We start from the raw sequence: 288,358 nt of genomic DNA, 5'->3' as shown, positions 1-288,358 counted from the left end.
CACACAAAATGTTTTATTCCTCAATTACTATGCCTAAATAGAGAAGCACCGTCCTGTTCTCATGGCAAACAACAGTGGGTTGCTTAATCTTCACACCCCTTAATTGCCTATAGCGTGCGCCTCTCTCGTGACATCACTTGAGATTCTAAAGGTTGCATTTAACAGCCAAGCAATCATCTGATCATCATATACACTATTTAACACTATGAAAAAAATGTTTTGGGATTATTTAAAAGAGTTCAAAATCTCGGCTGCACGTTGATCTTTTTTTCCATTTAAAAAAAAGCATCTTTTATTAAAATACTGGGACAGATTTTCCAATCCTGTTTAATAGAAAGACAGCTTAAGTATACATGAGGATTGAGGAACTCTGAAGATGACCCACTTTTTGAGTAAGCCACAAAAAAGGGGTCTAAATCTTAAATTTAGTTTTTCTTGGTTCAAAATGATCCAATTCTGGCATATTTGGAAAAATAAATCTCTTAAGTCCATGCCCCTTCTGCTCCGTGGTACTGGAACAGAAATGATAAGTTCCTCCAGTACTGCTGGACTGTTCTATGTACTGCACTATGACTGTACTGCAGTTTTGGCACTGTATAAGCTGAAAACAATGCTGTGGGCTGTACTAGTGCAGTACATAGAACAGCCCAACAGCACTGACCTCTCCTGTATCGCTGGTTTTACTGAATGTCACACCTCCTCCTTCTTCACAAACACTACAATCTCTGGCCCTTCCACCCTCCAACATTTTGGTGGTGTCACCAGCGGGACTCTGGCTAGCAAAGGAGAAGTGCAGGGATGAGAGGCGTTAGCAGAGGAATGGAAGGGGAGGCATGAGCACGGCTGTAAAGTCTTCCACCAGAATCCAATTCCCTGTCATAAGTTCTGTTACAGAACTTCCAACGTGTGTACTGTGCAACGTAATTTCCATGGAAATAAATGGGATGCTGCTGCAAGCAGATTCTGCTTGAAACTTTCTTGTGGAAATTCCATGAGAAATCTCAGTAGTGTAAACTGGGGGAGATTGGTAGCCATAGCTGCTCATTATTATGTAGATTTGTGATTGTTTTCACCAGGGGCGTTGCTAGGGGGGCTAACAGGGCTGCAGCCCCGGGTCTCAGGCCCATAGCCCCAGGTCTCAGACTACTGCTGTTTTCTGTTTTTTATTGTCATTGTCATTTAAGACAGCGGTGGCTTCTGGGAAGGGATGAGACGCTCCTGGCACCTGTCAACCATGCTGTTCTACTGGCCTCTTGCCACGGTCTCAGAAGATTTCAGACTTTCAGGCTCGGCGCAGAGAGTGGGAGAACAGCATCTCCTCACCACAGACAGACTGTGGTGCGCATACAGAAGGAGCGCTCCACAGACCTGTTCCCATTGAAAATTACAGCTCATAGAGCAAAGAATAAACCTTAAAACAGCTTGAAGCAAAAGTTATCTAAGTTTAGTATCATTGGAATCGTACTGACCCATAGAATAAAGTTAGCATGTTAGTTTTACCGTATTGTGAAGTTGGAAAAAATTATTGCCCTCAAATTATTTTTTTTCGATTTCGCATACATATAGTTTCTTTCTTGCTTCGTAATGCATTATATAATAAAGTAAATTAAAAGCACAACTTGTCCCACAAAAAATAAGCCCTCTCACAATGTAATCAGATGAAAAAATGAAGTTATGGTTATCACAAAAAAGAGGGGAAATAAAGGATTTTGTTGTGAAAAGGAAAAAACATAAAAAGCAATATGAATTGTGAATCGTTATAATTGTACTGACCCACAGAATAAAGATAACATCATTTTTAACGCACAGTGAAGTTTTTCCACAAATAAGTTGCCTTTAGCATCAAACATTTACCACCAATATAAATTTCAAAATGTCACAAAAAAAAACATCTCAGAATTGCTTCACTGACAGAAAAAGCATTTTAAAGTTATTACCACTTAAAGAAACACAGGTCAGATTTGAAAAATGGGGCCCGGTCAATGAGGTAAAAATTAAGCACCACTGACGTGAAACAGTCTGCCATGCCTTTGCTGAGCTCCTCCTTGCTGCTTTGGCCACAGTCTGGGGTTGAAGCGTCTAGCGCAACGTTAGGTCAGGTGGTCTGCCAGGTCACATACACCAGGTTGTATATTGTATTAGGTTGCATTGTTACCATGTTGATATGCATCTATGCCTTACTTGTAGACAATGCTTTGTAATAAACTTTTGGTAACTCAGCTGGTAACTTAGTGATACATGCACACTATTGTATTGCTCCTTAATCTTTTTTGGGAACTTTCTTATGCACTTTATTGTAGTTTAGTGTTATTTTACACTTATCTGTCACTATATACTTTTCTTTGTACCTTCGAATTTTGCACTTTATATTGATGTGCACTTTGCTGATTGCATTATTTTGCATCCTGGTGTGCTCCATTTGAAGATCACTATTTGATCCAGTTATCTTTTTTACAATAATTGTGTCCTGGCCCCGCCCTGTTAGTTCTGGTCCATTGGACTAGCACCTTTGGATGAGTTCCTCTGGTTATTTGTCATTTTAAATGATTTTATCATGTATTGTGTAAATTGTCTGTTTTCATGATTTTTATAATAAAGTACTTTTTTTATCTATATAAACGCATTGGTTTCTTTGGTTTAAAATAAAGAGTAATAAAACTAATATCTTCTTTATTTTATATGAAAAAAGGTAATAAAAAAGAATATCTAAAAAAAAGTATTCAATATAATAAAATATATACACAACCATATGCTTAAGTAAATAAGTAAATGTATCCATATTTTTTCTGTGTCAATTTTCAGTTTTTCTATTTCATTTTTAGTACATTATGAAAAGGGCAACCATTTTATCTGAGCTTTTTTAGTTTGCTTTAAATACAATATTTGGACAAATGCTTTACTGTAAACCCCATAGACATAGGCATAACAGTCTGGAACAGACCTTCTTCACATAATTGGGAGAGGTTTCTGGGCATACTCTTTGACCTGTGCAGCAGTCATTTTACTGTAACGAAGGGGGGGGGGGCTGACTCCTAAATATCAGCTATTGTGAATGGTGCCCTATTCATATGCTTGTGTGCCATTTCCTTGTAGTCCTTTATGTGATGATAAGGAAAAGTCTGCATGAAAAGTATATGTAAACAACAAAAAGCGTAATATTAGGTCTAAATAGGTCTAGTGACCAGATTGAAAACTGTAAGATTTCAGGATTATCTTGTATATTTACACCCCCTTTAACTTAGGTTTCACACCCCAATTTTAAATTAAGTCTTTGACCATTTAGTGAAAAGTACAGATAGTGAACCAAATAGTAAAACCCCTATACTGTATCTGAGGAATGGGTGGACGTAGCAAGAAAGTAAAATGACTGTTACAATAAGGGTACCGAGGCTTTTATTCTAATACTGACAGTCTTCAGATTCAGAAGTCTCCTTAATAAGTCTATAAATGCTATAATCACTTGAATGCATCCATTCCTGACTGTGCTATATTATTGTTTAATACTTTTTTTTTCTTCTTCCACACTATTAATTTAGAAAGCATCCATTTTCTTGTGTCCTTCCATTCTTCTTATCAGAGATTTTATGTAAATGGGGTAAAAATTTTGAGGAGAAGATAACTAAACTTTAAATAAATCCCTAGTGGTCTATGTTTTACACAATAAAGTCAAACAGTGAGAATAAGAAGGTCACACAATAATAAAAAATACTATAAGATCTAATAGGTCTTTACAAAGTGCACATACAGTAGGTGCTCAATCATCACCAGGTTCTTTCTTATTCATTCATAGAACCAGGGGTAGACATAGACATATCTATATATATATATATATATATATATATATATATAGATAGATAGATAGATAGATAGATAGATAGATAGATAGATAGATATACATATATATATATATATATATATATATAGATAGATAGATAGATAGATAGATAGATAGATGGGGTGCAGTCACCAGACCTGAAAAGATGGTTTGGGGTGAGCTGGACCGCAGAGTGAAGGCAAAAGTGCCAACAAGTGCTAAGCATCTCTGAGAACTCCTTCAAGACTGTTGGAAGACCATTTCAGGTGACTACCTCTTGAAGCTCATCAAGAGAATCAGTGTGCAAAGCAGTAATCAAAGCAAAAGGTGGCTACTTTGAAGAACCTAGAATATGACATATTTTCAGTTGTTTCACACTTTTTTGTTATGTACCGTATATACTCGAGTATAAGCCGAGTTTTTCAGCACGATTTTTCGTGCTGAAAACACCCCCCTCGGCTTATACTCGAGTGAACTCCCCCACCCGCAGTGGTCTTCAACCTGCGGACTTCCAGAGGTTTCAAAACTACAACTCCCAGCAAGCCAGGGCAGCCATCGGCTGTCCGGGCTTGCTGGGAGTTGTAGTTTTGAAACCTCCGGAGGTCCGCAGGTTGAAGACCACTGCGGCCTTCAACATCATCCAGCCCCCTCTCACCCCCTTTAGTTCTGAGTACTCACCTCCGCTCGGCGCTGGTCCGGTCCTGCAGGGCTGTCCGGTAAGGAGGTGGTCCGGTGAGGAGGTGGTCCGGGCTGCTATCTTCACCGGGGAGGCCTCTTCTAAGCGCTTCGGGCCCGGCCTCAGAATAGTCACGTTGCCTTGACAACGACGCAGATGCGTCGTTGTCAAGGCAACGGCTCTATTCCGGGCCGGAAGCGCGGAGAAGAGGCGCCCCCGGTGAAGATAGCAGCCCGGACCACCTCCTCACCGGACCACCTCCTTACCGGACAGCCCTGCAGAACCGGACCAGCGCCGAGCGGAGGTGAGTACTCAGAACTAAAGGGGGTGAGAGGGGGCTGGATGATGTTGAAGGCCGCAGTGGTCTTCAACCTGCGGACCTCCGGAGGTTTCAAAACTACAACTCCCAGCAAGCCCGGACAGCCGATGGCTGCCCGGGCTTGCTGGGAGTTGTAGTTTTGAAACCTCTGGAGGTCCGCATGTTGAAGGCCGCAGTGGTCTTCAACCTGCGGACCTCCGGAGGTTTCAAAACTACAACTCCCAGCAAGCCCGGACAGCCGATGGCTGCCCGGGCTTGCTGGGAGTTGTAGTTTTGAAACCTCTGGAGGTCCGCATGTTGAAGGCCGCAGTGGTCTTCAACCTGCGGACCTCCGGAGGTTTCAAAACTACAACTCCCAGCAAGCCCGGACAGCCGATGGCTGCCCGGGCTTGCTGGGAGTTGTAGTTTTGAAACCTCTGGAGGTCCGCAGGTTGAAGACCACTGAGGGCGAATGATGAGAAGAGGATGATGAAGGGGGGGGGGTGTGGGGATGATGAAGGGGGGTGGGGATGATGAAGGGGGGGGGTGTGGGATGATTACAAGGGGATGATGAAGGGGGGATGTGTGGGATGATAAGGGGATGTGTGGGATGATGACAAGGGGATGATGAAGGGGGGATGTGTGGGATGATAAGGGGATGTGTGGGATGATGACAAGGGGATGATGAAGGGGGGATGTGTGGGATGATGACAAGGGGATGATGAAGGGGGGATGTGTGGGATAAGGGGATGTGTGGGATGATGACAAGGGGATGATGAAGGGGGGATGTGTGGGATAAGGGGATGTGTGGGATGATGACAAGGGGATGATGAAGGGGGGATGTGTGGGATGATGACAAGGGGATGATGAAGGGGGGATGTGTGGGATGATAAGGGGATGTGTGGGATGATGACAAGGGGATGATGAAGGGGGGATGTGTGGGATGATAAGGGGATGTGTGGGATGATGACAAGGGGATGATGAAGGGGGGATGTGTGGGATGATGACAAGGGGATGATGAGGATGTTAATGACGGGTCTGGATGATGACAGGGGGGGATGAGGTATTTCCCACCCTAGGCTTATACTCGAGTCAATAACTTTTCCTGGGATTTTGGGTTGAAATTAGGGGTCTCGGCTTATACTCGGGTCGGCTTATACTCGAGTATATACGGTATATAATTCCACATGTGTTAATTCATAGTTTTGATGCCTTCAGTGTGAATCTACCATTTTCATAGTCATGAAAATAACGAAAACTCTGAATGAGAAGGTGTACTTTTGGTCTGTACTGTATATATATATATATATATATATATATGTGTGTCTGAGCGAATTGAATCTGACAAATACGAATTTGTTATGAATTTCAGGAAAATTTTGATTTGCAATGAATCCGGATATCGCCGCTATTGAATTGCACGAATTGCTTCATTAAACTCCATTTAGTGCAGTTCATGCTCCAGGGACATGTGAGGACATGGGGCCAGTTACTCTGGGAAGGCAGGTAGGTGGGATGACCCTGAATCACATGCAGCCTATCAGCAGCCAGCCACCCTTGTGATATCACAGCCCTATATAATTGGCAGCCATCTTGTGGCCAGGCATTCCAGCATTTTATTTCAGAGAGAGCGTTTCATTGCAGGGACAGATAGATCAGTGTGTGCATTGCACAGAAGAACAGCTTGACATTAGTGACTCAGCACAAGCCAAAATCACTGCAGAAAAGCACTGACAGAGGGAGAGAGAGAAAGTACATTTTTGGATGTAATACACAGCGATGCTACTGCTGCAGTGGTGTACAACAACTCTAAAGCTCATAGGGGCCAGTTAGGCTGAGCATTAAAAGCCATTGTCACCTGCTATTAGTGCCTAATAATACTGTATTGGGGTCTACTACACAGCAATTCTGTACTGCTGTTGTTGGGTGTACAACAACTCTAAAGCTAACAGGGGCCAGTTAGGCTGAGCACTAAAAGCCATTGTCACCTGCTATTAGTGCATAATCATACTTTACTGGGCTCTACTACACAGCGATTCTGTACTGCTGCAGTTGGGTGTACAACAACTGTAAAGCTAACAGGGGCCAGTTAGGGTGAGCACGAAAAGCCATAGTCACCTGATTACAGTGCCTAATACAGGTTTGCGTAGCAGAGCTTATTGTCCTCTCATAAGTGTAACCTGTGCGTACAGCCCCTGAGCGCCCTCATTCATATGTCTCTTAGCACAACGGAGAATCAGGAATACAGACCATCACAAGACCGGTGAGTGCAAGTGCATCTTCTTCTGATATCATATATGCATACTAGTATCTTTGACACTTAGCACCACGGCAGTGAAGTGTAATAAAAGCAGCGCCGCTGAAACCGCAAAAACAATACCATTATCCAGCTAAACTTGAATGATATGAAGTAGAGCAGTGCCCTCCAAATCTTCTCCAATTACAATAAATATATATATATATATATATACATATATTAATATATGCACAATTCCTTCCCTTGAAAATCTCTTCATCCACTCCATTTGGGAGCAGAATATTTTTTTCCAGCATTGGAAACTAATCCTATAAATGTAATGTCTGTTTTTGTGTCTTTGTATTTTTCTGTCTCGGGGTCTGTTCAAACACTAGTTTCTGTCTGAGCAGTTTCTGCGCTAATTCTTCCCAGGGTTGGAAGAGTTAATGCTATGACCCTATTGCAGCTCGGGTGTGGTTTTAAAACCCGAGCTCTGCTGGAAATCTGGGTGGTTATTGTTAGGAGTCATGGCAGGTGGTAGATCCGTGCCAGGGAGCGGAGTCTAAGGTGCCGCTGGTTTTCACCAGAGCCCGCCGCAAAGCGGGATGGTCTTGCTGCTTGAAACCAAGGAAGATCAAGAAGAAGCTCTGAAGTACACTGTGGTAGTACATAGAATACAATTTTCTCCCTATGCAAATTTCCTACATGCATGTCGTGGGGGTTCCATGTGAAATTGCAAGATACAGTTCAGCTTTTGTCCATTTACAGAAGAGATGTGGAACGGCTTGGTAAGACAAGACACTGGAAGATGGTATTTATGGACCAGGGAGGCACCAATGAAGTTACCAGCTGAACAGGAGTCCAAAAGAGCAGACACAATGAAAGAAGTCCTGGCAGAGATGAACACTTGAACTGGAGTGGGCAAACAAGGAGAGGAAGTATTCTCACCAAGGAATGCCACTCCAACTTGACCAAGATGAGAGCGTTCTCCCGGACTTGAAGGACGTACAGAGCAGTCTTTGAAAAAAGTGCTCCGGACTGGCACAATATAAGCACAAATTCTCATTGCGTCAATGGGATCTTTCCTGTTGCATTAAATAAAAACAGTCCACTTCCATAGCCTCTTCGGCAGCAGGTAAAGTAGATAATAGAGGTGACTGTTAGAACACGGGTACAAGTCGGATTAATCGCAGTGTTTGGCCAGGCTCTCCTTCCAAAAGAAGTTCTTTCTGCCTCTCGGCAAAATGCACATCAATACGGGTGGCCAAATGGATAAGTTCGCTCAGGTTTTTCGGAGAATCTCGTGCAGCGTGAGCATCCTTGATTCGAGGGGAAAGTCCTTTTTTAAAGGTAGCACACAAGGCCTCGTCGTTCCAAGAAAGTTCTGAGGCAAGATTGCGGAACTGAACCGCGTAGTGGCCAAGGGAGGGTTACCTTGGCAGAGGTTCAGTAGAGCAGTCTCGGCAGAGGAGGCTCGCGCGGGTTCTTCAAAAGCATTATGGAATTCTGTAAGTAATGCTGACAAGTTCAAGGAGACCAGATTTCTACGATCCCAGAGAGTAGTAGCCCAGGCCAGGGCTTTTCCGGACAGTAAACTGAAGACAAACTCCACTTTAGCACGCTCCATCGGGAACAGATCTGCCATGAGGTTAAGATGTACTGAACACTATGTCACAAAGCCTCTACACAGCTTGGGATCTCTGTCATACTTAGAAGGCAAGGACGAACGAAGCTGGGTCCCATAAGAAGCTGCAGGCACAGGAGGAGGCTCAGGAACAGATGGCTGCTGCTGTTGTTGCTGGTGGTAGATCCGTGCCAGGGAGCGGAGTCTAAGGTGCCGCTGGTTTTCACCAGAGCCCGCCGCAAAGCGGGATGGTCTTGCTGCTTGAAACCAAGGAAGATCAAGAAGAAGCTCTGAAGTACACTGTGGTAGTACATAGAATACAATTTTCTCCCTATGCAAATTTCCTACATGCATGTCGTAGGGGTTCCATGTGAAATTGCAAGATACAGTTCAGATTTTGTCCTTTGGATAGGGGATAAGATGTCTAGGGTGGGAGTACCCCTTTAAGACATTTTCCTTGTTCCACATTTTGTAATGACCAAGAAACAAACAATGTGAATAATGGACAATGGATCTCTATAACACTACCACAAATGCAGCCTAATGATCTCCACACATGGGTGTGTTACAGCCATATCTATGTGATCAATATTACTGCTTCAAGTTCTAGCCTAAATATGCAACTAAAGTTAATTGTATTTAAACTGGTGCAGCGGTAGGACTGAATACACCCAGTTCCAGGTATTCCACAAGTATCTGAATATTTTCATCCAGATCTGTCATAAATGCGCATCAAATACCATACACGTTACATGCTGATTTACCTTGGATCTCACCCGTATACACAGAACTCACCCCTATACACACAAAATAAATGCCCTTAATTGAGCCTTCCACACAGATGTGAACTTGATCTTATTTTTTTTAAATGCCTCCAAGCTTGCTTGAAAACCGCACATGCAGTAGTTAACTTGTCTAGCCGATGGCTAGCTCTCACGACATTGGCTAAGTATAGAGCGATGAAGAGTAGATTGTTCCCATTTGTGACCCACCCATATGGCCAAGAACCTTAATTTACCACGCTGCTGAGACAATACCACATTTAAAATGAAAGAACCACACAATTTCCTGTCAGGGGTAAATCAAGCAAAACATGTTTAAGCCAGTACAATTTATGATAGCACTAAATTAGTACGTTATGTACATTTGGGTAATTGTCTTGTTAATATACAATTTTCTAAAGCCAGAATGCCCCTTTAAAAGCAACAACATCTTCTATCTTCAAACCCTCCACTATACACAAGCTGATGGGAAGGGAAACAGTATGATCCTCCTTGTAAATACAGTTTTCATGAGTGCTGCACGTTGTAAGGTTCAGCTTATCCTGCTTGTTTCTCCTACTTACTGTAAATTGCCCCTCACATTCTTTTTTCCTTGTTTCCATTGCTCATCTTTTTACTCTGCCTGAATGATTTTATGATTTCTGTCAGCATCAACCATCAGGGGGAGCATTTTGCATATGAATAAATGCAGCTGGTACCAAGTTCTATGACAGATGTAAGTCCATATACACTAAGCTTCCCTTAGTGCTAAATATGTGGTAATACTATTATAAATCCTGATGGCACTAGAAGAATTCTGTTGACTTTTACAAGAGCCGGTAATGTGTCACTGTATATGTCACAATGGTTGTGAATCTAACATGGAAATTGGTCTAGAATCTTAAACAATAGTGTTAAAGGGTACCTCTCATCAAATAAACTTTTGATATATTTTAGATTAATGAGTGTTGAATCACTTTCCAATAGCATGTTAATGAAAATTATGCTTCTTTCTATTGTATTTTTCCCAATCAGTCCTGTCAGCAAGCAATTCTGACTCATGCTGGAGTCCTAAACACTCAGCGCTGCCAGTCTGCTTTGTTCACAGCCAAACAGGCTGTGAACAAAGCAGGCTGGCAGCTCTGAGTGTTCTCCTTTGTGAACAAAGCAGACTGGCAGCTTGTAGTGTTTAGGACTGCAGCATGAGTCTGAAATGCTTGCTGCCAGGACTGGTAGGGAGACCCCTAGTGGTCATTTCTTCAAAGTGGAAAATAAAATAGAAAGAAGCATATTTTTTAATAACATGCAATTGTAAAGTTATTCTGCATACATTAATCTATAATATATCAAAAGTTTTTTTGATGAGAGGTACCCTTTAACATAGCCTAAATATATTATGCAATAAATATGATCTTAAAGGGGTTATGCACCATTAGAAAAACAGTACATTTCTTTAAAAAAAACTGCAGCACTACTGCAGTAGGGATGAGCAAATCGAATCTGACGAATACGAAACCGTTACGAATTTCATGAAAAATTTGATTCACAACAAATGCGAATCACTTCATTTAACTCCATTTAGTGCAGTCCAGGCTCCAGGGCATCTAAAATGGCGGGTCCACTTGTGAGGACATGGGGCAAGGAATCCTGGGAAGGCGTGAACAAGGGTAGGCGGGATGACGCTGAATCACATGCAGCATGTAGCCTATCACCAGCCAGTCACCCCTGTGATGCCATAGCCCTATATATCTTCGGCAGCCATATTGCGGCCAGTCACTTCAGCCTTTTATTGCAGAGACATAGATAGGGACAGACAGTGTTGTGTGTTGGCCAGAAAAACTTTTTTCCAGCAGCGATTCACCTCCTAGTCACATCAGCTTTCTGTTGCACAGAGACAGAGAGCAGTGTGTGTTGCACAGAAAAGCATTCTTACTGCAGCGATTCACCTCCCAGTCACTACAGTGTTCTATGACAGAGAGAGAGGGACAAGAGCAGTGTGTTGTACAGAACAGCAGCGATTCAGCTCAATCACAAATCCTGCCTAGAAGCACTGATAGGGATATGAGTGAGATTGAGAGAGAAAGGGCAATTTTGGGTGTAGTACACAGCCACTGTGTGCTGCATCACTGGTGTGTACTGCTGGTGTTGTACACAAATACTTTTTAAAGCGCACAAGAGCGCATTGTCCTCTCCTCATAAGTGCATACCACATACGTACATCTAAGTGGTGTACAATTTTGTTCCTGCTAAAGTCTCAAGGGCCTAGATACTGTGAAAGGCCGGGCAAAATTACACACCAGCTGGTGCTGTAACCAAATACTTTTTAAAGCATACTGTAGTGCATTGTCCTTGTCTCATAAGTGCATACCACATACGTACATCTAAGTGGTTTACTATTTTGTTCCTGTTAAAGTCTCAAGGGCCTAGATACTGTGAAAGGCCAGGCAAAAGTACTCACCGGCTGGTGTTGTACAAAAATACTTTTTTAAATGTACTGTAGTGCATTGTCCTCCCCTCCTCCTATTACAGAGAGGGACAGAGAACAAAGTGTTGTACAGTGTGTTGCACAGAACAGCAGCGATTCAGCTCAAGCACAAATTCTGCCTAGAAGCACTGATAGGGAAGGGAGTGAGATTGAGAGAGAAAGTGTAATTTTGGGTGTAGCACACAGCGACTGTGTGCTGCAGCACTGGTGTGGTTGACCACAAATACTTTTTTAAGCATATTAGAGCGCATTGTCCTCCCCTCATAAGTGCACACCACATACGTACATCTAAGTGGTGTACAATTTTGTTCCTGTTAAAGTCTAAAGGGCCTAGATACTGTGAAAGGTCAGGCAAAAGTACGCACCGGCTGGTGTTGTACACATATACTCTTTTAAGCATGCTGTAGCGCATTGTCCTCCCCTCATAAGTGCATAACACATACATACATCTCAGTGGTGTACTATTTTGTTCCTGTTAAAGTCTCAAGGGCCTAGATACTGTGAAAGGTCAGCCAAAAGTGCACACCTGCTGGTGCTGTTCACAAATACTTTTTTAAGCGTACTGGAGCGTATTGTCCTTAGAGTTCCCCTCACTCAGGTTTATGGAATGGACTTTTGCAGAAATTTCTACAATTTAAACTGCCTCCTTTTGAATCCACCCTTGATTGCCTTGTCACATATAATACTAACTCTTTTTTAATCTTTTTTTTTTTTGCACTTTTATCACAGATATTAGTGCTTTTTGAAGTTTGTGTTTTTTGCACTTGAATGTTCTGTAATCAGGGCTGTAGCTCTGATGAGGCGAGTGAGGCAATCGCCTCAGGTACGCTGTTGCATGGGGGCACAAGGAGGGTCCAGCACACATTACACTGAGGCAGTGATTCCCAACCAGGGTGCCAGGACACTCTGGTGGGAAACATGGCCAGGTGGGAGGGAAGTCTGTGTGCAGTGCCAGGAAGGGTGATGCTGAGACTCCAATCCTCGTGTATCCTCCCTCTCCTGTGGAGCAGATCTGGACTCTGGATTCTCCATGGTCCATCAGCAGAATGGTGTGGATGGAGGGAAGGAGCAGGGGCAGCGCTGACAGAGGCCTACTTAGCTTCAGGTAGTGCACCCCCGCCATTCTTTCACTCCTCTACACCTCTCTGTCACCCCTCATAACACCCCTCCACACCCCTGTCTCCCATGTACACCCCTCTGTCACTGTCTGTGGTAAGGCTGGTTATAAGAGCCTTGTAGTTTGCAGACTTTGTTTAAAGATGTTTCATAATTTATGAAAAGTGACTTGTAAATTTAATCAAACTTGTAAAAGGGGAAGATAATGCTGGAAAAGTGCAAAGCCTAATACTAATATTTTTGTGTTGCAGGTTCTGCCCAAGTTTGGCTGGAACAAATTATTATGATGTCCTGTGCCAGATGGGAAAGGAAAAAAAGAAGAGAATGACTCTGATCATTGAACATGTCATTTGTGAGTTGTTGCATAAAACCGTACTGTAATCTACATAAGATACATATTAAAAAATTATTCAGTAAGGGTGTCCCGCTAATTTTTTTCCCCAAGGTGTGCCAAAATGGGCACAATTTTCTGTTATCGCCTCAGGATCAAAAAGAGCTAGCTACAGGTCAGTCTGTAATGCACATCATGTAACAATGTTTAGCACTTATCTGAGTGCTGTTATAAGAGCCTTGTAGTTTGCAGACTTTGTTTAAAGAAGTTTCATAATTTATGAAAAGTGACTTGTATATTTTGAAATAACATTTAATAGAATTTAAATAAATTATTTTGATCCATAAAAGTCCAGAATGGGAGGTAACTCTTGTCACTATATTCTCATGGCATGAAGGAGATTTCCAAAAGAATCTGCATGTCATACAGAATAACAGTATTATTTCACTAACCCAGCACACACCCTATGCGTGTTACAGCAAGGCAAAGTGTTCTACACCCCTATTGAGGCTCTCTGTAGCCCAGAAATAGCCGTTTTTAATGCCCATGAGGATGGAGATCATTATGACCCTAAGGACGGGAGCATTTTTTGCACATCTGACCTCTATCACTTTATGCATTAATAACTCTGGGATGCTTTTACTTATAAATTTGATACAAAACATTTTTTTTCTTGACATATTCTACTTTATGTTGTGGTAAATTTTTGTCGATACTTGCATAATTTCTTGGCGATAAATTTGAAAATTTCAGGAAAATTTTAAAATTTTACATTTTTCTAAGTTTGAAACTCTCTGCTTGTAAGGAAAAGGGACATGTCAAATAAATGACATATTGATCCACATGTACAATATGTTAACTTTATGTTAGCATCATAAAGTTGATATGTTTTTACTTTTTGAAGACATCAGAGGGCTTCAAAGTATAGCAGCAATTTTCCAATTTTTCACGAAAATTTCAAAATCAGACTTTTTCAGGGACCAGATAAAGGGGTACTCCACTGGAAAATATATATTTTTTAAATCAACTGGTACAGAAAGTTTAACAGATTTGTAAATTACTTCTATTAAAAAATCTTAATGCTTCCAGTACTTATTAGCTGGAGTATTATCCACAGGATGTTATTTTCTTTTTGAATTTCCTTTCTGTCTGACCACAGTGCTCTCTGCTGACACCTCTGTCCATGTCAGGAACTGTCCAGAGCAGGATATGTTTTCTATGGGGATTTGCTCCTACTCTGGACAGTTCCTAGAATGGACAGAGGTGTCAGCAGAGAGCACTGTGGTCAGACAGAAAGGAAATTAAAAAAGTAAGAACTTCTTTAGATTTTTTTCAATAGAAGTAATTTACAAATCTGTTTAACTTAATGGCACCAGTTGATTAAAAAAAACAAATGTTTTCCAGTGGAGTACCCCTTTAAATTTTGAAGTGAATATGAAGGTATTTATGTTGGAAATCCCCTATAATGGACCGCATTATGAAAGCTTCGCATTTAGGAAGCCTTCATGATGTCAGAACAGTAAAAAAAAAAAACACATGGCACACTATTTTGGAAACTACACCCCTCAAGGAACGTAACAAGGGGTAAATTGAGTCTTTTTACCCCACAGGTGGTTGACAAACTTTTGTTAAAGTGGGACGTGAAAATGAAAAATTAGATTTTTTAACACTAAAATGCTGGTATTACCCCAAACTTTTCATTTTCACAAGGAGTAATAGGAGAAAATGCTCCCCAAAATTGTAACCCCTTTTCTCTCGAGTAAGAAAATACCTCATATGTGAATGTAAAGTGTTCTGTGTGAATGTAAAGTGTTCTGTGAGCGCACCAGAGGGCTCAGAGGGGAAGGAGCGACATTGGGCTTTTGGAGAGCGAATTTTGCTGAAATGGTTTTTGGGGGGCATGTCGCATTTAGGAAGCCCCATGATGCCAGAACAGTAAGAAAAATACATGCCACACTATTTTGGAAATTACACCCCTCAAGGAACGTAACAAGGCATATAGTGAGCCTTAACAACCCACAGGTGCTTGACAAAGTTCTGCTAAAGTTGGACGTGAAAATGAAAAACTAGATTTTTTCAATAAAATGCTGGTGTTACCCCAAATTTTTCAGGGGTAACAGGAGAAAAAGCCCCCCAAAATTTCTAAGCCCATTTCTTCTGAGTATAGAACTATCACATATGTGGATATAAAGTGCTCTGCGGACGAACTACAATGCTCAGAATAGAAGGAGCGCCATTGAGCTTTTGGAGAGAGAATTTGGATGGAATGGAAGTCAGGGGTCATGTGCGTTTACAAACCCCCATGGTGCCAGAAGATTGGACCCCATTTTGGAAACTACACCCCTTACAGAATGTAACAAGAAGTACAGTGAGCATTTACTCCCCACTGGTGTTTGACAGATCTTTGGAACAGTAGGCTATGCAAATGAAAAATTTAATTTTTAAGTTTTACAGATGAATGTTCAAAAAATCTGTCAGACACCTGTGGGGTGTAAATGCTCACTGCACCCCTTGTTACATTCTGGGAGGGGTGTAGTTTCCAAAATGGGGTCATATGTGGGGGTCCACTGTTCTGGCACCATGGGGGCTTTGTAAAGGCACATTGCCTTAAATTCCAGCCCAATTCTCTCTCCAAAAGCCCAATGGAACTCCTTCTATTCTGAGCCCTGTAGTGCACCAGCAGAGCACTTTACATCCACATATGGGGTATTTCCTTACTCAGAAGAAATGGGGATACAAATTTTGGGAGGGTTTTTTCCTATTACCCCTTGTGAAAATGAAAAAAATTGTGGCAACACCAGCATTTCAGTAAAAAAAATTATTTGTTAAAGACCTGTGGGGTGTTGAGGCTCACTATACCCCTTGTTACATTCCCTGAGGGGTGTAGTTTCCAAAATGGGGTCACATGTGGATGTGTTTTTTTTTTTTGCGTTCATGTCAGAACTGCTGTAAATATTAGTCACCCCTGTCCAAATCACCAATTTAGGCCTCAAATGTACATGGTGCGCTTTCACTCCTCCTTTTACATCCACATAATGGTAATTTCCATACTCGGAAGAAATTGCGTTACAAATTTTGGGGGTCTTTTTCTCCTTTTATTTCTTGTGAAAATGAAAAGTATGGGGCAACACCAGCATGTTAGTGTAAATTTTAACATTTTTTTACACTAACATTCTGGTGTAGCCAGGGGTAAAAGGGGAAAAATCCCCCCAAAATTTGTACAGAAATACCCCATATGTGGCCCTAAACTGTTGCCTTGAAATATGACAGGGCTCTGAAGTGAGAGAGCGCCATGCACATTTGAGGCCTAAATCAGTGATTTGCCATGGGGACGGATCCGGGTACAAGGATGGGGCTTGCCTCCACCAAAACCATACGGCAGTGTTTCCCCAATAGGGTGCCTCCAGCTATTGCAAAACTCCCAGCATGCCTGGACAGTCAATGGCTGTCCCGCAATACTGGAAGTTTGATAACCTCTATTGAGGCCTGGACTTGTGTCTGCAAGACTAAATGCTCTTGAAATATGCTTTATATCTAAAGGGAGCCTTATGGTACGCTCACACAGCAGAATTTCTGCAATTCAGCAGAAATTCTGTTCAGCAAATCTTCTGGGGGAATTTAAGCATAATTTTGGTAGAATCTCTCTGTTCTCAGAGCACAGAATTTTGCCGAAATTCAAGCCATATGGACTTTAATGGGATTCCGCTGTGGAATTCTGAAAAAATAATACTGATCTTATATATTTGTGGAACGCGGAATTTCTGCAGAAATTCTGCTGTCTGAATGGGACAGTAGAATCCCATTAAAGTCGATGGGCAGTAAATTATGGTGAAATTCTGACGTGTGAACATACCATCATTATACACACACATGCACTCTCATTACCACTTTATACACACACATACACTCTCATTACCACTTTATAAACACACTTGCACTCCCATTAACACTTAATACACACATGCACTCCCATTAACACTTAATACACACATGCACTCTCATAAACACTTTATACACACATGCACTCTCATAAACACTTTATACACACATGCACTCACATTAACACTTTATACACACACATGCACTCTCATTAACACTTAATACACACACATACACTCTCATTAACACTTAATACACACATGCACTCCCATTAACACTTAATACACACATGCACTCTCATAAACACTTTATACACACACATGGACTCTCATAAACACTTTATACACACATGCACTCACATTAACACTTTATACACACACATGCACTCTCATTAACACTTTATACACACACATACACTCTCATTAACACTTAATACACACATGCACTCTCATTAACACTTTATACACATACATGCACTCTCATTAACACTTTATACACACACATACACTCTCATTAACACTTAATACACACATGCACTCTCATTAACACTTTATGCACACACATGCACTCCCATTAACACTTAATACACACATGCACTCTCATTAACACTTTATACACACACATGCACTCCCATTAACACTTAATACACACATGCACTCTCATAAACACTTTATACACACATGCACTCCCATTAACGCTTAATACACACATGCACTCTCATTAACACTTTATACACACACATACACTCTCATTAAAACTTTATAAACACAAATGCACTCCCATTAACACTTAATACACACATGCACTCTCATAAACACTTTATACACACATGCACTCCCATTATCACTTTATAAACACACATGCACTCCCATTAACACTTAATACACACATGCACTCTCATAAACACTTTATACACACATGCACTCTCATTAACACTTTATACACACACATGCACTCTCATTAACACTTTATACACACACATGCACTCTCATTAACACTTAATACACACATGCACTCTCATTAACACTTTATGCACACACATGCACTTTCATAAACACTTTATACACACATGCACTCCCATTATCACTTTATAAACACACATGCACTCCCATTAACACTGAATACACACATGCACTCTCATAAACACTTTATACACACATGCTCTCTCATTAACACTTTATACACACACATGCACTCTCATTAACACTTTATACACACACATGCACTCTCATTAACACTTTATACACACACATGCACTCCCATTAACACTTTATACACACGTGCACTCTCATAAACACTTTATACACACACATGCACTCTCATTAACACTTTATACACACACATGCACTCTCATTAACACTTTATATGCACACATACACTCTCATTAACACTTAATACACACATGCACTCTCATTAACACTTTATACACATACATGCACTCTCATTAACACTTTATACACACACATACACTCTCATTAACACTTATTACACACATGCACTTTCATTAACACTTTATACACACACATGCACTCCCATTAACACCTAATACACACATGCACTCTCATTAACACTTTATACACACACATGCACTCTCATTAACACTTAATACACACACATGCACTCCCACACTAACCTCATGCAGGCATTCCCCCTGGCTTGCTCTTCATCCCTGGATGGTCATAGAGGGGTCAATAGCTGATAAAACAGCTGAGAGGAGGGGGCACGGGACTCGGCACAGGCAGCCTGCAGGCACATCTTCCTATTCATGACCTGCTGTTTGGCCTCTTCAGACTGCCGTGCCATGAATCCCCTCCCCCTCCTCCTCTAAGACCCGACAGCAGCAGGAATCTTAAGAGGAGAGATGTGCAGCCTGCAGAGTAATGGTACATGTCCTAGGTGGCTGGGCTCTCCTGACATTGCGGACCCCAGCCATAATTAATGGGGGACAGGAGGGGAGTGGGTAGGAGGTTGTTGGGGGACTGGGAGCCTACTCAAAGCAAATCAGCCATATGCAATGCTTAAGGGCCTGACCTGTCCGCCTGACCTGCGGGCCCCCCTGGCTATGGGGCCTGGTTGCAATGTCGACCTTTGCGACGTCTATAGCTACGCCACTGGGTCTGAGCATGCATGTGTTGGGGCATTTTTGTTTAATGTTACTATTTAAATAGAACTTTAAAAATATTGCTTTGTGTTACCATATTCTGACCCCAGAACAATTTTACTATTCTGTATACAGAACCGATGCTCATTTTTTGTGCAGTGAGTTTTATTGGTGCCATCTTGATATAAATGTTACTTTTTGAACTCTTTTTATTTATTTATTTATTTAAATGCCAACAGCCTGGGCATAATTTTTTGGGGAGAAAGGCACTACCCTAGTACCCCTTTTAAGCATTCACATGTCGAATTTATAACATTATAATTTTTTTAATTTGGACTTTACACATTCAAAGTTCCATGTAGAAATACTAATAATGTAAATTTTTACATTTTAAAGTTTAGATTTCTTTATTTAGATAGTGGGGAAAAGGGAGGGATTAGAATTTTTTTAATTGGGGGGATTTCTTAAATTGTTTAAAGCAACATTCTGTACAATTGACACTACGCATCACTATTTATCGTGATGTGTGTGGGGGTGGGATATTGTATGTTGGCTGTTGGGGCTTGTATGCCAGGGTTGGTCTTTTTCCCTTGTGCCTATAAATAAGCTAAAAAGTCAGGTCATTTTATTAACAAAAAGGTGTTTTATTAGGAAAAAATGAAAAATGAATGCACTCTACTGATGGACTGTTACATATAATTACATGTCTGTGGCATGAGAGATATTGTTTTTATATATGTTTTACATAATACTTAGATTTGCCATTTAGCGCTGGTATAAAAACAATATGTTGCAGCAAAATATTTCTATACCTACTGGTTATTTTGAGTGTCTCTTGGGACGTGAAAGGTGAAATTGCCCTGATGATAACTCAATTACAGAAGAGAATTATTGCAGCTGCGTTAACTTGTCACATTCAATAGCTCGTTTTGCATTTTATATTAAGCGATGTTCAAATAGTGTCACATATCAGACTCTTACGGCCAGAGAAAGTAAGATGTTACTTCAAGCTTTGTGATTGCAGGTAAATAAAATATGACAAAACACCAAGGTGCCCGTTTATCAATGATTTACGGCCCTTTACATTATAAAGCTGAGCGCTGCTTCTATGTGGGTAAGAGGAGACGATCTCATTTATCAAGCAACTGCTGCCACTGTGCCTATGCTTTAGCAATTGCAGTTGTGGGCAGCAAATAAAAATATATCTACTTTGAAAACTGTAGGAAAGTGAGACTTTGCATTCAGATTCAGCGTGTGTATGTTCACTTTCAGTGAAGGAAAAATGATATGATCCCCAGCTGATTCTGTACTATTGCCCATTGACAAAGAAATGATCAGTGTATAATTTTAATGACAGGTTTATTTTAACAGTGAGAGACAGAATAAGAACAAAAAATAAGTTATGCATTAATTTACATTTTACTCAGGGGAATAAGTATTTGATCCCTATCAATCATCAATATCTCCTAGTTGCCTATAAAGGGGGACTCCACCCCTAGACTTCTATTCCCCTATCCAAAGGATAGGGGATAAGATGTCTAATCGTGGGGGTCCCGCGTTTAGTGCGTCGGGTGCAGCGTCTGAGGCGTGATGTCTGTCATGCCCCCTCCCATAGACTTGCATTGAGGGGGCAGGACCGGGGGTCTTGAGCGTGGTGGGGATGTTACGTCATGAGCCTACGCCCCACATTGCCAGTCATCCGGCATAGAGCGAAGTTCGCTCTGTGCACCAGATGTCTGGGGTGCCGTGGATGGGATTGTGGGAGTCCCCCCGCGATCATACATCTTATCCCCTATCTTTTGGATAGGGGATAAAATGCCTAGGGGTAGAGTACCCCTTAAATGTAAAGATTAGGAGCACTCTTGAAACAAGTGCTCCTGATCTCAGCCCGTTACCTGTATAAAAGACACGTGTTCACAGTAGCAATCAATCAGATTCGAAACTCTCTACCATGGCCAATAACAAAGAGCTTTCCAAAGATGTCCGGGATAAGATTGTAGCCCTACACAAGGCTTGAATAGGCTACAAGACCATCACCAAGCAGCTTGGTGAGAAGTTCCCAAGTGGTGCTGTGGTAGCCCTTGGGGGGTGTATGGTAGCTGGGGTGTTGTTTAGGTAGATGAGGGGTTAAGGTTAACCCTATAGTTCGTGACGCCAGGCTGAGGACTAGTATGCTGAGGTAATTCTCCGGCCTATCGCCGCCCTTCCCAGTAACGATAGGTACATGCATAAAATCACTGAAGGTCCACAAGGTACTTGAACTTGAACTTGGATAAACTTTACTTAAATGCTTGCAGTACATCCAATGCACAAAAACAGTCTCATGCAAACAGTCTCTATATAGTTCACTAACTGACAGTTGTTGCGGACCTTGAATAGTAATGCAAGTCTCTGAATTTAGGGTAGTTTGCGAAGATCCATCCGGATTTAGGGGATAGATAAGGTCCGGTGATCTTGCAGAGTGCTTAGGGATCGATACACTCATGATTCTGAAGAGATTAGCCGTTGCCGCAAGGCTCAGGCCTAACTCACTGCGGAAAATAGCTGCGCAGATCCTGCTCATTTGACAGCCCGGGAACAAGAGAGATGCTTACTGCTTGGCTGCGCAGGAACAAGAGAGAGAAATCATGGCCGCCGCTCCCTTATATGGGCAGGGGTGGGGTTGTTTCTATTGGTGCGAATATCTGTCACTCACCGTCACAAAGCATAAAGGGTGCAATACGTCACAGGGACCTCCAAAGGTCCTTAAGCAAAAACCATAGAGTTTACCTGATCACGTGACCCACAGGTCCTGCTACGCTCCGGACAGGTAATTAACTATTTATATACATTTATACAATCCTTTACATATAAATCCTAAATAATTAGTAGACAACTAATACCTAGATGAGAGGTGACTAGGGGTGGACTAGACAATAAGGACTCGACGTCCTAGGGACTCTGGCTATGGGGACCTATATACACAGGTACCGGATAGGATGCGGTACCGGGACACCACAAACCCCCTTAATTAAGATAAGTCGACCTTGACGTCTGTCCCCTAAGACTAGGACTAGAACAGGATGATCTACAAATTTTCTATACATCCTAAGTAAACATTGAACACATTTACATTCTCTGACACTCTTACTAGTATCTGGACTAAACAATAGAAATCTTTCTAGACATTGATGCTATCTAGACATTAATGCTATCTAGACATTAATACTATCCAGACATTAATGAAGCTATCTAACCCTTTAGTGCCTAGCTTCTTAAACATTTTATTAAACTTATTATACACTTTAAAGCTTACTAGACAATTAGGCAGCTATCTGACATGTAGTTGCTAGCTCCTAAGACATTTTATTAGCTCTCTACACATTTTTATTAGGCTAAACTGAATATTAGTACAGCTCTTTATACTTTTAGTTTCAAGCTGACTAAACATTTTTATTCTCTCACACATTTTATTCGCCAACAATAAGTTACCTGTTAGTACACATAAGGTATACTGGCTAGCCGGAAGCTAGGTCACAGTAAGGATGGCTGCTAGGGTCTATCGACTACACGCTACTTACCCCTAGAGCACTTTCAAAGCAGCCTAACTAGGTTATTCTTAGAAATACGTGTTTAATTCTATATTCGCAAGAGCACCTACTGGCCAGGCAGAGCATCTCACACACGCAAAGAAGGAGAAGAAGAAGTGTACCTAACAGTGGCAAGAATTGAATTTCAATAGGCTACAATCCCTAAAGTGTTTTCTTAAGTGAGATATCTATTTTGGTTTATGTACTAGAGAAACTTGAGGTAGTACATTTAAGTCAGTAATCTGGAGTACTGAAAAGTGATAGGCAGAGCGTTGAAGGGGGTAACCAAAGGTACTATGTGTGTAGGTACTAAATTTGAGTCCCTTGTACCTTATGGGTAGTTTGCCCTGTGTAGTCCTTTTAGACCGCCGCAACACCACCTCCGAGTCATCAGGAGTTGCTTCACTTGGGGTTTCTTTAAGAGCTTCAGTCCCCGAGGGACCAGCTGGAGGGCTGCAAACAGAAGCAATATCTTCGGTTGGACTGGGGGATTCTCTGAAGACAGGTGGAGTAGTGGCATCAATACTTGGAGCAGTCACTGGAGCAGGACTGATGCTGGGTGTAGCAACCAATGGTAGTTGACAGGGAGCAACACCTACTGGCAACTGGCTAGGCGGTACGGCTACCGGCAACTGTTTAGGTGGAGCAGCCAGTGGCGGCTGGCTGGATGGAGCTGGGAACGGTATACCCCAATACATGGTAGGCTGCTGAGATGGGAACAAAGGAACGTCCATTATAGGATGAATCCCTTCTCCCGGCACGTATTCTCTCACTGGCCTTGTTGGAGGTGGAGTAGAAGTAGCAAGAGGAGTAGAAGGAGATGGGCCAAGCATATCTTCTTTCAGGCACACTTTTATCCTATTTCTGTGGACCACCTGTGACTCGAACCTGTTTATCTGTACCTCATACATGTCCGTTTCGGGATAAGGGACTGCAGTAATGGTGTATGGCTCTGTTTCCCACAAGGAGTCCAGTTTATGGGTTCTAGGAAATTTTCTGAGCCACACTTTATCGCCAAGCTGTAAGGGCTGAGCCGAAGCATGTCGATTATAATCTTTCTGCTGGCGTTCATGAACCTCACCCATTTTCTTCTCAACAATGTCTTTGGCTTCCTCAATTCTTCGTTTATGCTCTGATACCCAACCTTGAGAAACCTGAAGAGAATTGTTGAAAGGTGCCCGTAGCCCGAAGGTTCGCTCCTTTGGCAATTGGCCGTGTCGGCTCATCATCAGGTAAAAAGGCGTGTACCCCGTAGAGCAGTGGACAGTGTTTCTAGGAGTTCAGGCAACAACTGAGGCCACTCTTTGTGCTTTGAAACAGAGGCAGCTCTAAGCATTTGGATGAACACTTGATTGATCCTCTCGCAGAGCCCATTCCCTTGGGGATGGTAGGCCGTCGTCCGGAGCTTCTTGCAATCATGCAACCAACAAAGTTCCTGGAACAGCGGGGCTTCAAAGGCGGTCCCCCGATCCGTGAGGACCGATTCGGGACACCCCAGAGGTTGGATCCAATGTTGATAGAAAAGCTGAGCGGCAGTCTTGGCGGTAAGATCCTTGACAGGGACCACGACCACCCACTTGGAATAATGATCCACCATGGTTAGAGCATGACAATAGCGAGATCGAGTGGCGGCCAGCTTCATATGATCCAAGGCAACAATTTGATTCGGCCTTTCTGTACATATGGGATGTAAAGGGGCTCTTGCGTCCCTTCGGGGGTTCTTTATCACGTTGCACACGGAGCACTCGGCACACCCTTTCTCGATGTCTCCCCGCATCCCAATCCAGTAAAATCTCCTTCTGACGGTGATCTCTGTCTTATGGACCCCGAAGTGTCTGGATTGATCATGATAGGCATTCAGGACCATGGCTGCATCTCTTCTGGGAACCATAATCTGGTGTATGCGGTCTCCGGAAACTGGGTCCAGGGAATTTTGGTAGATCAGCCCTTTGTGCAGGAACAGGCGATTCCTCTGACGCCACAGCCGCTTTAACTCGAAGTCTGTGGGCTCCCGGGGCCATGCGAGAAAATACATCCGCATTAACATTGGTTTTTCCGCTGCGATACTTAATGTTGAAATCATAGTTGGCCAACCGAGAGGCCCATCGCTGTTCCAGTGCTCCCAACTTAGCAGTGTTCAAATGGGCCAAGGGGTTGTTATCAGTGTAGATCGTGAAAGGGGTAGCAGCCAGATAGTCCTTAAACTTCTCAGTAATGGCCCAGACCAGGGCCAGAAGCTCCAGCTTGAAGGAGCTATAGTTGACATCATTCTTCTCAGCACCTCGGAGATGCCGTCTTGCACTTGAGATAAGACCGCCCCCAGACCTTCAAAGCTAGCGTCTGTGTACAAACGGAACAGCAGGCTGTAATCAGGATACGCCAAAATGGGGGGTTCTGTGAGGAGGTATTTCAGGGCTCGAAAGGCATCTTCCTGTTCTACAGCCCACTGTATGGGGAGCTTCCCATTATAATTATCCCGGGCAGTCCCTCTCAGTAATTCGGTTAAGGGTCCAGCAATTTGAGCAAAATGGGGGATGAAGCGCCGGTAATATCCAGCAAATCCCAGGAAACTTCGGACGTCTCGCACCGTCCTGGGTGTGGGCCACTCTTTCCCAGCACTCACTTTGTCTGGATCAGTCTGGACTCCTTGAGCACTGACAACATATCCCAGATAGTGTACTTGCGGCTTTAGCAAGTGACACTTGGAAGGTTTAACCTTGAGTCCATGTTGGATAAGGACTTGGAAAACTTCTTTCAGGTGGTCCAGGTGTTCCTGATATGTCCGAGAATAGACGATGACGTCATCTAAATACAACAGAACACTCTGGAAGTTAAGATGCCCCAAGCATCGCAGCATCAGGCGTTGGAAAGCAGCTGGTGCATTGCACAGTCCAAAGGGCATACTTTTGAACTCGAAGAGACCCATAGGGGTCACAAATGCGGTCTTCTCTCTATCCTTTTCTGCCATTGGCACCTGCCAGTAGCCGCTCGTTAGATCCAGTGTGGAAAAGTAGGCGGCCGACCCCAATGCAGTCAAAGATTCTTCGATGCGAGGGAGAGGATAGGCATCCTTATGAGTTATGCTGTTCAATTTCCGGTAATCCACACAAAAGCGGATAGTCCCATCTTTTTTCTTCACCAGAACCAAAGGTGCAGCCCAAGGACTCTGGCTTTCTTGGATGATATCGGCCTCTTTCATCTCCACAAGCATTTTCTTTATGGTCTGATACATCCCAGGAGCCACAGGGTGATGTCTCTCTTTAATGGGTGGATTGTCCCCAGTGAGAATCCTATGTTTGATCATGGTGGTCCTGCCGAACTCTGTGGGAAACTTGCTGAAAGCTTCCTGATATCTCTTAGCTACCTGGATGACTCCTTCCACCTGTTCCTTGGAGGTAGCTTCGCCTCCTATTTGCAGTTGGCTCCAACAAGGTTCCGCAGGATTTTGGTCAGGTCCTCGTTGAGCCACTTGTGACTTCGAGACCACATCTCTGACATCCAAATGGTGCAGGGTAGCCACTGGGGTATACTTGGGTAGTTGGACCGCAACTTGAGAGAGGTTAATAAGTCTCATTGGAACCTTCCCATTACGTACTGTTACAAGGCTTCTAGTGACTTGCACCAAGGGGCAATCTTCCAGTAGAATGGGGTTCCAAGAGCGCTTGGTAATCTTGATTTTTCACCCCGGGTCGGGCACGACACCAAATAACTGTCTCCGTCTGTGGCTGTAGACTAACAGCTCAGATATCTTGAATCCTTACTCGACAGATTTCTCCCTTATGATTCACAAACTTCTGTTCTGCTTGGAGGATTTTGAGGTGGTGTTGGGCAGCTCGCCGTCCTGGGGGTGACAGGTGAGGGAGAGATGCATGCAGTGCACAGACAATATCATCAAAACAGTGCCTCATAATATTCATGCCTAAAATGAAATCAACTGCCCCTTCATCCCTAACATTGGTGACAATCACACCCTGCCCTTCTAGGACATGCTTTCCCACCTGCACCGTGGGCTCCCAGTAGCCATGCCTGGGTACTGGTTTCCCGTTCCCTGCAATTACTCTAAACTTCGCTTCCTGAGGTTCACACAACCGAAGAGGCTGTAAAACTTTTCTTTAAAGTCTCTAAATGTAAAAGGGTCACCATTGTAGGTGGGAAGCACAGGATTCCCCAAGAAGACAGGTGCAGTAACAGGGGCTCCCAACACATAGGGAGAGACTGGAGGTGGACTTGCTGGGTCCTGCTCCGCCGGTGATGGAGGTCTTGCTGGAATCACAGGTAGAGTACGTCTTTGTGAGGTAGAAGGTGTTGGTTAAGGTGGCAACACCGTTCTGACTTTGGGTGGAGACCCCATTGGTGGGGCCACTGGAGCATCACCCCTTTGCTGTTCAGATGGGGACTGTGGGGCTGCAGGTTCTGACATTTCTGTATTTGGTATGCTGGCCCTTTAAATAGATCTCGAATTCCCAGGTCTCCAGAAGATACGCAGTTGTTCTCTGATCTGGAACTTGAGAGCGTAGATTTCAAACTTGAGGGCGGTGACCCGAAACTCAACAGCTTTTAATTGAAATTTGAGTGCGTTGAACGGTAGCTGAAGTGATTCTATATAGGACTTCAATTCAGCAATCAGGTGTCTCAAAGTCCCGTACTGTTCCGGCACTTTACAGCTTCCAACCCCTTGTCGCACTCTGCGCCTTTTCCCGTGCTGAACTTCCTCTCTTTGTTGGTTTCCGGCAGTAGGCTCCAACTAAATGGCCCTCTGCGGCACCAAGGGCTTCGGTGGGCGGGGTCTCTGGATCACGTCCGCAGGGAGGCCCCTCGCTAACTTCAGTACTTTCTTTCACAGCTTGTAGCTCAGCTGTGCTATTAGCCTCCCCCTTACTTTACATGCGCACTTCCTCCACACAGCACTGTGTGCACAACCCCTTACTCCAGAGTATAAGTCACAGTACATGAATAAAGTTTGTTTTCTGGGGGGGGGGGAGTACACTTTCACTAGTGGCAACTGTAGTAGGCACACACCCGAATCCTGTTCGTGAAACGCCAAAAAGGCTTTGTGGTAGCCCTTGGGGGATGTATGGTAGCTGGGGTGTTGTTTAGGTAGATGAGGGGTTAAGGTTAACCCTATAGTTCGTGACACCAGGCTGAGGACTAGTATGCTGAGTTAATTCTCCGGCCTATCACCGCCCTTCCCAGTAACGATAGGTGCATGCATAAAATGACTGAAGGTCCACAAGGTACTTGAACTTTACTTAAATGCTTGCGGTACATCCAATGCACAAAAACAGTCTCATGCAAACAGTCTCTATATAGTTCAGTGACTGACAGTTGTTGCGGACCTTGAATAGTAATGCAAGTCTCTGAATTTAGGGTAGTTTGCGAAGATCCGTCTGGATTTAGGGGTTAGATTAGGTCCGGTGATCTTGCAGAGTGCTTAGGGATTGATACACTCACGATTCTGAATAGATCAGCCGTTGCCGCAAGGCTCAGGCCTAACTCACTGCGGAAAATAGCTGCGCAGATCCTGCTCATTTGACAGCCCGGGAACAAGAGAGATGCTTACTGCTTGGCTGCGCAGGAACAAGAGAGAGAAATCATGGCCGCCGTTCCCTTATATGGGCAGGGGCGGTGTTGTTTCTATTAGTCCGAATATCTGTCACTCACCGTCACAAAGCATAGTGGGCGCAATACGTCACAGGGACCTCCAAAGGTCCTTAAGCAAAAACCATAGAGTTTACCTGATCACGTGACCCGCAGGTCCTGCTACTCTCCGGACAGGTAATTAACTAGACAACTAATACCTCGATGAGAGGTGACTAGGGGTGGACTAGACAATAAGGACCCGACGTCCTAGGGACTCTGGCTATGGGGACCTATATACACAGGTATCGGATAGGATGCGGTACCGGGACACCACAGTGCAATTATTCGCAAATGAAAGAAATACAAAATAACTTTCAATCTTCTTTGCTCAGAAGTTCCATGTAAGATCTCCCCTTTTAATGGTCATGAGAACAGTAAAGATCACTGACTAAAATACGTACCGTCGGTCAAGAGACAAGTCCCACTGAAGAACCGGTTCTATCTTCTCTGAATTGCATGCTGGAGGCGGGCCCCGCTGGCTCAATTTGAATATTAATTGTCTGTGACTCCACGTCCTAGTGACATTGAGTCACTGGTTATGTGAGCGCATGCGCCGGCTGAGCGCTCACTTAACCAACAACAATGAATATTCAAATTGAGCCGACGGGGCGCAATTCAAAGAAGATAGAAGAGGTACTTCATGGGACATATCTCAGAACCTAAGGTACATATTGTAGTCAATGAACCCTCGTTGGACTCCTGTTCACCTACACTATAATACAATGTATTAGGTTTAGTAAGGGTGAACAGGATGACCGTTTTCCGTTAAGACTGGGGCCATAGTCACCAAGAAAACAATGGTTAAACACATTTCCTCATGAAGGACTGAAATCCTGCAACACCCACAAGGTCCCCCTGGACCAGAAAGCACATGTACAGGCCCATCTGAACTTTGTCGATGAACAAATGAATCATTTAGATGTTTATTGGCAAACTTCAGATGGGCCCGTACATGTGTGAAATGCAAATCAATTCATAACTTATTTGAAATGTGTTTATTTTTTTGTTCTTATTCTGTCTCTCCCTGTTTAAATTAACCGATCATTAAAATTATAGACTGATCATTTTTTTTGTCAGTGGGAAAACAAACAAAATCAACAGGGAGTCAAATATGTTTTTTCTCTAACTATTTATAGTATTTAACCCCTTAAGGACACAGCCAATTTTCAGTGTAGGACCCGGCCATTTTTTGCACATCTGACCACTGTCGCTTCAAGCATTCATAACTCTGGGATGCTTTTACCTTTCATTCTGATTCAGAAATTGTTTTTTCGTGACATACTCTACTTTATGTTAGTGGTAAAATTTTGTCGATAGTTGCATCATTTCTTGGTGAAAAATTCCAAAATGTAATGAAAAAATTGAAAATGTAGCATTTTTTTTACTTTGAAGCTCTCTGCTTATAACGAAAATGAATATTCCAAATAAATGATATATTGATTCACATGCACAATATGTCTACTTTATGTTTCCATCATAAAGTTGACATGTTTTTACTTTTGGAAGACATCAGAGGGCTTCAAAGTATAGCATCAATTTTTCAATTTTTCACAAAATTTTCTAAATTGAAATTTTTCAGAGACCAGTTCTGTTTTGAAGTGGATTTGAAGGGCCTTCATATTAGACATACCCCACGAATTACCCCATTATAAAAACTGCAACCCTCAAAGTATTCAAAATGACATTCAAAAGGGTTGTTAACCCTTTAGGTGTTTCACAGGAATAGCAGCAAATTGAAGGAGAAAATTCAAAATTTTCATTTTTTACACAGGCATGTTCTTGTAGACCCAGTTATTGAATTTTTTACAACGGGTAAAAGGAGAGAAATCTTCCTAAAATGTGTAACCCAATTTCTCTCGAGTAAGAAAATACCTCATATGTGTATGTTAAGTGTTCGGCGGGCGCAGTAGAGGGCTCAGAAGGGAAGGAACAACGGATTTTGGAGAGTGAGTTTTTTGGAAATAGTTTTTTGGGGGCATGTCACATTTAGTAAGCCCCTATGGTGCCAGAACAGCAAAAAAAACACATGGCATACTATTTTGGAAACTACGCCCCTCAAGGCACGTAACAAGGGGTCCAGTGAGGCTTAACACCCCACAGGTGTTTGACGACTTATCGTAAAATTTGGATGTGTAAATGATTTAATTTTTTCACTAAAATGCTAGTTTTCCCTCAAATGTAAAATTTTTACAAGGGATAATAGGACAAAATGCCCCCCAAAATTTGTAACCCTATCTATTCTGAGTATGGAAATACCCCATGTTAGGACGTAAAATGCTTTGCGGGCAAACTACAATGCTCAGAAGAGTCACATTTGGCTTTTGAAAAGCAAATTTTGCTGAAATGGTTTTTGGGGGGCATGTCCCATTTAGGAAGCCACTATGGTGCCAGGACAGCAAAAAAAAACAAAACCACATGGCATACTATTTTGGAAACTACACCCCTCAAGGCACGTAACAAGGGGTCCAGTGAGCTTTAATACCCCACAGGTGTCTGACGACTTTTCGTTAAAGTTGGATGTTTAAATAGGACAAAATGCCATCCAAAATTTGTAACCCCATCTCTTCTGAGTATGGAAATACCCCATGTGTGGACGTCAAGTGCTCTGCTGGTGCACTACAATGCTCAGAAGAGAAGAAGCGCCATTGAGCTTTTGGGAAAAAAATGGACCTCCCCACATGTGACCCTATTTTGAAAACTACACCCCTCGCAGAATTTAATAAGGGGTGCAGTGACTATTTACACCGCACTAGTGTTTGACAGATCTTTGGAACAGTGGGCTGTGCAAATGAAAAATTTAATTTTTCATTTTCATGGACCACTGTTCCAAAAATCTCTCAGACACCTGTGAGGCATAAATGCTCACTGTACCCCTTATTACATTACATGAGGGGTGTAGTTTCCAAAAGGGGTCACATGTGGGGGGGGGTCCATTGTTCTGGCACTATGGGGGCTTTGTAAACACACGTGGCCTTCAATTCGGGACAAATTTTCTCTTCAAAAGTCCAATGGTGCTCCTTCTCTTCTGAGCATTGTAGTTCGCCCGCAGAGCACTTTACATCCACACATGGGGTATGTTCTTACTCAGAAGAAATGGGGTTACAAATTTTGGGGGGCTTTTTTCTATTTTCCCTTGTGAAAATGAAAAATGTAGGGTAACACCAGTATTTTAGTTAAAAAAAAAAAAACATTTTTCACTTTTTCATCCAACTTTGAAGAATTTTCATTAAACACCTATGGGGTGTTAAGGCGCACTATACCCCTTGTTAAGTTCCGTGAGGTGTGTAGTTTCCAAAATGGGGTCACATGTGGATATTTATTTTTTTGCGTTTATTTCAGAACCGCTGTAAAATCAGCCACCCCTGTGCAAATCACCAATTTAGGCCTCAAATGTACATAGTGCACTCTCAGTCCTGAGCCTTGTTGTGCACCCCCAGAGCATTTTACGCCCACATGTGGGGTATTTTCGTACTCAGGAGAAATTGTGTTACACATTTTGGGGGTCTTTTTTTCCTTTTAACGCTTGTGAAAATAAAAAGTATGGGGCAACACCAGCATGTTAGTGTAAAATTTTTAATTTTTTTACATTAACAAGCTGGTGTAGCCCCCAACTTTTCCTTTTCATAAGGGGTAAAAGGAGAAAAAGCCCCCCAAAATTTGTAGTGCAATTTCTCCCGAGTACGGAAATACCCCATATGTGGCCCTAAACTGTTTGCTTGTGAGAGAGCTCCATGCGCATTTGAGGACTAAATTAGGGATTGCATAGGGGTGGACATAGGGGTATTCTACGCCATTGATTCCCAAACAGGGTGCCTCCAGCTGTTGCTAGATTCCCAGCATGCCTGGACAGTGAGTGGCTGTCCGGAAATGCTGGGAGTTGTTGTTTCGCAACAGCTGGAGGCTCCGTTTTGGAAACACTGCTATACAATACGTTTTTCATTTTTATTGGACAGTGTAAGGGGGTGTATATGTAGTGTTCTACCCTTTATTATGTGTTTGTGTAGTGTAGTGTTTTTGGGGTACATTGGCACTGGCGTGCTACGGTGAGTTTCCCACTAGGAGTTTGCGCTGCGGAGAAAAATCAGGAAACTTACTGTAAACCTGCCTGTGTGAATGTACCCTGAACGTTCACATGGGGGGGGGGGGGGGGGGGGGCAAATCTCCCGCTGTTTAAAAACTAAAAATCCCAGCATGTACTGACAGATTGTGCATGCTGGGAGTTGTACTTTTGGAACAGCTCTAGGCACACTGGTTGAAAAACCTTCAGATATGTTCTGTTACCTAACTCAGTATTTTCCAACCAGTGTGTCTCCAGCTGTTGCAAAACTACAACTCCCAGCATGCACTGATCACCGAAGGGCATGCTGGGAGATGTAGTTATGCAACAGCTGGAGGTACGCAACTACAACTCCCAGCATGCCGAGACAGGCATGTTGAAGTTTTGCTACATCTGGAGGGCCACAGTGATCTCCAAACTGTGGCCCTCCAGATGTTGCAAAACTACAAATCCCAGCATGTACAGACAGCAAAAAGCTGTTTGGGCATGCTAGGAGTTGTAGTTTTGCAAGATCTGGAGGGATACAGTTTAGAGACCACTGTATAGTGATCTCAAACTGTACCCTCCAGATGTTGCTAGGCAACTCTCCGGCTTCTGTAGGATCCAGCCACACGACATCGTCTCTCGACGATCTCCGTCTCCCGCTGCCTCTGGATGGGTAAGTGGATCTTCTACCGTTGGTCCTCTTTGGTTTCCCCGTTCTGCCCCGCCTATTGTGGGATGGCAGGACGGGGAAAACGAAAATTAACCACCCGATCTGCTATTGGTCATCGCTTCTGGCGACCAATAGCAGGGATAGGAGGGGTGGCACCCCTGCCACCTCACTCCGATCCCTTCAGGGGGATCGTAGGTGTCTTAGACAACCGCGATCCCCCTTATATTCCGGGTCACCGGTTCACCATAGACCCATAATGACCCGGAATCGCGCAAATCGCAAATATGAGTTCACTTGCGATTTGCCGCGATCTCCGACATGGGGGGGTCTGATGATCCCCCTGGGCATTTGCAAAGGATACCTGCTGAATGATTTCAGCAGGCATCCCGGTCCGATCCCCGCCCGGCACGCAGCAGGGGCTGGAATTCTCCATGACGTACGTGTACGTCATGGGGTCCTTAAGTACAAGGGTGTCATGACGTCCGCGCACGTCAAGGGTCCTTAAGGGGTTAAAGAAGGCAATTTTAGGATTAAAAATTTCCAGAGGAAAAGTTGCCCAGTTACCCATAGCAACTAATCAGCTCACTTCTTTCATTGTTAACCAGGCCTCTGTAAAATGAAAGAAGCGATCTGATTGGTTGCTATGGGCAACTGGGCAACTTTCCCTTTGCACAGGTTTTGATAAATTTCCCCAATGGCCCTGATTTACTAAGAGTGGAGTTAAATTTTCTTTGTGGGTTTTAAATCCCTACAATATTTTTTCCACGGCAACTACTAAGGTTTCCCTACATTTTGCTTTTTTTTTTACACATGCTCTGATCTGTGGGGGGTTTCCTCGGCTCAAATCCACCACATTTTCTGTGGAAACCTTAGTAAATATGTTGGATTTTTAGAAAATGTCGGGGACATGCCCCTTTTTGGTGGTCACGCCCCCTTTGCCTCATCGGTTTAGCCGCTTTTTCAGGTTTTCACAGTAAAAATGGAGAGTTTGTGTGTGTTTTATTTTTAACTCTGTCGCAGATTCTGGCACAGATAGAATTTCTGGAGCAATGTGCCAGAATCTGGCGCGCAACCCGACAAAATATGCTGTGTTTACAATAGCAAATCAGGGCCAATGTTTTACTTAAAATATCTCTGTTTAATGAAAAAGGCCTGGACCAGGGCAAAACTTAGTGGAAAGGCCAAGGCTAAGGCTATATAGAAATTGAGAACAAATATATTATTCAAATACAATGAGATTGAGTGGCTACACACTAAAATGGATAAAATTTGTGTCTGTACCGAGATACTGAGTTACACTATACCCAATAGTGTCATACATTGCACAAATATATTATTCACTTGTTACTCGCTGACCACTTGAGACATGACTCTAACATGCTGGTCAGTTTTTTTTTTTATCTTTTATTGCTATCACATTTAAAGGGAATGTCTCATGTTTTTAATTTTATTTTTAACCCCTTGCCGCAAATGGACATACATTAACATCCATTTGCGGCTCCCGAGGTATGACGCGTGCTCAGCAGGTGAGCACGCATCATACCAGGTGGGTCCGGATTGCGATAAGCAACCAGGGACCACAGCTAATGCCGGACATCGCCGATCGGGCTGATGTCCGGCATTGACCCTTTAGATGCGCCGATCAAACTTGATCACCTGTCTAAAACGAAAGTAAACATTGCCGGTTAGCTCAGTGGTGCTGTTTGGGACTGCTGCAGTGAAATTGTGGCGTCCTGAACAGCTTGCAGGATGCGAGGAGGATCCCTACCTGCCTCCTCGCTGTCTGATCGCCGAATGACTACTCCGGGCCTGAGATTCAGGAAGGAGCAGTCAAGTGCCAGAAACACTGATCAATGCTATGCTATGGCATCACCCCCCTTTTCCCATAAAAAAAAAAAAATGAAAATGAAATGAAAAGTGTAAATGAAAATATAAATAAAATATGTGGCATCGTAAATGTCCAAACTATAAAAATATATTGTTAATTAAACCACACGGTCAATGGCATAAAAAAAATTCCAAAGTCAAAAATAACTTATTTTTGGTCACTTTTTATATCATGAAAAAATGTATAAAAGCAATCAAAAAGTCTGATCAATACAAAAATGATACTGCTAAAAACTTCAGCTCATGGTGCAAAAAATGAGTCCTCATACCGCCCCGTACGCGGAAAATAAAAAAGTTATAGGGTCAGAAGATGACAATATTAAACATATACATTTTTGTGTATGTAGTTATGATTTTTTCCAGAAGTATGACAAAATCAAAGCTATATAAGTAGGGTATCATTTTAATCGTATGGACGTACGGAATAAAGAGAAGGTGTAATTTTTACCAAAAAATTTACCGTGTAGAAACGGAAGCCCCCAAAATTTTTAAAATGGCATTTTTTCTTGGCATTTTGTCGCACAATGATTATTTTTTTTTGCTTTCGCCGCCGATTTTTAGGTTAAATGACTGATGTCAATGCAAAGTAGAATTGGTGGCGCAAAAAAAATAAGCCTTCATATGTATTTTTAGGTGCAAAATTGAAAGGGTTATGATTTTTAAAAGGTAAGGAGGAAAAGTTGAAAGTGGAAAAACTGAAAAATGCTCAGTCCTTAAAGGGTTCTTGTTTCAAGTTTGTGATGGGGATCATATTGGGATTTCTGAATAATCAACAGAACAAGTGATTGGAGGACAGCACTAAGAAAAAAGTTCCCTGGGATGTCTTGCTGTGGTGTCACTCAGCTGGATATTTCATCCCTGGATAGCAGAAACATTGTCACGTTTCGCTTCACAGGAACCCTGCCCAACCAGAACCAGTTTCACGTAAAAATTGGCAAACAAATCGAAGACATTTAGATTTTTAATATTTTTACTGCCCAAATGCAAATAACAGATCCATTCTTATGTATACCTCTCCTGCTGCTGCCATTCCATTCCTTTTTCTTCCTTCTTGTTATCTTCTGCAGTTTTCAATCTGAGGGAATACCAGCCCAACTCAGGGCTCAAAGTAATGACAATGAGTCTGGAACAGTTTTACCTACATATCACCTATAGGGGCAATAAAAATGGTCTAATTGTTATACAGTACATTGTAATCGTAAACTAGAAAGTCTTAAAGTGTATCTGTTGTTAACAAAATAATTTGATACTATGTAGATAATACCATTATATGTATATTTGTATTATAAATTGAATGAAAATTTGCATATTTTTGGGTGAAAAAAATGCTGTCTCTTCAGCTATTAAAGGGGTATTCCGGGCAAAAACATCTTATTCCCTATCGAAAGGATAGGGGATAAGATATCTGATCACGGGGGGCCCAACGCTAGGACCCTCTACGATCTCCCTGCAGCAGCCCGCATTCTATGCGTAGCTGCATCTGCAGTTTCGGAAACCGCCTCGCCCCTTCCTTTCATGTCTATGGGAAGGGGCGTTGCGGCCGTTACGCCCCCTCCCATAGAAATGAATGGAGGCGGCATGGCGTGACGTCACGTCCCCGTCTCTGAAGCCCGGTGGTTTCCGAAACTGCAGACACAGCTACGCATAGAATGCAGGAGATCGTTGGGGGTCCCCAGCGGCGGGCCCCCGTGATCAGACATCTTATCCCCTATCCTTTCGATAGGGGATGATATGTTTTTGCCCGGAATACCCCTTTAAGACATGAAGTGGGCAGTCATGATAAATAGGAAATAATCCCTATAGATTTAGCATAGGGGCTACATGCTAAGTCTCTTATCATTTACACACAACATGTCCACTAACTTATCTTTATCATGGCCAACTAATGATGTCATTATATTGCTATGGGCTCTGTTCTATTGATTTGCCTCCTTTTTAATCGTATTTGCAGCTTTTTTTTGGGGTTTTGCATAAGAGGTGAGCGAAGTTACAGTGATTCGATTCATCACAAACTTCTCGGCTCGGTAGTTGCTGACTTTAGACAGCATAAATTAGTCCACCTTTTCCAGCCCACCGGAGCACCTGAAAGCTGAACTAATTTATGCAGGCTAAAGTCAGCAACCGCCGAGCCGAGAAGTTCATGACGAATGGAATCACTGTAACTTCGCTCATCTCTATTTTGCATAATAGCTTCTGACTTTTCTTCTTGTACTTTCTTATTTGTGATATCATTACTTTTTGACCCTAGCCCTGATACTCACATGACATAGTAAATGTTTTCCCAACCCATCATTTTTATTTTTTTTTAAATACAGTACGATATGTTTTATTCCACTATAAATTACCAGCTGGAGAGAAACAATATAATAAAACAGTGGAGGAAAGAAAAATATAACCTGCCACTTTTTCAAATATATATAGATAAAAACATAATAATAGAAAAGAAGACTTCTTTGCTGAAGTAGCAAAGTTGTGCCACCAGCTATTTGATTTAGTGCCATGCGGCCGCGGCACAGACTGTTTTATTTATCTAAACTTTTCCAAGAAGCTACAACAGGATGTGAGATCCTGTTGTGTCATCTGAGATGTGAATAGCTTCTCCTAATGATAACTATCTGTCTAGTATTATAAGCAAATTCATTGTTACTTTATAATGCTTAAGCAATTTAACACAAGCAATTACCAGTCATCATAGTTCGTTCATGGATTTTTTTGGACAAGAAGAAATTTAGTAGCGTGTTAAAAATAAATTAAAATATTTTAGAAAAAAACTTGCCATTGGCTTTAACTTCTCTGGTGCAATTTAGGCTGTGTTAACACGAGTAATGATACTTTTCAATTCTTCTTTCATTATGAGATTTCATTATAGAGGATGTCCAGGGTTGGAAAACAATTTTCAGGGTGCAAATTTTCTTAAAGGAGTACTCCGCTGCTAGACATATTTACCAATATGCAAAGAGGATAGGGGATAATATGTCTGAATGCGGGGGTCCCGCTGCTGGTAACCCCCCCCCCCTGCACACGCGCGTTCTAAACAACTGCCGAATTATGTGGCAATGGTCTTGACGTCACGGCCATGCCCCCTTATGATGTCACACCATGCCCCCTCCATTCATGTCTATAGGAGGGGTTTGTCTGTCAACACGCCCCTCCCATAGACATGAATGGAGGGGGCATGGCGTGATGTCACAAGGGGGCTTGGCCGTGACGTCACGATCACGGCCTCCGGTTCCAAGCGTTCTGAACAAAATGTTCAGAATGCTGGAACACCGGAGTACCCCTTTAAACATTAAAAATAAGTCATACTCATCTTCCCAATCCCCCACTGTTGCCATTCCGATGATACCCAGTCCACGCTGATAACTACTTTCTGGTCCACATATGACACACAAGGAAAGCCTGATCAGCCAATTACTGACTGCAATGGTGACCTGTTTCAGCCAGGGTTTGGTGGGGGTAAAGTGGGGAGCACTTATTTTTTTATTTTGAAGCCAATTTTAAAGTTTACCTTTTTAATACCCCACAAAAAAAGTTTCTCAGTACCTAATCCTGATCATGTACATGCAATTTTTATGTGTTTATCACATTTATTTCTCTCACAAATACTTTCTATCTGTTGCCCATTTGCTTTGTCATTCTGTGCTTTGGAGGGGGCGTGTCCTCACTCTGCATGACTCATCTGAATCCCTGCATCTGCTGTGCTGTGCTAAGTCTCTTCAATCACTTCAGGCTGCTCTGTAACCCCCTACCCCTTATATTAAGTATATTAGAAAGGTTAATGTTTTGCTAAGATCTGCAACATATAAAAAGTTTTTGAATTTCACAGTGCCCATTTAAGTCCATAAAAAATTCTAGCATCAGAAAAATACAGATAAAATACCATATAAATATAGCTTGCTGTGGACCTGTGCTATACCTCAATGTGTCTATCTATATATATATAAAACTAAACATGTGTGTGTGTGTGTGTGTGTGTGTGTGTGTGTGTGTGTGTGTGTGTATGTATATATTTATGTATGTATGTATGTTCCAGCATCACGTCCAAACGGCTAAAGATATTAACATGAAACTTGGCACACATGTTACTTATATGTCAACAACAAACATAGGCTAGGTGATTTAACCCTTACTCACCCCCATTTGCCAGGGGCGGGGTTTATGTTTAAAGTCCCATACAAGTCAATGGGAAATATATGTTACTGCATAACTTCCAAACGGCTTGAGATATTTTGATAATACTTGGTCACATGTTACTTATATATCCACTTAAAATATAGGATAGTTAATTTAACCCTTAACTACACCCATTTGTGAGGGTCAGGGTTTTTGTTTAAAGTCCCATGCAAATCAATGGGAAATGTATGTTCCCACATAACTTCCGTACGGCTGGAGATATTTCAATAACTGGTACACATATTACGGGTCAGGATAGGAGTTCGACATAGGAGGTCGACATAGGAGGTCGGGATAGGAGGACGGGATAGGAGGACCGGGATAGGAAGACCGGCATAGGAGGACTGGGATAGGAGGGCGGGATAGGAGGACGGGATAGGAGGACGGGATAGGAGGGCGGGATAGGAGGACGGGATAGGAGGTCGGGATAGGAGGTCGGGATAGGAGGTCGGGATAGGAGGACGGGATAGGAGGACGGGATAGGAGGACGGGATAGGAGGTCGAGATATGAGGACGGGATAGGTGGCCGTGATAGGAGGACGGGATAGGAGGTCGAGATAGGAGGACGGGATAGGAGGTCGTGATAGGAGGACAGGATAGGAGGATGGGATAGGAGGACGGGATAGGAGGACAGGATAGGAGGTCGGGATAGATGGACGGGATAGGAGGACAGGATAGGAGGACGGAAAAGGAGGAAGGGAAAGGAGGACAAGAAAGGAGGTCGAGATATGAGGATGGGATAGGAGGACGGGAAAGGAGGACGGGATAGGAGGACGGGATAGGAGGACGGGATAGGAGGACGGGATAGATGGATGGGAAAGGAGGACGGGAAAGGAGGACGGGAAAGGAGGTTGGGAAAGGAGGTCGAGATAGGAGGACGAGAAAGGAGTACGGGAAAGGAGGACGGGAAAGGAGGACAAAATATGAGGACGGGAAAGGAGAACGGGATAGGAGGACGGGATAGGAGGACATGATGGGAGGAGGGGATAGGAGGACGGGATAGGAGGACGGGATAGCAGGACGGGATAGGAGGACGGGATAGGAGGTCGGGATAGGGTCGGGATATGATGACGGGATATGAGGTCGGGATATGACAACAATATATGAGGACGGGATATGAAGTCAAAAGCTTCCTCCTTTGTTTATTTTCCTCCCCAACAAGGATTTGAAAGGAAAAACCGGGCAACGCCGGGTACTCAGCTAGTAATTTTATACAGAAGAAATATTAGTACATTTCAATGCATGATAAATTAAACTGTATTCTCACCTAGAATCATGGGAACCATGGGGGAGATTTATCAAAACCTGTGCAGAGGAAAACCTAGTTGCCCATAGCAACCAATCAGATCGATTCTTTCATTTTTAAGAAGTCCTCTGCAAAATGAAAGAAGCGATCTGATTGGTTGCTATGGGCAACTGGGCAAGTTTTCCTCTGCACAGGTTTTGATAAATCCCCCCTCATATGTGTACATAATACCTACAGATATGTAATATAGATGGATTCTATGTTACACCATAGAGAACTTGTGCAATCCTTTCAGAATAAGCTGTTGCACTCAGCAACTTTTCCTCTGGACAGTTTTTCATAAATCTCTCCCTATAGTATCCACTTGCTGCCCCACATCTATTAACTGTAATCTGGGTGATACCTGGCAGTATATGTTCAGTTCTCTTGCAAGGGAGATAAATTATTGCAGAATGTTTATTCAAATCAACAGGATGTCGGGTGTAATGAAGGACAGGAAACGTTCTTCAGAGCAAAAGATGCCCTTCGTAACCATTCTCTATGGAAACACATGTAGTGTATGCAAAGTGAAATGTATATACAGTGGTCCCTTTAACAAGTATTTTCAGCATACAATGTTATTTTCTGGACCATTTTAACATGAAGCCATACTCAATATTAAAGGAGCAGGAGTTAGCTGCACTTTGGACACCAGGTAAGGGCATCTCCATTTTACTTTTTTGGAACACTGTGGCACCGGGTGGCAACCACTACCGCTGCAACACCAGTGCCTATAGGAGGGACAACCAGTAATCAGGCAGACCCACTAATGCCAGGCCTAACCCCTTGGCTCTGAGTCATGCCAACCACTGACATATTCAAATTAGGAACCCATTTGAATCAGGTGGCAGTGAAGTAGTAAAAGGGTTTGTACAGTTTGATCAATAAGTATACTAACTGCCTGATGTTGGTTGTAAAATTTTGCTGAGAAACAGTAGATCAATGTATAACATGTGGATGTGCCTTGGTCCAGCGCTCCACCCATTTGGCCCAGGTGTTTTTATTTAGCAGGCAAGACACCCAGCTCGCTGTTGTGGTAAACACAATCATCTTATTTACAGTCTGTGATAAAGCATAGACAGCATAAAATGGACACGTTGCAGCTCAGCCCAGATTATGTCTCAACATTTATGGCAACTAGGGATGAGTAAATCAAATCGAATCCGAATTTATTACAAAGTTCAGGAAAAATTTGATTTGTAACAAATGCGAATATCGCCGTGATTCGATTGCATGAATCGCTTTATTAAACTCCATTTAATGCGGTCCATGCTCCAGGGGCTGGGCATCTAAAATGGCGGATCCACATGTGAGGACATGGGGCAAGGAATCCTGGGAAGGCGAGAACAAGGGTCGTTGGGATCACCCGGAATCACATGCAGCATGAAGCCTATCAGCAGCCAGCCACCCCTGTGATGTCACTGCCCTATATAATCGGCAGCCATCATGCAGCCACTCACATCAGCGTTCTATTGTAGAGAGAGAGGGACAGAGAGCAGTGTGTTGCACAGAAAAGCTTTTTTACAGCAGCGATTTACCTCAAGCCCAAATCCAGCCTGGAAGCACTGATAGGGAAGGGAGTGAGATAGAGAGAGAAAGGGCAATTTTGGGTGTAGTACAGAGCAATTGTGTGCTGCAACACTGGTGTGTACTGCTGGTGTTGTTCACAAATACTGTTTTAAGCGTAGTGGAGCATATTGTACTCCCCTCATATATGCACTAAGTATGTCAGGTAGAGCAGCAGACTAGGGGCGAGTGACAGCAGGAGTTACAGTGAGAGGCCTGAGCTCCCGGTATCAGCTAGCGGTCATGTCTCGACCAGCAACCCATCTACCATCATCGATTGGTTAACACGGTCATCCACTTTATCACAAGTGACATCTGACATCCCCAGTCACCAGTCATGGGTTTCTCAGACACAACCCTCAGTTGGCATGGCAAAGGAGGAGTACCTTTCCTCCCATTGCCTCTGTCCTATGCTGTTCCCTCTCCCACAGAAATATTTTATGCTGTGGGTTCACCTCCACTATATAGTGACGACGATCTACTAGAGGACAGTCAGCAGCTACTGCCCAGTCAAGCAGTGGAGGAAACATCCACCGCTTCCTCTGCTAGGCGGGCAAGTAGTGATGAGGAGAATGGCGTGGGAGGTGGTGTTGCGAGCGTTCAGGCTCCTGAAGCAGACACTGTTGAGGAACCTGAGGAGGACATCAGTGACGTGCAGACACAACTCGATGATGATGAAGCCGATCGCACTTGGGAGCCGGGTGCAAAAGGGGCTTCATCATCATCAGGAGAAGAAGGTTGCAGCTGAGCAAACAAGGTGGTAGCATGGTTGGCAGTCAGCATGGTGGCTGAAGTGGTAAGTCTGGAGCCAAATGTGCCCGGGGTAGACAACCTGCTTCACGGCAGCCTACCTTTTCGGGAGATGGTGGAACAGGGGTTCCTGGAGTCGGCAGCAGTAGCAGTCAATCAGTGTGGACTGTTATTAGGAAAATCAGCTATACAGTGGTGTGGTAGTTTTTCATCAAGCATCTGGAGGAGGTTAACATGGCCACATGCAAGATATGTCAGCAGAAGGTGAAGCATGGCCAGGGTCCCAATGTTGGCACCACGCCCCTGAGTCAACATATGCAGTGTCACCATAAAGCGGCCTTGGAGAACCGTGGCTCTGATGTGGTGGTCCAGCCTGCTGCATCACCCAGTGGCACGCCGCTCCCTGTTTCACCCAGCCAAGGATCCACCACCTCAGTCGAAGGGAGCTGTGTGTCATACCCATTTTCTGTTTCTCCAGATGCTCCTGCTCCTCCTATTTCGAGTCAGTCGCTCTGCCAGCAATCCATCGGCAAAGCCATATCCAAGAGACAACAGTATGCGCCCACTCATCCAATGGCGCAGAAGCTGAATGTGCTCCTGTCCGAGTTGCTGGTGCTGCAGTCCCTTCCTTCTGAAGGGGTGGACTCTGCAGCTTTCAAAGAACTGATGGCTTGTGCCTAGTCAAGGTGGAGATTCCCAAGCCATTATTTCTTCATGAAGAAGGCAGTACCAGACCTGCACAATTTTGTGGAACAGAAGGTGGACCAGTCCTTGAGCCTTTCGGTGTGTACCAAAGTGCAGGGCAGCTCAGACGTGTGGAGCTGTAACTATGGTCAGTGACAATACATGTCCTTTACGGCTCACTAGGTGAATGTGGTTCCTGCACAGCCACAACCCCAACCTTGACAGGTCACGCCGCTTCCGCCTCCACTCTCTCAGGCCGTTGGTCCTGCAACAGAGTGCAACTCCGCCGTCTCATCCTCCACTGTGTCCTCAGCCTCCACTGCCCAGACAAGTCTCATGTGTGCAGGGCACAGTGGTGTCATACTGTTCTTCACATGGTTTGCCTTGGCGAATGGAGTCACACAGGGGAGGAACTGCTAAAAGTCATTCATCAAGAAATCGAATCATGGCTTACTCCACGAAAACTAGAAATGGGAACCATGATAAAAAAAAACGGAAAGAACATCTTGTCTGCACTGCGACAAGGCCACTCGTACACCGCAAGGCACACCCCCCTTGAGCTGCAGGGTCAGAACGGTATCCCCCACTATAGTCTGATTTGTGATGTTTCCACACGTTGGAATTCCCCCCTCCATATGTTGGACCAACTATATGAACAGAGAAAAGCCATCACCAATTTCTTGATGATCCAAGCTGATAGGCGGTCTCCCCTGTGTAACTTCAATGTCAACGAGTGGCAGCTCATATGTGACACCTGCCGTTTGCTCAGGCCCTTTGAGGAAGCCACATTATTAGTCAGTCGCCAAGATTACGGGATAAACATCAATCCACTGCCTCATTTACTAAAACACGTGTTGGAAACGATGCCTGGTCAGGGCACTGCGGACGTGGCGACTACATCTCATGGCCACTTGAGTCCTGTGGGGGCTGAACTGGAGGAGGATGGGAAGGGGCACAGTGGAGCACATTTTAGGTTTCGCTAGATGGGCTTTTTTCTCTAGTCATCTGACAGGAGAGGAGGAGCAGGAGCAGCCATAGGAGCTAGAGGTTTATGAGGAAGGCGAGACAGAGGACCCAGACACACCGTGGCAGTATACAGTGGAGATGGAGGCAGGTAGTCCCTTGGAGTAACTTGCACAAATGGAACGATGCATGATTACGATGCATGATTCAGCAGCGGGATGACTTCTGGCTCTCCACCTTATTGGACCCTCGCTACCGGCACAAAATGAGGGCCTTTTTTACACCCACTGAGAGGGAGGACAAGCTGACCTACTACAGAGACATCCTACGTATTTGTCCGATGCCTATCTGCACCATCGTCCGTCCTCTCACAGGTCTGACTCAGGGTGCCCTCTGCGCTCACCTTCCACTGCCCTGGCTGCTGGGGAGAGGAGAGGTGGGGTGGCAGGAGCAGTACCAGCTCCATCAGCAGCAGCCTGAGCCTACAATCGCTGATGAGTAGCTTTCTTCACCCGCATAGTGAAGCAACTCATCAGCAGCAGCTAGACCTGGAGCAGGACCTTAACCAGCAGTTGGTGGTATACCTTGACATGACCATGCCAACACACTTTGAAAATGCGCTGGACTTCTGGGCAGCCAAACTTGATTTGTGGCCGCAACTAGCAGAGTTTGCCCTGGAAAAGCTGTCCTGCCCGTCCAGTAGTGTGCCATAAGAGTGGGTGTTTAGAGACCGTTTTATCCTGCCTCAGCTGCTATTCTGATCCTCCCACCCGCCTGATGCCACACATCTGATGCCAAGTTCTCCTTTTTTCACCTGCTTTCGTCACCGGGTACTGGTATTGCCACCCACCGCCCCACTATGTCACCGGGTCACTTTCAGGACTCCTGATGCTGCTGATGCCACCTCCAGGCTGTCTCATTCTGCCACCATATGTTGTCTTCATGCTAATGCCAGCTCTAGGCTGTCTCATACTGCCACCATATGTTCTCCTCATGCTGATGCCACCTCCAGGCCGTCTCATTCTGCCACCATGTGTTCTCCTCATGCTGATGCCACCTCCAGACTGCCTCATTCTGCCACCATATGTTGTCCTTAAGCTGATGCCAGCTCCAGGCTATCTCATACTGCCACCATATGTTTTCCTCATGCTGATGCCACCACCAGGCTGTCTCAAGGTGCCACCATATCTTCTCCTCATGCTGATACCAGCTCCAGGCTGTTTCTTTCTGCCACCATATTTTCTCCTCATGCTGATGTCACTTCCAGGCTGTCTCATTCTGCCACCATATGTTCTCCTCATGCTGCTGCCAGCTTCAGGCTGTCTCATACTGCCACAATATGTTCTCCTCATGCTGATGCCACCTTCAGGCTGTCTCATGGTGCCACCATATGCTCTCCACATGCTGATGCCAGCTCCAGGCTGTCTCATACTGCCACCATATGCTCTCCTCATGCTGCTGCCACCTCCAGGCTTTCTCATTCTGCAACTATATGTCTCCTCATGCTTCCGCCACCTCCAGGCTGTGTGATTCAGCCACTATATGGTCTCCTCATACTATCGCGAACTCTAGGCTGTGTCATTCAGTCACTATATGGTGTCCTCATGCTGCAGCCAAACTTCAGGCTGTGTCATTCAGCCACTACATGGTCTCCTCATGCTGCAGCCAACTCCAGGCTGTGTCACTCAGCCACTATATGGTCTTCTCATACTGCCTCCAACTCCAGGCTGTGTCATTCAGCCACTATATGGTCTCCTCATGCTGCCGCAAACTCCAGGCTGTGTCATTCAGCCACTATATGGTCTGCTTTTGCTGCCTCCAACTCGAGGCTCTGTCATTCAGCCACTATATGGTCTCCTCATGCTGCCGCCAACTTCAGGCTGTGTCATTCAGCCACTATATGATCTTCTCTTGATGTCACCACCTCCACGCTGTATCATTCAGGTACTATCTGGTCTCCTCATGCTGCCACCACCTTCTCGCAGTGTCACACAGCCACTATATGATCTCCTCATACTGATGCCACCTCATTGTGCTGCTCTGCGACAGTGATTCTAATAACGATGCCTCTATTCTGCATTTCATACTGAATAACAGAAATATTGCACTAACCCTGCACACACCCTATGCGTGTTACAGCAAGGTAAAGTGTTCTACACCCCTATTCAGACTCTCTGTTGGCCAGGAATGGCTGTTTTTAGACAGATTCGCCGCAAATAAATTCAGACCTTATCAAATTTTTTCGGACAATTCGCCAAATCGGCCGAAGATTTTGTAGAGGAAGGGAGGGCACTGGAAAAATGCAGAGTCTGACATGTTTGTCCTGCAGATGTTAAGAGATCCACATGGCGGTCTTATCCAGATGTAGAAGAAAAGGAAAGAGGACGCTACAGATCAGAAAATACATAATTGTGAGTCCCAAAATCTAACAATAATCACTTCCGCCATATGGTCCTGTATATAATCACTTATATTGTATACAGATCCTTTATTGTATACTGGTCTGTGTATAGTGGTTTTATTCAGTACAGTATGGCGGTATTATCCAGTTATTGTGTGGTGGTATATATTTACTCCTTGTATAGCAGTATTATTGGTCATGGACATTTACCTACCTTAAAGTGTCTCTTACAGATATAAATTTTAGTTTATTGTGTGTGGGATTTGGGTGAAATAGGGGCGTGGCAGAAGATTGACGATCTGCAGAGCCTAGCAGGGGCCCTTGCCTTTTTTTGGTCCAGGGGCCCCGAAGTGTTGTCAGTCCGCCCCTGGGTACAATGTTTTAAAATATGTTTCCTAGGATTAGCTGCAACCACCACATTATGCTATAATGGGAATATAGCATAATGACAAGATAGGAGAAATACTACTGATCAGTGGTGGTCCAACTGCTGGGACTCCTAGTGATTACAAGAATGGTGGTCTCGAGTGTTTCTGTTTGAAAACACACCATTATTTCATTTAAAATATGCATGACTGCTGAAGAAAACTAATGACTGTTCTTTCTGTACTGTATTTACTGTTACATTTACAATAATTACAGTCATGTTTTACAGTCCCACCATTTTTACATGCTTAAACCATTTGACTCATAAGCAGTTTTTTGGTCCGGTATGAACTGCTACCTTATTTTGTGACACATTAAGGAGAAAAAAGGCTTAAATTGATTCCAATTGTCAAGATTGGCACGGGTAAAACAGAAACAGAAAGTCCAGAAGAAACAATACCAGAAAAAATCTAAAATAAAGCAGATATTGAGTCAGTCAAGCATTTCTTTCTGTGACCTCTGACCTTGTGACCTGGTTTGTCTACTACTCTTCTTTTCATCCATAACCACTGATCTTCACATTTCAAAAATCTCCTATTTATGCCAACCTGTAAGGCTGGGTTCACCTATGTCTGGCGTTCGGCATAGGTGAACTCTGCCTAGATCTGGATGCTAGTGTTGAGCGGCATAGGCCATATTCGAATTCGCGAATATTCGCGAATATATGGACGAATATTCGTCATATATTCGAGAATATTCGCATATTTGTAATATTTTCGTTTTATTTTCGCATATGCAAAAATTCACGTCTGCGAAAATTGGCATATGCGACTTTCGCATATGCGAAAATTAGCATATGCAAATTTTCGCACATGCGAAAATTCGCGCACCTGTCTCACACAGTAGTATTAGAGCCTTCTTTACACCACACAAGCTGGAAGCAGAGAGGGATGATCACTGTGATGTGTACTGTGAAAAAAAAACAAAAACGAATATTCGTAATTACGAATATATAGTGCTATATTCGCGAATATTTGTGAATTCGCGAATATGCGATATTCGCGATTAAAATTTGCATTGCGAATATTCGCGAGCAACACTACTGGACGCAACTGATGCCACAACTGATGACAAGTTCTCATTAGTTGTACGGCATCCAACGTTCATTGTTTCTGGTCGGCGGACAGGGGAACGCATCTTGCTGCGTGGTGCCCTCCGGCATGTCCAACCATCCGGCGTCAAAATTGAGACGCTGGATGATTGTGAACTGATCACAGACACCCCTGTGATATAGGGCTAGGGGCCAACTATAATCATTACCAAACCCTCGGGCATCAGCTAGGGGTAAAAACCCCTTCTTATTTTGTTCCCTCCCTTAAAACTTCACTTTAATTGTATTATGTAACATAAAACACTCTGATAAAAACTATTAAAAGAAAGAGTTGCTGATAATTGCTCTTATATAATGTATCTGGCTCTTATATTATGTATCTGAGTTTTTACCCTGGGATGATGCCCGAGGATTTGGTAATGATGACTGTGAACTGTCCCATTCAAATGAACGGGATCAGTTCTAGCATCAGTTTCCCTCCGATGTACGCCAGAGGGAAACTATGCCTGACACTTGATATGTGTGAACCCAGCCTAACAATTCTGCTACCTGCTTATTTAGCATCCTAACAGTGATCTGTTATTGTGGTAGTCTTGTGTTATCTCTGTTGCCAAGTGGAGTTCTACTTGTCACCCAACGTAAATTATATGGGAACATATGGTGCTATAGGTAAAACCATGGTCCACCAGGCTTTTTTTTTCCTGATCATGAGAAAGATTGATGAGAATTTTACAATTTAAAAATTGTAACTAACTTGAATATAATGGACTAACATGGACTCCCTCTACGTGTCTCACAACATTATAAAGAAATAGACACATAGCTGTTGCCTATGAGAGTACCTTTAACCATGTACACCAGTTCAGACCTGCCATACCCTGTATGAACAACAAGGCTCCTTGGGTTCCATTAATTTGTGAAGGTGCTCGATTGTTATTCTGAATTTGATCTGACCTGCATCCTGACTTTCATTGCTTCCCGATCTGTATCTGTTTGTCATGTTGCATAAACTCTGTCAGCCCTGATATCTGATTTGTATGGCCATGCGTTCTTTTATCCCTTTTGATACCTTCTTTTGGAAATACCATCTGCATGCTGTAAAAGGTTGCTATGAATGACTAATCCACCTGGGATTAGTCCATGACCTGGAAGTTCCATGTGCAAAATGAATGAGGATGTTTTTAGGGTGAAAATCACTCGATCTGTTAGACTTCACTCCCCTGTGGTCATAGACATTAGATAACTGTCAACTGAGCCCAGTGATTCTAGTGGGACTGGGTCAACTCTCCTCTGACAGCAGAAAGAGGGGGGTGAAGGATTGGGCATGCTGGACTGCAACCACTAGATCCCTTTGTCCTCAGGAATATAAGTCAACACAAGAGTGGCTTTGAACTCCATTGAGAACATATGCAGGCAAATACCTGTCCAGAGCCCCCGCTGTGACAAGGACAATTGAAGAAAAGAGACTTTACATTTAAAGAGAAACTTCAATTTTTCATAAATCAGTCATCTAATGTAATCTTTACTGGCAGTGTCAATTTCCTTATAATCCCTTATTATGGGTTTTAGTCTATAATTTTCTATGACAACCATGATCAATTTAAATTTAGAATAGGGTAGAATCAGCAAAGCTAGGTATTAGCGAATCGAATCTAACGAATCTGAATTCATTACGAATTTCAGGAAAAATTTGATTTGTAGAGAATGCGAATATCGGTATGAATCGCACAAATCGCTTCATTAAACTCCATTTAGTGCGGTCTAGGCTCCAGGGTATCTAAAATGGTGGATCCACATGTGAGGACATGGGTCAAGGAATCCTAGGAAGACGGGAACAAGGGTAGGCAGGATGACCCCGAATCACATGCAGCATATCCACAGCCAGTCACCCCTGTGATGTCACAGCCCTACATAATCGGCAGCCATATTGCAGCCAGTCACTTCAGTCTTTCATTGCAGACAGATAGATAGGGACAGACAGTGCTATGTGTTGGCCAGGAAAGCTTTTTTCCAGCAGCGACTCACCTCCTAGTCACAACAGCGTTCTGTTGCACAGAGGGACAGAGAGCAGTGTGTGTTGCACAGAAAAGCATTCTTACTGCAGCGATTCCCCTTCCAATCACTACAGTGTTCTATTACAGAGAGAGAGGGACAGAGAGCAGTGTGTTGCACAGAACAGCAGCGATTCAGCTCAATCACAAATCCTGCCTAGAAGCATATGAGTGAGATTAAGAGAGAAAGTGCAATTTTGGGTGTAGTACACAGCGACTGTGTGCTGCATCACTGGTGTGTACTGCTGGTGTTGTACACAAATACTTTTTAAAGCGCACAAGAGCGCATTGTCCTCTCCTCATAAGTGCATACCACATACGTAGATCTAAGTGGTGTACAATTTTGTTCCTGTTAAAGTCTCAAGGGCCTAGATACTGTGAAAGGCCGGGCAAAATTACACACCGGCTGGTGCTGTACCAAAAATACTTTTTAAAGCATACTTTAGTGCATTGTCCTTGTCTCATAAGTGCATACCTCATACGTACATCTAAGTGGTGTACTATTTTGTTCCTGTTAAAGTCTCAAGGGCCTAGATACTGTGAAAGGCCAGGCAAAAGTACTCACTGGCTGGTGTTGTACAAAAATACTTTTTTAAATGTACTGTAGCGCATTGTCCTCCCCTCATGAATGCATACCACATACATACATCTAAGTGGAGTGCTATTTTGTTCCTGTTAAAGTCTCAAGGGCCTAGATACTGTGAAAGGCCAGGCAAAAGTACACACAGTTGGTGTTGTACACAAATACTTTTTTAAGCGTTCTGTAGCGCATTTTCCTCCCCTTATAATTGCATACTGTAATGGGTCACAGCAGGTGGTGGATCCTCTGGGCCTGTGTGGATGATGACGTGAGCCGTGCCAGAAAGCGGAGTCCAAGGTGCCGCTGGTTTTCACCAGAGCCCGCCGCAAAGCGGGATGGTCTTGCTGCAGCAGGCGGCACCCAGGTCGCTAACCCTGGCACGACTCATCCACACAGGTAGCTGGGAGGTGGCGTGGCACAGAAATAGACTGGCAGGATGTGGCAAGATGGCATTAGGTCAGGGCAGGTAACACATGTGCAGGGGAGGTAAGGTAGCAAGGAAAAGGTACACGGTAACAGGGACACAGGACTTTCACTATAGCACAAGGTAACCAAGATTCGTCAGGGAACAAAGGGAGCAGCTGATTAGAGATGAGCGAATCGAAGCTGACGAACCCAAATTCGTTACGAATTTCAGGAAATATTCGATTTGCAACAAATGCAAATATTGCCGCGATTCTATCGTGCACATCACTTCATTAAACTCCATTTTACAGAATTCTGGGCTACAGGGCATCTAAAATGGCAGATCCACATGTCAGTACATGGGGCAAGGGACGCTGGGAAGGCGGAAAGGCAAGGTGGGAAGGGGGGAGGCGGGATGACCCTGAAGCACATGCAGGATGCAGCCTATCAGCAGCCAGTCACCCCTGTGATGTCACAGCCTTATTTAATCGGCAGCCATATTGCGGCCAGCAACTTCATTCATTACACTGCAGAGAGATAGGACGGACAGCCAGTGTGTGTGTTACAGCAGAGAAAAACACATACCACCAGTGTTTAACATCCTCCTAGTCACATCAGCGTTCTCATGGACGGAGAGCATTGCTTTTTTCACTGAAAAGGATTTTTACTGCAGCTGCAGACATTAACCTCCCAGTCACTTTCTTCAGCATAGTATTACAGAGAGGGGCAGATAGCTGTGTGTTGCCTCATACATTTTAACAAGCTGAATCAACTCATAAACCTTAGCAGAAGAGGCAGGAATATTTTTTCAGCACAATTCAGTGTCTTTGTTCCACAAAAAATAATCTACTGGTTATACTAGTCTGTAGACGGTATAATACCCAGCAGTCCATGTGCAATTTTGTGTTTAGTACACAGCTTTTTTTGGCTGCAGCACTGTCTTGTACTGCTGGTGTTTTAAAAAATTATTTTTTTTAGGGTACTGTAGCGCATACAGAGTTTTTAGGCATATTGTAGTGCATTTTTCTGCCCTCATCAGTGCATCCGGCACACATACATCTAAGTAGTGTACTATTTTGTACGTGTTAATCTGTCAAAAGCCTACATACTTTGAAAGGACAGACAAAAGTAATCTCCTGCTGGTGTTTTACAAAAATACAGAGCTTTTAGGCGTATTGTAGCTCATTTTTCTGCCCTCGTCAGCGCATACCGCATACGTACATCTAAGTAGTGTACTATTTTGTACGTGTTAATCTGTCAAAAGCCTACATACTGTGAAAGGACAGACAAAAGTAATCTCCTGCTGGTGTTTTACAAAAATACAGAGCTTTTAGGCGTATTGTAGCTCATTTTTCTGCCCTCGTCAGCTCTTCAATTGTGCTGATCTACGGTCTCTTCATGCTGATGCTGCAACCTCCAGGCTCTCTAATTGTGCTGCTCTATGGTGTCCTCATGCTGATGTTACCACCTCCAGGCTCTCTCATTGTGCTGCCATGGATACTGCGAAACATAATTCCTCTGCATTAGGGTCACTTTCAGGACTCCTGATGCTGCTACTGACATCTCCAGTCTGTCTCATTCAGCCACTATATGGTATCCTCATGCTTCAGCCACCTCCAGGCTGTGTCATTCATCCAATATATGGTTTACTGATGCTGCTGGTCCTGGGTCTGGGCCTAAAAAAATTTTTATGGTTGCACTAGCTACCCTAAATCTTCAATTTAAATTTCAAAATACGTCTTTTTTTCTTAGGGATTGTGAAGCCCTAGTGTCTACTCATGCTGCTTCCAACTCCTGGCTGTGCCATTCAGATCTATATAGTCTCCTCATGCTGCCAACACCTCCACGCTGTGTCATTCAGCCACTATATGGTCTCCTCATGCTGCCAACACCTCCACGTTGTGTCATTCAGCCACTATATGCTCTCCTCATGCTGCCAACACCTCCACGCTGTGTCATTCAGCCAGTATATGGTCTCCTCATGCTGCCAACACCTCCATGCTGTGTCATTTAGCCACGATATGGCCTCTTCCTACTGATACCGCTTTCAGGCTCTGTCATTGTGCTACCTTGTGACATGTGACTCCTTGTTAGATTTGATCCTTTGTACCCACACGGCGGGGCCCGGGACACTGAAACGTGGGAGTTAAAAGTTCAGTTTCAAAACCCTCAATTTCAATTTAAAAATCTTACATTTCTATTTAACCCCTTAACGACGCAGGACGTATATTTACGTCCTGCGCCGGCTCCCGCGATATGAAGCGGGATCGCGCCGCGATCCCGCATCATATCGCGTGGGTCCCGGCGCTAATCAACGGCCGGGACCCGCGGCTAATACCACACATCGCCGATCGCGGCGATGTGCGGTATTAACCCTTTAGAAGCGGCGGTCAAAGCTGACCGCCGCTTCTAAAGTGAAAGTGAAAGTGACCCGGCTGCTCAGTCGGGCTGTTCGGGACCGCCGCGGTGAAATCGCGGCGTCCCGAACAGCTGATCGGACACCGGGAGGGCTCTTACCTACCTCCCCGGTGTCCGATCGACGAATGACTGCTCCGTGCCTGAGATCCAGGCAGGAGCAGTCAAGCGCCGATAATGCTGATCACAGGCGTGTTAATGCACGCCAGTGATCAGCATTAGAGATCAGTGTGTGCAGTGTTATAGGTCCCTATGGGACCTATAACACTGCAAAAAAAATGTAAAAAAAAAGTGTTAATAAAGGTCATTTAACCCCTTCCCTAATAAAAGTTTGAATCACCCCCCTTTTCCCATAAAAAAAATAAAACAGTGTAAAAAAAATAAAAAATAAACATATGTGGTATCGCCGCGTGCGTAAATGTCCGAACTATAAAAATATATCATTAATTAAGCCGTACGGTCAATGGCGTACGCGCAAAAAAATTCCAAAGTCCAAAAAAGCGTATTTTGGTCACTTTTTATATCATTAAAAAATGAATAAAAAGTGATCAAAAAGTCCGATCAAAACAAAAATCATACCGATAAAAACTTCAGATCACGGCGCAAAAAATGAGTCCTCATACCACCCCATACATGGAAAAATAAAAAAGTTATAGGGGTCAGAAGATGACATTTTTAAACGTATAAATTTTCCTGCATGTAGTTATGATTTTTTCCAGAAGTGCGACAAAATCAAACCTATATAAGTAGGGTATCATTTTAACCGTATGGACCTACAGAATAATGATAAGGTGTAATTTTTACCGAAATATGCACTGCGTAGAAACGAAAGCCCCCAAAAGTTACAAAATGGCGTTTTTTTTTCGATTTTGTCGCACAATGATTTTTTTTTCCGTTTCGCCGTGCATTTTTGGGTAAAATGACTAATGTCACTGCAAAGTAGAATTGGCGACGCAAAAAATAAGCCATAATATGGATTTTTAGGTGGAAAATTGAAAGGGTTATGATTTTTAAAATGTAAGGAGGAAAAAACGAAAGTGCAAAAACGGAAAAACCCTGAGTCCTTAAGGGGTTAAAATTCTTACATTTCAATGGTCTCCTTATGCTTCTGCCAACTCCAGGCTGTGCCATGCAGACACTATATGGTCTCCTCATGCTTCAGCCAACTCCAGGCTGTGTCATTCAGCCAATATAGGGTTTACTGATGCTGCTGGGCCTGGGTCTGGGCCTAAACATTTTTGATGGTAGCACTAGCTACCCAAAATCTTCAATTTAAATTTCAAAATTCGTCTTTTTTTTTCTTAGGGATTGTGAAGCCCTAGTGTCTACTCGTGCAGCTGCCAGCTCCAGGCTGTGTCATTCAGCCACTATATGGTCTCCTCATGCTTTAGCCAACTCCAGGTTGTATCATTCAGGCATTATATGGTTTACTGATGCTGCTGGCCTGTGCCTAAATTTTTTTTATGGTAGAACTAGCTACCATAAATCTTCAATTAAAATTTAAAAATTAATCTTTTATTCTTAGGGATTGTGAAGCCCTAGTGTCTACTCGTGCAGCTGCCAGCTCCAGGCTGTGTCATTCAGCCACTATATGGTCTCCTCATGCTGCCAACACCTCCACACTGTGTCATTCAGCCACTATATGATCTCCTCATGCTGCCAACACCTCCACGCTGTGTCATTCAGACACTATATGTCTCCTCATGCTTCAGCCTCATCCAAGCTGTGTCATTCAGCCACTATATGGTCTCCTCATGCTGCCAACACCTCCACGCTGTGTCATTCAGCCAATATATGGTTTACTGATGCTGCTGGGCCAGGGCCTAAAAATGTTTATGGTTGCACTAGTTACCATAAATCTTCAATTTAAAAATTCATTTTTTATTATTAGCGATTGTGAAACCGTATTGTCTCCTCCTTCTTCCAACTCCTGGCTGTGTCAGTCAGCCACTATATGGTCTCCTCATGATGCCTACACCTCCATGCTGTGTCATTCAGCCACTATATGGTCTCCTCATGCTGCCAACACCTCCACACTGTGTCATCCAGCCACTATATGGTCTCCATATGCTGCCAACACCTCCATGCTGTGCCATTCAGCCACTATATGGTCTCCTCATGTTGCCGCCAACTCCACGCTGTGTCATTCAGCCACTATATGGTCTCCTCATGGTTCAGCCACCTCTAAGCTGTGTCATGCAGCCACTATACGGTCTCCTCATGATGCCAACACCTCCACGCTGTGTCATTCAGCCACTATATAGTCTCCTCATGCTGCCAACACCTCCACACTGTGTCATTTAGCCACTATATCCACACTGTGTCATTTAGCCACCTCCAGGCTCTGTCAGCACACTCCATATGCATGTTAGAACACAGCAAATTGTTCTACACCCCTATTGAGGCTCTCTGTAGGCCAGAAATAGCCATTTTTAGTATAGATTCGCCACAAATAAATTTGTATCGGACCAAATTTTTTAGAAAAATTTGGCTAATCGGCCGAATTGAATTTTTCTAAAGTTCGCTCATCTATAGAGCTGATACTTAAAGACAGGGTGCAGGTGTAAACACTTAATTAAATATACTGGCCCTTTAAATGTAAGAGCTCCAGCGCGCGTGCGCCCTAGGAGGCAAGGGCACACGAATCGGGGCTGCGGGAACAGAAATACCAGGGAGGTGAGTGATGGGCTGGGAGATACATCCCGCGATGTGAATCCCAGCCCCGCCAGCAGCGGGGACATGACAAGACGGCTGTCTGGCTGGAGCGCAGATGTTACATATATACATACATTTTAAAGTGTACTGTAGCGCATTGCCCTCCCCTCATAAATGCAAACCACATACGTACATCTCAGTGGTGTACTATTTTGTTCCTGTTAAAGTCTCAAGTGCCTATATACTGTGAAAGGCCAGGCAAAAGTACACAGCTGCTGGTGAGCTACTCGGCGGTGTGGCAGTTTTTCATCAAGCATCCAGAGGAGGTTAACATGGCCACATGCAAAATGTGTCGGCAGAAGGTGAAGCGTGGCCAGGGTCCCAATGTTGGCACCACGGCCCTGCGTCAATATATGCAGCATCACCATAAATTGGCCTGGGTGAACCGTGGCTCCGATGTGGTGTTCCAGCCTGCTGCATCACCCAGTGGCACGCCGCTCCCTGTTTCACGCAGCTAAGGCTCCACCACCTCAGCCGAAGGGAGCTGTGTGTCATGCCCATCTTCTGTTGCTCCAGATGCACCTGCTCCTCCTACTTCGAGTCAGTCTTTGCACCAAAGGCTCAGAAGCTGAATGTGCTCCTGTCCCAGCTGCTGGTTCTGCAGTCCCTCTCTTTTCAAGTGGTGGACTCTGCACCTTCCAGAGAACTAATGGCTTGTATCGAGCCGAGGTGGAGAGTCCCAAGCCGTCATTTCTTTGCGAAGAAGGCAGTACCAGACCTGCACAATTTTGTGGAACAGAAGGTGGGCCAGTCCTTGAGCCTGTCAGTGTGTACCAAAGTGCACAACAGCACCGACGTGTGGAGCTTTAACTACCGTCATGGACAATACATGTCCTTTACGGCCCACTGGGTGAATGTGATTCCTGCACAGCCACAACAGCAACTTGGACACTTCAGGCCGCTTCTGCCTCCACACTCTCAGGCCGTTGGTCCTGTGACAGTGTGAGACTATGCCTCCTCATCCTTCACCGTCTCCTCAGCCTCCACTACACGGACAAGTCTCAGTGCCCCTCCAGCATGCAATGTGTGCAGGGCACGGCGGTGTCATGCTGTTTTTCACATGGTTTGCGTTGGCGAACGAAGTCACACAGGGGAGGAACTGCTAAAAGTCAATCATAAAGAAATCGAATCATGGCTTACTCCACAAAAAATGGAAATGGGAACCATGGTGACCGAAAACGGGAAGAACATCTTGTCTGCTCTGCAACAAGGAAGCCTGAGCCATGCCCCCTGCATGGCCCATGTGTTCAATCTGGTTGACAAGCGGTTCCTGAAGTGTTCCCCCATCTGCAAGACATCCTAACAATGGGAAGGAAACTTTGCATGCACTTCAGCCACTTGTACACCAAAACGCATACCTCCCTTGAGCTGCAGCATCAGAACGGCATCCCCCAACATAGTCTGATTTGCGATGTTTCCACACGTTGGAATTCCACCATCCATATGTTGAACAGAGAAAAGCCATCACAGATTTTTTGATGATCCAAGCTGATAGGAGGACTCCCCTGTGTAACTTCAATGTCAACCAGTTTCAGCTCATATGTGACACCTGCCGTTTGCTCAGGCTCTTTGAGGAAGCCACATTTTTAGTCAGTCACCAGGATTACGGGATGAACAACGTTATTCCACTGCTTCATCTACTACAACACGTGTTGGAAACGATGGCTGGTCAGGGCACTGGAAACGTGGCACCTACATCTTACGGCCACCTGAGTCCTGTGGGGGCTGAACTGGAGGGGGAGGAGTGAGATGGGTGGTTTTTCTAGTGATCTAACAGGAGAGGAGGAGCAGGAGCAGCTACAGGAGCTAGAGGGTTATGAGGAAGGCGAGACACAGGACCCAGACACACCGTGATAGTATGCAGTGGAGATGGAGGCAGGGAGTCCCTCCGAGTCATTTGCACAAATGGCACGATGCATGCTCACTTGCTTGGGTAGTGACCGCCAAATTGTCACAATTCGGCAGCGGGATGACTTCCACCTTATTGGACCCTCGCTACCGGCACAAAATGGGCTCCTTTTTCACACCCACTGAGAGGGAGGACAAACTGACCTACTAAAGAGACATCCTACATAGTCAGTTGGCCGATGCCTATCTGGGCCATCGTTCATCCTCGCAGGTCTGTCTCGTGGGGCCTTCTGTGCTCACCTTCCACTGCCATGGCTGCTGGGGAGGGGTGATATGGCAGGAGCGGTACCAGCTCCATCAGCAGCAGCCTAAGTCTGATGATGAGTAACATTCTTCACCAACATAGTAAAGCATGAGCAGCAGTAGCAGGTAGACCTGGAGCAGGACCTGAACCAGCAGGTGATGGCATACCTTGACATGACCATGCCAACACACCTTGAAGATCCGCTGGACTTCTGGGTAACCAAACTTGATTTTGAGTAATATCACAATGAAAGAAATCGGAAAGGAAATCGCACTCACCCGTATCTTCAGCAATGCGGTGGCTTTTATTGCATACTAGCTGAATACCCGACGTTGCCCGGTTTTTCCTTCCTAATCATTGTTGGGGAGGAAAATAAACAAAGGAGGAAGCTTTTGACTTCATATCCCGTCCTCATATATTGTTGTCATATCCCAACCCCATATCCTGTCCTCATATCTCAACCTACTATCCCGTCATCATATCCCATCCTTACATCTCGTCCTCATATCCCGACCTCCTATCCCGAACTCTTATCCCAACCTCCTATCCCGACCTCCTATCTCGTCCTCCTATCCCGTCCTCCTATCTCGACCTCCTATCTCAACCTCCTCTCCCGTCCTCCTATGCCGTCCTCCTATCCCGACCTCCTATCCCGACCTCCTATCCCGTCCTACTATCTCAACTCCCTATCCCGTCCTCCTATCTCCACCTCTTATCCCGACCTCCTATCCCCACCTCCTATCTCAACCTCCTATCCCGTCCTCCTATCCCGTCCTCCTATCTTGACCTCCTATCTCAACCTTCTATCTCGACTGCCCTATCTCAACCTCCTATCCCGACCTCCTATCTCAACCTCCTATCCCGTCCTCCTATCCCGACCTCCTATCCCGTCCTCCTATCCCGACCTCATATCCCGTCCTCCTATCTAAACCCTCCTATCTCCACCTCTTATCTCGACCTCCTATCTTGACCTCCTATCTCGACCTCCTATCCCGTCCTCCTTTCCCGACCCGGAATATGTGTACCAGTTATTGAAATATCTCCAGCCATACAGAAGTTATGTGAGAACATACATTTCCCATTGATTTGCATGGGACTTTAAACAAAACCCCCGACCCTCACAAATGGGGGTAGTTAAGGGTTAAATTAACTATTCTATATTTTAAGTGGACATATAAGTAACATGTGACCAAGTATTATCGAAATATCTCCAGCCGTTTGGAAGTTATGCAGTAACATATATTTCCCATAGACTTGTATAGGACTTTAAACAAAAACCCCGCCCTTGGCAAATGGGGGTGAGTAAGGGTTAAATCACCTATCCTATGTTTGTTGTTGGCATATAAGTAACATGTGTACCAAGTTTGGAAGTTTTTGTGGAACATTCATACACACACACACACACACACACCCACGTTGAGTTTTATATATATATAGATTTTCAGCAGTGAACAAACAAATGTTCATGGCTGGGAGCGAGAGTCAGCCGACCCTCTTGACGCGGGACACACAGGTGTGTACCGCATCAGGAGGGTAGGCTGACTCTCTCTCCCCGCCATGAACGTTGGTTTGTTCACTGCTGCAAATATGCAATAAAAGCAACCACATTGCTGAAGATATGGGTGAGTGTGATTTCCTTTCCGATTTCTTTCATTGTGATATTATATATACCACTTGGACATTTTAAGTCAGCACCCCCGAAGACAGCATTTTTATATAACAAGACCTGAGTTTGCCGCAGATTGTGAATTACACTTTAAGACTTTTTGATTTCACATTACCTATAGTGCAGTGCCTGGCTATTGCTGCTTCACTATTGTCTATAATTGATTTTGAGTAACACTTACCAAGAACGGAATTAATGGGGCGAGAGTTGGGCCTTACAAGGGAAGTTTTTACCCCCACCGGATACAATGGACCATATGTTGTTCCCTTCCAACTTTTAGAGGTCTTTGCATCACATCAATACTTGGTGGTGTAGGTGCCACATACATTTGGGTCCATATATTTTATCCTAAGCATATTATTAAATGTTAGGTTTTATGTAATGCATATCCTCAATACTTACTTGTGCACACTAACACTTTTACAAAAGAGACCGTTTTCTTCTGCCATCCTGCCTCAGCTACTATTCTGATCCTGCCACCTGCCTGATGCCACACATCTGATGCCAAGTTCTCCTTTTTTCACCCACCTTCATCACCGGGTACTGGTAATGCCACCCACTGTACCACTCTGTCACCAGGTCACTTTCAGGACTCCTGATGCCGCTCATGCCACCTCAAGGCTGTCTCATTCTGCTACCATATGTTCTCCTCTTGCTGATGCCACCTCCAGGCTGTCTCATTCTGCCACCATTTGTTCTCCTCATGCTGCCGCCAACTCCAGGCTGTGTCATTCAGACACTATATGGTCTCCTCATGCTTCCGCATCCTCCAGGCTGTGTCATTCACTCATTCACCCACTATATGCTGCCGCCAACTCCACGCTGTGTCATTCAGCCACTATATGGTCTCCTCATGCTGCCGCTAACTCCACGCTGTGTCATTCAGGTACTATATGGTCTCCTCATGCTGCTGCCACCTCCACACTTTGTCATTCAGCCACTATATTTTCTCCTCATGCTGCCGCCAACTCCAATCTGTGTCATGCAGCCACCAACTCCCTGCTGTGTCATTCAGGCACTATATGTTCTACTCATGCTGCTGCTACCTCCACGCTGTGTCATTCAGGCACTATATGGTCTCCTCATGCTGCCGTCAACTCCAGGCTGTGTCATTCAGCCCTTATATGCTGCCGCCAACTCCATGCTGTGTCATTCAGGTACTATATGGTCTCCTCATGCTGCCGCCACCTCCAGGCTTTGTCATTCAGCCACTATATGCTGCCGCCAACTCCACGGTGTGTCATTCAGGCACTATATGGTCTCCCCATGCTGCCAACACCTGCTGCTGGGACATTACTTAAAAATCTTTATGATAGCACTGGCTACCATAAATCTTCAATGAAAATTTGAAAATGTATATTTTTATCTTAGGGATTGTGAGGCCCTATGGCCTCATCATGCTGCTGGGACATTACCTACATTATTAGGGTAGCACTAGCTACCAAAAATCTTCAATTAAAATTTGAAAATGTATCTTTTAATCTTAGGGATTCTGAGGCCCTATGGTCTCATCATGCTGCCGGGACATTACCTAAAAATGTTTATGGAAGCACTAGCTACCAAAAATCTTCAATTAAAATTTGAAAATGTATCTTTTAATCTTTAGACTTGTGAGGATCTATGGTCTCCTCATGCTACTGCCCCCTCCAGGCTGTTTCATTGTGCCACCATATGGTCTCCTTTTTCTGTTGGCACCTTAGATTAAACTTTAAAAATGTTCATGTATCTAAAATCTTCAATTAAAATTTTACAAAACATTTTCTATCGTGAGGCCCTATGGTCTCGTCAGGCTGCTGCCACCTCTAGGCTCTGTCATTGTGCCGCCATGTGACTCCTTGTTAGATTGGGTTTTGTGGTCATACAGAATTATTTCAAAGTAATCGCCAGGACATTAAACTCTTGGGAATCTAATATAAATCTTAAATAAAATAAAAAAAATTGTAATCTTTCCAAGACTGAGGCCCTATGGTCGTCGACGTCATATATTACCTGTGGTATTACCACAAGAATCCAATGAAACAGCTTGGAGCGATAACAATGAACCATAACTGATTAAATGAAACATTCGCACTTTCACAGTCAGGGGGGTGCTGAGAGGCAGGGGCTGGAACAGGTGGTATCTCGCCTGGCGGAGGACCGCCAGCTCGATGCTCACCAGAATGGGTACTCAAAAATGTTTAATAAATTAAAATTTAATTAAATAAAAATTACATAAAAAATCTATATTCTCTTAAATTTTGACATCATATGGTCTCCCTGCTGCCACATCCAGACACTCTGCGGCAGTGATTTTAATAGCGATGCCTGTAATCTGCATGTCATATTGAATAACAGTATTATTTCACTAACACAGCACACTACATATACATCAACAAGAAAAACCAGTAATGCAAAATATAGTTTTATTCAACAGATATGCAATTTGACATAACTTTTCTTTACATTTTAAATGTAAGATCAAGGCACAACAAGAGCAACTGCAGAAAAGTGGAGGGGGTATAGTAGGTATAAATGCATGGGATACAGGGAGATAGTACTTATGAGTAGAATGTTAAGCCACAAGGGGCAGACATGACATCAAAATGCGCATACAGTCAGACAATGAAAAGTATATTAAAAGAATATAAATAGCAATGTTTAGAAAAAAGAGAAAGAGATCAATAACATCCTGCCATGCACTGTCTACCTACCACCTCCAACCCCAACGTACGTTTCGAAGCACAAGCAAAATGTATGTTGGGGTTGGAGGTGGTAGGTAGGCAGTGCATGGCAGGATGTTATTGATCTCTTTCTCTTTTTTCTAAACATTGCTATTTATATTCTTTTAAAATACTTTTCATTGTCTGACTGTATGCACATTTTGATGTCATGTCTGCCCCTTGTGGCTTAACATTCTACTTATAAGTACTATCTCCCTGTATCCCATGCATTTATACCTACTATACCCCCTCAACTTTTCTTCAGTTGCTCTTGTTGTGCCTTGATCTTAACTTTACTTTACATTTTAAATGTATGTCAAATTGCATATGTTGAATAAAACTATATTTTACATTTTTTTTTTGTTGCTGTATAAGTATTTGTCGTAAACCAGTGGTGGTTCTTTTCCCTTTTGGGTCTTTTTGTTGGTGATATAACACAGCACACTCCCTATGCGTGTTAGGACAAGGCAAAGTGTTCTCCACCCCTATTGAGGCTATATGGTCTTCTCAAGCTTCCGCCACCTCCACGATGTGTCATTCAGCCACTATATGTTCTCCTCCTGCTGCCGCCACCTCCAGGCTGTCTCATTCTGCCACCATTTGTTCTCCTCATGCTGCCGCCAACTCCAGGCTGTGTCATTCAGACACTATATGGTCTCCTCATGCTTCCGCATCCTCCAGGCTGTGTCATTCACTCATTCACCCACTATATGCTGCCGCCAACTCCACGCTGTGTCATTCAGCCACTATATGGTCTCCTCATGCTGCCGCTAACTCCACGCTGTGTCATTCAGGTACTATATGGTCTCCTCATGCTGCTGCCACCTCCACACTTTGTCATTCAGCCACTATATTTTCTCCTCATGCTGCCGCCAACTCCAATCTGTGTCATGCAGCCACCAACTCCCTGCTGTGTCATTCAGGCACTATATGTTCTACTCATGCTGCTGCTACCTCCACGCTGTGTCATTCAGGCACTATATGGTCTCCTCATGCTGCCGTCAACTCCAGGCTGTGTCATTCAGCCCTTATATGCTGCCGCCAACTCCATGCTGTGTCATTCAGGTACTATATGGTCTCCTCATGCTGCCGCCACCTCCAGGCTTTGTCATTCAGCCACTATATGCTGCCGCCAACTCCACGGTGTGTCATTCAGGCACTATATGGTCTCCCCATGCTGCCAACACCTGCTGCTGGGACATTACTTAAAAATCTTTATGATAGCACTGGCTACCATAAATCTTCAATGAAAATTTGAAAATGTATATTTTTATCTTAGGGATTGTGAGGCCCTATGGCCTCATCATGCTGCTGGGACATTACCTACATTATTAGGGTAGCACTAGCTACCAAAAATCTTCAATTAAAATTTGAAAATGTATCTTTTAATCTTAGGGATTCTGAGGCCCTATGGTCTCATCATGCTGCCGGGACATTACCTAAAAATGTTTATGGAAGCACTAGCTACCAAAAATCTTCAATTAAAATTTGAAAATGTATCTTTTAATCTTTAGACTTGTGAGGATCTATGGTCTCCTCATGCTACTGCCCCCTCCAGGCTGTTTCATTGTGCCACCATATGGTCTCCTTTTTCTGTTGGCACCTTAGATTAAACTTTAAAAATGTTCATGTATCTAAAATCTTCAATTAAAATTTTACAAAACATTTTCTATCGTGAGGCCCTATGGTCTCGTCAGGCTGCTGCCACCTCTAGGCTCTGTCATTGTGCCGCCATGTGACTCCTTGTTAGATTGGGTTTTGTGGTCATACAGAATTATTTCAAAGTAATCGCCAGGACATTAAACTCTTGGGAATCTAATATAAATCTTAAATAAAATAAAAAAAATTGTAATCTTTCCAAGACTGAGGCCCTATGGTCGTCGACGTCATATATTACCTGTGGTATTACCACAAGAATCCAATGAAACAGCTTGGAGCGATAACAATGAACCATAACTGATTAAATGAAACATTCGCACTTTCACAGTCAGGGGGGTGCTGAGAGGCAGGGGCTGGAACAGGTGGTATCTCGCCTGGCGGAGGACCGCCAGCTCGATGCTCACCAGAATGGGTACTCAAAAATGTTTAATAAATTAAAATTTAATTAAATAAAAATTACATAAAAAATCTATATTCTCTTAAATTTTGACATCATATGGTCTCCCTGCTGCCACATCCAGACACTCTGCGGCAGTGATTTTAATAGCGATGCCTGTAATCTGCATGTCATATTGAATAACAGTATTATTTCACTAACACAGCACACTACATATACATCAACAAGAAAAACCAGTAATGCAAAATATAGTTTTATTCAACAGATATGCAATTTGACATAACTTTTCTTTACATTTTAAATGTAAGATCAAGGCACAACAAGAGCAACTGCAGAAAAGTGGAGGGGGTATAGTAGGTATAAATGCATGGGATACAGGGAGATAGTACTTATGAGTAGAATGTTAAGCCACAAGGGGCAGACATGACATCAAAATGCGCATACAGTCAGACAATGAAAAGTATATTAAAAGAATATAAATAGCAATGTTTAGAAAAAAGAGAAAGAGATCAATAACATCCTGCCATGCACTGTCTACCTACCACCTCCAACCCCAACGTACGTTTCGAAGCACAAGCAAAATGTATGTTGGGGTTGGAGGTGGTAGGTAGGCAGTGCATGGCAGGATGTTATTGATCTCTTTCTCTTTTTTCTAAACATTGCTATTTATATTCTTTTAAAATACTTTTCATTGTCTGACTGTATGCACATTTTGATGTCATGTCTGCCCCTTGTGGCTTAACATTCTACTTATAAGTACTATCTCCCTGTATCCCATGCATTTATACCTACTATACCCCCTCAACTTTTCTTCAGTTGCTCTTGTTGTGCCTTGATCTTAACTTTACTTTACATTTTAAATGTATGTCAAATTGCATATGTTGAATAAAACTATATTTTACATTTTTTTTTTGTTGCTGTATAAGTATTTGTCGTAAACCAGTGGTGGTTCTTTTCCCTTTTGGGTCTTTTTGTTGGTGATATAACACAGCACACTCCCTATGCGTGTTAGGACAAGGCAAAGTGTTCTCCACCCCTATTGAGGCTATATGGTCTTCTCAAGCTTCCGCCACCTCCACGATGTGTCATTCAGCCACTTTATGTTCTCCTCCTGCTGCCGCCACCTCCATGCTGTCATTCAGCCACTATATGTTCTCCTCATGCTGCCGCCACCTCCACGCTGTGTCATTCAGCCACTATATGTTCTCCTCATGCTGCCGCAAACTCCAGGCTGTGTCATTCAGCCACTATATGCTGCCACCAACTCCAGGCTGTGTCATTCAGCCACTATGTGGTCTCCTCATGCTGCCGTCCCCTTCTCACTGTCATTCAGCCGCTATATGGTCTCCTCATGCTTCTGCCACCTCCAGGCTGTGTCATTCAGCCACTATATGGTCTCCTCATGCTGCTGCCACCTCCATGCTGTGTCATTCAGCCACTATATGTTCTCCTCATGCTGCCGCTACCTCCACCCTGTGTCACTCAGCCACTATATGTTCTCCTTATGCTGCCTCCATCTCCACGCTATGTCATTCAGCCACTATATGTTCTCCTCATGCTGCTGCCAACTCCATGCTGTGTCATTCAGCCACTATGTGGTCTCCTCATGCTGCCGCCAACTCCAGGCTGTGTCATTGAGCCACTATATGGTCTTCTCATACTGATGCCACCTCCATGCTGTGTCATGTTGCCACTCTACGACAGTGATTTTAATAGTGATGCCTCTGATCTGCATGTTATACTGAATAACAGTATTATTTCAGTAACCCAGCACCCACCCTATTAATGTTACAGCAAGGCAAAGTGTTCTACACCCTTATTGGGGCTCTCTGTAGGCCACAAATAGCTGTTTTTAATAGTGATTCACCGCAAATAAATTCGGACTGAACCAAATTTTTCCGGAAAATTCGCTCATCTCTAATCAAAATCATTCCCATTTTATCTCTCATTCTTTGTGCAGTTACTGTAAATCATAAGTCTAGTACCTAATGGTGCCTATGTTTCTTCAATCCTAACTGTCTACAATACTGCAGGATGTTACATCCTTCTCTGTGACCTTCCATCAAATGCTAACACTCTGCTTCAATCCATCTTGAACTTCAATCCAACTTGTTGTGCCTTGATCTTAACTTTACTTTACATTTTAAATGTATGTCAAATTGCATATGTGTTGAATAAAACTATATTTTACATTTTTTTTTTTGTAGCTGTACAAGTATTTGTCGTAAACCAGTGGTGGTTCTTTTCCCTTTTGGGTCTTTTTGTTGGTGATATAACACAGCACACTCCCTATGCGTGTTAGGACAAGGCAAAGTGTTCTCCACCCCTATTGAGGCTATATGGTCTTCTCAAGCTTCCGCCACCTCCACGATGTGTCATTCAGCCACTATATGTTCTCCTCCTGCTGCCACCACCTCCATGCTGTCATTCAGCCACTATATGTTCTCCTCATGCTGCCGCCACCTCCACGCTGTGTCATTCAGCCACTATATGTTCTCCTCATGCTGCCGCAAACTCCAGGCTGTGTCATTCAGCCACTATATGCTGCCACCAACTCCAGGCTGTGTCATTCAGCCACTATGTGGTCTCCTCATGCTGCCGTCCCCTTCTCGCTGTGTCATTCAGCCGCTATATGGTCTCCTCATGCTTCTGCCACCTCCAGGCTGTGTCATTCAGCCACTATATGGTCTCCTCATGCTGCTGCCACCTCCACGCTGTGTCATTCAGCCACTATATGTTCTCCTCATGCTGCCGCTACCTCCACCCTGTGTCACTCAGCCACTATATGTTCTCCTTATGCTGCCTCCATCTCCACGCTATGTCATTCAGCCACTATATGTTCTCCTCATGCTGCTGCCAACTCCATGCTGTGTCATTCAGCCACTATGTGGTCTTCTCATACTGATGCCACCTCCATGCTGTGTCATGTTGCCACTCTACGACAGTGATTTTAATAGTGATGCCTCTGATCTGCATGTTATACTGAATAACAGTATTATTTCAGTAACCCAGCACCCACCCTATGCATGTTACAGCAAGGCAAAGTGTTCTACACCCTTATTGGGGCTCTCTGTAGGCCACAAATAGCTGTTTTTAATAGTGATTCACCGCAAATAAATTCGGACTGAACCAAATTTTTCCGGAAAATTCGCTCATCTCTAATCAAAATCATTCCCATTCTTCATCCCATTCATTATCTCTCATTCTTTGTGCAGTTACTGTAAATCATAAGTCTAGTACCTAATGGTGCCTATGTTTCTTCAATCCTAACTGTCTACAATACTGCAGGATGTTACATCCTTCTCTGTGACCTTCCATCAAATGCTAACACTCTGCTTCAATTCATCATGAACTCTGCAGCCTGACTGATTCACCTCTCTCCTTGCTCCTCCTTTCCTATCTTCCAGCCTCTTCACTGGCTACCAATTATCCAATGAATTTAGTTTAAACTGCTGTTAATGACATCCAATGCCGTCCCTAACCTGTCCCCTCCATACACCTCTGACCTGATCTCCCAATACCGCCCCTCACGTCATCTCTGATCCGCTGAAGACCTCCACCTGTGCTCTCATCTGTACCTCATACAACCATCTCCCTGATGTCTCCTGTGCTTCCCCCATGCCCTGGATCTCACTACCCTACCCCACCATCAAGACCCTTAAAAGCAACCTGAAAACCCATCTCCTTAGGACAGCCTACAAATAACCATAACTCTACTGCCACGGCACTATGAAGAGCTGTTTTCCTAACTGCTCACAGATGACCCACTGTTTCCTTAACCCACTGTTTCCCTCCCTCTCGCTTGTAGATTGTAAGCCCTCACGGGCTAGGCCTTGTCTCTGTCATTTACTCTATGTAAGGTTCATATTCTATGTATTGTAACCCTTATCATATGTACAGCATCCTGGAATCAAGAGAAACTATAAAAATAAATAATAGTTAAAAAAAATCAAGATCTGGACTATGTTGGGAAAAAGTTATTCCCTGAGTCAGAGTCTCTGTGTTGGAATTCCTATTGCCCATACTAAGAACACATGAAAAGAAATTCACATCTTACCTCTATTAGACCTCATGAGCATGTCAGAGTAGTGTGCATGTCCTGTCTTTACAGAGACATGAGGATTCCCTACAGTTTCACAATATGTCATAAGGACATTGTATGCCTCCATATTGTGCTGCTTATGGCATGGGTTTATGGGGTATGCTCCTGTAAGACCATTGTTAATATTCTTCTATAGGAAAAAATAGTTCTAATGGATACTATGGGTAATCTTTTCATTAGAACCAATGCTTCTGAGAGAAAAAAGATCCATAATGCAGCATGCTATGGATTATGTATTATACTTTATGAAATTGAGACTACTATAGGGCCCAATAAAAGTCTAAAGGTACTTTAAAAAGGGCTTTTTACATCCCCGAGTTGTAAGACATTTATCATATGCCCATAAGCGTGAAGCTTTAGTGTAGTACTGTAGGTTTTGGAGGCATCTCCATGTAGGAAATTCTATTGCCCACCAAACCCTTAAAGGGGTACTCCGCCCCTAGACATCTTATCCCCTAGGGGATAAGATGTCAGATCGCCACGGCCCCTCTGCTGGGGAGCCCTGGGATCCCCGCTGCGGCGCCGCGCTCTCATTACAGCACAGAGCAAGTTCGCTCTGCACGTAATGACGGACAGTACAGGGGCCGGAGCATCGTTACGTCACGGCTCCGCCCCTCGTGACGTCACGGCCCGCCCCTTTCAATACAAGTCTATGGGAGGGGGCGTGGCGGTTGTCACGCCCCCTCCCATAGACTTGCATTAAGGGGACGGGCCGTGATGTCACGAGGGGCGGAGCCATGGCGTCACGCTGCTCCGTCCCCCATATCGCCAGTCATTACGCACAGAGCGAACTCGCTCTGTGCTGTAATGAGAGCAGGGTGCCGCAGAGGGGATCCCAGGGCTCCCCAGCAGCGGGACCGTGGCGATCTGACATCTTATCCCCTATCCTTTGGATAGGGGATAAGATGTCTAGGGGCGGAGTACCCCTTTAAAAGCAGTTTCTATTTGATTGAAAGACTATCCCTTTAACTATTGTTCGACGTGTACATATTGTCCTCTAAGTCACATCTCTATACAGAAATTGTGAACTGCATTAGACAATAATAATCAATTTAGGGTAGGGATACAGTATTATCAGGCTCAATAATAGTAATAAAGTAAAGTCAGCCTAAGGAAATGCCCTACTGCCAAGGAAGACCATGACAAAAAAAAAGGTATAAATCGTTTTATCATAACAGCTTCAATTTTCTAAAAACATCTTGTACATAATAAAATAGCAAGACCCCTAAATACTGTCTACTCTGTGATTAGCTAGTCTGGTCTTGCCATAAAAGCCTTCTTGTAGTATTCCGTAAATGTTTACAGATTCCAGTATGCGGTTTCAACTTATAGAAAAAATCCTATTGAGTGACCACTATTTGTACTGAATAATATGTGAAGTGCCTATTTCGTATGTGTGGCTGTTGGGTGTGGTCAGCTAATGTGTTGTAAGTTATGAGATTTCTGTAATTGACGGTCCTTCTAAAAATATGCCAGGAATTTTCAAGAAGTCCCCTTGAGCCTTCAAACATAGGTAAATTATGAAATTCCAATGGATGAGTTCAAAGTAAAAAGTAGACACAGACTATTGCACCAGATGTTCCAAAACTGCCTACATTTAAATATATAAATATATACACTGTACAAGTCAGTAGGTTACAAACATCTGTCAAAGGTCAACGAAAGATGGGTTGTTGCTGCTTTACCTGCATTGCTTGCAGAAGTCTTCCTGAAAATGTTTATCCAATTTACAGCTTTATTCTTTTTACAACTTTGAGTAATTTACGTTTCTGTTGTGATGAGCGTGATTGTTGACAGTAAATTCCCCATGCCCTTTCCTGCAAAGCAATTGTTGCAGTATTCAGGGGTTAACCCAGAATATGTTTAAACTGGCTCTGTCATACACGCAGAAAAAAAGTGAAAGATGGGGTCACAGGTTACTCTTTGAGGCTCAACAGACGTCTGTATCTGAAACGGGAACTAATTTTTTTGGAGAATTGTAGCCTAGTGGATAATTAACCCCCTCGCCATCCTTTACCAGAAACTTAAGTACATTCATGCAGTCAGAAGGCTAAAGATATGCAAGGACAGACCGATATGTTATGTGGCTGCTTACATTAGTGTATTGATTATATCCAATTCCCAAAGTGGCAATGTACTCTTGAACTTGGAGGTGTCGTTATTCTTGTTGTGGTCTTGCAGATCATCTCCTGTATTCATCTTGCATTCTGTATTTCAATAAATGTAGCATACAATTCAAGCTAACCATTTCCAACTTCAGGACTCATCACATATAATTTGTTTCATTCAACATAGCCTGTGATTTCAGGTAATAATCATTGATTTTTATTTTTTTTCTTAACAAAAAAAAATCGATAATGAGAAAAAAACAGGCCTAAATCTTTACAGTTTATTGTGTCAATTTAATTTCTTTTGTGTTTCGGGCCTTTTTAAAGGCAAATGTATAATGTATATTAACAATGGTTCCTGGAATATACTTTCAGTATATAACAACAGTTTACATCACATTAAATTCACCCCAAAATGGGTAACAATTAACATAAGAACTGGCAGAATTGTTGTTTTTACCCTACAATATGTTATTCTGTACAAACTGCATTAAAAGGAAAACCCCTTCCCCTTTCTCACCCTTCCCTTTGTTTATAATGCAAGCAAATATTTAGAATTTCAGGCACTGATACTAGATCTCCTTTTATTCCGGATTTATTGCGACTTTGTAGGAACATATAAATGGAGTCAAACCAAAGAAAAGAAAGAAAAAAAATCCTTGTTGTACCAATGGTCTTCAGCATCTTTGCACAAAATATCTTGAGTGATCCTATTGTCTCAAGAGCTTATACAAGATTCTAATGGGACACGGTTTTACTTCTACATTATTATTTAAAGTTGGCCTCAAAAGTCTAACAGTAAACGGTGAAGGATTACCACATCAATTTTTTTTTCCAACATAGAAATATATTTATAAAATTTTCTCTGGACACTAGGTCATGCTTGCATGAAATTTTACAGCAGCTTAAGAACACATTATGGGTGCCATATAAATCTGGTGCAGATTTCTAACAAACTTGAAAAGGCCTCAATGGTTCATGGTTTTTATAACACCATTAATTTATCACACAGTTAGAAAATGTCACACTTTGTATTACCATTATTTTCCTCCTTTAGAGCTCGGAGTACAACGTGTCATTTGTAAATTATGTTCTTGTTGACTAGTTTTTAAAGCCCCAGTTATCGAGGCAGTACTGTATATTATCTCTTAAATAAGGGTATCATGATGTCCTAAAAGACCAAGACAGCAAAATGTACTGCTTAAGGCTGTGATTTTCAGTGGGATTTCTCCATTTCAGTCCAGCATATAATACGTTGAAATAATATTAGTTACTTGTACGGTGTTTTTTTAAATATGTTTTTATAATATATTCTGCAAAATGTGCATCTGTTTTCCCCAAAAAATTTATGTGAAAAATTTATGTAAATTTTTGTATCTTCAGATGACATCGTAAATCCTGTGCTGGCTTTTGTGGCTATTTGTATATTTTTTTTTTTTTAAGTCAAAGTCATGTCAATACAGGGAAGTAATGTACTCTAAGAGCATTCCTGCTAGGTGCAATGACCAATAATACTCAACTACAAGTATAATACATAGAGGTCAGGTTGAAGGAATTATTATTATTATTTTTTTTTTTCATTTACAATAAGTTGGCCTGTTCATATCAGCACGATCGTCTTCTCCTTTGTCTTCTTTTTTAGGTGTTATTTATTTCTGTCCAAATTGGTATGCATATTTGTTTACACTTTTGCATATCTTTTCAGACTTCTTGCCATATAAATTTGATTGTTCTGTCCTTAGATTTAAAGATGCTGTTGTATTTTCCCCCTGAAAAAAAGGGATACAAATCACACTCTTAGTAAATAAAAAAATGTACTACCATAAAGACATGGGGAATAAGAAGATTACAAACCATTATGCATTGAAAGAAAACAATATATATATATATATATATTTTTGTTGTTTTTTTTTCTAATTGTGCGACAAATTTTTATTTTGCCACTTTGGACAGAAATGCAAAAAAGAAAAATTATGGTACATAGAGTATACAAATAAAAGCCATATGGATGGTAATGCATGCATGGTTTGTAAAGTGGAAAACAAATATGGAGATTGGAGGAAAAAAAATTGACATTGCAGGTGACTTTTAATAGCTTATACAGATATGAAAAATAGTGAAGCTTGTGAAATGCGGGTTGATGTGATTTTGTTCCCCAAAAAAATTTGACTAGTGTTAAAAATTGAAAATATATATTTTTTACCATGCCTATTATTTATTGATATATTTCTTTATGTATTTATTTTTCTTTGTGGCTATTTTGTGTCTAAACATATGGATGCTGACTTAAAAAAGAAGAACCATTGGAACTGTATCAAGGTTATAATTGTAGAATATATATACTGTTTACGCCTGACACTATTTTGAATGAAAAACTATGAATAAGTGCCATTAATAAAATAATTTACTTTGTTTTCCATGGTATTTTTTTTTAGCAAGCTATGTTTCATAATAGTGTCAAATAAGGTCACAAGAGTCTGATGCTGTGTATTTTATTACTTTTTTATTTTTCAATAAAAGGGACAAAATGGGTATATGAACAGGATAATGCAGACAACTGCGAAAAAAAAAACAAAAAAAAAAAAAACACAGACAGTGGTTTCTCCAATAGAAATTAACAGACCAGAAACAAATACAATAAAAGCCAGGTTTGCATGACCTTTGGTCATCGAAATAAAATAAAAAATAATAAGAAAAATATTTTTTTTTTAAAAAAGCTCAAAATATGTGCCTCCGTTTTAAACATAAGCACATAACCAATAATAAATAGTGACTCCCATAGTAAAAGATAAAATTTCAAGTTACGACAAACAGCTTTCATTACAGGAATAGAAAAGGCCAATAACAAAATATTCTACATTGCCATTTACAAAAAAAAAAGAAAAAAAGTATTGACTTGAGTGATCACCCACTTTAATATGCTTTGCATACGATTTATTTATTTTATTTTCCAATATATATATATATATATATATATATATATATATATATATATATATATAAAGCACCATTTAGTTTTTTGGCAATGAAAAAAAATAAAATGTGTTTCTTTTACTGCATATGAAGTTTTGATGCTGGAATGTAGGTGGAAAAGGGACAGAAAAGCACGCTACAGAACAAACCAATGCCATCAGTTTGCGGTACTGTGTACAGTATGGCAGCAAGAGAGAAGGAAAAATAAAAGGATATGTACAGCCCTCTGTAAGACGACTTTTTTGCATGACATTCTAATCGGTATTACCAAGCAGCCATCATATGGCTTCTGTACTGTACAATGTCACACAAAATTTTTTATTTTTCTTGTTTTAAAACATACAAATAATTTGCACTATATTATCCTGCCGAAATGAAAAAAAATATATATATTTATATATATATATATATTTGTATATATATACTGTGGCAGCCTGTGTTTTATTCCACTACCATAAAAGGTACATTGACACCTTTCCAAAAAAAAGAACAAGTAACTGTTAAAAATACAAGCTTCAATATAAATACTATAGATCCTACACTAGATGAACAATAAAATTCAAATACCATTCTAAAAGTACAGAAAAAAAAGACAATAGATGTGTTTTTTAGCATAGGAATCAAGATGAGTGTGCATTTCCCTAGATTTAAGTACTAATATAATAATATGGAACCTTCTTCCCCGATGCACATTTATAAACAACCTGAAAAAACAGGATATATCCAAGGCATAGAAATTCCTCTACAATTTTATTTGCAATGGATATTATGTCTTCAACAAGACAGTGAAGCCCTAAAATACAAATCCCCTAAACAAAATGTATGCTTTTGTAATAAAAAATAAAATAAAAAAAAACACACAAAAACATTAATATTTAAAACGGTTTTTGTACACCAAAAATACCCCTGTACTGTAAAGGCCAAAAAGTGATCATTATTCTGTAAAGTACATGTGGTCTGTTTCCTTTCACAGCATTGTCTACATGGTTTCTGCATAACTGTAAGTCAAGTACATAACTGGCAGAGTATATATATACATGCGTACTTGTATGTATATATGTATATATATACATATATTTTTTTTCATATTTATCTAAGTGTATATGTCTGTATGTGCATGGCATCACACGTACATACATCTTTTTTATACTTATATATATATATATATATATATATATACATACAAACTTTTTTTTTTTTTGCAACATTTCCCTTATATGTAAGCTTGTAAACAGGGAAAATTGTACAGTGCATTTAAATGTATCTGAGCATTCTTTATACTCAACCACAGTACCTCTGATTAAAGGAAAAGGTACACACATTTCTGGAAGAGTCAAGTGCTATTTGAATACCAACCGGGGGAAAGATAGTAGCTTAATATTGAAAACAATGAATCGGTATATTTGTAATAACAATAGACAGTGCAAAGAAAGATTAAAAAAAAAACAAAAAAAAAAAAACACAGCCATAGAAATATATTGTTGGGTAGAATGTTTACTTTTATGCATGTCTTTTTTAAGGGAGTATTTTCGTCTCTCTTTCTTCTTCTTTTTTATATTTTTTTTGTCATGCCTCGAAAGTTCATAGTTAATCATCATTATAGTTAGCTTATTTGCCTGCTTCTTTTCATGGTACCACATTGACCATGTAGTTATTGTAGAAACGAAAAGGGAAAAGGGTCCAGCTGGACCCTTTTCACTTTTTGTTTCTTCATGTTACTGGGAGTAGCGGCTCCCTGAATCCATGCTCCAGGACTCTTATCAGATGTGCATTATTTACATGGACTTACTGGTGAGCTGATCTATTTTCCATGTAGCTATTGTGCCAACTGATAGAATTACATTGCTTAGGCCATACTGTATGGGATTTGATGACAATGTTACCGATTGTCAGTCTAGCATGTATTGTTAATATTTATGTTTTTTCTTATGTGCTTACTAAAAAGTTACTTTTTTTAGTTCTCAGGAGGAAACACTGATAGGCAATCAATGCATTATCAGTGGGGGGGGGGGCAGCTGATCAGACCCTCACTGATAACGGATCGATAAACTATCCTATAGATAAGGATCAAGGGCTGAATGAGTCTGTGCCTTGTACTGAAGATCAACCACATTCACATCAATTTGAATGAACTGTGGTACTAAGCACAATTATACATAGGGTAAATCCATTGTACCTGGATGAACTATAAGGGGCTATGGAACTCACTAGAGTGCAGGAATTACAGACATCATATTGGCCATTATTTTTTTTTATTTCCTAGAAAACCCCTAAACCCTAAAGGTCTGCACATATGTAAACTGGAACCAAGAATCATCTTCCTTCAATTCCAATACAGCTAGCTTATATTTCCTTAAATAAATATCATGGAAATGATGATTAACTAGGACATACTGGGTCATATTTTAGGTAGCCTCAGTTATAGGAAATACAATATATTATAATTATACATTAGATCAATGGAGACCTACATATATCCAAGTTTAATTAAACTACATATTCCGTTCAACGTAGGAAGAACCATTGACATGGTTTCAAATAGACTGAAGGCACTCAGATATGCTTTATTTAACCAAATGATAATACACATTATTATTAGAAGGCCTTTTTTTTCTATGTATTGTTGACGGTTTGCTTCTTTTGTCATAATATTTGCTTTTTTTTAAATACTTAAAAATAACCCCTGACATGAGGAGATGAGGTTCCACCAGCATTTTAATACCTGTCCCTGGAAGTCTGGTGAAGAGATGTTCCCTCTGCACATCAGAACACAAAACTATACATGATATGTATTGCAGAATGTATGCAGCATGGTCACTGGAAACAATAATGTTTGTTTAGCAACTAATTCAGGGACAAATGAAAAATAGCTATAACATACCATACATGCTGTCTATTATATAATAACAAAAAAATAATAATAAAAAAACCAACATACACAACATGTAAATTATTGCACAAGAGAAAGGCTCAAAGTTTGCGTAAAATGCAATAATATTGCCCCAATAAAGAACATGCATTCAAACGGTGAGAACAAAAAAAAAATTAAAAATTAAAATAAAGAAAATTATATAAAAAAAAAATCAGGAGTGCTAGTGATAAGCACGGTCTTGTATCCTTAGCTTTCATTATTTTTTATCACATGGGACTAGAAAAAATCTACATGGGGTTTATCGATATACCTCTATTCAGTTTTTATATCATTATTCAAGACTCGATCACTGTGCCATTTTTTCATGTGTTTCTCCAGGGTACTGTACACGCTAAAAGGCATCTGACAAATTTCACATTTGTAAACGTCCTTTCCCACCTGACCATGTGTTTTCATGTGCCGGGTAAGTTTGCTACTCTGCGCGCAGGCGTAGTTGCAAAGCTCACACTTATATGGCCTTTCACCAGTGTGGCTCCTCCTGTGAACAGTAAGGTTACTACAGTTCTTGAAGATTTTTCCACAGTACTCACAAGTGTCGCTGCGCTTGCCCTCTTTTGAACTGGGCCTTCCAGGCCCTGGGCCACTAATATGGGGAGTGCTTCCTCCACTTCCTGTGCCACTACGGCCTGAAATCCCTCCATCCATCTCCCCTGGAGGTGTAGAGAAACGTAAACTACCATTTTCAGATGAGTGCTCTGAAGAGGAGGCAAATGGCGATTGTCTAGAGTCTCCAAAAGTGAGGAATGGATCTTTTAGCTGCCTGGATGCGGCATAGCCAGCAAGCCACTGGGAGTAAACATTTTCTGTGTTAGGCATAGTTGCAGCAGGGAGGTCATATTCCTTCTCAAGTTTGATGCGTTTAGAAAAAGGACTCATGGAACTTGGGCTACCGAGAAGCAATTTTTTTGACAAGCCTCCTGAAGCAGATTCACCAGGTGAACATCCCCTCCCATTAACAGTACCACCATCTATGCGGTCTGATTCTCCTGCCACTGAGTCTTCATCACAAGTGTCTCTTTGCACTTCTGGTTCGGATAAATGCCCTCTTTTATGTTTATCAACCAGCGCCTGATGAAAGGCATCACTAAAGTGATGCATTGCACCAAGACCCACGCCTTGCATGACATCAGGCATAGATCGGCTTTCCTCACCAGATCTGGAGTTGTTTTCGTGGTGACGAGTAGCTTCAAGGTTCAGGGCAAAACTATAATCCGGCCTACTGTCCGTTTCTGTCAAATCCTCCTCCTCCTCCTCTTCTTCCTCCTCTTCCTCCTCCTCTTCTTCTTCCTCTTCTTCCTCATCACCATTCTCTGGGATCATGTTTGGATCATGTTCACTTTTGAACTTGGCCACTACAGATTTGAGGGCATTGCTTGCACTACCAACTAAATCACTGGTTCCTGGCTCTGGAGAACTGGCTGTAGAAAGACCATCATCTGATTTTACTGTCATTGGGGAGGATTTATGCATGTGTGTTTTCATGTGGCGTTTGAGTTTGCTGGCCTGCGTGCATGCATGGTCGCACAGGTTGCATTTGTAAGGTTTTTCTCCAGTGTGGCTTCTACGGTGTACTACTAGATTGCTTTGAAATTTAAAAGTTTTTCCACAAAACTCACAAGACTTGGATTTAACAGGAGGTTGTGAAGGAGGAGGTACAGACTGAAGAGGAGGGAGGGGTGGAGTTGCCAAAAATGGTGGTTTGCTGCTGGACTGGAATGGCTGCAGTAACCTTTGCATAGGGCTTGGTCGGTTGGGTGACAAAGGGGGACTGGAAGTGTTACCAGCTAGCTCTCTAAGTCTCCTTGAAAAATCCATTGCTGGTGGCTCCATAGCCAGGGGGTTAAGTCGCAGTACCCTGTCAAAGGCACTCGGGTGATGTGTTGCGAGAGCCATTTCTTCTGCACCCAGACGTTCTATACGATGTGGATCCAAATGATGTCTTGGTGGGGGACTAAATAATGGGGGAGTTGGTGGGAATCGACCCTCAGATAGACCAGAAGCCTCTCTTGATACTGATCCAGGGATTCTCAACAGGTTAAAGGGATTATTGTCAGCAATATGAATTCCATGGAGTGGTGGCTGTGAAGGACATTCTGCACCCAGTCCTGATGGAATGCCTACCCGGGGTGTTAGAGGACTGCCATGTTCACTTTCCAGATAGATTCTGAAGCCGTGAGTGTTCTGTGCATGTTGCAGGAGAAACCATGCACTGGAGAATGGCTGTTTACATGTTGTACATGTATAGCTGCTGGGCTCATCCTTGCCTGAAAAACAGCAACAGTAACATCAATTATTGATCAATTAAATGTTCAGGATGCATAAAACACAAAGCTTATAAGTAAAATCAATTAGATCATTTTGCAATGAAAATTATTTACGGTTTTACTGAGAAATTTTGGGGAAGTTGCCAAATGTACATTATGAGCACCCTGTTAAAGTTCCATTTTTTGCGTTTAATTTTAAAATGATGTGACATTGGGAAGAGTTACATTGGCAAAGAAAAGAGTTTGGTCGCCTGCCAGGAAGTTTACTGTCAAAAAAGGATTGCCTGTATGTACATAACTGCTGTCATCGTAGGAAGAAGAAAATTAACCTGTGTTCTCAACGTAAAATGAAAGGGGTTTAAAAAGAAAGGCTAGGAAAAGAACATTGGCTCATTGGCCGCCTCTTTGCAGCTCTTTGATTCTGAAAACACTTTTATAAAGTTAGTTTTACTTCTCTAAGTGTTGGCATGGGCTTCTGGGTATTCTTATATTTCAAAAGCATACTGAGAGGTTAACTGGCTTTCCATAAATTTGATTGATAAATTAGATTGTGAGCCCTATAAAGATACACTATATAAGGTAGTTAAATATAAGTAAAAGGAAATACATAAATAAGGTGGCCCTTAATTTCTTTTTTCAGGTTGTATATTGTGTTTACCATCTTTTTTGAGTATGTGTATAAAGATTGCTGTTTTCTCAACCACTCAATCACTAATGTAAACTCAAAGATCATCTGTAATAGTATTATACAGTATTGCTCATATGCCTTAGTTAGTTGTCGCCCAAATAAGTTCTCTCTTCTAACCACTGTTAGCAAGCCTTTATGTGTTCTAAATAGGGAGAAGGGAGTAAGCCACCACTAGACTTCTTTGGTGACAGCTTATAAAAGGATCAGACATGTTGATATCCAACCGCCTGTTACCACTCTGCCATCGGTGGAAAGTTGGAAGGTTGCCATACGCTTCATCCAGTCCTCTAAAGTTCAGCTAGGTTTAATCTAAGGACTATGGCTAGCTTTAGGAGAACTGGAACAGAGTGTCCAACAGAACACCAAAACAACATCACAGAAGCGAGTAGACTCTCAATACAATAGTACTATACTTGGCCTGACCTGTAATTTACTTTGCAATGCTTTTTAATCTTATTAAATGTATCCTGCTCTTGGATAAATCTCTTTACAAGATTAGATCATACAGAATGAAATTAGGTTTTAAACATTTGCTTAATATGAAATGTGAAAAGTAGCTAGATTTTATAATAAAATACTGTTGACATTACAGCTGCATTCTGCAGTCACCTTTTGCCATTATTTATTGTAATATAGAAATTTCATTCTAGCAAAAAGTCAGATTGTCCACAGTCATGGTATAATAATTCATGCAAATAGGGGTTTTATACAATTTAAATTTCCGGGCTATGAACTCATGGTAGATGCCATCTCCATGTTTAGTGCACCTTTGAACATCTGTGTTTATAATGAATTTAACATAGATGCCACCTATATAGTCAGACCAGCTTTGTAAAACTGTGTTAATGACGCACTTGACATAGAAGATGCCACCTATACATTGTGAGCACCTTTGTGCAACTGAATTTTTAATGCAATTAATTTTATTTTGTTTAAAAAGCAATAAATGAATGATATGATTTCTCAAGAAGTCAAAATAAAATGAGTTGTTGTAGGAGACATTGTGGCACCCACAAAAACTACAATCACTTTTAGTATCTTATAAGGAACCCATAACTTAATTGCCTATACACTTTAGACAAAAGTGGCATTCCAACTCTCTCCCAAAAGAGGATGTTGGGGGAGAAAAGTATTGGGTATGTTAGATTTTAACTACCTGACTTTTTTGTTCTTGGAAAGATAAGCTGCCACCAGAGCAGCTTACCCCTCCCCTCTTCATCAAAGACACATGAACATTTAGCTGTGCAGAACGTTCATGTGTATGGGGGGCTCGAGAGAAATAGTTGTAGACTGAACAATCATTGGTCTAACAGGTATTGAAAATGTATTGTCACCTTTAAAGGGGTACTCCGCCCCTAGACTTCTTATCCCCTATCCAAAGGATAGGGGATAAGATGTCTGATGGCAAGGGGTCCCACAGCTGAAACCCCCGCGATCTCTGTGCAGCCCCCATCGTTTGTTTAGAATGCTGGGTGCGGGAGGTGGGGGTCTTGATGTTATGGCCACACCTCTAGTGATGTCACACTACGCCCCCTCAATGCAAGTCTATACGAGGGGGCGTGGCAGCTGCCATGCCCCCTCCCATAGAGGCAGTGGAGTACCCTTTTAAGGCTCCCACACACATTGGACATGCAGCATTCCTAGTGGACTATCTCATGAGGGCTTCCAACTCTCCCCCCCTACAAATGATGTCTGGGGACAAAAGGATTGGGCAAGCTGAATTTCAACTTCTCAATTCTTTTGTTGTGAGGGAGATAAGCAGCGATCAAGGGTGTTTGCCAGCTTACCCCCATTCTCTCCATTCTGAATGCATTGACACATAGAGATAAGTGTTGGCTGAAGGAACATTCAGCCAATACATTTTGGAGGTATATGTCTAAATTTATGATTCATATTCTATAACAGTGAAGTATAAAAAAGCATGTATAAATACAAATATATTCATGCACAAAAAGATGAGGGCAATAACCCACTGTGGCGTCAACAGGATGTGATGGTTGTCTGATTTCTACATAAAAAGTGTGATTTAACAACACAGGCTACAAAAAAATCAATAGTAAGCACTGTTTCCTTCAAACACTGAGGTTCTGGAACCCAAACCAACATTTAGATAAAATTTGCAAGTTCTCCCTCTGTTTGGGTAGGTCTCTTGTGGGTACGCTCTTTTTTTCCAATGAGTTCATTGGCTTCCTATGAAACTAGTCTATGGTGCATTTCTTTCTGATTCTCACTGAAGACATGGCCCTGTATTGGCACCGTATAAACAACAGGAAACAAAGTTGCCCGTAGAGTCACCTGTATGTAAGTACCCCTGGCACTTGGGGACCAAATGTTAACCTATTCTATATAAGACATATAGCTATAACATAGTGCTATAGATGTGCTCTGCTCTTTGAGCTATAGCACTTTTACACTTTCCTGCCTTTGTCCTAGGAAAAGCATTCTCCATAGAGTGCGGTGTGTTGCCTAAATTGCGAACAAAGAATTGAAACAGAGAGTTAATTTGAATGTGTTATTGTTCACCCAAGATCTCCCTTAGAAGAGCAGGAAAGCCGAAAGCCGAAAGCCTCCATTTATTGTATAATGAACATTCAGTGCACAGTTCTTGATGATTACAGTTTAGTCTTTCTGCTGGGTATATCAGAGGAGAAGTACGGTAATGTATTAATAATAATGTCAATGAGAAGAGTTGTTAACCTGGACTTCCATATAACATTAAGAGAGCTGCTTTGAAAATGGTAATTATCAGTAGCCAACTAACAGCAAATAATGCATTACTGTTACTCCTTGCTCCCTGGATTTCTCTCAGCCGCTGCTTAGATTCTATTATACTAAGCAGCGTCTCTGCATTCCTCAACTTCACACCATCAATAAATGCGCTACTCGCCATAATCAACTAAATGACTTTGTTCAGACCGTCTTCAACCGCCTAAAGATCAGGATTGATCTACGTGGCAAAATTATGTTTCCATTGATTTGCCGGAGTGTAAAATGTTCATTTGCTTTGAAGAAATAAAAATCATTTTTAATTTTGCGATTTGCGATAAGGGCTTTTTATTATCTTACTAAACAACTCCAAAAATACTGAGATGTGTATAAAAATGTTAGAGGTTGGAAGGTAGATGCAGGCCCCGTCTTTTTCTCTACAAGCTTTTGAGTCTTTTAAAAGAATAACATTTACATGAAAGGTTTTAACAGATAAATGTATTTTACTGCCATAGATTTAACTAATGATCATAATAGCCGTGCGCACACCAAGCAAATGTCACCTATCTACAGTCATTCTGATTCCGGAGCATAAAATGATACTAGCACCGTTCCAATGAGACTAAATAAACTCGATTCAAAGATAAATGGAAGATAAAGTTACCTACAATTAGATTCAAAAGAGTGGAAATTACTATATAGTTCTTAGACTCCTTTAATATACGCCCTTTCCAAATCGGCAGCTTACTGTGTACACTGAAGAACCATTTTTTACATGAAGTGCTGGGAGGACAATCACCGTGTGACCCCAAGTCATGGTAAATACAGTTCAATGGACACATTAAAGTGTAAGTTAGTAAATAAAGTGACTTGTTCAGCCAAGCATGCGTTAATGATATACCAGGCAAGCCTATCGCTCAAAACTTTATTGATCAATGTGAACTTTTCATCCTGACCAGACATCCTCTAAACAAATAGCATAGATATCAGCAGTGGTGATGACACTGCAGCTGCAAAACAAGCCTTATTCACAGAACAATGTTTGTACAGTAATACAGATATAGTGTATATCTATCTATCAATCTATCCATCCATCTTCTGTCTATCTATCTATCTATCTATCTATCCATCCATCTCATATCTATCTATCAGTAGAAAAATATCTCAGTAATACTGCATCAGGTAAAACATGCCTGTTTAATCAGGTTGCAAACAGAAGTACAATAAGGACCCTTAGATTTCTAGTAGTGCCGTATTAGAGCTCTGTACTGCTCAGAACTTGGGAAGCCATAACTATGAAAGGTTTAATATGGAATATGTCGGCATTTCTGTGGAATCTGCGGTGGTGCACGAGGTAGGGTAAAGCCATAGGTAGAAGAAAGATGATACCCAGCACTCACCAGTAATGCACAGTGAAGATTTATTATGCCATAGTGAGTACAAGAGCGCATTTCAGCGTTGGAGCCTTCCTCAGCTGTCTGCCTAGGCAGACAGCTGAGGAAGGCTCCCACACCGAAACGCGTTCTTGTACACTATGGCATAATAAATCTTCACTGTGCATCACTGGTGAGTGCTGGGTATAACCATGAAGGTTGATACATTTTGGCAAATTAATCATTTAAGACGGGTTACAAGGAATATTCTGCCTGATGGCTGCAGCCTTTAAAATACGTTTGCATGGCAGAAAGTTCCCATTAGCCAGTGATTCAGAAATTACTTAAGGGGTTTCCGATCTTTAAAAACTATTGTAAAAATGTAAAATGATGCATTTGCAAATTATTAAGAAAAATGTAATTGGTGCATTTGCAGACCATGCTCACTTTTAATAGCATGGGACAATCACATGCTTCTTATGTACACTGTCTCTGGATGTATCATGTTTCACAGGCTGGTCAGAAGATAATACACACACAGTAAGAAAGAGAATATTGGAGTAGATGAGGAGTAATTACTGCACTACCTTACAAATTGTAATAGAAAGTCATGCAGGCAACTGTTACTACATAAATGAGCTGCATTCCTTCAAAAGACGTGGTTTTCAGTCAGGGTGCCTACAGCTGTTGCATTAGTTGCAGATTGAGCTCTCTCTCACCAAGCGATCGCTCCACCCATTGAAGCAGACAGGCTCCCTGTCATCAGCTGACTAGTGAGTCAGGTATAAGCCGCATTGTAACCTGTTAAAAATCCGAGACAACAGTCATTTTGTATGCTGTTAAAAATAAATATTGGGGTCAAAATCACAGAAGAATTGTGAGAAAACAGTCACACACAGGTACAGACACTATATTATGAACTACACTAACTTTACAGCCCCTGTAGCATAGTCAAATAAAAAAAAATCCTGGAATATCCCTTTAAAGAAAATCCTGGCAGCGTCAAAACAAAGGTGCAGCGCAGAGCTCGGTTTGGTTGAAAATGAAAAATAGTCAGTACAGTGGCATCATCTGGTGGGCATTCAGACACATATAGATGCCTTCTATATTTTGTTAAGCTCAAAACCCCCTTTAAGTAAGCAGTTAGTGTACAGAATGGTCAAGGAGCTATGGAATTTAAACAATGTATTTTTATTACTACTATGCTAACTCCATTTCTTAAAGGGTATTTTCAAATTGTGTATTTATAATTTGATAGGGGTTTTACCTGTACAAAAAAAACTATGTTTTTAAAAACTTGAGACGGAAAGGAATATTACCTAACAGGACTGGGCTTTCTCCCCAAGCAGTTGCATGAGCTGCCACCTAAAGGAAGGTACCATATACTTTTAAGAGCTCATTATGTTACCTGGAACATTGTTTGTCGTAATATTCCTATTTCATTATAAATTTCTTCTACTCAAAATAAAATGAATTTCTGATAAACTATAAACACATACAATAAAGAGACGCATGCATTCAGACAAGAGTAGAACAATATGTAACTGACTCAATGTCAGCCTCTGGCATGTCCATAGCCACCAGCCGAGGAATCAACCAAGAAGCTGGGGCGTGAGCCAAAAGAGGAGAGAAGCAACAGGAAACTACTGAACTATAACAAAAATGTTTCTTTGCCAACAGAATGCAAAACCAAAGTAAATTCTTCATGTGCCAACTAGATGTAGAAGTCTTTTCCAAAACGGCCTCAGCTGAAAATAAAATACACTTTAGCACTTCACAAATATGTAAAGTATTCAGGCACTTGTCTGGCTGCAACAAATATCATGAAAAACGGATTAGTCATTAGTAATGGGATTTTTTTATTTTTTTTATTTTAGAATGACAAAACTCTTGCTTAGGCCGTATAAGCCTCCACCTGCGCATCCGCATTGCCTCTGTGAAGACCTGTAGGTTGCTACTTTTTTTTTTGTTCTTTTTTTTACTATGAAAAATGAACAGGAGGGACAGATTCTGTGCATGTGTTGAAACATATTAAAATGGCAGCCTAAGCCCAGGTTAAAGGGGACCTGTCGCCACTATTTTTTAGAATATTTCCAAAGCTAAAGTTGGCATTAGAGTTAATGAAGAAGGGTCCACCATCTAGGATGCTCATTCTATAGCCAATGTGGAGATAAGTGACAAAGAATCTCCGGAGGACTCAACACACCTGTGAATTCCACAGAACACTTGCTTTTGATCGTAGTGTTGGGGATGGAGAAAGCAATAGGGATAGTATAAAGTGGTCAGCCCCTTTAATTTAGGCTAATTTTGTTACATAAGTCAGCACTTGCCATGCAATATATCAAACCCACTTATAGGCATTGTATTTCAATGAGAATGAGAAAAATATGTTTTATATATAAGATATTACTCTTAACTTGGTTGTAAAGTCTATCATGGCCTCCATATCATCAAGCCAGAAATATTAGTTTTCCAAACATCAAAGATTTTTACATATACTAAAGTAATCTTTCTATCTAATCTTTGCATGCATTCCAAAGATATCCCCTGAGGCACCCAACATAAAACAAATAATATTCGACTAAAAAATGGAAATAAGTAATAATAGACAATGAATCATAATTATTCAGTCCATATCTGGTCACACAGCAAAAAATGATAAAGAAAAGATAGATATGAGATAGATAGATAGATAGATAGACATGAGATAGATAGATATGAGATAGACATGAGATAGATATGAGATAGATAGATAGATAGATAGATAGACATGAGATAGACATGAGATAGATATGAGATAGATAGATACAATTCCAGGAGAGCAGCACAACCAAAAAGGTCATCCACGCAGTAGGTGCACGCGGTCTTGAAGCCCTGGTCAGTTGCTCCGAACTTGCAATACCAGATATCAGCAGCACACAAATTGGTGTAAATAAAAAGTGAAGGATTTATTCGATTAATAGAATAAATTCTTCATTTTTTACACCAATTTGTGTGCTGCTGATATCTGGTGTTAGATAGATAGATAGATAGGACATTGCTGGTGACCTCTTTAGGGGAGATGTAGTATTACATGGCAACCAGTGAAGTGTAATGCATAAAAGGCTTGAGTCTGCCAGATTGAGAACCATTGTGTTGGTTCTTCTCTACACTGATTCATGGAGAGGAGTCCCTAGTAGGTGGCAGTCTCTCTTCTATGACTTCCATATTCCGTACTGGCTAATACAAACTGAAGGCTGTCACTATGAGACAATACTTTACTTAAAGGGGTACTCCACCCCTAGACATCTTATCACCCATCCAAAGAATAGGGGATAAGATGTCTGATCGTGAGGGTCCTGCCTCTGGGAAGCCCCGCCATTCTCCTGCAGCACCCCCTGTCATCTGATGCATGGAGCGAACTTCGCTCCATGCCTGATGACTGGCAATGCAGGCTCCGCCCCCTCAATGCCAGTCTATAGAAGTCTATGGGAGGGGGGCATCACGCCCCTTCCCATAGACTTGCATTGAGGAAGAGGGGCATGACATCATGAGCCTCCGGCCCCTGCATCGCCAGTCATCAGGCAAGGAGCGCAGTTCGCTCTGTGCACCAGATGAAAGGGGGTGCTGCAGGAGAGATCATGGGGGTTCCCAGGGCCGGACGCCTGCGATCAGACATCTTATCACCTATCTTTTAGATAGGGGATAAGATGTCTAGGTGAGGGATTATCCCTTTAAGCCCTTCTTGTCTGTCTCAATTTTATATCTATGTTACAACACAACTAGGGGGGAAGGGGAGAAAAAGGTTCAACAGATTGGATTTTTTTTACTTGTTACGACGTTGTTACCCTCAGGCATCCATTATTTTTTTCTCATTTTCCCATACAAGAATCATTTGGTGAATACTATTATGTAATAACTGGACTCAACCTAGACTGCTAAAGATTTATGGAATTTGGCCAAAAAATTATGCATCTAAGGGTCTAACATAACACAAAATTTCAAGCTATCCTATTAGGGAGTCATCGATGTAACATTATGTATTAGATGGAGTTGCTCTATGAGACCTCTTTAAATATAAATATAGCAATAAAGATAAACCATCAATGTTGCCATCTGCTCTATATATCTATATGCTACCAGTATATGAAACAGCATCTGGAATGTTTGTACTATTGTGAGTGACCATTACATTTCTTCTCCTTACGTATGTATCATTTATTTTACAGTAAAAGGACAACATGGTAACATGAAGAAAGCAAGGCCGATGCGTGTAACCTTTTACATTGTACCAATAAACATTATAGACACATACGGACTCAACACTCACTACGAAAGGCTCGGAGAGATCTCAGTGTGCCACTCCTGTTATGTGCTCTATCATTTCCTATAATAGAACGTATTATAGCTTACATGTTTAAAATAAACATATTAAAATATAGCCATATGGTTTTGAAGTAAAAGCACAAATACTAATACAAAATCACCCAATTAGGCTTTCCAGTTACTAATGCAATACAAAAGAACTCCCCAGAGTAGTCTGATGTAATGTGATGTTTAAGGCCACTTTCATCTCTGCTCCCAGGAATAGAAATTGCATTCTGCACTCTTAGTAATCATGACTGCTCTGCTGGATATAAACACTGGATAAGTTTCAGTTAAAATGGGATTTTTTTTTTTTGACAGGATTTTAAACCTTTCTTTGGGGACCAACATCAAAACGTGTTCCTTTACTTATAAATGTTTCATTGTGGACAAGATTTTGCATGGCGGCTCCATGTGAGAGGTGCATTACTAGTATGACTATGGTAGATGCAAATATATCATTTTGAAAAGAGTCAAATTTAAAATGTTTATTAGGTTACATAAGAAAAAAAATGTGATTGGAATTTTGTCATTAGATCGCCGTTCCATTAGCCATTAGGTAGATTGGCCACTCGGAACAATTTACTAATAGAATCAATCGAGAGCTGAAGGAATTTTCAGATTTGATACCTCCTTCCTAAGGGAGCATTCAGCAGAATACAGTTACTATCAGGATGATCTCATGGCTAAAGGGAATCATTCCAATAATAATGTTATATTGGGGAATTGCTATTTGTGCATTTACCTCACAATAAACTATTGCTCTAACATTCCCTGAAGTAAATGCTATTGTGGGATCCAGCCTCAAGTGCCAACAGCTAACTCATGTGTATGGTCACCTTCATTTGATAAAAGCTACCTACCTAGACATACCTCTAAGCATGCATGCTTGGATCAGCAGAACATGTATGTTTATAGGGAATGTATGTTTAAAGGGAATTTGTAGACACCATTGGATAGCTGTTAAAGTGTAAAAGCAAACTGCACCGTTCATAGTGCTCAAACAGCTCAGTTCCGCCTCTTTGACACTTGACTGAGAAATAAATAGGCAACATTAAAGTTTGGCAACCATCATCAGCTCCAGGAAAGGTACAGTGTGCTTTAATACCCTAACATCTAGCAAAGTTGAATGTAGCTCTTAGCAGAAAACAGATGACATACATTGCCTTTAATTCAATATGGCAGCTAGTAGACTACCAGTCAGACTCATGAACTAATATGCCAATATCAATGTCTTTGAAAATATTGAAAAACTTTGCTGGAAGGCTGGAGCTTCTATTGACTTTGTGAAGGTACTGATGGTCAGAATTCTACTAGTCACGAAGGATGAGCCAATAATGTGTATCTCCTCTGGTGGAATATCTCCTCTTTGTCAACAGCAGGGCAATTTCTCATTGAAAAGAACACACACACAACACTATATATGTGGGGTTTATTATATAGACACTGTCCTTATTAGACAAAAATGTATATACTGTTATCAAGCTTTTTTCTCAACCTCTCCACCTCTTGCTAATAAAATCAAGTCTAAAAATCAGCTCAGACTTGTCCTGTGTCAGCAAGACATGCAATACAAATCTATGGAGGGGGCAGGAGTAGGTTCTGCCCACCAGCTCTGTGTAAACTGCAAATTAGAGATGAAGCCTGCAGAGCAGAAATCTGCTGAAAATACCATATGCAAGTCATATAATGTCAAGAAATAGTGCAGCTCCTCATACACACTCACAGTGCAGCGTATCCTGAAAAGTCACCTGAAATAACAGGTATGATTTCCTCTTAATATATAAAAATCTGCTTCTTTGTATAGCAATGAGCAGATATTCCTAGCAGAAAATAATATTTAAAAATGCAACAATATTAATAATGTAAAAAAAGGGGGAAAAAAACTAAAATGATAAAGTACTGGATGTCAGATATACTTGCTGTTTCACTCCAATCACCTAGTATATTAAATTATGACTGAGTCCTCCCACAGTGATCTAAGACAGAGGAGACAGAAAATGTTTTTTTTTTTACTTATTTAGCAAAGATCTAAATTCCAGATAAACAGGCTAGATATGACAAATATGGAATTAGTTCCATCCACTCTGTCCAATTTGAGCAATTCACTTATTAATCCACTACGATTCTCTTAAACCAATTTACATTGTGATAGTATGTTTATTAACGATTAAAGGGGACAAGTGGTCATTAATGCGAAAATCTAGCCAATGACTACTCCCAACTCCTCTCTGGTTAAATCTAATCACCAGAAAGGCCAAATCATGTTTTATTGCAACTACTGTGAAAAAATTGCATACTGCTAAAAAGTATACCAAACGGTGAAAATGAGGAGCACATGTGATAAGAAACTTTCACATAGTTCCTTGCTCCTGCCTATCAGCTCACAACAAATGTTTAGAAATCATGCCACCAAGGAATCCATCAGTACAACAGTAATTACTAAAGTCAGAGGAGGGGTATGCAGCTGCAGATGATTTCTGACTCATGCTGTGAGAGTGGAGAGGGAGGAGCCAGGGGACAGCTGATTGTTTAGAATCACACCAAAGAAAATTGCCCAATCAGTACATATATAGAGAGAAAACAAACATTTAGAGAAACAATGGAATGAGCAGTAATATGTAGGTTAGGCACAACATTTCTGGCTTCACTATTTGTTACCAAACTCTAAAGCAGTGGTACTCCTGACAGGTGGCTGTCAGCAGTACTAATACTCTAAAAAAATGGTCTCCAGACTTTGGACCTCCAGATGTCCTAATATGCCAGGACAGCCAAAGGCTAGGAGTTGTAGTTTTGCAACTGCTTTAAGTCTGCAATTTGGAGACCACTGCTCTGGCATCTCTGCTTCAGGAAGCTCTAGTGATAGTGTCCATGAATGGACCTATTGTAGGCTAATATGGAATCAATTTCAAAGGATTCCATTGGATGAAATAGTGTGGTCTACTGTGTAGTACACTTGTCTTGCCTTCATCTGGCAATGGATGTTGAAAAGGGTACTCCACTCCCCAGCGTTCGGAACATTCACGCCCCGCGCCCTCAATGTAAGTCTATGGGAGGGGGCGTGATGGTCGTCACACCCCTTCCCATAGACTTGCATTGAGCGGGGGGGGGGGCATAACATCACAAGGGGGTGAAGCCTGCACCTAACTAAATGTGCCGAATGCTGGGGAGTGGAGTACCTCTTTAAAGGAAAACTCCAGACAAAACAAACTCATCCCCTATCCACAGGATAGGGCATAAGTAGCTAATCATTCCTTATGATCTCTGGAGCGGTAGCCAGATCTTATTGAGGAGTGAGGCACACACTCCATTCATCTCCTATAAAAATGAATGGAGCACGTGCCGTCTACCGATATATGACATGTTCTGCTCACTGCCAGCCTTGGTCCCGGTTCCCTGTGGATAGGGGATAAGTCAGTTTTAGCTTGAGTTCTCCTTTAAGAACACATTTAGCATATATGTTGTGAGCTAATGTACACACCTATGTACACAACTATGGATACACTTTAAGATAAATTGAAAGATTTAAGATTAACATATTTTGTTGTTTCCCTAGAATTAACACCACATTCCCGTAGATATATAAAAAAACACCTAAATAAAGGTACAACCAAAGCCATGACAGATGCTCGGACTTAATACTATACATTTACAATGACAGAAAGCCCAGCACGGAACCGCCTGCCTTGGCAATGCCATTTGTGTTCTTAAATGACCAAGGATTTCAAGGTGAACTCCTATTGTGTGGATAGAACATTCGGGGTAGTCGCTTATACAGCGTTCTGCACTTGTGATGTGGCCATGTTTATAGCTGGACTGGGAACATCTGATTATACAGTGTTTCGCTTCCTAGAATATGTAATCATGTCTTCCTGATGACATTTTAAATATCCAGCTAGACAAATAATTGCTGCAATAATTGATAGTCGGGCCGGCCGGGAGATTATTGATTGGCAGATTATCAGCTGGAAAAAAAAAGGCTTTCATCTTAAGCGTTACACTTCAGATATGTACATCTGGCCATTTATATTTATTTACCAGGACCTGCCCCTGTAGAATCAATGCACCTATTAATTGTCATGTAGAATCAAGTGCAATGGGGATATTTAACTATTGAATAATGGAGACTTATGTACTGTAAGTTAAACAGATAGAACAATTTAGTTAGTAGTTTCTTAGCAGCAATTCATCAATTACTTTTATATAGGTCTCATAAACCTGTAGTGTCAGCTAACGTTCCTCCCAGCAAGGCACGTTCCTTTCTACACCAATAAGAATAACATCATACTCATTGACTTAAATACATAAGAAAATAGTTTCATAATAATATAAGTAATAGTGTATCTAAGGGAATAACACAGAAAGAATTTAGAGAGGGAGGGAATTCTGATTCTTGATGTCCATGATGAATGTGTCCTGTACAGAGGATGATACATTATTTCCATCTGTGCATCTGGGAAATACATTGGAGACCTACATAAAAGCGAAATTTGTCATTTACCTGTCTTTTTTGTGCACTGTGATAACTCAGGGAGTAAGGTTGAAAAAAGTATATCAAGTTCAAGCTACGATGTAGACAACAGATAGAAGTTACATTTCCCACAAAAATCTTTTTACAGATTTTTGGTAGAGTTAATGGGGTTTTTGCCTCATGTTAAGACACGAATGGATGAAGCTCCCGTGAGTGCTGTGGCTCCTTAAAGGGGTTGCTTGGGGAGCTGAGAAGCTATTACTTTTTCTTGCTCCCCGTCGGTGCATCTTCTACCCTGTGCTTCAAATAGCCTCATTGTATTTCGTGGCTTAAAGGCAGCAGGGGATGTCGCTTGTAAGAACTAAATTGTAACAGTCAACTGTGGTAGTCAATTGCCACACAATGTTGCCTATTTATCCACAACATTGTGCAGTGATTGATCACCGCAAGCCGGTGTGGTTTCACCTGTATGTGAAACCTTTTTAGCTATCTGTACAACCCCTTTAACTGTTAATAGATTTGAGACCACAAACTGCCAAACTGTCTGGGCCCCAGACAGTGCTGGGAAAGGGGGAAAGCCAGTAGGAAAAAGTGCAGCAGCAGAAATTCATTTGGCCCTAGCTCCTAAAGGCAGTGCCGCCAGTACTGCCCTGAAGGTGGCCCTGCTCTTATGACAACCAGTGCCCATTCCCACTGACTTGAGAGTTGAGCTGCAGTAGCCACACATCCCACTTGAGATATAAATATCATTGAGCCTGTATCAGCAATTAAAGGGGTTGTCCAGTGAAAATGATCTTATCACCTATTCATAGGATAAGAGATACGTATATGATTGCAGGGGCTCCAACCGCTAGAACTCCCTGGCTCACATTAGACAGCACGAGCTCCATTTATTTGCATGGGAGCATTGAGGGCTGTCTACAGTAGGAGCTTTCTCTGAGCCGGGCCCAGCAGTTGGACGTGGAAGAAACGTGGTTTCTTCCACGATCCTATCAGCACTGAGCCAAGTGCGGACCCGTGCACGGGAACATTGGAGGTGAGCTGTACAACACATTTGCTTTGCCCAGCAGTTGGACGCCCTGCAATCAGATACTTATTCCCTATCCTGAGGAAGAGATCATTTTCACTGGACTACCCCTTGATGTTTTAAAGAGTTTTATTAAAGTTTTGTACGAATATCGAATGCATAACAGAAAAGTATGTTGTAAAACAAAATACAAGCTGAAGTCAGATTGACAACCCCTTTAAAGGGGTACTCCCACCCTAGACAACTTATCCCCTATCCAAAGTATAGGGGATAAGATGTCTGATCGCTGGGGACCCCCGCATTATTGCATGCGGCACCCACCTGTTTTTTCACCGGAACCGCTGGAGGGTCTGACTTGCGACCACAGGAACGGAAGTCTGTGACGTCAGGACTCCGCCCCCGTGTGACGTCACGCCCGTCCCCTCAATGCAAGTCTATGGGAGGGGGCGTGACGCCCCTTACCATAGACTTGCATTGAGGGGACCCCCGCGATCAGGGATAAGATGTCTAGGGTGGGAGTACCCCTTTAAAAGCTCTGTAGTGCTCACTGGAGCTCTGGTATGGCCCAACTATCAATTGAAAACCCCTGAAATCCTTTAAAAAGAATAACAGATACAATGATTTAACTGCTATATCATATGGATTGGCAAATCTATGAATACCCAAAAACAATGTGCTCAACTCCACTTAAAAGGTTTTCCCTGCAGCGTCATGGAGAAGTATATATCACATATCACACCGAGTTGTAACAAATTTGAGGTTATGCAACACTGTACACACTGTACTTAAAAAAATTAAAAACATTTTAAAACCAGGTTTTTAATATGCTATGGAGCTTTGTCTCCATTCCATCTGCATTACAAAATACAATTAGCTTTTGATTCTTGTAGGACATCCCCTACAAGAAAAATACTAAATCTACAAACACATTACAACAGCATTTCCTCTTTCTAGAATTTATAGCAGTTTCCGTGTAGAGCAGGAAAAAGGTCAGAAACTCATGCATTGCCTACGTTAGACACATGGTGCTGCTACACGCTTTGACTGGTATGGCTTTACCCTACTGTTAACATCGGTGCCGACTTTCATTTTTACAGACCTTCCGGTAAACTATCAGCAGAGTAAAACCCTGTTCATGTGATCTCCTATTTAATAGACTTGTGTAATAATGGGCTGACTGGTCATAAAAAAAAAACTTACCTAATATCAAAACTACCCGTGACCTCCGAACTGACACCTGCTCAATGCTGAATGAGTCAATTTTGTAATAGTTCTGCAGTTTTCTACGTACTTTGTCCATGTCATACAATCTCTATGACAAGCTCATGGATTGTTCACATTAAACTTTATACTTGTAAAAAGTTTTTGGGGAACCATTGATCATTGGCCCATTTACAAAGGCTGACTGTTGGGAATAAGCGTTGCTAGAAAGGTTCATTCATCTGATATTTGACCCATGTACAAGGGCATTAGAGGGTTATTCAAGAATTTTTTTTTGGAGCCCATGCTGCCAAGTTATATGTAATATGGCCACATGGAATGCTTGGAAAGGTCCGAGAAAACAGTAAAATACAATGACTTGCGCTACAGCATAATGCGTTCAAAGCGTATTTGCATTGTATCTGCATTTGCATTGTATCTGATGACCCCCAAGATTTTTAACTTTTCACTGTCGTCCCAGCCTGTATTAAATTTTTTATAACTTCTAGAAACCCCATAGGGCAATAAACTGTATGTAGGGTAGGGTCACACACAGCGCATTCGCAGCATATTTGACGACATAAAAAGGGGGGGGTTTAATGAACAGGCAGCTCCGTGCACCCAATGTCTGGGGTGCCGCAGCCGACATTGTGGGGTCCTCAGCGATGGGACCCCCGCGATCAGACATCTTATCCCCTGTCCTTTGCATAAGATGTCTAGGGGCAGATTACCCCTTTAAGCTGTAAATTTTCATCTAAAAAGTTGACTGAAACTCACTAGGTCCCAGACCAATACCCTATGCCTCTACCGCAAACTATACATGATGTCAAAGCTGCCTGTCCATAAAACTCCCCCCTTTTTATGTTGTCACTTATCTAAGCCCCATTGCCTCCTATTACATCTGCAGGGAAGTGTACATCAGGCTAAGCCTCCTAATTTGTAACCTGCGGTCCCGTACATCTGTATCTTCATTGAAAATGTTTTTTAATAAGGAAACCGATCATCTCGTCGCCGTTCATTTTTCCCCCTGTTTAGTGGATCATTTACCTTGAGCGATAAAATAAAGCAATGAATTCAGTGGGTGGTCCTACGGAGGTTGTATAGCTAATGTCAGTGTGGACTAAAATTAGATATTACAGCTGAATATTTTAGTGTGGAAGCCAGGAATTTAATTTCGTGGAGGGGAGGACCTGCGGATCCGCTGTAACATTGTGAAATAAAGTCATTATGAGCTGATTGAGTCTCATAGCTACTGTTAAAAATCAGAGGCTTGTTAGAGGTAATGATTATCTGTGCCTTGACACTTACGGCATATGAGGGGGCTTGTCGAGCAGCTTTACTCTAATTTACACTTCTACAGTTAATTAGATAAGCCCTCCAATTTTTTTATTTTGTCTGCAAATACAGGTCACCATCGACAGCTCCGATCCTTGATGCTGCCCCTACCATGGTGCCCACTCTGACCTTCCCTACACTGCCAGGGTCATCTAGACTTGTCAGGGAATTTAGACCGGCCTGCCAGCTCCAGCAGGAAGCGTACAAATAAGGATACAGCGCTCATATACCCTGTTTCCTCACATTAAACAAACGCTGACAAAATCTGCTATAAATAGATGGAACCTTTTTTTTTTTTTCTTTTGCGGAGAGTCAAACAGGGAGGGAGGTCAAGTAATGTCACAACGTGTCCAGAGTTTCCAGGTTATTATTGGACTGGCATCTGCATGTTAGAGCTTTATGTTAAAGATCACATGCAGGGAGGCTATCATGTCTCATGATTGTTGGGAAAAAATAGTATGGCAGGGAGATAAGGTCTCCGATCCCATGTCGTGTACAATGACCACAGGGAAAGTAGGTTTGTAAGAACAACTTAGCAATATCATAAACATAAATCGTCTAGATATTTGTTTTTTTACTTGTTTATTTATATAATAACATTTATTTACTTTTATTTAGTTATGTATTTATGACAAATATGGACACGGACACACAGATACATATACATATATATATATATATATATACACAGCGTATTTTTCGCCGTATAAGACGCACTTTTTCTTCCCCAAAACTGGGGGGGGGGGGGGGGAGTTGGTGCGTCTTATGCGGCAAATACACATTAAAACCCTCTACTATCAGGTCGGTCCCGGCGTCCATCAACGGCCGGGACCCGCGGCTAATACAGGACATCACCGATCGCGGTGATGCCCTGTATTAACCCTTCAGACGTGGTCATCAAAGCTGACCGCGTGTCTGAAGGGATAGTGACACTAACCCGGCTGCATTGGGAGGGACCTTACCTGCCTCCTCGGTGTCTGCTCCGTGCCGGGATCCACTGCATGGCCGGCACTCTCCTTAGTCGTCATCAAGTCGTCGCGCATGCCATCTAATCATCCAATAGGAGCGGCGTGCGTAGCGACGTAATGGGGGCGACGGACAGCGAAGATACCGGGCAGCAGAGATGTTCCGGAGCGACGGGGACACCCCGGGGACGCGGGGTCAGCTGTGGAGGGCGACATCCAGGGCAACGGTGACGAGCAGTGACGGGTACTGAGCTGTGGGGACACGTGAGTACTACCTCCTATACCAGTGGTCTTCAACCTGCGGACCTCCAGATGCTGTAAAACTACAACTCCCAGCATGCCCGGACAGCCAACGGCTGTCCGGGCATTCTGGGAGTTGAAGTTTTGCAACATCTGGAGGTCCGCTGGTTGAAGATCACTGTCCTATACTTTACATTGTATTCTAGATTTTCCTCCTTTAAAATTGGGTGCGTCTTATATGGTGGAGCATCCTATATGGCAAAAAATACGATAGATACAATTTTTTTTTTTCAAATGAACTGGTGCCAGAAAGTTAAACAGATTTGTAAATTACTTCTATTAAGAAATCTTAATCCTTCCAGTTCTTATCAGCTGCTGCATGCTCCAGAGGAAGTTGAGTTATTTTCTGTCTGATCCCAGTGCTCTCTGTTAACCCTTCTGTCCATGTCAGGAACTGTCCAAAGCAGGATAGGTTTGCTAATGGGATTTGCTCCTGCTCTGGACAGTTCCTGACACAGACAGAGGTGTCAGCAGAGAGCACTGTGGTCAGAATGAAAATAACTACTCAGCTTCCTCTCGAGTATACAGCAGTTGATAAGTATTGGAAGGATTAAGATTTTTAAATAGAAGTAATTCACAAATCTGTAGCCAGTTGATATGAAAAAAAAATTGTTTTCCACCGGAGTACCCCTATAAAGTGTGCGGTAGCTGCCTCATGTATGAGTGTTGGATACAAATGGATGGAGTAAAACATTTTTTAATTTTTTTATCATCACACTTTTAACCTATCACATATGTTCACCAAGGGCAAATATCCCATGGGCAGCAGGATCGCCCAGAATGTGCCGCCTCCATAGATGGAAATGCAGTCTGCTTAAAGAATAAACAAGGAGTTGGAAATTGGTATATGTTACCACCGCAGAAATTCTGACATGTGCACAATGGTTGAAAACAATGGAAGGCTGCTGCGCCTGAATTTCTGGGCTGAATTTTACTGCTGGATTTCACTCGGAAATTCCACTATGTGAATGTGAATAGGCCCTAAAGCTTCCTGGTTTCATGGTGATTTTACACTGCACTTTGCACATTATATACTTCTTATGTCTTTATTCCATTATAGTTAATGTTACCCCTAATAATGGTCAATAATACATCCTTAATAATTGCAGAAGTTGTGACGGCCCTGGTACGTGAAAACATTTTGATGCCCAGTTCTCCTGGGGTGTGCGGTATGATTTATTACAGAGGCATACAGCAGCTTATTTACTTAGACTGGCATTTCATAAGTCTGCTAAAATATGATGCAATAAATGTTTTAAGAGACTAAAGTTGGCACAGCTGTGGTTTTCTATGTGCCACAATCTGAACTTTACATAGCTAGCTCGTAGTATGGGTCAGTGTTTCCCAACCAGGGTGCCTTCAGCTGTTGCAAAACTACAACTCCCAGCATGCTCGGACAGCCTTTGGCTGTCCGGGCATGCGGGGAGTTGTAGTTTTGCAACAGCTGAAGGCACCCTGGTTGGGAAACCCAGGTTTGGGTATTAGAAGAAATCTATTATTAACAGGACTTTTAGCTCTAAGGGTGCGTTCACACTACGGAATTTCCACGGAATTCCGGGGTGTCAAATTAACATTAGTGTGAATGGGTCTCCGCGAGACCCGTTCACACTGCAGAATTTCCGCGGTGGACAATTCTGCCGCTGAAATTTTTCCTTGCAAAGAATGAACATGTTCATTCTTTGCGCGGAAGTCCACGAGCACTGCGTAGCAGTCAATGGTGACGACTCAGTGCCCCACGGTCCCAGCGCCGAAGGACCCCTGGCGGCGGCCGCCAGGCGGAAACTCCGCTCGCGGAATTCAGCGAGCGGAGATTCCACAGTGTGAACGTACCCTAAAAATCAGACTCAAGCAGGTTAAAGGGGTACTCCGGTGGAACACATTTTTTTTTTTTAAATCAACTGGTGCTAGAAAGTTAAACAGATTTGTAAATTACTTCTATTTAAAAATCTTAATCCTTCCAGTACTTATCAGCTGCTGTATGCTCCAGAGGAAGCTGGTGACACCTCTGTCCATGTCAGGAACTGTCCAGAGCAGGAACAATTCCCCATAGCAAACCTGACAGTTCCTGACATGAACAGGGGTGTCAGCAGAGAGCATTGTGGTCAGACTTCCGTTGTATTATACAGTAGCTGATAAGTACTGGAAGTATTAAGATGTTTTAATAGAAGTAGTTTACAATTCTGTTTAACTTTCTGGCACCAGTTGATTTAAAAAAAATATATGTATTCCACCGGAGTACCCCTTTAAGGAAGAGTGTCCAGTAGAACTGGTCTAGATGTGTAGGTCTTTGTTGACCTAGAAAAAAAAAAGAAGTTTTAGCAGGTCACCACAACTACTTTCTTCCTCAAATACAAAAGCAGCTGGGCTTCCCCTGGCAAGAAGTAGACTGTGGGGAAGTCTGGCCACCTCATATTTCACATGTCATACTCTTTAAGTGACACAGGGGGGAAATATATATTTTTTTTCCCGATGCACTTTAACTTATTATGAGACTAGAAGTTATATTTTAATAATTGTCCTATCCTTTCAGTAAACGAGCGAAGTATATTGGTCTGCTTGAATTTTAGCATTGTGTCTGTTAGGAGGGCACAGCCAGTTTCATGTTCATGGACCTCAAGACAGAAAGTTTGAGTATATTTTCACAGGGTGAATTACAGCAGGGCATGTCCATCCATTGAACATATCCAATTGGGGCAATGTTTCCCGGCCATTGTTTCACTAGCTGTTGCAAAATTACAACTCCCAGCATGCTTGGAGTTGTACTTTTGCAACAGCGGGAGACGCACTGGTTGGGAAACACTGGTCTAGGAAGAAAGTATGGGTGTTTTACAAGGCTCCTAGTTTTGGAATAATTAAACCCCTCTCCCTTAAAGGGGTACTCCACCCCTAGACATCTTATCCCCTATCCAAAAGATAGGGGATAAGATGTCTGATCTCAGGGGTCCTGCCGCTGGGACCCCCCGCAATCTCCCTGCAGCATAATAATGCCGGCAGCGGCACCGGAGGCTCGGGACCTCACGGTCATGGTCCCTCGTGATGACACAGCCACGCCCCCTCAATGCAAGTCTATGGAAGGGGGCATGCAGCCGTCACACCCCCTCGCATAGACTTACATTGAGGGGGATGGTGTGACGTCACGAGGGGGCATGGCCGTGACATCAGCACCACATTGCCAGTCATGAGGCACAGAGCAATAGTCGTTCTGTGCACCGGATGACTACGGCGCCGCAGCAGATCAGACAGATCACACCCCCGCGATCAGACATCTTATCCCCTATCGTTTAGATAGGGGATACGATGTCTAGGGATGGAGTACCCCTTTAAGCAGCTGGCCTTCTTCTAGCAAAAGGGGTCTGTAGGGATGTTTGGCCACCTTATATTTAAAGGGAAAATCCATCACATTAAAAATGCAGTCTTATCTGTAGGCAGCAGCATGTTGTAGAGCAGGAAGAGTCGAGCAGATTGATATATTATTTTATGGGAAAACGATTAAAGATAACTTATAATTTATTTAGCTTGACTTCTGCTCATTCTGAGCTCAGGACTCAAGTGGGCGGTCCTAATCAGTGATTGTTTTTACAAAGATAACTGTCACTCACTGATTAGGACCGCCCACTGGACTCCTACACCCAGGGATTTGGATGAAAAAATGATCAGTTGTACTGAATCTTTTCCCACAAACATGTATATCAATCCGCTCAGCTCCTCCTACCCTAGAACATGGGTTCCCTTTATTACCATTTTAGCCACATGGGAACAACACAACATTTTTTATACAACAATTTAAAGACACAACTACTTTCTACTACTAAGTCTCTGTTGGGCATTGTGTGCCATTTACTGTCACTTAGAAATAAGACAGTAAATGGGAAGATTCATGTCCTACTCAACTACAGTATATATGTAGCATGGGCCAATGCTATCGAGTTATGGTCGTCCTCAGTTATTTCAGTCCTTCTTGTTCCCATTACAGTAGCGGCATCTGATTTTCTGTATATGCATTGGGACAAAGCTGTATTGAGCAGCATTTGCTCATATGGCAGCTATTATATAATGGAACTAAGGTCGTTTATAAAGGTCATCTGCGGAGGCACCTAGTTAACCCATAATCCCACATGAAGAATAAGGCCTAGATGTTTATGGCATTGCATTAGAGAATACATGTGGTTTTAATAATAGGATACTGGTAGATAAGATTCCTTTAGGCGAGTGTTTCCAACCAATGTGCCTCCAGCTGTTGCAAAACTACAACTCTCAGCATGCCCCGACAGCCTTCGGCTGTCGGGGCATGCTAGGAATTGTAGTTTTGCAACAACTGGAGGCACACTGATTGGAAAACACTAATCTGTCGTACGGGTACTTACAGGCAGAGCTGTAGCTGCCATAAGGCTCTTCTCTCCTGCCCGGGAGAGGACTGACAGAGTGAGCGGAGGCTACAGAGTCTGACCGATAGTACAGACAGGACACTCCTGGCTGCCTCTCCTCCCTGCCTCCTCTCTGCTCCCTGGCTCCTCCTCCTGCTGGATCACAGGAACAGATACTGCTCGGGGGAAGATGTGCTGCACTGGGAGGAACCTGATCTTATTACTGGGAGATCTGTTATGTGTGTATGTGGGGGGGGGGGGGGGGGAGCTGGGAGTTCTGCCATGGAGGTGGGGGTGCTGAGAGTCCTATCTTCCTTGTATGTGGTGTGGTGGGGGGGTCTGGATAGGTGGGGCTGTTGTCTGGAGGGAAGGGGGGGGTGGAGGGTAAACAGGGAGGGCCTGTTATGTGGAAGGGAGAGGGGAGCTGAGAGTCCTGCGAAGGAAGACCTGCTATAAGGGGGTGGGGGTGGTGCTGGGGAGGAGGGATGTGTTATAAGAGGGAAGACGTGTTATGGGGGGGCTAAAGAGGGGAGACGTGATATAAGGGGGGCTGAAGAGGGGAGACATGTTATAAGGGGGGCTGAAGAGGGGTGACATGTTATAAGGGGGGGCTGAAGAGGGAAGACGTGTTATAAGGGGGGGGCTGAAGAGGGAAGACGTGTTATAAGGGGGGCTGAAGAAGAGAGACTTGTTATAAGGGAGGGCTAAAGAGGGGAGATGTGTTATGGGGGGACTGAAGAGGGGAGACGTGTTATGGGGGGGCTGAAGATGGGACACTTTTTATGGGGGGACTGAAGAGGGGAGACGTGTTATGGGGGGACTGAAGAGGGGAGAGGTGTTATAAGGAGGGGCTGAAGAGGGGAGACGTGTTATGGGGGGGCTGAAGAGGGGAGACGTGTTATGGGGGGACTGAAGAGGGGAGAGGTGTTATAAGGAGGGGCTGAAGAGGGGAGACGTGTTATGGGGGCAGAAGAGGGGAGACAGGATACATGGCTGAAGAGGGGAGACACTTTGGTTCTCTATTTTTGCAATATAATTTGGTTATTTTCTTTTTTTTATTGTCTTTTAATTAAGTATATTTTACTATCTCTAAAGGAAAACTGTCAGCAGAGTCACCCGCACTAACCAGTGATACTGTGTGGTAGTGCGGGTGACACTGATAAAAACGATGCCCACCATGCCCGCATCCGTTGATCTGTTATCTTCAGTTTTCAAAATATGCAAATGAGCAACAAGTGGCACAGGCAGGGTTACGATCCTTGCCTAGGGCTGTGACATCAGCTCGTTCAGTGCTCGGCCCGGCTGATCATTGCCTTCCTCTGCCTCTCCCCGTTCTGTATTCTCATCTACTGCGCATTTACAGCTTCCTGAGTACACATGGAAGAGGCCTCAGTGCAGGTTCTTAGTGGGTCTTCAAATGGGTCTCCAGCTGTTGCAAAACTACAACTCCCAGCATGCCCAGACAGCCAAATGCTGTTGTAGTTTTGCAAAAGCTAGCTACACACTGTTTGGTAGAGGTACATAAATAAACACATAGGGGTACATTTATCATTGGGTTTGCACCACTTTAGTGTTCGAAATGTCCCCGCAAATTCTGCGCAATAGCATTTTTTACGCAATTTTCAGTAGAACATCTTTCAAAGTTGTCTACTGTTTGGTGCACTGTACCCCACTTTTTGCAGTGGAGCTGTACTAATTATTTAATGTTTTATTTTATTTTTTGCGCAAACCTACTCCATCTAATAAGACACACACAAAAGTTTCAGATGCCAGAGCACAAAGCTTAAACCTATCTCTGCAGTTCACTGGTTTCTATAACTGAGCAAAATTCATCAAGTCCTGTGCACCCTTTTGGTAAATTTTGAGCAACTGCGCAAACAATACACCAAGCAGGGGTAAAGTCTTTACTACCTTACACCAACATTGATAAATGTCCCCCATACAGTACACAGTAGACTAAAATACAGAGCGGACAGGAGGAGGAGGGAAGCAATGATTATAGATTAGCTGGGCCGAGCGATGACGTCACAGTGCCCTAGACAAGGATCGTAACCCCATCTGTGCCACTTGCTGCTCATTTGCATATTCTGAAAAATGTAAATAATGGAAGAAAGGTACGACAGATCCGGACATGGTGAGCTTTGTTTTAATCAGTCTCCCCCACTACTAGTCAGTACCACTGGTTAGTATGGGTGACTCTGCTGACAATTTTACTTTAACTACAGTTAATAGGAACCTGTCATCAGTTTTAAGCTGCCCAAACCACAGGTAGTATAAAACTGGTGCAGTCATTGCATTCGTGGGACACTATGAATCACATTGAGACACCCAGGTGCTTCAGAGTAATCATAATTAAAAAATGCCGCCGTGACCCGGGTACTAGTCCTTGGGGTGGGTCCTGTGACTTGTTACCCAGGTCCTTGTGCAAAATATAGGCTTCTTTCACACTGACATTTGTGCACGTCAGTGTACCCGCCGTTAGGAAGATAGAGGGAGAAACATTTGTGCATGACGCATCTTTTTCTCCCGCTATCTTCGGCCGCAATAACGGAAGTTCGAACGAACGTTAGAGGAATCCCATTCAAGTGAATGGGATCCTCTTTGCCCATTATAACTCCTGTTATGCTCCGTTACAATGGCGTTAATGGCAGCCAAAGTAGAAAAAAAAAAGCTATTAACGTCTGTTTGTAACGGAGCAACAGTATAGTGTGAAAGAAGCCTTAGCTGGGAAAATAGTGAAAAAAAAACATATTTAAACAACCGCCTCTCAAAATGTGAAATATTGCGCTGGTTGTTTAAAAAAAAATCCTATTTTTCCTTACTTCCTAGATTCAAAAGAAATTTGTTAAAGGAGTACTCCACTACTTTACTTCTTATTCCATATCCATGGCATCCTGGGTCTCTTCACCCATGGAGTGAGGGTCGACCCCCCCACCCCCCTCTCCATTTATCTCTTTAGGAGAGCCGGAAGTACACGAGCACAGCGCTCATATATCTCTGGCTCTCCCATAGAGATGAATGCATTAGGAGAGTGCCATGCAAGAAATCGCAGGGGGTTCCAGTGGTCGGATCCCTTGTGATCAGACACTTATCCCCTATCCTGTGGATAGGAAATAAGAAGTAAAGTAACAGAATACCACTTTAAGCTTTGCAGTATTCAGGATTTGATCAGTAACAGTATGATTTGATGGTAATATATATGGTGATAATATCCCTCCTTGTATTCTAGTATTATTGGTAATATTGGTCTCAGTATACAGGGTTTGATCAGTAACAGTATGAAGGTAATATGTATGGTGATAATATTCCTCCTTGTATTCTAGTATTATTGGTAATATTGGTTAGTCTACAGGGTTTGAACAGTAACAGTATGATGGTAATATGTATGGTGATAATATTCCTCCTTGTATTCTAGTATTATTGGTAATATTGGTCTCAGTATACAGGGTTTGATCAGTAACAGTATGATGGCAATATGTATGGTGATAATATTCCTCCTTGTATTCTAGTATTATTGGTAATATTGGTCAGTATACAGGATTTGATCAGTAACAGTATGATGGTAATATGTATGGTGATAATATTCCTCCTTGTATTCTAGTATTATTGGTAATATTGGTCAGTATACAGGATTTGATCAGTAACAGTATGATGGTAATATGTATGGTGATAATATTCCTCCTTGTATTCTAGTATTATTGGTAATATTGGTCAGTATACAGGATTTGATCAGTAACAGTATGATGGTAATATATTTGGTGATAATATTCCTCCTTGTATTCTAGTATTATTGGTAATATTGGTCTCAGTATACAGGGTTTGATCAGTAACAGTATGATGGTAATATGTATGGTGATAATATTCCTCCTTGTATTCTAGTATTATTGGTAATATTGGTCCGTATACAGGGTTTGATCAGTAACAGTATGATTTGATGGTAATATATATGGTGATAATATTCCTCCTTGTATTCTAGTATTATTGGTAATATTGGTCCGTATACAGGGTTTGATCAGTAACAGTAGGATATGATGGTAATATGTATGGTGATAATATTCCTCCTTGTATTCTAGTATTATTGGTAATATTGGTCTCAGTATACAGGGTTTGATCAGTAACAGTATGATGGTAATATATTTGGTGATAATATTCCTCCTTGTATTCTAGTATTATTGGTAATATTGATCAGTATACAGGGTTTGATCATTACCAGTATGATGGTAATATGTATGGTGATAATATTCCTCCTTGTATTCTAGTATTATTGGTAATATTGGTCAGTATACAGGGTTTGATCATTAACAGTATAATGGTAATATGTATGGTGATAATATTCCTCCTTGTATACTGATATTATTAGTAAAAATAAATAAAAAGTTTTCCGCCGAGTACCCCTTTAAGGTGTTAAGGTGCCTACACAGGCTGTAGAGAAACCCCCCGTCCCGACCTCACACACAGCCCGCCTCCCACAGTCCTGATAGATCCCTGTCTCCTGAATTCACTGCTCCCTGTAGGTACCTGTGCTGAGGAGTTAATTTTGTAGCATCATGTAACATTGAATGGTTCCTCCCCTTTTGTGGCTCCATCCCCTTTGTGACTCCGCCCTTGCAAAGCCACACCCGGTTAGAATGCTGTCCCCCCTCTCAGATTTCTGAGGGTTCCTACGCTTCTGCTGCTGTATCTAAGACTCGGTTCACAACATGTCTTTAGTGGATAGTCGGCATATTTTCTAGGAAAATCTCATATCCTAACATGGCAATTGATTAATATAGGGCCAACCTATTCCGTGGTGCTGTACAGAGATCGATCAGCCCCTGTTCTCATCCGGAATGCTGGGAGTTGTAGTTTTTCCAACAGCTGGAAGGCTTTCTGGGCATACTAGGAGTTGTAGTTTTGCAACAGCTGGAGACACACAGGTTGGAAAACACTAATCTACCGTATCTAAGACTCAGCTCACACCATGGCGCATAGTCGGCATATTTTCTAGGAAAATCTCATATGCTGACATGGCAACATCATATTCCGTAGCACCAACATATTCCGTAGTGCTGTACAGAGATTAATTAGTCCCTGTCCTGTTGAGAGTTGTAGTTTTGCAACAGCTGGAGGCACACTGGTTGGGAAACACTGCTCTAAGCTAAGCATAACCATAGGCACAAATGTGCAATACAGTTATATTATGAACACTGGGCAAGCACCCCAATATAGGACAGTGCGGATACGTGCGATCTCAAGGCTTTACGGAAGTAAAATAAGAAATTGCAATTCAGGCAAGATGAGAGGAAGTCATGTGACAAGTTTCAGGTGTTGCAAAATCTGAAACGCGTTACATGACTTTCCCGGATCTTACCTGAATGGTGGTGTCTGATTTTACTTCAACATAGCCTTGAGATCGCACGTATCCGCACCGGACTATCTGAAATATCACCATGAAGCAATGGGATCACATTACATAGGCTTGTGTCTATCCGTCACAGATCACTCCATCTCTCCATCACTCCGGAACAATACTTTCCCTCCGTTTGTCAGCTGACTCAGATGAATTATTCTGTAATGTGGCAAATAAAACAAAAGACAAGGGTACACAGGGTGTCCCAGAAATTGCATCAGGTTCACTTAGAATCTTCCCCAGTGTCCGTGGCAATCCAGTTATGAGTCGGCTGAACTTAAAGATCACGCTATTTAAGATAATGGGACAGTGCTGTAACAGGATTACAGGAAATGTGAAAGAAAGGACACAGGTACGAAATGTCATTTAGATAAACCCATCACGAAACGCTTGATGAGTATATTGGTAGACCAAAAAAAACCATACACGTTAGCTAATACATTAACAGCTTTGTGAAAGTCATAAATTCTTTACAGTTAGTTGAACATTAACAGGTCACTAAAAAGTGTCCTTGTCACAGTAATGACTCGCTATCTGCGGGACCTAATGAATTGGTGATTGTTGAGGGTGTCCATTACACCACTATAACCATTATAATGATTAGTATTACAAATAGGCCCACACCCAAGTGTCCAAATTCCAGAAGGTGTCATACTCAAAATGAATGTTCGTATAACTTCCGGCCAATGGGTTCTAATAGTTATCGTAAAGACATATGTATATGAGTATTAAAATGAACACTCGGCAATTCCCATCACTTATATATCAAAAGGTGTAACAGTATACACATATCCAGATACAACTCAGATGTCTCAGTATCCGTGTGTGGCAAGATGGCTTCATGCTCAGCACTGCTGCTTGGAAGATTGGGGCCATGAGCTTGAATTTGACCAAGGAAACATCTGCATGATCCTGTTTCTGCATGTTGTTTCCTCTGGGTACTCCAGTTTCCTCTTATATATTAATATATACTGTACTTTGATTCATGAACTGTTAAAAAAAATATAATAATAATTGCTCCGAAAATGTATATATGGGTAAAAGCTGGCCATACACTATAGATAGCTGTCTCATCTGCTCTGGTAGGGGCTTATTTTTTTTCGAATTCAAATGATTAGGTTGTTGTTTCAGTTACCCAATCTTTAGCTCATCCAACATCTGCCATTGGTGAAAACTAGGAGGCTGCCATACAATTTAGATGGTTGGCTGGTACTAGGGATCGACCGATATAGTTTTTTTAGGGCCGATACCGATACTCTGTGGAGGTTAGCGCCAATAGCCGATAACTTATACCGATATTCCGGTATAAGTTAACGGCTATTTATCCACAACACACCCAACCCCACCCCCCCCCCCCCCACCCCCCGGGACACCGCTGCAGATCATTGATTTAAAGCAGGCGCTTTAAATCAATGAACTGCAGCGGCTTTTGCGGTGCCAGAGACCGCCGCCACCGCACGCTTCTCTCCCCCTGCCTGTCCTGAGTCCTATCACCACCAGCAAACCCCGCCACCAGCCCCCGCCACCGCCGCGCCTCCCCGGCCAGAGACCCCCGCCGCTGCCCCATTGCCTCCCCCAACCCCGGTTTTATAATTACCTGTTTACCTGTTCCCGGGGCCCGGGGTCCACGCTTCTTCTGACTCCTGCGACGTCCTCCTGAGCTGTCACTGTGCGCTCTGACGGTGACATCGCGTTGAGGATGTCACTCGTCATTGCGCAGCACACAGCGTAACACAGGATGTGCAGGAGCCAGAAATAGTGCAGACCCTGGGCTCAGGGAACAGGTAATTATAAAACCGGGAATGGAGGAGGCAATGGGGCAGCGGCGGAGGCAGTCTCTGGCCGGGGCTTTGTGGTGGGCGGTGCGGTGGTGGGGGGTGCTGTGCGGCGCGGTGCGGTGGTGGGGGGTGCGGCGCGGTGCAGTGGGGGCAGTGCGGGGGGCATTATCAAATTATTGGCAAGGTAATTACCGATACGATATCGTCCAAAATCGTGAATATCGGCCGATAATATCGGCAAAACCGATAATCAATCGATCCCTAGCTGGTACCACCAAAATCAGCAGGTTCTGCCAACATGGCTTCCATACACACAGACAGTTGGCTTACCCCACCAAAATCAGTAAAGCGGGGCAACATATAGATGATGTGTAAGGCAACATTGTTGCCCAATCCTTAAAGGGGTACTCTGCCCTTAGACATCTTTTCCTATTATAAGATGTCTGATCGCAGTGATCCTGCCACTGGGGACCCCCCTGCGATCTCAGCTGCGGCACCCCAGACATCCAGTGCACGGAGATAACTTTGCTCCATACTGGATGACTGGCCATGCGGGACGGAGGCTCGTGATGTCACAGTCACGCCCCCTCCCATAGACTTGCATTGAGGGGGCGTGGCCGTCATGTCACGAGCCTCTGGCGCTGCACCCAATGCTCTAAATGAACGTCGGGTGCAGTAGGGAGATTGCGGGACCCCCAGCGATCAGACATCTTATCCTCTATCTTTTGGATAGGGGATAAGATGTCTAGGGGCGGAATACCCCTTTAAGACCAGCCAACCAACCCCTTTAAGACCAGCCAACCATCTAATGTCCGTTTCAGATGAATGTAAAATAGATGCCTTTTTTGCATCCATACTAAGAACGTAACAGAACTGAAGAACCAGAGGGTTCTAAGATGCTTTAGTGTGGGGGAATGAGAACTAAACATAGGCTACAAGTTTTCTCTGTAAGGCTAGGTTCAGACTACGTTTTTTACTTACGGTTCCCGTATACGGCTGGGAGGAGGGGGCGGGGCTTAATTGCGGCTCCCGCACTCAGCCGTATAGGGGAACTGTGTTTAATGCATGTCTATGAGCCGACCGGAGTGAACCGCAGCCTCCAGTCGGCTGCGTTTTTGGCCGTATGCGGTTCCCGACCACAGGCAAAAACGTGGTGTGAATGCAGCCTAATACTGGCACATAAATGGGCCTGAATTATGGGTTGCTCTTAAACTAGCTTCAGAGCAACCCAGAAGAAAAGGTGCCTGCTTCTTAGCTACAGACTCTTGTATGAGCAGTGGGAGTAAGTGCAGCAGTGTAAGGTCTATGCTATCAGCGCTCACTATACTAGCCCAGGCCTTTTCTATTTACACTGGCTGATCAGATTCATGCCGAAAAACATTTTGTGTCTACAGGCTTTTGACATGTAAATCTGGTCCCGGTTAGGACAGCTGATATTATAAGATAAACCACATGTGTAATCATCCTATTAATGCACATACGCTCTCCTCCGGTAATAGGAACTTTTACTGAAATGCTAGTTACATGGCTTTCATTTCAGTCAGTACCTCAATGTAGATTTTATAGTGTGATTTAAAACAAAATAAGCATTTTTCTCCCTCTGGAAAGCAGCTTATTTGCATAAAGTTCCCAGACATCATTGTCAGAAAGTCTCCCTAATGTTTACAGAATGTATTAAAGGGGTATTCCGGCTTTATACATCTTATCCCCTATACAAAGGGGTCCCACGCGATCTTGGTGACGCCCCCCCCTTATTCATGTCTATGGGAGGGGGCGTCACACCCCCACTCATAGACATGAATGGAGGGGGGCGTGGCCATGACGTCACATCCCTGTCTCGGAGGCAGCGTCCGACACAGAATGTAGGGGGCTGCACCGAGATCGCAGGGGTCCCCAGTAGTGCTGGGCGGTATACCGGTTCATACCGAATACCGGTGTGTTTTTTCTGTACGATATGAATTTTTCCCTATACTGCAATATCGGTCGGGCACCTCCTTCGCCTCGAATGAACTGCAGCGCTGTCCCCATATCGGGGGACTAATCATGTTACCCGCAGGCGTTGCTCCTCCTGTGGGCCGCGGCTCTGGAAATGAATGAGTTGTGTGCTGCGGGCGCAGGACTTCTGTTCGGAGAACGGAAGCTGTCACCTCCCACTGTAAGCGCAGAAAGCAAGTGGGCTGCGGGTGCTGCAGAGCTTCTGATCAGAAGTTCTGCAGTGCCCGCGGCCCACTGGCTTTCAGCGCTTGCAGGGGGAGGTGACAGCTTCCATTTCCCTAACAGAAGTCCTGCTTCCATGGCTCACAGGAAGAGAACGAGAGCAGCGCCTGCGGGTAACATGATTGGGGACAGCGCTGCAGCTGATCGGTTCATTCGGTGGGGGGGGGGGAAGCAGAGCAGCGCCCGCGGGTCATATATGATTAGTTCCCCAGTGCACTGCGGCTGATAATTCATTTGAGGGGGGCGGGGAGGGGGGAAATGAGGGAAAAAAATGAATACCGTCAAATACCGTGGAACCGCCATAAGTTTGAAAAATACCGTGATACACATTTTTGGTCATACCGCCCAGCACTAGTCCCCAGTGGCGGGACAGATGTATAAAGCCAGAATACCCCTTTAACACTATTAGGTCTTTCTATTCTGATCTGCTATCTAGGGTAAAGGATCTGTCCTTGCAGCCCAATGTTTGTTTATATATTTGTCTTATTTTCTTCACCCTTATCCACACCAAAAATTTATCTTTGGGTCCAAACATACTCTAAACATATCAATAATTCTATTTATAAATAAAATGTGTCCGTTTATAAATCTTTTCTTTATCCTTAGCTTAAAAAAAAAAAAAAAAAAGATTCCTTGTAGGTTGCAATCTGTCCATGATCCACTATTTCCTTATTTCAAAAGCAAGGGACTCTGAAATCTAAAATAGACCTGTCAGTGCTTTTTAAGGTGGCGCTCGGTGTTAAGCAGCAGTCAGTGGATTGTCATCGTTGCTTCCTTAAATAACATCATTGCAGATTCTTTACTTATCACTCACCAAACGGCTGCACACCTGCAGAGTCCCACCGGATAGTCAGCGCAAGCTTCAAGGACCAAGGTCACCATAGTACTTGTAAAATCAGAGACGGGGTGGGGTAGGAATAGGGAGGCAGAGAAAAATACACACTGGAACAGATCTGCGGATAGAAGGCTCCTTTGGGTGCAGTCTAGTGGCCTCATTACCTAGGCAGCTGGATCTAGTTTCCAGCACTTAGGCTCCCACAAGAGAAAACAACAAATACACATAGGATGCTGACATATGCTAAACCGATAGGAGAGGTGAAAGCTTATACACCCTTCACAGGGTCAGTAGTGCACGGACATGTAGAGAATGAATGACACCCTCACCAAATAATAACCCACTTTTTGGGGGGGGAATATCTGGTCTCCAATCATTCAATGGCTACCTCGACACCCGAGAGGTTAACAATGACTTCAACACCTTGCAAATTCTCTATTTTCTTTTTTTTTTTCTTTTCTTTTTAATAATATCGCAGCTGCCCCCTTCTAGCCGCTAAAACAGCTTCCTCATTGTCACAGACCAGACGTTTTCTTGTGTGCCAAGTGATTGACCACAAACAAAAGCTTGTTTGACCAACACTTGTTCCCTAACAAAACACCGGCTGAAGGAGGAAGTGCAGAATAGAAGGCCACATTGATGTACCGATCATTTCAAACCCAGACAGGGAAGCGTTATCCCCTGTTGCTAAACAATACTGTCTGGACTATATATCTTTTTTTTTTTCTTTTCATCTTTAAGGTTTTGAAGAGCTTTACCATCTTCATAGAACGTGGGTGTCTACTATGACTGCCGTATATATGTCATATGATGGCAGAAATGTTACAAGGGGATTCATAGAGAATCATTAGGAGAGGATTCCTTGACTGTAAATATCATTTTGTTATCATCACAATCTGAGCTTTTACTGCCATCTAAGGATACAAATAAAGGGACTTCTTAGGCTGCTTTCACACTATAAAATGTATCCGTTTCAAAGATCCATTAGAAGTTCCGTTATATAAAAAGTGAAAATCGGCAGTTAAACGGCCGTTAGAAAATCCCATTATAGTCTATGGGATTTTTACATTATCTTTTTTAACCCGTTATAGTCCGTTATTAATAACGGACGTTATTTTGTGACGGGTGAATGAATGGAAGAAATAGTGCATGCACTATTTCTCCCGTTATTATCTTCCGTCATAAACAAACGTCCATTATTAATAACGGACTATAACGGGTTAAAACGGATAATGTAAAAATCCCATAGACTATAATGGGATTTTCTAACGGCCGTTTAACTGCCGATTTTCAGTTTTTATATAACGGAACTTCTAATGGATCTTTGAAACGGATACATTTTATAGTGTGAAAGTAGCCTTGTGTGCAAAAAGTTGGCTGTATTTATTTGACTTTAGGCAGGGCTCAATCACATTGGATATAGGAGCTTATGTATTATATATATACAGTGGTCCCTCAAGTTACAATATTAATTGGTTCCAGGACGACCATTGTATGTTGTAACCATTGCATGTTGAGACCATAACCCTATGGAAACCTTGTAATTGGTTCTGAAGGCATCAAAATGTCATCCAAAAATAGGAAAAAGTGAGAATTAAAGGGGTACTCCAGTGGAAAACTTTTTTTCAAAAATCAACTAGTGCCAGAAAGTTAAACAGATTTGTAAATCACTTCTATTAAAAAATCTTAATCCTTCCAGTACTTTTTAGGGGCTATATACTACAGAGGAAATGCTTATCTTTTTAGATTTCTCTGATGTCATGACCACAGTGCTCTCTGCTGACCTCTGCTGTCCATTTTAAGAACTATCAAGAGCAGGAGAAAATCCCCATAGCAAACATATGCTGCTCTGGACAGTTCCTAAAATGGACAGCAGAGGTCAGCAGAGAGCACTGTGGTCATGATGTCAGAGAAATCTAAAAAGATAAACATTTCCTCTGTAGTATACAGCCCCTAAAAAGTACTGGAAGGATTAAGATTTTTTTAATAGAAGTCATTTGCAAATCTGTTTAACTTTCTGGCAACAGTTGATTTAAAAAAAAAAAGTTTTCCACGGGAGTACCTCTTTAAAATAAAATAAGTAGATAACTAATATAGATAAAACAAGTCCTTACATATAAAAGTAAGAAAGATCTGCTGGGAGCTGTAAATCACTGTCTATGTCAGTGTTTCCCAAGCAGGGAGCCTCCAGCTGTTGCAAAATTACAACTCCCAGCATGCCCGGACAGCCAAAGTCCCAAAATAACTTGCGTTATGATTGACGGGCAAGAACGGGTTAAATCGTGTATTAGAACAATCCCATAGACTATAATGGGATTTACTTACATAAGTTAGGGCTTTTCTAATGGCCATTTTACCCCGCGATCGCCCGCGATTTTTTAACGAGTGTTATATAACGGGTCCTTTTCATAGTGTAACAGGAGCCTAAGTCAGGGGAAAGCTTCCTTTGCCTAGAGAAAAGATTTAGGTAGCTGCCCTTACGATGGGTGTTTATGCCTAGGCCAATGCAGAGTGGCTTGTTGGTGCATCTTGACCCCCAGCACCAAGGATTGATGTTCTATACCAGTGGTCATCAAACTGTGCATCTCCAGATTTTGCAAAACTACAACTCCCAGTATGCCCGGACAGCCAACGGCTGTCCGGGCATGTTGAGAGTTGTAGTTTTGCAACATCTGCAGGGCCACCGTTTGATGACCACTGTTCTATATGATAGGAAGTTACATTGCAGGGGCCTTTGACACATTTAAAGGGGTTATCCAGGAAAAAAAAATGTTTTTATATATCAACTGGCTCCATAAAGTTAAACAGATTTGTAAATGACTTCTATTAGAAAATCTTAATCCTTTCAGTACTTATGAGCTTCTGAAGTTGAGTTGTTCTTTTCTGTCAAAGTGCTCTCTGATGACACCTGTCTCGGGAACCGCCCAGTTTAGAAGCAAATCCCCATAGCAAACCTCTTCTAAACTGGGCGGTTCCCGAGACACGTGTCATCAGAGAGCACTTAGACAGAAAAGAACAACCTTCACTTCAGAAGCTCATAAGGACTGAAAGGATTAAGATTTTTTTATAGAAGTAATTTACAAATCTTTTTAACTCTCTGGAGCCAGTTGATATATATATATATATATATATATATATATATATATATATATATATATATATATATATAAATTTTCCTGGATAACCCCTTTAAACATCAAGTTACTTGCAGACCAAGAAGGAGTTAAAAAAATGGCCAGAGAAATAAATAGAAGCAAAGTCTACGAGTGGTTGTTACCTTTGCCCTTTCACTCCCATTTGTGTGCACGACGTGCGATTCCAGGTTCTGGCTGGATCTGTCCCCCTTTCTGGGTTGTAGCCGAAATCTGTAGTTTTAGTGGAAATAACCGTCCGGGGCCTAATGCACAGTGTATGTTCATTCTGATATATTGCTGTTTGATCACTGAGTCTGTAAGTTGACGGATGTTCCTCGCACTCTGGTGCTGTTGTGCCCATTGTTCTGCCACCCTCAGGAATACATAGTGTTCATGCAACCCACAGTTAACCCATGCATTTATAACCCCCAGTGCTGGTGGGTGGCCACCTCTCAAGCATTGTTCTTGTCCTGTATCACACACTAATCAAGCCCGGTGGGAGAGAAAGCAGTCGAGGTCTTAGCTAAATACACAGCTGTGGGGTGATATTGCCATCTTAATTGAAAAACAAGGGGGGCTTTTATTTTGGCTCGGCAGATCGGAAGATAAATGCAGCTCTATGTGGCAGTGACATGTGGATTCTCTTTCAGATTCGGGACTCCTATCTTGGCCCTGCTGTCTGTAATATCCACTCTTTTCTACATAAGTGCCAGGCGCTGTCAAAGTGGTCAGCAATGCATTACAAAATCCTTTGTGGGTAAAATGATACAGGAACTCGAACATCAGCAGACTCTTTGCTTCCAGTTTTAGAAGGGAGCAGAAGACCAAATAGTCTGATATTAATCAAAAACGGAACGACGTTTAGCCAGCACGTATAACAAAGCTTACTGGAAGACCTAGCTCTATGTCCGGATCTATGGATCCTTCCAAAATATCATCTGCGGCTACCAATATCAAAAGATTTAGAATTTTCTAACTTCTATGATTAATTTAAAGCCTTAAAGGGGTACTCCACCCCTAGACATCTTATCCCCTATCCATCCATCTTATCCCCCCGCGGCGGGGGTCCTGACGCTGGGGACCCCCGCAATATAGCGTGCAGCACACACCTGTATCTGCTTCCGGCAGCGCTGGAGGTTCTGGCTCCCGACCACGGGAACGGAAGATCGTGTCACGACTCCACCCCCGTGTGACGTCACTCCACGCCCCCTCAATGCAAGCCTATGGGAGGGGGCGTGACAGCTGTCACGCCCCCTCCCATAGGCTTGCATTGAGGGGACGGAGCGTGATAGCGCATGGGGGCAGAGCCGTGACAGGACCCCTGCGATCAGACATCTTATCCCCTATCCTTTGGATAGGGGATAAGATGTCTAAGCGCCGGAGTACCCATTTAAGGATATAGCGTATTTTGGTCTTAAAAGGGTACTCCGGTGGAAAACTTTTTTTATTTAAATCAACTGGTGCCAGAAAGTTAAACAGATTTGTAAATGACTTCTATTAAAAAATCTTAATCCTTCCTGTACTTATTAGCTGCTGAATACTATAGAGGACATAATTTTCTTTTTGGAACACAGAGCTCTCTGCTGACATCACGAGCACAGTGCTCTCTGCTGACATCTCTGTCCATTTTAGGAACTGTCCAGAGCAGCATATGTTTTCTATGGGGATTTTCTCCTACTCTGGACAGTTCTTAAAATGGACAGAGATGTCAGCAGAGAGCAATGTGCTCGTCATGTCAGCAGAGAGCTCTGTGTTCCAAAAAGAAAAAAATTTCCTCTGTAATATTCAGCAGCTAATAAGTACTAGAAGGATTAAGATTTTTTAATAAAAGTAATTTACAAATCTGTTTAACTTTCTGGCACCAGTTGATTTAAAAGATAAAAGTTTTCCACTGGAGTACCCCTTTAAAGGGGTACTCCACTGGAAAAACATTTTTTTATATCAACTGGTGCCAGAAAGTTAAACAGATTTGTAAATTACTTCTATTAAAACATCTTAATCCTTCCAGTACTTATCAGCTGCGGTTATGATCCACAGGAAGTTCTTTTCTTTTTGAGTTTCCTTTCTGCCTAACCACAGTGCTCTCTGCTGACACTTCTGTCCATTTTAGAAACTGTCCAGAACAGGATAGGTTTTCTATGGGGGTTTGCTCCTACTCTGGACAGTTCCTAAAATGGACAGAGGTGTCAGCAGAGAGCACTGTGGTCAGGCTGAAAGGAAATTCAAAAAGAAAAGAACTTTCTGTGGATCAGAACAGCAGCTGATAAGTAGTGGAAGGATTAAGAATTTTTAATAATAGTAATTTGTAAATCTGTTTAACTTTTTGCACCAGTTGATTTAAAGGGGTTATCCAGGAAAAAACTTTTTTTTATATATCAACTGGCTCCAGAAAGTTAAACAGATTTGTAAATTACTTCTGTTAAAAAATCTTAATCCTTTCAGTACTTATGAACTTCTGAAATTAAGGTTGTCCTTTTCTGTCTAAGTGCTCTCTGATGACACATGTCTCGGGAACCGCCCCGTTTAGAAGAGGTTTGCTATGGGGATTTGCTTCTAAACTTGGCGTTTCCCGAGACACGTGTCATCAGAGAGCACTTAGACATGAAAGAACAACTCAACTTCAGCAGCTCATAAGTACTGAGGATTAAGATTTTTTAATAGAAGTAATTTACAAATCTGTTTAACTTTCTGGAGCCAGTTGATATATATAAAGAAAAGTTTTTTCCTGGATAACCCCTTTAAGACTTTTCTCTCGTGCACAGAATAGGGGATACGTGTATGATCATGGGGGGGGACCAAGTCTCCTGTCATAATTTAGTGGGAGTCACGCGTGTGCATATGGGAGCAGCCTGAGGTAGCAGAGTGCTGTACTCGGCTATCTATAGCTGCCCCCATAAGGAATGACTGGAGAAGCAGTACACAGACATGACCAACACTTTATTTTGTTGAGAGACTCAGGTACCCAATTTTGATATTGCCTTGGGATCCTGTGCATATGGATTAGTCTTAACATTGGGACAACCACTTTGAAGTCAATGGGTCCACCATAGGTATTCCGATATACCAGCAATGTACCCTGAAAATATGATAAAGAGAGGCTTTAAAGATGTCCTAGACTTTTTCATGAATAAGGCTCAAATAATAAAGCAAATATAATGGTCTAACATGAAATCTTTACTGACGGCAAATTATGTCAAGCTAATTGCATAGATTTCTTCGAATATTTAGCATAAGTGTTTTATATAGCATTAGTGTTTTTTGGTTTATGGCATTACAATCAATAGTTTGCTTTTAGCAGAGACAGCGCCACTTCTGACCACAGGCTGTGTCTTGCATTGCAATTGACAAGAGATTGACAAAAGACATCTCTTCCTTATTTCATAAAATTTCTTTAATAATGAAAACATAGAGAATCCCCTTAGGTTACGTTCACATGTTCAGGATCCTGCGCAGATTTGATGCGCAGGATTTGTAACTGCCGATTGGAAGCTGTGCTCAGTCATTTAGTTACATTGAAACCTGCAGCAGAAAATCCTGTGCATCAAATCCTGCGCATAAAATCTGCATACGTGTGAACGTACCCTAAGGGTACATTCACACGAGCGGATCCTCAGCGCGTATCATGCTACGGGTCCGCCACTGAAGGACCGCTGTATGCTGCCTTTACAGGTGCCTGCTCGGAGCGCCAATCCGCCATTACGAGCAGACCCACTGCAATGTGAGAGTTGCCGTGCGCATGCGCAGCATACTCGCACATCGCGGCAGCTCTGGGCCTAGCTCATAGAGCAGGGGGAGCAGCCGCGATGTGTGTGAGTACACCGCGCATGCGCAGCGACTCGCACATCGCTTCAGTGTGTCTGCTTGCAGTGGAGTATTGCTGCTCCAAGCAGGCACCTGTAAAGACAGCATACAGCGGTCCTTCAGTGGCGGATACGCAGCATAATACGCGCTGGGGATCCGCCTGTGTGAACGTACCCTAAAGGGGTATTCCTGTGTCCTTAAAAAAATTATATAATGTTGGGACTTAAGTGGAAAGAAAAAAAATTATACTCGCCTACCCCTCTGCAAGTTATATTGGGTTCCTCTGATGCAAGTCTCTTGTGCCTGCTCGCAAGTTAAAAGGTCGGAGCAGGACCTGCTCGTTCAGCCAATTATTGGCCAAGACACCAGTGCATCAGTGGCTGAGTAGGCAGGTCCTGCTCTGACCTTTTTTCCGACCTTCATCAGGGGACCAGACATAATTGAATGGAAGCTACAGAGGAGTCAAGGTAGGTAAGTATAGCTTGTTTTTTCTCTTCTCTACAGCCCCAGCAATTTATAATTTTATGAAGGACACTGGAATACCCCTTCAAGTGCAAATACTCTACTTTAACTGTTTACTATTCACCTATAACAGTGATTTATAAAGGAATACAAGCAAACATAGACTGGAAACATTCATAGAGCCCATATGAGTGGGGCAGGAGCAGCTTTTTCAGTCCAAACTGGGACAACTGTTAGTGATAGTTTGCATGAGCCGCGTGTAAGCAAACACGACAGCGTGGTGTTCAGTGATAACAATTTTGACAAGTTCAACTGCAGATATCCCCGTGAACAGACCCGGCTCCTGATATGTGAAACGCAGCGCCAAAAAGAGAGATAAAGCACAAAATAGTTGTCTGCAGTGAGTCTTCTTCCTTATTACATAACTGGTAAAGGCGTAATCATTATATAACCTATCTGGAAGGGCGGAAGACTTCCATATACACCCTGTACATAGGCTCTCTCAGTCAATGTTGTTGAAAATGATATTCTCATCCAACGGCATTCAGTAGTCCAGAATCCCTGCTAATCCGGCAATATTGGATTGACGGGAAAAGACCGGAGAGACGATTTTCCTTGTTGTTCTCTGATTCAAAAAATAAACTATGGAGTTTGATAGTAGAGGAAATTTTTGTTTGTCTGTGCTCGGGAGTATATTTTTGGGTGTACAAGATGACTCAGTGTTGGGTTTGAGTCACATCAGCGTCACCTCTATGTCAGCAGCGATACGGCTTTAATACATCACCGGGAACATGGATAAATCAATACTTCTAAATGGACAATATTTCAAAAATTCTAATAATCCAGAACCAAATTTTACTATGTTTAGTAATTTCTTTTTTATTCATTAAAATGGACGGCACTATAAAGCAGTGTATCCCAACCAGCGTGCCTCGGGCTATTGCAAAACTACAACTCCCAGCATGCCCGGAGACCGAATGCTGGGAGTTATACTTTTGCAACAGCTGGAGGTGCACAGTTTAAAGACCACTGCTCTAGGATATCAAGCTGTGATATGTGGGTTGTCTGGCTGTGACATGTAGTGGTCTACGCTCTGTCTCAGGGGGTACTTTCACTCTCATCATACTTTAAGTAGGTGCAGGACAGCCTTGCTGAGGCGGCCTTTGGCCAAGATGGGAGTTGTAGTTTTGCAACAGCTGGAGGTGCACAGTTTGAAGACCACTGCTCTAGGCTATCCAGCTGTGATATGTGGGGGTACACACCATGTTTCAGGGGGTACTTGCACTCTCATCATATTTTAATTTAAGTAGGTGCAGGACAGTCTTGCTGACATTTTTGTAATGAGGCGGCCATTGGCCCAAATGGGAGTTGTAGTTCTGTAAGGCCCCTAACGAACTACCATAATCACCCGGTAGTGTAGACGGCCGTTAGGACCGCTGGGGAGAATAGCGGGAGAAAAAATAGTCTCGGGACATTGGGACCAGTTATTGCCTGTTGCGCGCTGTCAGAATGACGGCCGTCAAACTCCACAAAAAAAAAAAAAAAAAGGGGGCACAACGGTAGTGTGAATGTAGCCTAACACACATTTTTTGTAACACACATTTTGGGAAACACTATTACAAGGGAATGCTACTTATACTATTTGTTACATACCAATTGTCCTGATTCATAATACAAATCATGGCAAAATATAATTCCAATAAAAGGTTTCGGTAATATATATCTAAGGGTCATTTACATCTGCAGGTTGAGAAGCGCAGACAGTGCTCAGGGCAAATCGATTCTTCGATCTTCTGCTGCTGCCCAAAAAGGATACTTGAGATGTCCTATAAGTCTAGACGATCCTGAAAGCTATAGGTTTACATCAAAAGCCTCTATGATTGACAGGCACTCCCCCCCCCCCCCCCACCGTCGCCGTCTCCGCCCCCCCCCCTTCTACTCACACACACAATGTCTCGAGTCAATGAAATGCGACTATATAAAAAGGTGCATTATTTTCATAATATTACTTTCATATTAATGACGCCGATTTCCATTCCCACTGTTCTCTTCTCCTTATGCTTCCGAGTGTTGCACATGAAACGGGAACATAATTCAAGGTTATACGAGACGTTAGCAAGCTTGTCATGTCTCACTCATTTCAAATGAGTAGCATCCACTGGAGAGTATGCACACTCATTTTCTACTTCAATAGTCTCATTCACTTCAAGGCATGGTCCTACTTCGCACCACCAACACTGCCTTTGTGCAAATTGCCTTTCCCTGGCATTTTCATCTTGAGCACATGTAAAAATCCCTTTATTTATTTTTTATAAATTTTTTGGGACAGATAACAGATTTATCCTTACCATTAAAATACATAAATGACAATGCATAGGATGGCTACAACAGGCAGGCAGATTCTTGCTCATTCATTTCTGCACCTACAATGGTGGCGACCCCTGGTCTAGATAGAGGGCAAGAGTAGGAAGACATGTGTCCTTCTTTGAAGATCTGTCCTTGTAAGAACTCTATGCTGATTAAAAAGTAAATAAATAAATAATTATAATTATATATATATATATATATTTTTTTTTTTTTTTTAATTATTATTAATATTATTATTATCATCCTTGATCGCGGCTCTACACATGGGTTGCTCTCGTACATGATGTTTTTTTAATTGTGTTTTTAAGAAAAACGTATACACTTATTGCCATATTTTCTATTGATTTAAGGAGAATTATAGCATCTATACATCATATGTAATACACTGCTAAAAAAAATAAAGGGAACACTGAGATAACACAGCCACACCCTAACACTCTGAATGAATGAACTAATTGTATGAAATACTTTCATCTTTACATAGTTGAATGTGCTGACAGCAAAATCACACAAAAATTATAGATGGAAATCAAATTTATCAACCCATGGAGGTCTGGATATGGAGTCATACTCAAAATCAAAGTGGAAAACCACACTTAGGCTGATCCAACTTTGATGTAATGTCCTTAAAACAAGTCAAAATGAGGCTCAGTAGTGTGTGTGGCCTCCACGTGCCTGTATGACCTCCCTACAATGCCTGGGCATGCTCCTGATGAGGTGGCTGATGGTCTCCTGAGGGATGTCCTCCCAGACCTGGACTAAAGCATCCGCCAACTCCTGGACAGTCTGTGGTGCAACGTGGAGTTGGTGGATGGAGTGAGACTTGATGTCCCAGATGTGCTCAATCGGATTCAGGTCTGGGGAACGGGCGGGCCACACTCCAGCCACATGAGGTCTAGCTTTGTATTGGATTAGGAGGAACCCAGGGCCAACTGCAACAGCATATGGTCTCAGAAGGGGCCTGAGGATCTCATCTCGGTACCTAATGGCAGTCAGGCTACCTCTGGCAAGCAACCATTACTGACCCACCGCTAAACCGGTTATGCTGGAGGTTGTTGCAGGCAGCAGAATGTTCTCCACAACATCTCCAGACTCTGTCACTTCTGTCACATGTGCTCAGTGTGAACCTGCTTTCATCCGTGAAGAGCACAGGGCACCAGTGGCGAATTTGCCAATCTTGGTGTTCTCTGGCAAATGCCAAACATCCTGCATGGTGTTGGGTCTGATTCTGACCGTTTGAGTGGACACATGCACATTTGTGTCCTGCTGGAGGTCATTTTCAAGGGCTCTGGCAGTGCTCCTCCTGCTCCTCCTTACACAAAGGTGGAGGTAGCGGTCCTGCTGCTGGGTTGTTGCCCTCCTCCACGTCGCCTGGTAGCGCCTCCATGCTCTGGACACTACGCTGACAGACACAGCAAACCTTCTTGCCACAGCTCGCATTGATGTGCCATCCTGGACAAGCTGCACTACCGGAGCCACTTGTGTGGGTTATAGACTTCGTCTCATGCTACCACTTGAGTTAAAGCACCGCCAGCATTCAAAAGTGACCAAAACATCAACCATGAAGCATAGGATCTGAGAAATGGTCTGTGGTCACCACCTGCAGAACCACTCCTTTATTGGGGGGTGTCTTGCTAATTGCCTATAATTCCACCTGTTGTCTGTTCCATTTGCACAACAGCATGTGAAATTGATTGTCATTCAGTGTTGCTTCCTGAGTGGACAGTGGGATTTCACAGAAGTGGGATTGACTTGGAGTTACATTGGGGGAGATTTATCAAAACCAGTGCAGAGGAAAAGTTGCCCAGTTGCCCATAGCAACCAATCAGATCGCTTCTTTCATTTTTCAGAGGCCTTGTTAAAAATGAAAGAGACGATCTGATTGGTTGCTATGGGCAACTGGGCAACATTTCCTTCGCACAGGTTTTGATAAATCTCCCCTATTGTGTTGTTTAAGTGTTCCCTTTATTTTTTTTAGCAGTGTATGTATGTATAGGTGTATAATGATACCATATAAGTCGTTTTAATAGTAAACTAAATGTTTGGCTTTAGATCAGATACAGCTACTGCAATGTTTCCCAGCCAGTGTGCTTCCAGCTGTTCCCTTTGGCTGTCCAGGCATGCTGGGAGTTGTAGTTTTGCAACAGCTGGAGGCACCCTGGTTGGAAAACACTGAGCTATTCAGAGAAGTCCTGGGCAGGAACTCTGGCTGTGTTACATCCGGTACCCCATAGGCTAAAATAGTGCACAGTGGTGAAAGTATGGGCTAACCATCATAGTTGAAAAAATTCAGCTTTCTTTGATTAAGTGAAATCGCTGGATGGCCGGACTTATGTAAATCGGGTCTTAGGGGGAGGCGCAAAGGTGCAGCAGCAATGGCCCCTAGGCCTTGGCGTCTGATGGGGCCCAAAGACATCCCTGCCACATATGAAGGCATCAATTTTATACATAGCATTGAGGCAAAGGGGCTTTAAAGGGCACCTCTCATCAAATAAACTTTTGATATATTTTAGATTAATGAATGTTAAATAACTTTCCAATAGCATGTTAATGAAAAATATGCTTCTTTCTATTGTATTTTTCCCGATCAGTCCTGTCAGCAAGCATTTCCGACTCATGCTGGAGTCCTAAACACTCAGAGCTGCCAGCCTGCTTTGTTCACAGCCAAACAGGCTGTGAACAAAGCAGGCTGGCAGCTCTGAGTGTTCTCCTTTATGAACAAAGCAGACTGGCAGCTCGTAGTGTTTAGGACTCCAGCATGAGTCTGAAATGCTTGCTGCCAGGACTGGTAGGGAGACCCCTAGTGGTCATTTCTTCAAAGTGGAAAATTAAATAGAAAGAAACATATTTTTTAATAACATGCAATTGTAAAGTTATTCTGCATACATTAATCTATAATATATCAAAAGTTTTTTGATGAGAGGGACCCTTTAAATTACATCCCTGCAAAAAAAAAAGAAAAAAAGAAAAAAAAATATGAATAAATATAAATAAATACATGCAAACACATGAATAAAAAATAAAAGAAAAAAATAATTAAATAAATAAGAAAGAATTTTTTTTTTTTTTTTAAAGAAAGTAGTGGCTCAACAACCAGAATAACCTTAATGACGCCACTACTGCTCATGTGTGAACGAGGTCTTTACCAATCTGTCCAGTTGTTTATGAATGAGAGGTGTCAGAGGACGCAATGTTTGTTTGATAATCCATATTTACTCATTATTGCACTCGATTTATTAGACACAATCTCAAGATAAGGGAAAAATATAATCCAGCACGAAAGCTAGAGGTGTTCATAGGAATACGGTCAGAATATTTCTTTCTAAATAAAAACAAAAAAAGGATGCAAGTCTCTAGACAGACTGAAGGTGGCGCAATAGAGCTTGTCATGGCTCAAACAACAAGCTTCTTACGGTCAATACGTTTCAACAGAAAACAGATTGCTCTGTAGCCATGAATGGACCTCAGACTTCATCTATTGCCGCAGCGTCCTTGCTCTGTTTGATCAGTCAGAGTTATCACCGCCGATATCGAAAGAGATTGGGTGATGTTTGGAAAAAAAGGCGAAAACTTGGACGGCGTACAGCAGTTGGTGTTGTAATACTGTGAACAGAAAGAGTTATCTGCGCTGTATAAATATTTGTAGAGACACTTATCGAAAGCAGCTATGGTATATTAGGCCCCTTTTAGATGAATGGAGAGGATAATGATATTACTATAGTCTTGGACTCAAATACAATTATGTAAACACAACATGTACTTGGGAAAGTGGCGAAAACAAATAGCCGTGGTCTGTGGGAGTAATACAACCCTCTGCAAAGTAGACGCACACCACTGCTAGGTGCATAGAAAGAGAAAGCTCCTCTGGTCATCTCAGACATGACTTAACCCCTTCTGAGACGCCTGTATTAATTTCAGCAGAGAACACAGTAAATGGAGCAGCTAATATTATCTTGTATCTGTTATATATGGATTATTTTCATCTCATTGGCTAAGGCTGGTGACAATAACATGACTGGCTATGGGCCTGTACACTGTCATATGCTGCTACTTGTCCAGTCTAACTTTACCTGCACTCCCTTGGTTGTATCATACTCATGTAAACCTGTAATGTATCACAGTACAAGAATGAACATACCTGCGAAGGACACTTGCACTAAAATGTTTCTTTTGGTCCAAAAAGTATTCAAAAGTACATAAACAAACCCTTTAAAGGGGTACTCCACTGGCCAGCGTTTGGAACATTTAGTTCCAAACACTGCGGGGTTGGCCCCGCCCCCTCTCTTGATGCCAGGCCACACCCCTCAATGCTAGTCTCTGGGAGGGGGAGTGGCGGCCGCCATACCCCCTCCCATAGACTTGCATTGAGGGGGCAAGGCATGACATCACTAGTGGGCGTGGCATACCCCCGCAGCATTTGAAACTAAATGTTCCGAATGCTGGCCATTTAAAGGAATATTCCTTTAAAGGAATATCCAGGAATTTAAAAAAACAGAGCAATTTTTTTCCAAAAAAAACACCACACCTGTCATCAGGTTGTGTGTGGTATTACAACTCGGCTCATTTTACTTCAATGCAACTGAGCTGCAATACCACACACAATGAAAGGACAGGTGTGGTGCTGTTTTTGGAAGAATCCTAGCCCTACAGATTAGATACCTGATGTTTCCAAGGCCAATAGTCATCTCTTCTTTACCCCCATACACATGCCAAGTCAAAGACCGTCTCACCACAAAAATGTCCTCCAGGTGCCGTCACAAGCTGTGCTATGTTCACACGGTAAAATTCACTACGGACATTACTCCGACAACAGAACGCTGGTAGAACATGCCGGTCCTAGGACCTCTCGAAAATGCGCTGTCTCAGACAGCAAAGCATTTCTGTGTGGACTCCTTAGAGAGAAAAGACATGTCTATTCTTTTTGCGAACTCTGGAATCAGGATTTCCATGTGCACAGTGCAGGAGAATCCCATTAAAATCAATGGGACTCTGCTGCAGCGGACTGTCCATGCAGAATTCTTCTGCAGAATGCAGCACGGAAATTCCATTGTGTGAACAAAGCCTTGAAGTATGATGAGAGTACAAGAGACATGGGAGATTTATCAAAATCTGTCCAGAGGAAAAGTTGCTGATTTGTCCATAGCAACCAATCAGATCGCTTCTTTCATTTTTCAGGGGCCTTTTCAAAAATTAAAGAAGCAATCTGATTGGTTGCTATGGGCAACTTAGCAACTTTTCCTTTTTGGTCAGGTTTTGATAAATCTCTCAGTATACCCCATAAATCAAAGCTGGATAACCTAGAGCAGTGGTCTTCAAACTGTGGACGTCCAGCCATTGGCTGTCCAGGAATGCTTGGGGTTGTTGGTTTGCAACAGCTGGAGGTCCACAGTTTGGAGACCACTCACAGCATTGCTATGTATGTACTGTGATGTTAAGGGGGGGCTGTAGATTCGGTAGCAGACTATTACTGACGTTTTTCCAAGCTATAAGGCAGTGTTTCCCAACCAGGGTGCCTCCAGCTGTTGCAAAACTACAACTCCCAGCATGCTCGGACAGCCAAAGGCTGTCCGAGCATGCTGGGAGTTGTAGTTTTGCAACAGCTGGAGGCACCCTGGTTAGGAAACACTGCTCTAAGGATATGAAATGATAGGAACTGTTCTTTGTAGCCATTGAAGAGTCAGTTATTAACAGTGATAGAAGAAAGACATAGTTTGGATTATTACCTGCACTTTTATGATGGTCACATAGTTTTTATTGCACATGAATAACGAGGGTAATGAGAAAACTGATTGTTAAATATTAAATATGCCTCTACACTTAGCCGGGGTCACAGCCATACTACAGCTGGCATGCCAATAAGCAGAAAATTCAAATTTGCGCAAGTGCATTTTTAATAGGTTATAAATGTCTTTTTTTTTTTCCATTTAACGGCCACTGACTACAATTCTTAGGATATGTACACACGTACACGTGGTCAGGTTTTTTTCTTCCCCAGAGGCAAAACAGACAATGCGCTCACCATGTGGCTCCTAGACACAAGTGACATATGGAAAATGGTAATGAGACCATGAGCTTTATCAATATAAGGGAAGACGTGTCTGGACAATATACATGTCTAGAAAAAAAAATGCAGTACAGAGCTTCTCATGGTGTACTACGGTTTAACCCTTCATAAATCATGTAACTGCTCATATTATATTGTTGCGTACAAGACACAAGAATTGATAAAAGCATTTTATATCCAAGAATGGTGCTGCCTTCAGGGGATCAGTTCTTCCACGGCCGATGTTAGAAAATGGAGATCCAAAGGTGAAAAAATTAAGCTGCCCAGTTCCATGCTGTGCCAACTACTCGTAATTCAGTCAGCCAGATGTATCCGATTAACTAACATATATATTAAGTTGCCAAACACAAACAGGTTTTGACACTGCTTCCTCTTCATCAGTGTGAAAATTAGCAATTTTCACACTGATGAAGAGACAGCAGTCCCAAAACACGTTTGTATTTTGAAAAAAATAATAATAATATTTGTATAAAAAAAAAAATATATATATATATATATATATATATATATATATTTATTTATTATTTAAGTCAATTGGACACATCTGGCTGACTGAATTAATGGTTGACATCAAATGGAACTGGCCTTTTTCATGTTCTTACCTTTATATCTCTGTGTCTGAATAATGACACAATCTACAATAACATTAGTGGGGAATGTGTGTGTTTTTATGTAGTTCTCATTACAACATACATATTTGCATAGCCTTAGATGCTTTATATTTTACTGTATGATTATATGAATAATTAAATAACAGAAACTATGTAAATGAGACCAATTTCATGGCCAAGCAATTTTGACAGTATGGTGCATCATAGTGAATGTATACAGTAGGTCTCCAATAACATTGGATTTAGAAGGGCTTATCATATTAGGCCGAGTCACCAACATGCACAGATATGATAAATAAGGACAATATGCAATGTGAATCCCAAAAAATTGTTGTATTTTGGGATGTCAAAGTGCATGGTACATGCCTCACGACACATTCCACGTTCTGCTACAATATCTCCCATCAAAACTATTGGTGAATACAATAACCATAGATATTAAATCAGTATAAATAGTATAAGGTATTATAATATAATCCGACTAACAGTTGTTGAATCATTTCTCCAGGTCTGAGATTGGCAGTAAATTGGATTTGGTGTCCATGATGAATCACAGGATAAGTACTGATCATATTCACTAGCTGGGCACTATAATGGATTCCCCTTAAAGGGGTACTCCGGCGCTTAGACATCTTATCCCCTATCCAAAGGATAGGGGATAAGATGCCAGATTGCGGGGGTCTCACCGCTGGGGACCCCCATGATCTTGCATGCCACACCCCTTTAAAATCAGTCCCCGGAGCGTGTTCGCTCCGGGTCTGATTACTATCAATCACAGGGCCGACCATGCAAGCGAAAGAGCGTGATGTCACGACTCCGCCCCCGTGTGATGTCACGCCCCGCCCCTCAATGCAAGTCTATGGGAGGGGGCGTGACGGCCGCCACGCACCCTCCCATAGGCTTGCATTGAGGGGGTGGAGCGTGACATCACACGGGGGCAGAGCCGTGATGACACGCTCCGCCCCCTCAATGCAAGCCGATGGGAGGGGGCGTGACGGCCGTCATGCCCCTTCCTATAGACTTGCATTGAGGGGCGTGACGTCACACGAGGGCGGAGTCGTGACGTCACGCTATTTCACTCGCTTTGTCGGGATCTGAAGCCTCCAGCGTTGCCGGAAGCCGTTGAGGTGGGTGCTGCAGCCGAGATCCCGTGGGTCCCCAGCAGCCGGACCCCTGCGATCTGACATCTCATCCCCTATCCTTTGTACCCCTTTAAGGACAGAAAGCAAGACTGCTGCAAATGGTTACTTTTCAAACACATTTCCTAATCATGGCAAAGAAAATGTTGGCTTGCCCCAGCGATAACACTTGACCCCTGGAAAAGAGCTCACCATTAGTAATGCTGGCAGATAAAAGGCGTGTTATTGAAGCCAGACAACCCAATAAGCCGATAAACCAACCAGGACAGCTCTTTGAAATTCTGCTTCTGCAAACCTGGAGCAGTTTTACTATGCAATATTCAATGGGAACATCTGACAGAGGGTAGATTTAGGTTTCCCACAATTGATTGATATCAGGGAGAAAAAAATCAAGTCAAAAATTGTTCAAGGGGCCTGTTCTGTACAAATGTCGAGTTCCCCTTAGTTGGCAAACAATGGGCAGATTTACTGATCCCAATAGCAGACATTTAGACCAGGCTTATGCCATATGAGAAATCAGGCACATCTTTACACACTGTTGTCTAACTTTGTACCATCTAGTGATTGGTTTACTTTATGATAATATTTAACCCATTTCTTAAAGGAAATTAACCAGCTCACCGCCTGTAGATGTATGATGGGAAGGAACTTCAGATGATGAAGGAAGCACAGAATACAGGTCCAAGCCGCAAATCTTGGTATGAACAGTATCCAAAAAAGCAAAAGTGGAAAAATTTGCATAAATTCCAGCTCCCAAAAAAATATGATAAAATCTAAAAATGTATTAAATCATATTAAAATGATACACAAAATAGTGGAGAGGTAAAAACAAGCCGAAACTCCGACACGTTTCGAACCAAATGGTTCTTAGTCATGGCGCCTTGACTAAGAACCATTTGGTTCGAAACTCATCGGTGTTTCTGCTTGTTTTTACCTCTCCACTATTTTGTGTATCATTTTAATATGATTTAATAAATTGTTGGATTTTATCATATTTTTTGGGGAGCTGGAATTTTTGAAAATGTTTGCACTTTTTCTTTTTTGGATACCCATTTCTTATACAACAAACCTTTTCCACCAATGTTATGTAATATCAGGAATGACCATATGATGGAATTGTGTTAATAACCATATGTTCATCTATAAACATGATCATGTGTCAGCCTATAGGCTTGCTACTTCCTTGCTCCATTATCAGGAAACTATTGCTTGTAAAGATGGCGTGTGAGATAAAAGGAGTAAATGATCTAATCACTACTTCTATATGTTCATCAAAGGTAAAGAACTGACCTGCAAACATGCTCCGAAGGTTTACACAGTGCACTTTCTAGTCAGTGACCCATTAGAGTTGTAACTTAGGAACTATGGACCTTGTAAACATGTATTAAGGTCGATATACGTTTTTACTGTTAAGTGGTTTAATATGAAATGTTAAAAACAAAATGTCTGAGTCTATTTCCCTCATGGATGGGCATAATATACAATCGTCTGTTTTGCCAAAGAGCTCCAAAATGTTCCGGTAACCTGCTCCTAGTGATGGCTGCTTCCTGTTATGACATATCTTCTAAAGACACTGGAGGTTATTTATAAGAATCCTCCAAACTAAAAAGGAGAAACTGTAAGAGCTTTCAATCAGAACACGTCGTGTATAAAAGCAACAGGGGGGATGTCTCTTCACTGCACTCTGATCTGGCGGGTCAATGTCAGGCTCCCATTGACACCCCAAACACTGTTATTTCAGCTGGGGCACCTATCTTTTTAATGTAGGTGTGCAATAAGAAGAAAAGCAAATCATGTTTAAAAATAAAAAAAAAATTATAATTATATATATATATATATATATATATATATATATATATCACAAAGGAAAGAAAACGTCCGGCACTCGGGAAGATGCAGGTAAAACTTGTCAATGGCTTTATTCACACGCTTAGGCAGGACACAATCTGACGCGTCGTAGACTAAGCACCTGAGTGTGCGAAACGCGTCAGATTGTGTCCTGCCTAAGCGTGTGAATAAAGCCATTGACAAGTTTTACCTGCATCTTCCCGAGTGCCGGACGTTTTCTTTCCTGTGTGATTTCTACTAAGCCGGGAGCGGTACTGGTGTCCGTAGCACGAGACAGTGCAGCAAACGCGAGAGTGGTGAGCAGCCTGACCTTATCTGCATATATATATATATATATATATATATATATATTATTCTAACTTATATATTTTTCAAGGCTTACCATATATACTAGAGTATAAGCCGACCCAAATATAAGCCGAGGCCCCGAATTTCACCGCAAAAACGGAAAAGGAAAAGTTATTGACTCGAGTATAAGCCTAGGGTGGGAAATACATCATCCCCCCCCCCTGTCATCATCCAGACCCCCATCATTAACACCCCCATCATCATCCTGACCCCCATCATCATCACCCTGTCATCATCCAGACCCCCATCATCATCACCGCCTGTCATCATCCCCCCCCTTCATCATCACCGCCTGTCAATCCCTTCAATCAGTGGTCTTCAACCTGCGGACCTCCAGATGTTGCAAAACTATAACTCTCAGCATGCCCGGACAGCATGCTGGGAGTTGTAGTTTTGAAACATCTGGAGGACCGCAGGTTGAAGACCACTGCGGGGCATTCAGCATCATCCAGACCCCCCCCCCCCCTTTAGTTTTCTACTCACCTCCCCTTAGTAGGAAGGAAGGGTGAGCTGGTCCGGGCCATCTATGCTGCAGGAACCGTCCGGTGGGGAGGGTTAGTCGTGAGGCCTTCTTCTCCGGACCGGCCCCGGACTAGTGAGGTTGCCTTGACGACGACGCACAGGGACGTCCCTGCGTCCCGGACCAGCTCACCCTTCCTTCCCACCGAGGGGAGTAGAAAACTAAAGGGGGGGTCTGGATGATGATGAAGGCCTCAGCGGTCTTCAACATGCGTACCTCCAGATGTTTCAAAACTACAACTCCCAGCATGCTGGGAGTTGTAGTTTTGAAACATCTGGAGGTCCGCAGGTTGAAGACCACTGAGAAGGGATTGACAGGCGGAGAGTTCACTCGAGTATAAGCTGAGGGGGGGGCGTTTTCAGTAGTGCTGGGAGGTATACCGGTTCATACCGAATACCGAAATTTTTGTCCTGGACGATATTAATTTTTCCCCATATCGCAATACCGGTTTGGCCCCTCCCCCTCGTAAATGAATGAATTATCAGCCCAGCGCTTCGCTGTCCCCACATCGTGGAACTAATCATATGTGACCCGCGAGCACTGTTCTTGCCCCCCCCCTAAATTAATTATCAGCCCAGCGCTGCGCTGTCCCCATCGGTGTAAATACTCACATGTCACCTGCAAGAACTGCCCTCCTTGTCCTCCTGTTTGTTGCGGGCCGCTGGAAATTTATACTGTACACTGTATCCCTATGCCCGGGCTGCAAAAGATAAACAAAATAAACTTTAACTCACCTCCCGTTGGTCCGGTACAAGCCTCATCTGCTTCCTGAGGACAGGAACGTCTGAGAGCCGTCAGCCTATCACCGGCCGCAGCGATGTTCCGCCTCGGCCGGTGATAGGTTGAGCCCCCTGTCATGTAAGAAGCCGGCTTCTTACATGACAGTGGGCTTAGCCTATCACCCGCTGAAGCAGAACATCGCTGCGGCCAGTGAGAGGCTGACGGCTCTCAGACATTCCCATCCCCAGCGTATGGCCGACGTAGGAATGTGCGTTAAAGTTTATTTTTGTTTACCTTTTGCAGCCCAGGCATAGGGATACAGTATAGAGTGTCAGCGCCGGCGGCCTGCAACAAACAGGAGGATGAGGAGGGCAGTGCTTGCGGGTGATGTGAGTAGTACCCTGATGGGGACAGCGCTGGGCTGATAATAAAAATGTTTTTTGGGGGGGGGGAATACCGTTATATACCGTGGAACCGCCATAAGTTACAAAAATACCATGATACACATATTTGGTCATACCGCCCAGCCCTAGTTTTCAGCACGAAAAATCGTGCTGAAAAACTCGGCTTATACTCGAGTATATACGGTAATAAAAATATATAATTACATGTATACTCAGGATGGTGTCACTTTAGAACCACAACTGATTTTTTCTATCTCTATCTATCTATCTATTTTATTTTTTTTTTTTTTTGGTTTACAAAATGATTAAATGATCAGCACTAGTCTTCCAGTAGAAGAGGTGGGTGTCTGCATGAGAGATTGCGGGGGTCTCCAGCGGCGGGACCACCGCGATCAGACATCTTATCCCCTATCCTTTGGATAGCGGATAAGATGTCTTTGGGCCATAGTACCCCTTTAACTTGGCGCCATTTAGGCCACTCGTGGCCAGAAAGATTTATCATAATTTAAGTCAAAATTAGTTGTAAACTATAGCTAATGACTGGCATAGATTACATTTCAAAGATGCATGGACAAGCAAAAATATGTTATATGGATGAAGAGGCGTGCACCTCTTAATCACTACATTTGAAGCTTTGTCAGTAGTTCCGTTATATTTGACAGGAAGAATAAGCACAGCATGGTGCGTTATTCTTCCTGTCAAAATGACGAATACAAATGTCGTAACCCAACGGACCCCATTATGAGTGAATGGGGTCAGTCTGGCACAATTGGTTCAGCGGGTCTGGCACTGCAGTCTTGGCTTCTGTTGTAACAAAGCCATGATGGTGGTATGAACAGCGCCGTAGTCTGGTGATCTTGAAGGGGTACTCCGGTGGAAACTTTTTTTATTTTATTTTTTTAAATCAACTTGTGCCAGAAAGTTAAACAGATTTGTAAATTACTTCTATTAAAAAATCTTAATCCTTCCAGTATTAATTAGCTGCTGAATACTATAGAAGAAATTTTCTTCTTTTTGGAACACAGAGCTCTCTGCTGACATCACGAGCACACTGCTCTCTGCTGACATCTCTGTCTGTTTTAAGAACTGTCCAGGGTAGGAGACAATCCCCATAGCAAACATATGCTGCACTGGACAGTTCCTAAAATGGACAGAGATGTCAGCAGAGAGCACTGTGCTTGTGATTCAGTAGAGAGCTCTGTGTTCCAAAAAGAAAACAATTTCTTCTGTAGTATTCAGCAGCTAATAAGTACTGGAAGGATTAAGATTTTTTAAATAGAAGTAAATTACAAATATGTTAAACTTTCTTGCACCAGTTGATTTAAAAAAAAAAAAAAAAAAAAAAAAAGTATTCCACCGGAGTACCCCTTTAAACTGAAGACTGAGTTCAAACCCCAGTCCTATATGGCTTTTTAATAATGTAATATATGTGCTTAAATTGTTTATTTTTTAAGATAAAACCATACAAAAGGAAAAGTTCATTACTAATTTAGGATGTATTTAAGCCTTGCGCCCAGGGCTGTAACTGTCAAAGAGCCTTATGTAGAGTATACCTATAGTTCCCTGATATGGCTATGGTTCTGCCTGTGTTGATGTTATGTTAGGATGTTAGTATACTCATTTTACTCATGGCGATATAGTTAGATGGGCCTTGTTGGATTGTCACCACTAAGCCTGCTACCCACCCCTCCCCTCCCCTCAAATGACAAAAGCCAAGAAAGACATGTCTAACAGCCACCCCCACCCCTATAAAAATTAGCATGGCTCTCAGTGGGTCATCGGGCATGACCCAGGTCTCACCATTCCCTAACTTCAACACTGGTTTCTGTTGTAGGCTTTTATTTGGGATGAAGCTCAGATAAGTCATTCTAATTAATACTGAAATAATAAAAAATCTTTTGTTTTATAAATTATGAAATTGTTACTAGATTTTATTTTTTGTTTGTTTGCTTGTTTTTTTACATTAACAGTATTTGGACAGTTATATTTATTTTCCATTTACAATTAATGACCGATACTGTTCACGAAACAAAAAAAAAAACCCAAACAAACAAATATCAAGTAACTATTTAAGAAAATCATTTATCATGATTTTCCTAAATAATGGGGGGGAGGAAAAGTTTCGGCCATGTTGGATTTCAACTGTTCGAGCCTTTCATTCTCAGGAGATAAGCCGCCAACAGAGGAATCTGGGAAAGGATTGCTCCTCCCTCCCCATTTAGAACACTTTCACCCTTAATCGAGCATATGTGTGTATGTAGGGGGTACTTACATGTATGACCAGCTTAAAGGGGTTCTCCCACAATAACTTGTCTCGGTTCCATAAGATAAGGAATAAGATTATGATTTAAGTGGGGTCCCACTGCTGGGACCCCACGCAATCTTGAGAATATACACACAGCAGCAGCTTTCTCCCTATCAAGAACATATGCTTTCTTGGCCAATCAAGTTTGAGGGGATCAAAAGAGATAGTTGAGCTCTTTATAGCTGTTTTATGTGTATGAACAGTTTTAGGGGACGTTCACACAACATAAAATCATCTGCTTTTGCAGCTGTGGATAAAGTACAGATGTTTTTTGTTTTGTGTCCATACTTTTAGCTGAAAAAACACCCATAAAGCAAAAAAAAATTAAAATGCTATTTTTTCGGTGTGTTAACATGGCCTAACTCTTATCATACAGGACTCTACTTCTAGTGAAAATGTATTAAAGAGGCAGGATATTTTTTTTTCTAAAATTGGTAAGATTGGATTTATAAAAAAAAAAAAAAAGTCACTTACCTCACTGATCCCCCACCACTGCTGTTCCAATACTCACTGGGTCACTGTTAATCTCCAATTTAGCCACTCAGAAAGGACACAGTGAGCATTACAGCAGCAGTGGTGGGGAATCAGTGAGATGGTTAATGGGGTACTCTGCTGCTCAGCGTTTGGGACAAACTGTTCCGAACGCTGGAGTCGGCACCGGGAGCTCGTGATGTCATAGCCTCAACCCCTTGTGATGTCATGCCCCGCCCCATCAATGCAAGTCTATGGGAGGGGGGCGTGACGGCTGTCACGCCCCCTCCAATACACTTGCATTGAGGGGGCTGGGCGTGACATCATAAGGGGGCAGTGCTATGACGTCACAAGCTCCCGTTGCTGGCTCCGGTGTTCAGAACAGCTTGTTCCAAACGCTGAGCAGCGGAGTACCCCTTTAAGGCTTTTTTTTAACCCCCATCTGCCTCCTTTTAAGAAAATAAATATCCCACCAGACAATGCCTTTAAAGGGGTTATCCAGGCAAAACCTTTTTTTATATATATATATATATATATATATATATATATATATATATATATATATATATATCAACTGGCTCCGGAAAGTTAAACAGATTTGTAAATTACTTCTATTAAAAAATCTTAATCCTTCCAATAGTTATTAGCTTCTGAAGTCTAACTGCTCAATGATGATGTCACGTGACGTGTCATCAGAGAGCAGTTAGACAGAAAACAACAACTCAACTTCAGAAGCTAATAACTATTGGAAGGATTAAGATTTTTTAATAGAAATAATTTACAAATCTGTTTAACTTTCCGAAGCCAGTTGATATATGAAAAAAAGTTTTGGCCTGGAATACCCCTTTAAGGAAATAAAATTACGAAAATAGACAAACCGTAACTCCTTGCCTGGCTTTGCCTGTCATCTGTTTAGAGATATTGTTGTTTGTGAAAATTATTTTTAAAGTCAAGCAAGACGACACAATGTGTTTTGTCACAGACAGATGCAGGTCATCACATGTTCCATTCTGTGAACCACGGTAAACAAAAGATCTTCTCCGTTTAGGGTAATGTTGTGTTTCAGACCATATGCAGACTTTATGTGACTTTGAAAACAAGCTAAGCAAAGGGAAGGCACCGGTTCAAAGTTCTCCTTTTTCAACATGGTTTGTGGATCTTGCAGGAGAAATAATAACCTTTCGAAGCACCAGAGCCCTGTTGGGACATGCAGGTGAAATGTAGGAGAGCAGCTGTCACCTCTAGGAATCACTCATCATGCGCGGAGCTGGGTGGGATTGGGTTCAGCTGGACAAACATTTTATCTACATCAACTGATGTGCAACTTGCTGTCCTACTGAGTCGATCAGGTCAGATCACACACTCTCCTTATCTTTCTATCAACACACTATACAGGTGGCTGTTTTTTTTTTTATATATATATATATTGCTGCACCCAGACTAAGCAAACAGTTCCAGAAAAATAGTCAGGACAGTCAGTCTCTTTGTGACCGGGGCATTCAGCCGTTCCAAAGACTATTGCCGCTTATCTCACTGGCACGTGAGGCGTGTTCAATGCTACAAAAAAAAATCTATAGCTCTACAATAGAATATTATATCAAAATAGTTATTGATATTCATTATTGATACCATTAATGTCATTTATATCAACATCTATTGAATACATATTAAAGAACGGGCTACTGGACAATTGACGTAGATTACAAAAAAAAATGCTACATACTAGGATTATAAGTGACAACTGGCTATTTTGTTATGGACATAAAGCTGGTCATACATATTAGATATATGTCTGCCAAATCGACAAGTCCGGCCAGCCATCTAGTGCGTATGGTGGCCACCTAACTCACCTTATGGCAGATGTCAGAGGAGAGAGGGATAGGGCATGTTGGATTTCAATTTTCCAACCGTTTGGTTACGGGAGAGACCAAGCCACCATCAAAGGAGTCTGGAAAAGGATTTCTACTCCCCCCCATTTTAAACCCTCCATTCAGAGTATGCATGTATATGGGGGGGGGGGGGGGTCATGGGAGAGAATGGTTTCAGCTGAACAAGTAGGCTACAGCAATCTTAGGCCCCTTTCACGCTGCTGTTGTGCCCGTTGGCAAACATCCGTCAGGCACGTTTTTTTTTTTGAAGGGCCACAAAGGGAAACAACGGGTCTCGACAGATCCCATTTACTATTAATGGGTCTGCCGGGGAGCTGTTGTTTTTTGACAGGAGTAGCAGGAGGAAAAAACATTGCATTATGTATTTTTCCTCCCACCATTCTCCCCGGGCTTCCAGACGGACGTCACACTGCCGTGTCCCTATGGCAGTGTCAAAGAAGCCTTATATGTATGGCCAGCTTAAAGGGGTACTCTGGCCCTAGACATCAAGGGGTCCAGCCACTGGAGACCCCTGCAATCTCTCATGCAGCACCCCCGATCATCAGGCTCATGGAGCGAAGATCACTCCGTGTCTGATGACTCATGATCACGGATCCGGAGTATTGTGGCATCACAACTCCGCACCCTCAATACAAGTCTATAGGAGGGGGCATGGCAGCCATCATGATGATGTATCATAATAAAGGGGGGTTTTCAATGGTGGCAACAAGCAATAATTTTACTTGGTCATGGACTTCAATAAATAAATACAATATAAATAAAAATAATTAAATGTAAATAAATAAATAAAAGGTTAAGTGTCTTCTTCCGAGACCCATCAGCAACAAATTAATGATGGGAATATAGTGTTCTGATGGATTTACAGGCAAAAGGTGAGGAATCTAAAACAACCGCACTATTGCACTACTAATAGAACATCCTAAATGTAATCATTATATCAGAGAAATGATATCAATGCAATTTGCTATAAGATGTTCAGATCTCATTAGCTTAGTGTTTTCCAAACAGTGTGTCTCCAGCTGTTGCAAAACTACAACTCCCAGCATGCTGGGAGTTGTAGTTTTGCCACAGCTGGAGATGCACTGTTTGGAAAACACTGCATTCGCTGTTAGCGCACATTCACATAGATTACTGCATTCTATAAATGTGCAGCTAGATTACTAAGGAATCTAGAAAATCCTTTCCAAGACAGCTACGGGATTGAAGATTTTCCACGAATAACTTCATTAGTTCACAGCACTAAAATTTAGACTTTATGGAGCATTTTTTTTCCCTCAGAAGCATGTGATACATTTTGTACCCGAGAAGGAAACATGGTCTGTTTTGCTCTTAATTTTGCGGATTAAAAATATCAATACGCTATTAATTCAGTGTAAAGTGGACTGATTCTAAGAGGGAGAATTTTTAATTTATTTATTTATTAATTTTTTTACATAGGCATTATGTTTTTGTTTGGGGGGGGGGGGGTTCTGTAATAATACAAAACAGATGAGAAATTTTGAGTCGGTCTTTAGAGAAGCCTCTTAAATTTAATTTCTCATCAATGATGGCCATGAAAAGACTGCAAGGCTCCATGGCTGATTATGAAACGTAGCGGTTTAGTACCTGAGGATGTGTAAATGGACTTCTGTCTCATGATACATAACATACATAACGTACAGCCGCTTGAAAAAAAATATGAATTTCTCAGATCTGAATATAAATGAGCATAAATTAATATTCTGATGTAGAAACATCAATTGAATTTTTTATTAGGCTTTTTTTTAGTATATTAGATGCTCCATACGAGAGACAAGAGTTTTATCACTTGCATCCGATTGGTTGAATGTAAGTCAACTGCTGATTGGCAGAATATAGAGTATTTGGTCCTAGACAATGTCATAGAGCAGTAAGAAATGATAGAATGCTTGGGTGTATAGGGAGAGGTATTAGCAGTAGAAAGAGAGAAGTGCTCATGAGTGTATATGGAGAGGTATTATCAGTAGAGAGGGAAGTGCTCATGCCGTTGTACTGAGACCTCCAGTATTGTGCGCCGTGCTAGAGACTTTATCTCCAGAAGGATATAGATACATTGGAGAGAGTTCAGAGAAGATACTAAACCAGGAAAGGTTTAAGCACCTTAACATGCATAGCTTGGAAGAAAGAACTGACTGAAAGGATATGATAGAAACATTTAAATACATATAGGATATCAACACGATAAAGGAGGAGAGCATATATAAAAGAAGAAAAACTAACACGGGAAATAGTTTTACATTAGTGGTCCACAGGTTTCTGCAGTAATAGCAGAAATCAGGAAGTATTACTTTACTGAGTGAGTAGTGGATGTAGGGAATAACCTTCCTGCAGAAGTGGTAGCTGCAAATACAGTGAAAGAGTTTAAAGGAAATCTGTCACCAGTGTCACCTGCACTAACCTGTCGGTACTGACAGGTAGTGCAGGTAACCCTGATGAAAATGGTACTTTCCTTGTCCCGTTCTGTCCAGGGGATATCCGGTAATCTTCTCTGTTAAGCTTAAGCTCCGGCCCGGCTTGGGGCACAGGCGGAGCTTAGTGACGTCACCGCTGCTGTTCTCTAGCAGCGGGACACAGCAGAGGTGACGTCACAAAGCTTCTCCCATGCCCCAGGTCTCACAGTAGTGGGGATGTTACTAACCTCCGTCCGTGTCCCAAGCGGGGCCGGAGCTGAAGCTTACCAAAGGAGGTTACCGGAGATCCCCAGCACGGAACAGGACAAGGTAAGTACCGTTGTCATCAGTTTAACCTGCACTATCTGTCAGTACCAACAGGTTAGTGCAGGTGACACTGGTGACAGGTTGCTTTTAAAGATGCATGGGATAGGCATAAGGCTATCCTTCATATAAGATAGGGCCAGGGACTATTAATGGTATTCTGAATATTTGGCAGACTAGATGGGCCGAATGGTTCTTATCTGCCGACACATTCTATGTTTCTATGGGTGATTCATGTCCTGCTGAGATTTCCTGCTGGAAGAGAGCTGCAACATCCACAACCTTAGCACTGAGCCGCTTATGTGTCAGTTTTAGAGATCATAGACTTTGAAGTATCAGAGAACTGTATTTTTTAGCATGACTATAACTTGTGACATCAGTGAGGCAAATCCCACTGTTCATTGTTTAATGCCAGTATCAATTTATGTGGATGTAATTCAGAGTATGAATGTCACAACATAATGATATTGGACAATCCAGGGTTTTATACCATGAATAGCCTGACTACTGACCACAATATTCATAAATGATCCTGCTAAAATGATCATCATATGACATATCAGTGAGAACAACTGGACAATGAATGCCTACTGATTAGAGTCAGATACTAAAATATGTTCCTTTTTACTGTTTCAATTTTCGGACAGTAATTTTTATTATTATATTTTGTTATATTTAATTTAATATATTTATTATTTTAAGTTGTTTGTAACATCATTTAGAGCCATGCTTTAAAGTCTAAGGGACAATGGCAACAAAAGACAGGATCTGTCCAGTTTACATTAGTGGGAAAGGCTGCTGGGCATACCCTGTGACCCTTAAAGAGGTGATTTCACAGGGAGGGGAAGTCTGAGGTGTGAACATCACCTATTGTTTTATCTACATACTGGTGTCACCTTTTTCCTGTAATCCTATCTGTGAAGGCACTGCTGAAAAGTGATCTCTACAGAACAGGATGTCTCAGCTTAATATTAGGCCTAGTGAACAGACTAAAAGCTGCAAGTTTTCAGCATTATTTTATTATATAGAAAAGGGGTATATACGGTATGTTAAAGGGGTACTCTGGTGAAAAACATATATATATATATATATATATATATATATATATGTATATATATAATTATTATTATTTTTTTTTTTTTTATCAACTGGTGCCAGAAATTTAAACAGATTTGTAAATTACTTCTATTAAAAAAAAATCTTAATCCTTCCAGTACTTATCAGCTGCTGTATAATAGAGAGGAAGCTCATTTCATTTTTAATTTCTTTTCTGTCTGCTCTCTGCTGACACTCTTTTTTATTATAAAAGTACAAAACACAAAACAAGTTCATTTCACTGTAACAAAATTAACAAAACTGAACATAAAAACAAACTATCCGTCTCAAAATAACAACTTAAACCTTCCTAACCGGCCAGCCCAGATAAACCAAAAATAAATGAATAAATAAATCATTACCTACTATAGTCCAACACACACACACACACACACACATACCTAATGAACATAAATAAAGTTTTCCTCGCTTGGATCAAAAACTAAAAATATCCAAACTAGGAAACATAACCACACTCCCCCCCCCCCCCCCTAAAAACAAAAATATGGCTAGCTGCCTTAACAAAAATAATATAATACTATAGTAACTGAAAACTGGTCCGACTGCCTTTCTCTCAAAATAATTATGACATTATATAAATAATAATAAAAATAAAATAAAATAAAAAAAAATAAAAAATGTAAATAAAAATACAAAAAAATTCCCACTATACATAAAACCATACAGAATATACATACCAAAAAAAAAAAAAAAAAAAAAAATAATACATTTATAACACAGAAAAACAACCTATACTAAACTATCCCACCACCCCCTCTGGACATGGGTCAGAGTCCATAGGTCACAGTTTTTGTCCACAACTGACCCATACCAGACCCCCAAAATAGTACCCACTGCAACAGTCCAGTCCTGGGTACACACCACCACCACCCCCCCCCAAAAAAAGAAACCCCACCCAACCTAAAATACACCCCTACCCACCTAATGTAAACAGAACAACATATACAAAACAATATATACATAGTCTACAACAAAGCAATATTAACAGTACAATACACCAAAACCACAAGGCCCAAGTTTGGTTGCCTGCAAGCCCTTTACAATCCATCCATAGAAAACAAAACAAAAGGCTAAGGTGACATGCATAGCCCCCCACCAGGAAGAAGGATGGCAATCCTGATTAAATTTAATTTAAATTCCTCTCCCTATCAACCTCTAACCCTATCACTATCCCTTCATGAAACTGACCCTATACTCACCCTAAGATATATACACTATCCCTGGCCAAAATAAGGTACTTCACCTTAAGGGCCTAGTACCTAGGGCACATCAAAAGAAAAACCTCTCCATAGGAGAGAAGCCCTACTGGTACCAAGACTGCCATACTCCAAAGACCTGATCTTCCCGAGGTCACCAGTGATGTTCCTACAGACCTCCACCTCGGAGAGGACTTTCTGTTGGGTCGATACTAAGCACCGTGCATTCCATGTGTAGTACCTAACCACTAAACTAACTAAGAATAAAGTGCCCCGGTCTCGGCCACCCAGGGACCTGAATGCCCCATAAGCCCACTCCGGATAGGTAAGGCCGGCAAGTTGACTCCAGTTGATGGAAGCGCCCACCCGGTTGTAAACCCCTATATTAAAGGGACAATGAAGCAGGAAGTGGTCCATGCTTTCCAGCGTGTCCCCGCACTCTTCTCGGGGACATCCCCGGTCATCAGAGTTCCTACACTTCAGGTTGTCCCTTACATATAGCTTCCCCTGAAAGCAGCGCCAGGCCAAGTCCCAATACTTCTGGGGGATCCTTTTCATGTTCAAAAGATACAACCCCACCCTCAGATCCCGACCTGGGCAGTCCCTGAGCGCCAGAGGCTTCTGGAAGTGGGTCAACAGAACCCGTTTGTCAAGGAACTGCCTTGACTGGGTCCTGATCTCCCACACTCCCAGACCCCACCGGCGTATCGCCTTCAGAGTCGGGGTAGCGTAAGCCGGAAGATATCCATGGGGTGTACGGAGGTCCTTCACTCGCCCTCCTCTCTCCCATTCCTGGAAGAAAGGCCGAAACCATTCCCTGCAGGAGAGTACCCACGGAGAAGCCCTCTCTGACCAGAGGTTTGCGATGTTAGCTTTCAAGAAGGTGTTCGTAAAGAACACCACAGGGTTTACCATAGATAAACCCCCTAGTCTCCTCGTGCGGTACGTAACCTCCCTCTTGACTAGGTTCATCCTGTTCCCCCATAACAGTTGGAAAAACAGGCTGTAGATCCTAGTGTAGTAAGCCTCTGGCAAGATACATACACTGCCCAGATAGATAAACAAGGGGAGCAGGTATGATTTCATCAGGTGTACCCTTTCCCTGAGGGTCATAGACCAACCCTTCCACTGGTCCACCTTCTGAGCGGCATCCTGGAGCTTACCATCCCAGTTTTTGGTGGGATAATCATCTTGGCCGAATGTGATGCCTAAGACTTTTGCTGACTCTTGGGGCCCTGGAAGGGTGTCCGGGAGATCAAACGTGGGGTCTCCCCCTCCCAGCCAGAGACTCTCACACTTATCCCGGTTGATCTTAGACCCGGATGCCTCCGAGTAGCGGTCCACCTCCGACATCACCACATCGACCTCCTCTCTTGAGGAGACGAAAATAGTGACATCGTCAGCGTACGCCACCACTCTCTGGGCGACATCCAGCTCCGCCAGACTCATCCCGACTCCCGCCAACGGCCCACAATCTACCCTCCGGACGAAGGGATCGATTGCGAACACGTATAAAAGCGGGCTAAGAGGACAACCCTGACGGACTCCGGAACCCACCACAAAAGAGCGGCCAGACCACCCGTTCACCAGCGGGAAACTCTCTGCCCCTGCATACAAGATCTTAAGCCAATTAACAAAAGTAGTTGGTAAGCCATATCTCAGGAGGACGGACCATAGGTACTCGTGGTTCACCCGATCAAATGCTTTGGCCTGATCCAAGGACAGCAAGTACCCCTTCCAGAGACCTGCACTACTCCGCTCCACTGCCTCCCTGACACTAAGGACAGCACTTAAGGTGCTTCGGCCTGGAAAAGAGCAGTGCTGAGCCCCCGAAAGGAGCCGGGGTACAAACTTCACCAGCCGATTAAACAATATCTTAGCCAGAAGCTTCCTGTCCGTATTGAGAAGAGCTATGGGTCTCCAATTCTCAATCCGGCTAGGATCTTTACCCTTTGACAGAAGAATCAGGGCTGACCTCCTCATTGACTTTGGCAGAGTGCCCGAGGAGAGACACTCATTGAATACCTCAGTCAAGAGGGGAGCTAAAGACTCCTTAAAGGTCCTGTACCACTCGGATGTTAAGCCATCCGGACCTGGCGACTTCTTAGGGGCAAGCCCCTCGATCGCCATTCTCACTTCCTCTTCCCTGATTTCTTCTGCCAAAACATCAAGAGAGGGGTCTACCCCTGGCTCAGGAATGGTTTCAGTCAGGAAAACCGACATCCTGTCTCGATCTAGATCCTTCCTTCCCAAGAGGTGCGAGTAGAAGGATCTGACAACCTCCAAGATCCCTGATCTGGACCGATTCAGAGATCCTGTACTATCAATCAGTCCTGAAATGACTTTACTACTCACTGACATCTTACAGTTTCTGTAAGGGTCGGGCGAGCGGTACTTCCCGAAATCCCTCTCAAAAACCAAAGATGTGTGCCTATCGTACTGACACCACATCAGCAAGGACTTCACTCTGGAGATATCCTCTCGGCTACCTCCAGTCGAGACGAGAAGCTCGAGTTTCCTCCTCAGACCCTGATACAGGCGGTACCTGTTCAGGGACCTGAGGCTCGAGAGCTGGCGGAAGAACCCCGCAACCCGCTTCTTGAATATCTCCCACCACTCTGACTTACTACTACATAGGCCCAGTAAAGGTACCTGGCTCTGAAGAAAATCCTCAAAGGACTGTCTTACTTCCGCTTCCTCCAGGAGGGACGAATTCAGCTTCCAATAACCTTTTCCCATCCGGGGGGTCTCTGAAACATTCAGGGAAAACAAAATCATACAGTGATCGGAGAACTCCACCTCAACCACGGACACTACGGAAGAGACAGCTTCCTCCTTTAAATAAAACCTATCTATCCTAGACCTGCGACTACCTTGATGATAGGTGAAACCCGTGTGGCCTGAGGGGCTCCGGATGTGGGCGTCCTCTAGGCGAGCTTCTCTAGCTATGCTAATCAGTGCCACACTATCGCAAGTCAGCGGACCATTGGAGCCTCTCCTATCTTGGGACCTCGTGACATTATTGAAGTCCCCTCCAAAGATCACTTGCCGACTCGTAAAAAGAAAGGGCTTAATCCTCATAAAGAGATCTTTACGGCCCCGCTTAGTTTGCGGGGCGTAGATGTTAATGAGCCGGAGCTCTTGTCCCTTCATGAAGACATCTAAGATCAGGCACCTCCCCATTTCTAATTCAATAACCCGTCGGCATTCAACAGGAGCGGTAAAAAGGACCGCCACCCCACTATACGGCTCAGCCGCAAGAGACCAGTGGGAGGGACCGCGCCTCCACTCTCTTCTGGCTTTTACCAGAGAGGCTAGATCTGGCAACCTGGTCTCCTGTAAAAGGAAAATGTCGGCTTCAACACGGCCGAGAAAATCAAAGGCTGCGAATCTAGCCGTATCTGACTTTATACTGGCACAGTTAATAGATGCCAGCGTCAATGGGGTGAGTGCCGCCATACAGGGTGATTAAATTAGACGGCCACACCCTTTACTTTCTCTTTCCCTTCTTTTTTGCCCCCTCATCCCCCGAAGAAGACGAGAGGGCAGGACCACTCTTGGATCTTTTTTTACACTCCGATTGATCCATATGGTCCCCGTCTCTGTCCGGCTCCGGTCTAGCCCTGCCCTCTGAGGAAGGTGCCTCAACAGGACAGGGCCCAGTTCCCCCCAGAGGCTCCTTCTCCCTAGGCACCCCGTCCTCACCTTCCCCCTCCAAGGAGGGGGAGGAGATGGTATCGAGGACGAGGTATCGGTTTGACAGGTCAATCAGAGGGGGGGCAGTCAGGCTTCCGTTTTGGACCTGGCCCGTAGTACAAGGAACTTCAGAGGGCTCTGACCTCTTCTTTCTCCCTTTCCTTTTGCCCTTATCTTTCTTTTTGGGCCTCACCCCACTTTCCTCATCCACACTTTCATAGTGGGAGGAATCGGAAGGGTCGGCCATATTGCCTTTCTCTCTGTGAAGTCTCCTGATCTCCTCATCCAGCACGTTCTCTTCTAGGGCTTCAGCGGTTACAGGGCCAGCTTCAGGAGCAGGGGCTAAAGCTGCCCCCGTCACCTGGGCACTCTCCAGCTCCCTACTCCTTCTACGATTTTCCTCCCGCCTTAGTTTGGCGGGGCCCTTTTTCCTCCTCACTAGCCCTGTTGCGCCCCCATCCCTGCCCGTACCCTCCCCAGCCGAGGCAACTTCGCAGCTCTCCTCAGCCGGAGCGGCCGCCGCACGGGCGAAGGCGCTAGGACAACGGCTAAAAGGGTGCCCGAGGACACCACACAGGTGGCACCGGATCTGCCTACAGGATGCGGCCAGATGACCCACCCCACCACACAAAGCGCAGACCTGCACAGTACAGGCTGCGCTAAAGTGGGTGGGGCTGCCACACCTGTGACAGACCTTGGGTTGCCCCTGGTAGAAGACCTGGATCCTATCGCGTCCAAGGAAGGCGGCTGACGGAATGTGGGCAACTGTACTCCCTGAACGCTTGAGTTTGACGGAAAACGTCCAGGCCCCGGACCAGATCCCGTGCTCATCCAAGTTTTTCTTGGGCATATCCGTCATATCCCCATACCGACCAAGCCAGGTCATAATGTCATAACAAGAAAGTGACTCGTTACGGGTCAAAACGGTAACTTTCTTGACAGAGTTCTGACGGGAAATCGCCTTGACGGCAAAATCCCGCCAGCCGGGCTCGTTCTTTGCCACTTCGTAGTTTGACCAGAAGAGTTCGAGACCCTCTGGCCGTACGAAACTGACATCAAACTCGGATGAACCGTAGGGGTGAATGAGGGCAAAGATGTCACTTGCCCTGAATTCCATCTGAAGGAGGAGCTCAACCACTTTAGAGCGAGGTGGGCACGCATCCTCGCCCCTCCAAATCAGACGGACCACATTCCTACGGTTACTGTCCTGCCCGGTTGTCGGGAGGGACCAGACCACCTCCCCATTCCGCTCTCGGAAAGCCCCCAAACCGTGCCTCTCTATCCAGAAAGACAGGTCGACCTCACCCCTTCCCTCTACCTGGATCGACCTGTCGCCCCTGCGTAAAGCCTCCAGGAGGCGCTGTTGCAAGTGGCCTCCAGAGCCGGACAGAGATGGGGACCCCCCTGAACCCCCGGCAGTGACATTGGCATAGCTCCTAGAAGCAGCCACTACCGGGGGGGCAGCCAGACCAGATCCAGACCCAGAACCGTCAGTACAGCCACTCACACCACTACTCCCATCTTTATTCCCATTCATACCCGACTTTCCACTCTTACCACTACTAGTCCCACCATCATTCACTCCACTTACACTCCCACATGCACTCCTCTCATCCACAACACTACTACACTCAGCATTCTCACATCCTCCACTCATTACCTGCCTAACAGATTCTGGGCTGGCTGGGACTTGTAGTATAGCTGGTTTAATAATGTTCTTTGCTTTCTTAGCTGTTGCTGGGGTTGACGCCAAGGGCTCCTCCTCCATGGGCGATGTCCCTTCTGGAGTCTGGAGCTGCCCCCCCGGGCGCACCCCAGCTCCGCCCACACTCTCTGACACGCAGGGAATCCCCACCGTGCCAGCTGTGCCCGTCCGCACGGGCTCTGCAGCAGACTCTGACGCCCGGACACTCCCCTCCCTCACAGAGGAGTGCCCCGCAGCGCCCACAGAACATATAGTACTCGGAGGACCGCCCCCTGAGCACCTGGACCCACCATTCTCTGCCAACGGCGCCTGGACACTCCCCCCCCTCACAGGGGAGTGCCCCGCAGCGCCGGTAATGCCCACAGCACTCGGGGAACCGCCCCCCGAGCACGCGGCGGCATAGCTTGCCTCGCCACTTCCCACCATGAGCTCATCCTGCCCCTCCCTACCGGCAGGATGGGTGGGCTTCACATCTATTGCGCCTACAGCCTTTTCAGACGCCATGCTGTACCCCCCTTGCTGGCCCCGGTCCATGACAGGAACGGGGTCTGGCAGTTTGGGGGGCCCAGCAGCCTGAACCAACTTCACAGCTGGCCCAGACTGCTTGAATGAATGAAAAACAAAAGATACCGTTTCCTGAACTTTCTGCTTCTTCCTTTTTTTCACTACATCATTCTTGCCAAGATCTTCACCAAAGGCAAAATCCTCAAAGCGGGTAGGTGACTCCTGCTGCACAATAGCTCTCAGCAAACCCCCACTAGCTGCGTCCTCTTCACAGCTATCCTCCATCTCCCCATCACTGGAAGGTAACGCCACTTGATAGGGCTCTGGGTAGCTATCTTGGGGGGGCTGGGGGTCACATGCACCAGGGGCAGCATCCCCCTCACTCTCCACAGCTTCACCTGACTCTCCATCACCTTCCTCCTCTCCATCTTCCTCCTCACTGCTGTCCTCATGGCTGTCTGCACATGCATGCGGGTTTTTAAATCTTTCATTGTTAGTAAGTTTTTCCTTAAAGAACCCTGCATCCTCAGCAATGTTCCTTCTGGCCTCCTCCACCTCAGCCACCTTTGCCTTAAGAGCCCGCACCTGAGCAGTAAACTTCTGCCTCTTACCTGCAGAGGCATTGTCAGCCTGGTAGCGTGAAAACTTCAGGTCTTCCCTCAGGCTCCTAAGTTTTCTTCCCAACTCTTCATACTCCGCCATCTTGGATTGGATCCGTGACCCATACATCTCCAGAGACTCCCTTGGACCCCGTACCCCCCATTGCTGGGGTTCAGGGGTAGCAGAAGGTCCGCTGTTCTTGGCTGTAGCCTTGCGTCCTTCGGGTTTGGACGGGGGAGCGGGCTCCGCATTTCTGCGGGCCCTGCTGGAACGCCTCACCCCGACCTTGGAACCGGCTGTAGATGCTATCTTCCCCCCTCTCGCCAGCCGGGAACGAGAGGTAGAAGCCTGAGACTCCCTTGGCTCCATGCAGGAAAGCTCTCCCCAGGGGCCTGCCACACCCCTGGGAAGGCAGGTGAAAAACGCTGCTTCTCTCTGTGTGGAAGTCTGGAGCTCAAAGGAGACACACCCGACAACTTCACACACTGAAACTGCTGTGTTCAGAGGATGTGCTCTCTGCTGACACCTCTGTCCATGTCAGGAACAATTCCCCATAGCAAACCTATCCTGCTATGGACAGTTCCTGACATGAACAGAGTTGTCAGCAGAGAGCACTGTGGTCAGACAGAAAAGAAAATTCTAAAAGAAATTAACTTCCTCTGTATTATACAGCAGCTGATAAGTACTAGAAGGATCAAGATTTTTTAATAGAAGTAAATTACAAATCTGTTCACCTTTCTGGCACCAGTTGATTTAGAAAAAAATCAACATAAACAAGTTATAAAAACTTGATTTGAACAATAGATAATTTTCTGATGAACATTAAAGAACATTAGTATATTATAGTCTATTTTTTAGAGGACTCAAGTTTTTATGAAGCCGTATATAGGTATAGGGTTTTGATAGAGGTCATTGGGGGACATGTATCATTATTTGTGTATGGTAGAAGCATTTTACCCCTTTTCCCGAATTCTAAATTATGTGCAGAAGCGCTAAATTTATCAATCAAGTGCAATGAGCTTCATAAATTGTGGGTAAATATAGTAATCTCCTAAATCCACTCTTTGGAAAATAGAATCAATGATTTAGAGAATCTTGCTACGTTAAGTCCAAGATGGCTTATATTTGCGCAAAAAAAACAGCTCTTGCGGCAAAATTTTTGGTGTAAAAAAAAAGTACGCAGTTAATAAATCCATGTGTACTATAGATGTCACTCCAAGGTACCCTGATTCAGCCACATCTGGACGACATGCTCTACCAAAACGTGCGCAAAAAAATTGCGCAAAAAAAGGGCTTGCGCAAAATTTTGCGCAAAAAAATACACACAAAACAGGGGTAAAATCTTTGATACATGTCCCCCATTGTGTTTTGGCAGGTTTGCATGCCAATATCTCACCATATACAATACAATACTGTTGCCTTCTCTAAAGGTAGCCATACACATAAGAAAGCTGTGGGCCGGCAGCTCTCCCGATCCACCCATACACGTGAACACTAGACCTGGCCAAGTGTTCATGTGTTTGGAATGGAAAGAGAGGGGTATGCAAGCAGCTGCCATACTCCTCAGAAGGTGCCTGATCTATCCAAGAACAAAAGCATTGAGTAGTTGAAATTCAACATCCCCGATTCTTTTATCTTGAAACAGATGGATGAGGCTCCCACATATGTTGTATGTGTATGGAGGACCTTAAAGGGGCATCTGCTAATCAAAGGAAAGGGGATAAGAAATCTGGTCACGAGGGGGTCCAGTGGCTTGGACCCCCCATGATCTACAGCCCAGGACCCCGGCTTTCTGAACATTTATGTTCAGAACGCTGGTTTTCGGGCGGCAATGGTCGTGACGTTACACGCCTGACTATGGGAGAATGCATGATGGCCGGACCCACCGTGATCAGACAACTTATCCCCTATCCTTTGGATAGGGAATAAGACGTCTAAGGGCAGAGTACACCTTCAAGACTTTTGTTTTTTTACTGCTTAAACAGTGTATTATTGTGCTGCATTTTTTGCCGTTTTTTTGTTTTTGGCTGATATTTTTCCCATCACAAATGATGTGATTTTAAACGAAATCATGGAAACGCATGATATATGAATCATATCATTTATTATGGAAAAAACTAGATAAATTACTACCAAAAAACACAGGTATTAACATACATCGATTTAAAAAAAAAAAGCCAAAAAAAGTGTTTTTAGTGTCCAATCTTCCAGTCAGTTCAGTGTCACTTTCTATGGAATAGACTGCTGCCCTTTCATACTATAGTCCAACATTTAGATCACAGGCATTATTATTGGTTAGAATTAACTCTTATAGAATACGTACATTGAAAAAAAATGTTGTCCAGAGACTATGTCACCATGTGTCAAACCCTATTGGTGATAATGGGGTGTGGAAACATACAGTATATGCACAGATGGCAATACTAGTGGTTGAATAACAACAGTTGTGCCATATTGGTTGCGATTCCACACCCTGTATCTGGATGTTCTAGAGATGACTACATAGATCTACACAGTCACATTGGCGATAATGAAGCAGAGTCATTCCCAGAACTAGATTCTTGTTGCAAACACTTTGCCTCAGGCACTTTAATAAACTCCAATTTTCATTTATGGACAGCACAACTTTCTAGAACACATTGGTAATATAATATACAGTAAATTATAGAGTCGGGTTAATTTACTTACAAAGATGAAAGTATTTTAATATAGACACAGCCAAGGAAATTGATACCTGAGCGTCAGCCCATTGTTAATACTACTTGGTTTTGTTGACTTGCACAAACACAGTAACAAAAGGCTTTATGGTCATTTAATGGCCCTAAAATACTATTTGTTTTCTGAGAGTTTAACAATTGAATTTAATATACATTATATACTGTATAAAATGCTAGCATAGGCCCATTTTGGACTATAGAAAATGTACTAGTAATATCGATTGGTCAGGGCAGTAGACTGGCTAGCAGTATGCAACTATTGTCGACTATAAACTACTAGGGGAGATTTATCAAAACCAGTGCAGAGGAAAACTTGCCCAGTTGCCCATAGCATCCAATCAGATTGTTTCTTTCATTTTGCAGAGGTCTTGTCAAAAATATAAGAAGGGATCTGATTGGTTGCTATGGGCATCTAGGCAACTTTTCCTCTAGACAGATTTTGATAAATCTGCCCCTCTAGTTCTTATGCCATGTCTTAGTAGGTCTCCCTGGATGGCCCTATATTCATTTACATACAATTTAGTCAACATTCATTGTTCTTTTTGATGTATCAGATAAAGGACTTAGTAATATATGGGAATACAATATCTAGCAGGAAGACTTCTAAGATCCATTCAGCCAATAGGTTATCTAGTCCAATTTTTGGTTGGATATTAGAACTGTTGGCAAAAAAATATTGATTGAAAACAAAGTCATAATAACTTGTGGACTGCTTCAAATATCTCCCATAGCCTATTGTAGTTTGTTCACTTTGTGTTCTCAAGAACCAGGTAAAGAAGGTTGAGAGCAACCATTATGAATATACCACCAAAGCTGATATTGTTTCCATCGGTAAAATTAGCTTCTTTACGCATCATTCTTGGTCAAATAGCAAAATCTAATTCAAGCTTTGTAAGTTCATCTCATGACTATATTGTATATGTATAGTATTGTGCGATACAGGATACAGGGTAATATATGTGTTTCGCGAGTAATTAATCATTTTGAAGGCTCCTGTGAATAACGCTCCCATATAGAGAAGCCAACATAAGGATGAACATGTTGGGCATCTTGCCACAACAATTATGTCTTCATGGCAAAATCAACACTTGAGACATGACCTAAGATACCACCAATTCTCACCCTGCTGTGATATATCTCAGTCATTTCCCATTAACACATTAATCTTCAGCTTGTTTAAAATAATGAAATAATATCTAGAAATACCTCGATAGAAACCTTTCCATGTTAACACGTGTTACTTATATTTTAACTGGCCTTAAGGTCTTAAGTATGACAGCTGGTGTGGTTGTATGGAAGAGCTAAAATGATATTGAGTGCTATACTCATGTAGATATATATATATATATATATATATATATATATATGTATATTCACATAGACTTTACTCATGTAGTACATTAAATATAGATTAGTAAAGGTTTCACAACATTGTTTACTATTTTTATCACTTCAGGAATAACCTAATAAGCACCTTCCAAAGCTTTAGTTAAGAGCCGAGAATTGATACGATATAACATAACGAACTGTTCCAAACGCTGGAGCCGGTGCCGAGAGCTTGTGACGTCATAGCCCGGCCCCCTCGTGATGTCACGCCCCGCCCCCTCAATGCAAGTCTATGGGAGGGGGCATGCCAGCCGTCACGCTCCCTCCCATAGACATGCATTGAAGGGCGGGAGCGTGACGTCATGAGGGGGCGGGGCTATGACATCACGAGCTCCCGGCGCTGGTTCCAGCGTTTTGTAACAATTTGTCCCAAACGCTGAGCAGTGGAGTACCCCTTTAAAGCATCACTCTTGTGCTCAGGTTGTTTGTGGCATTGCAGCTCAGATCTAATCAAGTGAATGGAACCAGGTTGTAATACCACACTCAACCTGAAGACAAGTGAGGTGCTGTTTTTGGAAAAAAGTATCTATGTTTTTTTTTTGTTTTTTTTTAATTCTATGTGCATGGGACTCTCCAGAATCTTCCAAAACATTAGATGATGGCCACTCCTGCTTAAATTATTGGTATAAATCTAATATGTATGGCCGACTTTAGGTAGACATTAGATGTCAACTGACCAAGCTGTCTGGCAGCACAAGAGGGTGGCACAAGGACAACATTTCCTTTTGAGTTAATAATAAGATCTGGTAGAATGTCCACGTGCTGTATCACTAGTGTTAAAACAGTAGCATGATTCTGTTTATGAAACAAAAATGAGAAGGGTTACATATTCATTGAATGGACTCTTTGGTGTACAGGACAGACAGTTGTGTAATGAGTGTCTTCTCTAAACAGGAAACACCCTTGAAAAGAGAACAAAATACAATTCCTAGTTCTGCTTCATAGACAGCTTATGTCCAGTCTTCAAAAAAAAAAAAAAAGGTAAAACACGAGATGACGGTTGGCAGTCCCCAGTGACACTTGTGGGGTTACCATGTGATTTTAGGCATTTTAGATGTATCAAATACAATGAGCACTGTTAAGGCTATATGGCCAGCCTCCAGTGAATAAACAAGACAGAATTGTACCACATCACAGGATTCATATGGTCTTCTAATGTCCTTCTTATACTCAAACAATGGCCACTATTGCAAATCAGTAAGAAGAATCTTTGTGGCTATTTATTGGATTGGGCTGACATGGACCAGTGATTACACATAAGCGATTGACCAAAAAGTTACTTAAATAAAAAATAAAATAAAGCATAACTACACAGGAGAACTTCGGCTAGCTTATAGTCACAGAATGCAGAATAAGTCTAAGCGACATGAAGGGCTGCAAGAAAGGCTTCATTACACAGCGCAACGCCCCAGGCCAACTTCTCTACAGTGGTGAGACACGTAGGCCCAGCAGTACAGTCAATAGCTACATAAAATCTGACATTTACACAAACAAGAAGGGCTGCTGGCTGCTGTGAGACAAACATCCATAACACACTTTTTTCAAGGAATACAGCTGTAGGGTTATGTAACACCCAGAAAAGAGTTATATTTTTTGTATAGGACCTCAACTTTTTATAACAATGAATCATTCCGGAGATAACATTAAAGTTCTAAATGTCTTTCAATGAGTTCAATAGGATAAAATGAAATGTGGTTTTCTTTTCTGTAGTTTAAGTAGCTTAGAAGCTCTATTCATCCTTTGAGCGTCTGTGAGGTCTCTTTTTGACTTTCTTATTGTCACATTCAGCATGACCTGTGTAGCTCCGATAGGGACTCTGTACCATATTAAAGTCCACATATAAACTTGAAAGGTTTTACACTCTAATATATTTCGATCTTGAAACCAATACTAAAAAAAAAAAAAAATAATTAAAGTATGAATAAAAAAATCTCTGCAATGAATTAACTTTGGGTTGAAGCATGAAGTGTAGATACAGTAGTAAGCCAGAAGATCTGCCGCATCAGTCAATGGAAGCGTTAACATAAGGAAGTGATTTTATTTCATTTTTATAATGTTTCAGATGGCGGCTCAACAAGTCATCATTATGTATCACAGCTACAGATCACAAAAGGGTTAGCTTTATATTATTTAACCATTTCTAGCCTATTGCCTTAAAGAAGTACTCCACCCCTAGACATCTTATCCCCTATCCAAAGGCACCTCGCGATCTCCCTGCTGCACCCGGCATTCGTTTAGAGCATCGGGTGCAGCACCAGAGGCTTGTGACATCGCGGCTGCATGGTTCCATCAAGAGCCTCCTCCCTGCAAAGTTCACTCCGTGCACCGGATGTCTGGAGTGCCGCAGCCAAGATTGCGGGGGTCTTTTGGATAGAGGATAAGATGTCTAGGGGCAGAGTACCCCTTTAAGGTCACAGATTTTGATACAATGGAAATATTCAAATGTTTGTCATTGTAACAGTTAAATAGACTTTAAAGTGACAACTACTCTCCTGATCCAGAACCATGTTTAGTAAAAGTATCATATCCCATAGTCCATTAAACATGGAAGGTCAGCAAAATGACATGACTAAGCCAAGGGACAAAATATGCATGAACTGTAATGACCACCTCTTGAACTAGTCTATGGGCTTATAGCATAGCGGTAGTCACCACTATTGGGAACTGAGTCGTGGTGACCAATGTTGACAGTCTATGCCCAAATCACCAAATCTAGTGCTAAAACTAACAGCACTGATTGTTGGAAAACAGATAGGGCCTACAAGAAATACAGACGTTTAGTCAGTAAACCAGTAGCTTCCCATGCATCAGCAAATATTTTAACATGCTACAGTTATATGGCTGCGTGTAGTTTAAAAATAAAAGGAATAAGAGATACTCACCCACAATCTACCACAGCTGTCGTTTTGATGTCTCCCGGTCCCCACTCGTCACCACTTTTTCCTGGTTCCTGTGACGTGTTGTCCCCGCAGAAGCTGCCTGGTTCAGCCAGTCACTGGGTGTAGTGGTGTCTCGCATCTGTTAGTAATTGGCTGAGTGGGCAGTTCTTGGAAGGACAACATGATGAGTCAGGCAGGAGTGCAGGGGGATCAGGGGAAGTGAGTATCCCTTTTTTTTTTACACCATATATACTGTATAAAAAAATTTCCCTAGAACAACCCCTTTAAGCTACTAAACAGAAGAAGTCAATGGAAAGAGGCAATGGCTGACACAAACATTTAATATAAACTAGGAATTCATGGAATTAAAAATGGTTGAATGTAATGAAGTACACCAATTGACTTTATGATTGACACGAGGCCGTCTGTGAACAGTGCTCAAAGTCAATACATCCCGGCTATTATAAAGCTATGTTTTTGTTACTACAAAGCTGGAATTGACATTAAAGTCCATAGTACAATGATGAGGTATAGTGACGTGGGCCTTGACAAATGTTCTTCTTACATCCCACAACATTCTTGTGTTAGTAAATTAATAGGTGAACTTGTTATCTTCATAAATGACAATGCAACCTCTCAGGTTGGGAGTTACTTGTTTAGATGTCCTGGAATTCTTGTCAATGCATATAAAGTCTTTAAGTTTTAGGATCACACCCTACTCCCAAGGTATAATCAATATTGTTGTTTCTGGTGAAGATTCAGACTTGCATTACTAAGGTAAGATTCATCAACTGTATGGAGACTTATAGAAAATGCTATAAGTGTCAGTATATTTTATATTAATGCAACAGGTTAATTTATAATCCAAGCTAATGGAAAATATATTTTGTAGGCAATTTGTCCTGTTAAAGAAACCCATAGTATTGAGTAGCAGTATATACTGACTGTAGAAGGAAGGCTTAGGTTTGGACCTCACTTTATATAATCAGCTTTCATTTCTGATCTGGGCCATTACATGAAGGTGAGCATACATATATAATATTTGGTGGGAGAAGGCGATTTTTCTTGTCTTTACTATAAACATGTATGTTCTGCAATGCCTACATACTCATTTTAATAAGATGGGGGGGGGTGCTACTGATGGACCTCTCTAAGAGCAGTTTTTTCCTTTGGTAAGACATAATAGGGCATTTAACATTCAAGATGGCTTATTTTTCTAGCGCCCGACATCTACAGCCATTAGATTTTTTGCTATTCTTGCCAAAATCATGGCATGAAAAGGGTTAACCCAACTAGCCAAGTAAGCAACTCACCAATTTGCCTAATCCATATGATCTAGGAAAAAAACATAAGCAATTCATCTGTGACTGTTTAGTTAGCAAAACTACAGTAGAACAATGTAAATGTATCAGTATAACAGTCAATAAACTAATTCTAAAACTTTCCTATACATTTATATAGAAAGACTTCTTTCAAAGTAGGAGGCCATAAATCCAGGGTGCAGTACTGCTCTTACCTTAAATTAATCTCCAGTGAAAACAGAAACTTCCCAAGTCCTTATAATAGATAACTTTTGAGCTGTGCCGTTTGCGCTAATCTGAGTTTATTGGGGGTGTTGCATAGAAACCACAGTCACAGCCCCCACATAACAATACCTGCTCTTGTGTATTCTTTTATGGTGTAACTGTTGTTTAATTTTTTTTCCCCATAAACCAATAGAGCAAACAGTGATTAGACACTTTGCATTATATCTTATTACAGAAAAACATCTCTTCTCTTATCAGACGCCTCTCTACCTCTCCTTGCCTCTTGCACTTATTACTCTCAATTTACTGGTAAAATCAAAGAGGCAGAGATAAAGTTGGATTATCAACTTACTGACGGATTAGTTTACAGCTGCTGCCCGTAGATGCCTATAGAGAGGGGATGGGGAGGAGGAGTAAGGAGCAGCTGCAGAAAGAGAAGGGGTACATACACTCAGACACTGCTGCTTCTAGTAAGTGTTTTATCCCACCCCCATGCTGGATTTGAGCTACACTGCTGTATAATGTCCTCCATGCTGCTGCTTTTTCTGAGTGTGTCTGAGGGGGTGTGTCTTAGTTTACAACTGCTGCCCATCAATGCCTATGGAGAGGGGGTGGGGAGAAGGAGGGAGCCACTGTAGAGAAAGAGGCCCAGATATTTAGGATAGATGTGTGCTATGCTGCTTATTACTGCTAAATAATTTCCTCTATGCTGCTTCTGAGTGTGTATGAGAGACAAAGTTGAAGCAGCAGTTGCTCTTTAAAGGGGTACTCTGCCCCTAGACATCTTATACTAAGCTTTGTCTTCTGTACTAGAACTGGGCTTTTTTTCACATCATGCCATATGACTACAGGTAGTGTGCTCCTCCTTATATCAATGCAGATTAATGTCCATCATACTGTAGCCATCATGCCTTAAAGAGACATCTTATCCCCTATCCAAAGCATAGGGGATAAGATGTATGATCTTGGCAGTCCCGCCGCTGGGAAACCCGCGATCTCGGCTGCGGCACCCCAGACATTCGGTGCACGGAGCGAACTTTGCTCTGTGCCAGATGACTGGTGATGCGAGGCGGAGGTTCAAGCCGTCATGGTCACGCCCCGCACGTGACATCACGACCACGCCCCCTCAATGCAAGTCTTGCATTGAGGATGCGTGGCCTTGACATCACGAGCGCTGCACCTGATGCTCTAAATGAACATCGGGGGCAGCAGGAAGATCGCGGAGGTCCCCAGCGGCGGGACCCCCCGTGATCAGACATCTTATCCCTTATCCTTTGGATAGAGGATAAGATGTCTCTTTAAGGCATGATGGCTACAGTATGATGGACATTAATCTGCATTGACATAAGGAGGAGCACACTACCTGTAGTCATATGGCATGATGTGAAAAAAAGCCCAGTTCTAGTACAGAAGACAAAGCTTAGTATAAAACAGCCATATGGCTTAACAATAAGACCAACCCTAAATTGAATCATCAGACGGTCTATTCTGCTGAACAAACAAGATACAGAAATATTACTGTTCTCGCTCATGTGTTAGGGCGTACAAGGCGGCTGAATTAAAATAACTTGCCAATTTGAAAATTAATGCCATTTTGCCTAGCTGCTCTCTGTTCCATTACCGATAAAACACTTAAAGATGCAATTCATGCAGACATAAAGTACTAATGGGCACTTGTTAACATGTTTATAATGCTAATATTTTTCTCTTGTTCAGATGGTTCTCTTTTTTGTCGCTATATTAAAGGTAGTGGAACACTAATCTGATCATGAAGACTTAAAGAGCTTCAATCTGCATAACTGTACTATTAATGACAGCCATTTTCATCTGCTGCAACATTTCATATAAACAGTCATCATTCAGGATCCCGACTCAATAAGCTATATGCCTAGACACACACATGTTTCATCGGAATATGGCTCATTTTTCTTAAACTGGCTTAACATGTAAATACGCTTTATCTTTAGAAGCTACAGTAAAAGTGTCCAGCATGCGTTGCCTGGGAAATTACTGTCTAGACGTAAGTTACATTCATCAGAAATTTGGCAGGGTTGGCAATGGTACGTGGGAAGTCGGGATAGTAGTTTATTTTCCCTTAGTACATCAAGGGTAAGAAAGGTAACAGTAACATATGAACCTTATGAGGGCTACTGACTAGCCAAATGGGCTCTCTGAAAAAAAAAAACTGCCGGCCCATAATCCTGCAGAAGGATGCCACTGCCATTAAGGGACAACACTGTCATAAACTTTCCAATATCGAACATGCCCGGCACTGCAACTCCACTAGTAAAGTATTCCGCTAAGCTTTCCCGGCACAATGACCCTCTCGGTGCTCACATGCAACAGTTCAAGATGTACACCATATCAAGGTATGTAGAAATTAAGCACTCACCAGGTCTTGAGGTGTATCGCCAGCTCTATATTTCATATTCGGCTTACAGCGATCATGTAGGTGTAGGGGGAGCAGACAGGTGGAACAAGCTATCCGCTCTCCCTACACCTACATGATCGCTGTAAGCCGAATATGAAATATAGAGCTGGCGATACACCTCAAGACCTGGTGAGTGCTTAATTTCTACATACCTTGATATGGTGTACAGTCATAAACTTTATTCTAAAACAATGTTTCAATAGGTAGTATGTGTCAACATCCACATGAATCTCAGGAACCAACGGCCAGTTTGCCTTCTTCCAAAAGTACATTTGGGTGCCACCTCTTCCCCAGGTAAGGGATGCACAGATACCAGCCATCAACATTTTTACGCTTCCAACATCCAGAACTAAGGGGGTCATTTTTCAAGGCCCTAATGGCCCTATATTTTTGCGACTTTCACTGGAATATATGGCTTTCGACTCCAGCAAATCCAGTGGGTGTTGTTTGGGGATGGTCCCCTAGGCGCAAAGTGTATGCACTGATTTATGATAAGTGACTTTTGCGGACAGTTTTGTGCACTGGCCATTCAAGGTGCAAGCAGCCGAGCTGACTGACAAGTGCATTTCACATTAGCATCAAGTCGCGCAAAAACATTACTTGGCATTTATCAAAAGGCACAGGCATCTTGATAAATGTTGACCAGCTGCATTTGGTGTGTACTAGCGCTCCGCACAGGCGGCAAATAAAAAAAGTTGCTTAAAAAATTACCCCCTAACTATTAACTTGCTTCCAAACCTTTACTAGGTCACTAGTCATGCAGATTATTTACATGTCTTTTTTATGTGTTTAGTTTCTGTATTCGGCTCTCAAATCCCCCTGTTTTGCTGCTCACTCATTATGACATCCACTGCTCAGGAAGGGGTGTGTCCGAGGCAAGCCCACCCTTACTCACCATGTTTTAACTTCCTCCCTGAGTCTGTTGTGCTGTGATTGGTCTCTTCATCCAATCACTTCAGGCTGCTCTGTAATCCCTACCTCTCTATGTTCAGAGAGAATTCTGATAGACAGGACAGGAGTGAGCACATAGGAGTGCTAGTCCTACCCTTGGAGTTGCAGTTATGCAACATCTGGAGGCACACTGTTTGGAAAACACTATTGTAGATTGTATGAGGAGCCCTAGTGGTCTTTTTTATAAGCCATGATTTCTATAAAAAGGAGAGAACGTTTTTTATGAAGTATATTAGAAAGATTAATGTTTTGCCAAGAAGTACAACATATAAAAAGTTTCTAAAATGCCCATTTAACAGGCACCATTTTTATAAGATAATCAATAAGCCACTTTTATATGTCAGTGGTTTTAATGTTATGGCTGATCATGTATATATTACATTTACAAGTTAATGAAAAGCTATTGTTTCCTGTAAGCAGCCAGTTCAGATCCGTAGTGTTATTTCATTCAATTACCACTGGAAAGAAGAACAAACAATGTCTACTCCGCAATTTAGAAGAGTTATCCTATGAAATATATTATAATTATAGTAAAAAAAAAAAAGTGAAATGGAATGGAATTGGCTGCATTACATGTACCGCGCCAATGAAGGGCAGATAATTAAAGATGCAAAACTCATGCATTCCTCATAGATTGTAAGCTCCCGCGAGCAGGTCTTGAATATTTTTTTATATTTGAAATATAATAATATTATAATACTATAACAATTATAATAAATTATCATTATTATCCTTGTCAGCCCTGCTGATAAAGGTGGACAGAAGTTTTGGTTTATTCTAGAAAAAACGCTACCGTTGACATCAATACTTTATCATGGCAAATAGACATTATTTCTTATATGTTTATATTTCAAATAAATTGAACTTTGAATGTTATTTTACATTAAAGGGGTACTCCGGTGGAATTATTATTATTATTATTTTTTTTAATCAACTGGTGCCTGAAAGTTAAACAGATTTGTAAATTACTTCTATTAAAAAATCTTAATCCTTCCAGTACTTATTAGCTGCTGAATACTACAGAGGAAATTATTTTTTTTTTTTTTTTTTTTTTTTTGGGGGGGGGACACAGAGCTCTCTGCTGACATCACCACCACAGTGCTCCCTACTGACATCTCTGTCCATTTTAGGAACTGTCCAGAGCAGCATATGTTTTCTATGGGGATTTTCTTCTGCTCTGGACAGTTCTTAAAATGGACAGAGATGTCAGCAGAGAGCACTGTGGTCATGATGTCAGCAGAGAGCTCTGTGTTCCAAAAAGAAAAGAATTCCCATTGTAGTATTCAGCAGCTAATAAGTACTGGGAGGATTAAGATTTTTAATAGAAGTAATTCACAAATCTGTTTAACTTTCTGGCACCAGTTGATTTAAAAAAAAAAGTTTTCCACCGGAGTACCCCTTAAACTATCCATTTTTAGGGATAACCCCATTAGCATTTTCAAGATCACCTCTGTATGTCAGATATCAGAACATGAATATTGTTATTACACTATAATACTACAATAAATTGGACAGTTCATATAGATTTAAAAATATAAAATGCCTGAACCTTCCATTATATGTATGAGTACCATATGTAAATGAACATATTGGATGAGAAGAGTAATATTTATTTATTCTGCACAATGCAGGGCGTAAATAAATCATTATTATTATTATTATTATTATTATTATTATTATTATTATTAATAATAATACAATTTTTTTTAAAGAAGTCAATTAATAAGATATGTATATCCCCTAAAATGATGTAATTAAAAAGTAAAACAAATTCCACAAAAAACTACAGCAAAATTTCAAACATCAACCTGACATCATACTGTTCATCCTGCTCTTTCTGGTACATGAATGCAGTGCCAGACTTTGTATATTGATGTTTGCAAAGTAGTATGGTGCTTAACATAGCAATACTAATCTATATTCCCTTAAGGGGCTATAAAGAGATGATTGTCAACCAATTTATTCCTATTGGATTGACTCATACCGGTCATATAACTCTAGAGCAACAATTCTAAAAATATTCTAATCAAGGCTTACATAAAGATATATATATATATATATATATATATATATATATATATATATATATATATATATTTATTTATATTTTTACGCCACCTAACAATATACTTTTTTTCTACAGGAACGAGCACAGATAAAATGATGCAATAATTTGAATTTAAACAATTATCAGGTTACCACACGGTTAAATCCGCTCATGACCTGAGCTTAGTTTTTTTTTTTTGCAATGCTGCTACATAACACTGTATTACATGACAACGTTCTGCAGCAAAGATCACAAGACTGATTTAGTTTTAATTAAATTTGACAAGTATAATTAAAGTCTTTACACAAATCCATGTAGGTTTGTAGCCCACTAAATAAATAATAGATTGAACTAGAAAGATTGCATTAAATACCTGTGCAATTTTATTTCGTTTAGTAGGAATCGGCCCTGTACTGCACCGGAGTATCAGTAAGGGTATAACTAGCACAAAAAAAAGTTTTCAAAAACTTTTCTGGCCAAATTTTAAATGGGCATGGTCTCTGTAAAAGTAAATGGGGCTTAAAGTGAACAGGAAAATTTATAGTATGGGCCAAATAAAGCTAATAAAAAAGGTTAGCTAATAGGTGGTGCAGAATTAAAGTAAAATTTGGCAGATTTACAAACAGTCTGAGCTACTGTAAAAAAAAATAAAATAAATGTAGAGCGTTCTAAACTTCCACCTTCACCCGGCGTTCGTTTAGAGCGTCGGGTGCAGCGTCGGGGACTCGAGACGTCACGGCTGCGCCCTGCTCGTTATGTCACGGCCACGTCCCCTTAATGCAAGTCTATGGGAGGGCCGTCACGCCCCCTCCCATAGACTTGCATTGAGGGGGCGTGGATGTTACGTCACGAGCAGGGCTTGACCGTGACGTCACGAGCCTCCGCATTGCCAGTCATCCAGCATGGAGCAAAGTTCGCTCCGTGCACTGGATGTCTGGGGTGCCCCAGCCGAGATCGCGAGGGTCCCGCCGCTGGATAGGAGATAAGATGTCTGTGGGTGGAGTACCCCTTTAAATGCAGGTGACCATGGGGGAGATTTATCAAAACCTGTGCAGAGGAAGAGTGGTGCAGTTGCCCATAGCAACCAATCAGATTGCTTCTTTCATTTTCCACAGGCCTCTAAAGAGGCCTGTGGAAAATGAAAGAAGCAATCTGATTGGTTGCTATGGGCAACTGCACCACTCGTCCTCTGCACAGGTTTTGATAAATCTCCCTCCATATCTTCCTAACTCTTACAGTCTATTTACAGCACTTTTCCCTCACAACACCAGCAGCATTACAACACACCGTCATTTTATTATGACAGTACGAAACTTTGGCCAGGAACCATCTACAAATACATATCAGGTTCTAATGAGGCGTTAATGTCTGTGAGAAGCAAAACAGTAAGATTAAAAGATGTCTAAACCATTTCATTATGCTCGGCCAAAAATGTGACTAGATCCCTTCAGGTAAAGATGGGTGTGTTCTCTTTCTCTCACACACACAAAAATGCACTGACATATTCTCAAGTCGTGTGCTCTTTGTTGCTTCTTTATGGACTAGACTTCTAAATTTACACCCATGCATATGTTCAGTTCACCTCCTAAAAATATGTTTGCTATGAAAAATCTGAGTCCAAGGGCTTGTGCGCAGGGTGTATTGTGGCCCCATTTGTATGGACCTGTAAGGCTGGTTTCACACAAGCATAACATGGTCACATTTTTGTGTCCTTATTGCAGCTGTAAGTTCTAACCCGATCTAAAAGCACCTTAGGGATTTATGCTATTGGACCCCTGGTTTGCCAGGGACCACAATATGGATGATAAAGTGCGGCTGTATTACGTTTGTCAGAAGCCAGCCTTAGGGGGGTTTCACACATTGCATACTTGTCTAGGCGGAATTCATTGCAGATTCAGGGTATGTTCCCACACGGCGTATTTTGCTGCGTATTTGCTGAGTATTTGGTGCTGCGTATTTTCCTACCCATTGACTTCAACAGAGAAAATAAAATATGCAGCAGCAAATACGCAGCAAATACGCCGTGTGGGAATGTACCCTTAATGTGTAAATGCAGCCTGGTAGGGCTCCAATTTTACCAATTTTATGCGGAGTCATATGGTGGCATAGGCACATATCATTCTTCATCAGACTTAGTATAGTGGTATTCCTTTCTCAAATCACAAAGGCCTTATGGGTCTGTAGAGCAATGCACTGAGCTCTATATAAGGAGACATATAGGCTAGGTGCACAATGGCACAATGCTGCCATGTGTATGAGCTCCTACCACTAGAACTGCAGTTATGTTCATATAGAAGTTAATGTCACCCTCCTCCTGAATAACATACTTCTAGGTATGGGATCACTCTTCTATTCCAGTACAGGTGCCCATACACCTTAGGCTAAAGTCAACCAAACCTGCCAACTGTCTAATGTGTATGGCAGCCTTTTGGATCTCCACCAACATATGTGAGGATCGAGTATGCTGGATTTTTAACACCTGACCCTATAAGTGGGCACCAGAGGTGTCTGGCTGTAGCTTACCTCTCCTTAAGTCAAAGAGGTTCATTCAGCTGTTCCTATTGTTAGTGAAAGTGTACTGTATGGCCACCATACAGGCAGACTGCATGTGCTATCCTCACCAACAGAGTTGAAGGTTTCCTGTTGATAACTTTCCAGTTTTTCCCCCTTCCCCCATCTGGACACAGCTACTTTTTCTTCTCTCATTATTTGGTGCTCCTTCAGGAAAAAAACAACGATGCCATTTCATAACCAGGTGCCCCAAAACACTTTAGCCCAAAACAGGTGCAGGAAACCATTTTCAGTGACACTGCCTCATAAAAGAGACCTATGCAGGTCAAGCACTGTCACCTAATGTCCCCAATGGCTGTTGCTAGGCAACAACCTGTAGACATTCATGGCGTGAAGAGACGAAAGACAAGCTTTGAAGAAAACAAAGGAAGCAGAATTGAAGGAAACATGTACAGTATAATAGAAACATTGCAGTGTTCAACAGAACTGCCCTTTAACTAGATGATTATATTGACCGACTACCTGGTCATGACTTCCATAGTATGAGGATATGTCCTATATATAGATACCCCTGAAACTAAGAGAGCTGTTACGAATGTTGTCACCTGTGTAAATACTGGGATGTCACATCAGAACGCATACTAATGTCCTTACTTCCAGTTCCTACCTTTTTATCTAGAATACAGAATGTTGAAGAAAAGTGCACGGTGCTCCCCTTTAAATTCCAGACGCTACAACCACAATTTCAGAGGCGATTTACGTATAACAAGCATCACTGTGTCAATTGGTCTTTGTGGCATAGACACATAGAAATAACCTGTCCGTCTAAGCAAATATCTTTTCTTTCATCAGGTGAGACAAAGCCTTGGTGATGGAAGGACAATGGCTGACATTTTCTGTCCCTGCGGAGAACAGCTTGTCAGGTACCTAATCTGAAAATAGTCACCTGTGCATTGCAAACCTCCAACAAGGGAAAAGAAAAAAACATAGGCTTCCGTCATGGCACCCTGTACTTGTTGGTGCCAGATTACATTTCCACAACAGCTGCTTCTTTTGTCTGCTTTCAGTGAAGCCAAACCAGCCTAAAATTTAATTTAATCTGCTGTAAACCAAAGTGTCAGGCACTTAGGTGGCAGCTAAAAGCGCCACTCTCAGATAACTGACTGACACTGGCTAATAATAGGTTTATGCATTAACAGGGTAAGAGCGGACATTTTGTGCAACCTAAGTTGTGTATGGGAACGGTTGAGTGTGGCCAGTCTCAGCTTCTTAAGCAGCCAATATAGCAATAGGGCCAGGCCCACCCGGGCTTTTATGTGATTAGCTTTAGCCGCACTAATACCACCAGTGACCTCTCTTTCATGCCGGGAGGCAACAAAAGTCTTGGCTTTTGTTGAGTGGAAAACATAATGCCACCTTGTGCAGCCTTGAAATCATAGCCTTGAAAAGTAGACCTCCCTTTTTTTTGTCTTTTTTTTTTACACTCATTTAACCCTTTTCTGTGTTCACTTGGGAAAAAGACTTTTCCATGAACAAATTACAGGAGCATTATATTTCAGGTCGACTTCTAGCAAGTGCATAAACCACAAAATCAGATGTGCATCAGCATGAAAACACTGGTCTGTTTACTGTCACCGCCAGAACCGGGCTGACGCAGAAATACCTGAAACAGAGACATTCTATTTCTAGAAAATGTTACGTTCATGCCATTTTGTGAAATAATGTAGCACCTGATATAAAGTGTAGGGCTATGTTCACACTATGGAATTTACTAGCAGAATTCCACTCAAAAAATCTGCTACGTAACATGAGTGGATTTTCATTGACTCATTCACTCTGCAGAATTATCATGGCAGAAAATTCCACCATGGGAAATGTTGGATTGCAACCCCGTCAAAAGAATGAACATCTTCATTCTTTTGGCGGAAATCTGCGCACACTGCATTGCTGTCAATCATGATGGCCGGGGGGGGGGGGGATCTGGCCGTGGGAACCCCCAGCGATCTCCGGGCCGGTGCTGTGGCCTTACGGTCACAGAAGCCTGTGGCTTCTGTGATCGCGATGACATGCCACACCCCCTCCATTCATGTCTATGGGAGGGGGCGTGACAGATAGTACACAGCCGTCACACCTGCCTTCATAGACATGAATGGAGGGAGCGTGGCGGCTGGGTTCACCAGATAGAATAACTCGGCACTCGGACAGAACTGAGTATTACTTGAGTTTTATTTGGCAATCTTTAGAATCGGACATTTCAGTCCAATCCCTGGACCTTCCTCAGAGTTAGATTGCTGTGGAGGTGTGAGATTAGAGAAATACGGCTTCCTGTCTGGAGAGAGGTGTATAGAACGTAGTCTATGACTGCTAACAGACAGGAAGCCGTATTTCTCTAATCTCACACCTCCGCAGCAATCTAACTCTGAGGAGGGTCCAGGGATTGGACCGAAACGTCAGATTCTAAAGATTGCCAAATAAAACTCAAGTAATACTCAGTTCTGTCCGAGTGCCGAGTTTTTCTATCTAGTATTGATGGCTTGGGAGCCTACTTGTGCACCGATAAATCAGGAGAGTGCCATATTTCTCATTATTGGCTGTGTTCACCAGTCATCCAGCACTGCACAGAGTTTGCGCCGTGCACGGGATGACTGGGGTGCCGGGGCAGAGACCGCGGGAGTTCCTAGCCGCCGGACCCACGGCTCATAAAAAGTCCACTCTTTAAGGAGAGACAAAGCTGTAACATCACGAGCCTCCGCCCCGGGTCGCCAGTCATCCGGCACGGAGCGAAGTTTGCTCCGTGCACCAGATGTCTGGGGTGCCGCAGCCGAGATCGCGGGGGTCCCCAGCGGCGGGACGCCCGCGATCAGACATCTTATCCCCTATCCTTCGGATAGGGAATAAGATGTCTAGGGGCTGAGTACCCCTTTAAAGTACAGTATCGAGCCTTTAAAAATTGGATGACCTATCCTTAAAGATCAATAATATTAGAATTGTAGGGGTTCGACTCCTGGAACCTATGTCCATCTGCTGAGTAAAAAGGCACTTCTGTGAGCTCTGAGCCACTTCAATGGTTATATTGGCTGCAATCCCTTTCATACTTGCAAACACCATATTCGTAAATGCTGTGTATGGTACTGCAGTATTGTCATAGTCCAGTAAAAAGTTCCATTCATGGAGGACGCACCTCACAGCTTACAAGACTTAAAGGATTTTCTGCTAACATCTTAGTGTCAGATACCACAGGGCATCTTCAGAGGTCTTGTGGAATTCATGTCTTGACTGGGTCAGAGTTGCTTCGGGAGCACAAGGGGGACTCAGATTCTTATGCAGGTAGTTTTAATGTTATTGCTTACCCTTATATGCGTGCTATATATATATATATATATATATATATATATATATATATATATATATTAGTTCAGCAGTGTGTGGGTGGTATCTTGCATATAAGGACTAAGCCCAAGTATTGTTCACAGAACAAGACCATAATATTAAGTGTGAGAAGCATTCAATTCACTTATAAATGTTCACTTTCGATGTTGTAAGGTTGTATTCACACATATAGTTCTATACATATGATTGGAGCTAAAATATATGCTCTTTTTAAACAAATCAAAAATACCCAATTTTTGTTGCAAAACTTAAAGAAGATCTCCAACTTTACATACAGGGGGAGGGGGAGAGAGATTTATCAAGATTTACAGTAAGATTATCTTTGTTGCCCATACCCACCAGTCAGAGTTTAGTTTATAATTTTAGGAAAGCTATAGGCAACAAAGAGAAACTTACTATAAGACAGCGGGCAGCAAGGTTTTCATATATTTTCTCAGAGTGTGTAGAGCACAGCTCGCAGGGGCGGACTGACTGGGGCGGACTGACTGGGGCGGACTGACTGGGGCGGACTGACTGGGGCGGACTGACTGGGGCGGACTGACTGGCCGGTCCATTCGGACGTAGTCCGAGGGCCCGGCCGGGTAAAGGGCCCGCTGCAGCTGCAGAGAGTCCAGGACACTTGTCCCGGATCCCCAGTCACACAAGCTACTTTCTGCTGATGTTTTTACAATGTAAATATCCCTACTCTGCTCTGTGGAGACAGGCAGCAGCGCAGGGATGAAAGGTACCTCATTGTTGGCCCTGCCCCCAGCACAGGAAGAGGACTGAGGCCGAGAGCTGACAGGCCTCTCAGGAACACAGAGCGGCGGCTTCATGTGAGGGTGAGTGATGTCCCTGTGTGCTGCCTCTCTCCCCACTGAGTATAATCTGGGGCTGGGGGATGTGTATAGTAGCAGCCCAGTGGGGTCACTTTCCCTCCTCCAGTGTCCACAGGTCTCCAACAGGTCTCATTACCAGAACAATTTTTGGGAAAAATTGCAGCAAAATTTGCGTGGTTTTACTGCGATTTTTCTAAATCGCAGTAAAACTGCGCAATTTTTGCCGCGATTTCCCCCAAAAATTGTTCTGGAAATGTGACCTGTTGGTGACCTGTGGACACTGGAGGAGGGAAAGTGACCCCACTGGAGCGACAAAATGTGAACACATTGCTTGTTTATTTAGCATTAACCCCTTAAGGGTACATTCAAATGTATACTGCATAGTTTTGATGCATATTTTGCGCAGCTGATTTTGCAGCCCATAAGCTTCAATAGGTAGCAAAATAAGCTGCAGAAAATATACAGCAGATCTTGTATGTGCTCACGTACCCTAAGTGCTCATTCACATGGACGGATCCGCAGCATATTTAAGCGGATCCGCCGGTAATGGACCCTACAGGGTGCCTCCATCTGTGCCTGCTCATAGCAACAATCTGCCTCTATGAGCATGCACGCTTTGATGTGAGAGTCACCGCAACGCATGCGCAGTATACTCGCACACATCGCTGCCGCTCCCCCTTCTTCCTGAGTTAGGCTGTATTCACACCTCGTTTTTACGTTACGAGTGCCGGATCTGGCTGGGGGAGGGGCAGACCAGGCTCTCCCGCACCCCAGCCGGACCAGCTCTGAAATCCATTTACTTTAATGAGCCGACCAGAGTCAAACGGTGACTACGATTGGCCCACTTTTGACCCGTATCCGGTTTTGTGACCAGACCTAAAACCGTACTATACTACAAATTTAGGTCCGGTCAGGAAATCGCATACGGGTCAAAGATGAGCCGACCGGAGTCACCGTTTGACTGGGGTACGGGAGAGCCCGGTTTGCCCCTCCCCCAGCCGGATCCGGCACCCACAACGTTAAAACGAGGTGTGAATGCAGCCGTAGGCTGAGAGCAGCCGCGATATTTGCGAGTATACTGTGCATGCGTGCGGTGACTCGCACATCAAAGCGTGCATGCTCATATCGGCGGATTACTGCTATGAGCATGCACAGATGGAGGCACCCTGTAAGAAGTCGACATGGCGGTCTGATGCGGACAGAGAAGAAAACGAAAAAGGACGACACTGATCAGAAAAAATGTTGATTGTGAGTCCTCAAATGTAACTGTAATCATTTATATGGTATACACATCCTATGTACAGCTGGTGTCTATCTCTATATGGCCCTGTATATAATCACTTATATGTATACAAATCCTGTGTACAGCTGGTATCTACCACTATTTGGGAATTATATGGGGGAATACTGGTCTGTGTGTGTATAGTGGTTTAGTTCAGTACAGTATGTTGGTATTATCCAGTTATTGTGTGGTGGTATATATTATATATTTACTCCTTATATACAGGTATTATTGGTCATGGAAGATTATCTTACCTACGTTATATATATTTCATTTTATTTTGTATGTAGACGTGGTGTATGAGGAGGGATTTGGGTAGAATAGGGGCAGGGCAGAGGTGTGGCCAGGGGCCAACTGGGGGCCCTTGCTTTATATGGTCTGGGGGCCATGAGTGTTGTCAGTCTGCCCCTTCACAGCAGGGGCCAGAGCCTTGTAATACCAGCGGAGGCTTGGGAGTGGAGCAGCATGGGAGCAGAAGGTGTATGTTTTTTTGTTTTTTTTTTAACTACCCACTCCTTGAGCAAATGCATAATAACCTTGTTGCCCGAATCACTCCTTTTATACAGCATTAAGAGATAGTAATTTGGAGTCTACTTCAGGCACTGCAGATGTTTTGGACTACATCTCCCATAATGCTTTGGCAGCATTTTGACTGTAAGAGCATCATGGGAGATGTAGTCCAAAACACCTGCAGTGCGGAAGGTTGCCTATGCCTGGTCTAAGTACTACAATGTCTCTAAAATTATTTCTTTGCCCACAACTTGGTGCCAGACCTGACTAATCAAAGACTGTTGTTAGGGCCATGCTTTCTGGCAATTCAGCGTTTCCATAGCAACAGGTTTGTATCAGTTAATAACTCAATAGTGAAATTTATTGGCCTTGCAGTGACAGGGGAGAATAGGAGAGTGCAGGACGACAGTACAAATGTTCTAAAAATCTATTTTATGGGGTATGCCGAATTGTCTTTTTATTAACCCCTTAAGGACTCAGCCCATTTGAACCTTAAGGACTAAGACAATTTTATTTTTACGTTTTCGTTTTTTCCTCCTCCCATTCAAAAAATCCTAACTCTTTTATATTTTCATCCACAGACTAGTATGAGGGCTTGTTTTTTGTGCGACCAGTTGTCCGTTGTAATGCCATCATTCACTTTACCATAAAATGTATGGCGTAACCAAAAAAATACTATTTGTGTGGGGAAATTAAAAAGAAAACCGCAATTTAGCAAATTTTGGAAGGTTTTGTTTTCACGCCGTACAATTTATGGTAAAAATGACATGTGTTTTTTATTCTCTGGGTCAATAAGATTAAAATGATACCCATGATTATACACTTTTCTATTACTGTTGCGCTTAAAATAAATCGCAAACTTTTTAACCAAATTAGTACGTTTAAAATCCCCCTATTTTGAAGACCTATAACTTTTTCATTTTTCCGTATAAGCATTGGTATCAGGGCTCATTTTTAATACCATATTTGCTTATACAAAACTTTTATTACATTTTATATTCATTTTTTTTGGAATAAAATGTTATAAAAAAAAAGCAGCTATTTTGGGCTTTTTATTTTTTTTACGTCCACGCCATTCACCATACAGGATCATTTACATTTTATTTTAATAGTTCGGATATTTATGCACGCGGCGATACCAAATATGCATATAAAATAATTTTTTTACACTTTTTTGGGGGTAAAATAGGGAAAATTGGACAATTTACGTTTTTATTGGGGGAGGGTTTTTTTCACACTTTATTTTTTTACTTTTTTTACTTTTATTTTTACACTCTTATAGTCCCCATAGGGGACTATTAATAGCAATCATTCGATTGCTAATGCTGTTCAGTGCCATGTATAGGACACAGCACTGATCAGGGTTATCAGTCATCTTCTGCTCTGGTCTACGGGAAGACAGATCAGAGCAGAAGACTCCCGGAAGACAGCGGAGCCAGGTGAGGGGACCTCCATCTGCCGTGCAGGATGATCGGATCGCCGTGGCAGCGCTGCGGGCGATTCGATCATCCTGTTAAGTGACCGCGATGCTGCAGATGCCGTGATCTGTATTGATCTGAGGGGTTAATGGCGGACATCCGCGGGATCGCGGGTGTCCGCCATTACCGGCGGGTCCCTGGCTGCGATCCACAGCCGGGACCTGCCGCGCATGATGCCGGCATCGCTCCGATGCCCGCGGTTATGCTCAGGACGTAAATGTACGTCCTGGTGCATTAAGTACCACATCACCAGGACGTACATTTACGTCCTGCGTCGTTAAGGGGTTAATTATATATTTATATTTTTTTTATGAATGAATAATAGTTTATTTTACTCTAAAACTGCATTTTTGGTAGTGTAAAGAATAACCAAATTATTTATTATTATTATTTTTAAGATCGGATTCCTCCGATAATACCGCAATGTATTGTCCAGTACCGAATAAAACAGGAAAGGCAAAATGCCCATGGACAGCACGTCTGAGATGTACAGCTGACTGAACGTGTCAGTTATGTTCCAAATGGGTTTTAGCAGGTCAAGGTTCTGTAGGCAGCAAGAGCACATACTATTTTTAGACAGGATATGGTCATCAGGCCTATAGAGACAGCGAGGTCGACGGCAAAACTTATTGATCAGTCTCTGGAACCGGTACTCTGGAGACTTGTAGATTGAAACAAAAATTGCCCAGCCGTTTCCACGGCAGACGCACCAGCTAAAAGCTTGAAGGTCTAAAGACCTTTTAGGAAATAAAATGATTAGTAAGGAGTAACAGTATGGGGAGCAGACAAGTTCATTTAACCAGATAAAAGGGGAGAAGGTCACGGAAGAGGACATCCGACTCCAACAATATTCCCCCGAGCACGGGGCAGGCGCAGGGAAAATGCCTCTGCAATATACCTATAAAGACAAAGGTAAATAGGGACTATTCTGCTATATAGGATTTCATGGAAATAAATGATGGCTTCCATTGATATCGTCCAGATATGGTAAACAGCTGTAGTGAAATACTCTCCGGCTATGAACGTGATACTTTACTCCGGTCGACCTCAATGTTCTATTAATTTAATATTGCTAAGTAACACATGCTGCATTTCACATGCTTGCTGTTACAATAAACCCATACTGATCCATCAAAGTGCGTCTAAGTACCCGCTGATAGACTTGAATGGCTAAAGCTGTTCCTAGTTCTAATGAGAGGCCTTGGCTGAAGCTAAATCAGGGCTTCCCTAATGGTCACATAACGTTTACAGCACTTCTGTCGTCTTATGTGGCAAGGGGGGCCCCCTATTTTGCATCAAAATCTAGTTAAAAATACAACCTATAAACCAGTGGTCTCCACACTGTGAACCTCCAGCTGTTGCAAAACGACAACTCCCAGCATGCTCGGACAGCCAACGGCTGTCCGGGCATGCTGGGAGTTGTCGTTTTGCAACAGCTGGAGGTTCACAGTGTGGAGACCACTGCTTCAATTTTGCAAAAAGAAGAGTTTTTAACTCTATAATTTCCAAATGGATACATCTGTTATTGGACATGACCCTTTCCCCTCCATAGTACTCAGATAAGAGGAACACTAGGCATGAGAGTTTAAAGGGGTACTCCAGTGGGCAAAAAAATATTTTAAATCAACTGGTGCCAGAAAGTTAAACAGATTTGTAAATTACTTCCATTTAAAAATATGAATCCTTTCAGTACTTATCAGCTGCTGTATGCTCCACAGGAAGTTCTTTTCTTTTTGAAGTTCTTTTCTGTCTGACCACAGTGCTCTCTGCTGACACCTCTGTCCATGTCAGGAACTGTCCAGAGCAGGAGAGGTTTGCTATGGGGATTTTCTCCTGCTCTGGACAGTTCCTGACATGGACAGAGGTGTCGGCAGAGAGCATTGGGGTCAGACAGAAAAGAAATTCAAAAAGAAAATAATCCTTCCAGTACTTATCAGCTCCTGTATGCTCCACAGGAAGTTATTTTCTTTTTGAATTTCTTTTCTGTCTGACCACAGTGCTCTCTGCTGACACCTCTGTCCATGTTAGGAACTGTCCAGAGCAGGAGAGGTTTGCTATGGGGATTTTCTCCTGCTCTGGACAGTTCCTGAAATGGACAGAGGTGTCAGCAGAGAGCACTGTGGTCAGACAGAAAAGAAATTCAAAAAGAAAATATCTTCCTGTGGAGCATACAGCAGCTGATAAATACTGGAATGATTAAGATTTTTAAATAGAAGTAATTTACAAATCTGTTTACCTTTCTTGCACCAGTTGATTTAAAAAAAAAATGTTTTCCACCGGAGTATCCCTTTAAGTGTCCCTTTAAGTATACCTTTAAGAGACTGCGAGAGCAGTGCCTCAAGCTGCCCCTACTCATTGCAATTGCTGTACATAGAAACAATAGGTATCTTTGTGCTTCAGCTGTACTAGTTGTTGTGAAGTCTGAGACTGTGTTCACGCTTTGCGGCTCATAAGCGGTACCGCAACTAATTACCACATGCATTTTTGCGGCAAATGACCAGCATCGCTGTAAAAAATATGCGTTTTACTGCAATTATGCTAATTGTTTGCAGCAAAAACGAATGCGGTAATTAGTTGCGCAACGTGTGAACATAACCCAAGCTATTTACATTATACTTGCTTGGAGTGAATTTCTGCAGTTTAAGGCAAATGGCCAAGGATTCATAGCAACTATAGATAAAGTGCAACACCATCCCAATAAGTTGTCACATATGATGATCACAATGTGGAGGAGCACCCATAAGGAATAATATTTCCCTTGAAAATAAGCTTTTTTTATTTTTTTTAATTATTTATTTATACATTTTTCCCCCATTGATTTGCCTCAAAATTCCCAAACTTAGTTAATTAATGCAAAGAAAATTTTGGAAACATTTTACGTCTATTGAATTAATATTTGTAGTTCTTCATTTTTAAGGCCATTATCTGTATTAAAACCCTAATGATGAGATCCATGTAAAATCGCAATGGGGATGGTGGAATAACTGTTTTAGAGATTTAAAGTTTAACACCAATGGAAGATTAAAGGGGTATTCCGGGCAAAAACATTTTATCTCCTATCAAAAGGATAGGGATTAAGATGTCTGATCGCGTGGGGCCCGCTGCTGAGACCCCCCGCGATCTCCCTGCAGCACCCGCATTCTATGCCGGTGCTGAATCTCCAGTTTCGGAAACCACCGGGTTTCCGGGACTGGGGACGTGATGTCACGCCACGCCCCCTCAATTCATGTCTATGGGAGGGGATGGGACGGCTGTCACGCCCCCTCCCGTAGACATGAATGAAGGGGGCATAGATGGCATCGAGAGCAAACGGCTGTCACTCCCACTCCCATAGACATGAATGGAGGGGGCGTGGTGTGGCGTGACGTCACGTCCCCAGTCCCGGAAACCCGGAGGTTTCCGAAACTGGAGATTCAGCACCCGCATAGAATGCGGGTGCTGCAGGGAGATAGCGGGGGGTCTCAGCAGCGGGCCCTCCTCGATCAGACATCTTATCCACTATCCTTTGGATAGGGGATAAAATGTTTTTGCCTGGAATACCCCATTAAATGGATTTGCCATTAGCAACTCATCCAAGTGCTCGTATTTGGCTGCTATGGGCAGTTTCTCCACTTGCTGCCAGTCACACACCAACTTTCTTGTTTGTATGGTTTTTATTTTTACTATGAAGCCACAGAATTTCGTGGGAATTAACGGGGTAATGTTTCTCCTTCAGGGGAGTGCCAAAAGGCACCCAAAAGTATTATAGGGTTTTGGTGGGAAAAAATATGTAAAGTTGTTCACCTCCAGAAGTAAGAGAGTTTGCTCTCGATGCCATCTTCCCTTTCTAGCTTCCCTGCAAGTCACTACTATGACTACCTCAAGAGTCTTGGAATGTGACTGGGGATTTTAAATCAAGCCAGAATCTGCTTTAAAAGGAAGCGTTATACATCTGTATACAGCTGTTTAGCATTCAGGTCCCTAGGCAGTACAGAGCAAGATGGTGGCTAGTAGAAAGGCTTTTGTCATGGAACTAAGGTGGTAAGATGTTTCTCAGCTAAGATTCTGCAGTCATGTTCCAAGGCTCTTAGAAGAGTCAAGTACTGACTTGCAGGAATGTTACTTTAAATAGGTAGCACCAGAAAACAGGCTCTCTTCCTTCCGGAGGAGAGCTACTTTATCGAAGTTTTAGATATTTATGAAAATATTGTATAAAAGTAGCATGATCCTATCCTGTAATGGATTATAATGGTGTAAAAAATAATATATGTTCCAATATAATACATCGCATTCATAAATATGGCGCACTTTGGGACTGGTGTCACAAGAAATCAGGCTTGCTTCCTTCTGCAGGAGAGTAACTAGATATTAGATATTAATTCTAGATATTAATTAAAACATTGTATGGAATTTTTATTTTATTATTGTGGTAAGAAACAATGTGACACATAGCATTTATAAATATGGCACTTCGGGACTGCCGTCCAACCAGTAATTTTAAACATTGACACTTAAATCCAATTTTGTACTAAATTTGAATTTTACAAGAAAGAAAGCTCCTATCTTTGAACGCAGCTATACTCGCTCTCGTGTTGTACTTGTTCATCAGTCATTATTCAAAGTACGATAAAGCAAAGCATCATTGTGCTTTAGATCAGTGCATTAGACCTGAAATAACAGATTAGGAGATAATCCCGGGCCCTGAGGAATCTGTTCTGTGTATATTTTCTGATGGTCCCACATTCTCTGACATGATCACATCAGAGAATTTTTTTCGCCTTATCTTATATCTTTACACTCTGCAAGACAACCACAAAATTAAATAAAAATGTTTCTTTGAGTCTGTATATAACAGCACCTGCCCCTCTGAACCCATTTTTTCCCTTACAGTCACTCACTAGGTGACTCTTTGTTATTTCTTCCTCTTTCCTTATAAATATTTAAATGTCCCAAATTCTGGCATTCTGTTTCAGGCTGCTGTATTGATTATGCATTTTGCCGACTGACCTGAGGCAATGTCTGCAGAATTTTCTAGGGCTGAAGGTTTTCCTTCCGTCCTATGAAGGTACCAGCCCTTACTTAAACATTCCATGCTAATACAAAAGAATCTTCCTCAATAGCACCAATAAACCTTCCTGACAATCTTTCCGGTTACAATATCTTGTATATAGACAATGATCATTTAGACAGTACGAGAACATACATACCATAGAGACAGACCATGTACCCTAGGAGAGAGGGGGGTCCAAGCTTCTATGGACAATGAGAACTTGTGCAAACCTATGTTCTCATAATATTAAACCCATTAGCAAACAAGTGGGTGTCCAATTGGCTTATGGAGTGGGAGGCAAACATATGGTTCTTTTGTTCTGGGTGACAAATCCAGGCGCCATAATGGAGGGCCTATTTTTATCTTTGCCATAGGCTCCCTTTCTTTTAAAGGAGTAGTCAAGTCCTGAAAAACGTATCCCCTATCCTAAGGGGGGGTCTGACCGCTGGGGCCCCCCCGCGATCTCCCTTATGGGGCGCCAGCCTGCTGGCCAGAGAGCGTGTGTTGACCAGGGCACAAAGCAACGAAGACAGTGCTCCGGCTCTGCCATAGAGTTGTATTGAAGGGGCGTGTCAGCCCCTGCTTCGTGTGGTGGTCGACACGCCCCCTTTCCATGGGCTGACAGGATCCCCCCCCCCTTAGGATAGGGTATAAGTCCTTCAAGACTGGAGATCCCCTCTAAATACACCATTGCTCCAGCGCCTGTTCTTGCCTGACGTGGCATGGTTCCTGACTAAATTCTCACATCTACTTAGCATTGACCATATTTAAAGGGGTTATCCACCAAAAGGTGATTTTAGTATGTACCTGGCAGACAGTAATGGATATGCTTAGGAAGGATCTGCACTTGTCTTGGGGCTAAATGGCAATGTTGTGAGATTACCATAACACTGTGGCTAGCTTTTTGTGAACTGGTATTTCCTTTTTGAGATTTCTTCTTTGCCTACAAATCCCATAATTCCATTTTCCTCCCTCCCACACATCAGCCACCCCACCCATTGAAACATAAATGAGCTGCATCCATTCAAAAGACCTGTGGTTTTCAATCAGGGTGCCTACAGCTGTTGCATGAAGTTGCAGATTGATCTCTCTCCCACCAAGCTATCCCTCCACCCATTGAAGCAGACAGGCTCCCTGTCATCAGCTGACTAGTGAGTCAGGTCTCGGCCGCATTGCAACCTGGGAAAAATCTGAGACAACAGTCATTTTGTATGCTGTTAAAAATAAATATTGGGGTGAAAATTACATAAGAATTGTGAAAAAACCATCACACAAAGGTACAGACACTATATTATGAGCTACACTAACTTTACAGCCCCTGTAGCATATTCAAATAAAAAAAATCCTGGAATACCCCTTTAACAAGAGCCTGACATACGTGTTAATAGGCCAATCCGTTCATTTTAATTGTCAGCCCAAGACTCACTCTTTTTCGACTTCTTGTTAGCTGAAAAGACAATAGGTGATAATAAGCAGATCAGTGGGGGTCCAACTGCTGAGTATTAACTCTTTAGACACAACATCTAAAATGGGAGAAATCCATCACGGCTAGCTCAGCTGAGCTGTTTGGGACCGCCGCAGTGAAATTGTGGTGTCCCGAACAGCTGAGAGGACAGCAGGAGGTGCCTTACCTTCTTAGCGTCTGTCCGATTGGCGTCCAATCAAGCACAGAAAACACTGATCAATGTATTCCTATGGCAATGCATTGAACAGTGCTTGCAATCAGTGTATGCAATATTACAGCCCCCTAGAGGGGGCTATAACACTGCATAAAAAAAAAGTAAAAAAATAAAAAAAAGTTAATAAATGTGATTTAACCCCTTCCCTAATAAAAATCAGAATCAACCCCCTTTTCCCATTTAAAAAAGAAACTGTGTAAATAAAAATAAACATATGTGGTATCGCTGTGTGCATAAATGTCTGAACCATAAATATATATCATTAACATATCATTAATTAAACCGCACCGTCAATGGCGTACACGCAAATTCAAAGTCCAATCACTTTTTATACCATAAAAAATGAATAAAAAGCGATCAAAAAGTCTGATCAAAACAAAAATGGCACCGATAAAAACTTCAGATCACGGCGCAAAAAAATAAGCCCTCATACTGCCCCATTAGTGGAAAAATTTTAGGGGTCAGAAGATGACAATTTTAAACAAATAAATTTTCGAGCATGTAGTTATGATTTTTGCTAGAAGACAAAATCAAACCTATATAAGTAGCGTATCATTTTAATCGTATGGATCTACAGAATAAAGAGAAGGTGTCATTTTTACTGAAAAATGTACAACGTACAAACGGAAGCCCCAAAAATTACAAAATGGCTTTTTTTCTTACATTTTGTCTCACAATTATTTTTTTCCTGTTTCGCCGTAGATATTTGGGTAAAATTACTCATGTCATTACAAAGTAGAATTGGTGGTGCAAAAAAAAAAAGCCATAATATGGATTTTTAGGTGCAAAATTGAAAGGGTTATTATTTTTAAAATCTAAGGAGGATAAAACGAAATGTGCAAAAAGTGCAAAAACTGAAAAATGCTTGGTCCTTAAAGGGTTAACACCAATTCAAGTGATGCTGGTATCTTTTGACTATTAAATTTTAATTATTCAAGGTAATCCCAAAAGCAATAGCACATGATACTGGATGAGGGTGTATATTGTGCAGAAATATCATTACGTTTTGAATTGAATTATTCCAAAATACACCATTGTAGTAAAATGGTGGTAGAGAGATAGTAAAGTCGAGTCAATTCATTGTCATAATGTAATTTATGTGCAGGTAAACTTTCATCATCTCATCCCAGCAGCAGCTTGAGCCCTACTACATCTGTACACTATGCGAGAGGTGTTACAAATCATTCATTAAAATGGATTCCAAGGTCACCCTAACCTTAATTACCTCTAAGAGAGTGATTTGCACAAGATAATATCAGGAGGCTATATCCAGTCTATGTTTTTTTTCACAGTGAAAATATTATAGCAACAGATAAAATAATGACGTCGGGGGAGCTAATCCGTGTGCAAAGTGCGTTCCGTCATTTGGTAAAAAGGCCGCCTCGGCTACCATTTCCACTCTGGAAAGTGCATAATAAATTTTGCCAGATTTCCTTCCATGTATCTCATGCTGAATGGCCAAAATAGGTCTGTGAAATAAAAATGTATGGAGTAATTAAATGGATATTTATAATTAGAACTTAATAATTTGCATCAGGGACAAACCAGCTCTGATTTAGTCTGCGGTGCATTTCAATGAGCCTGAAGATAGTGTAATGTGATGTTTTATAGCCCCCCTCTCAGATTATGAAACAATAGTGGCTGCCGAGCATGCCGTGTTTGTGTCTGGGATCTACTGTGGAAAGCTGCAATGAAAATGTTTGACAACGCAAAGGCGCTATAAATTACATGGCAACTGTGTAAAAGCCATGATGGAACAAGTAAAAGGGCTGACCCATAACACGTTTGATTCATCGCTGTACACACAGCTTTCCTGCGCCAGTCTTAGGATGGCAAGTGCACAGCACGACTACTTAGCACACAGAGCACTGTAAATTATCGCTAGTCAACACCATTGATTTCTAGTCAACATTTCAATCAATCTGAAGTAAAAATAATACACAACTCATTCAACAGCCTATTAACCAGTCAGGCTCAGGTCTATAGCGTTTTAAAGGTACTTTAACTCAAAAAGGGGGATATCTATCACACACTTGATTAGCCAAGGGTACAGAAACACAATAATTATAAGTTTTGACTCCTTCGGATTTCGGGGACTTACAAAAAATCTATTTTTTTCTTTGCTATGTTTGACAAACGTTTTAAAGCAGCTGAAATTTGCTACATTGGGAATCTTTAACTTTCTAGAAAAAGAGTTGACGGAGCAGAAGAATAATGTCTCCACCAGAGGAAATTCATATTTATGCGACTGATATTTTATTTAAAAAAAAAAAAATGCATGAGAAAAGAAATTGTTGCGGACACATTTTTTAGGTCTTTGGTTTTCCCTCTGCTGCTTTTTTTAATGAAACACCTCCTCACCTCTCTCTCTGTGTTATAGGGGCAGCCAGAAAAGGTGCCGTACAACACGAAACGGTCTCTTGTGAGAGGAGGAAGCCTAACATATGTGCACATAAAACTGTGGTAGGCCTCATAGAGAAATATGGACGCCCAGAGCAACCAATCAGGTTCCAGCATTTCTATTTCCAGATGAATCTTATTGGTTTTCATGGGTAACATGTATCATATTCGTGTCACCATCAGTTTTATTTTGACTAGTCATGTAAGAATAAATGCAAAACGAATTTGACAAAGACCAATGTCTACATGAAGGCATGTCCGACACTCCTGCTGTTACCAAGAAGCCATGTGGGTTCATCAAAGGTGAACCTATGACTATATATGAGAGAAATGCTCACAAGAGAATCCCATAATATTACTTTGTATCTCTTATATAGTGGCAAAATATTTTTTTCTAAATTATAGATAGACTGTAATGATTTACATAGTATCGGCCCCACCTCTCCCTGTATAATAGGGGATGTATAACCAACAATTTATGGCAGCAAAGGGCCACACAAATGATCTAGCGATTGCCAGATCATTTGTGTGGCCCTTTGCTGCCATAAATCCACTCCGTGTGCACTCAAACCTTGCAATAGGCTAGGAAACAAGTTCCGGTCTACAAGTTTGGCACTCATTGACAGCGAGCATACCGAGCCATCGTACTCCACCTATTTTAATGCAGAACTCTGTATTACGAATGCCAAATTGGTCTTTACAGTATCAGTGTGCATCCATCCAGCCTCCATCAGGTGAAATATTCACAGCACCCTATGACAGAAAGCCTCTTTATGAAATTGGAGATAAAGTAATGGCTACTTATAGAAAAAAGAGGTGTAGTATGGGTGCATGCATAAGACCCGAGAACCCAAGTCCTGATCACATCCAATTTCTTGGTACACCGCCAGTATTCAGGATACAATGTATTCAAATATTAAAATGGATAGGAGCTGAGCTGCAGTAACTTGGCATGACCACTACACAATGAACAAAGATGAAGCAAATGGCTCTTTTTTATCAAAGCATGCTCTACCAAACAGCTGATCGGCACAGAACCCGATGTTGGCACTGATTAAATGCTGATGGTCTATCCATTAATGACAAAGTCAAGGCAACTCCTTTTAAAGTTTATATTTGATATATATATATATATATATATATATATACACACACACACACACACACAAGCGAAGATGAGCAGCACTCCCAGTAACATGAGCGGGTGCAAGCAGTCATATGGCCAGGTCACAGGCACTTGAATCTATATAGAAGACAATACTGTAGCACTCCAGGTTATGGTGTAGAAAATGGTGAATTTTATTCCACCCAACAAGATGAAACGTTTCGGTCGCCCAATGCGGCCATTTTCAAGCATGCTTGGTGGCATTTTTTTGGTCTCTTCACCTGTAGTCTTTCTGTAATCATGGTAATTTGCCTGTACCATCTGAATATACCCCAATTGTCCCCTAATGTAGTCATTCATCAAGGTGGAGCACACAAGAACCTCCTCCCAAGCACCTTGTATAGACAGAGGAATACAACTGGCATTTCGCAAAGGTCTAAGGTTATACAACCCTCAGTTCTTACTAAAAGCTGATAATGCAGATAAACTTTCTGCCTGCCATGAATAAAAGATGATGTGACTTGAATCTACATAATAATGTAGCGCCAAGCTTTGACCACCAGGTGTTCACGAGGTAATATTACACATTTAACCCTTTCAGGACAGTAGCTTGGTCTCTCTTTTATATCCAAATGCAATTTACTGACAATACATCACAAGTTACTTGCCAGTTTCTGCTTGACTGGATTTATGTATGGGAATGCCCTCGGGCAGCCATATCTAATATGAATGAGAAATGGCGTTATTACAGCACCTTTTAATTCTGTGAAAATTAATATGAGATACATCATAGAATGAGGATAATAGCTATTATGTGAGGTGCATTCCATATACTGTATGCTCTAATAGGTCCCAGTGGTGGCCCTAATTGTAAGTACTTAGCTCACGCTATGGCTTCTGCATGTTCTGTTCTTATGCTATATTGTTTTGTCTATACCATTAACTAAATGGTTGTTTATGGATTTTTTTGCAGAGGCATGATGGATGCAAAATTTACAGAGCGATGTACAATCTGATATACTGATAGTGACCTATAGACATAAATACCAGGACAGGAAGCAAGGCAGCTTCTACGGGGCCCAGCAGCTAAAAGGTGAGGATAGGGATCATTGTAGATGAGGGAACGGGCAAAGGAAAATTGTCATTGGGAAGATGCAAAGGACAGGATCAAGTAACCATGGGGGAGATTTATCAAAACCTGTTTAGAGGAAAAGTTGCCCAGTTGCCCATAGCAACCATTGCTTCTTTCATTTTTAACAAGGTCCCGGCAAAATGAAAGAAGTGATCTGATTGGTTGCTATGGGCAACTGGGCAACGTTTCCTCTGGACAGGTTTTGATACCCCCCCCCCCCCCCCATATGAGCAAAAATATGAGTTTTCATGTCAAAAGCTGAAGCTGAAGTCGAATTTTGCTATTAGGCCCCAAGGACAGTGAAATAACCTCCCATAGATCTATCAAACCATGAAACCATATTTGAGCCACAAGACAGCAAGCATAGCAAAATTTGTGTGAAAAAGATTTTGCTATCCATTGACTTAATGGGTCCGCAACCAATTTGCAATAGTATTGGAAGATTTGCAGACTTGTTGGGGCCCACACTGAAAGTCCGCGGCTGATGATGTACGTGTGAACATATTCTAATATTAAAACTGGTTGCTATGGGTAACAAATACAATTTTTCTATTAGACAGTTTTTTTGATTATCTCTCCTATTGAATTTTCTATTGAAACCTAAGTCACTTTTGATTTTAATCATTATATGTTTTCAAAGCTGGCCATACAGTAGACAGCTGTCCAATGTGTATTAGAGGCCCTGTCTGGATCCCCTCCCCAAACACATGCACACTCGGCATGTTTGAGTGTGCATGTGTTCTGGCAGCGGCTTATCTCCCTGACCACAAAAGGATCAGCGATGTTGGAATCAAACAGCTTGATTCATCTCCCCTACATATGCTTCAGGAGAGAGTCTGAAAACCAACATGCACATAAGTTGGTCGGCTGGTCTAGTTGAAATTAAAGGGAGCAGACAACATTTATTTGTAATGTGTAAGGTAAGCTTAAAGGGGTACTCCGCCCCTAGACATCTTATCCCCGGAGTCCCGCTGCTGGGAACCGCGTGATCTCGGCTGCGGCACCCCAGATATCCTATGCATGGAGTGAACTTCAATCCGTGCCGGATGACTGGCGATGCAGGGCGGAGGCTCATGACATCACAGTCATGCCCGCTTGTGAAGTCCCGGCCACGCCCCCTCAATGCAAGTCTATGGGGGGTGGAGTGGTGACCGTCACACCCCCTTCCATAGAGTTGCATTGAGGGGGCGTGGCCGTGACATCACAAGCCTCCAGTGCTGCAACCGACGGTCTAAACAAGCGCTGGGTGCAGCAGGGAGATCGCAGGGATCCCCAGCAGCAGGAGATCCTTTGGATAGGGGATAAGATGTCTAGGGGCGGAGTGCCCCTTTAAAGGGGTTTTCCAGGACTTGTTTTAATGGATTGTTGGCCTAGCCACAGCATCGGTACCACTCCTCAATCAGACATTTGGCCATTTATATTATACAGTGAACGGCGCCACCGCCACCATACACAGCACAGGGCTTCTGGCCTTGTTCACTGTATAATGCGGGGTACCAAAGTCCTTGAAAATCCCTTTAATAGTTGACTCTAAATTTATGGATCATTTTTCATTTATATCTACCATATTGCATGTTTGTATAAATAGATCTAATTAAAAGTAAGAGGAAAACTGCACTGAAGCATAGGATACCCAGCGTAAACATTTTGTTTAATTCCTTAACCTAGAAGCCTAACAGGGAATAAAAGGGGCACCAGCCAAAGAATACGTGCTACATTTCTATGAAGAATTACCCATAACTGGTATAATCTGCACTTACATCAGGTCACTGTGCAAGGTAAATATACAAGAAGTCACAATATGGCTCTCTCAATTAGCTGAAGCACAGCAGGATCTCACAATGGCGCAGCTTACAGTTATCTACAACCGTTGCCAAGCACAAATACATCTGAGCCGATTCCAGGAAATATGAATGAATGGCTGGGATGCCAAGTTAGTGTAATAATAACAACACATTTTTTTAGAGTAGAATCCAAAACGCGTCCATTGTGTTACTAATTGGGGATTGAGAGACGGCAGATTTATTATATGATTTCCTGAAGATTAAAATAACAAATCTTCTGCTCTGCTGAATATTGTGATATAAGAAAATCAATTACATGTTTGATCATTTACAGCTACATCCAGGACCATCCAAATGGTTACAGTATGTTTCAGAAAAGATAGATGGCAACATGTAATGCGTCTCTGGCCAACAGGTCCTACCCTCTAATGTATATATACTTTATGTATTTATGTTTGCTGTCTTTACAATGTTTTGCAACTTTTTGTGCCAATCATGGCGAACATAACACACGCAGAGACACACATCCTTTATGTGCTTTGCAATAAATTTTTGTTCTATTATTTGGTTTAAAGGGGTACTCCGCTGCTAGACATCTTATTCCCTATCCAAAGGGGCCCTCCCCCCGCAATCTCCCGCAGCACCCAGAGTTCTAAACAAAAGGTGGGTTCTTGCAGCAGTGGTTGTGATGCCACAGCCACGCCCCCTCATGGTGTTACACCACGCCCTCTCCATTCATGTCTATGGTGTCATGGTGTCTGTCATGGTGTCTGTCGCCACGCCCCCTGCCATAGACATGAATGGAGGGGGCGTGGCGTGATGTCACGAGTGGATGTGGCCGTGGCGTCACAATCACTGTCTCCGGGTCTGAGCGGTCTAAACAAAATGTTCAGAATGCTGGAGCACCTTTAAGAAAATGAAAAGAAGATCTATATATTTTGCAGTCCAAGTATATGACAAAGCTCTACTGCTTGGTTTAAGTGCAGTGATTTAGATGGTAAAGGACCATTTTCGAGCTCTATTATTGATTTAACACAATACTTCTGTGAGAAACTGCCGTTGGCGGGGGAGGGGGGGGGGTCCTTGTGATTGGCATACTGGTATGGGGTATGAATGGCTGACACAGGGGGGGATCTGTAGTTGGTACACTGTTATGGTGCATCTAGGGCTTTCACATTTTCTATTGGGGGCATTTGGGGTTTGCACAGTTATGCTTGGATCTTTGGGGGACACAATAATATGGGGGCATCTACGCCATTTGTGGCTGGCACATAGATATGGGATATCTGTGGCTGGCACATAGTTATGAATATGTGTAGTTGGCACATAGTTATGGGATATCTGTAGTTGGCATAGTTATTGGATATCTGTAGTTGGCATAGTTATGGGTATCTGTAGCTGGTACATAGTTATGGGATATCTGTGGCTGGCACATAGTTATGGGATATCTGTGGCTGGCACATAGTTATGGGTATCTGTAGCTGGCACATACGGTAGTTATGGGATATCTGTGGCTGGCACATAGTTATGGGTATCTGTAGCTGGAACATAATTATGGGATATCTGTAGTTGGCACATAGTTATGGGATATCTGTAGTTGGCACATAGTTATGGGATATCTGTAGTTGGCACATAGTTATGGGTATCTGTAGGTGGTACATAGTTATGGGATATCTGTGGCTGGCACATAGTTATGGGTAAATGTAGCTGGCACATAGTTATGGGATATCTGTGGCTGGCACATAGTTATGGGTATTTGTAGCTGGCACATAGTTATGGGATATCTGTGGCTGGCACAAAGTTATGGGTATCTGTAGCTGGCACATAGTTATGGGATATTTGTGGCTGGCACATAGTTACGGGATATCTTTAGTTGGCACATAGTTATGGGATATCTGTGGCTGGCACATAGTTATGGGATATCTGTAGCTGGTACATAATTATGGGATATCTGTGGCTGGCACATAGTTATGGGTATCTGTAGCTGGCACATAGTTATGGGATATCTGTAGTTTGCACATAGTTATGGGATATCTGTAGTTGGCATAGTTATGGGATATCTGTGGCTGGCATATAGTTATGGGATATCTGTAGTTGGCATTGTTATGGGATATCTGTAGCTGGCACATAGTTATGGGATATCTGTAGCTGGTACATAATTATGGGATATCTGTGGCTGGCACATAGTTATGGGTATCTGTAGCTGGCACATAGTTATGGGATATCTGTAGTTTGCACATAGTTATGGGATATCTGTAGTTGGCATAGTTATGGGATATCTGTGGCTGGCATATAGTTATGGGATATCTGTAGTTGGCATAGTTATGGGATATCTGTGGCTGGCATATAGTTATGGGATATCTGTAGTTGGCATATAGTTATGGGATATCTGTAGTTGGCATTGTTATGGGATATCTGTGGCTGGCACGTAGTTATGGGATATCTGTGGCTGGAATAATTTTCTGAGGCAACTGTGACTTGTTCTCTTCTGGAGAAGCTTTGGGATGACTCAATTGACACATTAAAATTATTTTTTACGATATATTTATTGAAAAAAGAAAAAAAACAATAGAACTTTGTGAAATGGATGATATAATGATTTCACAGTCATTAGATTTTTTACTTTCCTTTCTGTGCCGATATGTGGCCTAACTTCCCCATGTCTACGCATGTGCCATCGGATAAATAAAAGAACACGCTCCAGCCTTACTTCCAACCACTAATGATAATAACGTGCCTTTATAGCAACAAGAATAAATATACTTTAATAATTGGGGTTCAGTCTTGTGCAGTTTAATACAATCTGTTGAAGGTGGGTGTTAATGCCCAAGCATCAGTCGTATTCTTTCCTTCAGTAATTGGCCATTTACAGCCCTGGTTAAATCTGATTATGGAGTAAATATGGTGGGGAAGAATCTACTGTACACCACTGTATATACATTAGGGGCTCATTACCAGATAATAACTAAACTAGGAAAGAATGATACTGGGATTCTAACAAAACACTAACTTGAGGGACATATTTTGTCTTTTTTTATTAGATTTGCCTGCATTTAATAGTTAACCTTAAATTGGTTTACATCAATCAAATGTGAAGGCAGTTCTTAAAAGAGATGCATTATTAATCCATCTGCAACTGCAGCTCCAAGTGTGGGAATGAATTCAGCTATTACAGCCTGGGATTAGAAGAGAGACCTGCTACATATTACTCGCCACTTACTGTATTTACAATCGTCTTGTTTCTTTTTTCTAGGAAGGATTAGAAAAGAGCATTAAAAATAACTCTGATAACAATAGCGGAAGGTATAGGCAGCCGTGTGGGAAATACCTGGGCCTTACATTGTAATCCTCCTGCAAAGACAAGTGTAAGGCTGATTAATGGCGCCAAACACTGACACTCGCAAAAATGCCGCAGTCACAAATCTCAGCCTGGAAGAGAAGGTTCTGTAGAGCATGGCAGGTATAGGCACATGTTGCACCTTTATACACTGGCTGAACTGGAATATACTATGCTATATAATATCCTGTGCTGATAATAAGTAGTTCAGGGTGGGAAGTGATCAAGTTCTATATATCAATACAGTGTGAATATTTTGTTATTTACTGTATTTATTTTAAATAAATGTAACACACCCATATATATAGCTACACTACAATCCCGTGACAATTTGGTAAATTTTTCACATTGGGAACTAGCATAAAGTGCAAGCTCGAAAAAAGGGGTGAAAAAGTTGTAAATTTTGTCGATAGTCTTATCTACAATGAATACTAGTTTGATTGAATGTTACAGATGATATGTGTTAGGATAATGATCATGAAGAGTGCAGAATATTTTTGCTCTACATGTAGATAAGAATCGGAATAGTCACTTATTTTATTTTGATGTTATTTTATATTCAGTTATTTTATAACTACTAGTTGGAGGTAGGGTTTCTATAGTCACAGCATACATTACAGGGGTTCTATATGTTTAAGCAAACAATGCTCAAACATAGCATGGATTTAGTATCCGAGCACTGGTCATGGGGGCTACAAGAGGAGACATTGTTACCTTACATAGGTCTGATTATTGGCGGGGATACATATACACAGATCTTTATACTCTGCATTTAGGGTAAGGCTCTGTTTGCACATCCTAGTGCCATAGCTTCTGTTTATAAAAGCCATGACACCTATCCCTAAGGAATCCTGCTGGTCCCCATTGCCTTTTATGTGGTCTGTTAGGTTCCCCTGGAGGTTCCAGTATTTTTGATTCTAAAAACACAGCTTTAGCCTGCTTTATTCTTGCCTTCCAAAATATCGTGACTTTAATGGAAACCACATGCAACGTGTTATTTTTGTAAATGTAGTATATGACAGAAATATATTAATAGCACCTGGCATATTGTGATTTCTACACCACATATGTGTCTTTTTGGGGTAAAACTTTTAGACTACTAGTAGCCAGGGTCTTGGGACCCTCGAGTCTCTTCCATCTTCACACCCCTTCTATGTAGTATCAAGGCAGTTTCTATAATGGCACCTGCCTGCGTGGCCAAATGACTGGTCTCAACTGGTTCTCTGAGAACAAAAAATAGAGCTATTTTGTTTTCCTTTATGCCTTCAGCCACAAGACCTGAGAGACTATGATGAACAGTCAGCAGGTATAAAAAAAATATTGAATGCTCCTGGGCTATGACACTTTCTCATCAAAAGCCTGGACTTCGTCCAAGTTCATCTGTTAATGGACAGCATCATCCCACCCCCACCCATCTTCTTTCCCTACACGCTCGCCAGATCTCCTTTAACCCTTTCTCTGCCCCAGGGACCTGCTGACTGCAACAGACTGACATGCATTGCATACTTTACCAGGGATTCAGGGGTTACAATTACCATTGCTTCGGTTACACTTATGCAAAAGAAATACAATTCTAGATCTGAACGTTAACTTTTCTTTCCATAATGTACAATTGTAAAGGGTTGTTTTGTTGTTTCTTCCATACTCCATATGGCACAATGCTAAATATCAAGAGATTTGTAATGACTTATGTTTACAAGGTAAATGGTCTAACGGGTACGCTAACATTAAGGGCATACTCTCCGGTACACTATCCACATGAGAAACATTCTCTGTTTACATATGGACATTCTGTGTTTATAAATATTTATTTTATGTTGTTTATATTTTTGAATTTTATCTTGATTTTGTGCCACATTCCTTTATAGTTAATAGCCTTCTCTTTTGCGTCCATTCGATAGTGCCCACTAGGGCATAAACAGGTTAAATAATATTTTTCTTCCTCCCACCCTCCCTACATCCCCCATCAAGCTCCTACAAACTAGACACTGATTATGTCTCTGCTTTCCCCTTGCTATTCAAGATAAACAAAGTGCTTTAAGATCAGGGCACACCCTGGGACCCTTGACAAAGCAATCTATCATTCTGTCTGCTAAACCAGTCTGGCCACACTAAGACTATAGAGGCTGAAGCTCTCGGTGTACAATTTTTCCATTGTGCTGCTGGCCTATTACAACTTACTTCCATTCTTTGCCACTTTCCCCCAGAGCAGATGTGATGGACCACTTGGCTTAAGCCCCTCCTAGTCCAGACAGAATTGTTGAAAGGAAACCTCGGGAATAAGAAAGTCCATGGCCAAGACCTAGACAACACAAAGGCGGCGACTCTCAATTTTGTGCTCTCACCTCCACAAAATGCTCACTATTTATCACTGCAAGCTTTTCAGTGCCATGCTTCTGTAGAGCAAAGATTGGGGGAATGAATGGAGCCACAGAGCAGGGCTTTCATGGGTTAGAGTAGGGCATTGTGTTGGCCATGAAAGGATTAACAAGGCTATCTATTAATAGTATTGCGGCGTCAAAAGCAATATGCTTTCATCACTATGTTGTTTTTCCCCCTCTCTATTATTATTTAGCAGGGTATACACAATGCTATGATTATATGATATATAAATACCCGACAGCAGCATCTCAGCCCTCGATCACCATCATATTCTTTGCACACAGTCAATTCTACAATTCTTACATGCCTGAGATGATCATTGACCCAGCGGTACACGATTTACAGTATTAGGGTATGTTCACACAGGCAGATTTTCTGCAGTGCCATAGACTCCAATGGGTCCATGAAAAATCTGCAATAGTGGAAGATACGAGGATTATCTGTAGAGTCAATGGAAGAGTTGCATTTTCTGCAGCAAAAACGCTACAGAGTATCTGCCCATTTGAAAGCACCCTAAGGGTAGGTTCACAAAGCGGAATGTCCATGCGAAATTCCGCAGGAATTTTCCCCTGGGACATTCAGCTGCCGCTGAGTCCCCTTGATTTTAATGGCATTCTGCTGCACTGTTAACACGGTAGAATTTCCAGAGATGTTTCTGCCGTGGAAATCCCAATTCCAATGTCTACAAAAAGAAAACAATTGTCTATTCCTTTCTTGGATTTTGCTCAGAAATGCAGTGCCTTCTATAGGCGGTCCTATCGCTCGCTGGATTATTCAAATCTGCGGAATGTCCACACATGTTTTCTGTGCAGACATTCTGCACATTTTACGCTGTGTGAACATGGCCTAATACAGTAATAGTGCAGCCATGTCATGCACCACTTGAAACTACCCTATAACAAAAATTTAGGTAACATGGCTTGCACTGTGCCTTATTCCAACCCTGTAATCGCTCATTGAAAGAGGGAATCCCACTGGAGTGGTTTACAGATTTACACTTAGCGAATGGCAAGAATTCTTTGGCATAAATGTGTTTGTTGATCAAATGTCACATCATGTGCTTGCCTTTATTATGACTTACAAAACCCTTACTTCAGTCCCAAGGCTTTGCCAAAGACAACACCACAGAACGATAAGCAAACACATGTATTTATGAATCATGTGAAGTGCTAGCAGCCATTAACGTTTCTCTCCATTTCACATGATATTTTCAGAACGCGTTTCGTAGGCTCTGTGGAACAACTAAGCTGCTTGTGGATATATCAGGCTTATTTGTCAGATTTCATGCTAATTTGGACAGTTCTCTAACGTTTCATTGATATTCATGGAGAGCCTGAGTGGGATTCAACAAGAAATGGAGCAGCATTGCTGTATGACACAATTTGCTTTTGTCTTATTATGTTAGCTACACTGCCACTTACCATTGTGTGAAGCAGAAACAATTATACCTATAGATCCTTTGCAATGCTTTCATTTGATTGAATTCTATACAGAAGTATGGCAGAAATAAAGGCATATGTGAAGTTGGGCTTATATTGTTGACCAGAATGATTGAATGGATCTGCATTATAAATACAATACATAAAGAGGTCTATATACTTGTTGTCTCCATATGGAAAACTTTATAGATCTGTCTTACAGCGAACGTCAATCAGATTGGTGCCCAATTGTGCATATATGTTTTACTTCAGCCTTATTGTATGTAGAGCTATAGAAAACCTTTTACATTTTACTGCACTATACTCTACACTTCACTTGATACCCTGGAACAGTGTTTCCCAACTAGTGTGCCTCCAGCTGTAGGAACATTACAAATCCGGGCATGCTTGGACAGCCTTCCAGTTGTTGAAAAACTACAACTCCCAACATGCCCAATGAGGACAGGGACTGATCATTCTCTGTAAAGCACTAAGGAATATGTTGGTGTTGTATTAATCTATTGCCATGTCAGCATTTAAGATCTTCTTAGAAGATATGTAGACTATGCACCATAGACATGGTGTGAACTGAGTCTTAGATACAGTACATTGCTTTATCTTGGTTTAGTTTGATCGCATTGCAGCACCTGTGGAGACAAGGGCTTAGACCAAACTTGAATGAGACATCTCTCTACGGCAGTGTTTTCCCACCAGTGTGCCTTTGGCTGTCTGGGCATGCTGGGAGTTGTAGTTTTGCAACAGCTGGAGGCAGACTGGCTTGGAAACACTACCCTAGAGAGATGTCTCATTTAAGGTTGGTCTAAACTCTGGTCTGCACAGGTGCTGCGCTGCTATCAAACTAAGCAAAGATAAAACAATGAAGGCAGGATTTCTAGTATATGGGAGCATGACAGTGTCAAGGAACATCTGAAAGAGGTGTCATTTTTTATCTTTGCTATGCAACTTCTTAGCCTTACGTATACCAATGACGATAACCTCTATCTGAGAGGGGTATTTTAGCCAATAACACTTATCCCCTATCCACACAATAGGATATGATCACAGGGGTCTGATTTTCTATGGGAGCTGCCAGAAATAGCACTCAGCTCTTTCCGGATGCTCCCTTAGACAATGAATGGAGTAGTGGTGCGCACACTGAAATGCTGCTCCATTTTGTCGTAAGACTTATGACGTTATATGAAATAAGAAAAAACAAACAAAACAAAAGGGGACTTTGTGCCCCTAGTGAAGGCCGTTTTAGTAATGATTAGGGTGGTAGATAGAAATACACTCACCAAGTTGGGTTGCGCTCAGAGCACAACACCTAATATTGCATTTTCAAAAAATCCAGACCCGCAGCCACGGTCCTCTGGTAGCAATCTCGCTGTCCCAGTTCAAAGCAATGGAAAGAAAGTGGAAAAATTGGTCGATTTTGGCGCTGGTTCTCTGGATGGTCAAGGACTAGGAACCCTGGTATATTCATTTAACCCCTCAAGGACCAAGCCCATTTTAACCTTAAGGACCAGGCCAATTTTATTTTAGCATTTTTGTTTTTTCCTCCTCGCCTTCTAAAATCCATAACTCTTTTATATTTCCATCTACAGACCCATATAAGGGCTTGTTTTTTTGCGTGACCAATTGTACTTTGTAATGAAACCTCTCATTTTATTATCAAATGTACGGCAAACCCCAAAAAATATTTTTTGGGGGAGGAAATTTAAATAAAAAACACATTTTGCACATTTTGGAGGGTTTCGTTTTTCACACTTTATACTTTACCGTAGAAATGACATGTGTTCTTTATTATGTGGGTCAATACGATTAAAATGATACCCATGGCTAGATACTTTAATATTTAGGTACTGCTTAAAAAAAATCTAAAACTTTTTGTACAAAATCAGTAATCTGAAATTTCCCTATTTTGACCACCTATAACTTTTTCATTTTTTCCGTATATAGGGCGGTATGAGGGCTCATTTTTTGTGCCGTCATCTGTACTTTTTATCAATACCCCATTTGCGTATATAAAACTTTTAGATATTTTTTTTTTGTGGAATAAAATGTGGCAAAAAAGCAGCATTTTTTGACTTTTTTTTTTTTTTTTACGTTTACGCCGTTCACCGTACGGGATCATTAACATTATATTTTGATAGTTTGGACATTTACGCACACGGCGATACCAAATATGTTTTATTTTTTATTTTTTTTTATTACGCTTTTTGGGAGTAAAATGGGAAAAATTTACAATTTTCATTTTTATTGGGGGAGGGGATTTTTTTTACTTTTTATTTTTAAATTTTTCATCTTTTTTTTTTTTTTACACTTTTTATGTCCCCATAAGGGACTATCTATGGCAATCATTTGATTGCTAATACTGTTCAGTGCTATGCATAGAGCATAGCACTAATCAGTATTATCGGCTATCTTCTGCTCTGTTCTGCTCGATCTCAGACCAGAGCAGAAGACCCGAGGAGAGGGTGAGGGGACCTCCGTCCACCATTACAGATGATCGGATCGCTGCCGTGATCTGTACTGATCACGGCATCTGAGGGGTTAATGGCCAACATCCGTGTGATCGTGGATATCGGCCATTACCGCCGGGTCTCCGGCTGCTGATAGCAGCTGAAACCTGCCGTGTATGACGCGAGCACCACTCCGATGCTCACCGTTATACACAGGATGTAAATGTATGTCCTGGTGCGCGAAGTACTGCCAAGCCAGGACGTACATTTAAGTCCGTGGTCGTTAAGGGGTTAAACTGATTTATTAGGCAAATACACAGGCAACGCATTTCTGGTCCGTACCAGACCCTTTGTCAGGCAAAGTGTATACACTTTGCCTGACGAAGGGTTCGGTACGGACCAGAAACGCGTTGCCTGTGTATTTGCCTAATAAACCATTGTTATGACATTATATGTAAGAGATAATGTTTTTGGATAGGGGTCTCAAGTTTCTCAATGTAATGGAGCAGCAGTTTCATATGAGCACCCTAGCTCTCTTGAGGTTAAAAAAATACCAGAGTCCATCTAGTTCAACCTATATCTCTAATGAGTCCCTACTGAGTATTGGATTCGGTTATACCCAGCAGCTCCCTTAAACAATGAATGGAGTTGCATTGCTCACGTGCCACCACTGCTCGATTCCGTCAAGAGATTTGGGACCCCTTTTTGTGATACTATACGTAACAGCTGCTGTGCTCAGATCGGGGTTCCAAGTCTTTTGATAAAAGGGAGCAGGTATTGTGCATTCCTGGTGCCAAGCCATTTGTTGTCTATGGGAACTGCCGGAGTGCAGTCCTTGGCTATTTTTGGCACAAGCAAGTGCACAAGTACTACTCCATTCCACCAGGAAACTTGGGACTCATACTCAGGCTGGAATACCCCTTTAAGCCTATTTAAGCCTAAGTGTGCCTATTTCTTCTCTGTATGGACCAGCTTATCTGAATAGGACAGGTTGATCCTTGTTTCGCATCTATAGTTGACAGAAGTGAATGGAGCAGTGTAACTTTTCACTTGTATACACTGGCTTTTTATTGCGACATAATATATATTTTATGAGAGCATTTTGTGGCTTTTAGATGGTGTTTGCATTATTGGCTGGAATGCTTACAATGTTTTTCTATGTTAAGCTAAACATGGCAGCTTCCATAAACCATGGGCATACAAGAATGTTGAGGAGGTAGCAGTCTCTGCAGAAAATGTTGAAGGCCCCAGTCATATGTTATGCAGCCAGGACAAATAACCCCTTCATCGCCAGGCTCATTTTACACATAGCAAACAAACCAGTTGACAAAGGGTGACATGGACAAGGTTCGAGCAGACCGTGCTCTCAGATAATATATACAGAGGCCTCTTCTGCTCACATTGTTTAGATATGCAAAAGCCTCTGCAGTGACTGTATACAAGTTCAATACGGGAAGTGTTTCAGAATGCTGCCTTACAGGAACCTACTCCTTACCAATGGTCCAAAAACCTAAAAATAATATTATAAACTTCTATATTTCCTAATGCAGATAGGATGTGGTGCAGAAAGCAATCTTTAATAATCCCTTTCCTTGGATCTAATACTATACTTGGTGATATAGTAATATGCCACCATGACACTGGCCAAAACAAAGAAGGGCATTTCGGCTTTTTTTGTATCATTTCTGAAATGGTAAACTGTCCATTAGATTTCATCATATCTTACTGAAGCAATTACATCAAGAAAATGATAGTGCGTGCGGAATCAATTATGTATGCACTTGGCCAGAGACCAAAGGCTATGGAGTCGGAGAGGGCAGAATCATTCGACATACACAAATAAAAAGCCCCTAGATCTCACAGATGGACCCCATCAGTTCATCTTACTGCCTAAAAAGTTCCTGCACTTAATAATTTATTTGTGCTCTGGATCCTGTTTCTAAGCTGAATATTAACAACTGTAGCGTGCTTTTACTACGCCGCAGAGCAGAGTCGAAGGGCACTATAAGGTCCCTCTGAGGTTAAGGCATATAGTAATATACAATTTTATTTAGATATATTATATCTGTGTTATATTCATTTACTCGTCTAAGGCTGCATAGCCTTTTATATCAAAAACACTATCTGGGCAGGTGGTGAAGCAAGACTGTTTGTAGACTAAAAACAATATAATGTAGCCCTATTATACCAAAATATTGACTTCATGAAAATTTTGAGAATTTTTTAAATTTGTGAAAATTTTTGGGGAATAGATTCTCTACTGTTCAATGATTTTGTTTTTGTGTTTTGTTAAAAGTGCATAGCGTGAGGTTGTCTGTTTGTTGTGCAGACACCGCACCATCTGAACACAGCCTTAGGCCAGACGTGTTCCAAGCCAGCTGTAACGTGGCACCTATAGAAGCCTATAGAGCTGTGCATAAAAAAGTTATTTCCTTGGTGCCACGTTCCATCGGTTGTTGTATTACTCCATGCAGAGGCACCATATGGTGGCACATTGTGTGCCTAAAGCTATGCAGTACAGAGCCAAAAGGGACTCGTGCCACCATACACGGGCCTCATCCTGTACGTGTGTAGAAACCCTTTGACAGAACTACGGCTTGTTAGTAAGACAACTCCTTAAACATATGGTCTTGATTCCTGTCTTACAAAATGGCCCATTCCGTACAGCGTCACGCACAAACAGCATCGAGGTCTGGTCTTCCTGACGCAAATGTGACGAAAACCAGATGCGACCGAGAAAGGAGCATGGGTAAAAAAGTGAGTTTTTAGACCATGATTGGAAGAACACACATTGTTCATTTTTACAAGTCGAGCCCGGCATCAAATCGATGATAGATGTTTCTGTAAGACCAGTTTTTATATCTTGGAATGCCGCAGCCTGGTGGAACAGCACAAGCACTAAAGCATTCCGTCTCACTATTGTCAAATTGCTTGCAGCTTAACCTCCCTGGCTTTTTTTTTTTTTTTTCCGCCAATATCAATTCAACTGAACCGTTGGGAAAGAGGAAAAAGGATCTCGATTTTTGAAGGAATGTCTCCCCCAAATGGGAACTGTTTCATTGTACATTCCGCAAACTGTACTTAAGAAGAAATGCAGAAACTGATAAAACATATTTAATTACTGGAGGTTAGGATCCTAATTCCTCAATTCACTAAAGGAAAGTTGGCAAGGAGATGCATCATTTCGCTGCTTTCTGCCTGAGCATCTGAGGGAGAGAAGCCACTGAGGCAGCTAATACACAAAACATGATCAAAAGTGATTAACAACAGCTTCATATGCAAATTGCATTAATGAAGGAGTGCAAAGTCATCATGTAAATTAAATATGTCAAATCTCTTGGTGAACTTTCACTCACAAGAAGGAAAAGGAAAGAAGGAGAAAAAAATAATGTTTTTTTCTTTTTTTTTCTTCAAACATCATCAATTTCCCCCGAATGAAAAATCTTAAGAATCTTGGTGCTATAAACAATTTTCACCTTTTTTTTTCTCCTTCAGCAGCCTGACAGGCCAGGCTGATATGTGCCGAATGCACATGTTAATAAGCCAATCAAAAATGCAAAACAATTCGCAATTACTGCAAGGACCTAATGGTCATTAGAATTTACAACTAGGTAATGAACTAAAGTCTGCCCACACCATGCATATTCATAAAGCAATTTAGCCTTTGAAGATTAAAGCAGTGCTTAAAATTCAAATGAGCTTTAGCAAATTATCAGTAAAATTCATCCAAAAAGCACAGTGCTGCGTGTCCCATGATTTCCCCCCCCCTCCCCCCCCCCCCCAACCAACCCACCTCTTTTTAATGCAAACCCGCCGAGCCGCCTTTATAGAGAGGTGCTTAGGGGTGCAGAAGGCAGCACTGCCCCAGGCCTCACGTGTTTTTATGTGGCCTTACTTTGCCTCATTTCACTCACAGCCCTTCATGTCTTTTCCGTGCAAACACAATTAACTCCTTCATTGCTCTAGGGCGTATGTATAGTTAAGCTGGTTGGCTGTGTGGCAAAAAAAAAAAAGAAAAAACTTTTCTGAAGAGGTGTATAAAAAAAAAAAAGAGAAAAAAGATAAATAAATCATTCATGTCTGGTGGAGAAGATGCTTAAATAGGATCATTATTATTAACATCGTTATTATTGTGACAGCCATAACCAAGTTGGTCCATTTCTTTCAAGGTTTCTTTGCAAGCCGATTCGAACAACTGACGCGCTGGCAAATGTAAATTGCCGGTAAATGAATACATGTCTTTTTTCTTTAAATCATACGTGGGAAGAAGATTGGATGGAAAGTCATTCACTGCCTGTCTGCGTGTTAGTTCTATAGATGTAGCAGAGCCGAGTTTGTCAGTTGTATATCATGATGAGCGCAACTAGGTCAATATAATTCTTTATTTTCTATAGCGTACACAGATTCTGCAGCGCTTTATGCTCACATTGGTCCCTGTCCTGATTGGGGGGTCACATTCTAAATTGATCAGTAAGTTTTTGGAGTGTGGAGGAAACCCACAGAGAGAACATACAAATTCTTTGCAGATGTTGTCCTTGGTGGGATTTGAACCTAGGACTTCAGCACAACAGTGCTAACCACTGAACCACCGTGCAGCCATATGGTTGCATATGGCTGCCATTGGCTGCCATTCAAAGCTATTAATACCACTTAATATAAGTTTCTTTTTGTATACAGCTGTAATGAAAAAGCATTGTTGACTATACTTTTCAGCAGCATGGCGGCATGGTGGTTAGCACTGGGTTTGAATCCAACCAAGGGAAACCTTTATATGAAGTTTGTATGTTCTCTGTGTGTTTGTATGGGTTTTCTCCAGGTACTCTGGTTTCCTCCCACACTCCAAAAACATACCGATAGGTTGATATAGAATGTAGATTGTGAGAGAACAGGGACTGACCAATCTCTGTACAGCACTTCAGAACACGTCGGTGCTATTTTAATCTAATGCCATGTCATCAGATTAGATTTTCCTCGAAAATATGCCGACTATGCACTATAGACAATGGGGGATATTTATCAAAGGATTTAGACTGTTTTTTTTCCTGTCTAAATTTGTCGCACAGAAAGTCGCAGTCTAAATATGTGCGACTTTTCTGCGACTTTAGCTTTAGAGGATTTTTAGAACATGATGCATTCTAGTCTATTTTAGATGGAAAAATACATTGGTGCTGAATTTATCAAAAGCGACTTTACATCGACAAGTCGCATCGGCTGAAAGTAGGCCGAAATGTCGGTCCATGTTGGAGCAGGTTTAAATAGAGTCTAAAGCATAGATCTCAAAGTCTGTGCACAGAATTTATCAAGAGCCGTGCGCCTTTTGATAAATTAAGCGCACAATAGACCGGCCTAATCCTCTGTAGTTTGGTCTATATTGATGCGGGACATAGACAACTTTGATAAATCTCCCCCAATGTGTAAACTGAGTCTTAGATACTGTAGATTAGTGTCTTTTAACCAGTGTGCCTCCAGCTGTTGCAAAGCAACATAGGCTGTCCAGGGCATGCTGGGAGCTGCAGTCATACAGTAGTTAGAGGCTTTAGGAAACTATAGAAGAATTGCCTGCAGTCTACTATATGTAAATTGAAAGTCTCAATGAGGGCAGGGACTGATAAATCTCTGTACAGCACTATGGAATATGTTGGTGCTATATAAATCTATCGCCATGTCAGCAAATGAGACTATGCATGCATACTATAGATAAGTGTTTTCCAACCAGTGTTCCTCCAGCTGTTGCGAAACTACAACTCCCAGCATGCCCGGACAGCCAACGGCTGTCCGGGCATGCTGGGAGCTGCAGTTTGGACACAGCTGGAGGCACACTGGTTGGAAAGCACTGCTATAGATGAGCTACAATGTAGATTGTAAGCCCCAATGAGGACAGGGACTGATCAATCTTTGTACAGCACTACAGAATTTGTTGGTGCTATATTAATGTACTGGTTCAGAAAAACGGCTGTAGATGATCTACCTGCAGTCCTATGTAAATCAGTTGGACAAAGAAAAAGAACTCTCTCATGTACGGATGTTGTGATACTCCTCTTCAGGCTACCTATCCAGTAGGCCTCATCCACAATGTAGAGCATTGCTAAATGTGAGGTTATTTGACTCCAAAACTTGCCATATGAGGGACATACTATGGGGGGGGATTTATCAAAGCCTGTCCTTAGGAAACGTTGCTGAGTTGCCCATAGCAACCAATCAGATCGCTTCTTTCCTTTTTAACAAGGTCTCTGCAAAATGAAAGAAGCGATCTGATTGGTTGCTATGAGCAACTCAGCAACTTCTCCTCTGGACAGGTTTTTAGAAATCTCCCTCATAGACCATGCAGAGCGTTCCTTCTGCAAAATGTAAAAAAATCAAAGGCTTTTGTTCTTTCGGCCACATCGACCAGAAGAGGACATTAGCCTATAACTTTGCATGCACTTTCCTGGTGCAGACAGCCAGTCTTCTTTTTATAGCAAAGGAACAGGGCATGGTTAGGAGAAGTGAAACCCTGATGATTTCATAGTTACATCTTAAAATATCAGCTGCGGTGGCTATGGCCAGTCAAACGCGAACCCAACTCTTTTTTTTATTTTGAATTTTTTTATCGAAACTGAGATTTGCATGCAGCAGCCGAAGCCATGTGAGACAGAGTCAGTTATGGAGGACGTTAAGTTCTGCTTCATCCTCGTTCTTTTTGAGGAAGTGGCCCCCGTCAATCAAGTTCACACTTTCGAGTAGACGCTTGGCCCCCGCCTGTAATAATACTGACCGTTGCCGGATGGTGCCTTCCCAAAATAACGCCTAGTTTCATTGATACCTGCTTTTAATGTTCACAGACGCCGACTTTCAGCCACGTCGAAAGAAGGAGCTTTGAACGTTTAACTTTCATGTGTGAAGAATTCCTCGCGCGTGGTCCGTTCATCAAGTTGCACGGGTAGCCTCGCCTCGGGCGATTTTTTTTTAGAGGTAAAAAGTAGAAGTCAATTCACTAGAATCGAGAGGGAACTAAAACATTTACTATGAGTTAAATGGTATCATTAAGACAGCAAGCTAAATAGCCTATAAGTAGAAGGACATAACACTTAGCTGTTTTGCCCCTACAGGCTCTTGTAACATAATGATACAAGTCAATGTTCTGGTCGCTCTTCAGTCAGGGACCTAATTCCCTATTTTGAGAGTAACTTTGCCTCCTGATCCAAATATGTCTTAGGCTATGTTCACACAGTCATTCAGTCTGTCTTTGAGCCATGAAACGGCTGTTTTATAGCTCAAAAGCAGCCATGAAATAGGCTGAAAAAAATGGTCCATATGTCTTTTGGTAATTTTTTCAGCCATTTTTGGAGCTGTCCAGGCCTGCTGGGAGTTGTAGTTTTGCAACATCTGGAGGCACCCTGGTTGGGAAACAATGGTATAGGGTATAGCTATGTTCACACAGCAGCATTTCGGTCAGAATTTTGTATCAGTAAGCCACAACTAGGAGCAGAACCTACACACAGAAAAAAAGCATAGTTACAAAATTTACCCATCATACGTTTTATACTAACTCTAAAGTTTGGCTTACAAATACTGATAAAAAATCCCTGACCAAAATACTGACTCCTATGAGAAGCAGAGATTAAAAATCCGGACCATTGAACCCTACAGTTCCATATTATTTCTATTTATATCTTCAGTGTAGATGGATGGATTACATAGGGGAATACTGAGACACTTTATTCTCCTAGAGATTTCAATTAAATATCAACTCCTATAGAGTATAGTAAAAAGCTTCTTTTCATTTTTAAGGTGTACAACATACAACTTGTTTCAGGGTTGGACCAGCCCCTTTTTTTAGATACAGTCAAAGGCCCTCATTTACTATTGCAAACCCGACATGTTTTGTTGGGTTGTGCGCCAGAAATTCTGTCTGCGCCAGAATGTGCGCCAGATAAAAAATAAAAAAAAAAACACTAACTCTCCATTTTACTTAGAAAACCCGAAAAAGTGACATGACCATCGGGGAAAGGTGGCGTGTTCACCGAAAAGGGGCGTGTTTCCAACATTTTTACAAAAACCCAACATATTTACTAAGGTTTCCACATAAAATGTGGTGGATTTGAGCTGAGGAAAACCCTACAGATCAGAGCATGTGTAAAAAAAAAAAAAAGCAAAGTGTAGGGAAAGTGGAAAATGTAGGGAAACCTTAGTAAATACTATGGAAAATAAATTGTAGGGAATTAAAACCCACAAAGAAACCTACACTCCACTCTTAGTAATTCAGGACCAATATATGTAATAGTATAAAACAGTGCAAAAAATAAGTAAAGACAAAAAGGACTCCAGCTCACCGTGATTCATTGAGTCAAGGAGATGCATCTGCAGGGAGCACGAGAGCATGAAAGCCGAGCCATATCCTCGGTGAAGCAAGCTGATCCAATGGAGGGAAGAAGGGAAGAGGGCTCCAGCTCCACAAGGTGGTAAGTAAAATTTAACCTTTAATGATACATGGTTAAAAAATGTCCATGGTCCATATTTGGACCATGGACATTTTTTAACCATGAATCATTAAAGGTTAAATTTTACTTACTGCCTTGTGGAGCTGGAGCCCCCTTCCCTTCTTCCCTCCATTGGATCAGTATAAAACAGTCCTGCCCAAATAATGGCTGAACATGGTACCTGAATGTAGCCATATTAACCGTATCGAAGCAAACTTGTTGAGTATCTGAATTATCAGAAACACAATACTTGATAAAGTAATGGTCTTGATGCTCACAGTCACTTAGAAAATGAGCTTTAATCTCTGGTTTATTGTCTATTGATGCCCACAGTGCTGAAAAGCCAAAGGTGACCAATGACGAGGCTTAAAGGGAATCTGTCCTCTACAATTTACTTTCAGACTGCTGACACTGTTGGATAGCTGGAAGTACAAGGAAACATATGGTACCTTTCATATACCTGTCTGTGCTTTCATAATGTGAAAAAATGCTTTTACTCTGTTGTGCAAAGAGTCAGAGGGGCGTTCCCAAGCCTCTAAAGTGCTGAGGGCTGGAAAATCTCACCCCCCCCCCCCTACTTGATTCACAGTCAGCTGTAAGCTGGGGCCTGTTTTCAAATCTCGCAACTTCGTACAACTTGAATGTACGGAGCAGAAACGAGATTTGGAAGCAGAGCTGGAAGCTGAGTTCTGGTTGTCAAGCAGGCACAGAGATTGGAGGGGGATCGAGCAGCCTTCAGCACTTCAGGGAATAAGGAACCCCTCTTTGACAAAATGAAAGCATTTTTCTATGTTATGGAAGCACAGACAGATATATAAAAGGCGCCATGTGTCTCCATCTCCTAACAGCTATATAACAGTGTCAGCAGTTTGGAATGTAAATTGCAGCTGACAGATTCCATTTAATAATATTCTGTACTATCTGTATATAAATGTATGTGAATAGTAGTATAGGTGCCAACAATTATGGTTTGATAAGAGATATAGAATCATATATATGGATGTTAATTGGGGTTTCAATGATGTCTATAGGTTAACAAACTTGATTTCTTAACCCATATCAGCCATACCAGCCCTATTAAGGGGGGGTAAGAAGATAAAGAGTTAACAATGACTCTCATTAAGTTGCAAGAACTCTTGTTAGGTTGTCAGTTAGATTTTGGGGGTTTTAGCCAATAAATACCAGGCCTACACCTATACTATGAAGCCTGTGTACGGGATCGGAGCCTCTTATTTGCTATGCTCAATGACTATCTTTGAATGAGCGAGTAGAGATGTAGCTCCGTGGTGTGAGCGGCAGGCTCCTCTAATCACACTCAGTGGCAGGCAGTTGTACTCATTAGTGGCCTCACATTACAATTTTACACTTACACATCACAGCATCTCCTTCACTTTTGATTTGTTTGATACCGAATTCCCAGATGTCACGTACGAGACTCTTTGTCAGAACAATGTGGTGCAGGCTAAACAGCGCTGTGTGCATCACTGCCTAATTTTCACCACTCTCCAGATCTAGAAGAGCTGAGTTTGTCACTTGGCCAACATCCCCATGCCTTATCTGCGCAAGAGAAGAGCGAAACCACAAATTCAGCTCTGCTACACCGGTAGTTTCTTTGACACTCTTTTGTCGGAGGAGTGTTTACGACACATACGTTGTCATAATCGGTTACCAATAACCGCAGAGGGAGCTTTCATAGGAGTAATGCCAGTATGTGGAGATGGAAAGTTCTTACGCCATCGGGAAAGAGACTCCAAATCTTGTAATATAGAAGAATAATGAGAAGAATGTGAATGTACAACAAATTACAGCGGAGGCAAGTACAAAGCATTCTCGTCAGGACTTCCTCAATAAAGTGAGAAAATCTCTCCCTTGTGCACGCACTATTTTTTAGCAATTTAAAGTTAAATTAAACCAATTTAGTATATTAGCATAGGGAAGATGAGTCGTTCCACAGACGGCTGCACCATTAGGAGCTTCAAATGACCAATTTTATTTGAAATGAAATAACCACCCAAAAAAAAATTCCTCCAGACATCTTTGTCAGCCATAGGTCTACATTACATCCAATCCCTCCCAGTGGCAAAGTTATTGTACAAGGAAAGAAGAGCCCAACCATAGTTTACATGGACTCTATCAGGGTCAAGACAAAAGACTACAGACAGACAATAGCTTGCAATGCAAATGCATAAAAAAAAATAAAAAGAGAGAGACCACAATTCTTTAATCTGCCAAAAAAAAAAAAAGGTTTCTCCTTTTTTTTTTTTTTTTTTTTTGTGGTGTTTGCAGAAAACTAAAGCAGTTCTTACCAGGGGAGACGAAGAAAGAAAAATGTCACAAAGGGAGGTTGAAATATTTCTAAAAATTAAGCAATTAACTTTTCGGCAGAATTCAGCAAGCGATGGTGATAGACTGTTCTGCATAAAAAGCAGGAGTCGTGATCCTCGATCTCAGACCCGCGGCCGGCACAAAGGAGGCAGCCCCTGCACAATGCCTGCTGTCAGCAAGTGAATTATTTTTATACAGGAATTTTTATCTCTATTGTACAAACAAGTATGTGCCTGCGCTGACTTGTTAAGCAATCCACTTGTACAGTATGTAGAATAAGAAATACCTTTTTCCCTTTCCCCACTGCTACTAGCCACACAGCCCTAACATCACAAGACAACACATTCTTTGAAGACCCTGGTTTTTTAATTATTTTTCATCACTTGTTTCAAGCAATTTTTCTTCTTTTTCTCCTATCAGGATTTTTTTCTTATTATTTTTTTATTTGATCAAGGCATTTGTTAACTTATAAAGATAATGGTAGATTAAATAATTGTGTTAAAATTAAATTTGAATATTTGCTTAATAACTGACCCATTGTTCGGCGCTTTTGTTTGCGATACCCACACGCCAGCTTTTCTATTGAAATGGCACGGCGTTAAAAAAAAAATGGAAAATTACCTTCGGCATCTAACTAGCATTGAAGGTAAATAACCCTATTTCTGTCAGTTTTATTAAGTGCATTGCCTGGGGTCTGTTGTTTCTATCTAGAGGTAACAAATGCAATTGTCAAAAAAGCAATACACACACATTATATAGACAGTACCATTCGTGGCCTACAATAGGTCCTTAAATTAACTACAGAGTAAAGTGCCCATTCCATAATATATTAGTATAGTCCTTTGTACGTCATTTATAAAGCCTTGTATATGAGAACCGGGGAAAACTATCAACACGTATCAGGTCAGCCATCGTAGGGGATACGCAGGTATATGTATTTATACAGACGCCTCTCGTGTGCTGCAGTTATGGTAACTTAGCGTTAGAGGATGAGACATGTTTGTTTCAAGCACACCTCTGCTTGTCTGCACATCTGTGCAAGGGAATTTTTTTTTTTTTGTTTTGGGGGAGGGAGTTGTTAAAACTAGATTCTGAAATTTGCTAAGGGTGAGCCAAAAGTCAAAGCAGAACACGAACTGCTGTTTTACATTTTACAACCTCAGCCACAGAAGCTCAATAAAATTATCTTGTATTCCGCGCCACAGGGTTGCAAAACTTAATTTTTAAGTTTGTTAAAGACTCTATGGGCACAGTTGTCTAACACCAGACAGAAGTAGCAGAACTGAGTTCGTCAGGGTTACAAGGCTGAGGCTTGTAATTGGGTTATCGCAATGAGTTAGTCACCTTGCACAGCATCTTTACATAAAGGGTGAAGATGAAGCAATGAAGCTAATATGTCATTTTATGGTATTTTATACTATTTCATGTGTACTTTGTTATTTATAAGGATGCCATGCATGCTTTTTGTATGCGCTACATCCGAAGGCCCCAAGTGTGTCTCTAATCTAAAGTTTGTGCAGCTTTGCATAAGGCTTTGTCCCTAATAAAATATTCCATTGCATTGTCTCCAATGCTGTCCATGGTCTGGTTCAAAAACACCATATGCAGCTTTTGTGATTGACAAGCATTTGTCCACCTAACACCCTGGAGCACCCTAACCACAAACAGGTTTCCATTATGGCCCAATGCGGATTCACAAGAGCATAAGAAACTGTAAAAACACTGTCAACGCTCTTTTAACTAAGCAAACTGGGAGAGGGGTGAATGTGTTCAAGTGTGTTTTATTATAAGCAAGCCTCTTTCTTCTTTGTACACTCTGTTAATTTGGTCCATCTGCCAACAAAGATGTTCTGCCTGCAAAATGGGCATACTGCTAAAAAAAACTCCTTCCCACCATTAAACAAAGGAAATGAAGGCTTTTAATGAAAACCCCAACCTTTCTCCGTGGTGAGATTGGGGGTGAAGGGGAGATAGGTTTGAGTTTAGTGAAAAATCGCAAAAGTGTTAAGAGCAGCCATTTTTGTTTCCAAAAGGGGTTAATAAGAGCATGTAGAACGTGAATGCCAACATTGTGCCAGTCTATTATTGCATTGTACTTTCAATGGATCATTTTATATACATTAGAAACCCATGTTAGAATTTAATTTTTGCATAAGCTATTTATACAAGGGCCCATTAGCAAAAAAAGAAAAGGGGGGTAAGGAGAGGTAAGTGCCTGGACTGGCACAGATGAAGAAGGGAACCGACATATTGAACATTTTAACAACGCTGTCACTCGCACTAGGCTAAGCATTGTACAATTCCCTGGACTGACTGCACATTATAATTTCAGCTTGTAGCTGTGTACAGCTCTATTACAGGAAGGTGAGTGGAGCATTAAGATTCCGCTGGTGCATCTGCCAGGAAATTTGCATGCACTGATCTAAACTTGCACCTTAAAAGCTTCTCGAAGGTGCTGTAACTTTTGCTAATATTTCATATACAAATCGAGAGTCCACGCTGCAGGAAGGCGTCCTGACCTTAACACACCTGCAACTTTTCCCTGTTGAAGTCCAGCTCACAGTCACTTGGGAAACCACAAGTAAGCCTAATGGAAACATTCAATAATTGTCCATCCCTAGATGAACAGTAAAAACCTTTCCAAATTGTGCTCGCAATGTTTATTGGGTCTAGCCAGGCTAAATGTACATGGGAAGGCGAGACGATTGATAAAAATAAAAAAAGTCACATCCATCTAGGTGACTAAGTCATTGTGCAAAGCCATAAACACACACGGTCTATCCGTGCCAGCGCAGTCGTGGGCATCGTTGCTGGCTTGCAGTTGTCTATGTTTAGAGCAATGCATGTAGCAAAGCTGAGTAGGTCATTCGCACAAACTCATCATGATGTCCTAATGGATTCACAAAGCACTGCTTTATCTTAGAGAGTTATCTCAATGTACAAACAACAGGGTGCCAAAGAGTTAAACGACAAGTGTGGTTCTGCTACATCTCTATAGACACGAAAAAAGCCAAGACCCCTAATAATCTGCAACAGTTTACTGAACTATCAAGTTAAGCACATGCAGAATGCACTATAAAGATGACAGCTTACTGCGACAATCTAAAAATTCATCGCTTCAGACACAGAACTGAGAAGAGAAATTGTGCTGAAATCTAGCAATGAGCGTAAAGACAAGAAATACAATAAGATCCCTGATATAAAAGTGTATATCAGGTGTAAATAAAAGAGGTTTAGACCCCTTTATCTAATCACATATCTGCCAGCAATACCAATGGCACAGACAGGACCTCTACCAGCAGAAAGCAAATAAAGATGCTTACTGATTAGATCTCATAGTAAGTGATGGCAGGATGCCAGGCAATGTCCAGCTTGATGCTAAGCGTCTTTTATTGCACAAAGCTGGTACCACGGCATACAAATGCCAACTACATTGCTGGCAAAACGGTGTCTAATTCAATATGAAAGGAGCCATTGCTTCTGTAATCAGCCACTTCGGCATCTCCAAAGGGCATCTCCATTATTAAGGTTTTTACATAAAAAAGGCATGATGCAAGCGTCGCCGGCGAGCGTAAAGATTATCGATCCAACAGCACACATCAATTTTGTTTACTGCTGGTGAATGGAATAATCTGCTTTATAGCGCCGGTCTACCTGATTATGCCATCTCCTAAGTGTGATCATTGTCTCTCTAGTGACAGTCCCTCCCACAGTATAACATTATAGCTTTACAATTCACAGTTCAAAGCCTGGATGAACGTGAAAGCTAATTGATACAATAGGTAGAAGACTCTGCTACTGCCATATAGTCTATCTATTATGGATAGTTCTTTTCCCTATCCAATAATAAACACAAGCATGCAATGTTATCCGGTTCACTATGCATTGTGCTGGCGTTCATTGTAACTAATTGGGAGTATTTAGCAATTATAACCCAATATATTCCTATACAAGCAAACGCTAACACTTCCTAATGACTTTATAGCCACATGAAGATAAATATTCTATATAGCCTCAGCCCAGAAACAATGATATCATTTACTCAACACACTAAAATACTCCAAGCCAATAATACAATCCAGACTAGAATTCCAGCAGAAGTCGTGTACACAGTGAATAAATGCAATCCTCATAGTACAGTCCCTGTGTACACAATTGCATCTTTCCTCCATCAAACTGCTTAGACTTTCTACGTCATATTTACAACTCAGCGGGGCCTCTATAATGACCACATGTTAATTAAATCAATTCAGACCATAGATGTAGATGCTTTTTTCGGGAAGAGATAAATGAAGCATTTATGGCTGGGTGCCAGAACAGAGGGAGCGCTATTTTGGTGTCATTTCAAAAAATACAAAGGATAGACACAAAAATGCAACATCTGTAAAATGCGTATGTTTTGCTTTGACTAAATAATGTCCTGTTTGACGATAAAATCAAAGATCATTACCAGGAGTCCACACTGTCAGGAAGAAAAAAAGATAATCCTGATCCGACACTACAGATGTCACATTAAACAAAGCAGAGAGCTACTGTATCAATACAGTAATACATAACCCCAACCCAATACATACACTGGACAAATGCGGAAAACTTTAATGTCATGAGACTATGCATAGGGATGACCAACAAAAAACTTTATTTTACGATGTCCAGATAAGTTTTGAGGGATTTGTTCATGGTCTACTTGTAGAGGCAACATATAACTTTAAGAATACCTGTCCCACCAAAATTGAGATGATGTTCTTTATAGGTTCTCGAAGAACTATGACTGGTCAACATGTTCTTCAAACTTTCCTACATCGTGATCAAATTTATGATCTAAGTAAAGATTCTCAAAAGTGCTCAAGGATTTGTCTCAGAACTTTGGACATCAGAACTTTGAGAGACAACCTCTATCTTAGTCTATACCTCTGTTTGATATGTTTTTTATCGACAACATTTTTATTTATAAGTGGGACTTAATAAAAGCCACCATAGGACAAAGCCCATATTGATATTACTTTGTTCACCTTTACAAGATTCTACTTCAGAAATGTTTTCCTGCAGTCGGATACAGAGTGAATTTAATATCTGATATCACTCTTTTAGTTCTATTTCCTAAGGATTACATAGAACATAATCTACCGAATTACAACATCTTCCAAAAATGCTTGTTAAAGGAAGTCTGAAGACGGAAGAATCCCAGAAGTAAGTTACTTGTGAATGCCTGAACCCAAAGTCTCCAGTTCTACCTATAAATGGATCAAAGGCTAGAGAGATTCTCAGGTCCTAGAAGTAACAGGAATAGAGGAACCGTATTTATGAGATGTTATCTGGGCTGAGGTGAACACAGAGTTCTTTAAAGGAGTTCTCCCGAAAGACCGTTTAGTTACAGTAGCCTGGAAAGGAACATATGGAGTTTATCAATAGAGTGACCTATTTGGGACAATAGCAAGCAGTCTGCTTTTAATTCCTTCTTGACAGATACTGTGTTTTGTCTTTTAAACAGAGCGCTCCGATATGTAAATACGATGTTACATCACTCCAGTGTTACTCCATATTTGGTGATTTAGAGTTGACTTTGGATCTCTGAAGGCTACACATCCCTTCCACCAATCCCAGCTTCATTAATCATGAAATCCTATTCTGCTGCGATTCCCTCATAGGAAAGACAGCCATTGGAAATGGTCACTAAGCCCTCAGAAGTGGAAAGGAGAAAAATTAACCCTTCATAGGGCAAAGGGATGTCCCTTTGCAGGGACAATTCTGTCAAACAAAATTTAGATTTCCTGAATTTTGGATACAGATGTCAAATATATATATAATCTACCTGCAGACCTGTGTCAATCAGATTTTTCCTTATATTGTGCCCCTTGACTAACACTATCTATATGTATTTATCTAAATTATCTAAATTTTTCTTAGATATGTTACATTCTTTAATACTCATAGACTCATATATAAAGAGTTTTACAGTACAATTTCTGGGGAATGACTGACTGGTTTCAGGGTACAGATGAACATAATAGACTACAACAATTTAAATGATATTTGCCCTCATAAAACATGAAGGACCCAATGCAAAGATTCATTTAACCATATCTCTGCCTCCTACACATCAGGTTCAGATCTCCCCTGCAGAACGCGGCCTGTTACTAAGTGCCAGATCCTACTGTATTCCATATCCATCTTGCACCGGGAGAGCTACATTAAGATGTAACTGTTTGATTTTCACACACGCTGACCTTATACTAAATACACCACACAGTCCTCGTTCCCACACAGTGCTGGGCTGCAAGTCAATTCACATTTCATTGTCTGTGTCTAAAAGGTTAAAACAACAGATACAAAAGAGAGGGAATCTCATAAAGAGTAATACACTTGTGACCTATTCTTAGGAATGAGGTTTGTCTGGACTTGGAAAGACAATCACCTAAACTACAACTCTTTACATTTATAGTACTATTCTAAATGTGCCGTTAGCCTTCTTGGAATTCAAATAGCCCTGGAATGGACAGATGTAGCAGAGCTTAATTGGTCATTTAGCTACTCCTTTAGGGCAAGGTAGTTACTGATTGAGTAGGTTTAAAAGTGTTTCTAAATATTAGGATAAGTGGCGCCATATCAGCTCTGCTACATACGAATTGAGATAGATGTACATAGTAGAGGGGCAAAAAAAATCAGTGCTGGGCTCTTTTACAGTGTGGTTGTGTAAACCACAAAGAAAATAGAGATACATCTGTCAAAACCACATCAGAGGTATAGGAAAGCACAGAGAAGCATTTATCATTTGGCTGAAGAGGCAGACTGCAGAAAGCGGCCTTTCCTGTCAAACCAACCTTTTGAAATTTCCAACATGCCCTTAAACTTTTCGAATAAGCATGTCTGTGCGCTTCAGCAACTGCCCTCTCTACTCTGGCCTGGCCAGTCGAAAATGGCATCTTAAAGTCAAGGTCAGAGGTGTCACTATGCCATGGGGCTGTGTTTAATTACAGTCTGCATGCTGACAGCCAGTATGGATTCAAAGCTAGCTACAACAGGCTTTAACCCCTTTGCTGCTTCTCCTCGGAAACCTGTTTTGAGAACCTTTCAATAAAAAAAAATATAAAAAAAAAAATAGGAAAATACTTCAAGGTATTATTTGCGTATGAAAACAAGTACAAAAAAACAAGTAATGTATTTTTTTGAATTTGGAAGCTATTACTTTATACTTTTAAGCAATAAAAACCCGGCCCTGTTCTCTAGTAAGCCTTTATATCGGTATAGAGCATTATAAGACAACATTTCTTTCATTTGTGCTGTGCTCAGAGAAATCATACATGTATATAGCATCATGCACCATCCATCAAATAGGTGCTCATTGGTTTCTGAAATCCTATCAAAGAAATTTTGAGAGGTCAATGGGTAAGGTGCTATGGCAGGGGTACAGAGTGAAGGGAAGTCTTCAATGACTTCCTCTCATTAGATTTACCTGCTGCATTTTCCTGTTTAGGACAAATCCCTCTAGATGACGTTGACAAACAGTCGTCATCCTCCGGCGTGACCTGGATGCCAACCTCCACAGGATTGGACGCTTTCTTCAGCTCACTTGGCGTAGGTGAGGGCGGCTTATCCACAGCCTTCTCTAAGCAAAGGCTGCCATTGCATTGTTTCCGTTTGTGCTCAATAAAAATAAGAATGTCCCCCAATGGGAAGTTCATCTGACACTGGCCACAGGTAAGAAGGTCATGGTCCCCTTCTCCGGTTCCCAATGTGCTGTTGTCTGGTTCATCGTCTGTTAAAATGGCTTCGACAGGTTCGGCTGCAGTATAGAAAACAAAGAAAACATCAGCTCTTTTGAGAAGGGAACGGAGAAACAAGCAATAGAGAGGCAAGTTTTATACCCCAGAATGTGTCTGAGAACCCCCATATGGTCAAAAAAAACAATAGACAATGAAGAGGCATTATGAGGCTGCATACCTTACGAGTGTACAAAACTTTGCTAACATGGTTGCTGTTGTAAGGTGACTATGTCATTATAGACTGCAAAGACATTATGAATGAATATGTAGATGATGCCTGGAAAATTATTTAACCCCAGAGTGCTGAGAGGCAGAGGAAACGATAGAGTCGTATTCTATTTGTATACATAAAATATTGAGGAGAATATATAACTGCTTCTAAATACCTTAGAGGACCTGAGTCACAAAAAAAGCTTTTAGGTATTTTGTGATCTGTATGAATACATTGGTACAATCTGCTGCTCGTATGTTTACATTCATGTTGTACCATCATGTAGAAGTCAGTGTGGTCAAGTGAATGCCACGTTTCATAACCACTGATAGAAGTCTATTTCTTAAACCTGAAATACCTATTGTACCGACTGTCAAACTTGACAGATTGCCTTACATGGAGATACAAGTCACTTTTCCAAAATGGTAAAAAAAAAAAAAAATGATGCTTTTAATGAAACCTATAGGCAGGGATGAAATCATATTGTTCCTAGAAAGCATTTGAACAAGAATAATTCTAACAGCAGATCTATGGACCTTCTATGAAGCTGGCAAAAAAAAAAAAACTGTGAACCAGGTTGTGTGATTCGTCACACAAAGGCAATGGTGACATTCCAATGTCAATTAGAGCACAAAGAAAACCCATTTTGAAAATATCATGGTGCCCAATACAACTATCAAATAGTTAATCCATCTGACCTTCTTACGCAGGCTGCCAATTTCACATTTTAATGAACTTAAAGCCACAGAGAATCAAAAAATAGATTTTAATTTGGTCCTTGACTAGTGGAATGGATCCTGGTACAGTGCAAAAATCTACTGAACTCAGGTTAAATTTATTTCAGCCCCACGTAGAGCGAATATTGAAAAGGGGAGATCTGGAGTAGCTCCCAGTTGTGCAGTATAAAATAATATTGAGAGTGACACCTTACTACACCTGAGATTCAAGTAGGACAAAGTGTTACTTTTAAGAAGTCAATGCTTCTAGGATTACACCTATTAGGTGGTCAGTATGGGCATAGTCATGCCATGACTCTTTTAGTGGCATCTCACCAGAGACAGGTAGGATGACAAGAACTGTCTGTCTGGATAGTTTAATCGAGACTGTGCACAAGTTCAAGATCTGTTCACGTCACTAGGATCTTGACACTTGAAAGCCATAGTGAAGCCAACTTTATTGCTCTAGGACCATCTAGGGTGCAGTCTCACAGAACAGGCTCAGACATAGTTAAAAGATATTTGCAGAAAACAGTAGGCAAAGTCTACCAAGTGCAGTCACCAGGCTGATTTACAATCAAAACCAGGAAATGAAGTGCTTATCCAGAGGTAGCTGATTACCCCTCCACATTTCACCTAATTAATTTTATAGGAGGCAAAGTTCTTGAAAATAACAAGATGATCAGATGTACAGATATAAAATCCATAACCTTAACATTTCCGATGCTCTCCACGTAAATTATTTCTAATTAGCTGGGAATACATCCTGATAAATAAGTGCATTTCACGTGCGGAGAGTTGGCTCCTGATGTATAGAGATAGCACAGAGGAAGGATTCCATTATTTGGCATTATTATTAAAATCTGATGCAGCTGTGGGGAGCAGATCAGCCACTGAATGGACACTCGTGTCTATTCTATATAGAAAAGGCTGCAACGTAAACACAGCTATATGCATTATGTTTATTAAGCATGAATTGTGTTTTTTTATGATCCATTTATATTTTAAAATTTTTGATTTTGCAATTCGACAACTTTCTTGAATTTACACATACTCTTTAAGTTTTAGTACTATATCGTGGAAGGAAAATTATTGTGTTTACTCGAGAAGATGAACAGAATAATAATGTTATCCCGAGTCTGGTCTGGTCCAGTATTTACTAAAAAAAAAATAAAGATATCGGGCAAGACAACCAGCATATTTTTAAAGTGAACTTTACAAATAATAAAAGGCACAATGGGAGCTTGAACAGAGGACTCTATCCCTCCCTCTTCCTCTCTCTGTCCAAACACGTGGATGAAAGGCAAACATGTCAGACAGTCAACAAGGAACCTCTCTGTTTTAGGAAAAACCTGTTTCCCTCCCCTCCCCCTCTTGCACAAGACTTCTTGCCTCCCTTCATCGTAGTTAATAAAGAACAGAACAATGTAAACTTTAAAAAAAAAAAAAGAATAAGCCAGACACAGCATGCCACGAGCAAACTTCAACTTGTCTATGAATACAGAAAAAAAATGATAAAAATGATCGACGAATTTGACCAGCAATGAATTTGATAAATATGTATATGTAAATAGTAAATCTAAAAAAAAAAATTTGTTTACAAAAATAAATGTAAATTTGTAAGAGATAGGAAATATGTAGCCGAGGCAGTTAAGGGTTGATTTTTTTCATCTGTACGTGACGGTATGTGATATCTACCATTGAAAAGAAAAGCAGCCCATTATAGATTAATATATGTATATATGTGCTTCAACAGCATAGTGCGGAAGCAGCTGAGGACACAGTTTTTCAAGGTAGTTTAATCCACTGCCTGCATGGCCTCATTTAAATAAAGCACCATAAATTGTAGATATGGACAAAGAAATGAGGAGAATAAAATGTGCTTCCCATTCACCCCCACCATGAAGAAAAACAAATTATGAAAATGTAGGAATATATGTTGAACCGGTCAGGTTCAAGTTTGTATGTGTTTCCTGATCTTTCTCTGCTCCCTAGCGGTCAGGTCTGGTATCACACAATGTGTCTTAAGTAAAACCTCATGTTGTCGATCAAGTCCATTCCCCCCCCCCCCCCTTCTGTAGCTTCCTTGGCAAAGGAGGGGGAGGGGGGTTAGGAATACCAGAAATAAACATTAATGCAGACAACAAGAAGCGAAATAACAGACAATGATCAACAATAATCCGACAATCTGTAACAAATTAAAGCTTATAGGGTATGGTTTCAGGATATATTGGAAGCACACCCATTGGCAAGTCCCATTGGGAATAGGATACTATAGGGTCATATGTGGTTATCTGTTACAATGTAACTTTACTAATCTCCGATGCATTCCATCTGTAAAGAGAATGTCATATACCCAAGGTAAAATAGATCAAGGAAAGAACTTAATCCCAATACAAACGACTGCTCTGATCAATATCTGGGAAATTGGAAAGGGATTGATTGAAGTTGGGGGATAAGTGGAACATGTCCGGTTACCCTATCCAGTATATGGTTAGGTGAAGGTAACCTAAAGAAATACAGATTGTCCCTGCCTGCCACAAGGCATTCTAGGATTGTTTAATAATACTGTGGACGCCTTAAGAATACATACATGTAGATGTGGGCTGACAGCGATCTGACGCATGCTAATTCTACCCCTGCAAGTTTACAACAAGCTGCACACCATTCACTCATTGTCCCCAGGATCCCTGAGAATTCATCCCAAAAAGAATGCTAATACCATGCAAAATGCCCCCCAACCTGTGTTGTTGTTTTTTTTTATATCTCGTATAGGTTACAACACAGCTGTCAATGTGATTCCTTCTATCGGGGATCTGCCTCTTCAGATGATTTTTTTTTCTGGAGATTATTTTGCTTTTCCTGTCTCAGTTGTTGGCAGGAGATTCTGCACACGCGGTGCTTGTAAACATTCAGACACGAGATTTTTCCCAATCAAAATCCACTTCCACTTTTTTGAAAATCTTCCAAAAAATAGTAAAAGAGAGAGAGAGAGAGAGCGAGAGAGCGAGCGAAGGGAAAGGAAGGGATTTTGTCTGCCAGCTGCTATCGAGGCAAAGTTTTCAAAGAAGAGTTTTGGGGGAAGAGAATTCTTTGAAAGAGCAGTGGCATGTAAAACACAAGCTGTCCCCTGCACAGCTCTCACTGTGTGCTCGCTCTCACTGGGCTTCACAGAGCAGCTAGTACAGCAGGACACAGGCAACCCTGGGAGCATGCAGCGACCCTCAGCTCGCCTGGCTGATGCAGTCCACAAAGCAATGATCTCTTGCAAAACCTTACACCTTTTAGGTGGCAACTTTCAAGCGTGCAAGTTTCATTTGAAGACTGAACCACATAGGGTGCGTTTGTTTCTATATGACTGTTTATTAAGTTACATGATCTCTGTCAAGTGTCCAGTCTGGAAGCTTCAGATGCTTCTTCCTGACCATAACCCCTGTGCTTTCTTAACAGATGGGGGAAGAAAAAAGTATGACATTTCTACGACCGGAGACAACTAGAAGAAAGTGAAAGGGCTTCGAATAGGAATGAATTGACTTTCTCTGCCCGCCCCCCCTCCTATCAGTGATGCTACGTCTGTGTGCAGGTAAAGCATGGATTAAGCAAGGTACTTACGTGAGTATTCCCGTTTGCTTAAGTGCTGGGGCTTGCCTTGCTTGCGGCGAGACATGTTGGTTGGTGGGTGGCTTGTGAGAGCTCGGTTCACATCGGGAGAGCAGGGTTAGAAAGAAGGAGACTCCAGAGAAAATATCTTCATCAAATGCCTTTGACATCCAAAATAAATTAGAAATAATACAAAGATGGTGCAGGGAAGATGAATTGTGGGACAGCCGTCATGCCTTTTTTTTTTTTTTTTCTTTTTGGAGGGGGGTGAAAAAAAAGAAGAGATAGATAGAGAAGGAGAGAAATGAAAAAAATGGCAAAAGCCCCCCTGAGCTGCAAGTTCAAGTGCGGACGTGACGTCCCTGCAAACTTGAACGTCAGGAGCTGGATGGACAGAGACATACAAAACATGGGCAGGGCCAGGGGGAGAGAAGAGGAGGAGGGAAGGCAACACCAATGGACATTCATAAGGGGCTGGACAGGAAAACCAGACCCGGGCAAGCCAATGGACAGTGATCAGAAGGAGAGGGGGTGGGAATGAGGGCACTCACAGTACAAGGGGGAGGGTGAGGAGAGAAGGGGCTAGACACAAGCTGCTGCTTATTGAAAGCAAAAAAAATACATATATATAGAAGCTCAGTGTTGGGCTGGAATCTGATCCTGCTCTGGAGATGCCACAGAGAAAAGAGATCACAGCCTTTATCACATAAACACACTATGTACGTGGAGATCTGTGAGATCCCAGCCAAGGCTTACAGGCTGCAGGCTAGGAGCACAGGGCATCTGTAGGGAAATAGGTGACATGCCAGCTAGATGATGCCCGGGTCCACAGCGTACACCGGGCGCTGCTTACAGGAGCAAGCATGCTAAAGTTTTACACATGTGTAAGGGACGTGTGATATAAGTTAAACGGAAGGGAGGGGTTAAGAAGTTGTGTTTGAAAAAAAAAAAAAACTAGTGGAGAGGTGCAAGGCATGGTAATGCATTACCCATAGAGAGTGCCACCATAGCTAGGTAGCTGGATATCTCATATGCAAAGAAATGAACGTAGACTGAAACAGAGAGAGAGGAGGCCATTTAAATAGGTCAAGTACACAGTGGTCAGTCTGAGTTGCAGAATTCAGTATGCAATGGGTTAAGCCGAAGGAGGAGGAGGAGGAGGAGTTGACGAGGAGGGAGAGATAGGTATGTGCAGACAATAAAGCAGAGAGGACATAAGATTCTATAGCTAGAAGGCCACAAGGAAAGAGGGCAGAGTTCAACTGGTTTAAGGTGACTGGTAAAAAGCATTGATTGGTCACACGAACAGAGAGCGGAAAAAAAAAGAGGAACAAGGGTTCAGACATTGTGCTTCCTTGACCAGTTCAAAACCACTAACAGGCGACTTATCAATAAATACACCTTGTCCAGCTCAGCGATAGAGCAGTCCCCGCAGCTGTGCAGAGTCTACACTGATAAGAGAGTACAAGAATGCACAAGGAACAGCACTGTCACACCAGCCATATGAACAAAAGACGAAAAAAAAGGTTGCAATGTTTTATTAAGTGTAGTAATCCATTTCAGGGATGCTGCCCCTTTATGGAAAACGATCAAATTAGGCAAATGAAATGTGATATTATCCAATACTCCCATAATACTAATGATAGAGAAACTTAACATGGAATAAAAGAGTATTAAAGTGGAGTCCTACAAGATACACCCCGAATAAAGAAAATAATGTCAAATAAACCCGAGTTGGGTTTCTGCTGACAGGACTTTGTCTTGGGGGCACAGACGGCTTTGAAGAAGCTTATTAAGGAATGTGCAGAAAAGCTGTTGGAAATAAGACACTGCCTGAATCCTACACACAAGTTGCTGCTGGCAGATATCCCTGTCTTATAGAGGCAATGTCGTTTTCAGCAGTAGCACCCCCTAGGATCTCAAGTTTATTCTGATACAATAAACTACTTCCCGACACAATGTAGCGACAACATTGCTCAGATAGATTAAGAAAATCCTTCAAGTTACAAATTAACAGATCCAAAGGGTGGGATTTAGAGGGTTCTTCAGTGAATGAATTTCCTCTGCAGCACTGAATTCAGCTAAGAATTACTTGTACACCAACATCTGTTACTTCCCTTTATTATAGTTATGATAAGATGCTGCGGATAAATTGTTTGGGACCCTCAAGACTCCTCAACTACGCCATTCACTGAAGTGTCGAACTTTTCCGTGGACACCGGCTGCCATAATTCCTATCAAGGTTTGTATAATGATGAAATGCATATGGTGGTGAATGGCGAATGCATCATTTCTTGGCTGTGCATTATTTATTGTCGATTGGGTTAGTGCATGCATTGGAGGGGAGAGGTGTTTACATTGAGGGAGGGAGGAGCGGATGGGGAGGTATGGCTTAGCATAATACACTGTGCCTATGTCTAATGTCTACTCCATACGTATTATATATGGCTTGTTAAGTTTACCTGACGACGTGTCAACGTGTGGGAGCGCTGAATGGGTTAAGTCACTGTGTTAAGTGCTTGATATTTCTGCATCATAAGCAACAGAATCTAGGAGATAAGCAGCAGTGAGATGGTGTTATTTATGGCTGTGAAGCCCATCTTCATAGTGAAGTCACTTAAAATATTATACTGGGGGGCATTCATTGGGTTCATTGCATTGACTACACTTTAATCCTAGAGGTGCCTCTATTACTGTACAGGATAACTCTTTAAGAATATACCTTATGTCTAGACTTAGCCATCAATGAGCAGTGATAGGGCCTGAGGAAGAGACAGTCCAAGAACCTCTAGTTCATCACATATAGATAGATAAATGAATAAATAAATAGATGGATGGATAGATAGATATATGGATGGATAGATAGATAGATAGGCATATAGATCAATAGATAGATGATAGATAGATAGATAATTGATAGATAGATAGATCGATGATAAATAGATAGATAGAACATAGATTTATTAATAAATAGACAGATCTGAAGTAGATCGATAGCTAAATATTATATAGAAAGGTAGATAAATAGATAGATGGATAAGAAAGAAATTATTAGATATGAAGATCAATAGGTCAATTTATAAAGGATAGATAGATAGATGCATAGATAGATAAAAGTTAGAAAGACAGGTAACTAGATAAAACAAGATAGACGGATAGATTTGAAGTTAATAGATTGCAAAAAGGGAAATGGATGGACAGATAGATGATAAATAGATAGATAGATGGGCGATTAATTGATTAATTGAAAGGCAGATATTTAGATATGAAATAGATAGAGAGATATATAGATAGTACATGTGTTACATTTCCTCGCAGAAATTTCCTTTATCTACTTCTTCGCTGACTTCAGGTCTCTCTGCACCCTGTATTAGCAGTGTAACTCTTTACAGCAGAATTCCTCCTAAAATGTAAATCCCATTTAAAAATTTAATGTAATTCAGATTGCCATTTCCAATCGAAAAATCCTGTAAACATCGTAGGACCAACCATCTGGATTTACCATAACACGTCCATAGAAAAGTGAACGTTAAAAAAGCATTTAGCCACACAATGTATGCCTACAGGAGCTGGTACGATGCACATATATATTGATAGATGACATGGAGAGGAAATGTATGCATTGTTCTAATGATTGGACCACACTAGCATGGAAAACAATTCATTATATAAGTTTAAAAATGCAAAGGGAGGTTATGGAAAACCCTTTCGTGGTTCATTTCAATCAATAAATTGCATTGTTATATTGATTTCCTTAAAGAAAATTCACAATAAATTCTCGAGCACTTAGTTACAGTAGATTTATTTATTGTTGTGCTGCTGTAAGACCGAAAAAGTGACTTCCCGACCACAGTTCGAGCGCACTCATTACACTACGCTGCCCACTAAGGGACTTCATGGTCAGCAATGTAACGTTGGATTAAACCCAAGAGTTTACAATCTACACTGATGGTCTTGAGTTGAATAAAGATTGTTTTCGGAATCATTTTTAATTAGATTCCTCTTACGACATGCAGGTAGTATACGGACAGTAGCTTAGTCCACTATATTTCAGATGCCATTGTTTTCGGAATTTGGCTTTTGAATTTTCCTTGCAACATTTTCTCTGCACAATTGCTCTATTAAGCATGTTTTCTCATTCCTGTTTGGTGTGCAATAAATAAAGGGAATGTTAAAATAATTTCTTGCAAGTCAAGTTTTATTGTATTTTGCAGCAAAATGCCTGCAGGGATATTCTATCAGTCTGGTAATCGCTGTGGATGAGGCTTTATTCACTTGTCCTGAGGTGGCACGAAGGCGGTATCTGTCTGAAGCCCAATACTCATGTTGTCTTGTGCTTCCTTTCTTCTTGTATTATGCACCAGCTTCATTCTTCAGGCATTCATGTGAGCTTTGTCTTCTGGTGGCAAGTTTTTTTTTTTTTTCTCCCAAAACAGAGTTCTCTAAAAGAATGCACACATCTATTGGCGCAGTTAGAAACTGGCCGGTGTAGATGCGACTAGATCTATATCCTAATGCACTGAGAGAGTGTAAATCATAGAGGATTTCATAGCTCTTTCAGTAGTTTTCTGTATGAAGTATGAGCAGCGTGGCCTCCAGACGTAACCTTTTAGAAAAAAAGACAGTGCTTTTATTTTATGGTGTAAAGTGCTTTTAGCTCCAGGGCTCGGGACGTGAACATGGTCAGCAAACAGTTCCTGGAGTTGAGCTTGATGGAGCTGCATCACCTGCTCAGGAGCGGTGTCATGGAATCAGGAGGCAAAGGGGTTAATAGTTTATCTCAATGGTAATGACAAGATCACAACAATATCTCCTGGCATGGCTTTCCAGGCCAACACCTTTCATTATTTACTTGAGAATCAATCTGCCGTCAAGGAACGGCTTGGGATACGTGTCCATTTTGGTGGGAAAAAATATGAATTACATGGGAGGTAAAATTACAGTTCTGCACTAATGCCGGGCACAGTCCTGTAAAATATAAGGTTTTATTGTAGGCTTCTGCAATAGGAGAGATCACTTTTACATTATGGAGGCAACCATTGTATACTTATTCTGAGGTCACTCACGTGAATGCTGCAGAATTGATGGGGACTTTGTAAAGGGGTTGTCTAGAGTTGCTGTATTTTATTTCAAATAGGCCAGGCTGGTAGAAAAAATATATAGCTTTCACTGATCACCTGCTACTGCTGATCAGCATCTCACTGCTTCCTGGTCCCTGTATCCACACACAGGAAATGGCTCATTGGCCGCTGTAGTGACGTGCCCCAGGGTCACTACGCACTATTGAGTGGGTATTTCCAGCATGTCTACATGGGTTCCAGGTAGCAGTGAGCAGCAGCGGAGGACTCAGCAAGTGCATGTTCTTTTTATACAGAAATGACGGACATTCTTTATTAAAGGTTCGTAGCTTAAAGTGGTCATTCTATAGAAGAGCAGCCTAAAAAACAGCAGAACTCAGAACTGGGTATATGGAAGATAAAGCCGTAGGTATTTAAATAGAGTTCAATAAAAACATTGTTCAACAGTTTTAATTCAGACCTGTTAGCAGGTTTTTAAGGTATGTAAGTAAGGGCATGGATGGCTGTATAGGGCTTTTGACCCTGAATCCATACATACCTGTCATTAGTTAATTGACCCCTTCAGCGCTGATATATCAAAGTTTAAATAAATCTGCAAAGGAGGCTTTGGAGCCCATTGGGTTCAGCCCCTTACTAGTTAGCCATTCCCCTCTGTGCACTGATCACCTTCTCTACCCCTTAATTGGTAGTCGCTAGACTGTACTGAAATGCCCACCTCTCCCCTGCAATCCCCGCCTACCCCCTGTTATCCCCGCCTCTCCCCTGTAATCCCCGCCTCTCCCCTGTAATCCCCACCTCTCCCCTGTAATTCCCACCTACTCACTGTTATCCCTGCCTCTCCCCTGTAATCCCTGTCTCTCCCCTGTAATCCCCACCTTCCCCCTGTAATCCCCTCCTCTCCCCTGTAATCCCCACCTCCCCACTGTAATCCCCACCTCTCCAGTGCAATCCCCGCCTCCTTCCGGTATTCCCCGCCTCTCCCCTGTAATCCCCACCTCTCCCCTGTAATCTCTGCTTCTCCCCTGTATTCCCTACCTCTCCCCTGTAATCCCCGCCTCTCCCTGTAATCCCCACCTCTCCCCTGTAATCCCTGCCTCTCCCCTCTAATCCCCACCTTTCCCCTGTAACCCCTGCCTCTCCCCTGAAATCCCCACCTCTCCCCTGTAATCCCCACCTCTCCCCTGTAATCCCTGCTTCTCCCCTGTATTCCCAGCCTCTCCCCTGTAATCCCCGCCTCTCCCCTGTAATCCCCTCCTCTCCCCTGTAATCCCCACCTCTCCCCTGTAATCCCGAATCTCCCCTGTATTCCCTGCCTCTCCCCTGTAATCCCTACCTCTCCCCTGTAATCCCTACCTCTCCCCTGTAATCCCCGTCTCTCCCCTGTAATCCCCACCTCTCCCCTGTAATCCCTGCTTCTCCACTGTATTCCCTGCCTCTCCCCTGTAATCCCTACCTCTACCCTGTAATCCCTGCCTGTCCCCTGTAAACCCCACCTCTCCCCTGTATACCCCGCCTCTCCCCTGTAATCCTCGCCTCTCCCAGGTAATCCCCACCACTCCCCTGTAATCCACCCCTCTCCGCTGTAATCCCCACCTCTCCCCTGTAATCCCTGCCTCTCCCCTGTAATCCCTGCTTCTCTCCTGTATCCCCCGCCTCTCCCCTGTAATCCCCTCCTCTCCCCTGTAATCCCTGCTTCTCCCCTGTAATCCCCACCTCTCCCCTGTAATCCCCGCCTCTCTCCTGTAATCCATGCCTCTCCCCTGTAATCCCTGCCTCTCCCCTGTAATCCCTGCCTCTCCCCTGTAGTACCTGTCTCTCCCCTGTAGTACCTGCCTCTCCCCTGTAGTACCTGTCTCTCCCCTGTAGTACCTGCCTCTCCCCTGTAATCCCTGCCTCTCCCCTGTAATCCCTGCTTCTACCCAATATTCCCCGACTCTTAATCTCTTCCTCTCCCTATCATCTAGGAGTTAATGTCCAGTGGACTCCAAAGGTTAATTGGTATATCTTTTTAAACTCTGATATCTCAGCATTGGAGGGGCCAATTTACTACTGAGAGGTATTTACAGATATTGGGTGAAAAGTCCTCTACACCATGGCTTTACTTTATACCCTAAAAACCTGCTTACAGGTCCACTTTAATTTAAACAATCAAAGGCTGGGCTTCCACGTGGCAGTTTTATTGGAAAGCACTTTTTGAACCAAAACCAGAAGTGAATTTAAAAGGAAAGAGAAATATAAAAGACTTTTACTTCTCTTTCCTCATGGATCCACTTCTGTCTTTGGCTCAAAAACTGCAGTGGCAGCTTTAAAAAAAAAAAAAAAAAAAATGGCAAGTGGAAACCCAGCCTAAGGCCATGTTCCTACCAGAATCTGACGGAAAAATTCTGCTTGGAAATTCCGTTGCAGCAGAGTCCCTTGTTTTCAATGAGGTTCTGCTGTACCATACAGATGGCGGAATTGCTGTGATAGATGTTTCCACCATGGAAATTCCAATTCCAATCTCTGCTGAAAGAATAAGCATGTCAATTCGGAAATGCATTGCCGTCTGTGAAGATGGCGCATCTCTGAGTGGTCGTGGCAGAACATGCTATTTGTAGAATGTCTGCCTGTGTTTTTGCGGGGAACATTCCGCTGTGTGAACATAGCCTAAGAGTGTCTAGACTTAGGGTCTATTCACATGGGCGGAATTTCCGCACCAATTCTGCTTCCTTGGGTGATTTCTGGCTTGTGCGAATTTTGTGTGGAATTAGTGGGGAATTGGTGCGAAAATTTCACATGCGGAAGTTCAGAAGTGTGGAATCCCATAGAAGTCTATTGGGCTTCAATTTGAGGTGGAATTCTGCTAGCGGAATTTCTGCCGTATGAATAGACCCTAATGTGGATTTAGTGTGGAATTGGTACGGAATTGGTGTGGAAATTCCGCATGTGGAAATTCAGCAGTGTGGAATCCCATAGACATTTATTGGGCTTCCATTTGAGGCAGAATTGCGCAAGCAGAAATTCCGCCCGTGTGAACAGACCCCAAGTTTTAGACCACTTTTAAATTGGCTTATTAAGCCAAAATGTGTGCCAAATGTAAACCACGCCCCTCTTTACAAAGCCATGCCAACTTCCCACTAGGCCATGCCTCCTTGCAGACCATGAGGACAAATCTCAATCCTTGTTATCTAATCTATATATCTAAAACTCAATGGTCCTCATTTACTATTGCAAACCCGAAAAAGGGGCGTGGCTTCCGGGAAAAGGGGGCGTGGTCAGCGAAAAGGGGCATGTTTCCGACATTTTCACAAAAAAACTACATATTTACTAAGGTTTTCACATAAAATGTGGTGGGTTTGAGCTGAGGAAAACCAGACAGGTCAGAGCATGTGTAAAAAAAAAAAAACTAAATTTAGGGAAAGTGGAAAATGTTGGGAAACCTTAGTAAATACCATGGAAAATAAATTGTAGGGAATTAAAATCCACCAAGAAACCTACACTCCACTCTTAGTAAATAAGGGCCATTGTGTGTATATATGTATGTATGTGTGTATATATGTATGTTCCAGCATCACGTCCAAACGGCTAAAGATATTAACATGAAATTTGGCACACATGTTACTTATATGTCAACAACAAACATAGGATAGGTGATTTAACCCTTACTCATCCCCATTTGCCAGGGTGGGGTTTTTTGTTTAAAGTCCCACTTCCAAACGGCTGGAGATATTTCAATTGTCCACTTAAAATATAGGATAGTTAATTTAACCCTTAACTGACCCTGAGGGTCAGCGTTTTTTATTTAAAGTCCCATGCAAATCAATGGGAAATGTATGTTCCCACATAACTTCCGTACGGCTAGAGATATTTCAATACCTGGTACACATATTACGGGTCGGGAAATGAGGACGGGATGGGAGGTCGTGATAGGAGGTCAGGATAGGAGGACGAGATAGGAGGACGGGATAGGAGGATGGGATAGGAGGTCGAGATAGGAGGTCGGGATAGGAGGTCGAGATAGGAGGTTGAGCTAGGAGGATGAGATATGAGGACGGGATATGAGGTCGAGATAGGAGGACAGGATAGGAAGTTGGGATAGGAGGTCAAGATAGGAGGTCGGTATAGGAGGTCGAGATAGGAGGTTGAGATAGGAGGTCGGGATAGGAGGTCAAGATAGGAGGTCGAGATATGAGGACGGGAAAGGAGGATGGGATAGGAGGTCGAGATAGGAGGACAGGATATGAGGACGAATAGGAGGACAGGATAGGAAGTCAGGATAGGAGGACAGGATAGGAGGACAGGATAGGAGGTCGGGATAGGAGGTCGGGATAGGAGGACGAGATAGGAGGACGGGATAGGAGGATGGGATAGGAGGTCGGGATAGGAGGTCGGGATAGGAGGTCAGGATATGAGGACAGGATATGAGGTTGGATATGACAACAATATATGAAGACAGGATATGAAGTCAAAAGCTTCCTCTGTTGATTTTCCTCCACAACAAGGATTAGGAAGGAAAAACCGGGCAACGCTGGGTACTCAGCTGTTATAAAAGTATGTCTAATAAACTGTGCACCAGTTTCGAGCAAAGTTGCACACACATTGATCCCCCATCCCCCCTGTCCAGTCCTATAGGGTAGTCATAATCATTCATGACATGCATACATTTGTTAGTGGTCTAGTTGAGTATAAAAATTTTAACATGTTCAAATTCCACCAACATCGCCCGGACCCACCTATACAATGTCTCATGTTTATGAGAACCATAGAAGAACACGCCAACCAACTCCTACGGCCTGTAGAAACCGCGTTCAACCGAACAGGAAGTGGAGATAAGATGTAATATAAGTTTATTGGCCCTTTAAGAGACGGTCTAGCAGGAGTATTTAATATGTCAGCTATTACATCAAGCATATTATTTCTGCTGTTCTCCTGCCCTTTTGTAAGATGATAATAATCCATGACCGACAGACCCAAAAACATGGCTGCCCCTCCCCGTAAAAAGATCAGGAGTGTATCCGGGGCTGATGAGCTCTGCGTACAAGGTTCTTTCTTCACAATTATTGTGCGCCGGTTAAACATAACCATTTGCAGGAAATTGTTTTTATTTATTTGTTTACATGTGCATAAGGAGGGATTTATATGTTTCCTGCTGCCTTCCCCTCACAGCCAGGCAATCATAATGAACTGCGGGAGGCGCCATAAATATGCAAATTGCCAAGAAATTACTAGTTTTACTGATCTTACCTTTTTGAACGTTAGAGAAACCGGCGAATTCATTTCTTCAAGGGTCGCTCCTTTATACGAGATTATACGGCGCAGTTTACATCGCACTTTAGATGCCCGTGGACATGCTCTTGTATATAGGGTTTATAAAGTTATGCAATCGGTCAATAAAAAAATGGGAACTATGTATTTTAGTCTTTACAGATATGCAGATATAGCCTGGGAATTCCTCATTTAACCCTCCAGGGGGGAGATGCCTTGTTTCTGCATTGTAACACCTCGGTGATTCTACGGTAGACTTACCTGGAGCATTGTGTTCAGCCACATGTGACAAATTCAGCTCAGCTACATCTGCAAATAGAAATGCCTTTTAGCTTATCAATATATATGGTAGTGTTTCCCAAAAAGGCTGCCTCCTGCTGTTGCAAAACTACAACTCCCTGCTGCTCCCTACAACTACAACTCCTGCTGTTGCAAAACTAAAACTCCAAGCGTGCCCGGACAACCGTTGGCTGTCCGGGCACGCTTGGAGTTTTAGTTTTGCAACAGCTGGAGGCACCCTGGTTGGGAAACACTGCTATTTGGGAACAATAATATGGATTATACACTTAATATGATGTGTCATAAAAGTCTTTTTTCAACCTTATAAACTATAACCATGATGGTACTCAAAGCAGACCAATTCTTAGAAAACATACAAATGTAATATCCTAATAAGGGTCATGATGAAACACAAACAGTATTGCAACCAAAACACAAAATCGAAAGGATTAAAACAATAAAATAATAATAAAAAATAAATAACTATTTTGGAAACATGGGGGAATGTGCCATACACCAAACTTATCTTGGGATCGGCATTTCTAACAATGATGGATCCATGTGAATGGGCAAAAACAATTCCATGTGACCGGCGGCAATGTAGAAAACAAATTCTTTACTTTAATTTTTTTTTCTTATTTTTGTTTGCTGTTATTGAATCCTGGTCGAAAAAGAGAGTGCGTGCCTCCAAAATATTGTCCCGAAAGGATCGGTCGTGGCCATTGATACCAAGTGTCATGTTAAGAGTCCACCGTACCTGCAATATAGTCCAACATGTGGGACTATAGGGGGGGAAATTGTCATAATTTTCTTAAAATATTTCAAAGGGGTCTGATACACACGGAAATCAGCTCCCGCCATTCCCACATTCTATAGGGCTGGATATAGCAAGGAATGTAAGACGCACAAGTATTGCCACTTACCTTGGAGATACCGAGTGTAGCCATTGAAACTACTGAATCAAGTGGCTGTTTGATCTTATCTGCATCTGTGAGCCGACTGTCAACCTTTTTCCCGGCTGCATATTAAATCATGTATAGTAGCTATATCAAGCTGGGATGATCTGTTAATTCTAAATTTATTAACCCTTGGAGTGCAGTCATCATGTTTAATCTTCTGTATCCAAAATTAGTTTTTTATTTTTTTTTTATTTTTTTCGCAGAGTTAATCATTCAGGAAGATCTGAGGGTGATTTAGATTGGAGATACCATTAATGAGCATTACATTAGGATAATTGAAATATACAGCCTTCCCATGACTGATGTCAGGCAAACAGGAATAGAGACGTAACATATAGAACCTGTCATACCGAAGTGGACCGGGGGGGGGCGGCGCATACTGATCCCAACCTACATGGACGTCAGGAGGTCGGATAGTTGGTGGCAGGCACCATGGTATATGGGAGTATGAAGACTCAGGCTACAAAAAATGACACTTTGTCACATTACCATTGAATGGACCCAAATGCTAAACTGTAATTTATTTATTTATTTATTTTTTTGTTTATTTATTTTTTTAGTAATGTTTTTATGGACTATATGGGCATTTTGTTAGTAACCTATTAGTAAAGTATTCATTATTGTTTGTACATCTAGTCTACAGTAGACAGACAGATATGAGATAGATAGATAGACAGGCTGAAAGACAGAGACAGGCAGATGGATAGATAGATAGATAGATAGATAGTAGAAAGATATATAGGTAGACAGCTAGATTGATAAGAAAAAGATAGATAGATAGATAGATAGATAGATAGATAGATAGATAGTAGAAGGATGTATAGTAGGTAGATAAATAGGTAATGATTTAATGCTGCAGATTCTATGCTGCATAGTCAATCACTCATATAGATAGATAGATAGATAGATAGATAGATAGTAGAAGGATGTATAGTAGGTAGATAAATAGGTAATGATTTAATGCTGCAGATTCTATGCTGCATAGTCAATCACTCATATAGATAGATAGATAGATAGATAGATAGATAGTAGAAGGATGTATAGTAGGTAGATAAATAGGTAATGATTTAATGCTGCAGATTCTATGCTGCATAGTCAATCACTCATATAGATAGATAGACAGATAGATAGATAGATAGGTAGGTAGGTAGGTAAATGATGAGATAGATAGATATGAGATAGATAATGATTTAATGTATGCTAACACATACTATACATGGTGCAGATTTGATGCTGCAGATTTTATGCTGCAGATTCGATCACTCATAGAGATAGATAGGTAGATGAATAGATAGATAGATGGATAGATAAATAGGTAGATGAATAGATAGATAGATGGATAGATAGATAGGTAGATGAATAGATAGATAGATGGATAGATAGACAGGTAGATGAATAGATAGCTAGATGGATAGATAGATAGATAGATAGATAGATAGGTAGATGAATAGATAGTTGAAGGATATATAGGTAGGTAGACAGATAAAGAGTTAATATATGCTAACACATACTATATATGCTGCAGATTTTACGCTGTGAATTTCAAGCTGCAGATTTTAAGCTCCAGTTTTGAACACTTATTCACCATCATAAAATCTGCAGCATATATAGTATGTGTGAACACATTCTTAGATAGATATACAGCTGCATGTATAGAATTACCAGTGCATGCACTGGACTGATGGCATCTATCATATATACAGATGTCGCAGAGCTGGTCACGTGTCGTAACGCTGCCCCACTGTACATACACATATATGGCTCTTTCCTATGCATGCACCCTATACACCTTTGTAGTGGGTAATGGCAGCATTCCCAGCTTTGATTCCAGACACAAATTGCCAGGCATGCTTCTTCTTTTTTTAGGTAATCACGTGTCTGATTTGCCTCTAATGTAGCCTAATAACAATTTTAGCATTCAGATGAAGCGATTTCATTCTGTGACTGCCTTTTCTATTAGATTTGATTTTGAGAAGCCCCAGTGGGTGCCTCCAAGGCAGAGATCTATCTGTGAGGCTGCAGCCGATTCAATAGCAGCCTGAGCTAACCTTGACCTTTCACTAGACCCTGCTCCATCTGGTGCCAGCCTGTTTTTTTTCTTCTCTCCTTTACTCCTTCTTCTTCTTGCTTCATACATTGATCACAGCGGAATCGAGCTTCTCATCTGCTCCAAGGGCTAGGGAGACTGGAAAGGACAGCACATTTCAATATATGGAAATGATAAAACCTCTTATGCAATCATAAATCTACATGCAGTCTCGTGATTTGATATTTCGCTCACCTCCATCTATTTCTCTGCCCAGGTCTGGGAGATGTAGAATAGCACTGACACAGATCACATAGGACACTGTTGGGCTCAAATTACTGAAAAGAAAATGGGAAAACAGCGCTATTTACAGAGCGTCTATGTAAAATGCTTTAGAAATAAACCTTCGGGGAGGTTCTTTTACATTGATACCTAGGTGGGCGCAATGGGCACCTTTCCTTATTATAGTAAATAAAAAAAAACACATTGCTTCTGTGCAGGCTGGGGAGAAGATTAATGACATTTTTAAGGCATTTTATTGCTTGGTGCTGTCATAAATGTGCATAACGAAAGGGCTCGGAGACGAGGTGGGAACTCACGGCGACTACATGTGCATCATTAGTTCAGTGTCTGCTACCAGGTTTAAAAAAAAATAAAAAAGTAAAAAAAAATTAAAACCTGGGCGCTCGTATTCCCCAACAATACCTATGACATTGATTGCCGGCTCATGTCTTTAATATGTTTTTGTCTTGATCAAAGCTAGAGATGCAGAATAGGAGGGAGGGAGGGGAGTCAGATGAGTCACATGGGCAGACCATGGGCAGCAGCAGCAGCGCAAAGGAAATTGACTGACTGGCCGCTTGGGCGCATTTCAATATATGGAAATGACCAGGGGCTTCTGCAATAAATCAACACCCAGCACTGTCATTTTCCCAGTTTTGCAACATATTCCTCGCCTCTTTATTCCTCGCAGTCCCTTTATTCTCCGGGCTCTGTTAATTGGAGCTCCCTGTCACTGATTCCCAGCACATGCAGTATAGTTGTGCCGTTGATTTTCTCTTTTTTTATGTGTGTGTGTGTGTTTGTTTGATGTATGCATTGCATACAGCACACTGTTTCCTATTTGACGTCCCCTTTCATGTGCTCACGCTGCACAAAGGTAGAAAGTAAAGGAGAGATTCTTTTTTTCGAGACTAGTGCAAAATTCCTACATATAGCAGAATATATTCTATATGATATAATACGCTATATATTTATTGCACTGTGAACCTCCAGGTTGCAGGGGTTTAATTAGCCCGTATTGTATTGCTTTCTTCCCTTCAAATCATTACCATAAGGCTAGTGCTCAGAGGAAATGACAATCTACTTGAATAACCTTTGTAGTATCTTGTCAATTTAAATGGAAGGCAAAAACAAGATTCCTAGAAGAGGGTTTGTATTTATTTCAAGCTTTTTGATCTTTTTTTTTTTTTTTTTATATTTCCCACTGGCCATGTGCACAATAGGCACACACAAGGTCAGCGGTCATCCCCCATTTAAAAAGTCTGATCCTAATTAATTATATTCTTGGGGCTTGTTTATGCGATATGACAGACATAGGATATTAACTCTCTATGGTGCACAGCCTACGTTTCCTCAGCGCGGCCCACAGTAATTGTATACTAGTTACCAGTCGTGTCAGACATGATTTACATGCAGAGCAGAGAGGGATCCGTTGTTAAAATGATCACTGTATCTCTTTTTTTTCCCCGCATGCTGATAGAGAAATTATTATTTGGCATTATTGTTTTTATTGGGCTTTTCCACATCTGCTGCTTCCATAAATAAGTTACCTAATAACCTCTGGCAAATTTTATATTCAGCCGGCAATTCTCCTGTCCAGGAGTTTATTTCTTAATTATTAGAACATATTTTACATGCTTTATGTTAGCCAGCATATTTTCCAGTTCCCTCCACACACATAATCACAAAACAGTTCTCAATTATATGCACAAGTAATCAATTTTACCTGGTAGTGGACTGAATGTCACGCCACCGAGCACAAAGATAACATCATTAGCTATATATATATATATATATATATATATATATATATATATGTGTGTGTGTGTGTGTGTGTGTGTACAATGTACACAGCCTTTAATTTTGATATTCAAGTACCATTTTCATAGCAACCCGTCTGTCAAATGACAGGTGGATTGGGAGTACTCAATCACCCTTTTCTTTACATATCATTAGCAGAAACATCCTAAACATTTGAAATCTCATCGATGAGATGAAAAATTTAAAGGTGTTATCCAGTCTTTAAAAAAATTAAAACTATCAATATTAGATAGGTGGAGTTTAGACTCCTGGCACTCTTACCGATCAGCTTCTTGAAGAGGCCATGGCGCCACAAGTTTCTACAGCCTCTTCAAATGTCTGATCATAAGAATGTTATGAGTGCACCTCAGAAAGAACGTACAGGAGCAGGTGAATGAACGGCAATGGACACAGCAGTGCCACGGTACACATTCAGAGCACTTGACCCGGAAAATGTAATGAGCTATGATGCATATGTACATCGCTGCTAACATACATATGTGTCTAAATCCCACCTGTATGTCGGTAAGGGGTGTGAGGGCTGCAACACACTTGTGCCTAGTGGAACTGATATACATCATCTGCAAGATATAGTTCTCATCTGCAGAAAATAGTTTCATAGCCTAGTTGATTCCTAACACATTTGTAAATCCATTCAATTACCAAAAATTAATCCTTAAATGGGCACTGTCATTAAAACTAATTTTTGCTACTGCACTCCGTAAGGTAAATAAAAAAAAATATTTCTAATGTACTATGTTAAAAAAAAAAAAAAATGTTTTCTGTTTTATTAGTGTTTAAAAAAGCTGCCACCAGGTGTCTCCCTACTTGTCCAGAACACATTTCCCCCGTCTCTTGCACAGACTTTGGACTCCTGCTGGCCTGATAGAAGTCCAAAATCAGGAAATACAGTCTGGAGTGCTGAGGGGGGGGGGGCAGCCTTGGCCAATCATAGATCATCTCACACTGAACTGCTCTGGGCTGTGTGTAGCAAAGTAAGGGAGGAAGTTTTCCCCTGTATGGCTTCAGATTGTGTCATGCATGCTGGGTAACGCCCTTTCCCAGTCTGTGAATCTGACTGAGCCTAAGCAGAAAATGCAGAGCAATATCAAGGTAGAAAACAAAAAAATAATGAAAATAAAGGCAGGGGGTGGTTTATCATGATGGGGCAGTGAACTGGGAGGATTATAAAATTTAACAAGATCATGACAGGTACTCTTTAACCCTGTAAAACAGTTCTATCTGTTCAGGTGTATCTCTTCCCTGCAATCTGCAGTCCACTGTCTGTTGTTAGGGGAAATCTGTCTCTAATAACAGCTACCTCTGGTCAGAACACAAGCAGGGCTTAGCATGTGCTATGTGCAGATGAGAAGAAGCAAGACCAGGCTGGGTGCATTCAAGCTGAGGCTTTCTCTATCCTCCAAAGGACCTCACTGTCCTTAAATGGTAAATCAAGGCTTCATTCTTATTTCTGCAGCAGTTCAGTGTTTAGTGTAACCCCTTCTTTGCTGTAGTGCAGTTTTTTCTTTCCTTTCTTACCACGACACCTTGCAAAGCTAGTGCATCAGTAAATACTTTTATAGTAGATCATTTCCCTGCAAAGGGCATACTGTTCTGTCCTGTGCAACTTTTACACCACTACCATCATGGCATGGCAGAGAGGAAGAAGACCTGTGCTGTGATTTGCCAAAGAAGAAAGGGAAAGGAAGAACCTGTGTGTGTGCTAATGGTAAACAGCCTGGCTCTGGTCATGCCACCTGAAATGGAAAGAATGAGAAATAGCTGTGCATTGGGGGCTGTCAAGGGCTCAACAAGAGCAGTGAGAGCACTACAATCACCTTGTCCCCAGACAACAAAAGGTACTAAAGGGTCACAGCATTAATCACAATTGTTAAACCATTTATATACACTTGGAAAATTGGTCTCCTATACAGGGGATTTCCCAAGACAAGGGTTGTCTGGTCTAATACGAGAGGTCCCCAGTTTTGAGCTCCCATCCCAGTGGTTGTTTGTCACTAGAAGACCTGGTACATCCACATTTTACAGAGGCAGTTCACTGATCTCAATGTTGACTATTTAATGCATAATTTCCATTAGGCATCACTATAAGAGCATTAAGCATTTACTGTCAGTATTCCATACTACTGAATGCTGGGTGTCCAAGCATCAGAACATATTGGCCCAGATTTAACAATCTGTCTGAAAATTGTCTGGTTTCGTCCATAACAACCAATCACAGTGGTAGTTTCATTTTACCAGAACTCATTAGGATATATGGGAAAATTCAAATTAGAAAAGGGGTATCTCCTATCCATAATATCCCCATGATCTCCTGAAAGGGGCCTGGTTCTCACAGCTCAACTTACCGGTTCTGCTGCTTCTCCTCTGAGCGCTCTGCCCCCCCCCCCCCCTTAGAGATGCGCTTGTGCTGAGCTCAATAACTGCTTATGTATTAGACTGTGTATGTGAATATATTAAAAGGTTTTTAAGTTGTACTGTTTGTAGTGTTACAAATGTGTTTGTTTGTGGTTAATCTTTCTTTGTTACTGTGATTCAATACTAAGTTATTTGTAGGTGTTGTTGTGGGTGTGAAAAATTAGGGACACGGGCAATAAAGCTTTGGGCCTGTGATCTTCCCTCTCTATCCCGTTTTCCCAACTCCCTTGCCCTAAGGCGGTCCCTTATGTCTTGTTGTTTGAAATTTTTGTTTTTGATAATGTTTTATAGTGTATGCAGTGTTAGTGTAGCATGTAGCACAATATAGCGTAGGGAACCTGGGCTGTATATGGTGCTATCATCATACCTCCCAACCATCCCAGATCCGGTGGGACATTCCCACTTTTGGGGTGATGTCCGCCATTCCGGAACAGCCCCCTATGTCCCACATTTAACTGTAAATGCCTCTCAAGACGCATTTACAGTTAAATGTGCCGCTCGGTAAAGAGTTTAACAGGGTGAAGGTCCATTGACTCCTCACCCTGTCAATTACACTTGTGTTCGTGGCTACAGTAAGCCAGCCAACACAAGAGGCTGGAGCATTCATCTGCGCTCTGGCGCACGTGGGACATCATCAGACGCCGGCGCACAGAGGAAGGGAAAAGAAGAGAGAAAGAAGCCATGCGGAGGGAGCTGACCGAGGAAGAAGATCTTAACACCGGTAAGTATGTATGTGGCGGTTGGGTGGGTGTATGTACGGGCAGACAGGGCGGGTATGCACTCATATTTCCAGAAAAAAATGTAGAAAGGTGTTTTCCAGACGGTGTGCCTCCAGCTGTTGCAAAGCTACAACTCCCAGCATGCATGGACAGCCTTTGGCTGTCCTGGCATGCTGGGAGTTGTAGTTTTGCAACAGCTGGAGGCACCTGTCTGGAAAACACTTCTTAACAAAAGTTGGCTGCCACCTATCTAATGTGGAGGAACTGCTGCCTATCTAATGCGGGGGAACTGCCGCCTACCTAATGTGGGGGATCTTCCACCTATCTAATGTGGTAAATGCCGCCTAACTAATGTGGGGAACTGCCGCCTATCTAATGTAGGGGACTGCCGCCTATCTAATGTGGGGGAACTGCCGCCTATCTAATGTAGGAGACTGCCGCCTATCTAATGGGGGGCTGCCACCTATCTAATGGGGGGGGGGACTGCCGTCTATCTAATGTGGGGGAACTGCCGCCTATCTAATTTGAGGGAACTGCCACCTATCTAATGTGGGGGGACTACCGCCTATCTAATGTGGGGGGAACTGCCGCCTATCTAATGGGTGGGGAATTGCCGCCTATCTAATGTGAGGGCGGAGCTGAAGCATCTGTAGAACTGAGCAGTTGGGAGAGGAGAGGAGTCTGGTGAGTTCTTCAGGGCTGTAGTTACTGCTCTGCTGGTGTTGAGTCAATGAGAGGCAACAATCTGGGTGTACCTCTTATGACAGGGTTGATTAGATATGAAATGCAATATTTAACATTTTTGTGGTGAGCTTGTGGGGATGTAGGGTAGGAAGGGTGTAGCTGTGCAGTGATGAAAGGGTGTTGGATTCACCCTTAACTGTCGTGACGCCAGGGTGCGGGTTCTTCCTCTGTATATATATCCTACTGCCACCCGTCCCAGGAACGATAGGGGGGAATAAAGGATTGTCCACAACCGGAAGTTTAGTGAACTGGAAATAACTTTACTGCTACGTTTATGCAGGTTAACAGTAGTAACAGTCTTTACAGAGGGCCAGACTTTAACCTGTTCAGGACACAGGGCGTATCCATACGCCTTGCATCCCGAGTCCTTAAGGACTGAGGGCGTATGGATACGCCCGTGGAAATTCCGGTCCCCTCCGTTAACCGGTTGGGGACCGGATCGGGATGCCTGCTGAAATCATTCAGCAGGCATCCCCACATCGCCCAGGGGGGGTCCTGAGACCCCCCATGTCGGTGATCGGAGAAAATCGCATGTAAATTCAGACATGCGATTTTCTCCAATTCCGGGCTGATCGGGTCTCTGGTGACCCGATCACCCGGAAAATAGGTCTGATCGGAGTTGTCAGCAACAGCCCCGATCAGCCTAAGGGATAGGAGTGAGGTCGCAGAGCTGTGATCTCCTCCTATCCCCTGCCATTAGTCAGAACGGAGTTCTGACCAATGGCAGCGCAGGAAAGGGGGTTGCCATGGCAACCCTCCGATCTGCCCACCCCTGGATTTCGAGGGGATCGTGGGAAGAAAATGGAGGCCGTACCTGCAGGAAAAGATGCCTGGGGACCCGGGATCTTCGCTGGAGACTGCTGGATCCTGGCTCAGGTAGGGAATCGTCGGTGGTGGTGGGGGGGGGAATTGAAAGTGAAAGTAAAACTATCTTTACTGTGGCAACCACTAGGAAGGCCAAACTGCAACTCCCAGCATGCCCAGACAGCCAAAGGCTGTCTGGGCATGCTGGGAGTTGTAGTTTTGCAACATTTGGAGGGTCACAGTTTGGAGACCACTGTTACAGTGGTGCTCAAATGGTAGCCCTCAAGATGTTGCCAAACTACAACTCTCAGCATGCCTGGACTGCCCAGGCATGCTGGGAGTTGTAGTTCTGTAACATCTGTCCCTTCAGATTTAGCCATTTTCATGAATTTTTTGAAAATTGCTGCTCTACTTTGAAGCACTCTCATTTTTTCAAAAAGCAAAAATATGTCCATTTTATGATGCCAACATAAAGTGGACATATTGTTTTTGTGAAGAAAAATAAAATGTATTGTAACAACTATAGATTAACATGTCAGTTATTTTTGCTTGATGTTGGATCCGGTCATCCAGATCTGTATATTTTGTATTGCATACTTTTGGAATAAAATGTATTTAAAAAAAAAAATGTAATGTGAATATCCATTTTCCTTACAAGCAGAGAACATTTTCATGAAAAGTAGCACCGAAAAATGGTCAGAATTGCGAAAAAGGGCTAAGTCCTTAAGGTGAAAAAGGTCTGCGTCCTTAAGGGGTTAAGTTCCTCACAGTTGGTTGGGACCTATTCCACTGAATTAAGGGTTTGGTTTTAGGTTCAGTAGTCACGTAGATTTAGCTGAATTGAGTATAGTAGACTCACGGTTAGTTAGATGCTGAAGAAATAGATTTGTCTTCAGACTTGTGCAGAGCTCTGCTCGCTGTCATATCCCAGGGGAAAGAAAGCGATGATTGGGTAACAGCGCCCTTATATGGCAAGAGGCAGACTCATAGCTTATTGGTTCCACCAACTGTCAGTCTCTTCACAAAGCATTGTGGTACATCATGTGACCCACTCACGTGACCTGAAAGGTCCTTAAGCTTAACCTAACAGTGGGCTTAGTAGTCATGTGACCTAAGGTCCTGGAAATACTATACATATATAAATTATATACAAATTATATACACCAAACACATAAAATTAAAGAAGGAAGAGGCGACTAGGAGGATCCTACCGTAGGCAGGAACTCGGACTTTGGGGACTTACCACAAAAGGTATGGTACAACGTACGGTACTGGGACACCACATTTTGATGTTTGTTTTCTAGAGAAAACAGGCTTCACTCACTCAGGAGCATGGAATCCTCAGCACTTCTGGACACCAGCATGTGTAAAATACAAAAGCTTTATTTCTTTCTTCAAAATAAAAACATGATAGGGGTACAAATTGTGGTAAAAACAGATTGTCGTGTTTCGGCAAACAAAAGCCTTTTTCAAAGACCTTTGCCGAAACGCGTCGGTCTGTTTTTACCACAATTTGTATTTCTATCATGTTTTTGTTTTGAAGAAAGAAATAAAGCTTTTGTATTTTACACATGCTGGTGTCCAGAAGTGCTGAGGATCCCATGCTCCTGAGTGAGTGAAGCCTGTTTTCTCTGTCTTCCTTGTTTGCAGCAGCAACGCCCTGACAGCACCTGGACAAGCGGGGTATCTGGATATTGTTCATGGGAGTAGGTGAGCGAACTCTTTCTTCCTATTTGTTTTCTAAGTTGAACCACAGTGACTCTGGAGAGATTGTTTTTTCAGCATCGATAAGATACAGGGAAAAAAAAATTAAATGAGGGTAAATAATTTCCATTAAATACATACAGGAAAAGGGCTTTGTTTGGGGTGAAGGAACATCAATAGTAAAGGTTGTACTATCTACCACTGATACATGTGTCTTACATCAAAAACTATTCTAAACTAAACTATTATGTCCAAAAAAGGATTTTAAAGTCTTTGGCTACGCCAGGTAATTTTAAAAGGAAGCGAAACACAATCTCACCACAACTAATACAGAAGACAAGAAGATCCTTATATTTGTATTGCCGGTGCAACTTAAAGAGATACTTCAGGTGCAAATTAAAGAGATACTTCAGAGAGAGAAATTTTTTTTCGATTAGCGTTGTGCCAGAAAAGTTATACAGATTTGTACATTATATCTATTTCAAATTCTTAAGCCTTTAAGTACTTATCAGCTTCTGTATGCTCCAGGGGAAATTGTGTAGATAATTTTAGCCTCGCCACAGTGCTCTCTAATGCCACCTCTGTCTGTGTCAGGAACTGTCCAGAGCAGGAGAGGTTCGGATTTGCTCATGCTCTGGGCAGTTCAAGACATGGACAGAGGTGTCAGCAGAGAGCCCTGTGGTCACACTGAAAAGAAATACACAACTTCCTCTGTAGTATACAGCAGCTTATAAGTACTGGAAGGATTAAGATTTTGAAACAAAAGACATTTACAAATCTGTTTAACTTTCTGGCAACAGTTGATTTGAAAACCCTTTTTTCCTCCAGAGTACCCTTTAAAGATTTATCATAATCTGTGTAGAGGAAAAGTGATCATATCAACCGATTAGCTTACTTCTCAGTATCTTCTGTTAATCTGTATATATGAACACTGTATGCTGTAAAAACAAAACCTCAGAAACTGGTGAATTGCATTTCTTTCCCTTTCCTTCCTCTCCCTAAAAATAAGATTTTTTAAATACACCCCACGGTGACTTGTCTCACAATGAAATTCCCTCATACAGCTAAATCTATACCAAAATTTAAAAGGTTTTGGGAATGCAGTGATACTAAAATAAAACAAATAGCTGTTTTCATAATCTACTAAAATGCCTTGTTATGTTACATGCTGGTGGGGGAACGGCAAATGGAGTTAAATGGGCACCATCATAAAAAATGTTTTTTTTCATTAGTCCAGGTCTGAGTGTTCAGACCCCCACCGATCCCTAGATAGAGCCGGAAGAAGTGCGCCAGTCACATGGTATAGCTCAAATCTGTACCACATGACTGACGGTTACCCATTGCAAGCCTAAGGGACCGTCTCAATCTTATAGACAGAAAGTGGGGAGGGAAGTGCTCAGCTGTGTGCTTCTCTCACCACTCTTTTTAGCAAATTGTTGGGGTCTGAAGACTTAAACCTTGACCAATCAAAACTTTTGACATGCCTTTAGGACATGTCAAAAGTGCTCTTTTTTTTTTACAGGTACATTTAAAGGGGTACTCCACCCCTAGACATCTTATACCCTATCCAAAGGATAGGGGATAAGATGTTTAATCGTGGGGTTCCGCCACTGGGACTCCCTGCAGCTCCTGGCGTTTGTTTAGAATGACGGAGGCTCGTGACGTCACGGCCACACCCCCTTGTGCTGTCACGCCACGTCCCTCAATGCAAGTCTATGGGAGGGGGCGTGGTGGCACAAGGGTGTGTGGCCATGATGTCACGAGCCTCCCGTGCCACATCGCTAGTCATCTGGCATGGAGTGAAGTTCGCTCCGTGCACCGGATGTCTGGGGTGCCGCAGCAGAGATCTTGGGTGTTCCCAGCGGCGGGACCCCCGGGATCAGACATCTCATTCCTTATCCCTTGGATAGGGGATAAGATGTCTAGAGGCAGAGTACCCCTTTAGATGGGAGCAGGGGCTTGCAAAATGTAATCTTTGCCCTAGCTATACCCCTGCCCTTACATAAACCATCACTAATAAATTTACATAATTCAAGCCAAACATTTGGTTCAATTGTAACCCCTATGGAGTTGGCTGCATTATCTGAAATGCCCAGTAGATGGTGGATGGAGACCACAAATGAACTAGTATGCTGTTAATAAAGACTGGAAATGTGATCACATGATTTGCAGCTATTTCATGGGAGATAATGCTGATTGGAGACTTTGGTCACATGATTATGACATCACACAGGTCCTGTGCCCTGAGGATTTGCTGAGACGACCACAATCTTAGCCAGAGAAAAGACGGGCTTCTATCTGTGAGAAACTGCACCACAGAGACAGCGCCTAGCTGAGAGAACTTGCTTCACACAGGACCACACCAACTGAGAGAGAAACCTGCTGGCAGAGACAAGCACTGAGTCCAAATGTCGGGTGAATACAGTGAGAGGAGACTGCTGCTGGACTGACCTGGTTAATGGTGTTGTGAGGATAAGCCTAAAGCCTCTTCCCTGTTCCACTACATGGCATCTGTCTCCTTACTCAAAGTAAAGACACTGAGGTCCAGTGGCGGATATTACACAGAGCAGGCTGCTTCAGTGACGCTGCGGAGCAGGACTTATATGGGCCCCAACACTCCTATGTGCACCAAAGTATCAATAGATTAAAAGAAAGCTCTGCTGACGAGAGGTGTCAATGATTCATAAGGAAAATTTCATAAATGGTCAGCTTTCTGGAATAAAGCTTTACCAACAACTGGCTCATTTTAAAACCAACCTCAATAGTTAGGTCATCTCACAAGTTTTGACTGGAAACTATCCATGACTGTAATTGGTGGCTGCTTTCAGTTTTTAACAAAAGATTAAGGGGCTAGAACTCGTCACAGCCAATAGACCTACGATTAACTTGATTCAAATCCACACATAGAAAACACTATGTAGTCTGTATGTGTGTACCGCTAATGTGGTGTAACCTCGGTCCCAATAGGAAAGCAGTAACTCTTCACCTGAAAACAGTGTAGTATATGGACAGCTCACTCACTATATGGATAACTACATCAGAATATGTTTAATTTCTTCATAATTCAAAAAAACAAACAGGATACAGAGTGCAGGAGAGGGTTCTGGTGGTATTCACGGGCTACGGACTGTCTTGCGCTACTTGCGCTTCATCAGGACCCTATTTTTTTTTTGTATTCTACTTTTACAGTGTGCCATGGCAATGGAAATCAAGCCGTCCCCATTGTCTTAGCACTATTTGCAATCCAGACAATAAGCCACTGATGTCCTGTGCATCTGCTGGGTTACATACCTATAGCAGCCTGTGGCCTATTAGAGAGAACAGGCCTAAAACAGTGTTTTCCAAACAGTATGCCTCCAAAACTTGCAAAACTACAACTCCAGAAATGAGCGCATGACGATCCAAAAAAATATATTGATGAGATACTTTATTGAACAGATATGCTCTAAATGAAATACATTTAAAAACATCTAAAAATGATACAAAGTAATTTGGTAATAGCAAAAGTAGCACCCAAAGTATCGCTCAAGGCTTCGTGTCCCGGATGAAGCCTTGAGCAAAACGGGTGGTGGAAGCTTGCACGTTCATCTCTCTCCATTGTGGTAATGATGTTGTGTTTTGTCAATGTATTTTTGTTTTCTTCTGTGGTCCTCTTTTGGACCTCTGTGGCTTATATGTCTCATGCACTGTGCCACCTTACTTATGTTTAATGCACTGCAACCACTATGGTCCTTATGATGCATATTATTTACATCAATATTTGCTATTAACCCCTTAAGGATGCAGGGTTTTTCCATTTTTGCATTTTCATTTTTTCCTCATCACCTTCCAAAAGTCATAACACTTTAAATTTTTCACCTAAAATTCCATATTATGGCTTATTTTTTTTTTTGCCACCAATTCTACTTTGCAGTGACATAATAATTTTACCAAAAAATCCACGGTGAAACGGAAATAAAACATTATTGTGCAACAAACTTGAAGAAAAAAGGCCATTTTGTAATTTCTGGGGGCTTCCGTTTCTATGCAGTGCATTTTTCGGTAAAAATGACACCGCAGCTTTATTCTTTAGGTCCATACGGTTAAAATGATACCATATTTATATAGGTTTGATTTTGTATTACTTCTGTAAAAAATCATAACTACATGCAGGAAAATGTATATGTTTAAAATTGTCCTCTTCTGACCCCTATAATTTTTTTATTTATCTACGTACGGGGCGGTATGAGGGCTAATTTCTTGTGCCTTGATCTGAAGTTTTTAGCGGTACAATTTTTTATTAGTCGGACTTTTTGATCACTTTTTATTCAGTTTTTCATAATTTAAAAAGTGACCAAAGATACGCTATTTTGGACTTTGAATTTTTTTTGCGTGTACGCCATTGACCGTGCGGTTTAATTAACAATATACCACAATACCGCAATACCACATATGTTTATTTTTATGTTTTTTTATTTTTTAAATGGGAAAAGGTGGGTGATTCTTACTTTTATTAGGGAAAGGGTTAAATGATCTTTATTAAAAAAAAATTACACTTTTTTTTGCAGTGTTATAGCCCCCTCTAGTGGCTATAGCACTGCACACAGGGGCATACCTAGAGCATTTGGCACCCGGGGCGGACCCTTGTTTGGGACTCACAATTACGTCTTTTCTGTTCAGCAGCGTCCTCTTTCCTTTTCTTCTCCGTCCGGATAAGACCGCCATGTGGATCTCTTAACATCTGCAGGAAAAACATGTCAGACTCTGCATTTTTCCAGTGCCCTCCCCTCTACAATCTTTCCATCTATAGACCCACAAACTGTAATAATGTCCTCCTTGGTGTCCTGCACAGTAAAAGGGCAGGTAAGTAGGTAGCCAGGTAAATAGGTAACTAGGTAGGTAGATCAGGAAGCCAGATATGTAGGTAGGTGACATGTTAGGTAGGTAGAGGGCTAGCTAGGTAGTTAGGCAGCCAAGTATGAAGGCCAGGTATGTACAAAGTTAGGTAGCTGGGTATGTAGATAAGTAGTTAGGCATCCAGGTATAAAGTTAGGTAGCCCCCCTCCCCTGTAGGTATAGGCAGCAGAGTTAACCCCTCCCCTTCCCTGTAGGTATAGGCAGTGGAGTTAACCCCCTCCTCAAAAGGTATAGGCAGCAGAGTTAGCCCCCCCACCCTTCCCCATAGGTATATGCAGAGTAACTCCCCTCTCTTCCCCATAGGTATATGCAGAGTATCCCCCCTCCCCCATAGGTATATGCAGAGTAACCCCCCCCCCCCCTCTTCCCCATAGGTATATGCAGAGTAACCCCCCCATCTTCCCCATAGGTATGTGCATAGTAAACCCCCCCCTTCCCCATAGATATATGCAGAGTAACCCTTCCCCCATCTTCCCCTTAGGTATACGCATAGTAACCCCCCCCTCTTCCCCATAGGTATATGCAGAGTTAAGGGGGGAAAAAATAATAAAAAAGGATGCTCACCTGATATCCCACGCAGCGATCTCCTCAGCTGCAGGGCCCACGTCTTCTCCCCTCCACAGTACAGGCTCCGGATGAGTGACGTCACCTGCACCTGTACTGCGTGCTGCATGGGGCAGAGGTCACGTCTCCTCTGTGTAAGCTGCAGATGCGGCTCACACAGAGGGGATGCCTTCTCCTGTATGTGCGTGTATCGTGCATACAGGAGAAGGCACCGCTATCTGCTGGGGATCTGGGATGAGTGTCCCGGACCTCAGTAGCGGCGGCGGCGGAGGGTCAGTCTGCCCCTGACACCCCCCTTGGTACACCACTGACTGCACATACCGATCTTATACACAGATCAGTTCCATGCATTAACATGGAGATGGTCAGTGTTATCGGAGGTCGATTGTTCAAGCCTGGATCGCCGATCGGACGCAACGGAGGCAGGTAAGATACCCTCCACTCGCCTTCTAGCTGATCAGGACATCGCGATTTCACCGCAATGGTCCCGATAAGCCCGACTGAGCTGCCGGGAAGCTTTCACTTTCATTGTAGACGCGGCGATCAACTTTGAATGCCGCGTCTAAAGGGTTAATAGCGAACGGCACAATGATCGGTGCCGCAAGCTATTAGCCCAGGGTCCTGGCTTTCATTAGCCACCGGGACTGACCTGCTATGACGCGGGGTCACAGCATGACCCTGCGTTATATACAGGTACGCCCGGAGTCCTTAAGAGGTTAAGGACTCAGCCCATTTTCACCTTAAAGGGGTACTCCAGTGGAAAACATTTTTTTTTAATCAACTGGTGCCAGAAATTGAAACCGATTTGTAAATTACTTCTATTAAAACATCTTTACCCTTACAGTACTTTTAGCAGCTGTATGCTACAGAGGAAATTGTTTTATTTTTTAATTTCTTTTTTGTCTTGTCCATAGTGCTCTCTGCTGACACCTCTGCCCGTGTCAGGAACTGTCCAGAGCAGCATAGGTTTGCAATGGGGATTTTCTCCTGCTCTGGACAGTTCCCGATACGGGCATCAGGTGTCAGCAGAGAGCACTGTGGACAAGACAAATAATTTCCTCTGTAGCATACAGCTGCTAAAAAGTACTGGAAGGATAAAGAATTTTAATAGAAGTAATTTACAAATCTGTTTAACTTTCTGGCACCAGTTGATTTAAAAAAAAAATGTTTTCCCTTTAAGGACTCAAAACAATCTTCATTTTTGCTCCTTTGTCTTTTCCTCCTCATCTTCTAAAAATCATAACACATTCAATGTTGCACCTACAGACCCATTACATGCAACTTTTTAGGGCTTCCATTTCTACGCAGTGCACTTTTCAGTAAAAATTACACATTATCTTTATTCTGTAGGTCCATACTGTTACAGGGATACCCAATTTATGAAGGTTTTATATATTTTACTACTTTAAAAAAAATGCCACAATAGAATCCTGCACCAGATGGTGTGGATGTGTAACAATTAGAATACTACAATACAGAAATTTAGGTGCACTACTGTGGTAGATGTATACAATGACATTGGCTATCCCTCAACACTGATGTTAAAATTGAGGCATTCGCCAGCATATCCATATATGAAGGACATACCAGAGCCCGCACACCAATGCCAAGGTTTCTCAAATGGCGGGGACCTAACGCTAAACCTACCTGTGCGTGATAAGCAAAACAGGGGCCAGTGGGCACTTACGGCAGCATTAGGCCAACTCACAGCGTCCTCCCAGGTACCCTCCAGCGTGGCTAAGCACACATACAATGGGAGGAGGGAGGCAGACTTCAAGCCCCACCTAAGTTGGCTAGTATAGGTGCATGGCCTCACAGGTGCTACCTTAATGCTGCCTGGAAGATATTCAAGGCGCATTACATATGGAGTTTTCATACCTCCAAGTATAAAATTTAAACAACAACAAAAAACGTGGTCTCAAATGGCTGGAGGTGCTCAACCCCAAATGCGGTGCCATTTGAGAAACCTTGGCATTGGTGTGCGGGCTCTGGTATGTCCTTCATATAAGGATATACTGGCGAATGTCTCAATTTTAACATCAGTGTTGAGGGATAGCCAATGTCATTGTATACATCTACCACAGTAGTGCACCTAAATTCCTGTATTGTATTATTCTAATTGTTACACATCCACACCATCTATCTGGTATAGGATTCTATTGTGGCACTTGTAGTCTGCTGCAGGCATCCTCCATTGTATGCATTTTTTTTGCTGGGGATCGCCCCTAGCAACGGACTACAAGGGCAGGATCTGCTCCCACAGTATAAATGCACAACCGCATTTGGGGTTGAGCACCTCCAGCCATTTGAGACCACGTTTTTTGTTGTTGTGTAAATTTTATACTTGGAGGTCTGTAAACTCCATATGTAATGCGCCTTGAATATCTTCCAGGCAGCATTAAGGTAGCACCTGTGAGGCACCTATATTAGCCAACTTAGGTGGGGCTTGCGGCCTGCCTCCCTCCTCCCATTGTATGTGTGCTCAGTCACGCTGGAAGGAACATAAGAGGATGCTGTGAGTCGGCCTAATGCTGCCATAATTGCCCACTGGCCCCTGTTTTGCTTATCACGCACAGGTACGTTTAGCGTTAGGTCCCGAGCCATTTGAGAAACCTTGGCGTTGGTGTGTGGGCTCTGGTGTGTCCTTCATATAAGGAAATACTGGCGAATGTCTCAATTTTAACATCAGTGTTGAGGGATAGCCAATGTCATTGTATACATCTACCACAGTAGTGCACCTAAATTCTTGTATTGTATTACTTTAAAAAAAATGATAACTACGTGCACCAACATTTGTAAGTTTAAAATTGTCATCTTCTGACCCCTATAACTTTTTTATTTTTCCACATACAGGGCTATATGAGGCTTTTTTTTTTTTTTTGCACTGTGGTCTGTAGTTTTTATCAGTACCATTTTTGTTTTGATGGGACTTTTTGATCGCTTTTTATTAATATTTTTATGGTATATGAAGTGACCAAAAATTAACAATTTTGGACTTTGGTATTTTTTTTACGTGTACGCCATCGACTGTGCGGTCTAGCTAACCTTATATTTTATTGTTCAGACATTTACGCACGCGGCGGTACCACATATGATTTTTGTTTTTTATTACATTATTTTATTTAAAAAATAAGAAAAGGGGGGTGATTTACATTTTTATTGGGGGGGGCTTATTCACATTTATTCTCTTATTTTTTTTTTACCACTTTAACTTTTTTTTTTTTTTTAGCCCCCTTAGGGGCTATACCTTGCAATCTTTTGATTGCATACACTGTTCAATGCTATGCCATAGCATAGCATTGTTCAGTGTAACTGGCGCTCTGCTACTTGGAGCAGTAGATCGCCGTTCGGACGACGAGAAGGTAGGTGAGGACCCTCTCGTTGTCCAGTAAGCTGATCAGGACATCGCAGTTCTGTCGGATAGTCCCGATCAGCTCAGCTGAGCTGCTGGGATAGTTTTACTTTCAGTTTTGACGCCGCGATCAACTTTGATCGCAGCGTCTAAGGGGTTAATGCAGGGCATCGACGATCTGCGGTGCCTGGCATTAGCCGTGGGTCTTGGCTGCCGTAGCAACCGGGACTCATGGAGTTTAACCTGTTCTCCGCTTGGGAGAATGGTTTAAACCCCTTTAGCAGGATCCTTAAGGACTCGGGAACAGGGGCGTACCCGTACGCCCTGTATCCTTAAGTGGTTAAGCTGTATGCTAAGTGCGTAGTCTCTACCTGTTAGTCGGTTCCTCCAGCACCTTTTGCTATTACCATATTATTTTGTATCATTTTTAGATGTTTTTAAATGTATGTCATTTGGAGCATATCTGTTCAATAAAGTATTGTATCAATATATTTTTTTGGATCATCATGCGCTCATTTCTGGTGTTTTTCATAGTTGATGTCTATAGCGTAGATCTGTTATACTTTTGGGACCTATGTTCAAAGTATTGAAAACTACAAATCCCAGCATGCCCAGACAGCCTTGTTGGGAAATCCTTGTTGTCCACACATACTCAGAGTTTTAGTTTTGCAGGAGACGCCTTGGTTGGGAAACACTGCTCTCTGCTAAGCTGTGAAGATGAAGAAATCAATGATGATGATACTGTCCCAGGCAGATAAAGCCTGGGGATCCAGTAGCTGGAGTTAGGACTGTATGTGTTGCTATGATTGCGAACTGCCCGCCAGTAGAAAGAGATCCACCATTTTTTAATAATTCTGGACCCATGAGACACACCTTTGAGTATATCAGTGTTTCTCAACCAAAGTGCCTCCAGCTGTTGAAAAGCTAAAACTCCCAGCATGCCTGGACAGCCCAAAGCATGTTGGGAGTTGTAGTTTTGCAACAGCTGGAGGCACCCTGGTTGGCAAACGCTAGAGTATATAAACATACAAAATATACATTTCTCTTTTTGAATAATTTTCACCTAATAGAACTAAATGAAACATTTCTGCCCAGTTGTTTGTTTTGTGTGAATGCTTTTCCAGTAACCCATATCAGAAAATGACTGTACTCTACATTACTGTACTTTGCTATTCGTTGATATTATCATTATTTCTATGGCACTTATCATACTTTCAGGACAATGGCAATACAAAAATATGTGAGGGGCATTTTTTGCCAACAGGAACAATACTGATCTCTTCCACATCTTTCTCAGTCATTGTTAGAATCCTTTAAAGTATTTCCCACAATTCCACGTGGTGATCTGCCTTTGACACTCCGTATAACTCGTTTGTGGGACTTGTCAGCACTTGCTGGCTTAAGCGATTCTCAGTTATTACATTTAGGAAACCAACATCGTTGTCGCTCAGGCTAAATTTAACAAGTCCAAGGTAACTTACCGACATCATTTAGAGAGTAGTTCACTATATGGTGGTCTCACTCACTGCCACCAGGCTCATGGCCACTGCTGTCCTCACTGCTTCTGCCATCATCTCAGCTGCTGCTTCTCTCACTGGCATTCTTCTTCCACTCCCAGGCCCCTAACCCAGCCCAGCATTGACATTATCCTTATGGTGTCAGCGGGGTGCAATGCAGGGTAGATGTTATAACCCAAGGGGCAGATGTTATTAACCCCTTAAGGACGCAGGACGTAAATGTACGTCCTGGTGAGGTGGTACTTTTTACGTCCTAAGCATAACCGCGGGCATCGGAGCGATGCCCGTGTCATGCGCGGCTGATCCCGGCTGCTGATCGCAGCCAGGGACCCGCCGGCAATGGCCGACGCCCGCGATCATGGTATTGCTATGAATAGTCCCCTATGGGGACTATTCAAGTGTAAAAAAAAATGTAAAAAAATTTAAAAGTAAAAGTAAAAAAAAAGTGAAAAATCCCCTCCCCCAATAAAAAAGTAAAACGTCCGTTTTTTCCTATTTTACCCCAAAAAGCGTAAAAAACATTTTTTATAGACATATTTGGTATCGCCGCGTGCGTAAATGTCCGAACTATTAAAATAAAATGTTAATGATCCCGTACGGTGAACGGCGTGAACAAAAAAAAATAAAAAAGTCCAAAATTCCTACTTTTTTAATACATTTTATTTAAAAAAAATTATAAAAAATGTATTAAAAGTTTTTTATATGCAAATGTGGTATTAAAAAAAAGTAAAGATCATGGCGCAAAAAATGAGCCCCCATACCGTTACTTATACGGAAAAATAAAAAAGTTAGAGGTCATCAAAATAAAGGGATAATAAACGTACTAATTTGGTTAAAAAGTTTGTGATTTTTTTTAAGCGCAACAATAATATAAAAGTATATAATAATGGGTATCATTTTAATCGTATTGACCCTCAGAATAAAGAACACATGTAATTTTTTCCATAAATTGTACGGCGTGAAAACAAAACCTTCCAAAATTAGCAAAATTGCGTTTTTCGTTTTAATTTCCCCACAAAAATAGTGTTTTTTGGTTGCGCCATACATTTTATGATATAATGAGTGATGTCATTACAAAGGACAACTGGTCGCGCAAAAAACAAGCCCTCATATTAGTCTGTGGATGAAAATATAAAAGAGTTATGATTTTTAGAAGGCGAGGAGGAAAAAATGAAAACGTTAAAATTAAATTGTCAAAATGGGCTGAGTCCTTAAGGGGTTAACCCATTCTTTTCATGACGCCAGTGCGTGGTTTAGCCTTATCCACCTGAAGGTAATACCGCTGGTCCCGGGCAAGGCACGGGGGCAATGAAGACACCAACGCCAAGTTACAGACAAACGGTAGCTTTACTGAGGTTAGACAGATGACACAGACTATGCAGTACAGCCAGAATCCCAAGGAGGTGACCAGTGACACAGGGGGACCTCGCAGGCTTGCTTGGACTTGCAGTAGGTAGAGACACTTTAGTGCAGGCCACGGTGACTAGACAATTGACTTGACAGGTGACGGACAAGACGATGACTTTAGCTTACTTGAGCTGACTTGTGGCTGCAGACTTAAGGCTTGAGGCCTCCAATGCTCTGAACACACTCTGAGACGACTGCACTGGACCTCAGCAGGAATAGCAATGAGCTAAGAGAGAGATTGCAGCCCCTCCCCTGGTTTTATAGGGGCGCTGTGCAAGGAGCCCATAGGTCACTTGGGGGGGTCACCTGGTCAATAGTGCCTCCAGGGTAACAATCACATGGTAACAGCTATTAAAGAAACAGTACATTTTATTGTACAACTTATGTACATAGGGGATAACACATAAAATGGGCCCAGGGGACATGGAGAGACTCTGCCTGACAGGGCAGGAGAAGTACGGGGACACACCATCCCATACTGGGCCACAACATCCTCCTCCTGGGTTCCCTTTTGTAAAATAGAAGACATGCACTGACTCCTGGACTCTGAAGGGGGCAGTGCACAGTGAAGATTTGCTTTTAAAACCAGTGATCCGGCTTTTTCATTTCATTGACTAATGGAGTAAAAGGGTTGGATTTGAGTGACAGTGGGTGAGTGAGGCATTTCACACGGCTGTAACTTGTGATCGCAGCGGGTCTGGACAACATGTGAAAAGCTATTCTAAATATAAGTGACACTTTACGTACCTAACATACAGTATATGTAGAAAGGTTATACCTGGCACTGTTCACACTGTAATCCCTAGGATGAGAGTGATTACTAGCAGAGGCGAACACCAACATTCGGTGGTGCTATAGTATTAAGTGGAAAGAAGAACGGAGCCCTCACCATGCTGACTCGATAGAAGATACTTTATTCCATGAAATCTGTAACAAGTTGCAAAGAAAAAAGGGTATCGAGGCAGAGCGGCAGTAGAGCTCGACTGGGCAGGCGACAGCAGCCGTTTCACACACAGAGGAGTATCATCAGGCCCATCAGTGGGTTTCTACATTCCTGTTTTGTGCAAATTTATTCTCTAGGTTTCTTCTATTCCCGACAAATTTTGTTACATCAGCTGATGGTCTGCTGACTGGCCTTCTGACCATCCTACTTATTGGGCGAAACTCTGCCACCCCAACTCAGCCTGTCCATCGTATTGATTGAATTCTGCCTACCTTGACCTCATCCTATCTGACTATGCTGATTGCCTACTTCTTCAGTACAAAGTCCATATCCCTGTATAGGAGTTAAAGGGGTATTCCGGCCTTAGACATCTTCTCCCCTATCCAAAGAATAGGGGATAAGATGTCTGATCGCAGGGTCCCGCCGCTGGGATCTCCATGCAGCAACCGGCATTCCATGCCGGGCGCTGCTCCCAAGATGTCACACCCCCTCCCATAGACATGAATAGAGGGGGCATGGTGTGACATCACAAGGTGGGCGTAGTGTGATATCACGTCTTGGGAGCAGCGCCTGACACAGAATACCAGGTGCTGCACGGAGATCATGGGGGTTCCCAGCGGCGGGACCCCCGCGATCAGACATCTTATCCCCTATCCTTTGGATAGGGGATAGGATGTCTAAGGCCAGAATACCCCTTTAAAGGGTAAAAACCAGAGGATCCCTTAGACTCCACTCCTCAATTTAGCCCAACACCAAATCCATGGCAACCCACAGGATTCACATCATCTACCATGTGGCCTTGTGTTTATGGTACTTAGAAATGCTTTACAGGAAGCAGAATTTGGTTCCACTTGTAACCAGGGCTCAAGTCATGCAGGAACGCATGGGAACGGAGTTCCTGCACTTTTTCCAAAGCAAGAACACTGTCCCCACACTTTTTTGTCCCCAGGACTTGACCCCTGCTTGTTACCCTTTAGAGTAGTGTACATGCAGTACAGCAATACTTATTATTAACACACTAATTCACACCTTCAGTTTTTTTGTATTTCAGCACATTTCATCACAAACAGCAATTTATCCATTGTAGGAGATAACAGTAGTAAGTAAAAAGAATCACACAGTAAAACAATAGATGGACATGCTTCTTGTTTCTTTCAGTTACCAGGAACAATATGTATTTGCAGACATGGAATCACATGAAGTAAATGAATATTGTCCATCTCAGGGTCCAGATTTACATATTTCCCTTCTCAGCCTTTGTTCGTTATAGCTTCTTACTACCCCCTATAGCCCTTCATGACCCATCTACACCACATATGGTGCAGATAAAATCAATCAAGTAGATAGACTGGTCTTTCCTAAAATAAATCTTGATAATGCGTGACAGAAATGAATGTATAATATAGCAAAGCAGTAATAGGCACAATACAGCAATAGAAATACTGTGAACATTCCAGCAAATATTAATTATTATACCATATGACATCACACACCAATAACCACTAAAAGCTTTGACACCCAGGAAGCCTTCACAACAACATAACATCATTTGTTGTCTCCAATCTCCATGAATTAGCAAGAGTAAAGAGGAGCTACAAAGAACATCTCTCACACTAGAGGACCCAGTATGTCAATGTAGAAAGGGAACAGTGCCGCCCTCAACTCCCCCAAACCATTGTTCCTACCTAAGCCGCGGCCCCAATTGAGCAATGGTCCCTACACTTACCAAGTACGCGATGAGCTAAAGGGGAGGGTCAGACAAGCCAGGTCAGAACCATGTGGACACATCAAGGACAGAGTCAAAACACGGATAACTCTGAAATGGGCCAAAGAAGCCAGAACCAGAAGGAGTTTGCATCACAGTATCATAACCAAAAGTAGGGGTCGTTAGTGAGTAGTAGTAGTAGTAGTCAGTAGTCAGTAATCAGTAGATACATAGTCAGGTCTAAATTGACAGGCAGAAGGCAGAGTCAAGGTACTAGCAAGAGATCAGGTCCACTATTATATCTAGAGACAGAAAACATTAAGGGTAAGGAACAACAATCACAGGCATCTGTGACCATCAGACACCTGTTTAGCCCCTTAAGGACCCAGCCCATTTTCACCTTAAAGGGGTACTCCGGTGGAAAACTTTTTTCTTATTTAATCAACTGCTGAATACTACATAGGAAATTATATATTTTTTGGAACAGAGCTCTCTGCTGACATCATGAGCACAGTGCTCTCTGCTGACATCTCTGTCCATTTTAAGAACTGTCCAGAGTAGGAGAAAATCCCCATAGCAAACATATGCTGCTCTGGACAGTTCCTAAAATGGACAGAGATGTCAACAGAGAGCACTTTGCTCGTGATGTCAGCAGAGAGCTCTGTGTTCCAAAAAAAAAGAATTTCCTATGTAGTATTCACCTAGAAGGATTAAGATTTGATTCACATATACAATATGACTACTTTATGTTTGCATAATAACGTGGACATGTTTTTACTTTTGGAAGACGCCAGAGGGCTTCAAAGATCAGCAGCAATTTTTCACAAAATTTTCAAAATCTTAATTTTTCAGGGACCAGTTCAGTTTTGAAGTGGATTTGAGGGGCCTTCATATTAGAAATATTCCATAAATGGCCCTATTATAAAAACTGCACCCCTCAAAGTATTCAAAATGTCATTCAGAAAGTTTGTCGCATTTATGAAGCCCCTATGGTGCCATAACAGAAAAAAAAAACACATGGCATACTATTTTGGAAACTACACCCCTCAAGGCACGTAACAAGGGATACAGTGAGCCTTAACACCCCACAGGTGTTTGACAACTTTTTGTTGAAGTCGGATGTGTAAATGAATTTTTTTTCCAAATTTACTATTTTTACAAGCGGTATTAGGAGAAAATAACCCCTAAATTTGTAACCCCATCTCTTCTGAGTATGAAAATACCCCATGTTAGGACATAAAATGCTCAGTGGGCGCACTACAATGCTCAGAAGAGAAGGAGCCACATTTGGCTTTTTGAAAGCACATTTTGCTGAAATTGTTTTGGGGGGGCATGTCGCATTTAGGAAGCCCCTATGATGCAAGAACAGCTAAAAAAAAGCCCCACATGGTACATTATTTGGGAAACAACACCCCTCAAGGAATGTAACATGGGGTACAAGGAGCCTTTACACCCCACAGGTGTTTTACAAATTTCCTCTAAAGTTGGACGTAAAAATTTAAAATTAGATTTTTTTCACTAAAATGCTGGTGTTACCCCAAATTTTTCATTTTCACGAGGGGTAATTGGAGAAAAAGCCTCCCAAAATTTTTAACCCCATTTCTTCTGAGTATGGAAATACCCCATGTGTAGATGTAAAGTGCTCTGCAGGCGCACAACAATGCTCAGAAGAGAAGGAGCGCCATTGGGCTTTTGGAGAGAGAATTTGTTTGGAATGGAAGTCGGGGCCAAGTGCGTTTACAAAGCCCCCCGTGGTGCCAGAACAGTGGAACCCCCACATGTGATCCTATTTCGGAAAAAACACCCCTCACAGAATTTAATAAGGGGTGCAGTGAGCATTTACACCCCACTGGCGTTTGACAAATCTTTGGAACAGTGGACTGTGCAAATGAAAAAACAGGGTGGGCGCTTCCACTGGTTGGCCTAGAGTCTCTCGTATGCGAAATGGGCCTCTGGGGCATTCAGAAACCTTGGAGGCTGGGACTGGAGCACTTTATTCCTAGTTAGCTCAGTGGTCAGGTACTACACATGGAATGCGCGGGGTTTAGTGTCGACGCAGCGTAAAATCCTCCCTGTGGATGAGGTGGTTAGGAACATACTCGATGACCTGGTGAAGGTGCGTTCTCTGGAGTACGAGAGGCTGGGTGCTGGCAGGGCCTCTCTTCTGTGGAGGGGCTCTGCCTTTAAAGTGTCTTAGCCTGTTGTCTCCCCCTGGTGGTGGGCTGATACTGACACATTAGTCTTTTTGTTTTGTGCTGTAGATATATGGTAATATAGGGCTTGCAGGCGCTGAACTTGAGCTTTAGGGGTTTGTGTGGCTGAAAAGTCTTTTTGTTGTTTAGTTTTTAGTGTTATATGTATTTGTTATGATATTAATTGTTGTAATGTATACTTATGTACTGTATATATTGTTAGTCTGTGTACATTTTATGTACTGTATATATTGTGTGATGCCACCTGGGGTTTGGGTTTAGTTTAGGTTGGGTGGTGGGATAAAAGGGGGGAGGGGATTTCTATGGGACTTTTTTTTTTATATATATACAGAAAATCCTGGACTGGTTCATGGACATCTGGTAACATATACTGGGGGCATGGGATGCGGGGGAAAAAAAAAAAAAAGTGGTCTTATTTGGTTTGTGTTGGTTTGTGCTGTTTTTGTATATATTATTATTATTGTTGTTGATATTATTCATTTTGGTATTGGGTTTTGCTTAACCCCTTAAGGACACATGACTTACCGGTACGTCATGTGTCCGCTTCCGATCTATAACGTGGGGCCACGGCGTGGCCTCGAGTCACAGCGGGTAGGGCCCGGCCTCTAACAACGGCCAGGACCTGTGGCTAATAGTGCGCGGCATTGATCGCGGTGTCACATGCTATTAACCCTTTAGACGCGACATTCAAAGTTGAACGCCGCATCTAAAGTGAAAGTGAAAGCATGCCGGTTAGCTCAGGGAGCTGTTTTGGGATATCTGCGGCGAAATCGCGGCATCTCGAACAGCTTACAGGACAGCTGGAGGATCCCTACCTGCCTCCTCGCTGTCCGATCGCCGAATGACTGCTCAGTGCCTGAGATCCAGGCATGAGCAGTCAAGCGGCAGAATCATCGATCACTGGTTTCCTATGAGAAACCAGTGATCAATGTAAAAGATCAGTGTGTGCAGTGTTATAGGTCCCTGTGGGAGCTATAACACTGCAAAAAAAAGTGCAAAAAAAAGTGAATAAAGATTAAAAGTTTGAATCACCCCCCTTTTCCCATAAAAAAAACCACAGTGTAAATAAAAATAAACATATATGGTATCACCGCGTGCGGAAATGTCCGAATTATAAAAATATATCATTAATTAAACCGCACGGTCAATGGCTTATGCGGAAAAAAATTCCAAAGTCCAAAATAGTGCATTTGTGGTCACTTTTTATATCATGAAAAAAATGAATAAAAAGCGATCAATAACTCCTATCAATGCAAAAATTGTACCGTTAAAAACTTCAGATCACGGCGCAAAAAATTAGCCCTCATACCGCCCCATACGCGGAAAAATAAAAAAGTTCTAGGGGTCAGAAGATTACAATTTTAAACATATTAATTTTCCTGCATGTAGTTATGATTTTTTCCAGAAGTATGACAAATTCATACCTATATAAGTAGGGTATCATTTTAATCGTATGGACCTACAGAATAAACTTAAGGTGTAATTTTTACCGAAAAATGCACTACATAGAAACGGAAGCCCCCAAAAGTTCCAAAACGGCGTTTAAAAAAAATTTTTTTGTGTCACAATGATTTTTTTTTCTGTTTCGCCGTAGATTTTTGGGCAAAATGACTGATGTCATTACAAAGTAGAATTGGTGGCGCAAAAAATAAGCCATCATATGGATTTTTAGGTGCAAAATTGAAAGAGTTATGATTTTTAACCCCTTAAGGAACAAGGGCGTAATGTTACGCCCTTGCGCCCTGGTACTGAAGGACCTGGTATGCCCTGGCATTTTCCGGTCCCTGCCGCGCGCCGGGCAGAGATCGGAAGTGGATGCCTGCTGAAATGCTTCAGCAGGCATACAGGGCAAACGCCGAGGGGGGCCATGTCTGCCGCAAATCGCGAGGAAAATTGCCCCTGCGATCTGCGGCAATGCCGGGCTGATCGGGTCTCTGGGACCCGACCGCCCAGTAATTTTGCATGATCCCAGTTGTCACAGACAGCCAGGACCATGCTGGAGGCTAGGAGCGAGGTGGCAAGCCTGCCACCTCCTCCTATCCCCTGCGATTCTTCAGTTAGCTAACCGACCAATCGCAGGGACCTTTGCAGCAGTCCAGACCGCCGTAAAGCGATCTGGACTGCTCCATCTGGTCCCCTTACACTACAACTCCCAGCATGCCCAGACAGCCCTTGGCATCTGGGCATGCTGGGAGTTGCAGTTTTGCAACATCTGGAGGTCCACAGTTTGGAGACCACTTTGCCCTTCCAGATGTTGCAAAACTACACATCCTCAGCATGCCCTTACTGTCCAGGCATGCTGGGAGTTGTAGTTCTGTAACATCTGGCTAGAGATGAAAGAACTTACAGTAAATTTGATTCGTCACGAACTTCTCGGCTCGGCAGTTGATTACTTTTCCTGCATAAATGTGTTCAGCTTTCAGGTGCTCCTAGGACTGTATTGACCTTTTCCAGCCCACGGGGAGCACCTGAAAGCTGAACTAATTTATGCAGGAAAAGTCATCAACTGCCGAGCCGAGAAGTTCGTGACGAATTAAATTTACTGTAAGTTCGCTCATCTCTACATCTGGCCCTTCAGATCTTGCAGAACTACAACTCCCAGCATGCCTGGACATTTTTGGCATACTGGGAGTTGTAGTTTTGCAACATCTGGAAGGGCACAGATTGGGAACCACTGTATTAGCGGTCTGCAAACTGTAGTCCTCCAGATGTTGCAAAACTACAACTCCAAGCATGCTGGGAGTTGTAGTTCGGCAACATCTGGCTCTAAAGATGTTGCCGAACTACTACTTCCAGCATGCCTGAGAATGTTTGGGAGTAGTGGTTTTGCAACAACTGGAGGCACACTGGTTGGGAAACATTGTCTGTTTCCTAACTCAGTGTTTCCCAACCCGTGTGCCTCCAGCTGTAGCAAAACTATAACTACCAATATGCACTGATAGACTGTGCATGCTGGGAGTTGTTGTTTTGCAACAGCTGGAGACCCCCCCTCTGGATGTACAGGGTACATTCACATGGGCAGGGGGCTTACAGTGAGTATCAGGCTGCAAGTTTGCGATGCAGCAAATTTTGCGCGGCAGCTCAAACTCGCAGCGGGAAACTCGCTGTAATCCCCCGCCCATGTGACTGTACACTAAAAACACTACACTACACTACACTGCACTAACACAAAATAAAATCAAAAGTAAAAAACACTACATATACACATACCCCTACACAGCCCCCCTCCCCAATAAAAATGAAAAACGTCTGGTACGCCACTGTTTCCAAAATGGAGCCTCCAGCTGTTGCAAAACAACATCTCCCAGTATTGCCGGACAGCCGTTGACTGTCCAAGCATGCTGAGAGTTTTGCAACAGCTGGAGGCACCCTGTTTGGGAATCACTGGCGTAGAATACCCCTATATCTACCCCTATGCAAATCCCTAATTCAGGCCTCAAATGCACATGGCGCTGTCACTTTGGAGCCCTGTCGTATTTCAAGGCAACAGTTTAGGGCCACATATGGGGTATCGCCATACTCGGGAGAAATTGCCTAACAAAGTTTGGGGGGCTTTTTCTCCTTTCACCTCTTTTGAAAAGGTGAAGTTGGGGTCTACACCAGCATGTTAGTGTAAAAAAATAATTTTTTTACACTAACATGCTGGTGTTGCCCTATACTTTTCATTTTGACAAGAGGTAAAAGGGGAAAAAAGCCCCCCAAAATTTGTAATGCAATTTCTCCCGACTACGAAGATACCCCATATGTGGGCGCAAAGTGCTCTGGGGGCGCACAACAAGGCCCAGAAGGGAGAGTGCACCATGTACATTTGAGGTGATTTGCACAGGGGTGGCTGATTGTTACAGCGGTTTTGACAAATGCAAAAAAAAAAAAAAACCACATGTGACCCCATTTTGGAAACTACACCTCTCTCAGAATGTAATGAGGGGTACAGTGAGAATTTACACCCCACTGGTGTCTGACAGATCTTTGGAACAGTGGGCTGTGCAAATTAAAAATGTTGTACAGTCCACTGTTACAAAGATCTGACAGACACCAGTGGGGGGTAAATGCTCACTGTACCCCTTGTTACGTTCCTCAAGGGGTCTAGATTCCAAAATGGTAAGCCATGTGTTGGTTATCTTGCTGTCTTGGCACCACAGGGGCTTCCTAAATGCGACATGGCCCCCGAGCAAAATTTGCTCTCAAAAAGCCAAATCCTTCTCTTCTGAGCATTGTAGTTCGCCCGTAGTGCACTTCAGGTCAACTTATGGGGTACCTCCATACTCAGAAGAGATGGGGTTACAAATTTTTTTTTTGGGGGGGGGGGGTATTTTCTGCTATTAACCATTGCAAAAATGTGAAATTTGGGGGAAACACACATTTTAGTGAAACATTTTTTTTTTTTTTTACATATGCAAAAGTCGTGAAACACCTGTGGGGTATTAAGGCTCACTTAATTCCTTGTTACATTCCTCAAGGGGTTTAGTTTCCAAAATGGTATGCCATATGTTTTTTTTTTTTTTTTGCTGTTCTGGCACCATAGGGGCTTACTAAATGCAACATGCCCCCCAAAAACCATTTCAGAAAAATGTACTCTCCAAAATCCCCTTGTTGCTCCTTTGCTTCTGAGCCATCTACTGCGCCCGCCGAACCCTTTACATAGACATATGAGGTATGTGCTTACTCTAGAGAAATAGGGCAACAAATACAAGTATACATTTTCTCCTTTTACCCCTTGTAAAAATTCAAAAATTGAGTCTACAAGAACATGCAAGTGTAAAAAATGAAGATTGTGAATTTTCTCCTTCACTTTGATGCTATTCCTGTGAAACACCTAAAGGGTTAAAACGCTGACTGAATGTCATTTTGAATACTTTGGGGGGTGCAGTTTTTATAATGGGGTCTTTTATGGGGTATTTCTAATATGAAGACCCTTCAAATCCACTTCAAACCTGAACTGATCCCTGAAAAATTTTGAGTTTGAAAATTTTGTGAAAAATTGGAAAATTGCTGCTGAACTTTGAAGCTCTCTGGTGTCTTCCAAAAGTAAAAACTTGTCAATTTTATGATGCAAACATAAAGTAGAAATATTGGAAATGTGAATAATTTTTTTTTTATTTGGAATATCCATTTATTTGGAATATCCATTACAAGCAGAGAGCTTCAAAGTTAGAAAAATGCTAAATTTTCAATTTTTTCATAAAATTTTGGGATTTTTCACCAAGAAAGGATGCAAGTTACCAAAAAAACTTACCACCATGTTAAAGTAGAATATGTCACGAAAAAACAATCTCAGAATCAGAATGATAACTAAAAGCATTCCAGAGTTATTAATGTTTAAAGTGACAGTGGTCAGATGTTCAAAAAACACTCTGGTCCTAAGGTGTAAAATGGCCTGGTCCTTAATGAGTTAAAGGCAAGGAGGAAAAAACGAAAATGCAAAAACGGAAAAACCCTCGATCCTTAAGGGGTTAATTATTTGGGATTTGGGATTGCAACTGGGCCAGGGAATTCACGTTTAATATTAGTGTATATATTTTATTAGTATGGTATGGTTATTATAGGAAAATGTCTTGTAAATATTGTATATATTTATTTGTGTGGCGGACTTAGTGTGGTGCTGACCGGTGTTGTATTTTATGCTATGGTGTTGGTTTTATGATTCATTATATTGATATGTTCTGTCAGATATGGTATGTTTATGTTTTGTACTTATTTATTGTTATGTTTAAAATTTTAATAAAGATTTACAGAATATAACTCAGGATCAGAACAGGATAAGTTATGTAATGTATATACACAGTGAATGTATGAGTGTATGCAGGATATAACTCAGGATCAGTACAAGATGAATGTAGCTCTGAAATATACAATATATTACTCCTGATCTTGAGTTACATTCTATACTAAACGGAATCTGTCATCAATGTCACCCGCACTAACCTGTTGTACAGGCTCGAAGTGTGGGTGACACTATGACAATACCAAAGAGTACAGAACTGGCGGGAGTACCGAGCTGGGGGGGATACAGAGTTGGCGGGGATACAGAGCTGGTGGGAGGGAGTACAGAGCTGGGGGATGGAGTACAGAGCTAGAGCTTGGAGTGAGTACAGAGCTGGGGGGGAGTAAAGAGCTGGGGGAGATTATAGAGCTGGGAGGATATAGAGCTTGGGAGGGAAGTAGAGAGCTGGGGGGAGTATAGAGCTGGGGGGTACAGAGCTGGGGGGAAAGTATAGAGCTGGGAGGTTATAGAGTTGTGGGGGGTACAGAGCTAAGGAAGAATATAGAGCTGGGGTGGGTACAGAGCGGGAGGGAGAGTATAGAGCTGGGGGGAGTATAGAACTGGGGAGAGCTGTAGGAGAGTATAGAGCTGGGGGAGAGTATAGAGCTGGGAGAGAGTTTAGAGCTGTGGGGAGAGAATAGAGCTGTAGGGAGAAAATAGAGCTGGGGCGAGAGTATAGAGCTGGGGGGAGAGTATAGAGCTGGGGGAGAGTATAGAGCTGTGGGGATAGTATAGAGCTGTGGGAAGAGAATAGAGCTGTGGGGAGAGTATAGAGCTGGGGAGAGAATAGAGCTGGGGGGAGAGTATAGAGTTGGGGGAGAGAATAGAGCTGGGGCGAGAGTATAGAGCTGGGGGGAGAGTAAAGAGCTGGGGGGAGAGTATAGAGCTGTGGGAAGAGAATAGAGCTCGGGGAGAGAATAGAGCTGGGTGAGAGTATAGAGCTGGGGGGATATAGAGCTGGGGTGGGTGCAGAGCTAAAGGGAGAGTATAGAGCTGGGAGAGTATAGAGCTGGGGGAAAGTATAGAGCTGGTGGAGAGTATAGAGCTGGGGGATAGTATAGAGCTGTGGGGAGAGAACAGAGCTGGTGCGAGAGTATAGAGCTGGATTGGGTACAGAGCTGGGGGAGAGTATGGAGCTGGGGAGAGTATAGAGCTGGGGGAGAGTATAGAGCTGGGGGAGAGTATAGAGCTGCGGAAGAGTATAGAGCTGGTGGAGAGTATAGAGCTGGGGGAGAGTAGAGAGCTGTGGGGAGAGAATAGAGTTGAGTATAGAGCTGGGGGATAGTATAGAGCTGTGGGGAGAGAATAGAGCTGGTGTGAGAGTATAGAGCTGGGAGAGTATAGAGCTGTGGGGAGAGTATAGAGCTGTGGGGAAAGAATAGAGCTGGGACGAGAGTATAGAGCTGGTGGGATATAGAGCTGGGGTGGGTGCAGAGCTGGAGGGAGAGTATAGAGCTGGAGGGAGAGTATAGAGCTGGGGAGAGTATAGAGCTGGGGAGAGTATAGAGCTGGTGGAGAGTATAGAGCTGGGGGAGAGTATAGAGCTGTGGGAGAGAATAGAGCTGTGGGGAGAGAATACAGCTGGGGGAGAGTATAGAGCTGGGGGAGAGTATAGAGCTGTGGGGAGAGTATAGAGCTGTGGGGAGAGTATAGAGCTGTGGGATATAGAGCTGGGGTGGGTGCAGAGCTGAAGGGAGAGTATAGAGCTGGGGAAAGTATAGAGCTAGGGGAGAGTATAGAGCTGGTGGAGAGTATAGAGGTGTGGGGAGACTATAGAGCTGTGGGAAAGAATAGAGCTGGGAGAGTATTGAGCTGTGGGGAGAGAATAGAGCTGTGGAGAGAGTAATGAGCTGTGGGGAGAGAATAGAGCTGGGGGAGAGTATAGCGCTGGGGAGAGTATAGAGCTGGGGGAGAGTGTAGAGCTGGGGGAGAGTATAGAGCTATGGGGAGAGAATAGAGCTGTGGGGAGAGAATAGAGCTGGGGAGAGTATAGAGCTGTGGGGAGACTATAGAGCTGGGGGGAGAGTATAGAGCTGTGGAGAGAGAATACAGCTGGGGAGAGTATAGAGCTGTGGGGAGAGTATAGAGCTATGGGGAGAGAATAGAGCTGGGGCGAGAGTAAAGAGCTGTGGGGAGAGAATAGAGCTGGGGCAAGAGTATAGAGCTGGGGGAGAGTATAGAGCTGGGGGAGAGAATAGAGCTGGGGGAGAGAATAGAGCTAGGGGAGAGAATAGAGCTGGGGCAGATTATAGAGCTGGGGATATAGACCTGGGGTGGGTGCAGAGCTGGAGGGAGAGTATAGAGCTGGGGAGAGTATAGAGCTTGGGGAGAGTATAGAGCTGGGGGAGAGTATATATCTGTGGGGAGAGAATAGAGCTGGGGGAGAGTATAGAGCTGTGGGGAGAGTATAGAGCTGGGGGAGAGTATATAGCTGTGGGGAGAGAATAGAGCTGGGGGAGAGTATAGAGCTGGGGAAGAGTATATAGCTGTGGGGAGAGAATAGAGCTGGGGGAGAGTATAGAGCTGGGGGAGAGTATAGAGCTTGGGGAGAGTATAGAGCTGGGGGAGAGTATATAGCTGTGGGGAGAGAATAGAGCTGGGGGAGAGTATAGAGCTGTGGGGAGAGTATAGAGCTGGGGAGAGTATAGAGCTGTGGGGAGAGAATAGAGCTGGGGAGAGAATAGAGCTGGGGGAGAGTATAGAGCTGTGGGGAGAGTATAGAGCTGGGGAGAGTATAGAGCTGTGGGGAGAGAATAGAGCTGGGGAGAGTATAGAGCTGGGGGAGAGTATAGAGCTGTGGGGAGAGTATAGAGCTGTGGGAGAGAATAGATCTGGGGCGAGAGTATAGAGCTATGGGGAGAGTATAGAGCTGTGGGGAGAGAATAGAGCTGGGGAGAGTATAGAGCTGGGGGAGAGTATAGAGCTGTGGGGAGAGTATAGAGCTGTGGGGAGAGAATAGATCTGGGGCGAGAGTATAGAGCTATGGGGAGAGTATAGAGCTGGGGGGATATAGAGCTGGGGTGGGTGCAGAGCTGGGGCAAGAGTATAGAGCTGTGGGGAGAGAATAGAGCTGAGGGAGAGAATAGAGCTGGGGGAGAGTATAGAGCTGTAGGGATATAGAGCTGGGGTGGGTGCAGAGCTGGAGGGAGAGTATAGAGCTGGAGGGAGAGTATAGAGCTGGGGGAGAGTGTAGAGCTGGAGGGAGAGTATAGAGCTGGGGGAGAGTGTAGAGCTGGAGGGATATAGAGCTGGGGTGGGTGCAGAGCTGGGGCGAGAGTATAGAGAGGTGGGGAGAGTATAGGGCTGAGGAGAGAGAATAGAGCTGGGGGAGAGAATAGAGCTGGGGGAGAGTATAGAGCTGGGGGATATAGAGCTGGGGTGGGTGCAGAGCTGGAGGGAGAGTATAGAGCTGGGGAAGAGTATATAGCTGTGGGGAGAGAATAGAGCTGGGGGAGAGTATAGAGCTGGGGAAGAGTGTAGAGCTGGAGGGATATAGAGCTGGGGTGGGTGCAGAGCTGGGGCGAGAGTATAGAGAGCTGGGGGAGAGAATAGAGCTGGGGGAGAGTATAGAGCTGGGGGATATAGAGCTGGGGTGGGTGCAGAGCTGGAGGGAGAGTATAGAGCTGGAGGGAGAGTATAGAGCTGGGGGAGAGTATAGAGCTGGGGGAGAGTGTAGAGCTGGAGGGAGAGTATAGAGCTGGGGGAGAGTATAGAGCTGGAGGAGAGTGTAGAGCTGGAGGGAGAGTATAGAGCTGGGGGGAGAGTATAGAGCTGGAGGGAGAGTATAGAGCTGGGGGAGAATATAGAGCTGGAGGAAGAGTATAGAGCTGGGGTAGAGTATAGTGCTGGGGGAGAGTGTAGAGCTGGAGGGAGAGTATAGAGCTGGGGGAGAGTATAGAGCTGGAGGGAGAGTATAGAGCTGGGGGAGAGTATAGAGCTGGCGGAGAGTATAGAACTGGGGGAGAGTGTAGAGCTGGAGGGAGAGTATAGAGCTGGGGGAGAGTGTAGAGCTGGGGGAAAGTATAGAGCTGGGGAAGAGTATAGAGCTGGGGGAGAGTATAGAGCTGGAGGGAGAGTATAGAGCTGGGGCGAGTATAGAGCTGGGGGAGAGTGTAGAGCTGGAGGGAGAGTATAGAGCTGGGGGAGAGTATAGAGCTGTGGGGAGAGTATAGAGCTTGGGGGAGTATAGAGCTGTGGGGAGAGAATAGAGCTGGGGAGAGAATAGAGCTGGGGGAGAGTATAGAGCTGTGGTGAGAGTATAGAGCTGGGAAGAGTATAGAGCTGTGGGGAGAGAATAGAGCTGGGGAGAGTATAGAGCTGGGGGAGAGTATAGAGCTGGAGGGAGAGAATAGAGATGGGGAGAATATAGAGCTGGGGGAGAGTATAGAGATGGGGAGAATATAGAGCTGGGGGAGAGTATAGAGATGGGGAGAATATAGAGCTGGGGGAGAGAATAGAGCTGGGGGAGGGAGTACAGAGCTGGGGGTGTACTTAGAGGAGGTTGTAAGGTGCTGTATATGTCTCTGCTGGGGGCTCACTGCAGTTCTAAGGGAGCAGGGCAGCTATTCTTCATTGCTGGGCAGGCTCTTCCCGGCATCCAGCATGACATGAGGAACTGCAGGTGCGGGGCTGCTGGGAGGTGTCAATAGAAGTCAGCTGGTACATGTCATGTGATGAGCCTGCTCCTCATTGGCTAAGTGTGCCTGCTGTCGTCTACTGATACTGCCCAGCGGTCCATGTCTTGTGCCTGTGGAGCCCTTCCAGTGCTTGTCTGTATCTATGAGGGGATCAGACATGTATTTAGTTACATCTGATCTGTGCTGACCGATCTTCTCCTTACCAAAATATTGTACTTTGGTTCATTTAAACTTTTTTTATGTAACCACAAAATGTCAGATGGTAAACATGGCGTTAAACTCATATACTCATTCACATTCACTTACATTCACATTTACTTCTGCTCGCCGTTGCCACCTCTGGTGAGTAGCATTACTTTAGGTATATTGCCTTCTAATATTCTTTTGTATTCTACAGAATTGACCAGAATTTTCCAGTGAATAGGTGATGTTATGGTAACACATGGTCTCGTGTGCCTCCGAGTCTGAAGGAGTTGCTGCTTTCTGTCCTGGAGTTGGAACAAAGTTGCAAAAGCTTATCAGAATCATATGTACCACTACAGGCTACTATGCAGAAGACTTTATCCGGACCTGAGGGACCTACTTCTTACTTCTTTTCTTCTGAACTTTCCACTTGGCTTAGGGTGATGAACGTTTCCAGTTGGAAGCCAGCCTACAGAGTTTTCTTTAGGGAATTTACAAAACTCAGAAACTGCTCAAGTAAACATCTATATTGTTAACACACTTAAAGGGGTATTCCAGTCATACACATCTTATCCCCTATCCAAAGGGGGCCCCCCTTGTGATGTCACAATACGCCCCCCCCCCCCCTCCATTCATGTCTATGGGAGTGGGTGTGACAACCATCACGCCCTCTTCCATAGACATAAATGGAGGGGACGGGGCGTGACATCGCATCTCCAGTCCCGGAAACACAGAGGTTTCTGACACTGGAGAAGCAGTTGGGTGCTGCACGGAGATTGCGGAGGGTCCCCTTTGGATAGGGGATAAGATGTCTGTGGCGAGAATACCACTTTAACTTCTTCAGTACGATCTACCATCTGTCATCATCTACCTAAGGTACTTTTTTGTTGGAACTGTTTAATACGTTTGCTAAAAGTTACGCATTATAATAAACATCCTTTGAATCTTGGGTTATACTGTACACTTAACATCACAGGTCTTCCACACACCATCAGCAATTGTCACCAGTGTGGTGTCCCGGTACCGTATGGCATACAATACCTAGTGTAAAGGTCCCCAAAGTCAGAGTAACTACGTTCAGGTAGGGTTCCTCAGGTGGGACAGCCCCTAGTCCCCTCTCCTTAAGTTTAACTTGTATATTAATAAATGGATATATTAGTAATTCTATCTATATTATATAGGAATGTATAGTACTTACCTTGTTCAGCGTCGCAGGGCCCTCGGTCATGTGACCAAGCTAGTAACCTCTATGGTATGTTGCAGGACCTTAGGAGGTCCTTGGGTCACGTGTTACCCAGCATTCTCTGTAATGGTGATTGACATCCGTATAGGACCAATTAGCTTTCGTCCAGCCCCTGCCCATATAAGGTAGCTGCGTCCAATTATCGCTCTCTTGGGTTGCTGCTCTCGTAAATGCCGGACTAACAGGACGGTGTGCTGCGCAACACGACACGCTAGGACTCAAAACCTACGGCCTCAGCAGAACCAAAAATCATGACTCATACTAATTCCTGCTAATACTAGCCTGACTACTGGACCGCAACTAATTCTCTAAATCCAGTGGAGCAGCGCAATAGTCTAGAGACTCCTAAAGCTAAAGTCCCAACCATTGTCAATCTCCAAAAGGAAGCTATATTGATGAGAGACTGTTATTGTTACGCCGAGCGCTCCGGGTCCCCGCTCCTCCCCGGAGCGCTCGCTACACTCTCCCCACTGCAGCGCTCCGTTCAGATCCACTGACCCGGGGCGCTGCGATTCCGCTTCCAGCCGGGATGCGATTCGCGATGCGGGTAGCGCCCGCTCGCGATGTGCACCCCGGCTCCCGTACCTGACTCGCTCTCCCTCGGTCCTGTCCCGGCGCGCGCGGCCCCGCTCCCTAGGGCGCGCGCGCGCCGGGTCTTTGCGTTTTAAAGGGCCACTGCGCCGCTGATTGGCGCAGTGATTCCAATTAGTGTGTTCACCTGTGCACTTCCCTATATCACCTCACTTCCCCTGCACTCCCTTGCCGGATCTTGTTGCCATCGTGCCAGTGAAAGCGTTTCCTTGTGTGTTCCTAGCCTGTGTTCCAGACCTCCTGCCGTTGCCCCTGACTACGATCCTTGCTGCCTGCCCCGACCTTCTGCTACGTCCGACCTTGCTTCTGTCTACTCCCTTGTACCGCGCCTATCTTCAGCAGTCAGAGAGGTTGAGCCGTTGCTAGTGGATACGACCTGGTCACTACCGCCGCAGCAAGTCCATCCCGCTTTGCGGCGGGCTCTGGTGAAAACCAGTAGTGACTTAGAACCGATCCACTAGCACGGTCCACGCCAATCCCTCTCTGGCACAGAGGATCCACTACCTGCCAGCCGGCACCGTGACAGTAGATCCGGCCATGGATCCCGCTGAAGTTCCTCTGCCAGTTGTCGCTGACCTCACCACGGTGGTCGCCCAGCAGTCACAACAGATAGCGCAACAAGGCCAACAGCTGTCTCAACTGACCGTGATGCTACAGCAGTTACTACCACAGCTTCAGCAATCATCTCCTCCGCCAGCTCCTGCACCTCCTCCGCAGCGAGTGGCCGCCTCTGGTCTACGCCTATCCTTGCCGGATAAATTTGATGGGGACTCTAAGTTTTGCCGTGGCTTTCTTTCCCAATGTTCCCTGCACCTGGAGATGATGTCGGACCAGTTTCCCACTGAAAGGTCTAAGGTGGCTTTCGTAGTCAGCCTTCTGTCTGGAAAAGCCCTGTCTTGGGCCACACCGCTCTGGGACCGCAATGACCCCGTCACTGCCTCTGTACACTCCTTCTTCTCGGAAATCCGAAGTGTCTTTGAGGAACCTGCCCGAGCCTCTTCTGCTGAGACTGCCCTGTTGAACCTGGTCCAGGGTAATTCTTCCGTTGGCGAGTATGCCGTACAATTCCGTACTCTTGCTTCAGAATTATCCTGGAATAATGAGGCCCTCTGCGCGACCTTTAAAAAAGGCCTATTCAGCAACATTAAAGATGTTCTGGCCGCACGAGAAATCCCTGCTAATCTACATGAACTCATTCACCTAGCCACTCGCATTGACATGCGTTTTTCCGAAAGGCGTCAGGAGCTCCGCCAAGATATGGACTCTGTTCGCACGAGGCGTTTCTTCTCCTCGGCTCCTCTCTCCTCTGGTCCCCTGCAATCCGTTCCTGTGCCTCCCGCCGTGGAGGCTATGCAGGTCGACCGGTCTCGCCTGACACCTCAAGAGAGGACACGACGCCGCATGGAGAATCTCTGCCTGTACTGTGCTAGTACCGAACACTTCCTGAGGGATTGTCCTATCCGTCCTCCCCGCCTGGAAAAACGTACGCTGACTCCGCACAAAGGTGAGACAGTCCTTGATGTCTACTCTGCTTCTCCACGTCTTACTGTGCCTGTGCGGATGTCTGCCTCTGCCTTCTCCTTCTCTACTATGGCCTTCTTGGACTCGGGATCTGCAGGAAATTTTATTTTGGCCTCTCTCGTCAACAGGTTCAACATCCCAGTGACCAGTCTCGCCAGACCCCTTTACATCAATTGTGTAAACAATGAAAGATTGGACTGTACCATACGTTTCCGCACGGAGCCCCTTCTAATGTGCATCGGAGCTCATCACGAGAGGATTGAACTTTTGGTCCTCCCCAATTGCACTTCTGAAATTCTCCTTGGACTTCCCTGGCTTCAACTTCATTCCCCAACCCTGGATTGGTCCACTGGGGAGATCAAGAGTTGGGGGCCCTCTTGTTCCAAGGACTGTCTAAAACCGGTTCCCAGTAACCCTTGCCGTGACTCTGTGGTTCCTCCAGTAACCGGTCTCCCTAAGGCCTATATGGACTTTGCGGATGTTTTCTGCAAAAAACAAGCTGAGACTCTACCTCCTCACAGGCCTTATGATTGTCCTATCGACCTCCTCCCGGGCACTACTCCACCCCGGGGCAGAATTTATCCTCTGTCCGCCCCAGAGACTCTTGCCATGTCTGAATACGTCCAGGAAAATTTAAAAAAGGGCTTTATCCGTAAATCCTCCTCTCCTGCCGGAGCCGGATTTTTCTTTGTGTCCAAAAAAGATGGCTCCCTACGTCCTTGCATTGACTACCGCGGTCTTAATAAAATCACGGTTAAGAACCGCTACCCCCTACCCCTCATCTCTGAACTCTTTGATCGCCTCCAAGGTGCCCACATCTTTACTAAACTGGACTTAAGAGGTGCTTATAACCTCATCCGCATCAGAGAGGGGGATGAATGGAAAACGGCATTTAACACCAGAGATGGACACTTTGAGTATCTGGTCATGCCCTTTGGCCTGTGCAACGCCCCTGCCGTCTTCCAAGACTTTGTTAATGAAATTTTTCGTGATCTTTTATACTCCTGTGTTGTTGTATATCTGGACGATATCCTAATTTTTTCTGCCAATCTAGAAGAACACCGCCAGCATGTCCGTATGGTTCTTCAGAGACTTCGTGACAATCAACTCTATGCCAAAATTGAGAAATGTCTGTTTGAATGCCAATCTCTTCCTTTTCTAGGATACTTGGTCTCTGGCCAGGGACTACAAATGGATCCAGACAAACTCTCTGCCGTCTTAGATTGGCCACGCCCCTCCGGACTCCGTGCTATCCAACGCTTTTTGGGGTTCGCCAATTATTACAGGCAATTTATTCCACATTTTTCTACCGTTGTGGCTCCTATCGTGGCTTTAACCAAAAAAAATGCCGATCCCAAGTCTTGGCCTCCTCAAGCGGAAGACGCCTTTAAACGACTCAAGTCTGCCTTTTCTTCGGCTCCCGTGCTCTCCAGACCTGACCCTTCCAAACCCTTCCTATTGGAGGTTGATGCCTCCTCAGTGGGAGCTGGAGCTGTTCTTCTACAAAAAAATTCTTCCGGGCATGCTGTCACTTGTGGTTTTTTTTCTAGGACCTTCTCTCCGGCGGAGAGGAACTACTCCATCGGGGATCGAGAGCTTCTAGCCATCAAATTAGCACTTGAGGAATGGAGGCATCTGCTGGAGGGATCAAGATTTCCAGTTATTATTTACACCGATTACAAGAACCTCTCCTACCTCCAGTCTGCCCAACGGCTGAATCCTCGCCAGGCCCGGTGGTCTCTGTTCTTTGCCCGATTTAATTTTGAAATTCACTTTCGGCCTGCCGATAAGAACATTAGGGCCGATGCTCTCTCTCGTTCCTCGGATGCCTCGGAAGTTGAACTCTCTCCGCAACACATCATTCCTCCTGACTGCCTGATTTCCACTTCTCCAGCCTCCATCAGGCAAACTCCTCCAGGAAAGACCTTTGTTTCTCCACGCCAACGCCTCGGAATCCTCAAATGGGGTCACTCCTCCCATCTCGCAGGTCATGTGGGCATCAAGAAATCTGTGCAACTCATCTCCCGCTTCTATTGGTGGCCGACTCTGGAGACGGATGTTGTGGACTTTGTGCGAGCCTGCACTATCTGTGCCCGGGATAAGACTCCTCGCCAGAAGCCCGCTGGTTTTCTTCATCCCCTGCCTGTCCCCGAACAGCCTTGGTCTCTGATTGGTATGGATTTTATTACTGATTTACCCCCTTCCCGTGGCAACACTGTTATTTGGGTGGTCGTTGATCGATTCTCCAAAATGGCACATTTCATCCCTCTTCCTGGTCTTCCTTCAGCGCCTCAGTTGGCTAAACAATTTTTTGTACACATTTTTCGTCTTCACGGGTTGCCTACGCAGATCGTCTCGGATAGAGGCGTCCAATTCGTGTCTAAATTCTGGAGGGCTCTCTGTAAACAACTCAAGATTAAATTAAATTTTTCTTCTGCATATCATCCCCAATCCAATGGACAAGTAGAAAGAATTAACCAGGTCTTGGGTGATTATTTACGACATTTTGTTTCCTCCCGCCAGGATGACTGGGCAGATCTCCTTCCATGGGCCGAATTCTCGTATAACTTCAGAGTCTCTGAATCTTCCTCCAAATCCCCATTTTTCGTGGTGTACGGCCGTCACCCTCTTCCCCCCCTCCCTACCCCCTTGCCCTCTGGTCTGCCCGCTGTGGATGAAATTTCTCGTGACCTTTCCATCATATGGAGAGAGACCCAAAATTCTCTCTTACAGGCTTCATCACGCATGAAGAGGTTCGCGGATAAGAAAAGAAGAGCTCCTCCCATTTTTTCCCCTGGAGACAAGGTATGGCTCTCCGCTAAATATGTCCGCTTCCGTGTCCCTAGCTACAAGTTGGGACCACGCTATCTTGGTCCTTTCAAAATTTTGTTTCAGATTAATCCTGTCTCTTACAAACTTCTTCTTCCTCCTTCTCTTCGTATTCCTAATGCCTTTCACGTTTCTCTTCTTAAACCACTCATCATCAACCGTTTCTCTCCCAAATCTGTTCCTCCCACTCCTGTTTCCGGCTCCTCGGACATCTTCTCCGTCAAAGAGATTCTAGCATCTAAAAAGGTCAGAGGGAAAACCTTTTTTTTAGTGGATTGGGAGGGTTGTGGTCCAGAAGAGAGATCCTGGGAACCTGAGGACAACATCCTAGACAAAAGTCTGCTCCTCAGGTTCTCAGGCTCTAAGAAGAGGGGGAGACCCAAGGGGGGGGGTACTGTTACGCCGAGCGCTCCGGGTCCCCGCTCCTCCCCGGAGCGCTCGCTACACTCTCCCCACTGCAGCGCTCCGGTCAGATCCACTGACCCGGGGCGCTGCGATTCCGCTTCCAGCCGGGATGCGATTCGCGATGCGGGTAGCGCCCGCTCGCGATGCGCACCCCGGCTCCCGTACCTGACTCGCTCTCCCTCGGTCCTGTCCCGGCGCGCGCGGCCCCGCTCCCTAGGGCGCGCGCGCGCCGGGTCTTTGCGTTTTAAAGGGCCACTGCGCCGCTGATTGGCGCAGTGATTCCAATTAGTGTGTTCACCTGTGCACTTCCCTATATCACCTCACTTCCCCTGCACTCCCTTGCCGGATCTTGTTGCCATCGTGCCAGTGAAAGCGTTTCCTTGTGTGTTCCTAGCCTGTGTTCCAGACCTCCTGCCGTTGCCCCTGACTACGATCCTTGCTGCCTGCCCCGACCTTCTGCTACGTCCGACCTTGCTTCTGTCTACTCCCTTGTACCGCGCCTATCTTCAGCAGTCAGAGAGGTTGAGCCGTTGCTAGTGGATACGACCTGGTCACTACCGCCGCAGCAAGTCCATCCCGCTTTGCGGCGGGCTCTGGTGAAAACCAGTAGTGACTTAGAACCGATCCACTAGCACGGTCCACGCCAATCCCTCTCTGGCACAGAGGATCCACTACCTGCCAGCCGGCACCGTGACAGTTATCTTGATGAAGTGTACAGAAAATCTTAACGCTTTTCTGTACAGAACGCTGTTTACAGAAGCTTTCTGGTTGTGGACAATCCATTATTACTATCTACTTAAACTCAGTATCATCTACCTCCCTATCGTTCCTGGGAAGGGCGGCGGTAGGAAAAGCTTTATTGAGGAGCCCTCACCCTGGCGTCACGAATAGCAAGGGTTAACAAACACCCTTTATTACCTGCACAGCTACACTCCTCATACCCTACACCCCCCAAGCTACCACACCAGAATGTGCCCCAGGGGATATAGATGATATACCATCAGTGTGCCCCTCTCTTGACAACTAAGTGGTAACTCTGGGGAGTACACTTGGGGTCCAAATTAGTGTTGCTCGCGAATATTCGCAATTCGAATTTTATTTGCGAATATCGCATATTCGCGAATTCGCGAATATTCGCGAATATAGCGCTATATATTCGTAATTACGAATATTCGTTTTTTTGTTTTTTTTTTCACAGTACACATCACAGTGATCATCCCTCTCTGCTTCCAGCTTATGTGGTGTAAGAAGGCTCTAATACTACTGTGTGAGTGAGACTGGTGTGCGAATTTTCGCATATGCGAAAATTAGCATATGCTAATTTTCACATATGCGAATATTCTCATATGTTAATTTTGTATATGCAAATTTTCGCATATGTTAATTTTCGCACACGCGAATATTCGAATATGCGAAAATAAATTGAGAATATTATGAATATGCGAATATTCGCGAATATGGCGAATATTCGTCCATATATTCGCGAATATTCGCGAATTCGAATATGGCCTATGCCGCTCAACACTAGTCCAAATGCCAACATTGGCTTCCTGTGAAATCAGTGACTTCTCCACTGCTGAAGGAGGGACACCACAAGTACCAGCAGAGCCTAGACATCACTAAAACAGTAATCATTTTAAAAACTAAATGATTTTTCAGGTTAATTACTAACTGCAAAAAAAAAGTCCATCTCCAAGGGTATCTACATTTGTATTACTGATCACACATTGCAGATATTTTTGGGTTCTCGTGCACATGTCCTTGTAACTCTAATAACTGGACAGTAATGTAATCAATACATGCATGAATAAAAATATCTGTACCTAACAATTATACCCAACGTGCTCTTCTCATTTTTTAGGTCTACTCACACAGAGAACTTTACCATTTAGGATTCAGATGTTTTCACTTTTTTCACATTTTGTTATGTTGAGTCCTTGTGCTTACATTACAAAAAAAAAAAAATTTAAATATACTAAAAGGTTGCATTAACTTAAAGGGATACTCCAAGGGGTACTCCAATGGACAGGAGATAAGATGTCTGATCATGGGGGTCCCGTGGTGTGACATCACGAACACTCCAAGCTTCCGTGTTCCGGATGGCGCCGATGCTGGCCTGGAGATCGCGGGGGTTGTGTTCTTGATGCCCTGCCCCCTCCATTCATGTCTATGGGAGGGGGCATGACAGCTAGTATGTAGCTGTCACTTCCTCCTCCGATAGACATAAATGGAGGGGGCGTGGCAGCTGACGTTGCCAGTCATCCGGCATGGAGCATAGTTGGCTCTGTGCACCGGATGACTGGGGTGCCGCAGCAGAGAAAGCTGGGGTCCCCAGCGGCTTGACCCCCGCATTAAGACATATTATCCCCTATCCTTTGTTTTCCTGTGGAGTACCCCTTTAAGTATTCAGACCCTTTTCTTTGACACAGATTTGGCTCTTACTCCTCCCTTTTCTCTTGATCATCTCTGAGATGTTTCTACACCTCGATTGGAGTCACCTGTGTGGTAAATTCAGTTGACTGGACAGGATTTGGAAAGTCACAGCCTGGTCTATCTAAGGTCCCACACAGCACTCTACCAATTCTGGCTTTATGGCAGAGTGGTGAAATGGATCACCACTTCATAAAAGACACATAAAAGTCACCTAAAGGACTCCCAGACTGTAAGAATGTCTGGTCTAATGTTATCAATACTAAAGGTCATGTCTGATTGGTTGTTATGGCCAAATGCTCCACTGTTCCTCTGCACAGGATATTTTCTTCCCCCTTTATGTACATACAGAATGAAGATGTGACTTATTTTGCCTGTAAAACTTTTTTTGAGGCTGATAATGAGTCCTGTGTGCGCACAAAGCCTAAAACTTCCAAAGTTGACTGTATTATTGGTCTTAGTTTTGGATATGGATAGAGCAGCTCACAAAGCAGTCATCTCAATCTTTCCTTTCTTTCTTCCAGTGAATGGGCTTTATAATTCTAATTGTCATCTGTCCCGATCACTTCATATAAATGAGCACAACATATAAAGTGGTGAATAAATGATTGACAATATATGCCATCAGTCCAGCATGCTACATTAGGCTTTCTACAACAAAGACGAGGAACCCAAGCTTAGCATTATTTATAATTATATCACAGTCAACTGCTTTGTCTAACTTTCCATTTCAGAGAATTTCCCAGAAAAGATTTACATACCATGTAAATAATATATTGTTTGATATTATATAGTTTAACATATTGTTTGATACCCATAGCATACTATTGGGAAGAGTGAAGGCTATACAAGAAAAGTTGGAAGTTCCTGTATGCAGACCCTTAAAAGGATTGTCCGAAACACAGACAGTCCCAAAACGAAATCCTCTGGTGGTCATCAGTTATTAGTGGGCCACCATTTAACAACATGGCTACAGTGGGCCTTTCAGAGTAATTCTCAGTTTGCGCTAATTGTGTGCAGAGCAAGAAACCCCCTCCACCCCAATGACCTTGCCAAATAAACATAGCCCTTATTCATTTCCTCCATGATATACCATAAAGCAGGAGATTCAAAACAACAATGAAACTTGCAAGTTCAGGTATAATATTAGAGCTCTCCAATCTTCTGTATCTCGTAAGCCACATTCAATTCTGGGTAATGCTAAGGAACCATATTAAAGTAAAAATAGAGATTATAAATTTACAAACATTTAGACATTTGCTGATGAAAATGTGATACTAGTATTATACCACTGAAAATTGCATTTTATGGTGGAAAGGACGCATATAGAAAGCCACACAGCATGGGGTCACAATGGTTGAGGACTACTGTATTTCATGGTCAGTCTTTAACCTAAATGCAAAGCTGTGGCTCCTGTATGTGCAGTGACCCAGTGTGGTGTCACAGATGGTAATGCAAAGGTTGGCTGGTAGATTTAGCCCCACCCTTGGTAAGAGACCTTGTTCATAGTGACTAGAGTGGTATTTGTGCCCTCAGTCCTTCCCTGGGGGTCACCACAACTGAAAAGAAGAGGGACAATACAAAATGTGTTGACATTGAGTCCCATGAGACACTCCTTGGTAAAATGATGCCCTGGCTGAGGGTGACTGAGATTCCCTTAGTGGTTCACATTCAGATGAAAAGCAAGTACTGGGGCTCGAGATGTTGCTTCACAATGGGTAACTTTTTCTAAACAAGAATACTTCATCCACATGGTGGAGGAACACAGCTCAAACAATTCCAACTGGTAACAAGGAGTTAACCAGTGTAGATTTAGTGTGTTTTAGGGTACGTTCAGACGAGCTGATCCACAGCGTATTTTACGCTGTAGATCCGCCACTGAAGGACCCCTACTCCCTGTAGGCATGCAGTATGTCTGCTCCGAGCAGGCACATCTAAAGGCACCCTGCCTTTAGATGTGCCTGCTCGGAGCAGACATACTGCATGTGACATACTACATCGACTCGCACATCGCAGTATGTCTGCTCGTAGCGGCGGATTGCCGCTCCGGGCAGGCACCTGAAAAGGCAGCATACAGAGGTCCTTCAGTGGCGGTCCTTCAGCGGTGGACCCGCAGCGTAATTTGCGTTGGGGATCCGCTCGTGTGAACGTACCCTTAAAGTTAGTTCCGGAGATTGATGAATCCCTGAGACCACTAAGGGGATACAATTGATTGACCCTAGCAGAAGGGTAGTCTGTGCCAACCAAAGGTCTACAAAGGCACAGTTAGCTAAGGGGCCTTTGAAATGGTTATCTCCTCAGACTCAAATAAACTAAAGAAAATGTCCTTTAGGCCAGAACAAAGCTGGAAAGCAGGATGTCTTCAGTAAGTTCTGCACAATCATAATAGGTCTTGTCAACTTGACTCTGGACTTGAGATCTAAATTCACATCAAGACCTTGAAACACAGGACCATGTGGTCAGAGAAAAGCAGGGTATATATAGACAACTAATGATGCAAACTCTTTTTTTTTTTTTTACCAGTAAAGCTAAAGAAATTCTGTTCATCAGAGGTAACAGCAAAGAACACTAAAATGTTTGTGTAGGTGGGTTACATTAACTTCTTTACCATCTGCCAACACATGGTTTAACACATCCGTGCAATTAACCAGTGTTATTAAAATGATACTCTGGGGAACCTAACTTATTCCCTATCTACAGGTGTTATTGGATTTGGGTCCTGTGGTTGAATTTGATTGCTGGATCTTAAGAGTTAAAAGCCTTGCAATGGCAATCGTCACTGCAAGATATTAGCTGTAACCCCTAGCTAATGATACCAGCAAGGGCCGCCCAGTATGTAGCGGGATCGCAGCAGAATCATGCTCCAAAGCCTTACATCCTAATTCAAAATATTTAAAGGGGTACTCCGCTGCTCAGCCTTTGTAACAAACTGTTCCGAACGCTAGAGCCGCATTGCACTTGCATGGAGGAGGTGGGGTGTGACATCATGAGGGGGTGGGGCTATGATGTCTCAAGCTCCCGGCTTCAGCGTTCGGAACAGTTTGTTCCAAACGCTGAGCAGCGTAGTACCCATTTAACCCCTTAAGGACCAAGGGCATACCTGTATGCCCTGAGTCCCCTCCCGTTCTATTACGCGGGCCCAGCCTCTAACAATGACCGGGGGCCCATGGCTAATAGCGCGCGGCACTGATCACGGTGCCGTGTGCTATTAACCCTTTAGACGCGGCGTTCAAAGTTGAACACCGCGTCTAAAGTGAAACTAAACTGCCCCGGGTAGCTCAGTGGGCTGTTCAGGATCGCCGCGGGGAAATTGCGGCATTCCCGAACAGCTGTAGGACAGCAGGAGGGTCCCCTTTCCTGCCTCCTGGTGTCCGATCGCCGAATGACTGCTCAGTGCCTGAGATCCAGGCATGAGCAGTCAAGCAGCAGCATCATTGATCAATGGTTTCCTATGAGAAACCATTGATCAATGTAAAAGATCAGTGTGTGCAGTGTTATAACCACCTATGGTAGCTATAACAAAGTGAACATATATAAAAAAGTGAAAAGAAAAAAGTTAATAAAGATCATTTAAGAAAAGTAAAAAAGGGGTCAGAAGATGACAATTTTAAACGTATACATTTTCCTGCATGTAGTTATGATTTTTCCAGAAGTACGACAAAATCAAACCTATATAAGTAGGGTATCATTTTAATTGTATGGACCTACAGAATTAAGAGAAGGTGTAATTTTTACCGAAAAATGTACTGCGTAGAAACGTAAGCCCCCAAAAGTTACAAAATTGTGTTTTTCTTCAATTTTGTCGCACAATGATTTTTTTTTCTTTTTCGTCGTAGATTATTGGGTAAAATGACTGATGTCATTACAAAGTAGAATTGGTGGTGCAAAAAATAAGCCATCAAATGGATTTTTAGGTGAAAAATTGAAAGAGTTATGATTTTTTAAATGTAAGGAGGAAAAAAATGAAAGTGCAAAAACTGAAAAAAAACCCTGGTCCTTAAGGGGTTAGTGTTCATCGAACCAATTTGTGGATTTTTGCCACATTTATATTAAGCAATGTGGTAAATGTAGCCTGTATTGTACCAAACACTATTTTCTATGGCATATTGGATCAGCTAATATTCCTTGTCATTGACTAATATTGTGGCTGCCCATAGGTATATACTAATAGGTAGTATATTCATTTGTATACTATGGTATATTGAAAACCCCTTGGGATTTATTTTTGTTTATTAACAATCTCTCTGTGGCTTGTGTGGCCTCAACATGCCAGCCAGATTGTCTTGTACAGCAGCTTATGTGAGTTCACGGCAAACCTCTAGGACTCCCCGTGTGCGCTCGGCATTAGTCATCTCGGCGGAGGATGCAGAGGAATGTAATCTGTGGAAATGGAATACAAGCTATTCTAGCGATGATCACAACCTTCTACAATAGTGTCATATTTCATAGAAGTGAGGAAAAACATACCACTACACTTCTTTGCTATCAGGTTAGCAATTGCCCTGTCACCCGAAACGCACTAGGATTTCATTTAAAACAAAAACAAAACACAAACTTTACTTTTTCAAATAACACATTTCAGGCTATAAGTGTTCGATTTTGCCAGTGAATGCAGTTTTCATGTTTTTAAAAGCTTTTTTTCAAGGCTAAACTAAAAAGGAGGTCAAAGCCATGACAAGTAGCAGAATCTACCCATTTGGGAAGTAACATAAAAGCAGCACAGAGTGGAATGCATTTATAGTCGCCTTTGTTGTGTTGTTACAACAGACGTTGTATCCTAAAGGACGCTTCAGGTATGAGCAACCTTCCACATTCCAGCTGTTGTTTTTCCCTTATGACAATAGCCACATTGCAAAACAACCTGGTAGCTAAACCTGCAAATTATTACTGGTAACTGGCAGCGTCCTTCTGTCATTGATATCCTCTTACTGCGTTATGTGTAGTCAAGGGTTAGTAGCCTATTCCAATTTAAATGATGAAAATGGCTGCCGTCACATGGAATATCATGAAATATCCTGCGTAATTGGACATTATCCATGGTGTATCCTCTGCTGCGGACTACAAAAGAACACAGAGTGATAATCATTTCCAGAAGTTGTACTGACATTTAACCCTTCTGCCAATGGGGCCCCTGTGAAATCTGCACCTTTGGTTATGAAACGCCTTCAGTCTTTTTTTATCATCTCAGCTTATTTTGGAATAACCTTGGAATTTATTTTCTTTACCCCAAAACATTTTACCATTTTATACAGGTAAGGTTTGGTACTGGTTTGAGGTCTGCAAAATCCGGAAGAACTTTAATTGTTACAGTATTTATTTAATGTGTTATAAAATCAATTTTCTTAGTGTATCCTCCATAGGACTGCATGTAAGGAACACAAAGAGTGACATTTACTAAATGATTTTCGCCTGTAAACATAAACATAGGACGAGACTGAGAAGCTGCATTGGCAACATTTATTATGCAACTTTTGGCAGGCATACATGCCATTTGTGCCGACACCACCAGAGCACATGTTTGTTAGGCAAAGTGAGCGTGGTTTGCATGGCGAATCTTTTGTCACCAGATTTAGCTTTTGTAATTTTTAAAAAGTTGTACAAATTTGCGCAAAGCCCACGCCAGCCTTGACAACCCGTATTTGCCCGTGCAAAGAGATGGTTGGTTTAAATTGTGACTTTATCTTTCATTGACTATTACACTAGCCTGCGACTTTATCTATTGTTGACTTTTACATATCCCTGCGACCAGGGCCGCCATCAGGGGGGTACAACCCACCTGTATGGGGCCAGGAGCTTTAGGGGGGCCCGGACGTCCCTGGACCTTTTTTTTATTTAATTTAATTTTTTATTTAATTGACCTCTGGGTGCCCCCAGGACTATGACCGGGCCTCATAGTCCGGGGGGCCCGCACTTTTCAATAAAATTACCTTTTTTGGGGGGCGCGGGCCCCTTAAGAAGCAAAGCAGGGCCGGACAGGTCAGGGGCTGATTGGAGTAGAGACGTCACATGCCCCGTGCAGGCACGCACGTCTACTCCAATTACCTGACCTGTCCCTACTTACGTCCACACGCGACCTCCAGAGCATCCTCCCCGAGTAGTGACATGACTTGGAGCAGCAGCCTCACGCTGTTGCAACAATCCCTGGCAGGGTAAGTAAACTGGCGCGGGGGGCCCGGGGGGGTATTAGGGGACTACAATGGTGATGAGAGGGGTGTGTGTGGGGGGGGGGGGGTGTTATGGGGGTGATAAGAGGTGCAGGGGGGTGTTATGGGGGTGATAAGAGGTGCAGGGGGGTGTTATGGGGGTGATAAGAGGTGCAGAGGGGGGTGATGAGAGGTGCAGGGGTCTTATGGGGGTGATAAGAGGTGCAGAGGGGGGTGTTATGGGGGTGATAAGAGGTGCAGAGGGGGGTGTTATGGGGGTGATAAAAGGTGCAGGGGGCTTTTATGGGGGTGATAAGAGGTGCAGAGGGGGTGTTATGGGGGTCATGAGTGGTGCAGAGAGGGGTCTTATGGGGGTGATAAGAGGTGCAGAGGGGGGTGTTATGGGGGTGATAAGAGGTACAGGGGGTGTTATGAGGGTGATAAGAGGTGCAGGGGGGTGTTATGGGGGTGATGAGAGGTTCAGGGGGGTGTTATGGGGGTGATAAGAGGTGCAGCGGGTGTTATGGGGGTGATGAGAGGTGCAGGGGGGTGTTATGGGGGTTATAAGATGTGCAGGCGGGTGTTATGGGGGTGATAAGAGGTGCAGTTTTTTTTATGGAGGTGATAAGAGGTGCAGAGGGGGTGTTATGGGGGTGATGAGAGGTGCAGGGGTCTTATGGGGGTGATAAGAGGTGCAGGGGGGTGTTATGGGGGTGATAAGAGGTGCAGAGGGGGTGTTATGGGGTGATAAGAGGTGCGGGGGGGTGTTATGAGGGTGATAAGAGGTGCAGGGGGGGTGTTATGAGGGTGATAAGAGGTACAGGGTGGCGTTATGGGGGTGATAAGAGGTGCAGGGGGGTGTTATGGGGGGTGCTAAGAGGTGCAGGGGGGTGATTAGAGGTGCAGGGGGTGATTTGGGGGTGATAAGAGGTGCAGGGGGTGTTATGGGGGTGATAAGAGGTGCAGGGGGTGTTATGGGGGTGATGAGAGGTGCAGGGGGTTATGGGGGTGATGAGAGGGGCAGGGGGGTTATGGGGGTGATGAGAGGTGCAGGGGGATGTGGGGGTGATGAGAGGGGCAGGGGGGTTATGGAGGTGATGAGAGGTGCAGAGAGGGTTATGGGGGGTGATGACGAGAGGTGTCCCCCCGCACCTCTCCTCATCACCCCCCATAACCCCCCACCCCTGGTTATAGTAGTGATGAGGAGAGCTGCGGGGGGGGCGGGCGAGTTATAGTAATAATGAGGAGAGGTTTGGCGGGGGGTTATGGGGGGTGGGAGGATAAGAGGGGGTGTATATGTATATATGATGTGTATGCATGTCTACTCCAATTACCTGACCTGTCCCTACTTACGTCCACACGCGACCTCCAGAGCATCCTCCCCGAGTAGTGACATGACTTGGAGCAGCAGCCTCACGCTGTTGCAACAATCCCTGGCAGGGTAAGTAAACTGGCGCGGGGGGCCCGGGGGGGTATTAGGGGACTACAATGGTGATGAGAGGGGTGTGTGTGGGGGGGGGGGGGTGTTATGGGGGTGATAAGAGGTGCAGGGGGGTGTTATGGGGGTGATAAGAGGTGCAGGGGGGTGTTATGGGGGTGATAAGAGGTGCAGAGGGGGGTGATGAGAGGTGCAGGGGTCTTATGGGGGTGATAAGAGGTGCAGAGGGGGGTGTTATGGGGGTGATAAGAGGTGCAGAGGGGGGTGTTATGGGGGTGATAAAAGGTGCAGGGGGCTTTTATGGGGGTGATAAGAGGTGCAGAGGGGGTGTTATGGGGGTCATGAGTGGTGCAGAGAGGGGTCTTATGGGGGTGATAAGAGGTGCAGAGGGGGGTGTTATGGGGGTGATAAGAGGTACAGGGGGTGTTATGAGGGTGATAAGAGGTGCAGGGGGGTGTTATGGGGGTGATGAGAGGTTCAGGGGGGTGTTATGGGGGTGATAAGAGGTGCAGCGGGTGTTATGGGGGTGATGAGAGGTGCAGGGGGGTGTTATGGGGGTTATAAGATGTGCAGGCGGGTGTTATGGGGGTGATAAGAGGTGCAGTTTTTTTTATGGAGGTGATAAGAGGTGCAGAGGGGGTGTTATGGGGGTGATGAGAGGTGCAGGGGTCTTATGGGGGTGATAAGAGGTGCAGGGGGGTGTTATGGGGGTGATAAGAGGTGCAGAGGGGGTGTTATGGGGTGATAAGAGGTGCGGGGGGGTGTTATGAGGGTGATAAGAGGTGCAGGGGGGGTGTTATGAGGGTGATAAGAGGTACAGGGTGGCGTTATGGGGGTGATAAGAGGTGCAGGGGGGTGTTATGGGGGGTGCTAAGAGGTGCAGGGGGGTGATTAGAGGTGCAGGGGGTGATTTGGGGGTGATAAGAGGTGCAGGGGGTGTTATGGGGGTGATAAGAGGTGCAGGGGGTGTTATGGGGGTGATGAGAGGTGCAGGGGGTTATGGGGGTGATGAGAGGGGCAGGGGGGTTATGGGGGTGATGAGAGGTGCAGGGGGATGTGGGGGTGATGAGAGGGGCAGGGGGGTTATGGAGGTGATGAGAGGTGCAGAGAGGGTTATGGGGGGTGATGACGAGAGGTGTCCCCCCGCACCTCTCCTCATCACCCCCCATAACCCCCCACCCCTGGTTATAGTAGTGATGAGGAGAGCTGCGGGGGGGGCGGGCGAGTTATAGTAATAATGAGGAGAGGTTTGGCGGGGGGTTATGGGGGGTGGGAGGATAAGAGGGGGTGTATATGTATATATGATGTGTATGCATGTGTGGCAGTATTATATTCAGTGAATAGTGTGGAGCAGCATTATATTCAGGGTACAGTGTGTGGAAGGATTATATTTAGGGTACAGTGTATAGCAGTATTATATTCAGGGTACAGTGTCTGGCAGTATTATATTTAGGGTACAGTGTGGGGCAGTATTATATTCAGGGTACAGTGTGTGGCAGGATTATATTTAGTGGGTACAGTGTGGGGCAGTATTTTATTTAGGGTACACTTTCTGGCAAAGTTATAATGATTACTGTCTTCATGCAGAGGATGTGGATCTGCTGACAAAGTGAGGAGCCAATGATGTCTGGATGTCAGACTCTGCAGAGAAGATGGAGCTGGAGGAAGACCTGGTCTCTGGACCAGATGAAGAAGAAAAGATAACAGAGAAGATATTACTCAAGTCAGAAGACGTCACTCAGGTCACTTATATAATTGTGTGTTCTCCTGACTGTCCCATCAGAGCTGTAGTCACTTGTAAGTTCTGCAGTGATGATGGGTAAAACTGTGTCAAATCTGTGTCTCTCCAGCTGTTACAAAACTACAACTCCCATTGCCAGAGGCTCTCCAGACATGATGGGAGTTTTAGCTTTCCAACAGCTGGAGAACCAGTTCAACCGAGGTGATCGGTGGGGGTCTCAGCAGTTGGACCCCCACCAAAAAAATGGCCCTGGGGGATGGGTAGGGAGCCTCGAGGTAATTTTTTTCATCGGGCCCTGTAGTTTCTAGCTACACCTATGGGGGCAACTATTAACAGAGGGGCCTACCCAAACTATATGGAGCCCCCTATATAGTTTGGGTAGGCCCCTCTGTTAATAGTTGCTTCCATATAGTTTGGGTAGGCCCCTCTGTTAAAGGAGTAGTCTGGTGAAAACTAACTTATCCCCTATCCAAGGATATGGGATAATTTATCGATCACAGGGGGGTGCAAGTGCTGGGACCCCCCTTGCGGGGCCCTGGCAGTTTGCTGGAAGCTGACATCTGTACCCCGCAGGAAGCCACGGCCAGCACACCTCCTCCATGTATGTCTATGGGGTACATGGAGGGGCATGTCGACCGGCACTCCGTGCGGGGTACAGCATGCCCCCCCCCCCCTCCAGCCGTGCAGGAGATAGCGGGGGGCCCAATGCTCGGACTCCCGCTATCTATAACTTGTCCCCTATCCTTGGATAGGGGATAAGTTGCATTGAGCTGTGTGAGGAGCCCCGAAATTTCTGATGGCAGCCCTGCCTGCGACTTTAGTCTTGATCGGCGGCTTTATCATTCATTGAATGTTCCATATGT

General features: G+C 42.8%; 1 protein-coding gene and 1 long non-coding RNA gene across 7 annotated transcripts; one reads left to right on the top strand and one right to left on the bottom strand.

Moving 5' to 3' along the window:
• Window positions 1–71,638: 71,638 nt before the first annotated feature.
• Window positions 71,639–222,134, bottom strand: BCL11A (BCL11 transcription factor A). 4 transcript variants are annotated; one of them, XM_056567695.1, is made up of 4 exons: window positions 219,911–222,134; window positions 215,062–215,391; window positions 77,661–79,546; window positions 71,639–73,146 (listed from the first exon to the last, which is right to left on the bottom strand). In XM_056567695.1, exons 1-4 carry the CDS (start codon window positions 219,963–219,965, stop codon window positions 73,027–73,029), a joined length of 2,391 nt encoding a protein of 796 aa, XP_056423670.1. In that variant the 5' UTR covers window positions 219,966–222,134; the 3' UTR covers window positions 71,639–73,026. The 4 variants fall into 4 exon arrangements, with proteins under 4 accessions (XP_056423670.1, XP_056423671.1, XP_056423669.1 ...); XM_056567696.1 differs by having other exon boundaries at window positions 77,813–79,546; window positions 219,911–220,857; XM_056567694.1 differs by having other exon boundaries at window positions 73,011–73,146; window positions 77,533–79,546.
• Window positions 165,359–272,248, top strand: LOC130362746 (uncharacterized). 3 transcript variants are annotated; one of them, XR_008891550.1, is made up of 7 exons: window positions 165,359–165,492; window positions 185,283–185,402; window positions 190,479–190,685; window positions 203,646–203,775; window positions 219,749–219,910; window positions 222,027–222,140; window positions 269,369–272,248. It is a non-coding gene; the product is annotated as an uncharacterized LOC130362746 (long non-coding RNA). The 3 variants fall into 3 exon arrangements; XR_008891549.1 differs by lacking the exons at window positions 165,359–165,492; window positions 185,283–185,402; window positions 190,479–190,685; window positions 203,646–203,775 and adding an exon at window positions 219,175–219,636 and having other exon boundaries at window positions 219,749–219,902; XR_008891548.1 differs by lacking the exons at window positions 165,359–165,492; window positions 185,283–185,402; window positions 190,479–190,685; window positions 203,646–203,775 and adding an exon at window positions 219,175–219,636.
• Window positions 272,249–288,358: the final 16,110 nt, after the last annotated feature.

This window comes from Hyla sarda, chromosome 3 (assembly GCF_029499605.1).
Source record: "Hyla sarda isolate aHylSar1 chromosome 3, aHylSar1.hap1, whole genome shotgun sequence".
Lineage (NCBI taxonomy): Eukaryota > Metazoa > Chordata > Amphibia > Anura > Hylidae > Hyla > Hyla sarda.
Note: the sequence above shows the minus strand (reverse complement) of the source record. Positions and strands in the feature narration are given on the sequence as shown.

Excerpts from the sequence above, each read along its gene's own strand:
- BCL11A (XM_056567694.1), bottom strand. The coding sequence starts at position 219,965 with ATGTCTCGCCGCAAGCAAGGCAAGCCCCAGCACTTAAGCAAACGGGAA. Across the intron at positions 215,392-219,910 it reads AAGCAAACGGGAATACTCAC|CCGAACCTGTCGAAGCCATT; the intron begins GTAAGTACCTTG and ends TCTATACTGCAG. Across the intron at positions 79,547-215,061 it reads TAAACAGGAAAATGCAGCAG|GCAAGGATGAGCCCAGCAGC; the intron begins GTAAATCTAATG and ends GCTGTTTTTCAG.